This window comes from Phacochoerus africanus, chromosome 2 (assembly GCF_016906955.1).
Source record: "Phacochoerus africanus isolate WHEZ1 chromosome 2, ROS_Pafr_v1, whole genome shotgun sequence".
NCBI classification, from domain to species: domain Eukaryota; kingdom Metazoa; phylum Chordata; class Mammalia; order Artiodactyla; family Suidae; genus Phacochoerus; species Phacochoerus africanus.
This window is the reverse complement of record NC_062545.1, coordinates 158,529,663-158,818,020: the sequence shown is the minus strand read 5'-3', so window position 1 is coordinate 158,818,020 and position 288,358 is coordinate 158,529,663. Positions and strand designations below refer to the sequence as shown.

General features: G+C 36.9%; 1 protein-coding gene across 1 annotated transcript; it reads left to right on the top strand.

Annotated features, from left to right (window-relative positions):
• The first annotated feature begins 105,250 nt into the window (after positions 1-105,250).
• CDH7 (cadherin 7) lies at positions 105,251-243,684 on the top strand. The gene is made up of 12 exons (XM_047766989.1): positions 105,251-105,565; positions 116,498-116,903; positions 162,968-163,262; positions 168,834-168,953; positions 176,551-176,718; positions 179,634-179,821; positions 198,834-199,087; positions 209,521-209,657; positions 211,144-211,265; positions 212,172-212,289; positions 215,670-215,921; positions 241,081-243,684. Exons 2-12 carry the CDS (start codon positions 116,694-116,696, stop codon positions 241,572-241,574), a joined length of 2,358 nt encoding a protein of 785 aa, XP_047622945.1. The 5' UTR covers positions 105,251-105,565; positions 116,498-116,693; the 3' UTR covers positions 241,575-243,684.
• The last annotated feature ends 44,674 nt before the right edge of the window (positions 243,685-288,358 follow it).

Below are 288,358 nucleotides of genomic sequence, written 5' to 3'. Positions count from 1 at the left end.
TCCTTTCCAAGTTAGAAGATAAAATGTTGCTCCTCACATCCATACCTGAGAAAGGTTACAGCATTTGTGGGACTCTTTGATTTCAGAAGTAGTATAGAAACACTGCTTAATCTATTTATTAAGTCAGTTATAAGATGTGATGATTAATTTTATGTGTCAGCTTGACTGGTCACAGGAACGCAGATTATAAACATTATTCCTTTGTGTGTCTCTGAGGGTGTTTCCAGATGAGTTTAGCATTTGAGTTAAACTCAGTAAAGAAAACCTACTGACATGGGTGGGCATCGTCCAGTCCACTGAGAGCCTGCATAGAACGAAAGGCAGAGGAAGAAGGAATTCACCCTTCCCCCCACCCCCTCCTCTGTTTGATCTAGGGCATCATATGGCATCTTTTCCAGTCCTCAAATGGAATTAGCACCATAGGCTTCCCTGGTTCTCAGACTGTTGGCTTCAGATTAAATCACACCATTGACTTTTCCTGGGTTTCCAGCTTGCAGATGGCAAATCATGGTACTCCTCTGCCTTCATGATTGTGTGACCCATTTCCTTATAATAAATTCCCATATATATGGTTCCGTTTCTCTGAAGAACCTTGACAAATATTTAGTCAATGATGAAGGCAAATCATTTTGAATGTGGCCTAGAGAAATAAGGGGCTTTTCTCTTGGGCTATATAACCAAATCCAAATAATGCTAGAGATAATTGTCCAGGATGCTGTGTTTCTTTGACAATCCCCTAGAAGAAAGTTTTAGAGAAGATGGGTAATGTTGTAAAGCATGGTCATACCACCCTGTGTCAAAGCCTAGCTCCACCTTTAACACGTACTCTTCTTAGGGTGCTATTGAGCTTTCATAACACTGTGTGCCTGACCGTGGGACTCCAGGTAGTTATCCATTACAATCTGTGCACTATTGGATCATTAGATCCACCAAGCATAATAACAGACAAACACACCAGTATTTCATTGTCAAATAGAAATGGTCTGTTTAGAATGGGCCAGGAAATATTGAGAAAGCATATATAAATTATTTCTCCTATCATCAGATCTGTTGTCCTGATTCTTTTCCCTCAACTCACACCCATGACCAACTGATAGAAAAGCAAATAACTTGGATCTGTTTCACAGGGTGGTTGGTGTGATATGTTGGTGATGGTCATCATTGGACCCCTATTAACTTACAGCCTTCTCAGAAGCAGTGGAAAGAAATCTTCCCAGTGGGAGGAGCTACAAGTAATACACAGGCTCTTCATTTGATACCAGTAAAGAAATGAAAGTGCATTAATTCCTGTGCAGTAGCAAGTGGGTTGGCCAGTGGTCAGGGGCTAGAAGAAACAAGACTGGAAGATGGAGAACAAAGTCTGGGGAAGAATCCTGTGTCTGTCCCTACGGAAGGGACACAAAGTTTAGAACTTACATTAATGACCACCAAAAAGTACCCAACCAAGAGGAGTCTCTCTACTAGTAAATGGATGAGATGACCTGACCTTGGGTGTTAGCCAGGCTCAATCCTTGGCCATTGACCGCTTGACTGCCAGCCCATAAGGGTGGCAACTCTGAATGGGTCCATAATCTGGGTTTCACTTCCTCAAAGCTGATAAAGCTATTGGTACTGGATGTGTATTTTGACAGCAGCAGAAAACAAACCTGATTCCTCTATATGGCATTATTTCTTTATAAGACATTCCACTACATTGTGGAAGTTCAGTTACATGGGTCCACTTGGAGGAGGCAGCTATTTTTCATTACTAGAGTTAATGTTTGCTCTGGATAGAGATTTGTTCACAGAATGCCAGATCCATGGACTTAATATTCTACACATATCGCCTCAGACCAGAAACTCGTTTTATGGCAGATGACAATGGGATTCACTGGTCTTATGTGCATTATTAGCCACACATAGCCAGTCTGGAAACTCAGCTAAAAATGCCAACTCAAGGAAAACAATTTGTGGATTTGAGACACTGTCTTCCATCCCGAGGTATATGCCCTAATCCAGTGGCTGATATAAATAAACTATAAATCAATATCTGCAGTGTATAAGTATAGGAACCAAAGGGTTAGAGTAGACCTGGCTTCTATCACCACCATGTCAGAGATTTAACTGCAAAATGTATGCTTTCCAGTTCACAATCCTCAACTCTGCCAGTTAGAAGTTCTGGTTCCCAGGGGCAGAAAGCTTCTGTCAGGTTCCATTGAACTGAGAGCTCTGAGTGCCATCTGATCACTTGTGTATCTTCTTGCCAAAGTACCAGAAGGCAAGTAAAGGAGTTACAAGACTGGCAGGGATAATCAACTCTGATTATCATAAGCTTCCAGGGTAGCTGCCACACAGGAGTAGAGAGGAGGAAGCCTGTAAAGCAGTACAATCACTGGGATGTGTTTTGGTACCCAATGATGGCTATAAATAGTTCACCTCAGCAACCATGACCCAACGAGGGTAGGTTGGCTGAGGACAAAAAGCCCTCAGGGGATAGGATCTGTATCATATAACCAGAGGAGGAAACCAGACCAAGAAGGCTGTCTGGGGTGAAGGGAATGGAGCACTGGGCAAAGAAGAAGGATATGCTGTTTATGGCAACAGGCCCCAGAGCAGCTGTGTAGCACCTCCTAGTTCTTTTTAGGGGATGCCAACTTGCTACCACTTTGATGGAGTCTGCTTTCCACCTTTATATCCCACCCTAGGAAAAAAAACATCCTTTCTGATTCCAGAATAAACCTATGATGGGCCAAACTGGTCTGAGTGGCCCACAGGGTGGACATTGTCAAATTTATAGGTTTGTGAAGTTCCCTCGATTTGGGGTTGTATATTTCCTATAAAGACTTTGTACTGTGTCCACATATTTTGTTGTCATGCTCCTGCTACAGATAGCCAGAGGTTACTGGGGCTTGAAGCCAGTGGTCAAACTGTGTTGGTCTCTCAGGCAAGTCCCAATAGGACCTCAAGTCTTGCCATGTTGTGGAACACTTGGTAGATGAATTCTCTCTCTCTCCTACTGCAGATGCGGCTCAGTGATGCAGTAGCTTTAGAGAAACTCAATAAATACAGACAGTGAGACTGAGCAATCAACTTGTCACATACCATTCTTCGGCTTGCCTAGGAGTGCATGCCGCAGTAGCACTAATACGTGAGCTTTTGCCCAGGCCCTGATTCCTAAGAGCCATTGGCCATGAATGTCATTTTCCTCATTCTCACCCTTCCCTACAAATTGACATGCTATCATCTCCTTTTTGAGATTCTATACTTGAAATTGGGATATATTGAAGCAAGGGGAAGTTTAACTTGAAATACTTGTGTTTAGCAGAGAGGTTTCCTTATCAATACAGATGATGAGAATGAAACGAGAAAACACCTTTGCTAATTTTATTTTCCTGAAAATTGTCAGATGTGTCTTTTGCAAATATTATTCTCCAGTGTGTAGCTTGTCTTCTCATTCTCCTGCTACTGCTTTTAATTTTAATAAGGTCTAGTTTACCAGTTATTTCTTTCATGGATTTTTTTTTTCTTTTCTTTTTTAGGGCTGCACCTGTCGCCATATGGAATTTCCAGGCTAGGGGTTGAATTGGAGCTGCAGCTGGCTGGCCTATGTCACAGCCACAGCAACGCCAGATCTGAGTTGAAAGTGCAACCTATGCTGCAGCTTGCGGCAATGCCAGATCCTTAACCCACTGAGCAAGGCCACAGATGGAATTCGCATCTGCATGGGCAGTATGTCAGGTTCCTAACCTGCTGAGCCATGTCGGGAACTCCCATGGATGGTATTTTGATGCTGTATCTAAAAAGTTATTTCTATACAAACGGTCTTCTAGGTTTTCTCCTGTATTATCTTCTAGAAGTTTTATAATTTTAGATTTTACAATTAGGTCTGTAATCCGTTTAGAGTTAATAAAGGGTATAAGGTCATCTTTATGCATGAGGTTGTCCAATTGTTCTAGAACCACTTCATGAAGGGACTGTTTGCTCCATTTTGCTCCATTTTGGTCTTTGCCCCTTCATCAAAGGTAAGTTGACATGTTCATGACATATTAGTTGACAAATCTTATGAGAGTCTTTTTCTGTCTCTATTCTGCTTCATTGATTTATTTATCTGTCTTTCCTCCAATAGCACACTATCTTCATTACTTTGTCTTTCTAGGAACTCTTTGAGTAGTGTCAGTCCTCCAACTTTATCCTCTTCAATTCATGTTACCTATTCTGAGTTGTTTGCCTCTCCATTTAGACTTTAGGGTCAATTTTCAATCTTTACAAAGTAATTTTCAAAGACTTTGATTGGCACTGCATTGAATCTATAGATCAAGTTGAGAAGAACTGACATCTTAACAACATTGAGTCTTCCCATCCATGAACATGGAATATCTCTCCATTTATTTAGTTTTTCTTTGATTTTGTTCCTCAGAGTTTTATAGTTTTTCTTATATAGATCTTACATGTATTTTGTTAGATTTATGCCTAAGTATTTAATTTTTGGATGGAGGTGCTAATGTAACTGGTATTGTGTTTTCAATTTCAAATTCCACTCATCTGTTGCTAGTATATAAGAAAGCAATTGACCTTCTTTGTTTTACAGCATTTACCTTAGAAACTTGTATACTCTTTCTCTGCCCCTTTGACATGACTATGCTTTAAAAGCCTTTTTTTCAGTTGATGTATTTGTCAAGGACTAGGAACCATCCCTTTCAAAGGTAACTATCAAGGAATATAATGTAGCCTCGCTTATGTGAGTACTTTGCTCCAAGGTGTAAAGCTACCCCCTCTTATGGAGATATGAAAAGTTAACTTTTCCTTTTTGTAAAGCCAGTTAGTAAACACAAACAGTCTAAAATTTCTCCTCCCTTAGCCCAGTTCTTTAAAGCCCTGTTCCTTTTGTTTCACTCAAATTGAGTTTAGACTCAGTTGTGGCCTTTCTCTTCTATGTCAGTATCATTGAACAAGGTCTTCCTTGACCGTTTAACTTTGCCCACTGCAAATTTTTGCTTTGAAAGAGATCATACAGTTTGGGGTGAAGGTATCAGGAAAACCTTTCCTGAGAAAGTGACATTTGATTAGAAACATGGATAATGTGAAGGACTATTATAAAATATCAGAAATATATTCTACATGGAAAAAGAAGCAAATATTCTCCGGCGGAAATGGACTTGGTATATTTCAGGAGCAGCATGAATTCAGTGTGGCTGAAGTAGACTGAGAGAAGAATAGCAAGTGAGGTACAGACGATTCAGGTTGTGGAGGCCCTTATGGTCCATTTAAAAACTTAATTTTGGGAGTTCCCTGGTATGACAGTAGGTTAAGGATCCAATATTGCCACATCTGTGGTGCATATTGCAACTGTGGAGCAATTCTGTCCCTGGCCTGGGAACTTCCATGTGCTGAGGATGCGGCCATTAAAAAAAAAAAAAAAGTCTAACAGTTTGTGGCATTATTTTCACAAATGAAATATTAGTGTATTAAAAATTATACAGTACATATTGTCATATAATTCACTCCTCTAAGCCAAATGTTTGTTTTCTAATCAATTTGAACTTTTATTCTTTCTCTGTCCTTACAAACAGAATTGCAGATATGGGCATTAATAACTTCTTAAATCAGTTCATTTAAATAATTTTTATTATGGGAAGAAAAAGACTAAATCTTTCCCAGTCAATCAAAAAGGCGGTATTTTCTTAATAGATGTCATGTCTCCAGTTATTTAACCAGCATGAAATCTGCACATTTTAAAATTACATACTCCTATCAAACAAGGAAGATCATTTTGGATTGATCGTTTTAAGATATATACCTAAAAATGGTATTTTTCTCTCTTTAGTGTATTAATAAACACTGGTAAAAATGTTTGAGTGTAATAATTTAAAATATTCATTTAAAAAATTTTTAATTCGTTTTTGAAAAATATTCACCTAAATCTAATCTCCAAGTCTGGTGCATTTTGGCTATCTTGATTTATAATCTTCTTAACTGTATTACTCCACAAGATTCCATTAAGAGGAATAAAGTATAAGAAATTAAAGATTTTTATGACGTTTTAAAGATTATTTATACTAATTAAACTGCTACCGTAAATCTGTTAAGAGAATGGATCTTAAAAGTACTTATCACAAGAAAAACATTTGGTAACTGGTGACAGATGTTAGCTAGACATTTTAGTGATCATTTTGCAATATATACAAATATTGAATCCTCATGTTTTACACCTGAAACTAATATAATGTTATATGCCAATCATACCTCAATTAAAAAACTCAGAAAAATCTGCCTTTGCCTGCATTCTGTGTAATGGAGTCTCCCACATAAGCTTCCTGCCCTGGCGCACTTGCTTTACAGGAATCCCAAGCTCTACAATGTCAGTGCACTGTTAATATCTTTCCAGATAAGCCTGAAGTAAACGTGACAGTTGATAGTGATTATTAACCTGGCATTGAACCAGTCATTAAACAATGCAGTCTGAGTGGAGGGGCACTGCGGTCTTGCTTACTCCTCGGTGATCCTTCTCATTCTGGTTCCCTCATTTGACATTACTTAAGCTTGTTATTATTTCCTATCAGAGCTTAAGATTTAAATCATCACATAGCACATATTCTATATATCTATTTCATTCCCAAGCATATCTGTTGTTTACATCAGCTCTAATAAGACAAAAAGGAAAACAAAACAAAAAAGAGAGTTAAGTCTCAACTACCTTTATTATAGTGGTTTGACTAATTCTCAAAACATTGAAGAAAGAAAACAAGTTCTTTGCTTTTGAGGTCTTCCATAAATTTTAGAGGCTTTGTGTTTTCACTGTCAGCATATATATTTTATCTGGGATAATACTAATATAAGTACGTGATAAGGTCAGAAGGGCTCAAAGGGAGATCCATTAAATGCCTTTTAAGTGCAATGTGCTCTTCTTACTATTTTATTCTCATTGGCTCATTTAATCCTCACCCTAACCTACTCTTACGGTCAATTTAATGAAAAAACAACTGAAACTGAAAAGGGTGTATGTTGCTCTATCTATCAAAATGACAAAGTTTACCATTTTGCAATTCTGTCTCTCAGAGGACTTTTAAAAAAGTTTATATTTTTAGTGGACAGTGAGTGATAAAGCCAGGATTTGCTGGATGAAGACAAATTGAACACAAATTACAATTTCACCATGAATAGTAGGTATAAGCTCATCAGAAAGGAAAACTGCCTAAAAGTACATTAAATGAGTCTTTCTAAATGATTCTGAGTTATTAACTAATACATATTATACTCCGATTTATATAATTAATTTATTCCAAAATTCCTATAAGAATACAAATTATCATTCACTGACCAAAAACTATTTATGGAGGGTCTCCCACAGGCTAGACCTGACCTAGGAACTGGGGCACTTATGGTATCCTTCACAGGTAAAGCTGCTACATTTAACACATAGATATACAAGATATCCAGTTAAATTTGGATTCCAGATAAAGAACATATAATATTTTAGTAGAAGTATGTCTCATGAAATATTTGGAACATTCTTGTACTAAAAAAAAAAAAAAAAAAAAAGCAAAAACCATTATGCATTCTTTACCTGAAGTTCAAATTTAACTGGGCATCTTAAATTTCTCTGACAAACTTATCAAAGGATCTAAGCTATAATTAGGAAAAATAGGCAATAATGAAATAAACGTAAAATCAAAAAAAAAAATTTTGAGTAAGAGTTAAGTCTACAAAGATGGAAGGGAAAGGGTTTCCAGGAAGACAAACGGTTGAGGCAAGAGGCACAGAGACTAGAAGGTACCGAAAGAGTGACAGGCAGGTATAGAGCGTGAGAGGGTGTGTTTTAAGAGGAACATGCCTGACAAGCAGAGGTGGGGTCTGACTGTGAATGCCATGGTAGGCGTGTGGTAGGAAGTCTCTGGAGGACCCTGTGATTCCTGCCTTCTGGTGTTCAAACTCCTGAGTTATTCTGTTGCTTATAAGGAACCAAATATGCAAAAGTGATAGTGTGTCATTTCTGAGATTAGGTACAAAAAGCTGTGACTTCTATCTCATTGGGTCTTTCTTCCCTCTCTGCCCTTTCTACCCCTACCTTGTTCCCCACCTTCCTTTTTTTCTCTCCCTCCCACTCCTCTTCTTTTCCCCTCCCCACTCCTCCCTTCCTTATTGGCCCAGCAGAGCCAGCCATGGAGTTCAATTAGCACTTGAATTACCTACAGACGTGCTCTCTCCTCTGGGAACTCTGCTCCCGGCCCACCGCCCATCGCAGAATTGAGGGAGTTCCCAGAGCACATATAATTAGTTTGGAGAAACATCACAGTCTTACACGAACTTCTTATAGATTTGACTTCCCAGCTAGAGGACTGCTTGAATTAATAAAATTAGCTTGCTTATACCACCCAAAATGAGAAGTGGGGTCTTATTTTTAGAGACACAAATACAATCTGGTAAGGGAGTTTGTATTTTACCACAAATAATTTCTAAAATTGTTTCTCAGCCTTTTTTTTTTTTTTTGCCATCTCTCCTCTCAGTAGCCTCTTAAGACATACCTTTTACTCTAACGGCCCTCCCCCATGAAATTTAGTGTCATAATATACTGTACATCTGTTTATGTAGTGTGCTGCTTTGGAGGTCCATACACTATTGTAATGTCTAAATTTTTTTCACTCCCATGGGAACTGATTTTTACCACACTAGACACAGCATCACTCCCTTTGTTCTGTATAATATACAGAATGGTAACTCTCAATCAAAACAAACAAATGGCCAGAGTCATTCAGTAAATTACACACTCCTTATGACAGAAAAGCTTCCAATGTATTAAACGTATACTTTAAAAATCATTTTGAGACCTCTCTTATGACACAGTGGGTTAGGAATCCAGCATGGCATTGTCACTGCAGCAGCCCAGGTCACTGCTGTGGCCCAGGATCTTGCACATGCTGCATGGTGAGGCAAAAAAAAAAAAAATCATTATGGTGAGAGCAAAAGTAAACTTACATTTCAGTCAATGCTACTTTAAGCCGTCTGATTTTATTTCTGTGATATGAACCTATCACTGTGGCTAGAGGACTATCATGATGTGATTGGTGGCTTTGGTCTGCCTACCATGGAATCATTTACTGGGAAAGGAAAGTGAGATTACGTTTTATTTCAATTAGGCCCATTCTTGCAGTGGAGGGAAGGGTCAGTCTCACTCAAACTGTAAGGTTGCTATAAAGATAAAGGGATGAAATGGGCTTTAGAAACTAAGCAATAATGCCTGATGCAGCAGTGCCTTCATTATTCGTATTCAGATCACTGAACTGGCATATTTACTGTTTCTTCTCACCATTGCCCTGTAGATGCTGCTGGGAAATAGAAGTGTCTCCTTTGAGTCACATTCTTTGTCTCTCCAGGAGACTGAATTTGTTGGTCAGTGGATTTACCAAGGACATGACACCACAGATCTTCTGCCCTGGGATGTCCTCGTGAAGACAGCCCTTGCTGCCTGAGGCCTGAGTCAGCCCCCAGATCAGCTGGTGCCATAGGTTAGTTCTATGTGGACTAAGAATCACAATAAGAAATTAACAAAGAAAAATTAAAACCTTCTGCCTGGATCATGATTTCATATTGGAAAATTGAATCCTTAAATCTGCCATAAAACACTTTTTTTTTTTTTTTGCTTTTTAGGGCCACACCCTCTGCATATGAAAATTCCCAGGCTAGAGGTCGAATCGGAGCTACAGCTGCCAGCCACAGCCACAGCAACTCAGGATCCAAGCCACATCTGCAACCTACACCACAGCTCATGGCAACACCTGATTCTTAAACCGCTAAGGGAGGTCAGGGCTTGAACACACATCCTTATGGATCCTAGTCAGGTTCCTTACCACTGAGCCATGACAGGAACTTAGAAAACTCTTTAAGTTCAAAACAAGCTCATGTACATTTAAAGAAAAATGTCTTATTTGAAGAAACACTAGATTATCACCAGGTCACGTCCTTTAAGATAGACACTGTTATTTTTAAATAGATTTATTCATTGAACAAATACTTATTGAGTGACTTCTGATGGTGAAGAACTCTGTTGGGTGCAAAGGATACAAAGAAGGGAATAAAATATTGGCCTCTAAGCTTGCTGACTAGAGGAGGAATAGATAAGCAAACATCATTTGTGGAGCTGTTACAGAGAGGAGCCTCTCAGTATCAAGGAGTAACATCTGTGCCCAGATATCAGGCAAGACATAATACAGGCGGTAACAGTAAAACTAAGAAATGAAGCCTGACAAAAATAAACAAGTGGGACCACATCATACTCAAAATTTCTGTACAACCAAAGAAACAATCAAAATGAAAAGGCAACCTACAGAATGGAGAAAATATTTGAGAACCACATATCAGATAAAGGATTCATAGCCAAATATACTAGGAACTCACATAATAGCAAAACAAACAAACCAAAAAGCAAACAAACCAAAAAGCAACAACCTAATTTAAAAATGGGTAAAGTTTCTGAATAAGCATTTTTTCAAAGAAGACATATGGATGGGCAAAAGTTCCCTGAAAAGGTGCTCAATGGCAAAAGTCAACAGGAAATGTAAATCAAAAACCACAATGGGATATCACTTCCCACCTGTTAGGATGGCTGTCCACAAAAAAGATGAGATAAAGGCTGGCAAGGATGTGGGATGTGGAGAAAGGGAACCCTTGTGCGCTGTTATTGAGAATGTAAACTGGTATAGCCACTATGGAAAACAGCTGGGAGGTTCCTCAAAACACACAAAAAATAGAACTACCATATCATCCAGCAATCCCAATTCTGGGTATATATCCAAGGGAACAAAATTAGGATTACAAAGAGATATCTACTCCTGTGTTCCTTGTAGGATTACTCATAATAGCCGAAGGACAGAAACAACTTAAGGGTCCATTAGTGGATGAATAAAGAAAATGTGAGAATCATCCTTAACAAAAGAAGGGTATCACTCCATTTTCGACAAGATGTATGAACCTGGATGACATTTTTTTTTAAAGTGATATAAGCTGGGTAGAATACTGCAGGGTATAATTTTATGTGGAATCTGGAAAAAAAAAAGTTGGACCGTTAGAAACAGAGAGTAGAACTTTGCCGGGGTCTGAAGGTAGTGGGAATGTACAGAGGTTGGGAAAAGGGCACAAACTTTCAGTTATAAGATGAATAAGACCTGAGGGTCTAATGGTGACTCTGGTTGAAAACACTGTTATGTATAACTGGTACTTGCTAAGAGAATAGAACTTCACCTTTCTCACCAAAACAAAACAAAAAGAGTAATTTTGTGAGCAAATGTAGTAATTAACTAGATCATGGAAATTTTTTCACTATATATAATCACATTGTATACTTTAAATATATTTCCCTTTTGTTTCACCATTATATCTCAATAAAGTAAAAAAAAAAAAAAAGCCTGAATGACAATAGAGTTATGTATACTCAAAATATCTCCCATATTATCCATTCCTTTAAAGATCCATTAACTTAGAGATCACTTTTTTTTTTTTTTTTTTTGGCATCTGCGACCTACACCACAGTTCATGGTGACACCAGGTCCCCAACCCACTGAGTGAGGCCAGGGATCGAACACACATCCTCATGGTTCCTAGTTACGTTCATTAACCACTGAGCCACAATGGGAACTGCAGGATCATATGTTATTGAAATAGTATCTCAGAAGTCAGACATAAGCAGTTATTACAGTGATTTAAATGCACTGTCCCGTTAGTTATTCAGCCACATAATAGAGCCCAGGAAAATGAGGAACAAAATGATGTAGCAGAGAAATCTGGAAGTCAGCTAGTCTTGGAATTAACCCATAATAGAAGGCCAGGGTAGCCATCAAAACTGGCAATCCCATGCCTCTCCACTACAGGAGGACTTCAAGAGAATTTAGATGGCATAGATACACCACTTGTTTCATTATTTTTTCTTTAACTTGTTCTGGTTTTCTTTTTATTTAATGTCAATACTTTACATTTTTTTTTTTTGCTTAGAATGCTTCCTCCGCTTTGCCTCATTCCCTCACTTTCTTCTCTCACCCAGCCAGGCTAATGAACATCCACCCACCTTTGAAGTTCTAAAGTAAATTTCCCCCCAACTGTGTAGTCTCTGCACCCTCCTGGATACAGGTGTGCACAGTTCTTCATCTCCCACTGCAGCATGAGCGGTTTTCTATCTTAGCACTTTACTCTTGTGCCTCTGTCCATTCATTCATTTCACAAATACTTATTGACTGTTACTTAGTGCAATAAACATTTTCATGCTGGGCCAGGACACCAAGAGAGTGAATAACGAGCTTGATTCCTGATGTCAAGAAACTTACATCTTTAAATGAAACGTAGTTTTGCCATGTTTTCTCTAAGAACTTGTGAGTTCCTTATGAGAAAAAGCCATGAATGATTCCATTTAGTATCTCATAATCTTAACATAGTTACTGACCCTGGCCATAGAGAATAAATTAAAAAATATTTTCAATGATACACCGTGAAAAATGGTTTTGTTTTTTTTGTGTGTGTGTGTTTGTGTGTTTCTTTTAAAAGATAGGCATGTTGTCAGCCACAACATAATGTAAGTTCTTTTACTGAGGAAGGCAATTTATATCTCAACAAGTATTAGTATTTATTGTTTCATATAATTAAATTGAGTGCTCAGAGATGTTAAGTAAATTTTCCAAGGCCACAGAAGCCAGAAATTACACTGCCAATATTCAGACTCAAACCTATCAGACTTTAAAGCCCAAATGATTTGACCTGTACCACGTGCCTCACACTGTGTTGGTTATTGCTTCTAACTAATATTTTTTTAAATAAAATTTTTTGAAAATATGTATATACAGAAAAGTACATAAAACAGTAAATATTAACAAAATGAAGGCTGAGATGTAACAGGCACTTACATCAACAAATAGAATATGACCAGTGTCTTAGAAACCCCAACTCATAACTTCTCCCAGTAAGTAAACCACACATGAAAATAACCATTATCTTGAATTCTAAGAATTCTACAGAATTATTGCTTGTCTTTGGGTTTTTCTTTTTTAGTAAATTGAATTATTCAGATCCCTCATGAGTCTGTCTTCATCCATTCAACACAGTGTTTGTGAGATTCAAATTTGATATGAGTATAGCAATTGTTTATTCATTCTCAATGCTATGTGGTATTTTGTTTTAATATACTATGGCTTTCTCTATTCTAATGATGAATATTTGGTTGCAGTTTTTAAAAATTATTATTATTATTATGAATAGCACTGTAATGAACATCCTTGTATGCATTGTTTGGTAAATGATGGAAACAATTCTTGGGTATTTACCTAGCAATGGAAACTCCTGCATCAGAGTATAAGACCAAGGTTTTTTCAAAATGAGATGAGCAAGAATAAACACTGTTGTTTGAGTGTTCCAATTGCCTTTTTTTTTTTTTGTCTTTTTTGCCATTTCTTGGTCCGCTCCCACAGTATATGGAGGTTCCCAGGCTAGGGGTTGAAGCTGTAGCCACCGGCCCATGCCAGAGCCACAGCAACGTGGGATCCGAGGCGCATCTTTGACTTACACCACAGCTCATGGCAACGCCGGATCCTTAATCCACTGAGCAAGGCCAGGGATTGAACCTGCAACCTCATGGTTCCTAGTCAGATTTGTCAACCACTGAGCCACGACGGGAACTCCCCAATTGCTCTTTATTAACACTCCTTTAGTCTTGATAGTCAGTCTAATTCCATTTGCTACTGTAGTGATTATCACGTCAGTAGGATCATGTTATGATTTGTATTTTTTAATGACTTAAAAGTTTGAACAGATTTTTATATATTTGTTGACAATGTACATGCTCTATTTTGTAAAGAGAGTATTCAAGATTCATTTCCTATTTTTAAAACTTGGATTTTCTATGTTGTTCTTATTTGTTTATAGAAGTTCTTTATGTGTTTTGGATGAAGGTTCTTTGTCAGATATAAATATTGTAAATCTCCTCCTCCACTCTGTGGCTTTTTTTTTTTTTTCATTATTGTAGGTGTATCTTTTAATGAACAGAAATTCTTAGTTTCAATGTAGTCTTGTTGATCTGTTTTCCTTTATTTTAGACAGTTTTTTTTTTTTTAATTGCCTGTTCCAGAGTTCCTGTCATGGCTCAGTGGTTAACAAATCTGACTAGGAATGAGGTTGCAGGTTCAATCCCTGGCCTTGTTCAGTGGATTAAGGATCCGGCGTTGCCATGAGCTGTGGTGTAAGTCAAAGATGCGCCTCGGATCCCAGGTTGCTGTGGCTCTGGCGTAGACTGGTGGCTACAGCTCCGATTAGTCTCCTAGCCTGGTAACCTCCATATGCCGCAGGAGTGGCCCTGGAAAAGGCAAAAAGACAAAAAAAAATTAAAAATTAAAAAAAAAATTAAATAAATAGCCTTTTCCAAGATTTTAAAATATTTGCAATTTATTTTCTTAAAAATTTAATATATATTAGCCATAGTTGCTTATAATATCATCTTTTGAACTTCATAAAATCTGTAGAATACATGTTATTATCTCCTTTTTATCCTGTTGTTTTCTTTTCTTTTTTCTTGATTAATCTGGCAATAATTTATATTTTAGTACCATTTCCCCCCAAAAATGTGTGGTTTAGTTGATTCTCTCATTGTATATTTATTATCTCTTTCATTGATTTCTGTTTTTATCATTATGCCTTTCTTTTACTCTCTTTGAGTTTGATGTTCTGTATTTTTTCTGAGTTCTTGAAATGAATACATAAATCTTTAGTATCCAAATGTTCTTTTTTACATATGCATTGAACTATGAATTCCAATATGTATGATTACTCTATTCAGATTTTGTTTCATTTTGATATGAAAACCTAGGGTTCCTTTTTATGTACCTATTAGTGTTCAGAGAGTTACTCGAAGATGTAGAGATGTCTTCCGTTGGTTTTAGGGAATTATTAACTGCTATCTTTTCAAATATTTCTGTGCTTCATTTTTTCTCTCCTACTTTGCTGTGAATCCTATTATATAGCTGTTAGGTTTTTTCATTATATCATATATTTTCTATATATTCTATATTTTATAGCTTGACATTCCATTGTTCAGACTGAATATTTTCTACCAGTCTTTTTAATGGTTTTCCTAATTTTTCCTTCAGTTGATTCCAGTATGCTGTTCAAATTATTTATCTGAACCATCTGAATCATTATTATTTTTTTCATTTCTTGTCTTTTCACCTGATCATTTTTTATAAATTTTAATTTTCTGATACAAGTTTCCAAAACCTTATGTGTTTTCTTTTTTTAGGGCCGCACATGTGGCATATGGAAGTTCCCAGGCTAGAAGTCAAATGGAAACTACAGCTGCTGGTCTACACCACAGCCGCAGAAATGCCAGCTCCGAGCTGCCTTTGTGACCTACACCACAGCTCACATTAATGCCAGATTCTTAACCCACTGAGCAACGCCAGGCATCGAACTCATCCTTATGGATACTAGTCAGATACTTAACCCACTGAGCAACGCCAGGCATCGAACTCATCCTTATGGATACTAGTCAGATACTTAACCCACTGAGCAACGCCAGGCATCGAACTCATCCTTATAGATACTAGTCAGATACTTAACCCACTGAGCCACAACGGGAACGCCTATATTTTCTTGAACATACTTTTCATAGTTATTGTGATAGTTGTAATAAATGTCATTTGTTGCTCTGAATCCACTGTTAATTTTCTCCAGGTCTGTCTCTTAAAATTCCTAGTATAGTAATATATAATTGAATGCTGATGTGTTTATTTCCTAAGGCTTCTATAACACAGTACCTCAATGTGGGTGGCCAAAAACAAGAAAAGTTTGTTCATTATTTTACAGTTCTGAGAAACAGGTGTCTGAAATCAAGGTATCTTCAGGGCTGTATAGGGGAGAATTATTCCTTGTCTCTTCCAGCTATCTGTGATACTTGGATTCCTTGGCTTGGAGCTGCATTTCTCCAATCTCTGACTCTATCATCACATCATTTTTTCCTCTGTGTGTATTTCTCTGTGCATCCTCTCCTTTTCTTATAAGGACACCAGTCACTAGATTTAGGTCCCACTCCAATCTTGTGCAGTCTCACCTTTGCTTGATGACGTCTGCAAAGACCCTATTCCCAAACAGCTCCCATTCGTGGTACCAGAGTTAGGACTTGAACATATATTTTTTGGATACATAACCCACTGTAGCTGGAAATTATGTATGGAGTGCTTTTGATAATTTGATAACATTATTTATCTCTAGAGCAAGTTTTCTCTAGAGTGAATGTAGTTTTTAGTAGAGCAGAACCTGAGCTCACTTAAGTTTGAGTACAGTTTTTATAAGATTTTTCCTTCTGATTAATCCCAAATTTACTGTTTAGTCTATTAAGGTTCCCCACCAAGACCTGGGATATTCTAGATTCTTTCCTTTTTGGTGATTTCTGTTTCCAACTTTTGTCTCCCTAGCACGGTAAGACTGACGAAAACTCTGATTTTTATAAGCTTCATACTTAACTTTTTAATTCTTTGCCCTGTGCAGCTTGAGAAATTGGCATATGCATTGAGTGGAAACCTGGAAAGCCACATTCATTTCTCTATGCTCTAATCTCTCTGGGATTTTGAACCTTCAAGTTTAGGGTTCCTTGGCAGTCCTGAAGTCAAAATTTTGTCTCCAGAATATTGTGAGTTTGCCAGAAACTCTGATGGGTTGCCTACTCTGTGCTGTAATCTTCTTGATGTGTTTTCAACAGCCCTACCATATAACTTGTGGATCAAAAATAAACAGTTGATCATTTCCTAAATTCTTAAGAAGTTTTTGAAAATCAAATAAAATTGTTATTTTAAACTGCTAGGTTCTGAGATGGCTTGTTACATAGTAGTAAAAAATAACAAAAACAAACAAAAAGTAGCTGACAATGTTAATTCACTCAACATCTATTACCAACTTTTTTCTCACTTGCTTTCTCTTACTGTAAGGGGTGGTAAGCCAAATACACCACCTAATAACATCCCTTTCGAATAGGGAGTTCACACAACATAAAAATGTTTAATGAGAAATATAGGTGCAAGTCCTTAAATATGGAGCCTCCTCCCAAATTCAAGGGCGAGGGGAGAAAGAGAGAAAAGTACTTAGTAGTTTCAATTTATTACATGGGATAAACAAAGTATTGTTTTTTAAGACACTCTTTACCTGGTTTTCTGTTACATATAGACAAGTATATTACTAAGCATTACAAATGAACTGCAATATATTCTTCTAAATGAAGCTAGAATTGTTGTAAAATATTCATTGCTATTTTCAGATAACTAATTCCTAGTATAACAAGACATATATATGTGGGGGGGGCATTTTAAAAATATATATTTACCTTTTAGAGCCATATTAAAAAGAATAATTGGAAAATGTATTTCAGATATTAAGTCCATCATTTCTACAGAGAAAAACAGTGGATGTTTTCTTCACACATGGAATAACCCCAAATAAAACTATTTCTTGATAATTGTCACATATTATATTCAAAACCATACATTGACAGAGTGCCCTGTATATTGTAAGCTATAGATACTCAGTGTCTCAAAACCTAATACATAACTGTTTGATCTTGATAAAGTTATGAAGTAGTAACCTAATTTACTTTACAAAACCATAACACTTAATCTTAAAGAATATTGAGGTGAAAATGGTCAGGGTTAAATTCCTTTAGGTAATATAAATACTATTATGAAACAGGAAGAGGAAATCAATATTCTAAGATTAGAATTAGAGGCTCATTAAAATATTCATTATGTATATGAGATATTCTTGTGGTCCATGAGAGCACCAGACTGAACGACAGAAAAGATACTGGGCCAAAAACTTGCAGCATTGGGAACATGATTTTATACACGTGACAAATCTCGGCAGGCAAAATCAACTTCTGTATCATATGCAACATGCAGAAAACCACTGTCACATCATTATCTTTTTCTAAAGCTTTTTATTTCATCTTATTTTCATGGTAAAGTCACATTGATGTTACATGGAATAATAAAATTGTATCTATCTAAAATTTATAGTAAATTTGCTGGACTATGATTAATTCACAAACTATGACATGCATATATAACTATGAAATGTGACAAAAGATTTCTATCAGAGTCCCATAGCAGAGGATAATTATTTCTTGAAGAATTTTTACTTTGTTTCATAAGTTTTATTGCATTGAACATGCCTAAAAAAGAAATTAAGTTGGCTACATTATAAGGAGTCAAACCTGAGTGCAATTGGGGAAGAATTTTCTTCCTCTAGACCCTTTAATGAAATCTCTGTGGTGGATCTTAACTAGGACCAATGTAAGAAGTAAAAGAAATGGTTTGCCCTTCTATTGATATAAGTGATCCCTGGCCTGGGAGCTCCATATGCTACAGGGCGACCAAAAGTGGAAAAAAAAAGTCAGAGTTCCTGTCGTGGCTCATTGGTTAACGAATCCAACTAGGAACCATGAGGTTGTGGGTTTGATCCCTGGCCTAGCTCAGTGGGTTAAGGATCCAGCGTTGCCATAGGCTGTGGTGTAGGTCGCAGATGCCGCTCGGATCCCACGTGGCTGTGGCTGTGGTGTAGGCTGGCGGCTACAGCTCCAATTGGACCCCTAGCCTGGGAACCTTCATATGCCTTAGGCAGCCCTAGAAAAGGCAAAAAGACAAAAAAAAAGTAAATAGAAACATCCATAAACACCTGTAAGTCTTTTCAGCAAATCATACTAGAACAATTGGACATCCATGTACCAAAATAAAAAGAAAGAAAGAAAAAAGCAATAGACAAAGAATTTACACCCTTCAAAAGCATTAATTCAAAATGGATCACAAACCTAAATGTAAAACTACAAAACTCCGAGAAAACAACATATGAGAAAACTTAGATGACCTTGGTTTTGGCAATGACTTTTAGATACAACACCAAAGAAAGAAATAATTGATAAACTAGACTTATACATTTTGCTCTGCAAAAGACACTGTCAAGAAGATAAAAAGACAAGATACAGATGAAGAGAAAATATTTACAAAAGCCACATCTGATGAAGAATTTCTATCAAAATATATGACTCAAACTTCAACATAAGAAAACAAACAACCCTATTAAAAAATAGGCCAAAGGCTTCAAGTGGTGTTTTATCAAAGATGATGTACAGATGGCAAAAATGCACATGAAAAAAATGGTCAATATGTCATTAGGAAAATGCAATTTAAAACAATAGTGAGATACAACTACACACCTATTAGAATGGCCAAAATGCAGAATACTGATAATGCCAAATGCTGGTAAGCGTGTGGAGCAACAACAGCTCCCGTTCATTGCTAATGGGTATGAAAAACAGTGCAGCCACTTTGGAAGACAGTCTGTTATCTGTCTTCATATAGTCTTAATAAACATAGTCTTACCATATGATCCAGCAACTGCACTTCCTGGTATTTACCTAAGTGAACTGAAAATTACATCCACACAAAAACCTGCACATGGTTGTTGGTAGAAGACTTATTCATAATTGCCAAAACTTAGAAGCTAACAAGATGCCCTTCAATAGGTGAATGGATAGACTGTTGTACATCCAGACAATAAACTATTATTCTGTACTAAAATGAGCTATCGAACTATAAAAAGACATGGAGAAATTTTAAGTGCACATAACAAAGTGAAAGAAGCCAATTTGAAAAGGCTACATACTATATAACTACAACTCTATGACATTCTGGAAAAGGCAAAGCTATAGAGACAGTAAAAAGATCAGGGGTTGAGAAGGGTGGGGGAGTGAATAGTGGAGCACAGAGAATTTTTAGGGCAGTGAAAATACTCTGCATGATACTGTAATGATGGATACATCTCTTTATACATCTGTCCAAACCCATAGAATGTACATCAAAAGTGAACCTTAATATAAACTATAGATGTTGGGTGATAATGATGTGTAAATATAGACCCATCAATTGTCACAAATGTACCCCTCTAGTGGGGCATATTGATAATGGGAGCGACTGTGTGTTGGGCAGGGGATATGTGGAAAACCTTTGTGCCCTCCTCTGAATTTTTCTGTGAACCTGAAACTGCTCTAAAAAAGTAAGTGTTAGTAAAATTTAAAAAAACTCTCTGTAGAAGCTTTGAAGTTTATTGTCCAGGAATGTATTTTCTGAGAGTTCCCTGGTGGCACAGTGGGTTAAGGATCCAGCATTGTCCCTGCAACAGTTCTGGTAGCTGCTGGGGGGCATGGGTTTAGTCCTTTGCCCAGGAACTTCCACATGCTGTGGGTGAAGCCAAAAAAAAAAGTTTTCTTTCAATGCAGGCGATTTTCATTAAAAGTGTTACACTAATTATAAGCTAGGGTTCAACCAAGGGACAAAGGAAGCAAAATCTGTAGGGAAGAGAAAGAGAGAGATTATAAAGAATTGGGTGACACAACTGTGGGGTCTTGCTAGGCAAGTCACAAGACCATAGTCTGCAGTCCATAAAGCAGACAAGAAGGGAAGATCATGAGCAGACTGGGACCACAAAGACATGGGCTGGAGATAGCATCCAGAGGCAGGATTCAATCAATCTGTCTCTGTTGGTCAGTCTGTCTGTCTGTCTATCTGTCTCTCTCTCTCTAAGAAAAGCCCAACTCTCTTTTAAGACTCCTTAAGTGAACCCCATCCAAGATAACCTCTCTGATTTAAAGTCTACTTTTCAGAGACTTTAATTACAGCTACAAAATCCCTTTATACAGCAGCACCTAGGTTCAAGTTTGATTAAAACTTTGGGGACTGTGGGTCAGCCTATTGACCTTTACACATCAAACACAACTATGAACAAGTAATGTGCTTCTTTATATATTTTAGGATAAATCTGAAACTCATAAATTTTATCAGTCTAAATTTTTAATTAAGTACCAACATTAATGGTGAAATTGAAAACATTTGCAGAGAAAAATTTAAACCTAATAGCAGTTCAAAACTGAGAAAACAGGTGTGTCAAAAAAAGAAGCCATGAAGCCCAAGAATATTTTAAATTTGGCTATAATGTCACAGTACTTAGGAGGCATGAAGAGATTGTTATGGCTCTGCCTGAAAGTTTTCTTTCTTAATATGTCTGCATTTCATGTGAAAGTCAAAAACTCCAATTTCTCTTCAAGACAGATAATATTTTTTTTTCAAATTTATTGAGAAATTGATTTTGCTGAGTGCACATGACAGAGGATGCTAAGGAGGAAGGCTGTGATGCTTGGTGTTACATAGATGATACCCTGATACCTTTATTGTGAAATGTGAGTAAAAGATATGCAAATACACACACACACACACACACACACACACACACACACACACACCATGCATATCAAATATGTGGAGCTATCTTTTAGTCTTCTATCGCACCCCTACATTCATCTTCTCCCAATTCCCCTATCAAATAAGGCCCAATAAGACCTTGAGAATTTTGGAAATCTACTATCTTTTCCATATTCATAAGAAGCATGAAAGAGCAAGCAAGAGCAGATGGTGATTTTTTTCCTCAAGGAAGTACCAAACCCCATAAAATTTTAGTCTGTGATGCTAATTTTTCAAGTGTGTGAGCCTCACTTGACAGTGTTCATTGTTATATGACAAAGCTAGGTCTCTGATTTCCCCGCCATTGAGATCAATGAGGTTTCAGTCTTAAACATCACCTTGTCCTCCGTTTGAAAAAAGGGTATGTTACAAAGGGAAATTCCAGGAAATAGATATATTTATTCTTTTTTTTTAATGATTTTTATTTTTTCCATTATAGCTGGTTTACCGTATTCTCTAAATTTTCCACTGTACAGCAAACTGACCCAGTCACACATACATATATATGTACATTCTTTTTCTCACATTATTCTCTATCATGGTTGTTAGGCTGCTGCTCTTTCCTTTTTAGTTCTATTTTTGCTTTTGAAAGTTGCATCCATCTTTATGGAAGGTCAGATGTGCTATCAATACATATTTCTTGCATAAATTATGAACTGAAAATAAACAGCTATTCAAAATAGATTGTCTACTTTTTTCTTTTTTTTTTTGTCTTTTCTAGGACCACACCTGTGGCATATGGAGGTTCCCAGGCTATGCCTCGAATCAGAGCTGTAGCCTCTGGCCTACACCACAGCCATAGCAACGCCGGATCCTTAACCCACTGAGTGAGGCCAGGGATCAAACCCACAACCTCAAGGTTCCTAGTCAGATTCGTTAACCACTGTGTCACGACGGAACTCCAGATTGTCTACTTTTATGTGAATTCAATTATTTTCCATAATAATAAGGATAGTAATCGAAAATAGTAATACCCTAAGCAAACTTCATCTTGTTAGATGGTGATTTTTGCCTGTGATTTTGGTCCTAAATTCATTGGCTGAGTTCCCAAAATATGTTTCTTGATCCATGTAATGTCACCTGAGTAACTACTTTAATGTTAACAAATAGACTATAAAATGTCTGTACTCAGATTACAGGAATGATTAATAACTAGAATATTAAATAGGGAAATAGAAAAAGAAAATAGAGGAGTTCCCGTCGTGGCGCAGTGGTTAACGAATCCGACTAGGAACCATGAGGTTGCGGGTTCGGTCCCTGCCCTTGCTCAGTGGGTTAAGGATCCGGCGTTGCCGTGAGCTGTGGTGTAGATTGCAGACGCGGCTCGGATCCCGCGTTGCTGTGGCTCTGGCATAGGCCGGCGGCTACAGCTCCGATTTGACCCCTAGCCTGGGAACCTCCCTATGCCACACGGGAGTGGCCCTAGAAGTAGCAAAAAGACAAAAAAAAAAAGAAAATAGAAATAGTGACTAAAAGACAAATAGAAAAATTTCTTGTTTTTAATTGTCTTTGGAAATACATTTGGGCACATGGTCCAAGCCTATTAAACTTCTGATTTAACATTCCACCCATGCTGAAAGCCTAGTTAGAGCAAGCTATAATGCTTTTAATTATTATCTTTTGTGTATAAAATTTGTAATCATTTCCTACAAATAAAGCATGTAGAAGAAAGCCAAGATAAAAAAGTATAAAGTTGATACTTGAATTGTAGGCCAAAAAAAAAAAAAAGATTGCAGTTCAAGTTTTCAATTTTATTTCCATTTATTCTGTTATTTGATGCCTAATAATTTAATATATTGATTAGAGATGTTAATTCACATTTTCTACAGAGCAATATGATTTTTTTTAATTTTCACTTAATTTCATTTACATTGTATAAAGAATTTTTTGGCTGATATATGGGGAGATCATGCTGAAATTGAGGAAAGCAAAAATAAGAGATTAAAAAATTACAGAGAAATAAATAGACACAGTAATTTGAATCAACATCCCTGCTGAAGACATAAACATTTTGATTATAATATTTTTAAAAATCTGCTTAATGTTATTAGAGAACTAACAAGATTTTGAATAATTGTGGGCCCCCAAACTAGAAAAAACAGCCATAAAAACCTAGAGATGTGAGACCAATATGCAGAGGTATTTCTCTTCTAAGTGTATTTACTTATTCTGGAAGAGGTAGCATGAGTCTGAGAAGCTTAGCAGCATACTTGTAAATCTTGTAGAATGGGCTACATACATTGAAGACCAGGGTTATCAAGGAAAAATGTCTGTTATAAATCTCATTTTGCTTTGGGTCGAGACCCCAAAGTTATACACTTTAAAATTAAGAGCGATCTGAAAGAAAGCTGATCCTCATAGATCAGAAACTGTAGAAACTAAATTTCAGCTTCAAATCATATTAACCTCTGAAACTGGAGTAAATTTAGTCTAAATTTCTATGGTCCTCTACTTCCCAATTGAGAAAGAAAATTCTGGCTTAAGGTGACAACATAATCACAGGCCTCAAATTACTTCACGAAATTTGCATATGTGATGTCCCGCATCTAGTCAAAATTAATTAGTCATTAAAGGGGATAAGATTTCATGAAGTAAGAAAGAATGAGAGAGAAAAACTGAGACGAACACAACAAAAAAAATAGACCTACAGGACTCCATAGTAGTACATTTATCTACATCTGTATCTGAACCCCAGATTTTAACTATCCTCACTATACTTAAAAAATAAAAGACAAGGAGTTCCCATTGTGGCTCAGTGGTAATGAACCCAACTAGTAACCATGAGGACAAGGGTTTGATCCCTGGCCTCGCTCAATGGGTTAAGGCTCCAGCATTGCCATGAGCTGTGGTGTAGGTTGCAGATGCGGCTCAGATCCCATGTTGCTATGGCTGTGGCGGAGGCTGGCAGCTGCAGCTCCATTTCGACCCCTAGCCTCGGAACTTTCATATGCCATGGGTATGGCCCTAAAAAGAAAAAAAAAATAAAATAGAATAAAAGACAAGATTAATAAATATAGCCGATAATAAGAAACTGTAACAAGGAAAAAAATTACAGAATTTGAAGGCACAATAGCCAAAACTAAGATCACAGTGTAGAACTTTAGCAGAAGATTAAACACAACTAAGGAGAGAATCATAAAATGGAAGGCATATCAGGGAAAAAAATCCAAACTAAATCCCAGAGTCGAAAAGGTGGATAATACAGAAGAGATATTAAGGGATGGTGGTATTTTGAGTGAATATCTGAAGGAAATGAAGAGATCAACTCTCATCTAAATATAGGGGGCAGAGTTTTTCAAGCAGAAGAAAGAGTCAGCAAAAATTCCCTGGGCTAGTATTGCCCTTGTTTTCAAGTAAAAGCCATGAAGCCATTATCCTGAATGAGTTTGACAATGGGTGTGTTTATACTGAAATACGATTGGGAGAATAGAGTCCTGTATGTGTCCAGTGTGAAGGAGTCAGGGAAATAAGGAGATATAGAAGGGAAGGCAGTATAGAAAAAGGGAGACAGAAAAGTAAAGGCCAAAGAAGTAAGAGGAAAACCAAGAGATCTTCATGTCTTAAAACAATGTAAGAAAGGCGAAAGATTTGTATGATCTGAAGAGAAACCAGAGTTCTAGAAAGTGGACTGCCAAGCACTAACATGTCAAGGGAGAGAAGTCTTAGAACTGACCACTGAATTTGTGGTAGTTATGATAAGAGCTGTTTGGTGGTGTGTGATAGGTGTGAAATCCCAACTGTGAGGTATTCAAGAGAGATTGAGAGGAAAGCATATAGCTATTGCAGACATATTTTTGTGGTATTTTACTGTGAAGGCAGGAATGAAGTGTGTGGTAGCTGGAGATAACAATGAAGCCAATTGATTTTTAATGTGATATAAATATAATTGAGTATATATATGTATTTTTATGGTAAAGATCTTATAGAGGGGATAAAAATATTCTACAAAAGAGGGGGAAATTGCTGTATAAAGTCGTTGAGTAATTTAAAGGGTATCGATGGTCAAATACACAGGTAAGTTTGTTGGCCATTGCTAGAAATAGAGCACATCCATATTATCAGGAGAAAAAAAAAAAAAACATAGATCCTGTTAGCACAGTTGCAAGCAAGTGAATAAATAATATTGTTTTATGAGGCTTATAAAGGTTGTACTGTGTTCCATTTTCTCAATGAAATTTGAAGCTAAGAAATCAGCAGAGAAAATCAATGGGAGGAATAGGTATTAGAAATTACAAGAAGACATTCCAGGAAATAATCTTCTAGGCACTGGTGAGTCTGAAGGGACCAGGAACAAATTGTGTGATTGCCAAGAACACTCAAAACTGACTTGGGGAATGGGGAGCCTGTATTTAATAAGATGAGACAGTGAACAGTGTATTTCCTTTTGTCAAATTCACCTGCACAGTTTCGGGTATAGAAGCAGAGTAGGTGGAGAGTTTTATTTAATCAGGGTTGAGGTTTAGCCAAAGAAGGACAAAGATGGGAGGAGCAATAGAGTTGAGGTTAGATATAAGAAAATGCTTATGGTAGGACTTCAGGCTCCTTAAGGAAAGAACTGAGAAAATGAAGGTAATTGAGAATGAAAAAGCAAATCTGTAAATCCTAAATTCCAGTAGGATCTAAGGATTTATTAGCATTAGAACAAAGGAAAAATTCTGGAATATGAGTTGAGGAGAGCTAGAGGGTGGGATGCCCTTTCAAGTACTGATGTTGACAAGATCTAAGATATGATTTGAGGCTGAGAGGTTGAGGGTGGAAGGAGAACAAGGTCAGGGAAGAAGAGAAGGTTAGAAGTTTGAGAGACCCCCAGGGTATTGGAAAGATCATATACGTATTTTTTTTTTACATCCCCAAGAATTAACACAGGAGTAGTGTTTTAATAAGATAGTTAATTTCAGTTAGCTCTGTTCACTGAAATCCATTTTCAAAGGATGTTATAGGATTTATCATTATTTTATATTCAGAGAAATGCAAATCAAAACTACTATGAAGTACCACCTCACACCTATCAGAATGGCCATCATTAATAAGTCAACAAATAACAAATGCTGGAGAGGGTATGGAGAAAGGGAACACTCCTACACTGTTGGTGGGAATGTAAGTTGGTACAACCACTATGGAAAATAGTATAGAGAGTACCTCAGAAAACAAAGTATAGCACTACCATATGATCCAGCAATCCCACTCTTGGGCATATATCTGGACAAAACTTTCCTTGAAAAAGACATGTGTACCCACATGTTCATTGCAGCACTATTTGCAATAGCCAAGATATGGAAACAACCTAAATGTCCATTGACAGATGAATGGATTAGGAAGATGTGGTACATGTGCACAAGGGAATACTACTCAGCCATAAAAAAGAACAAAATAATGCCATTTGCAGCAACATGGATGAAACTTGAGACTCTCATACTCAGTGAAGTAAGTCACAAAGAGAAAGACAAATACCATATGATATCACTTATATCTGGAATCTAATATACAGCACAAATGAAACTTTTCACAGAAAAGAAACTCATGGACTTGTAGAACAGACTTATGGCTGTCAAGGGGGAGGGAGAAGGGGAGGGAGTGGGATGGATGGGGAATCTGGGGTTAATAGATGCAAACTGTTGCCTTTGGAATGAATGAGAAATGAGATCCTGCTGTATAGCACTGGGAACTGCATCTGGTCACTTATGATGGAGCATGATGGAGGATTATGTGAGAAAAAGAATGTATATATGTATGTGTAACTGAGTCTCTTTGCTGTACTGTAGAAAATTGACAAAACACTGTAAACCAGCCAGAATGGAAAAAATAAAAATAATTAAAAAAAAAATACTAGGGAGTTCCCATGTGGTGCAGCAAGTTAAGGATCTGGTATGGTCACTGCTGTGGTGTGGGTTCAGTCCCTGGCCTGGAAACTTCCACATGCCATGATCATGGCAATAAAATAGATTACTAGATCCATAACTATCAATAAACCTTGTACTAAGTAGAAGGGACAGGGAAGATTACTTAAAATGTACAGATAACATCATAATAAAGCAAGGAAAATATATAAAAAAAGAATAATGGCATTGCATTTAGTTTAAACCTTCAGATTTTTATATATAGACTTATACATAAAGAAAGGAAAGGAAAGGAGAGAAATTATAATTAATACCATAGCTTGGAGGCATCATGCCTTACCAAATCACCAGCAGATGATTTATTCCACTTACTGGAGTTATGAGAACTAGTTAAAAAATTAGGAAATTTAATATTTTAAAAAATCAGTCCAAGTAATGATGATGATAGTAGCTATTATGTACAAAGCTCTGTTACATGATTGCAATAAACAAGAGGTAAATATTATTGTTATCATTTCATTGTTGAGACACTGAGGTACAAAAGTTTAAATGTATGCTCAAGGTTAAAGAGCTAGTAAGTGAAAGAACAGGGGTTTTAACTTAGACTGACTCCCTTGATCTTACTCTGACCTCATGACCAAGACAAAGTCCTTATTAATGGATTTCATGCAGACTATTATTCTCATAGTGTGCTTTTCTATTTCAAATTTCTTTCGTTGTTCAAATTCATTACATCCTTCCAAACGGTATCCTTTATTTGTCTGTCCTTAAATGAAATCATTTTGTAGGATATATTATCAATTATGAAGGTGATGAATTGCTGCATTACTTTTCAAAGAGCTGCTTCAGCGAGCTGTCAAGTGTAACATTTCTTCAACAAGCGCAGAGGTCAGGAATCATCTTGCCATGGCCCTAACAAGGACTCTTCCTTTGCTCCTGATGCAATTAGTTGTCAGGTCTCATCGCATGTTGTTTCCTCATAATTAATTCAAGACAAACATCAAGTTCCTTGGAAGCTTGTTTTAAACAGGATTCCAGGGGTCTTTTGAGAATTATTAATTGAAGCATAGATGGTGGGCAAAAGTGGATGTGCAGTTGGAACCTCTTAACACATTTAAGTATCTCTCATGAAAAATTATTAGGCAGAGGGAATAGTATGAAAATCTGTCTAATTAAAACCAAATAAGAAAGGAGGTGGTAAATTCATTGAGAAGTAGGCATAGGAGTTCCCTTGTGGCACAGCCAATTAAGGATCCAGTGTTGCCACTGCAGAGGCTGGGGTCATTGCTGTGGTTCAAGTTTAATCCCTGGCCTGTGAATTTCCATGTTCTGTGGGTGTGCCCCCTCCTCCACATTTCATAGCTTCCTCCTTCTCTTCTTCATGTATAGCATTTAATTCTATTCTTAGGGAGATTTTTGTATCACCTTACCTGTATCACCTTACCTAAAGTAGCATTTCTTTCTCCTACTCTTCTCTATCACAAAACTGTTTGTTTCATTCATTGTGTACTATTAGGGACAGAATGTTTGCATCCCCCTAAAATGCATGTGCTGAGATCCTACAGGGCCCCCGGCCCATGTGATAGCATTAGGAGAGAGAGAGACCTTTGGTGGGTGATTAGTCCTGAGAGCAGGGCCCTCATCGAAGTGATTAGTGCCATTAGAAGAGACACCAGGGAGCTCTGTCATCCTTTCTAACATGGATATTTGCCAGCTCCTTGAATATAGACTCCCGAGAGCTTCCCAAACTGTGAGGAGTAAATGTTCTTTAAGATGTTGGATTTCAGAGCACTTCAGTTTTTCTTCTGCAGTACCTCTTCTTCACACTCTTCAAACTGATAAAATCTGTCATTAATGTCCTGGTTTTAGTGCTATGCTGTGATTTTTATGTTTTCCGTGTCCATATTGGTATTTCATGTCACATCAGCAAGAAATTTAAATATTTTTCCAACATGTTCATATGATTCATCCACTTCATTAATTGGATTATCAAACAATTCAAAAGGCCATGAATTACTTGTATTCAAAATTTATTGCTTCCTTTATGTGAGTTACTGGCTTTGGTGTGATGTGAAATCATTCTTCATTATAATTAGCATCTGTGTCGGAATTATCTTAATTTACTATTACTATTGTTTTGCATTTCATTAATTTTATCTACGTTTTGTCTTAGGACTTTATTAAATAAATTTAATATTCATATGTACTTTTAATTGAGGAGTTTGAGGTTTCTTTCTTTCTTTCTTTTTGCTTTTTAGGGCCGCACCCGCGGCATATGGCGGTTCCCAGGCTAGAGGTCTAATCAGAGCTACCAGCCTACACCACAGCCACAGCAACGTGGGATCAGAGCTCCATCTGTGACCTACACCACAGCTCATGACCTACACCACAGCTCACGGCAACACTGGATCCTTAACCCACTGAGCGAGGCCAGGGATTAAACCCGCAACCTCATCGTTCCTAGTTGGATTTGTTTCCTCTGCACCACAATGGGAACTCCTTCTTTCTTATTTTAGTGATTCTTTCCCAATATGTTTATTTTCAAATCTCAGGTCTCCCAGCCTATTTTCCTTCCCATGTTCCTTGGGTCCATTTCAGTGAAACCTCAAATAGAAAAAGTGGTATGGAGGAAAGTCATAATGGATATAGACACCAATCTTAAATAATTTTGGTTAATGTAATTTTTTGTTTGTTTTTTGGCCGTGCCCATAGCATACAGAAGTTTTCTGGCCAGGTATCAGACCTATGCCACAGTAGTTACAACACCAGATCCTTAACCCACTGAGGGAGGCCAGGGATCAAACCCACATCCTCATGGATACTAGTCAGGTTCATTACCACTGAGCCACAACAAAAACTGTGAATTTTGTTTTTTAACAAAAGTAAAACTAAGAATTCTTCTCCTTCATTGTGTTTGCAGATGGGAATATGCTTTCAGTGCTAAGGTCCAAAAAAGACAAGAAACATCTTTTTTTTTAATCTGTGTTTTATAAACAAATTGGATGGAGTTCCCATCGTGGCTCAGTGGTCAACGAATCTGACTAGGAACCATGAGTTTTCGGGTTTGATCCCTGGCCTCGCTCAGTGGGTTAAGGATCTGGCATTACCATGAGCTGTGGTGTAGGTTGCAGACGTGGCTTGGATTCTGAGTTGCTGTGGCTCTGGCATAGGCTGAGGGCTACAGCTCTGATTCAACCCCTAGCCTGGGAACCTCCATATGCTGTGAGTGTGGCCCTAGAAAAGACCAAAAAAAAAAAGACAAAAAAAAATTGGACAGAAAGTGTAAGCAGATAGGTGAGGGAGTCCCTGGAGAAAGAAAACTAGGAATGGCCTTCTTAACATAGGAGAACCCATTTTATGATCCAAGACTGGCCACCACACTTGCCCTTGCACAAATCTTGGTAATTAAGGGAACAATGGAATGCAGGAACAGAGAAAAAGTAGTCAGAAAATTGTGCAATGATAAAGCAGAGTCCTGATTCCTCCTCAAGGGATGTATGGACTAATATAACAGAGTTCTGCAGGAACTAAGGCTCCCACCCAGTGGAGGGTGGAATGATGCTGGTGACCATCCTGACTTCAGTCAATTAACACTTGGACTCTGTTGACCTTTGTCCCAATTCTAAGCTGAATTTTTCTCTGCCCAAGCCCCTTCCTGAATATGCCTGTACCCTTCACTTAAAACTTCCCCCTTCTGCTGCTGGGGAGACAAGCTTTGGGAAGGATCCCCACTGTTTTACTTGCTGCACATGTTTCCCCCTCATGCTCTTTGGCTTGGTTGTATCTGTTGGCTGGACACTCATCAGGAGGCAAACCCAGTTTTTGGTTAACAAATCTTCTATGGAGCTCTTTGAAAGTTATTCTATTTTTGTAAAAGATGCATTAAAAAGTTGATGCTTTTTTTAAATGGTCACAAAACTTTAGGAACAATAAGACCAAGTTTAAGAAAAGCTAAGCAACTTTCAGAGTGTAAGCCCTTGACAAAGTTTGTTTAAGTTATTACTGATTTTTAATGCTCAGCATGCAGATGGAACTAATAAATATTTGTGACTCAGCACATTAATGAGTAAATGAACTACAACATTTGAAATAATTAAGAATCTAACAACCTAATACTTAAAGGGCAGTGTGATGAGACAACGTAAATAGAGGGAAACATATTCTCAGATTGAGAAAAAAAAAACATAATGGAGGAATATAACATAGTCACAATAATATTAATTTTCATTTAAAATTTTCCTTCATGTAAGGAAGAGATAATGATGCAGAAAGTTGTGCTGTTCCAAGAGATATCATGCTGAAGCAATTGCAGTGAATACAACTGTGTGCTATCAAAAGACTAATCAAAAGGTCAAAGCAGGCATTCCCCTCGTGGCTCAGCAGAGTTACTTAATATCTCTGTGCCTCAGTTTCCTCACCCAGCAAATCAGCATATTAATATTTCCTAAGTCAGGGAGATACTTTAAGTATTGTATGATAGGAATTCCTGTCGTGGCTCAGTGGAAACAAATCTGACTAGTATCCATGATGATGCAGGTTCAATCCCTGCCTCTCTCAGTGGGTTCAGGATCAAATATTGCCATGAGCTGTGGTGTAGGTCGCAGACACGGCTCAGATCTGGCATTGCTGTGGCTGTGGCATAAGTCAGTAGCTACAGCTCCAATTTGACCCCTAGCCCCGAGCCAGGGAAACTCCATGTGCCACAAAGACACACACACACACACACACACACACACACACACATACACACACACACACACACACACACACACACACACACACAAATGTGAAAGCAGGGAGAAAAGTTACCTATGTCACTGGTAAACCGAGGAGTCTAAGTAGGAAACAGTTTTATATTTTCCCCATTCTCTGCTTTTCTTCTGAGCTATATGAACCCATACTCATTAATGGTACCCTTGCCAAACTATTTAACTTTTCAGCCACATTTGTTATTATCTTCCTATTTTTGTGTTTAAGTCAAGTTATGTTTATTTTAAACTAGCTGGGTCAGAAGGCTTCTTTCCACTCTGAAGTGCCAAGTTCAAGACTCAAGAGTGTGTGTGTTGAAGTGTGTGCATGTGGGCCTGCCCATGGTGGGAATGGATGGAGAGGTGATTCTAGATCTCTGATACCCTCTCTCCTTCTCTTCAGCCACAGCTTCTCTTGCATTGAAAGGCAAGGCTGGCAAGAAGAGGAAAAAAGGTAAGTATCTTATCTGTAGGTACAAATGCAGCCTCATTCTGCTGATTCTCACTGCTTCTCTGGTTTATAACAGGAGGGAAGGTGGATTATAATTATTATGTATGTGTTTCTTTGCTGAAAGTTCCCTCTCACAGCAGGAGTGTATGATTCTATCAGTAGTAGGATTGATTTGCTGTTCTGAGTGTCCTTTTGAGATTTTCAATCTTAACTTTCAAGCTAATCATCTGAATGGTTGAGTGTTTACCTCCAGTTGAGGGTTCAGCCATCAGTCACAGGGCAAGTATTATTTCTAACCAGGGCTGGAGATTTACCAGGAATAGACAAGAAGACGGGATAGTACAGGGAATTTGCAAAGTGTTGATAAGGGTGCTTGACTATGGAATCTAAGTTGGGGAGGAAAAGAGAGATATGATAACCTTTGTAAAGGTGTTAGGGTCAACAAAGGAAAGTTCTCAATGTTGAGAAATTAAATTTGAATTTTCATTTTAAACATCACGTTTTGGAGGTTCTATTTTAAGAATGGTAAGTAAGGTCTAGAATCTTGTTCCTCAAAATGCTGCCCAAGGCCCAGGGAGCTTCTTATAAATGTAGAATCTCAGATGAATGCAAATCTTTATTTTAGGAAGTTCTTTAGTTGATTCAAATACATATTAAGTCTGAAAATACTGAACTAGAATGGTGGTTCTCAACTCTAGTTGCATAGTGAAATCACTGGGGGTAATTTTACAGTATTTCTGATTGCAAGTGAGAAAGTCCATGGATGAGGCCCAGGCACTGATATTTTTAAAAACCTTGCTTACCACCCTCTGACAGTGGGTGGTAAGCAAGGAGTCATAAAGGGACAGAAAAGTTCAAAGTGTTGGATGGTTCGTCTACCTGGATTTTCAGGTTACCAAGTTACCAATTTCAATCACTGCAGCTTGTTGGATCAAGTTTCCAAAAGAGGCAAGAAATCTAGTTTTCATAAGAAATACCTGTATTTTAAAATTGTGGTTAAAATTAAAAAGAAAAGAAAACTCACTGGATTTCCAAAACAATAAGGTAGATTTTTGACTTCAGGTATTCAGTTTGGAAAGAATGGTTGTTTTAAGCCTTTGAACTTGTGAAGTTAGAATTTCTGTGGTGTCAGCACAGCAGAGCTACCCCACCCCCCTTCTAACTGTCAAGTCACATTAAGAAAGTTCCTAGTTACTGAGAGTAGTAGGGAGTAAAATCACTGAGGATTTTTTAGGGATCGGGATGGTCACGGTGGCACTACCATTGTCTCCACTCTGGATACACAATGATCAGTGGCCGTAAGAGAAAAATATGGCAGAAAAAGTTAGATGAATCCAGAGAAAAACTCACGCTTCTGTCTTCATTAGATGGAAAATTTTTCTCTGTGGCACGAAATACTCAATCTTTGGGTTAAGTCTCCTCACCCAGAGTGTGTGAAAAACCACATTCTTGGGCATTTTGTTTTGTTTTTCCCTTTCCATTCTCTTTCCTGAATAAAAATCTCTCTTTCTTCCTGACACATTATTTTTTCTTTAGATAAAGTAGTAAAACCAATTAGGTCATATCAAGTACTAGGAATGTGGTATACTTTTCCCTTTACAAAGTGATCTTCACTATCTGTTCTCATCCATTAAGTGCAAACGTCCTCTTTATTAACATTGTTTCAGTTATATATATGCTACAGAGAACCCAACCATTTGAATTTGTAGCTAAACACCAGTGAAATTTCAGCTAGGAACAATCTGGATGATGATGATGATAGGAGATCCATACAGATAGAACTGCTGTCAATAACTAGTGCACTGCTAGAGCTGCCCCATGAGGCCCCTTAGGCCTCAGAGTAGGCACTTCTTCCCCTTCCACACCCACAGCCCCATACACCATTGCACCTGTCCCACCTCTCCACTCCTCTCCAGACATGGGGCCAACAGGTATGGCCACCACTGAAGTGTGGTCCACCTGTGCTGTTCCAACAAGGGCCAGATCCCACTGCATACATAACTGGTGAGACACTAATAAAGATAAAAGGGTTTAGATCTTGAGGCAATGATAGGAGGCTCTCACACAGGTGAGAGCTGATATTGGCTTGACTGCTTGTAGGACTTAGATTCAGTGTTCTGGAACCTCACTCAGTGCCCAGTGGGGTCTCTTGATACACTAACCCAGTGTTTCCCCGGCAACTTATTCCTCACCTACCCTTTCCCCAATCTGCCTTAGGATTCTAACTTAAAGCTTTTATTACCCACACACAAAGCGGGGGCGGGGGGGGGGGGGTTAGGTGGGCCTAACTCATTTGATTTTACAGTAGACCTTGAAGGCCTAGAGACCAAAATCATTAACAGCTAAAAACAGGGATCCTCTTCCTTGAAATAAGGAGGTTTTTGTCTTTAAAAATTATTAATGAGCAAGGGGAAACATTTCTATTCTTTTTGGGGAAGTAGGTACTATAATATAGACTCATTAGAAAGACTGAATTACTTCAATGAAAGAAATGAAAGGACAGGCATTTCCATCCTGGCACAGTGGAAACAAATCTGACTAGTATCCATGAGGATGCAGGTTCTATCCCTGGCCTCATTCAGTGGGTCCAGGAGCCAGTGCTGCCATGAGCTGTGGTGTAGTTTGTAGATGTGGCTTGGATGCTGAGTTGCTGTGACGGTGGTGTAGGCTGGCAGCTGTAGCTCCGCTTCAACCCCTAGCCTGGGAACTTCCGTATGCCTCCAGTTTAACCCTTAAAAAAGAAAAAAGAAAAAAAAAAGGAAGAAAGAAAGAAACAAAAGGACAGGAATTCCCACTGTGGTGCTGTGGGTTAATGATCTAACTTGTCTCTGTGGAGGCCTTGGTGGTTTGATCCCTGGCCCAGCATAGCAGGTTAAGGATCCAGCATTGCTGTAATTGTGATGTAGGTCATAACTCCAGCTCCAATTTGATCCCTGGCCCAAGAACTTCCATATGCCACAGGTACAGCCAAAAGAGAAGGGGAAAAAAAAAGGAAGAAGAGGGAAAGATTTATTTCTATATAAACTGAGATTAAATATTCTTATACAATTTCCCATTATATATTATATGTGTATGTATATATTTTATATGTAAATAAGTATTATATATTTATATATGTGCATATGTCATATATATATACACACACATACAAGTTGAATTATATACATGACATTAGAGAGCAGAGTAAGTAGAATACAATTTTGCATTCTAGTGTTAGGCAGACCAATGGAGACATAAATGTAAACAGAAAAGTCCAAACTCCAAAAAAAGAGTGATCAATAATATCAAATGCCACAAAGATAGCCAATGAAATAAGGACTTAAAATTATCTAGGAAGTTCCAAATCAGAAGGTCAAAAGGATTTTTCTATAGTGACAGTAACCAAAGCCACTTTGCGGTAGATCAGAGATGAATAGTGAGGTGAGATTCTGTAGACAGGAATTATAGCTTATACTCTCAGAAAGCAAAACTCTGAAAGGAAAGAAAAGAATAGAGCTAACAATGGAGTAGGAAGACAATGTATATTTGAGTGAGAGCTTATTTTCTTAAGTTTAGATATTGAACCAATAGGGAAAGATAAGAGGTAACAGTGACAGGAAGTGGACTGGATCCAGATAAGGAAGGAGGACATTAGCCTGAGATCCAAGGAGATGGGGGGAGCTCATCCCCTGAAAAAAAAGGGAAAAGGGAAGGCCAAGCTGGAGTGTAGGTACATCATCTGGACACAGAAAAGTACTTCAACCCAGAGGCTTTTATTGCCTCTGTGAGAAAAGGCACTTAACTTTTATAGCCACCCTTGGGGAAACCACCCTCTCCTCTCACCTGGGTTATTACAATTGTCTCATAAGTATTGTACCTGATTTTAACCTCATCTCTCTGCTCTCTTTTCTCAGTGTTGCATCCAGAGTGATGTTAAAATTAAGCCTGGTCCCATGACCCTTTGAGACAAGACCCTCCAAATACTTCACAAAAAAAGCCAAAGTCCATCTAGTGACCTATTTGATCTTGCTGTGTCCTACTCCCAAACCCACCTCTCACTCACAAGCCCTCCAAACCCTCTAATTCTCTGTCCTTGACTCCCTAAGTCCACCACAGGGGCCTCTGTCCATGCTGCTAGCTGTGCTCCACTATCACCTAGGACTTTGCAAGTGATGTTCCCTATCCATGGAAGGCTCTTCCCCAAGGATGGTAGCTCAGCATCTTCACTCCTTCAGGGATTAGCTCTCACCCAGGCCTTTCCAGGACACTGTATCTAAAAATTCTGCAGTGTCCCTCCATTGATGTTTTCCATTCTTGTCACCTATATCACATTTTCCATTTAGCCTAGCCACATGAATTATGAAATAAACTACGTATTTCCTAATGTGCCTTGTTTTCATTCTGACTCCACCATGAAAGTAAGGATTCTTATCCCTTGTTCACTGCTCCATCCTCAGCTCCTAAACTGGTGACTGGCATGGTCAACATTCAATGCATATTTTGTATGAACTGTGATAGATAGTTTGGGGCTTGAGTTCTCTGGGGACCAGTCAAAGGTTGTCTGAGGAGTAGTGATGGTCATTTAGGGCTAGAAATGGACATTTTAAGTTAGAAAAACACCTCTTTGTATGATTTCTTTAACCAGGTTCAATGCGTAGAAGTGTGTAGTGAAGGACATAATTGCCTTAACACATGTCGATCAGTATTGTTCAACAGAAGTGTAATGCAAACCATATATGTAATGTTAATTTTTATTTTTTTCCAGTTTTATTGAGGTATATTGACAGATAAAAATTATATATATTTAAAGTGTATGCTTTGATGACTTTATGTCATATATATGTACACACTCGTTGTAAATTGATTACCACAACCACAGTAATTAATGAGATTTTTACATTCTTTTTTATGCTAGGTCAGTGAGTTCTGGTATTTCACACGTATAGCATATTTAAATTCAGATTAATCATATTTCATGTGCCTAGTAAACTGTGTGGTTCATGGATGCCATATCAGACAATTTAGAGCTAGACAAATAGAGAATTGGAAATGGCTTGGTTCCAATTGAAAGATATGATATGGAGGCAATTGGATGTAAAAACAAGACTGTTGTTGAAATGATATAGCATAAGGTCAATTGCATCAGTAGGGAAAAAAGAATGAGACAGAAGAGAATTATGAAAGTTTCAAATTATGACAAAGGACAAATTCAGTGGGATTAAAGCATAGGAGTTTGTTATTGGAGATGATCTGAACCATAAGATGGAAATGAGAGTTGTTAGAGACAAAAATACAATGGGATACTAACAGTGGCTCAGGAAAATGAGAGTTTGGCAAGATTGTTGCTGAAGTCCTCAGTGAATGTGGGTGGCTGTGAGTGGCTTTCCGTCAACAGATGACAGCAGTGGGGTCCAGAGGGTAACTACTAGAATTCATGACACCCCAAATATAGAAGACTTTGACAAAGAGCGAAACAATGATCTTTTAGAAGAATTCATGTGAGTTTTAGAGATGACTAAGAGAATTCATCAATATGACAGAGGGAGAGTGATGAGAAAGAGAGCAGAGTGTAATAACAGGGAAATACTAAACTAGAATAGAAGACAGTCAGCTGGAACAGTCAGGGTAAAGCCAAGTTAGAAAAGCAAAGCATACCTGCGGTTAAATCAAAAGATGGGACTATTCAATTATATCTCAATAAGGATATTTCCTGGCTGGCTGTGAAGGAAAATTTTTCCTCAAATAAGCTGGCACTGACACACTACTCTAATCTTTTAACATCATACGATTCTTCCCTAGGGCAGAAGTAACTCTTAGATAATGGCTCTTAGATAGCCAAGATGAACTACTTAAGTCTGAGAAGCTTTATCAAGGCAACTCTTTCCTAGAATTCACAGTGTATTTATTATCCTTGATGTCACTTTTCATATTACCTCTTTCAGAAGCTTCTTTAAAGGGATAAAGGAGGCAATAAAAGAGGCCCCAGCTGAGTCCTGAGTCTCAAAAGAGTTCACCTCAGACTTTAAAAGAGAATCTTCATTTTTAAAACCCTAAGTCAAGGAAGAAGAAAAGTTGGTATTTGGGTTAGAATATTTTATTTATTTGCCTAATAAAGACTGTATAAATTGCATCTTAAATTGCACATTCAACTTGGTCATAATTCAATAGTCATTCAACAAACATTTACTGAAGTTTAGCTAGGTGTCAGGGACACCACAAGATTTCACAGGGGTGAAAAAATGTAAAATCTCGAAGAGATTCAAATTAAAGCAAGAAACTGACAGTTAACTAGGGAATTAAAATAGAATGTGAAGGGACTTTCAAGGGACCCCTCCCAACTTGTGGGTGTGAGATTGGGGTGGGGTAGAACATCACCCCAGCCAACATATAGCCCCCTCTCCAGTAAGCAACACTGCAGGGTGTTTACTGAATATGAAAACGTAGAAAAGGACAGCATATGACATCAGGACCACAACTCTCCCTGATGTTCCCTTCTGACATCTGTTTCACTTTTTCCTAAAAATTTCATCTTCCTGTAGTAATCACCACATTTTCTTTGTCTCAAAAATTTCAGACTCTCTCCTCTCTCACCTACAAACCTTTCAATCCAGTCATGCTCACATTCCTCTCTGCAGGACAATTCTATGCTAAGAAAAGTAGTTCCCAAACTTGAGTGCACATTAGAATCACCTGGGGAACTCACAAAATACCCTCACCCAGACACACCCCAGACCAATTAAATCAGAACCCCTGGGGGTGGGATTCAGGCATCAGTATTGTTTCAACAGCTCCCCAGGTGCTTCCAACGTTCTAGCAAGGTTGAAAGCTACTGCCTTAGAGCATTCAGCAAAACTACATGGTCATAATTCAAACCATGGCTTCTTGTGCCCTCGAGCATGACCTCTATAAAGAGTTTAAATTCATGGCTCCTCCCAAACAATCCAGGTCAAACGTGATGGTGTTCTGAATGCAGATGATGAAAGAATCCTGCAGATTTGAGACCGGGAGGAATCAAAACCGGTCCTGCAGTTTCTGGCCCAGGCAGCGGTATAGAATGTAAGTACCGCTAATTAGGGATCATTCACAGTATGTTTGTAATAACTAAGGGCCTCTGGAGTAACTAACATGAATTCAGCCAGGTTATTTTAGAAACTTAGAGTTTTTTAAAATAAGAATGCAATTAATTATATTATTTTTGAAATGAAAGCAGAGTCCTCGTGATTTTAAGGAAGACTCATCAACTGTAATGGAGAATGTTTCTAGATGATGCTATTCAAAGTAAGAGAATATTACATAGTAATTGTTCTATTTGGGGAGAGATTAAGATTAGACTATGAAATACGTCATTTTCTTTTCTAAAAGTCATCTGGTTTTTTTTTATTATTAAACCCTATATTCTTTTAACCATTAAATCTTCAAATCTCAGTAGTATTCTAAAAGGAATAATGCTTTCCCCCAAGCTTATTCATGTGGGAGCTTTAAGCAAAAGAAAAACAATTATTATTTTGTAATTCAGGAGGTCTGAATGAGTTCCACCCTTCAATCAGGGTCTTACCAGTGTTCAGTAACACAAAACGTGTTCCTCACATTTCCGCACGCTGTAATTTTATGTACTTTTCTTTATAATTCCCCAAGATGTCTTAGAATTTCCACCATTTTTTGCATGTCCTTTATGCATTTCTTACCAGTAAAGTTGTAAAATAAAGGTACTCTTAGGCTTCTACCCATTGGATTTTCATACCCAGGGTGTAAATAGAGTATTATAAGTTTGGTTTTAGCAAACAATGTGCGTATCATAACTTACAATTCTCTCTTGGCTTTGGTTTGACATTAAAATAGAAGAAATGGCACACTCTGAGCTCTGTTACCTTTTATACCAAGCATGCAATGTTCTCCAAGAAGATGAATGACTGGATTACATTTTGATTATTAAAGTGAGGTTTATTATGCTGTTCAACAAAAGTGCATTTAATAGCATTTTCATTATATTCAAATCATTTCCAGAGTTACACACTTAAAAAGTAAATGAAGTGGAGTTCTGTATAGAATTACTCCTGTGTGAATTCAGGCAAAGTAAGAATAGTATATTATTCTTAATGGAAAATCCTGAATACATAGTTGAGCTATAAATACATGTGAAGATGAATGATGTTTTCCAAGGGTATTTTACTGTGAAGTTAAAGGTAGTTATGTATAAAGAAGTTTGAAAATTTTTTATGGAAAATGGGTGGCATGCTCTTCAATTTCTGCAGCCTTATTGCTGTCCATCCCTCAAGTCACTCTATTTGCTCCATGAAACACCTGCTTTCTGTGTGTCTTGATATTCACATGCTGAGTGATGTTATTTCTATCTCCTTTGGGAGACATGAGTCCTTTTTCCAGGAAAAGCTCCACTACAGGTCTATGCATAATATTCTCTCTTACTGCTTGCCCTTGTTCCCTGTGATTAGGCAAACTCTTTCTACACAACCAGCCATAATACTTGGTAATCAGCTAGTGTGAAGAAATAAATCGCAACAAACCTGGGGGGGGAGGGATAAGTAAATAAAATAACATGTAAATAATAATAAAAAGAATAGAAAATAATGAGAGAGAAAAGTTTAACTGTTTCCATAACATGAATTATGTTATTATCCAAATGTGGGGATATGAGAGTTTGTATTTGTTGTTGTGTTTGTATGTTTTTCTTTTGGCCACTCTTGTGGCATGTGGAAGTTTCTGGGCCAGGGATCAATCCTGTGCCACGGTAGTGACAATATCCTGCACCCAGTGGGCCTTAACCCACTGCGCCATGAGGGAACTCTGAAGGGGAGCTTGTAGATTTAAATAAAGGAATGATCAAAAGTTAACCCAAGTTGAAAAATCACTTATATTTTTCCAATTTTTATAATTTAAATACACTTTTATGGAGTTCCCGTCGTGGCACAGTGGTGAATGAATCCAACTAGGAACCATGAGGTTGTGGGTTCGATCCCTGGCCTTGCTCAGTGGGTTAAGGATCTGGCATTGTCTTGAGCTGTGCTGTAGGTCGCAGACGCGGCTCGGATCCCGCATTGCTGTGGCTCTGGTGTAGGCTGGCAGCTACAGCTCTGATTAGACCCTTAGCCTGGGAACTTCCATGTGCCTTGGGTGCAGACCTAGAAAAGGCAAAAAGACAAAATAAAAAAAAATAAATAAAATAAAATACACTTTTATTCATAATTGAATGATAGGTAAAAGGACTAATGAAATAACTTTTTACTCTTTTACTTAATACATAATGACAGAGTGTGTTGCTCTATTCTATTTGTCAATTCTTTCTGCTTTGAATTACAGCAGCACATTTGTAAGTGAATTTCAGTTTTTAGGATTATTTGATAACTTCAGTTTGGTTGTTTTTTTTTTTTTTCTTCTAGCTTCTTGCATTAGTCATGTTAACCTATAGTGACTTATAATCTGAATGAAATTAGATCAGGCCAAATACAAGTCAGGCTGTTGGTCAGAAAACAAACTAAAAAAAGAATCGAAAATGTGACCCATAACACTATTCCTTATAACAGCAATGCCCTCTGCCATCAGCTGTTTATAACTTTGAAACCCACAAGACTATTGAAAATGTGTTTTCAGAAGCTGAGACTCTTAAACTTACTGCATTTTTTTCTTTTGAAAAGAGACTCAGTTATAGAATAGAACCTCATGTACATGATAGTAAACACACATTTGGAAATGGAAAAATATTTACAGTAAAATAGTACCTAAGTGCCAGAATTCAGTATTTAATAAACAAATTGAAATTAAGAGGCATTTAAAGTTTTTTCATCAAAAATTTAACACACCATTTAAAATAACTTCAGCTTTATGTTTTTTCTTTAATTTTTTAAACCAACTTTAAAAATATAATCTAAGGTACATCTAAATCATTTATAATTTAGGCCTATTTTTAAATGTCTTTATCTTAATATTCTTTATATTATTTATTACTCTCTTTAACCTTGCAATTTTCTGTACAGCAATTAAGTTGTATATAATTTGAACAAATATGAGGAGTTATAATCTCAAATTAATAATCACTCTATGGAGTTCCCGTCGCTGCTCAGTGGTTAACAAATCTGACTAGGAACCATGAGTTTGCAGGTTCTATCCCTGGCCTTGCTCAGTGGGTTAAGGATCCGGCGCTGCCGTGAGCTGTGGTGTGGGTCTCAGACACAGCTCAGATCCCATGTTGCTGTGGCTCTGGCGTAGGCCAGTGGCTACAGCTCTGATTTGACCCCTAGCCTGGGAACTCCATATGCCATGGGTGCAGCCCTAGAAAAGGCAAAAAGACCAAAAAAAAAAAAAAAGAAAAAAAGAAAATCATTCTAATCCAATGAAAAACACTGATGAACTTTTGCTTCTTTAAGAATAAATTTTGGGCATTCACATCATGGCACAGCAGAAACAAATCCAACTAGGAACCATGAGGTTGCAGGTTCGATCCCTGGCCTCGCTCAGTGGATTAAGGATCTGGTGTTGCCCTGAGCTGTGGTGTGGGTTGCAGATACGGCTCAGATCCTGCGTTGCTGTGGCTGTGGCGTAGGCTGGCAGCTGTAGTTCCAATTGGTCCCCTAGCCTGGGAAGCTTCATATGCACGGGTGCAGGCCTAAAAAGCAAAAAAAAAAAAAAAAAAAAAAGAATAAATTTTATTTTATAATAAAAATATCAGTATGGTTTTGATAACTGGAACGTTTTCGATAACATTATTACTATTTAGATTATGAAATTATAGTTGGCCCTTGAACAACATAGATTTTTTTTCCAATAAAAAATACTATACTTGGAGTTCCTGTTGTGGCTCAGTGGTCTAAGAACCCGACTAGTATCCATGAGGATGCAGGTTTGACACCTGGCCTAACTCAGTGGGTTAAGGGTCTAGTGTTGCTGTAAGTACTCCATAGGTTGCAGACACAGCTCAGATCTGGTATTGCGTGGCTGTGGCATAGGCCCCAGCTGCAGCTCTGACTGAACCCCTAACCTGGGAATTTCCATATGCTGCAGGTGTGGCCATAAAAATAAAATTAAACTTAAAAAAATACTCTAGTAGTATACGATTTGAATTTGGTTTACTCCCTGGATGCCAAACCACAGATAAGAAGGAACTGCATATTCAGAGGACCAGCTATACATTATATGCCAGTTCTTGACTGCACAGACTGTCAGGGCCCCAGCCCCTGTGGTGTTCAGGGGTCAACAATGGTGTTGAGAACACTGGACCACTATCTTACACCATACACAAAAACAAACTGAAATGGATTAAAGATTTGAATGTAAGCACAAAACTCCTAGAAGAAAATGTAGGATGTAAGCTCCTTGACATAGATCTTGGAGCTAGTTTTTTGAATCTGCAAAAGCAACAAAAGAAAAATAAACACTGCATCAAACACTGCTTCTGCACAACAAAGGAAACATCAACAAAATGAAAAGGCAACTTACTGAATGGGAGAAAATATTTGCAAATCATATATTTGGGAAGAGGCTAATATCCAAAATACTCAGGATTCATACAACTCAATAGCAAAACAAACACATACAATCCAAGTAAAAAATGGCCAAAAGATTTAATTTAAATAGGCATTTTTCCCAAAGAAGACACACAGATGGCTAATAGGTACATACATGAAAAAGTGCTCAACTTTATTAAATATCAGGGACAGGCAAATCAAATCCACTTATTTCTGAGGAGAATGATACCAGCAATTTTGAAGGCTTCTTCAGATTCAAAAGTGCTAAAATATTAATGTCTCACATGGTCATCTCATTATATTACCAATTTATAAATTATTTTTTAAGATTAATTAGAAACAATAAGGACTAATATTTGGAGTACAGTTTTAATGGTTTTATGGAAATATACACTGAGAAAAGAAGACATTCTATTGAAGTTCTTTTAAAAACTTTAATCATTAAATCCTTTATATTTTTTATAACACTAAATTTCTATGCCAAACAAAGCTATACCCAATTTTTATGGCCTATTTAGCAGTATCTTAAAAAATTAAATCATGTGAAAACAACTTATCCAAAGACCTTGTGAATTTTAAAAAAGGGGACACTCTTCAAAAGATGTGGCATCATATTATACAAAAGTAAATATAGTTACTGAAATGATTTATCATGCAGCAGTTTCCATTTGGATTTTGAAAGTATATTCTGGTTGTCCAGTTGTACAAAGAAGCTGTACAAATCAAGACTGAAATTTACATCTCTATACTCTCAATGCCCAGTTTATCCAATAGAACCATACGGCATTTTTTTGAAGTCCATCAACACTCCTAATCCACCAGGGTTGAATACATCATTTGTGCCATGCAGTGCATAATTCTCTAGTGTTGTAAAAAGTTAATGCTGTTACAGAAAGTCCCCAACACTCTAGGGAGGAATTTACATATGGGCATTACCTGCTTTTCAGAAGTTCACTTTAGACCTCTTCACTTTTAAAAAAAGACCTACATTAGTACCTGTTTTTGATAACCACAATAAATCTGAACAAGATTTTTGTTTTTATGAAAGCATGATGAAAACCCAAAATAGCATTCAGCATTTGACTTGTAGCAGTTGATGTAACACACATCCTGAACAGAGTGGCACCTCCAAGCTCTTTCCCGGGAACCACACTCAGCATCTTCCCATCAAGTGGCCATAGCTGTGAACTGCATCTGTGATCATCTTTGTCTTGGTTTGTTTTGTGCCTCCTAGCAAGATGTGTCCTAAAGTAATTTTTTCTTCACTTTATGCCGTTTGGACTTATAAAAGATTTCATAGATGCCTTTTTTTTTTGTCTTTTTAGGGCTCCACCCATGGCATATGGAAGTTCCCAGGCTCATTTTATTAAGCTAAATCCTGTGGATTTAATAAGTGAAAGACCTAGAGAATAGGGGTCAGTTTTCCATGGCATCTCATCCCATGTTAAAAACCACATGGAGGACTAAATCTGTGTCGCATTTCATGCTGTGTTCTCTGGGAAGATGGGGTCCAATCTAGTTTCAGTGAAGTTAGTTGAAACTTTCCACAGAAAATCTTTAAACTAATAAAATGAAAGACCAAACAATTAACTCTCAAGTTAAATATATATATATATATATAAAACATTTTTTTTTCTGAAACATTCTCTGATTGGAAGCCATGTGAGTCTCAGTAATAGTGTAAGTACAAATTAAACTCAAAAAAGTCTGTTTCTTCCTTTTCCTCTACTGGCCCCCTTGTCCCCACCCTAACCCTTAGTTTTCATTTTAAGACCCTTCTTCCCTAGCAAAGATCCCACAAGCAAGAATTAATCTGGTATATTAATTGGTGAAATTAGTCACGCTTTTTCTCAGTAAATCAGAATAGGTGCTTATTCCTTTCTATCTACCTACTGTTTGAATTAGTTGCCTTGGAAATTGAAAGCACCTAATACACCCAGCAAAGATAATCATATTCTCCACACTTGCATCATGGTTGTTAGTAACATAGATGGGCTTAATGGTTTTTTTGTATTGACTAACTTTAGACAGATTTCTTCCTGCCTATAATCCCCTGACCTCCCTTAGAAATTGTACTTAAGAAAACTTGTAAATTCTTTCTCTGACCCTTTGAGATGGAAATCTACAACCCAGAAACATTTTGCTCAAAGACCTGTAATTTATCTCTTTGCAGCATAGGCATCTGATGTAATGCCCCTACTTCCAGTCTCCATGGGAGGGAAGCAGCCTATGTTTGTTAATAAATGACAGCAAGCACAGATGGCCTAGTCCCATTGACCAAACTTCCCTCTAATATCCTTAAGTACCATTCCAGAAACTTAATCCTCCACTTAAAAATCCTTCCTCCTTTCCAGCAGAGTTAAGTTCAATCTCTTGAGTAGCAGACTCAACCCTATTGGAATAGTCTTGAATAAAGTCTTCCTTGATATTTTCAGCAAGCATCCAGTGTAATTTTGCTCTGGCATCAGTTGCTAAGTTTTTTCTCTATCATTTCTGTACTATCTATGTATATACCATTCCCTTTATCTTTTAGTCTATTTCAATATTTTTAATAAGAGCCATGATTTATTGCATCTCTTAAAGCCAAACTAAATGAATAAATAAATAATAAATAAATAAATGGAAAGGAGAAACAAGGGTTCCTAATATGATTTTTGCAAAGGATACAGTATATAAATAAGAAGCTTATTAACTTATGAGTACTAATTTAATATTTTCATAGTCTAAAGGAGTGGTTACAAATTGTATGATAGTAGCCCTGAGGATGTATTTTATTTGACCTGCTCATTGTACCAAAAATCAGGATATTTCACAGAAATTTTCCAGTTTCTAGAATCTTAAATTGCATAATCTCCTAGCCTTAGATAATTCATTCAGCAAGACAGAGGAATCAGTGGAGACGATAGGATAACCACAGCCTTCATTTAGAGATAACTTATAAAAGATATACTTAAAACATATTTTTATGGCCACATCTGCGGCAATATGAAAGTTCCTGGGTCAGGGGTCCAGTTGGAGTTGCAGCTGGGACTTACACCACAGCCATGGCAACACCAGATCCGAGTTGCATCTGTGTGACCTATGTTGCAGCTTACAGCAATGTCGGATCCTTAACCCCCTGCGCAAGGCCAGGTATCAAACCTGCATCCTCACAGAGACCACAACAGGTCCTTACTCCACTGAAACACAATAGGAACTCCAACTCAGACTTATTTTTATTCATTCTTCAAGCTGTATTGAGCAGGTAATGTATTCATTACTAATAGTTAAAGTAGTAAATGGCTTCTGATGACATATTTTGAATTTCTGGTTCCTAGGAAACTTGCACTTTATTTTTCTTGGTTTTATGTCAACAACACTAAAAACATTTTAGATCACTAAAATTTTATACAGAACTTTAAATGTGGTCTTCCCTTTTTTTCACATTTTTTTCCATATAGCAAAACACATTTACTAGCATAGTTTCATATATCATACATATATTAATAAAGACCATTATGTTTTATACATTTCCATTTCTCTTTTATTATTTTGAGATAAAAGTGACCAAGGTTAATTCTGGGCTTAATAATCATTGTTAAGTAAGTCATGAACAATTAATAAACGATATTGATTACAGTTGGTGTGTGTGTGTGTGTGTACACGTGTGACGTGTGTACTGTTTTGGAGACAACTTAAACCAGCCTGTTTTGAGCTGGACTTTTTTTTTTTTTTCCTTTCCCAGAACGCTGGCCTCAAGTCAAGGTACTGCTCATCATCACTAGTCGAATAAATTTAGACAAATCACTTAAGCCCACTCAGAACTGTTTCCTCACAGTGAAATAAAATGACTGAAATACACATTCTCTAAACTTTTTCAAGTTCTAAAATAAGGTAACACAATGTGGGGACTACTGCTATGAGGGTGTTCGTGTGTGAGGGCAAGCAAGAAGTGAGGCAGGACCTTGGTTCAGTGCCTGCTATGCTTTTAATATGTCAGCATGAAACATGATGTTTACTATAGATTTTTTTAATTATAGAATTTTTACTACAGATTTTATCAGGTTAAAGAGGTTTCTTTCTATTCCCTAGTTCTAAGAATATCATGAATATATGTCCAGTTTTATTAAATGCCTTTTTGCCTTAACATAATATTCTATTGACATAGCAAAATATATATTTCCCAATGTCAAAAATTGTTATGTATTTTAACTGGGATACATCCTATGTGATTAGGTTTTACAAACATGATTTGCTGGATTAAGTTTGTTAATATTCTACCTACAATTTTTATACTTAATGCTTTTTCTTGATTTGGGACTATAATTTTCCTTTTCCTAATGTCTTTGGTATAAAAGTTATGCAAGATTGAAGAGTTCCCATTATGTCTTGTGGGTTAAAAACCCGACATTGTGTCAGTGAGGATGCATGTGGGTTCAATCCCTGGCCTCGCTCAGTGGGCTAAGGATCCAGCATTGCTGCAAGCTATGGCATAGGTCACAGATGCAGCTCGGATCTGGCATTGCTGTAGCTGTGGCATAGACTGGCAGCTGCAGCTCCAATTTGACCCCTATCCTGGGAACCTTCATATGCAATAGGTGCGGCTGTAAAAAGAAAAACGAGAGAAAAAAAGTTATACAGGTTTCATAATGCAAGTTGCAGATATGTGTGTGTATATTTGTGTGTATGTATTTAAAATCATTGGGTCAGTGCTTGCAAGATAATGATTATATGTTATTTGATGGTCCACATCACCTGTTTGGCTTCACAATAGAATTTAAGTGATTTATCTTACTTAGCCAATTTATTCCAGTGGTTATAAATCCAGTTTTTTCCAGTGGTTTTTTTTTATTCAATTTGGACCCAGTTTGCAAAAGCTATAGAGTTGTCTTTATAAAACTGTCTACTGCCCTAAACTTGTTTTTAAATTTATAGTTGACTTGTTGTATTAGCTGATGTTACACAACACTGTGATCTGATATTTTTAAAGATTATATATAATATAAAGTTATTATAAAATATTGGCTATATTTCCTTGCTATACATTATATTATTGTTATCTTATTTTATTCCTAGTAGTTTGTACCTTTTAATCCCCTTCCCCTATCTTCTTGTTCCCCACTGGCCTTTACCCCTCTTGTACCAGTACCACTAGTTTATTTTCTGTATCTGTGAGTCTGTTTCATCTTGAAATATATATATATATTTTTTGCATTCCACATGTAAGTGAAAACAGTATTTACTTTTATCTGACTTATTTCACTAAGCATAATACCGTTCAGGTCCATACATGTTGTGGCAAATGGCATTATTTCATTATTTTTTATGACTGAGTAATATTCTATTGTAAATACATCTTTTTATCTAGTCATCTGTTGATGGGCAGTTAGGTTTCTTTCATATCTCAGCTATGGAAGAAATCTCATTATTACCATAAGGATTAAAATGATTCAGAGGTAGTCACATTTTTATCACATTTCCATTTCACTGTCAGTATTTCTAAGTGCAGAAGATGAAGGAATAATGGAGAAACAACAGTGGATTTTCTAAGCTTAATTAACTGGTGACTCCAGCTGGAGCTCTCACCCTAGATGCTGTCTATTTTTACCAAAGTAAATAAACAGCCCTTGGCATTAATATGCAGCCAGTTATCTGGTGAATGTTCATTTGCCCCTCTTAACGAGTATTGAGAAAACACTAGAAGCTGTTTGAGGTTTATGCATGGCAAGCCCAGCAGTACACCCCCCTTCACTGAGCTGTCTCAGGCTTGAATCAATCTATGACTCTGTCCATGAGTTAGTCCAAAGGAAACTGAATTGTTCTCATCATTAAAATCATATGAAGCTAAATCATTCTATCAATGATAGTATATTGCTAGATACTGGAGAAGAGAAAATATCAGAAGGTTGCAGGAGAAAAAGCAATACCACGAGAATATTGGGCCTTGATATGGTTTCTATGCTGAGAAGAGGGCTGCAATAGTCTGAAATGGTCTGCATATTACTTTTACATCGTGGAGAAAGACATTATGTTGTACTATGTGGCACTGCTGCTTCAAAAGGCAAACATCTCTTCTTTGACCTTTTTGGATGTGTAGAAGGAACCAATCCTAAAATTAAGGATACTATGCATTATATTTACAAGTGGTATAAAATACTGTACTTTAATTTTGAACACAGAACAAGAAAAAAGTAAAAGTTCCCAGTTGATTCACACTAGAATGTGAGCAGCTTTAACATTTGAACCCTATCATTGAGCTGATAGGACTGGTTGCTGTGTGTGTCAGTGGACCAGGTATCATATGCAAATTTTGTCTGGCACTTATATCTGAAACCTAGTGACTGACAGAGAGTTTTAGAACAAAGCCATGCCTTCTTCTCCAAAGAACTACTCTACTTCTGAGAAATGTTCTTTGCTTTTCTATTGAGTCTCCCAAATGATCATATGCCAAATCATGAAGCTCCAGGTATCTTTGCAAGCAACATCACCTGCTTCTCATTTTTTCCACCTAGATAGAATTGTGTATGTGCTGAGAGCACTCTGTAGCCCTTTAGAAATGGTCTAAAGGGCATCAGTAATGAGTAAGTCCTAAAGCTAAACAAAGATGTAATAGAACTCCCAGCTTGCTTCCTTCTGCCACTGCACGGGATGACTACTGCCTTAGGGTCAACCTGGAAACCTCCCGGGGACTTTCCTGTGAACTGTTTACTGAAGTGTGAAATATGCAAACCTGGTTTGCAGAGAACTATCTGGTAGCTGGCAAGATGATAGTATCAGAATGACTACCCATTCAGGATCAGCCTTGATTAGCACACTCAGTTATTCACTTTGCCTGGAAAAAGAGAGATAACCTGAGCATGAAAGGAACAGTGTCCTAAGATTTTTCAGGGACTTGGAGCAAGATTAGTTTCCGCTAACAAAGGATGTGGGAAAGAGGAATGTCACTGTGCTTGGAAATGTGATATTCTGTGTGTCCAGCGAGGATGCCCTCCAAAGGTCCCCAGATACAGAGGAAGCGCTTGATAATCAGCCAAATACTGGGACCTGAACTATAGACGTTGGTCTTGCTCCTTCACTGGCCCAGGTTTAGTTTTCCCTCACTATGTGGGGAGTACAAATTCAAACTTCAAATCTGACAGAGAAGAGACTGTGGTTGGCAGTATCTGGAGGGAATGTTATTGTATTTTACTTCATTTAAGAATTGACACATGGCTTGGTCAAGATTTCTTACTCTGCCCTGCTAGATGAATGTGTGAGTCTTTTCTTTGTAAGAGGATATAGCCCTTCCAGGGAGTAGCTGTTTGTAGAGGTTTCAGCTTTAACATCTCACAACTTGAGTCCTCTTCCCTTTTCTTTTCCCTGCTTGGGTTTTGAACCTCTAGTTACTTCTGTATCAGCTGCCCTTCTCCACCAAAACAGGACTACCTGCTTCTCATCAGTTTGCTCTCCATGACCTCTCATGGCGGCTACCGTAACTTCCCTTTCTTTCTGGCAAGCATAGCCATGCATTAAAATACCTTTTATCAAATTAATATTTAGTTATCATTTCTAGGTATTTTACAGAATTTTTGAATGTTGCCTTGTTCCATTATGAGACTCATGTCTTTCCGATACAGAAGACTTTTTAATATTTGTTTACATTTTATTCTCATTACTGAAGTTCCCCTGTGGAATATATATAGTTCCATAGTGATAATGTGTCTAGATTTAACGTATAGTATATATAAATCATGGTGATTTTAATGCAGAATTTAATGTAACTTAATAATACATTTTAAATTGCCAATTTAAATGTATGTGCAAATCAGAAAACAGTCTGTTGTCAAATCTTAGGACTCTATTCAAAAACAAAATAAAACATGATTACTTAGTTAACCATATTTTCTTTAAAATAAAATTGTAGGTACTGATATTTATCTAGAATTTGAAAAGTATTGGTCAGTGCATCCAATCTAGAATAACATAGTTATTTTGACATATTGCTATTATAAAATATTCCCTATAATTTCTTATAGTAGACATGCAGCTTTATAGATTATACTATAACTGCTGCGTAAAATCCATACTGCTCAAGTACATAAAATAGATGTAAACACACACATATTAGAAAGACTAAATGAAGGTCCCTTAGAGATTGTTTTCTTAAAATGATGTTTCCTGGAACTGTCTTGAAAACAAGATTCTTAACACATTAACCATGATCGAGCAGTTTCAAGAAGCACTAATAGTAAAGGGCAAATAAAGTGCCTTTTCTTTTCTAACTAAATATTAAGTTAGCTCAACTTCAGCATTGCTTGAGTTGCAACATGCATTATAGAATACAGAGCTAATTGCTTTAGTGTTTCAACCCTCCAAGCAGTGCAGATGTTATGCAAATGCTTTAGTACTCATTTTCAGAAAGTAAACAATTGTGGTAAATTTTGCAAGGGTGTTTTCTTTTTTTGCATTAGCACTAAACTTTCCAAAATTGTTGCTAGCTACAATGTTAGTGCTCAAATAAATTGAAATTTGTGTGGGGCAAAAACCTGTCAGATGTGGAAATACAATGGATTTTTTTCTAATTGTAAAATGCCTTACACTATGAGGCAACATGGAGTTAAATGGAACAATTAGCATTAAGTTGGCACCATAATTTGATAAAACACATTATTGGTACCCACAGACAATAAGAATTTGTCAGGTGTATCTTTAATAAGTATAAAATACAAACAGTTTTTTTCTTAAAATGAAATTTATACTTAGAAAGCAGTTTAGATTTTTCTTAATTCCCTATTTTATGTCAACAGCAAAGACAACTTTAGAAAAAAATCTGTAATTAAGAAATTCTTACAAAGATGATTTTGGAATTCAGTAGCAAACTAATTTATAATCATTTGTTAAGTATATTAGCTGTGTGGTTTAGAAATCTGGATCTTACCAATTTATAAAAATTCCTTCTATAGGCAGATAGAGTGTAGATATTTCTTGATTATGTAAATGTGAGAGTATTTTAGTTGTTTCCTATCGCTGCTGTAACAAATTACCACAAATTTTAAGGCTTAAATTTATGATTTTAGGGTTCAGAAGTTCTAAATTCAAGATGTCAGTAGGTCAGTGTTCCTTCTAAAGGCTCTAGTGGAGATTATTTCCTTATATTTTCCAGCTTCTAGAGGCCACCTGCATCCCTTGGCTCCTAGCCCATTCCTCCATTCTCAAAGTATAATTCTTCAAATCTCTCTATCCTTTCTGACCTTTGCTTCCATTGCAATGTCACCTTTTCTGCCTCACCAATTTCCTTATAAGGGTCTTTGTGATTACATTGGGCCCATATAGATAATCCAGAATAATCTTCCCATCCCAAGAAGCATAATTTAATCATGCCTGCAAAGTCTCTTTTGCCATGTGTAGCAGGTTGAACAACAGCTTTGTCTACCTGCACCTTCAGAATATGTCTTGATTTGGAATCAGGATCTTTAGAGATGTGATTAAAGACCCCAAAATTAGATCACATTGTGGATTGGGGTGGGCTCTAATTCCAATGAGGAGTATCCTTACAAATGATGAAGACACAGAGTAGAAAGTGATAGCAATGGACTCTCCTTCAGAGATTCCAGAAGGATTCAACCCTGCTCACACCTTGATTTCAGACTCTGACCTCCATACCTGTGAAAGAAGAGACTTCTGTAGTTCAGAGACCCTGAACCCACCCAGTCTGTGATCACTGTTTATGGTGACCCTAGGAAATTAACATACCACTTAAGGTAACAGATCAGGGGATTATAGGATGTGGTCATCTTTCAAGGAATATTATTCTATCTACCACAAAGTGCAAATATCCTGCCAAATTTGAGAAATTACTCTTACATTCTAGCATGTTACTTTGTTTTGTTTTTGTATCATCAGCATAGCAGGATGCTTAAAACAATGTCTTAACATCTCTCTGTATGGGTGATAATGATGTGATTGATATTCAAGCTCAAATAGTTTTAAGTAAAGAATGTTATTCCCCATGAAACAGCTTGCTAAAAGGCTGATGATGAAAAAAATTTGGTGAGGGTACATTTACAGATACATATTCTGCAAACTTGATATACTGATGCTATAATTTAGAAATATTTGCAGTTCTCTTTGTACTGATCCTTAACTGCCAGAACAATAAAATTCATAGAAAGTAGTTTATTAACTGAAATTCTGTGAGCAAGACAAGCTCCAGTACCAGCTCTTTGTTTCCTTTATGAGTTTGGATTGAATTAAGCAAAGGTCACACTGAACTATTTCCCCTCCATTTGTTTTAGTTGATTCTAAAAAGCTCCAACTTTAAATTAGCAGTGAGTTATTATTAATCTTCCAAATGATTCTTAGGTTGTTTTTTTTTTTTTCCACAATTACACTTTACTAAAAGTCTCAGGGTAATTATAAATCCCTGTTAAATCCCCCCATGGACCTTTTCCATTCTAGACAAAGATATTAATTTATTACTAGATCAAATAGAATTGATTTGAAGTACTATCAATAACAAAACTACAGTTGTTATTTTATGTGTCTAATTTAAATAACCCCAAATTAACAATAAAGATATACAGACAAACTTTGGGAAAAAAATGCTTGAACACTTATTTATCCAGTTTGCCAGTCATTCATTACAGGTGCTTACAATTTAATCAGATACCGTTTCACAACTACAAATCAAGTCTTTGTTGGGTCTTAGAAATAATAACTGAAAGATAGCTACAGCTGTAGCTACTTATGTCCTTACTTCCTCAAGCAATAATGACACACAAGAAAATAAAGTATGCTTTCGCACTGTTAAATGTCAGACAATTCAGGTAATTTAAACCAAGAAATATTTTAGAACATTTAGGTACAAATATCACAGACAAATACAGCCTGAGAATTAAACATTTAATACTTGTAACTATAGTCTTTGCTGCTTTGAATTTCTTTCAGAAGAGACGTGAATTGTAGTTTTCTGTAGATTCTATTTCTAGTTGTCTATTATAAGAACATATGGGATGTTATGACTAATTGAACTTAATTGAATTACAAGGGGCTCATTTTTCTCAGAAATGTTATTATCCTTTGATAAGGTAGTAATACATAACAAGAAAGTAACAAAATTATTATGATAACTCTAAATGCTGACTGTACTTCAAATAATATTTCCTTTTTTGGGGAGGAGAGGTCATCTTGAATTGTAGAGCAAAATTATAAAATATTATGATACTTTAAAGATGAATGAAATTTTTAAAAGATGAAAGAAATCGACAACTTTCTACATTATTTTATTTTTCTGTGATTTAGGACAGAAGTTTACCGGAAGTACAGAGCTATTTATACCACTTTAAACCACTACTGAATATTGCAATGCTTTCCTTAAAAATCACATGAATCAAATACCATGCACATTGTTAGACCACTGGATGACTTGCTAATGTTCTGATACAGCCATAAAAATACAAACCTCTAGGTACCCACAAGGTAAAGTAGTACATAGTAATTCCTGTCAAATATGTTATTTAATCTGCATTGTTATTCTGATACATGATGGCATAATTTTCCTTGATTGAAATAAAATGTTTCTAATTACATACCAGTTTCTTAAACAGCACATTTAGATGTATGCCTCTTTTAAGCTGACAAAACTATCCAAAAAGAAGTTGATCCATGCTTACTAGTATAATTATTAACAATTTCAAATTAGGTATAAATAACACACCTAGTATATTTCTTTTCTGAAACATGGTGAGAAAAGTGAGTTTACATAAAATTTCTTATTTTATAGACTTTTTTGAGATACCTCCTTTCGAATATTGAAAAATCTAAAAAAATTAAAGAAGCATGGAAATAAGAGCTTTCATGAGGAAGAGGAAGGACAAAATAAAGGGAAGAATAAAAGACAAAAGATGAAAGGAGATAAAATCATTAAGAAAGGCAAGAAGAGGAGTCCCCCTTGTGGCACAGCAGGTTAAGTATTGGCATCACTGCAGCAGCTTGGGTTGTTGCCACGGAATGGATTCGATCCCTGGCCTGAGAATGCAAAGGGTGCAATCAACAAAAAGAGAGAAAGAGAAAGAAAGGCAAGAAGAAAATTATATAAGTCCTGAACCAATAGTGAGTGAGAACTCCATTATACCCCACAGTACATTACATTTTACAAACAAAAACAAAGCAATTTGATTCCTTAGAAAGCGCTCCTTCCCACCCACTTTGCTTTCCGTTCTTAGTTCCTTTTCTCTCAGTATTCTCAGTGTTGTCAGGAACTACCAGCAACTGCATTGCTTGCAAGTTCTCAAGATCCCCATGCTAGACCAAATAAATCAGAAATTCTGGGAGGAAGTTCCCCCAACCTACTATGATCCTCTTTCATTCTTTCTTTTTTTTCTCTCTTTCTTTCCTTCTCTCTCTCTTTATTTATTTTCTTCTTGGCAAATGTTCCAGAAGATCATCATGTACATGAAAAATCACTGCTCTAGTCTAGACCTTCATCATGTCTTCCTCAGTTTCTCTATATTCATCAGTTTCCATCCAAAGAATGCAACCTCCATACAAGGCTAAATTAAATGCAACACAGTGGTGGTGTAATAACATATTCCCCTAGCTAGGGGAGTCCAAGTCATTAATGAACACATGAAAAACTTATGGCACATCTCTATGCTTGACATTTAACAGATTTTAAGAAAAGGCAGGTGAAATAGAAAATTCTCCCACTGGCATGGTTTCATAGTTAAGTATTTGCAAAGATGGGAATCCTGGAACTTATTTCCAATCTGTGTTCCCTTCACTCCAGCTTTGTCTAAAGTGCCAGTGGATTAGAATAGATTTACAAGGAGATCCTGCTGAATAGCATTGAGAACTTTGTCTAGATACTCATGTTGCAACAGAAAAAGGGTGGGGGGAAAAATGTAATTGTAATGTATACATGTAAGGATAACCTGACCCCCTTGCTGTACAGTGGGAAAATAAAAAAAAAATTATTAAAAAAAATAAAAATAAATAAATAAAGTGCCAGTGGAATTATCTTCCTTAGAGTTAGGGATAGAAGGTCAACATTCAGTCCAAATTGTCAAGTTCTACCCATTGCTTTTAAAATTAAGTATAAACTGGAGTTCCCTTCCTTCATGGCTCAGCAGTTAATGAACCTGACCAGTATCCATGAGGATGCGGGTTCAATCCCCGGCCTCCCTCAGTGGGTTAAGGATACAGCATTGCTATGAGCTATGGTGTGGGTCGCAGGCACAGCTCAGATCCTGAGTTGCTGTGGCTGTGATGTAAGCCAGCAGCTACAGCTCTGACTCAACCCTAGCTTGGGAACCTCCATATGCCGAGGGTGCAGCTCTAAAAAGACCAAAAAAAAAAAAACCAAATAAAATTAAGTATAAACAATCCAGAACTTTTCAAATCTCCCAACTTTTCTGCCTTCTACCAACTTTTCCAACCGTTCTCTTCTCTAAGCATTCCATCCCATTACTGCCATGCCTATAACCTCATTCTTGCTATGTCTCCAACCATGTATGTTCATATTCCCATTTTAATTGTAACACTTCTATATATTTTTAGGTTCAATTTCATGATCTCCTCTTGCATAATAAAATATAATTGCTTATTCTCCTATCCTTATTTTGCTCCCCTATTTCAGCCATGTCATTCTTTTAGTGTTCTACTTGATTTTTCTCACAATTTCTCCATAGGAATGGTGTTTAACTTTGACCACAGAGATCCTTTTAGCAACAGTTTATATCCAGTTATGTTTTAGAGATAAGCTGAACAATCTGGATTTCTGTCATTCGTCCATTTTTGGATGTTTCTAAATATCTTTTTTTTTTAATATAATGATTTTTTTTCCATTATAGCTGGTTTACAGTGTTCTGTCAATTTCCTACTGTACAGCATAGTGACCTAGTTACACATACATGTATACATTCTTTTTTCTCACACCATTTTTTTAATTATAAAAGTATTGCTTTACTATCTGTATTAATGTGCTAGGGCTGCTGTAACAGAGTACAACAAACTGAGTGGCTTCAAACACAGAAATTGATTTTCTCATAAATTTGGAGGCTAGAAGCCCAAGATCAAAGTATCAGCAGGATTGGTTCCTTATGAAGGTTTAGGGAAGCATCTATTCCAGACTTCTCTCCTTTGCTTGTAAATGGCTGTATTCTCCCTGTGTCTTATATCTTCTTCCATCTGTGCTGGTATGTGTCCAAAAGTCCTTTGCTTATAAGCATAGCAGTCATATAAGATTAGGAACCATCCTAATGACTTCGTTTTAACTTAAATACCTTGTTAAGGACCCTGTCTCTAAATATGTTCACTTTCTGAGGTACTGAGTGTTAATACTCCAACATACAAATTTGGGGGGAGACAAAATTCAATTCTTCTGTACTTTCCCTTAAACCATAAAGAGTGTCATAATGCATAACAACATGTATAAAAAGTGTAATACAGAGATTACACTGGATAGTTTGAGGATCTGGATAGTTTGAGGATCAAAAAGCCTCATTGGATAATTAAAGATCATAATATTTAATTCACAAGGTCTGAAGCAGTTGAGAACATCGTAAGTTTTTTTTTTTCTTAATAATTTCCCTCTCCACATTTCCTCTCTTGCCATGGTTTAAAGCCATAGGAAATGCATAGAATAACATCAAGTTTACATATTTGTTGTTAAATAAAATGCCTTCTTAAGAGCCACTGCAGGCCTTTAGCAAGTTATTGCTGAGATATTGCACTGCAGGCAGTGAGAAAAATTCAATCAATTTCTGCTATATTCAATTGCAAAATAAACTAAAATATCATTCTTGAATAGGCTTGCTTGAAAAGAATCCCATCATATTTAACAGTGTTATTGTTTGGTATTATTTCCTATAGAGAATTGATTTGGATAGAAATAATATGAGCTGAATTATGAAGATTTTTCAGTGCTATTCCTTGTCATCAATTATTAAATGATCAGCACTATATCATATTGTTTATAAAGTTCTAAGAACATTTAAAAATACCTAATAACTTTAAATAATTACCCTTTCTCTGGATAGAAGACAAAATGCCTTGGTATATTTCAATTACTGAATCACTTAAACAGATTTATGCAGAACATCTCTAACAAATGTTAAAAGAATATGAAATGGTAAAATAAATCATCAGACTTAGTATGCATTTATTTTATTATTTTCTGTATTACATGATAAAAATCTCTATCTTATAAAATTTCCCAAAACCATAAAAAAACCTAACTGATTAAAATAATTGACATAATTATTGAGTTTGAGATTTAAAGAGAATTTAGGAATCATTTATTCCAAAAACACATTTTTTTCATGTCCCAACTGGGATACTAAAAAAAAAAAACCTTTTTTTTTTTCTCAAGTGAAGAAACCAAGGACTGTAAAGTTTGACTCCTTGTTCAGTAATGGAAGAGGTGTCATGAAAGATAGAAATGAGAATTTTATATAATTCATCATTTCTGAGTTTATAATCTGTGCAAAAAATAAGGTATAAATATGTTACAAACTAAGTAAGCAAATGTAATTATGGCAAATGAGCAATTTCCATAAATAAATATATATTCTATTTATAAGAACATGAATGACAGAGGTAGGCAAAATTTTCGTTAAGCAAGCCTAAATTTAATTTCTATACAATTTTCCTAATTTGGGGGGGGGTATTGGGGTTAGTAAATGACAGCATGCTTTTTTATTATGTCTTTGCTACTCAAGAAGTAAATGGGAAATGTCAGAGAGTTTATAGTCCAATACAGCCTTACATTTGAAAGATATCAGATTATATGGTTGATCAAGGCCAGGGTATTGAAAACTCTCAGGACTGGAAGAAACCATCCACGTCATCTAGTTATTCCCTGTCCAGTTGCTGACAGGCTTCTTTGGATCTGAACTGAAAATGGACCACTTGGATTTTATTTTTCCTTCTTACATGGATATGGACTGCAAATAGTTGTTTGAATTTTGGGAAGGTCAAATTCTCTTCATCCAAAATGCCTTTCACCATTGTTTCAGAATTCACTTAGAAACACCCGAAATAAAATATATAGGAACTCCTTACTATCTTCCAGTTGCCATTAACCAGAACTCAATGTCTGCTATACTAAATCTGCAGATTTTTTAAGGGCAAATGTTTAAGCTGTGTGAGTCTAATTGAAAAGCTGCAAGGTGAGCTACTGTCATGTCTCAGCTGTACTTCTGATGGGATTGTGTCTTCTATTTGTGGTTTTGAATTATCATTTTTATAGGCTCCTCATTTTTAAGTTAAAAAAAAGAGAAATTCTTATATAAAGTGTAAAATCCTGGAAAGAAAGTAGATGAGCCTAAGAAGCCAAGAAAAATGCATTCAAGAGAAGAAAATTTGGTATGAAAACTTATTGAGAGAGGTATTTGCCTAAAACCATAAGCTCAGCCATGTATAAGTTCATGAGAGTTTTTTAGTTCTGTATTGTTTCAATATAATAGTTAAACACTGTGTAATATTTTTGAAACAATAAACCTTGTTGCAGAAGATTGAAAAGCCATATGCAGGGTGGATGCTTGAGCATCTTTTTGACAGAGCTGGGAGCATCTTTGAAGAAGTGGGGAGAAAAATATAAAACAAAGAGGTGATTGAAGGACTGAGTTTCAAAGCAACTTTGAGATAGTGTGAGAAATTTTAGACTAGTTCATGGCTGTAATTTGAAGACTGCTGGTGAAGCCGTGATGTAGAACATAAAGCCACACTATGCTTTCTTGGTAACATAAGTTAGCTGTATTGCAAAGCAAATATTATAATTTGTTAATACAGGGCTCTTTGGAAATAAATGACATCTTTTTCATCATATCAGAAGATGACTGAAAGTACTGGTACCTTTAGGGCCCAAAGTTAGGCTTCCCTGCTTTGGAGTAGAAATTGCAAAGATGGAAGTAAAATATTTGTTGGTATATCATTCCAAAAACTCCAGGGCCCTTAAAATAATGTGTAGAGTGCACTGTCTGCATATAGTATTTGAACCATAAAGTCTAAGTGAGAAAGGAGATTATTTAACATTGAATAAATTTGAAACACAAAAAGGAATGTCTTACAAGCAGCATTCTTTGATAATAGGCAACTCTGTTGATTTAGGGAGGAGTTACTGATTTATGGAGATGATACAGAAATTAACTTTGTGACTCCTAGAACATGATTATTGCAACTTTTTGGACCAAATTGTCTTCACAACATTCCCAACATATTCTAAGTAGTATCTGGTTCAAAGTGCTGATAAAAATGATACAGAATCAACAAAACATTCATAAAAGGATTTTGGCATCAAGGAGATACTGAGGCTTGAAAGAAAAATTTCGCAACAAAGAACAGAGAATGGGACAAACTCAGGAACCATCTGACCACTTCACTCACAAAGAATTATAAATCTATCTTATATCTTCTGGAAAGGCCAGGATTTAGTGAACAGTGAAAATGTTGCAAAACTGTCAGCATCACATAATAAAGAACTTACTCCTAATGCATTCATTTTGATACCCATCACTGACAGAGCAAGAGGAAGATGAGCAGCTATGAATACTAGATGCCAAAAATTTGACACCCATACACACAGTTACTGCTCCCTTCGCCACTTACTCTCAAAACTGATAGAGTTTGTATCTTAATTGGCATAGTCATTGTAGTTATGTCATTTATTTGTTGCAGTTCAGAAAAAAATGGATTTGCGTTTGATATTGTATATATAATGCTAAGCTATGCAAAAAAATTAACCACCAAAGTTCATTCATTGATAAGTAATTGGGTAATTTGTGCTTTACAACCCCTCTATATGTTTTACCTAGGTATTTCACAATGTTTTTAATATACATGAAGAAATTCAGGGTTTTGTATAGATTGGAAATATATTACTGTTTTTCCTGTATAAATGAATGGTATATAGGTAACCACTATCTAAAAATTCATTATCCAGTCAGTTCTCAGGAGCTGATTAATTCTGATAAATGAGGAATACTTGGACAATCATTTGATCAGGAGGTGATTAATAGATTTTTTTTAAAAGAGTACTCATTGATTTTTACATATTGCACAGAGCATTATTGAGTTTGTTTTGTTCATAGAAATAAAGTACAATAGGGAGAAAATCTAATCCTTCTTATCCACTATCTCTGTCTCAGAAGTAAAATTGCTGGTCAAGCATCCTTTGATGAAATTGAGGGATGAATTTTGTTTATATGTAATCAAATTAGAGCAGTGCTTGTTTTTATCTGATTTGTGTTACAAGCTCTTTTCTCTCTTAATTACAAAACCAGCAAGGGCAAATTTATTAATCTTCTTGAAAAGAGAAATTGTTTTGTTTGTTTTTTAATCTGGCATGGATTAACAAGTCTACTCACGTCTAACAGAAAGAAAGAGATAATTGCTATAAAAATATAATGGGTTATCAAGATTAGTATTATTAAACTACTATCATATGCTGACACAGCTTTCACTTAAGTGCGCAGAATAAATGAATAGATCTCTTTTATAACTGAGATTCAGCTGGGCTTTTATTTGATCATTCTGTTGCCTGTAATAAACCAGGGCTTATTCAAATAGAGTGAGCTGGCTCTTCTCTTTTTAAAGCTGAATTAGGAAGCATTTTAACAGTGGGTGAAATCATGGAGATTGCATCTAGGATGGGTGGGAAAAAAAAAACTGATGCCAATTGAGGACATTGAGGAAGAGCTGGATGACTAACAAATTTGCAATACTTCTTCCTTTTTCTTTAAAATAGAGATTTGAATTTGCACTATAAAATATTCACATTTGAAATTGATCACATAAATGTTGATTTTTTTCCAAATTTTATAATTATTTTATTGGGAAAATAATAAATGTACTCATCACACTGAACAATAATACAGGTAATGCTTTATAGAGCCAAGTCTCAAGAAATTATGGCCATTTTATGATCCAGTTTATCATTCAACTCTCTTCACAGTAAGTGGATAAATGTGTGTGTGTGTGTGTGTGTGTGTGTCTCCTAGGTACATATAGCAGGGAATTATCTTTAAACTTTAAAAATAAAATATCCACTATATTCTTAAGATACAGCTTATATCTAGGCTGCATATTTTTTCCTTTCATAGGACTTAACTGACTCACCTATTGGGACTAAACATATTCTGGCAGGAAGTGCTACTCACACATGATTACCAGTTTGCTAACATTCACTAAATAGTTTTAGTGAGCATACCTTTCAAGTTTCCAATTGAAAGTTGCTGGGCAAATAAGTCATTATAAACTACAAAGGATAATAACAAGTCACCTTCCATTTATGGCTCCTTGTAACCATTTTCCTCTAACCAATAAATGTATTTGGAAGAAAAGGGAATTTACAAACAAATAACCATTTTTTTAAATATCATAAAAGTCATAAGGAAGATATTAAATCTGTTAATGTAAAATTAAAGATGAAAAAAATAATTTTTTGGTATTCATTTCCATTATTCTTTCAATTATTCACCTGTAGCATTTGTCAGTGAATATTTGGAGAACCCTACCATGTGCTAGCCATTATGCTATGTATGGAAATATAAACATAAGTATGTTACATGCCTGATCTTTTAGATTTATCAGACTCAGTAACACATAAGTAAATAGGCAATTTCAATACACACTTCACTTGTTTCAGTAACAAGCACTAACATAGAGGTGAAATCAGAGTAGGCAAGTACCATATATTTTTTTTTTTTTTGGTCATAAATTTGACTGGGCTAAAATCAAGATATCAGCGGGCTCTGTTTCTATCTGGAGACTCTAGGTTAGAATTTTTTTCTTTGTGGTTCCAGCTGTTGGCAATGAGGTCCCCATTTCCTCCATGGCTAAAGTCATTTCTCAGCTTCTAGAAGCCACCCATATTCCTTGGTTCATGGCTCTCTCCACTTCAGAGCAAATAATAATCAAGCTGAGTCCTTTCTCAGCTCATCTCTCTTGCCTCTTCTTCCATTACCACATCTCTCTGACCAGTCCTCTTGCCTCCTTCTTCCACTTTTCAGGACCAATGTGATTACATCGGGATCACTTGGGTAAACCAGGATAATCTACCAATCTTAAAGTCAGTTGATTATCAATTTAGGGACCTTCTGCAACCTTAATTCCCCTTGAGCATGTAGTGTCACATATTAATACATTCCAGGGATTAGGTCATGAATATCTTTACAGGGCTATTATTCTACCTATCACAATATTCCTGTTATTTTTTACCACATATATTCCTAGACAGATATAATTATATACTAATGCTCTAATCTAACACATTCTTCTGGGAGTTGACAAAACTTATTTCAAATAGTCCCTTATAACTTCACTGTATTTTGTTCTCCTTGAATGTATGAAGTGATTATTTGATTAATTACTTTGTTTTTTCTCAAGAATTCTTTTTTGTATTTAAAATTACTTTTCAGAGCTTCTTCTGTTTGTATTTACCTCAAGGTGGCATTCACTGGATTATATTTTATGAACATAATACTATTCTGCAACCTATTCGGATAAATTTTTGTTTTTACACTTATTTTTGGAAGGATTCATTCTTTTAACATAAATCAATACATATATACTTTTCTCATATATTTCTATAATATCAGATTTCTAGGGTTTTTCTTTCATTTTTACATTATTTCTTCATTAGTTAATTAATTGTACATCATATGAACCCCGTCAAACTGACTGAAAATTATACTTTCTGTCAACAAAAACAGCATTTTCTCAATCATATAACTATTTTCTATCTTCCTTATATAGGTTCTAGAGAATGGCTCCAAGACTATTCTTAATTGAGGAGGAGACATTTGGGGATGGTTTAATCAGTGCAGTAATATGAAAACTAAACCAGGTTCTCAGAATCTTAGCTATGGGGCAAAGGAAAGGTGTGGTTACATCTGGAGGCTTGGAGACCTGGAAGTTTGATGTTACAATAGTCCAGATGAAAAGGAAGAAAGGATAAAATAATGTTTTAGATATTAAAGAGGATGAGTTAATTATTTCATTATGATAAATGGGGAAGAAAGGAGTCAAATATGACACTCAGGTTACTGTATGATTCAGTAATGGTAACTTCTCAGATTTCAGGTCAGAGGAAGAGCAAGCTTTTTTTGGGTTAAGTAAATTCAGTTTATGATACAAACGAGGAACACAAGTTGAGATATGGATTTGAGAGTCTTCGTAAATCCAATCCATGAAAGCAGTTAAGATTGCTCAGAAGGAACAAGGAGAGGAAGGAAGGAAACAACAGCGAATCTTGGGAAAGACAAATATTTAAAGGATGTCCAGAAAAAAAGAACACAAGAAAGCATATGCAGAACAAATGATCAGGAATAGCATGTTATATTGGAGGTAAAAATCAGAAAAATTATTTCCAGTAGATAGGATCTTCTGTTCTATCAAATATTTTAGGTAGATCAAGTAATTTGAAAATTGAAATATAAATGTAGGCGTTAATAAAGCTCAGGAACTATTAGATTGTATAACCCACAGTAAACGGACTTAGAAAGTTTAAGTAACATTCCCAAGGTTACACAACCAATAAATCAGGGAATATAATTTTAGCCAACATTATTTGAATCCTTGATCTTAAACATTATAGTAAACAAACAAAAACACTCAAATGAACAAAAGTAAGGCAAAGGAGTGATATGTATTTATTGGTTCTTTTGGTGGAAAGACTTTTCTGAATTTGAAAGCTTTAGAAGGAAACTAAATTAGAGAAAAGATATCTTCCTAAAAAATTGGTAATATTCACATATAAAATAATAATAGCAACCTAAGAAGAAATAGAGTATCTTTCAATGATATATTTATACCTGTACATTTTAATTTAAAATGTACTAAGCTTCCACTGACTTTTCTTTAAAGCATCTACAATGACTCAGAAACACCAAATCTCATCAGAACACTGAAAACTACAAAACATTACAATAATCTGAGAGGAAGTACAAGACCTACGGGGCTGAATTGAGAATCACAATTGGCAGCTGACATGAGCTTTGCCAGTTGGAGCAGATGGTATGAATATGATTTGGTTCTTTGCCACAACCTCCCCCTGGTAAGAGAGCAGAATTTGTGCCAACAGAAGACTTGGAAGCTGCCTTCCTACTGCACAGATAGAAGATTTTCATGGGATCATGGTATACTGCTTTCTTGTCTAAAGTACTTCTCATTACACATAAAGTAAGATTTTAAAGAAAGAATGAGGGCAGAGACACTAGGATTGATAAATTGTATCCTATGAGGTGTTAATTTTTGTGGGCAAGATCAGTAAGTGAGCGGCTAGCCACACTTGCTAGGGATTGAGGGTTTTTGTTTTTGTTTTGTTTTGTTTTGTTTTCCTGAATTCTTGTGGCATAGTGACAGAAAAAGATATCATACTGTTTTGAGACCATTTTACCTCATGCAAGTAGAATTATACCACATAAATATTTCCTAGCCCAGGAAATGGGTGTAGAAATTCTATCATCAATCTAATGTATGCAAACCAAGAAGCCCAGGCTTGCTTGTTTTTTTCCTTCTCTACTAAACACGGTGGTGTGTGAGCTTTCTGTTTAGAACACAAACAAATGCCATAAAGTGTCTTATGCTGAAATGTTCTTCCTTACTCCACTGGCTTGAGCCAAGCAAATCTCTGCCAAATTGCTGCTTGAATATGAAAACATAAGGCTTCAGTCCAGCAATTCTTTTCCGATGCTATCTGAGAAGTGTACCCAATGGACAGTGAGTAAACACGAGGTAAGCCATACAATTTTTTTTTTTCTAGAAACACTGATTATGGTAGACAGCTCTTCATTCCAAGATAAGGAAACAGAATCAAAAGTCTACATGAGACTCAAAAAAAAGTTTAAAATAATAAGGAATAAAGTAGCTATAAGATTCAGAGAAAGATTCTGCCTACAAAGATTAATTTTCTGAAATCATAAAATTAATTAATTAGCCTCTATGACCACATGGCCTAGTTCTTCCAAATGTTATGTATCATTATTGCCTTAACTCCTGATGTTCAGAATCACTCAGACCTCAAAACCTTGACTTCCTCTTTCTTCTTCCTCTCACCCCTTTTCCCATTGTTACTTCTTTTCCATCACAGACTCCAGGGTCTCCTCCTTAACCTTATTCTTGTGAATAACCTCAACTTTTCTATCTCACTAGTTGTAGTGACTTGGCTAAGGCTATCCTAGGTCAGCTAAACCATTTTACAAAAAAACTATGTAATCATAAAGGGCATAAAAACAATCATATACATCATATATCTGTATTATATATAAATATTTCATATGTAGCCTTATACATATATCACATGAATATATGTATTCATTTTCATCCTCTTGCTTCTTCCATACAGTGGAGTGGTTTTGTCATATCTTCTCAATCTCTTCAACTTTTCCCTCCCTCTCAGCATAGGACTTTACAAATTAAATAGTGCCCATCAGATGAAAGCACATCTTACTTTCTATCACCAAATGTAAAAATCATCAGTATTGTTATTAGGATTTATTTATTCCTTGTAGAGGAAAAAGTGTCCTTCCTGTCCAAGTAGTAACACATAATAGGAGCAGCACCACACCTAAGAGGACTTGGACATTTTAAGGGATGGCTGTTAGTTGTCATGTTGATGGATGAATGTTGCTAGCATCTACGGGTAGTAGGTAGCAAATGATTTCCATGTGGAAATCAAAGAAACAAGAAGTTCTAAAATGTTCAGGGCAGGGAAGTCACTTCATTGAAAATATCTCCTGCCAAGACTTTCAAATATTTCTCTAGAGTTCAAATAGGTGAAAAATCTGTTTGTAATTATGTGAGTGTGGAACATAACTCTGATTTAAGGGTAACCCACCACTTTTTGCAGGTGTATAATATGCTGAGTTACAGAAGTACAACTACTATAAACATCAAGGGAAGTTTTAGTTACTTATAATAAATATATAGTATGTGAGAAAGTGATAAAGGCTATAGAAAAATAATGCAAAGTTAGGGGCATAAGAATTCTAGGAAGATATTTGTAATCTAAATGGGTTGTCAGAATAGGCTGAATTGATAAAGTGACTTTTGAGCTGGTATTTGGGGAGGTAATAGATTTAGTCATTTATTAGTTAACATATGTACAAGAAGGAATAGCTACTATTAGGAACCTCACAGTTCATGACCTCTATTGTTTAGATAATGATAGCTGTCAATAGTTCCTGGGTATTCTTGTTGTTGTTTGTTTGTTTGCCTGGGCTGGGGAGGCATTGGCTATAGTGCAGAGGCTTGATGTGAGATCTCAGTCCCCAGACCAGAGATTGAATCCAGACCACAGTGGTTAAAGCACCAAATCCCAATCACCAGACCACCAGAGAACTTCTCAGCTCTTGTTTCTAGTATAGTTAATAATATAGTCTTGGTGTGAAAATAGTGCATGCCCTAAAAGGATTTTTACATTTAGACCATTCATCACTAGAATGTGATTTCTTTGCAAACACCAAAATAAATAGTGCAAGTGTTGCAATAAAACAGTTCATAATAATGAAAATTTGAGAGGCGTTCCCTAGTGGCTCAGCAAGTTAAGGACCTGGCACTGTCACTGCTGTGACTCGAGTTGCTGCTATGAAGAGGATTCTATCCCTGGTTCTGGAACTTTCAAATGGTGCAGGCATGGCCAAAAAAAAAAAAAAAAAAAAAAAGTTGAGAATAATCAAAATGTTCATTCAAAATAAAATATTGGAGTTCCCGTTGTGGCTCAGTGGTTAACAAATCTGACGAGTACCCATAAGGACGCTGGATTGATCCCTGGCCTTGCTCAGTGGGTTAAGGATCTGGTGTTGCCTTGAGCTGTGGTATAAGTCATAGGCACAGCTCAGATCCCGAGTTGCTGTGGCTGTAGTGTAGGCCGGCAGCTGTAGCTCCAATTCGACCCCTACCTGGGAACCTCCACATGCCATGGGTGTGGCCCTAAAAAAGAAGACAAAAGACAAAAAAAATTATAAAGCAACTATGATTTTTTTTAATTCAAAGTTGTTTAATAAACTTTAAATAAAATATAAATTTAAGTAATTGCAGTAGTAATTTTATAAATTTTCTATAGTTAAAGAGAAGTTTTTTGGTCTGATATAAAAAGTAATAAAGGAGTTCTTGTGATACAGCAGGTTAAGGATCCAGCAGTCTTTGTGGCATCAAGGGTTTGATCCCTGGCTCAGTGCAGGGGATTAAGGATCTAGCATTGCTACAGCTATGGCATAGGTTACAGCTGCGGCTCAGATTCAATCCCTGGCCCAGGGACTGCCATATGCCATGGGTGTGGCCAAAGAAGAAAAATAAAGAGAAATAATAAAATACTTCTAAATAGGCATGTATAATTTAATTTATAAAGTAGCTATACAGTATTCCTCTTTTATTGTAAATTATGTTGTATAGTTAGAATATTTATATTCTATTTATATTTTTTAATTTAACATTTTATTTTATAAGAATAATAAATATGACATAATTACCTATCATTGCATTTTAGGCCCTAAGTATGTAAGGACTGGAGATATCTGAGACCAAATGTTTATAGACACACAGTTGAAATTTCCATTAACTAACGGAATTATTTCTATTGTAACATTTTTATTAAAAATAAAATGGATAACTACTCATACATTTAAATAACAACATATTTGCAAATTCTGGAAGATTGAGACTACTGAATAAATCCCACACTTATAAAGATGGAATTTCAGATTAGATTTTTTTTTTTAATTGACTGTGGGTGTATTGAGTGGTGACATAAAGAATGGGGAAAATGCACCCCACTGTGAAGCCTTAGAAATAAGAAGTAGGAGTACCATCTGCTTTGGAGAAGATTGCATTTTACCCATCAGTTAAATGTTTGTAAGCATTGCAAAAATTTCTCAAAAGATGTCTCTGCTCCTCAAAGTATATGTCTTTTATGAAATCAAATATAAATATTCATAAATGTAATGTGTGGGTATATACAATATTGAAATTTTTTCTTAACAAGATCTCAGAGCAAAGCATTATTGAAAGAATAGCAAAATGCAAAAAGAAGAAATGTTTGATTGTCTATTGTATAATGGGTCTAAAAGAGAGGTCACGAATTTGAATACTCTCTTTTCACTGCAGCAGAATTTTTTTAGTAAAAAAGATAAAATTTTTGTGAATTTTATTAGGGATTCAGGGAGACATTTTACAGTTTGCTTACTAATCTTAAGCAAAGCTGCTTCTTTAAATATGAAAAAAAGTAGCAAATATATTTTTGATTGAGATGAAGCTCATCATTTTATTCACTCAAATCAAAATTATTTTCTTTTGGAATCAGAATACACCTTTCTTTTATACTAAGTGATATTTCTATTAATATTTCCTGTAGAGCATTAAACTTCTGTGTGAAATGTCTTAAAATCCTGGGTTTGGCTTCTTATATTACACAATATGGATGCAACTGATCAAAGTATTCATTTTTCATTTAAATGATTTTACCATTACCTAAAATCACTTTAAGTTATTATAGTTTGATATCCCACTGCATATACTATCTTAAAGTGAAGTTTTAATTTTTTGTGTACAAAGTATTTATATTTTTTCAAAGTATACAAACATGGTATTATTACATTTTACTTGCTAACTAATGTACAATGTATACACAATGCATATAAGAAATGTTCTTAAAACATTCTTTTTTTTCTTTTGCAATAGTGTACTATATTGAGTAAGACTAAATGTAGCTATGTTCTGCTTTATCATTTTCTTTGAATACTTTACCACTTTTTTGTCACTCTTTTTAGTATTTTTGTTTAAACACATTTCATTATTTGTTTAATTTATTCAATAATTTCATTCACTTAGCAAGTGTACCTCTTTTGGTAAAGTCTTTTTTAGATATAAGAATACTTGATGGCATATGGTCATATCATCTCAAAAAGTCAAGTAGCCTCCAAGTGCAGAGAATCCTTGAAGGACAGTGAAGGCAATGTCTGAGTAATTGTGTAGTTCAGGCTTGAGAGGGTGCTTGCTGAATTTAATGAGTCCCTTGTATCTGTGTCAACAATAAGAAAACTGAGTCATTATATACTTCCACTGGGGTTCATTTGTTTTGGCTGACACTCGGTTAAACAATGGTTAACTTAAACTCTTTGTCTGACTTCTTAATCATTTCTTTCACAGAATTAACTAGCTATTTTAGCTCTGATTATAGAATTAGTTTTCTAAGCCAACTAAACCTATTAAAGAGTAGACTTTTTTAACATGTAAATTTATTTTTGCTCATGTTGATTCCTCTTTATTTTTTAAATTTGTTTTATTAAAAATTGTACATATTTATATATCAGTAATGACATGTTGAGAGTCTTTTAAAAGAAGTTTTCATGAATTCCAATTATTTTGGAAATAGTAAATGAATATCAATTTGTAGAAATTACTTAAAGATATTCCAGTAGCTTTTGATAAATTATAAATTATAATTATTCTGTGTATAATAAATGAATACTTGTGGAAATGGTTTACATGTGTATATTTGATTCTCTGTGACTAAAACACACTTGGTTTAAATAAAATACTCATATATTAATATTTACATAATTATAAAAGTTTATATGAATTATTAAAAATTGATACTCTTAAATAAATATAAAATAATTTAAAACTGGAACAAAATATTCAGAAGGGGAGTTAGTATAAAATAATAGTATTTTTATAGACTTCAAGAAGTAAATATCAACACTTTACACCATAAAAATTTGGTTTAAATATCATAAACTTGATCTAAACACATCGATTTACTTCACAGGAAACTCTTTTGGATTGGTATCACATATTAATTATAAATGTTTACACCCCTTCAAATGTAACCTTCTAAATGAAAAACATTCCTTAACAGGAGCAACGAGAGTTTTATGAATGGCTGCTAAAAGAAGGTAGCTTCAAAATTAACGTAGCATGTAAAAGGGCTATTTTACTCAAGTATATTGTTAAATTTTCTAAATTCCAAATAATTGATCAAACTTTTTATCAGTTTTATGGGTTTTTCATATAGTCCACAAGTGGCTAAATTAAAAAAAAAGGGGGGGGAGGGGATCAATAATTTACTCAATTGGCACTATTTCCTTCTGAAACATAGGCAAGTGGCCATGATAATCTGCCACATTGTACACAGTCATAATGTTGATCTTGGTTAAAAATGGATAGTAGTCCAGCCAAAAGTAGTGGGTTTGGAAGGATTTAAACTAGTGAAATATTTTGAAGATACAGTATTGCAAGATGAGTAAGTTCTGGAGATATGCTGTCTGGCGTTGTGCCTATAGTTAACAGTGGTATGTTGCGCACTTGAAAATTTTTTTCCAGAGGGTAGAGCTCATGTTAAGTATTCTTACTACAATAAAACAAACAAACATTTAAAAATGAAATACAATTATTTAATGAGAATATTCAAGACTGGAACAGATGCAATGATATAGGCATTATTTTTCACATACAGTAAATGTATAAATTATAACTTTTGTAAAAATTACTTGGTAATATGCCTTGAAATTTATCACTTTCAATTCAGTGAAACTACTAGGGTGTCATCATGGCAGTAAGTGATGGGAAATGACATATGCCTAAGAGTAATTATTACAGAATTTGGAATAATGAAAACCACAAAAAAATCTAATTTCCACAAAGAAAATTGTTAAAATGAGCTCATAGAAGATTTAATGTAATGGGGATATGTAGTATAAAATAATTTAAATAATTAAATATGTGCATCATGTTTTTAGATAAAAGAATAAAAACAAACTAGATTTTTAAAAGCCAGGCAAATATTCATTTCTATTACTTAAAAAAAAAATGGTTTGTCCCAATAGCTTGTATTTTTATTTTTGTAAAACTAGTATTGTATCTTTCCTTAAACTAGCACTTGGCATTGGAAAGAAAGAGCAGAGGGTGTGCTGAGATTCAGAGAATAAAATTATAGTCGTGGATGGGGCAAGAGACAGGAAGCAATCAATGTCAGTCCAGGGTGGGTGGAAGCATAGAAACACCTGGTCAGTGGGAACAGGGCTGACAACGTGGAGATAGAGTAACTGGATAGATCTTCCCTCCCCAATGAGATACAGAGACAGGCATTGTCACAGGCAGGCTGGGCACTGTGGTGTGTGTTGAGGTAGGAGTTCAAACAGTTGTATAAGGATAAAAGATGTGAGGCTTTTCTTCCAAAATCAAGACATAAAATAAATATGTTACTTAAACCAAGGTGCAAAATAGGTAATATCAACAATGGGATTGGCTTCACACTGATCCTTGAAGGTTTTCCTGAACTCTCTGTGTTCTCCTCACACAGGGACAGAGCAGAGTGGGAGGTCAAGCAGCTGGGTAGATGAAACTAGAAATGGAGATTATGTTTATATATCTGTCTTTTTTCTTTCTCTCCTTCCTTTTTTTCCTCTTTCTTTCTTTTGTCTTTCTTTCCATCATTCTTTCCCTCCTTCTACTTTTTTGGCTCATTTTACACTTAGAGCAGATCTTAATTTGAACTATCTACATGTCACAGCCTGAAGAGTCTGACTAGTGGCTACCATATTGGCCAGCATTGTCAATTTACTGTACACTCTACTGTGTAGCAAATCATTTCCATTATTTAAAATATTTTGGTCATGTTCCTGAAGAGGATATAGAGCTATGCTTCCCCTTTTAAAAGCTCCTCCATAATATCCCATTTTATGGATGTTGCAATTTGGGCTTAAATGATTCTCAGTGCAAAGGGAAAGATAAAGTAAACTCATCCACCTTATAAATAAGATAAAGTATTTCTACTTTATAGATGAGGAAATTGGATTTCAGAGAAGTTAAGCAACCAAAATGGAGTTATAGGACATTTTAGCAGATCAGTATGCAAATTCTTCATATTTAAGTATGTTTTACTTGAGGATAAGGATTGGAACTCTGAACAAATTGAGTAATTGTATTTTACTTTTTTATTAAAGTATAATTGATTTACAATGTTATGGCAATTTCTGATGTATAGAAAAGTGACTCAGTGGAACTGACTAATTGTAATCATAACTCAGAAAGGTAAAAACAAGAAGCTTCATATAGTCACCATCTACATCTCTTCTGGTGATTTAGGTACCATTAAATTTATTCTGGTAATTATTATTCCCTTATAAATAGTATCAATATCAATTATATATTTCCTAAGTACAATTATTTTCCTTGGAAATGCTTCAGATTTGGATCTGATATGTTTGGGTTAATTCATAGTCTCATCATTGAAAAATGAGAGTTAAAATGAATTATCAGTTAGAAGTGCAAATTAAGTCTGAAATGTATGCTAAAAGATACATCCAATGCAGAATGATTAGATAAGCCACGCAGTGCACTCTGCACCACGTCAGGGATCAAGCAAGCTGCAGTCTCTGAGGAGAATGCTGGAATCAGGCCAGAAGGCTGAGTTGGCCTGAGCTGCTTCTTCCAAGGTTCACTAACACAAAACATGTCAGCTCTGTTTCTGTAGTGGGCTGAGCACCAATGTCCATAGATGCACACATGTATCCTCTACTGGATCGAGTTCATTGCTTATTTGAATACACGTTTCCTTTCATAACTCATTAGTGTTATTAATAGATTATTACTTTTAAAGTCTGACTATCTGTCACTACTTTGCATATAAAAATTAAAACTTTAGGATTTGGGGGAAGAATGTGCCAAGGCTTTGTGATACCATCTTTATTCTTTTTTCTGAAAATGTGAATGTGTATGTGTTCATCTTGCAAACAATAAAAAAGTCAAAATCTAAATATAATTAGATGCCTATTATACTGCCAGACACCAATATAAGATATTAATTGCCAACTGCACACCTTTATTGTTCAGTCAGGATTCTTTTTTTTTTTTTGTCTTTTTAGCTATTTCTTGGGCCGCTCCCGCGGCATATGGAGGTTCCCAGGCTAGGGGTCAAATCGGAGCTGTAGCCACCAGCCTACACCAGAGCCACAGCAACGCGGGATCCGAGTCGTGTCTGCGACCTACGCCACAGCTCACGGCAACGCCGGATCGTTAACCCACTGAGCAAGGGCAGGGATCGAACCCTCAACCTCATGGTTCCCAGTTGGATTCGCTAACCACTGCGTCACGACGGGAACTCCGAGGATTCTTTTATGTACCTCTATAAATGGCAAATAGTTAATAAGACTAATTGATACAAAAAGAATATCAGAAGGGACTCCTCCTCACCCACAAAATTCCAAAGTCATGGAGTTGCATTTTAGTAGAAGATTTTTGGTGACGGAGCCTACATTTATAGATGGACTTAAAGGAAAGACTGGAAGTTTGAAAATTGCAGCCCTGGGAAAGGAGATGCTAGCAGGTGAAGGAGAAATGCTTTATGGGCACAAGACTCACCAGAGAGAGACTACCTGACTTATTGCATTAGCCTTTGAAATCCTTTGGAATGTGACTTCATTGTTAAAAAACAAAAGGAAATGATTTATATGATAAAACTGATATCAGACAAGCACTTAATTTTTTAGTTTATAAATGTTTTAATATCAATTATAATGCAATAATAATTGAGCCTGATTAAAATGAACTATATATATAATCAGGAGATTTTAGAATGAAAGGATTACCTTAGTCTAGAGATGGTGCTATATTTCTTTTTAAATAGGCATCTATTATAATAACTGATTTGAATCTAGAGAAACTGATGCATAAAAGGCTCATTAAGGAAATCAGTGATATAATTATTAATAGTGTCATAATGGTGTTATTTTCATTTTAATCTTTTATCAATTTAACAACTGGCAGAAATAAGTTAGATACCTTTCTCTAAAATAGAAAATTATTGTTTGATAGTATTTAGATTTCCATGGTGCTTGATAATTCAGTTCTCTTGACTGTTTATAATACACTGACATTTAAAGTTGGTGTGAAATTATATTTAATAGACAATAAACTCAGAAGCAAACCCTTCAGGACCAATCCAGTTTTAAGACCTGATATTATAAAAAATGACAAGGCAATTAGTATTATAGATTTAGTCCACAGTGAGAAATCCTGAATGACTAATTTTTCTCAAATTGAAGAGCAGCATTGTAAAAATCAGATTACAGAAATTATGAAACATTCCATTCTCAGTAAAAGTAAGAAATATGTAATATTTTTAATGTTATACAGGATTTAAAGATAAATGCACAAAGTAATCATAAGTCTATGATTTATAAAGATATACTTTGTAACAATAACTACATAGAGGGTGGCAGAAGGACAGAGGTGTATAGTTGCATAGGTTTTGTGTGCTACTGAAATTAGATTGGTATCTATTTGAACTAGACTATTATAATTTTAGCATGTTAACTGTAATTCCATGGAAAATACAAGTAAAACATTTTTAAAGTGTACACAAAAGGAAAAGAGAAGAGAATCAAAAGATTTACTTTAAAAAATCAACTAAACACAAAAGAAGGCATCAATACAGGAAATGAGAGCCAAAAGAAAGAAAGAAAGGAAGGTAAAAAGAAAGGAAAGAAGAAAGAAAAACTGCATGAGATACAGGAAACAAATACCAACATGCCAGAAGTAATTCTTTCCTTATCAGGAATTGCTTTAATGGAAATTGAGGTAAACTCTCTTACCAGAAGATATGGATTGGTAAATGGATTAAAAAAAAAAAAAAAGGTTCAAATGTATTCTGTCCATAAGATGAAGTGATTTCCAGAGAATTCAAAGGGCCAGCAACCATCTTATACCCCTTTATTTTTCTCTTTTTCCCCCTTTGGAGGCCAGACATGAAAAACTAGGACATTCAGAAACAACAGTATATGCAGGAAAAATTAGAAAGTGATCACACATGCCAGAGAAAGACATGGGCTCAAAAAGACTTGAGAGGACCTTAAGTTTACTCCTTAGGCTGATCCTTGGTACAGAGATAGCCTGCACTAATCAAACAAACAAACAAAATTTAAAAAACAAAAAATCAGCAAATCCTGGGGAAAGTGGATAACGTGATTTCCAGAGAAACCACATTATTAAATTCAAATGTCTAGTCTTCAAAAAAAAAAAAAAATCTCAAGGCATACAAAGAAACAGAAAATTTGGCCCATTTAAAGGAAAAAAATAATCAGCAGAAACTCTTCCTGAAAAAGATTTGATGGCAGATCTACTAGACAAAGACTTTATAACAACTGCTTTAAAGATGGTGAAAGAACTAAAGAAAGATGCAGAAGAAATCAAGAAAATGTTATATAAAGGAAAGGAAAATATCAATAAAGAGATGTAAAACACCAAAAAATTTTTGGAGCTTAAAATACAATAATTGAAATGAAAAGTTTACTGGAGGAATTCAAAGGCAGAATTGAGCAGGCAAAATAAATTATCAGAGAGCTTGAATATAGGACAATGGGGGTTCCCATTGTGGCTCAGTGGTTAACAAACCTGACTTAGCATCCATGAGGATGCAGATTTGATCCCTTGCCTTGCTCAGCGAATTAAGGATCCGGCATTGCCATGAGCTGTGGTGTAGGTCACAGACATGGCTTGTATCTCGTGTTGCTGTGGCTGTGGTGTAGGCCAGTAGCTACTGCTCCAATTAGACCCCTAGCCTGGGAACCTCCGTATGCCATGGTGAGACCCTTAAAAAAAAAGAAAGAAAGAAAATAGGACAATGGAAATTATCAGTTCTTAGGGAGAGAAAGAAAAAAGATTGAAGAAAAGTGAACAGAACTTAAGGAAGTTGTGGGATGCCAAACAGCCAACCCACAGAAAGAGAAGAGAGAAAGAAAAGGCAGAGAGGATATTTGAAAAAGTGATATCTGAGTACTGCTCAAATTTGATGAGAGACAAATGGTATTCAGGAAGCTCAATATCCAACATAAAATGAACACAAACATCCAGGAAGCTCAAAGAATTCCAAGTAACATGAACTAAAAGAGACTCACACCAAGAAACCTTATAATCCAATTTTCAAAAAGACAAAGACAGAGAAAGAATCTTGAACATTGCTAGTGAATGAAAACTGTTACAGATGCTGTGGAAAACACTTTGGTAATTCCTCAAAAAAGCCGAGGGTAAAATTATCATATGATCTAGCAATTACACTGCTAGGTATATACCCCAAAAAAATTAAAAAGAGGATCTCAAACGGTTACTTCTACAACAATGTTCATTGCATGATTATTCACAATAGCTAAAAGTGGAAAAAACTAAGTGTCCATTAACAAATACTGGATAAACAAAATGTGGCATATATATACCATGGAAAAATACTCAGTCTTAAATGAAAATCTGATATATGCAGTAACATGAATGGATCTTAAAACAATATGTTAAGTGACGTAACTCAAATGCAAAATGACTAATACTGTATGATTCCCCTTATATGAAATACATAGGCAAATTCATACAGACAAAAGCAAATTAGAGGTTATCAGGTGTTGGGGGAGGGTGGGGTAGGGAGTTTTTATATAATGGTTACAAAACCTGTTTCAGTTGTTTGTAGAGCTTTGGAAATTGACAATGATTGACATTTGCCCAACATTATGATTATGCCTAATGCTGCAGAAATGTACACGCAAAATGGTTAAAATGGCAAATTTTGTTTATTTGTATATATGTATATAAATGTATATGCACACATATATGTATATATACATATATGTATATGACATACACATGCACATGTATTTTGTCAATATATACACGTATATAGTGGTCCAATAAAAATGTATATAATAAAAAATTTTTAAATGCCCAATTCACAAAATCTAAAATTAGCAAATAAAACAATAACAAATCTGCTAATCAAAAATTAGATTCAAGAACATTACAAATCTTTGATGCCACAACAAGTAATTAACAAATTATTTCATCTAATGTATTATTTCAAATAAAACAAAACCAAAAATTATCCTTTATGAAATTCTTATCTTTCTGAATTGTGAATTTAAAAGCACTAAAAATGTGAAGTTGCACAATTGATTAAAATAATTTACATTAGATAATTAGCTCCTGAGGACAGTTCATATTTTAAAAATTACTGAGGATCTTAAGTTTTCATTAATGTCTTGTACCTACTGATGTTTACCACATTGTAAATTGAAACAGACATTTTAAAAATGTGTATTTATTAACTAATTAAAAAACAGTAGAGATCCATTCATGTAACATAAGCACTTTAATATTTTTGAAGAAAATAACATTTATGTCATTTTTTTACATGTTTGCAAATCTACTTAATGTCTGGCTTAATAAATGACACAAGAATGCCTTTGCATTTTACTTTAAGATTTTTTTTTTGTCTGAAAAATATGAAGAAAATTCAACCTTACATGTACATACAGTCAGAAAGATAGGACCTAGCTGACCCCTGAGAAAGTCTGAGACCCAAAGGGACTTCTAGTCATACTTTGAAACCATAGATCTATCTGGAAACCAAGTTACCAAAAAGATCTTATTGTTTATGATGGATATATATTCTTGCCTATATTGTTCTCAATGACTGAGACTTAATATGAATGACATGTTTGCTAGGAAATAATCACAAATATACCAATTTTGGGATAGTACTTTTGTTTTCTCATAAAACATTGGCTTATCTCTATCATTAATCTATCTTATTCAATGCTACTTACTTTTCTTTTCCCTCACTCACTATGGTGCCAACCCTCATGGGGAAGGGGAAATTAATTCCACTGCTTAGGACTGAGTCATAAGAGTACAGTGAGTGATTCTTTAAAGAATGCACAGATGCTGAATTGAATGAATGGATAAACAAAAATAGTTGAAATTCTTTTTTTTCTTTTCTTTTTTTTGTTAATTTTTTTTTTCCCACTGTACAGCAAGGGGATTAAGTTATCCTTACATGTATACATTTTTCCCCCCACCCTTTCTTCTGTTGCAATATGAGTATCTAAACATAGTTCTCAATGCTACTCAGCAGGATCTCCTTGTAAATCTACTCCAAATTGTGTCTGATAAGCCCAAGCTTCCGATCCCTCCCACTCCCTCCCTCTCCCATCAGGCAGCCACAAGTCTCTTCTCCAAGTCCATGATTTTCTTTTCTGTGGAGATGTTCATTTGTGCTGGATATTAGATTCCAGTTATAAGTGATATCATATGGTATTTGTCTTTGTCTTTCTGGCTCATTTCACTCAGTATGAGATTCTCTAGCTCCATCCATGTTGCTGCAAATGGCATGATGTCATTCTTTTTTATGGCTGAGTAGTATTCCATTGTGTATATATACCACTTCTTCCGAATCCAGTCATCTGTTGATGGACATTTGGGTTGTTTCCATGTCCTGGCTATTGTGAATAGAGCTGCAATGAACATGCGGGTGCACGTGTCTCTTTTAAGTAGAGTTTTGTCCGGATAGATGCCCAAGAGTGGGATTGTGGGGTCATGTGGAAGTTCTATGTGTAGATTTCTAAGGGATCTCCAAACGGTTCTCCATAGTGGCTGTACCAGTTTACATTCCCACCAATAGTGCAGGAGGGTTCCCTTTTCTCCACAGCCCCTCCAGCACTTGTTATTTGTGGACTTATTAATGATGGCCATTCTGACTGGTGTGAGGTGGTATCTCATGGTAGTTTTGATTTGCATTTCTCTAATAATCAGCGATGTTGAGCATTTTTTCATGTGTTTGCTGGCCATCTGTATATCTTCCTTGGAGAACAGTCTATTCGGGTCTTTTGCCCATTTTTTCCATTGGTTGATTGGCTTTTTTACTGTTGAGTTGTATGAGTTGCTTATATATTCTAGAGATTAAGCCCTTATCCGTTGCATCATTTGAAACTATTTTCTCCCATTCTGTAAGTTGTCTTTTTGTTTTCTTTTGGGTTTCCTTTGCTGTGCAAAAGCTCTGAAATTCTATTTAAAAGGGAATATCAGAGTTCCCATTGTGGCACAGCAGAAATGAATACGACTAAGTTGCACGTTTGATCCCTGGCCTCGCTCAGTGGGTTAAGGATCCGGTGTTGCTGTGAGCTGTGGTATAGGTCGCAGGCAGGGCTCAGATCCTGCATTGCTGTGGCTGTGGCGTAGGCCAGCAGCAACAGCTCTGATTTGACTCCTAGACTGGGAACCACCATATGCCTCGGGTGCGGCCCTAAAAAGACAAAACACAAAAAAAATAATAATAATAAAAGGGAATATCATGTCTTCTTGTGAGATCTGGAGGTGATAGAAATATCCGTGTCCTGAGAGGATTTAGAAATGAGAAAATTGTAGCCATTTACACTGGCAAATAATTCAACATCTTACAGACTTCATATTGGTATCGTAAAGAGTTAAGAAGAAAGTCTCAGAGTTCCCTCTGTGGGATAAGAATCAGACTGCAGCAGCTCAGGTCGCTGCAGAGGTGTGGGTTACATCCCCAGTCTAGCACACTGGGTTAAACGGTCCAGCATTACCACAGCTGTGGCTCAGATTCAGTCCCTGGCTCGGGAATTTCCACATGTTCTGGGTGCAGCCATAGAAAAAAAGTCTCTTCCTTTTTTTCAGTTTGCTAATATGGTTTCAGTGGTTACATTGCTTTTATAATAATTGCAGTATTTAAAATCTAAAATATATTAAAAATCATTCACTTATTTTAATTTCCTAAATTGAGATAATATATTAGGAGAAATAAGAAAAAAAAAAAACAACTACCCTCTCATAATTTAAAAAAATACTCCATTCACACCCCTAGATATCTTTTTTTTCTGTAGAGTTGTATTTTTAGGGGACTGTTACATTCCAATGAATATGTTTTAATTCACAAAATGTCATTAGTAACATCCTTTCTATAAACATGGTTGGCAAAATTTTAAATAGGCACAAAAGGGGATTAATGAGAAATGTTTTCAGCTTTCAGTAAAAAGTACCAAAGCAAGTATCTTTTACCAAAAAAGGGTGGAGAAAAATGTTCGTAATTCATGCACAACTTAAGCTAAGAAACAAACAAACAAAAAAATGTAATGCTTCCAGCCTCCGACGAAGTGATTCTATCAGTATATTTTATTTATATTTTTATGTTTGGTTTAACGGTGGAAACTTTTTTTTTTTTTAAGTGAGGCAAACAGGAAAACAAAACCAAAATACCTTCATAAATAAAGCAACTCCACCTTTTCCCATCTGTCCTTTTTACCACTTAGTGGGGTAAAATGTCCAATAAAATGTAAGATGCAGCATACTCAATCATGTAATCTAGAAACTTCATGATAACATTGCAAATTGCACTTGACAGTTCACCATAACAATGGACAACTGGCCCCTTGTTCGTTCACACAATCCTTGAGCCTCAAACTGCAATCACCAGTAAAATGATCTGGATAAAAAGTTTACAGCTGTGCCAGCCAGCTGGCTCCACCTTCCAGGTGGGAGCCCACCCAGGACATCGCTTTGTCCTGCTCCTTAGTGGGACTGTCATCCTCAGGCAGTTAGTCGGGCAGCTCTGTGTTCTGCTCTACTTCCACAGGCATGTCTTGGAATGGGACCAGCATCTCTTCTCCACTTTCACTTTTCACAGCTTGCTGAGCCGTCATAAACTTGGTTGATGCTATTGCTGATGTCAAAGCCTCTGCATTCAGATCTGAATGGATTCTGAACAGCTATTTGAAAAGTAAAGCTAATAACACCTTTAATTTTTAACAAAGCCTCTTCACATAAATCTCTCCAAGACGTATCATCAAAACCACCTAGACATCTTATAATAAGACTTCTTACACCTCCTTCCAGCCTCTGACCAGGTGATTCTATCAGTATATTTTATTTATTTTTTATCTTCCTATGCTTTTGCCCTGATTGTGAAATTAAGTCTCTGAGTTTGTGCATGTACATATGTATGTAAAAGACACAGAGAGGAAAAAAAAAAATGATGGCCTGCAAATACAGATATAAAATCTTTTCCTGCAATTTTTGTAGAAATTTTACCTTTTTCCAGTTACTGTATCACTTACAAACTTTGTCATTTCTTTCCTAACAGTAATGTATAAGCAAGGAATATAACTATCCAGGTTTTAAAGATACAGGAACAGGGGTTAAATGGTTTATCCAAATTCATATAGTTAGCATAGAGGGAAAACTCTTGGATCTGTATTCTTTTTCACCTAACCACCTTGTCTCGTTCCTCTTCCTCTCACCAATCCAATCTTACCCCCCTTGTTTTGGGTCTCCTCTTTCTTAGCATTGTTTGGATAGATGCACAGCTGACTCTGTAGATCTCTTTGCATGAGGAAGCATCTGATGGTCACCCTGAGGCTGCTGGCACTCTAGTGGGCTTGCCCCACAGCTCAGTGCAGATGGCAGAATCACTGATGGAAATGATAGCCTCATGTACAATGTCAACCACAAGGACAGCTACTGCCCTAGTGTTTCTAATACCAAACCTCCCTGGGGAGGGAATTCTCTTACTCCTGGGAACAATGGCTATTTATGAGGTGGCCACTGGGTGGGGCAAAAGTGCATACTTTGTAAGAGGACGTGTCCTTAACTGATAAGCAGAATAAGGATAAATTAAAAGTATTTCCCCAAGTTCATTTTTTGAAGCAAATGGAAAGATGAAATTCAGTTTCCAAGTTAGGGTCTAATTTTCATTATCTAGCATACCTCCTCTATAATTTTTTATTAATTATGTATATCTTTAAATATATTAAATACACATACATACACACACCCCACATTTTAGTCTAAGGACTAAATACAATCATTAATTTGTATAATAGAAAGTAGAATACCAAGTTATCATTGCCATTTATAATAAGGCGTTTTCTCTAATAGATTTTATCTGCTAGGCATTTTCTTTTTTGGTCTGAGTGTGTATGTTGTAATTTTGCTTCAGTGGGGCAATTTTAAAAATGATAGTTTATTGCATTTTTCTTCTAACTTCTGTTGTTTTGTGATGGTTGTAGTTACATTCATCAAACATCACATTCATATGCAGCAACATAATTGTGGGCATTTGGTATCTATAATCACTTAAAGAGAATGAGTGGGGATTAGCCTAGCTGGAGTGTTTAAAGAGGGAAAGAGTAAGCTTTAGTGTTTAAAAAGAGATGAGCCATTTGCTACCTTCAGATTTCTTGCAGGATTTGCTCCTAGTCTGATTTTTCTTTAGATTGGAGAAAATGCTTGTAACTATGAAGAATTTAAATGAGTAGATTATACAAATGTTGTATTCAGGTGGAATATAGTACCATATACCAGTCCATTAAGGAATTCAATGCTGAAAATCCAGTACAATGAAAAGTTTCATCCCCTCAAATTTTTGAGATCTGTAGACAAAGTGAAAAAGTTTCTGTAAAATATAGTTTCACATATAAAAAAAGGCTCTCTTTTTCATATATGTTTGTAACAAGTGTAGAAATAACAACTGAAAATACCACAAACATGTTAGCATCAATTTGAAACTAGACTATTTAGGGATGTTTCTAGATTTTGTTTAAATTTTGTGGGTTTTTTAGTTTTGTTTTGTTTTTGTCACAAAGGCAAGATTCTACTCTCTTTTAAATGTGAAAAAAGGGGTACAGAGATAATTGAAGTATCCAATTTGGCAAAAGAAAAGAAATCACTGTTGAATGATGTTTTTTTCTTTTCCTTTGTAATTTTCCTTCTCATTTGTTTATTGTCAAAAATATTCCATACATATTTTTCCATACATATCTTATTTGTTTATTGTCAAAAATATTCCATACATATTTTTCCATACATATCTTATTTGGCTTAAGTATGTCTTTAAAAGCATGGAAAATAGTTGAAAATTGCACTCAACAGTCAGACCTGCTGTACTCAAGGCTTCCACTATTTTCTTGCAACTGAATGGATAAAGCAACTTCTTCACATGATTATTCCTCTGCCTTATTTATGGCCACTAAGTAATCTCACAGGTTGGTTCAGTAACAACTTTGTGAGTCAAGATGATACAATTCTAAAATAAAAACAAAATGACCCATCCAAATATATTATGGACATGCTGTGGGCATCAAGACGTGGGTAGGGGAAACCAGAAAATAAATGAGGCTTTAAGGAAATAATAGTAATTATAATCATATGAATCCCATTTATTGAACTATTGCCTGGCCCTGATCTAAGAGATTCATATTCATTAAGTCCAAGACCCTTAATTCTACAATACAGGTCTATTTTTTTAGCAGGTGGGAAAACAACAGAATGAAGAAATGCTGTTTGCCCAAGATTACCCAAAAATTGACTGACTGAGGGAAGGTTCCAGAGTGCATTTATTATGACTATGAAATTGAAAGTAAGGAAAGATGTTTTGTACTTGTTCAATGCCCTACAGTATACACAGTGCCATCATTCTACCATTTGATTCCTTCAGGAACTCTGGGAGATAACAAATATTTCTACCAGGTCATACACATGAATAAATGGATACTCACAATAGCAATAATCCCATGGCTACAAAAGTATAGAGCCTAAGATAGAAAATGATTTCTGAGTGCCTTCTCTCAAGACAAACCAGCTGGCTTGGAGACCTGATTGAAAGTTAAGAATATAAATATAGAGGGAAAAGAAAGATATACATTCTGGAGGCCAATTCAGATGAGGATTCATGGCTTTTTATATTTATCTTTGTTCTACAGGTTACTAGAAGAAATATGCCTAGAGGGGAACCATGGGAAGAAAAAAATATTTGAGGAAATAAAGGTGGCTTACAAGGGCTTTGTGTGCTGGCAGTTCGGGAAGAACTAAAGTTGTCTGTGGTAAGGGAAGCAGTAAGTTATGAGGAAAAGACTTTTGGGCCTGAAGGCAGCTGCTGTGAGTTCCAGGCCAGGCGCCCACACCAACAAGCAGAGAGACCTGGGGGGTCGCTTAACTTCTTGACAACTTATTTCCCTATATGTAAAATGAGGGGGTTGAATTATATAGTGTCTAGTGGACTTACCAGCTCTAAAGAGTTTTGACCCTAGAATTTAATTATATTTCAGGCCTTATTAGGAAGTTGTCAATGACAAGGGAAAAGCCCAGTGAACTCGCCAGAGAAAGGATAAATCTCAGAAGTTCTATCTGTTATCACAGCGCCTTAGCCAAACCTTTGTCAGCCTAAGGAAAGCGGTAAACTGAGGCAAGTTCAAGTTACCTGAAATTGAGTTTATCTGGGAATAGCAGAGGAGTTTCAGTTTGGGAAATGCAAAATATAGCAAGCTACAGGGGCGTCCTTTGAGGGTTTGGGGTGGCTGTATTTATGGCAAGGAGTGCAAAGGAAAGGGAGGTCCAGCCAGAGTCCAAGCTGCAAGTTCACTGGCTTGAGAAAGGGGAGGGAGTCTTACTAGATGTTCATTGGTCAGGCCATAAGCTTTGTCTGTAAATTAGGCATTTATAGGAAATCAGTCTCTCAGTTCTTAAGTTCTATTTTCCTGAGGGTGAATTCATGAGTAACCCTGTCCTATCCTCCCGTCCTATTTTAAATGGAAATTCTTTCACACTTTGAATATCATCACTGGTAGTAGTAGTATTAGGCTGCTACTTTGTTCCTACTTGTCTTCCTTGAAGTTAATTCAGATGGGAAAAAAGTTCGGAGGAAATAGATCAAAGAAAAAAGAAATAAGATGCAAAGACTCTCCTTGATTTTATAACCTCTAGGACTGCTTTAGCGCTAGACCACAGATTGGAAGAAACAAACAGGTATTAAGCATATTCTTTAAGGCACCCACTGTGTTCCTCTCCAGTTTTCTGTTTGTCCCAATTTAGGAGACTTCATCCTCTCCATTCAAAGGCTGATCGGCTTCCTCTCTGCTCTTAAATATAACACAAAAGAGAGGACCCTCTTCTTCTGTGGGATACAGTTGTTATCCCTTATGAGACAGAAAGCCCTATCTAGGCTTGCCTTAGGCATTTTGGACATTGGTAGGGGAAATCTGAGCCCACTGCAAGCATTTATATATTGAAATATACATTTTCTTAATATAAATTGCTTTCTTTTTATCTCATTTTTCTTTTGAGGCATTATGTTGAGTTTTTAGTTATTCTAAGTGTATAGGTAGGATTATTGTCTATGAATTTCATTTCAGAATATTAAATGATCATTATAAAGCATTTAATATAAAAGGAATCTTTGAGCCTTATAGAAGTTTGGCTCACTGGTGTGAAATAACTCACATTATTAACTAGGGGGTTCTTTCCAGGTTGAATCAGCGATGCCTCCCTTAGCTCCAGTGTTCCTTTAATCCTTGATTAACCAGCTCCCTAATTTCCCAGGATTAGAAGGTCATCTGATTTTTTAATTATTCATGGACAGATTGGAAACCCAGGGGCAAAAAAAGTCTGAAGTCAGTGTCATTATCTCTCCAGTCCTCCGATAATTTGCTCAGCTAACATTTACTGAAAACAGACATTTACTGAAAAGCTGAGTGTTCAAAGGATCCACATGGTCACTGTCTCAAGAAGGCTGTATTTAAGGTTGACAGAGAAGGGAGAGACACAAGAGCATAAAGCATAAAGGCACAGGCGTTGTATTAGGAAACCAGTACCTGCTGTGGAACTGCAGGAGAAGCCTTTCTTACAAGGGGGTTCAGAGCAGGTTTTATGAAAGAAATAACATTTAAATAGAGGCTTGAAGGTCGAATGGGGTTTTGATATAGTAGGAGAGCAAAGAGTCTGAACAAAGTTAATTGGTGTAAAAATGTGGCTGTGTTCAGGGAATAATAAGCAGTCAATATAGGCACCAAAGTGTGCATGCAGACAGAGCTGCCAGGCAGGACATGGCAGAGTTGCAGAGCATTACAGGCAATACTTAGGAATTTTGACCTGTCTGGTTAAACAATAAGGACACCCTACATGTTTTGGGGAGAAGATACTGGCTACATAGACCAGTTTAAGAAAATGACTGGCAGCAGTGGAAGGGGTAAAAAAAGGAGCAAATACAAAGGGGCAGTGAGACTGATGAAGAGTTTCTTCCATAATCCAGCAGGGAGATGACATCACGGCAGGAATGAAGCTGAGCACTGATGTATGATTGGGAGGGAGGAAGGCAGACAGGAGGGAAAATGCTATTTTCCTTGTATGGGTGGTGCCAGTAACAGCAGGAGAGAATGTCACTCTGGAGGGCTAGATGTTTGGAAAAGGGACAGTAAATTCAGTTTGGGACATGCCCAGCATCCCCCCAAAATAAGCTTTGCTCTCAATAAAGATCATACAACATGAAAAGCCAAATTACTCCCCACCACACACATCAATACTAACTGGTCCACATCAGTTGTCTTCATGGCATAGCCCTGGCTAATTTGAGAAGCCATTTCAAAATATAAAGGACGTTCTATCATGATTTAAAGAAAAAAGTGATTGAATCATAGAGGCATCAATGTTGAAGGCAGACTTTATCAGCAAATACAAAAAAAATTTCTTGAACAAGAACTGCAACTTAAAACATACACCGTGTACACTGCCTGCCAATAAAATACAGATGTTTACTTAATGTGTGATACGGTATGGCATGATATGATACTATGCAGAGGATAAAAGGAAGTTCCTGTCAATAGCAGATCCTTACACATGTGCACATTTTTTCTAATCAATCTTAAGAAGCCACTTGTTCTTATACATTCTGATAATAATCTTTCATAAGGTCTTTCACTAAGTGTTAATATTTTTCTGTTTGCTGTTGTTTCTCAAAAGCATTTCAGGTGCCCCTCACTCAGACACCATGCTTCTTTCTATGTGATGCCTAATTCTCTTATGCTATAAAAATGAGTGACTCTAATTATTGAGATTTTATATAAGACTTAACCATCCACCTCTTCATCTCACAACCACTGGGAAACATTTCTGCTCAAATTCTGGCTGCTTTGGGTGGGGGTAGTGGAAAAAGAAGGACTTCAGAACTGGACAGACACCATACACCCCAACCAGTGGCACTTGATGGATGGAATTAGAGATTAGCAAAGCCATTTTAAAGAGAAGACAATAGCCCTGAGATAGGACAGGGCTCTGGAAAACCAAACCAAACTGATGAACATAGCTAGAGAAGTGGAAAGAGAGGAGTCAGAAATGGAAGCACAGTAGAAAATAATAAGCTGTTTAGGTAAACAGGCTAAACATGTTAGGGTTAGGATTAGGGTTAGAGTCTATTTTCACAGCATGCCTTTACTCTTTTAAATCACATAACTAACAATCCTTATTCTGACTTCATGCTCACCAAGTACCAGCCTGATTATAGCATGGCTTCCCATGCAGTGTGCCTACAGGTGGAATGTCTGGTTGCCTCTCCAATTAGATGGCTCATTACAAATTGATAAGCTGGTGTGCATCATTCTTTTTGAGCCTGGATATCGTGAGACCACTCCTGTGCCTAGTAAGTTGATAAATCAGCTTTCTAAGCCCCCTAAACTTAGAGTCAACCCTTGAACTGTGATGAATTTGAGGTCATCACCCTGTGAAGCTTTTGGGAGACAGACAGAAATGTCTTTAAGACTTCCAACATTTCATTGATTGCAACTTTTCTTAATTAAATTTCAATAATTGCCACTATTGGCAGAGTGAAATTCAAGATTAGAGGTAGCATGTTGAACACAGCCCTGTCCTATAGCCATGGTGAATGTATAGTTCAGAGTTCAGTGTTCAATACCAGATCACATTTGAAAGTGAGATGGAGTGCACACCAAAGATGAGCACTGAAAGCACAAGGAGTGTAAAAGGACTGTTTTGGTATATGGTCACCCTACTTATAGCTCGTGTTGCTGGGCCCATCTTGAATTTGAGATTTACATTATGAATCTAAATGAAGTACCAAAAGATAGTTTTCTCCCCATCATCTAGGCACAGACCCCTCGCAAAACTTCCTGGGACAGTAGCCTAGGGTCCCTGAACTTGGCATGATAGAACACAAGCAAGCTGTACCCTTCAGGATGACCTCCAGGCCTGGTGACCTCATCTGCGCTTGGGATATTCTGTGTTTGCTGCATCTTATCTGAGGAAATCTCCCTAAGGAGGGAAAATGGAGTTAACGTCCATAGAAGATTGTCAGTGTTAAAAGTGTTTTTTTTTTGCTGTTGTTGTGGTTTTGATTTTAGTTTTTTTGGGGGGGGAGTTGTTTGTTTTTTTGAGGGGTGAGAGGGAATGGAAATCCAAAGGGCAGAGAAGCATTTACTTTTTATTTAGAATTTTCTGTACTATTTGGATGTTCTTGTATTCATTTGATTTTTTTTTTTTTGGTCTTTTTTCTATTTCTTGGGTCATTCCCGGCATATGGAGGTTCCCAGGCTAGGGGTTGAATCGGGAGCTGTAGCCACCAGCCTACGCCAGAGCCACAGCAACGCGGGATCCGAGCCGCGTCTGCAACCTACACCACAGCTCACGGCAACGCCGGATCGTTAACCCACTGAGCAAGGGCAGGGACCGAACCCGCAACCTCATGGTTCCTAGTCGGATTCGTTAACCACTGCGCCACGATGGGAACTCCCTCATTTGATTTTTTATGATAGTTTTTTTTGAAAAGTCATTTAATCTTCAAAATTCTGGCAGATTTCTGCAATTGTACAATGAAGCTTACTATTGGTAGGGCATAAGCTTCTGAGGAGAGCAGAAATATTAGATTTTTTTTGAGTATCACAGGGCTTACACAAAGCTCTAGTAAAGAGAAAATGTATATTTTATAAAATAATACATATATATAATATATGTATACTTTATATAATAATATATACTATATAACATGTAATATGTCTAATGTATATTACATATATATGTAATATAAATGGTATCAGAGCTGTTAACCTCCTATTGTGTTATTCTACACTGAATTTCTCCTTCTCTCCTGATTATCTCTGGTTGGGGATTATCACTAAGAACAGTCAAGCTGAAGTCCCCATGGTATGCAAAAGTGAGATGTCTTGGTTCTGACTTCATTTGCTGGAAAAGATTCCTCTGAGCACACTTTACAGATGGAGACAGATGCTATAAATCATGTGGAATTAAAGAGCACATTTAAAATTTCTTAAAATGGAATTAATTAAAGTTAAAACATACACATGTGAGGGAATAAATATAGAAAAACAATTTAAAACTCAGCAGCAAATTCCTGTTGCTTAAAAATCAGCTCCATATTTGCAGTTTCTTTTGATCATAGTCTAAATGTGTATAAAATGTAACTAAGGTCAAATCCAAAGCGAGAGGCTCTAGCATAAGTGACTCCAAAAACATTAATCATAGTGGTCACAGCCAAGAAATAAGTTTCATACCTCGCATCTAGGCTTCTAATATAGATACTACAATGGCTCTGCAATAAAGGGTCTTCCAGTTGGTGACTTTCAACATATGCCTAGCCCTAGGCAATTTATTGATTGGATTAAGAATACCTTAGTCTAGTAGAAGCAAATTAGAAGGGAAAGGTCTTTAAACAGAAGAACTTAAACTAAAACAAATTGGGTAGGATATGTTTAAATTTAATGTTATATGTATTTAACACATTTTCAGACATTAAATTTCAAAAGTGAATGAATATACTTGCACTGTGCTTTCTTAGAGTTATTGAGAAATTCTGAATTTTGATGATAGAAAAACAGAACGTGAAAATGAAAGTTGTTGATGCATTAAGATGGGCAAACTGCAATAATGGAGAGAACTCAAAAGGCAATGGACCAAAAAGAAGTGTATTTGTCTTTCAGATAAGGTTTCAAGGATGATAAGCAGGCCCTGAGCAACAAAACCATCCAGGGACAAAGGCTGACTAGGGCTCTGCCATGTTTACCACATAGCTCCCATGATGACCCTGGCTGTGGTCTTTTCAGGCCTGAGAAGGGGGAGAGCAGAAGAGGCAGAGCTAAGTGAGATGAAATTTGCACACATCAGTCCCACACACATCCCATCCAGGAGTGCTTGGGATCTTGACCTTGTGAAACTCAAGATGGGCTGACAATTACATGCTATTCAAATGTTGAGGGGCTGTTACCAGTTTTGGCTGTGTAGACATGGCTGGTATATTTCATCCTTTACCTGTATTACTATTATTAATTATTGATTCAATAAGGACAAAAAAAATTCAGTAATAATTGAGAACTTCTTCCAAAGAATTCTCCATTTGTGCCTCTGGATGTTCAATGAAAGCTCAAAGTTCTTTAAGAATTGAAGGAAGTACCATAAAGGTAAAGATCATATGACTTCAATTGGCATAAACAGTCCTTTTGTGAGGGGGAAAAAAAGGAGTTACCATTCTAAACAGAGGGTACATCTCATCTAGTGGCCAATGCCAGATGTTGCACTAAGAAGAATAAACATCCCATAACACACTTAATTTCACAATACTATACTATGGGGAGAAATATCTTCCTGCCCCATCTGGTGAGCAGCTTCTGCCTTGAAGCATGAAGATGGAGAGCTGCTGTGATTCTATCCTAGCTAGTGTACCGTAACTGCATGTGCCACTCTTCCTCATACAAATGTCTAGTTATCTTTGGGATTATTTCCTCTATTTCACATTGTGTTCCCTAGAGTTACACAGGTTAAACATGTTGTTAAGTCTTGAATACTATTCTTAAAAAAAAGAGGAAGAAGAGGCAGCAGCACTTATGAGTGTTTAAGACATTGTTTTTAGGACATCTGCTTTTTTGGAAAATCTGTTCTATTTATATTTTATACTGCCCCCAGTGGTTTGAGAAGTACACTAATAAACTAATTTTTTCTCATAATATATATCACTGGTTCCATTTCCCCTATGCCAAATGTCTTTGTTGATTTTCTATGACAATTTATAGTCATGAACTAACTTCCTTGCTGCTAATTTCATTCTAAATTTCATTGTGTTACCAGATACCCTCTGGTCTCAACTCTAATAGATCAATACACTGAATTTATATTTGTTATGGAGCTATTAGCACCAGTATCAGCAGGATTAACTCCCAAACAGATGTATCATTCCCCATCTTCATTATTAATAGCATGTGTATCTCGAAGAAATATTTCTATCTGCCCCTAACCCATCAAAAGAACTGGTGGCCAAATTCCAAAGTCCATGTGAATTCTAGACTTTAGGGACATAATTCCTTAGCATAAGATAGTTTTAAGGTATATTAGGAAAGGAATGAGTTGAAGACTATATGGTCAATCATGAAAAGAGCTACATATAGGAGCAAAATATAGAGGCCACATGATAGAGAAAGCTCAGTATTAAATACTACTGAGAATTTAGATCATCCTTTCAGAAATAGTAGAGCCAATTCCTATTTAAGTGACCATGGAATTCACTTAAAGATCAGTGTTCTCATTAGTAAAGAAAAGGCAAGTCCTCACTGACAAAATAATTTGTCCCTTGTAATTTAGGTGACTACCTTGGTTGAAAAATATGCTATATGCTTTATGACATAGGAAAAATGTGCAGTGCCCTTCATATATTTGCATTTGTTTATTTTTGTGATGTTTTATATACCAAAGTAGTTTTAAATAATATTCCAACATAGTTCACTTACTGAGAGTATAAGCTATGCAATATTTTATAAGTTCTTTGAACATGAACAAGGAGTATTACCTATTCTCAATAGCTGCAGTCTTCAGGAGCATAAGAAGAAACCTATTCTGATGCAAAATTTCCCACATATGAAAATTTCACCACTACCTATGAAGGGGAGATCTGGGATTGAATGGAGCTTGTGGAATAATTATACTAAACTTTAACATAATAATACATATTGGAAACAAAAATTTGTGGAATTGATGCTAGTAATTTGAAGTATATAATTCCATCCAAGAAGAGAAAGAAACATCTATTCTTAGATATGGTTTTTCTTATATTGTTATCTTACTGAATGGACTATTTTATTTTTAAAGTAAATATGGGATCTTTGAAACATGTCCCTTTAAAATTTATTTAACCATTTCAAAAGCCCTTTTAAAAATGATAGTGCTATTTATATTTCTGCTGATTTTAATGTAGTTAATTTCTGTTATCACTTGAACATGTTTTCTGTTATTATTTTGCTTTTGGAATACATTTTTTTTTTTAGATTTAAACTGCTCATACAATTCTTTGCTTACATTGGAAGACAATCTATCAAGCTTTGCCTAACCATCAATTTGCTTAGAATCACTTCCTGCTTCAATGGATGTTTTTCCTTTATAAATGTTGTCAGCCTTTTGTATGTGTCAAGTGCGCCTGAGGAGTTTGTTATCTATCTAGGTGACGATCAAAATTCCTCAGGTGTCAGGGAAACCCAGAAATACAGGGCATTTGATAATTAGGTGTAACTGAATTAATACCCAAGGACTGTGTTTCCTTATGGTCTCTCACATAACTATCTTGTAGTTTCTTGTGTCATTATGGCCTACTTTTCAATACGACGGTGTCTTAATATCCAGTGTATCAAATCTAATCCTACGGTTTATTGTGGGCAACCCCGGTTCGTCGTTCTGAGCGCTTTCCTCCCTTCCCGGTGAATAGAAGTTATACTTATGCCCCGCTGGTGGCTTCAATCACCTCAATTTGTTCTGGCAATCAGAAGCAGCTGCACCCTATGAAAGGCATGAGGACCACTGAACACCACGTTAGGACTGACCTCCAGCTGAATGGAAAGGCTCAGCCCTTTCTGCAGGGCAAACGGAGCATGTGCGAACAGATCCGCTCAAGTGCAAAAACGGTCCACCAAATTAAAGCAAGGCTGGGTCTCTTTTCTCTCTTTCTCTCTCTTCCTTTTTTTTTTTTTTTTTTTTTTTTTTAATTTCCTTTAAAAATGAATCAGGAGAGTGAACAGGCTGGTATAATCTTAACAACATCTGTTGCCTTTCACAAGGGTCTTAGCTGGGGACAATAAGTTTCTAAAGGGGACTGAGTTCCTGTTGACAGGGGTAAAACAGAAGCTCTCAACTGAAAGGAGCGTGTGCATATTTCCCCACACACAGCTGAGGCCTCTTGTACCTCCTCAGGACTGGTAGGGTGAAGGGATTTTGTGGGGTTTTTTTTTTTTTTCCTCTTCTTTCCTGATGAAACTGCCAGGAAAAAAAAAATCTTTCCCAATTAGTGCTTAATGGATTTAAAGAAGTGTGGAAAAGTTACATTTCTCAATACCTCCATCTTAAGCTCGGTTAATCAGCAGTGTGGAGGAATGTATGCTTCACATTCTTTCACATCTGTTACTTTCCAGCTTCCTTATTAACTTTTATAAGTCCAGACAGTTTAGAGAGCAGTTGTTAGGTTCTTACTTTTTTTTTTTTTTGGTCAAAATGAATATTTCACACTGATTATTTTTTCCTTTGAATTTGATCTATTCCGCTTACTCCAATTACCTAACTTTGGGCTACAGAAAGCACTGCATTTAGATAATTTAAATAGGAATAGTTACTCGATTTTTTTGCAAGACAATTTGGTTCACTTTTAACTATGTCATTCTTTCATACAAATGAGATATGATGCAGCTGAAATGTGATGCCTCCTATAGCCTTCCTTTTCTTAAACAAGCAAGGAGTGTCCATCATGGTGCAGTGATTAACGAATCTGACTAGGAACGATGAAGTCGCAGGTTCAATCCCTGGCCTTGCTCAGTGGGTTAAGGATCTGGCATTGCCACTGAGCTGTGGTGTAGGTCACAGACACGGCTTGGATACCCTGTTGCTGTGGCTCTGGCGTAGGCCGGTGGCTACAGCTCCAATTAGACCTCTAGCCTGAGAACCTCCATGTGCTGAGGAGCGACCCTAGAAAAGGCAAACAAAACAAAACAAAAACAAGCAAACCAATGAACTTTTATTGAACTTGATATATTTTTGGAATCCGTCACATAATTTTGAAAAAATATATAGAAAAAATCTTAAGATATAGATTTATGTATATTAATTGAGATTTGTGTAAATTTCAATGATTATAATCCATGTTCTCTTAAAAAAAGAAATATAAATATTCATGAAAATATCTCAATTTATGAATGTTTCTTTAAAAAAATATAATGGGTCCTTTTATATTCAGATTCTTATACCAACATAGTACATTCATGCATGATAGAGTTAATAACTGTTTAAAATGCTCTTTAAACTTATTAGTTAAAATGAGTGTAATGAATTATAGCCCCAAACTAAAATTTTTGTCTCAAAGATTTTAAAAATATTCCTTTTAGTTTAATTTCATTATTATACTTCAAGTGGTATTTATATATATGCAATTAAAAATATAAAACTAGAGTTTTGAATTCCTGTTCCTATGACTTTCATTAGTGATTATCAGATTTTTCTATTTTTAAGCCAAAAGTAAAATTAACAAAAATTCAGTATAAGAAAGAGAATTTAGGAATATAAAGATCATGTGTTACAAATATGTAAGGAGTTCCCTAGTGGTTCAGCAGGTTAAGGATCTGGCACTGTCACTGCTATGGCTTGGGTTCCATCCCTGGCCCAGGAACTTCTGTATGTAACTGTTTTTCAAAGAAAGGAATCCTTACAACTTGGACATTAATTAACATCTAAACCATCCTATTAAGACAGGGGGGACTAAAATTACTTGAGAGTATTTCATAACTAGTCCTCATGAAATGGGATGATTCATGTTTTTCCATTCTTGCTTCTAATAGATTGCTATCCTAATTGATTTATCTAAATGCTAAGATCTCACTTAAATCAGCATGGAAAACCTTGATAGTGAAAGTAAAATTAGAAAAAAACAAACCATCAAAATTCATTTGCAAACTCACATATAATAAAGTAAATGTGTCTCAGTGGGTAGTACTAAGATTTCTCAGGTAATGTAGTAATGCTGGAGTTCCTGCTGTGGTGTCGTGGGTTAAGGATCCAATGTTGCCACACCTGTGGCATAGGTCTCTACTGTGGTTCAGATTCTGTCCCTGGCTGGAGAACTTCCATGTGCTGCAGGTACAGCCAAAAAAATCAAAAAATAAAAAAAATTTAAAAATAGAAAGAAAGCAGCTGTGCTAGTCCTGAGATTTCCATTCACTTCACAAGATCTATTTATGTCTGATAATTAAATGGGGGGAGGAATCTTTAGACTTTTAAATCTGCTTACTTGCATATCTTATGCTATCGACTAAATTTTGTGTTTTCCCCCAAATTCATATGTGTAGTCCCTGATCCCCCACGCGATGCTGTTTAAAAGTGGGGCCTTTGGGATGTAGTTGGATTTGGATGAGGTCTTGGGATGAAGCCCATGAGGTTGGTGTCCCTGGAAGGACATAAAGAGAACAGACCTTTTCCTTAGCCATGAGGACACTGCCAGAAGGAGATTGTCTGCAGCCAGGAAGAGAACTCACACTCAGATTCCACATATGTAGTCCCCAGACTATTAGAAATAAATGTTTGTTGTTTAAGCCACCCAGTCTAGGGTATTTTCTTACAGTAATGCAAGCAGACTGACATTTTACCTTCAATATTAGTGGTTGTAAATTTACATACCTATAAAGGCCTGACAGTTATATTAAGGAGTAAGCTGACTGTGGTAAATGGAAGGTACTTGCCCATCTCACGGAAAAGTCTTCATGTTCAGTCATACCTTATAATATGAAAATGCAGCCTAGGTGTGGTCAGATTTTTCAGTGTGTAGAAGTCAGAAATAGAGGCATATATGTATAATCGCCCAATAACAAATATATTGGAAGTCACAAATAAAAAAAATAAACCAAAAACCTATGTCTGCAGCTTGGGTGTAATCAGAGAAACACTGAATTGGCTCACCTTGGATAAACAAACTAAAACACCTAAGACAATATCTGTCTTGTTCTATTATGTATTCACTCAAAGATGAGGCTCAAAGTAGGCAAATCTGCAAGGTCAGTTAAGGTGGTGTCTTTCAGAAATTTAGAAAGATATATCTTGTCTTAATCCATGAGGGGAATACTTAAATGTTTAAAGAGTACCTAATAATTTTCTAATAAGTAATAGAAATTCTTTTTTCTTTTCTTTTTTTTTTCCTTTTTTTTTCATTTTAGGGTCGCACTTGGTGGTATATGGAAGTTCCCAGGCTAGTGGTCCAACCAGAGATACAGCTGTCAAATTATACCATAGCTCACAGCGATGCCAGATCCTTAAAGTACTGTGTGAGGACAGGGATTGAACCTGCATCCCATGGATACTAGTTGGGTTCTTAACCTGCTGAGCCACAGCAGAAACTCCAACAGAGCAATTTTTATTCATTAACCTTGGTTTAAATAAATTTATTCAACTTTTTAATTTTGAGAATGGCACTACTTGATATTTCATATGGTAAAGGAACTAAATTATCAATCAGTGGGCATTCTAACAATATGGCATTCTTGTCATGCTATTCCTTTGACTTTTTGGTCCTCCAAAAAATTGGCTTTTTACCCTAAAATGACAAACTCATTAAATTCTTATTGTCTTAAGGATGAGAATTATGTTTTTATATTAGTAATAAATAAAAATTTAAGGCGTGATGGGGAGCCATGCCTACAGAATTATTTGTGAAAATACATTCAATTTTTAAGTCTACTATATATTAAAACATGTCAAATTAAAAATGAGAACAGCTATAACCAATTCTTTTTCTGTTGCTTAGAACAGTTATGAAATATAAACAAAAAATCCCTCTTGGTATTTGAAATGCAAAATATCAAATAATTATGTCTGCATATCTAGGTTTTTTAGGAATCTTCCATTAGATGATGATGTGTGGACCAACCAATATACTTTCATGACAGTGCTTTGATTCTTATTCCCATACCTGGAGTTTGTCATGAGATTAAGGACTAATCCCATTACTTTCCTGAATTTCAGTTTCATCACTGATAAAACGAGGGAATATGCTTAAGTGTCATCAAAGATGTCTTATGTAGGTCATTTTATGCATAAGGTATGAAGCCCAATTATCCTCTGTGACTGGTGGCAATTCAGTTGCTTACCAAGGTTCATTAACCCTTTCAGACCATGATTCATATCCATAGATATATTTGGAAAGTAATCTTTAAGTTCCTTACTATAATATCTTCCTGCCAACATTCAGTGTAAAAAGCCCTAACTAAATAAATGTGGCATAACAAGGAACCATTTCCACTACAACTTTTGTCACACAAATGCTTTAGAAAATATCGTGCCTTATTTTGCTCATAAGATCTGTTGAAGTTGGCCCTGAAAAATGGCATCAGTCTAAATCGAGTTAGTTTTTTAATTTACTCTTTTGTGGTAAGGGGCCCCTCTTTGATTTGGGGTATAGAGTGACCGTTTTGCCAGCTGGGAATGAAGTGAAGAAAAGATTCTGGTTGTGTCTCTTTTTAACCATTCAGACCTAAAAGTGGAAAGTTGAACCACTTGCAATACACAGAGATAATGACAGCTGGAGATTTCACCTTTGTGCATGGAGTGGTTCAAGTTCATAAAAAAACTACTGCTCCTCTTAAGCACAAGTTATCTTCTAGGTGGCGGTTCTTCAATATTATTAAGCGTGCTTACCTCCCAAAAAAACCACCTTGGAAGAAACTGGCTCATTTTGTCTCATCTTTCTTCCTAAGGTGTATAGTTTCCTCACATTTTCCCTTCCTGGATTTTCTTTCTGAATATGAGTTTAACTTCAAAGTCACATACTCTAGAGAGCTATACTCTTGGTTCCATGCAGCTGCTGGAAGTAGGGTCATTCCTCCACACACATTTTATGTGTGTTAGGAGAGCACTAAATATAATTGAGTGGCACCAGTTATAAAACCTAGAGAACCCAGGGCAGGCCAGCTCTCTGCATCCACACACAAGGAACAATCAGATTACTGCTGCCTAGAGGACACTGTGGGCACAGCAGAGAAAGTGTCCTGGCACAAGCTGAACATGTGAATGTATGCTTGGGAGCTCTCTTTCTGTCCAAGTAATGGAGGATTATGTACACGAGTTGCATTTTATGGGGAAAAAAAGTCCCTTATTAAATCCCTTTGCTTCTTGGGGACCATTTGAGGTCTCCGGATGGTCTGCTGACCATCTGCTGTCTTCTAAGGGCTAGATCCTAGTCATGTCCAAGATCTAAGTGAAAGGCATAATTGTTCATGCTTTGGGGACTCTCCAATAACAACTGTCTTCCTGCTTCAGACCCGATACCTCACTGCTCACTGTTCTCTTGCTGAGTTTAGCGCCATCTCGCCCTTGCTACAGCTCTGGTTGTAACCGGAAAATTCCCTGGGGCCTTCTACACAGCATAAGCTCAATAAATATTTTCGAAGTGAGTTTATTGTGAAAATTCACTTTTTTTCCAAAAGATTCTATGGTGTGTGGTAGAGTGATAGAACAATGTTTAACAGGAATTTGCATTACCGCTTTTCTCTCTGATGGTTTTCGAAGGCTTTTATGGAACAACTATAATTCAAGGGCCAGTGCAGGCCTAGCTATATTATTTCTGACAATTTTGATGTGAGCTGCTTTTTAAAAAGTAATTTGTGTTCCATCCAGAGATACAACCGCACATCAGTAATATCATACACTATTTAAGTAAGTGTCCCCTTGCTCTGGTGTTTAATACTCAATCCAAATCAGATGTTTATCTGTTTGAGTTTGTTCATCAGAAAGAAAATGTTGAGAAATTTGACGTGTATCGGCAGAAAGCTCTGCTTCTCTAAAATGATAACCAGTGACCCACGATATCTCAGGTATTTTCAAGCCCAGTGAAAAAAGCCTTGAATATCTGGAAGAGACTGGAATGATGGTCTGGATAACTTCCTTTGCTTAGAATAGGGGAACATGAATCCTTAGCCTTTGCTTTCCAACCCCTCTGTGTATGATCGCAATCCCATTTTCTTTTTTCTTTTTTTAATTTTTTTTGGCCTTGCCTGTGGCATGTGGAAGTTCCTGGGCCAGGGATCCAACCTGCACTGAGCAGCAACCGAGCCGAGCCACTGCAGTGACAATGCCAAATCTTTAGCCCACTGAACCACAAGGGAACTCCCCTGCGGGTTTTTTTTCTAAGTAGGTGGGGTGAAGAGTGTGCTGCCTGTAATCTAAAGCATAAGATATACAAGTAGGCAGATTTAAAAGGCTAAAGATTATTTTTTTCTATTTAACCGTTAGACATCATTAGGTCTTAAAATTCCTGTATGTGGAAGTTCTCTGCACCACCTATTTGAAGTGAATGGAAACCTCAGTACTGGTCCATCTGCATCATCACATCACAGATGAAAGCTTAGTACCACCCACTGGGACACATCAGCCTTACTGTATGTGAGTTTGCAAAGGACTTTTGATCTTGTTTTTTTCTCCTTCTCATTTTACTTTTGCTTTTAAGGTTTTCCATGCTAGGCACTTTTATTGGTTTAAAAGGGATCTTCTCCCTGAGGTCTTACTGTTTTGTCCTGAAAGGCCTGTTGCCCTCCTCCTCACCCTGAAGAACATTTATTGAGAAAATTCCTTAGAATCCATTAGAGATCCTTGCATTTTCTAAATAGCTCTGAGCTGTTAGCAGCTCCCTTGCTCTGTGACTATCTTCAGGGCTCTTTAACTAAGTAGTATCCTCTTCAAGTAAGTATTCACTTTTGGACAGACTGACTTTTTGAATAATGAACAAGGAGCCCTTAAGCACATCTTAAGCAGTGAAATTATCATCTCAGACTTTGGATTCATTCAGTCTGGTACCTGTGAGGGACAAAGGCACCTGAGGACCCACTGAGGGTGGGGGTGGGGGGAATTCCACGATGCTAATCATAGGCACATCTTTCTTCTCTTAGTGATCATTTATGCCGTTATTGATAACTGCATTGAATCTTTAAATATATTTATATTTTCCGATTACCTCCAAGGGATTTGCATATATTAGTGCCACAACTACAGTCCAGGCCAATATTTTTCTCCTCTGGATTTCTGCAGTGATTTCCAAAACAATTCCTCACCTTCAGTGTAAGGCTGATTTAAAACAGCTGCCAGGGTGTTACCTTCTCTTGCAATTACCGTCATAATTTCCCTTTGTAAAACTTCTCATGCTCCCACATTGCTCTCATGGTACAATTCAAACATGTTCTCTCCCCATTTGAAGCTTTTTATCATGTGGCCCCTTGTATGTGCTCCCACACTTGATATTCTGTGTCTACCATGTCCCAAGACTCATCATGGCATGTGGAGAGGAATGCACCTTCTGATTTTCCCACTAGGTTGGAAGGTTCCTGAAGATAAAAACTGCATCTTCATCTTTGTGTTCTCAACCCCTAGACCCCACACACAGCAAGAGTTCATTAATATTTACCAAGTTAGTGGGCAACAACAGAAAGCTGGTAATCTCTCCTACTAAGTCCTTTCTTTTCTAGAAAATGGTAGTATGCTTAATTAGATGAAATACATTGAAGTATATAGACATACTCAGGGAAATTCTGAGCATTATATAATAAAAACATATATTTTTATTATTATCCATAAGTTTATATTGGGAGAGACTTTCACAGTAAACTATAAATGGTCCGACTTTTTGAGAGCTTTCCGTATGTTAAGTGCTCCTTACCTTCTGTCACATCTGTGTTTCTCTACCCAAGGCTCCCCAGAATTGCTAGAACTACTCAGATCTCAGTGATTAGCTCTTTTCTGCCCTCAGCTGCCAGATACCTGAGCCACATCTCTGGGTTTAGAGTAAGATCAGGGTGGAATGAATAAATAATCTGAACAGCAATCTCATCAGGAACTTTTACTTGAACCAAATCTGCTTTGGGAGATAAAACATGTAGGGAAATACTTCGACACCAACAGAGGTTTTGGCAAAGTTATCTTATGTTTTCTGATTCCTTCTGCAAAATATAGTTTTGGTACAGCTGATTTTACTGACTTGATCAGTAGTGCAAATGAAAGGATATCTTTTTAAATAGGAAAGAAAGGGGGACAAATTTGTGTACAGCTTTATGTGACACTGAAGAAATAAACCTTCAACTGAAGGGATTTGTAAAATATTGTTATAAAAAAGGTAAAATGTTTAAAACATACATTTGAAAATTACATGGAAACAAAACTTCATAAGTGGATATGCAGTTATGACTTACATTTGTATTTCATGGGCTTTCAAAAAAATATTTTTTGGTCTTTTTAGGGCCACAACTGGCTAGGGATTGAATCAGAGCTACAGCCGCTGGTCTACCCCAAAACCACAGCCACAACAGATCCAAGCTGCACCTGCAACCTACGCCACAGCTCATGGCAACACTGGATCCTTAACCCACTGAGTGAGGCCAGGGATTGAACCTGCGTCTGCACGGATACTAGTCAGATTCGTTTCCACTGGGCCATGAAGGGAACTCCTATTTCATGGACTCAAACATTCGGTAGCATCTTGGGATATAGCCAATACAGTTTTCTTTTTTTTTTTTTTATAAATTAGTGTTTCTCAGAAAACAAAGTTTTCTAATCAACTAAAAGTTGTGGGAAAAGGAGGGAAAAGGAGACAGGATCTAATAAAACATGCTTTGTCTTCGGAGGTGACCACTGCACCAACCGGTGGACATTTATTTGTTGTCCCTAATGTTAGGCCTCTTTCCAATAAAATACAAACACCTTCCAGGAACCTAGATTTATTCCTTGCTCACCACTCTAACAAAACCCAGCTTGAGTCTCCCCTTGTGCAGTATTCTGTGTTTCTTAAATACACCCAACTTTTTCTTTCTCCAAACATTTGCCATTGTTTATCCTGCCCAGGCCATTTTCCTTCAGATCATCTCAAGTCTAACTCATTCTCATCATGTCTCAGCTTCAGTGCCATCTTCTCAGAGAGAGACCATCCCTGACTTCCGCAGATGAAAGGGTATATCCCTCAGTAACCATGTGAAGCATCCCTTGTTCTTTTTGCCTTCTACATTGTACTCTCTAGGAGAGGAGCCTGGAATTTCCTATATGATAAACAGCTTGTTAATGTCAGAACTCAAACTACTATTCTAATTTAAACTCATTTCACCCCTTATAGAATCTGTGTCAAGGTTATTGTTTAAGGACTTTTTTTTTTAAAGAAAAGGAAATAGCATGAAAATATCTAGTTCAGAAAGGCAGCCCAAACTGGTGATCAATATTTATGCAGAGGCACAAGAAAATGGAAAAAAAAATGAGGAAAATTTTAGGAAGTGACCAAAATAACTTTTAAAAGTCTCCAAATCTATTTGCCCTTTCTTTCTATATAGTGTCTTTTGATCAAAACAAGCTAGCAAATGAATACCATACAGTATCCAATGTCTGGAACAATTATGAGTCCCATCTGCCTGGAATAATTATGAATCCCATCTCAAAAGCAAGTTCATTAGACAAAGCAAGACAAGTGTATGTAATGCCACCAGAAAAAAGTAAAGTTCTAGACTGTGTGATATTACCCAGAATAATTGAGGATTTTCACATGGAAAATCATGTCAAAGTCCTCAAAGATGAAGACAAGGTTTAATGTCTGACTACTGGGAGAATGATGGTGGTGTTGACAGAGAAGTGCATACTAGGAAGTTCAAGGCAATCTCTGTGCAGGGATAAAGAGGTTGTTCTAAACATGCTAAATTGGGGTGATGGATGAATGAAAATGGACCTTGAAATGGCCATCCAAGCAGGCCTGGAGCTGACAGGTTTGGGGTCTAGTCAAAACATTTAAAAATGAAGCAATTGTAGCATGCATGGTATTTGGAAGTGAATAAAAGCTTTAAAAAGGTTTGCTGTTGGTATTATTAGTGTAGAATTCAGTTTTAAATACTAAGTCGGTAAGAGGAAAAATGCAAGCTAGATGGACAGGAGGAGCAAGACTGGGGGTTGGGCAAGTGTGCTGGAGTGAACAAGAAAGGAGAGGTGCTTATATGAACAAGCCTGTGCCCACATGACCGGTATCCGGAGAATCACTGTTAAGAATGGATGAGAGACGCAAGGCAAGTTCCACTGTCAGAATGAGAAAAATGAAAACGAACGCGCTTGGAAATGATCTATTCACCTTCCTAACCCCTACGACAGAACACCTAGCCATCAGGTTAAATCAAGTACCAGAGCAGAGGAAAACAAAGCGTGCTCCACTCTACCGGCTGCGGCGCGTTCTAAATGGAAGACCAGATCCCCTTCCTCACCTCTCGAGGGTCTTCTATTCCACCCTGCGCGTAAATCATACACCTCGGAAGTTTTGCATTAGAGAGCCCAGCAGGGGAGGAAATTTTCTGCAAGTAAAGAAAGTAGAACTAGGGCAGTCCGAGGAGATTGAAAGGGCAAAACTATCACGCAAGAAAACTGTAAGTTCTGATTAGTTTTATGACTTTGCCTTCATGCCTCAGGAGCTCAATTGATCACGGCTTCCAAGACAGGTTGGGGGCGGGGAAGGGAGGGCGCTAGAAAAAAATTCTCAAAACTCTCCTCCAGCTCCTCGCTTTCAGATGCAAATACCTCGCCGAGAGATGGATGGGCTGCAGCCCCTCCTACTTTCACCGCTCCTCTGGATTTTCCTGCGAAGGACTCTGTCTGCACCGAGCTGTCAGGAGAGCGGTGGAGGAGGGGCGCGCGGGGGTGCGCGCGCGGGAGAGCGCGCGCGGCGGCTGAGCAGCTTCCTTGCCAAGAGCCCTCACTGGGGCTCCGGGAGGTGCTTGAACATCAGCGGCTCCCCGGGCCGGCCAAGACCGGCGCTGTCAGCCGGCGCCCGCCGCCTACCGCCCTCTCCTCCTTCCCTCCTGCCGGTCCGAGCCGGCCCCAGCGCCCCCTCTCCTCCTCTCCCGCGCTCGCCCTCTCGCCCTCTCTCCGGAAGCGCGCGCCGCTCGCTCTTGACCTGGCGTCTGAGCGGCCAGGGAAAGGCGGCGGAGGCAGCGGGCCCCGGGCGCCCACGGCTGGGGCAGGGACCACGTATCCCGCGCCCCGTGCCCCGCGGAGAGGGCTGTGATTGGAGCAGGCGTCCGCGCCCCGCCCGCCGCAGCGGGCGCCGCCGGTCCGCCCAGTGCGCCCAGCTGCGCGCACTGGGTCCCGAGGCGCCCAACGGCGCCCGGCTGCTGAGCTTGCGCCCTCTCGGATGCAAACGCCCGGGTCGCTGGCGCCGGACGCCGCGGGGAGGGCAGCGAGGCCCCAGGTTAGTGAGTCCGCCCGCGGGGGGCTGGGGTAGGCGCCCAGGGCAGAAGCGCGCCCTCGCCGTGCGCCTGGGGAAGGAGGACTTCTCCGCGGGTGGAGAGCGGGCGGGGGGACTCGTGTGGAGTTTCCCTGGCGTCCCCAAGTTACTGATCCTTGGCCCCACCGGGCAGGACGGGCAGGCGGACCGATCTGAGGGCGCTGGGCCCGGAAAGCCGTGCTGACGGACACCAGGTGCGACGCGAGTTGGCGAGTTCAGGGATCGAGGAGATCCCAGCGTTCTCCAGGTGAAGCGGTGCACACCGTCTGGTCCGCTATCCTCAAAGAGGAGCACGAGGGAACCCCAGTTGACCTGGGATGGATGGGGACAAAACTCCGCCCTGGCGGGGCGTCCAGCTTCTGCCGCGGTCAGAGACTGCAAGGGGGTGTGTGTCTGCGCGTGCGGGAGTCCATCTAACCATATGCGTAGACGCCTTTTACCTTTCGGGAAGGTGGAGCTCATCTAAGGGTGTTTTGCTTTTGCCTGTAATTAGTATTCTGCTGCTACTGTGCATCCGCAGGGCTGGCCTCTCATAGGCAACCCGCTTCCCCTCCGCCCGGCGGTACCTTAGGGGTGCGCTGTTCAAAGGGCACCCTGTTTCTCTGAATGCTTGGTGAACTCTTCACGGGCACACCTGCTCCTCGGCTGGTTGTGGGTATTCAGCCTCCAAGGGAGGATGAACCAGGAAGGACCTATTATCTTTATTGGCTTCACATTTTAGATCGTTAACCTTACGGATTTTTTAGATACAGTTCAGGTGAGTAGAGATTGGTGCTGAATTCACCTAGCAGTGGGCAGATGGGAACCTGTGAAGACACCATCAAGGATTGGGTGTCTCAAGGCTTTGGAGATCTGAAAACTGAACCGGGAATATACTTAAAGCGCCTTTTATTTTGCAAAAATATCTTCTCTTTACTGGATCACTTACTAAGTGAAACATCGTTAAGTAAGACTTGCCTTTCGTTATTCCTGTAACCAGGCAGGTATTCAGATTATTTTTCCTACAAAAGTAGACAAACAAAACTTTATGGGGAAAAAAATTGAAAAAAAAAATGTAAGTAACATGCTCATATATGGCTCTAGCTAAGTGACAAGTATACATTAGGAAAATCAGGTTAAGGACACAAAAAATGTGTATTTTAAAAGAGTTTAGGGGCAGTGGTAAGTGGCAGCTTTTTTTTTTTTTTAAAGAAAGTTTGCATTGATACACTGTCAGCAGCATCTACGTAGTTTTAAGTGTGTTTTACAAAGACAAGTCAATAGTGAAGAAAGAGCTAAGACAGAAAGTAATTGCATTGGAGGCTTTCAGTAACTCATCAAATTTACTTCTTCCTGAAGAATTAGTTTTGTCTATAAGAACTCTTTTTTTGTTATTGTGTGTAAAGGGAAATACATTAAGTGTTATTTTCTTTGGGGGCTCTTTGGGACAGTATGAATTAAAATGGAGAAGAATTGAGGCAGGCAGTCAAACTGGCAACTTTGTGGAAGTCTGGCTTATATGCTAGTGTTTAATATGGAGTGGAGTGGCAGAAGTAATTAGGTAGCAGCCAACCTTAATAGTCTTATCTGGTAAAGCTAGCTGACAGTCTGTCTATGGAAAGAAAAATAAAGAAAACAGTCATCAGTAGTGCTGACCATCGCCCTGCTAAAAGCCATTAAGGTTTGCAGCTTTAATAAAAGGGCATTGTGCTCTCACAACGTGAGATATTATTGTCATTAAGGGCTGCAATAGGTCATTAGAATTGTGTTAACAACCAGCTGACAGGCTCACAACTCTTCTTAAGTCGACTTTTATTGATTTAATAGCACAGAGCTTTTCCCTTCCTTATAAAAGAGTAATTGTAAAGCATCTGTGTTTCTGCAGTTTACCCTTGAATTGACTCTAGTTTTTAGTGTTCAGCGAAGGAGGGAGGGTGGGGAGCGTCCTGAGTTGGCCACTGTTCAGCCTTCCTGGATCTAAAAGTCCATCCACTGTGTCTCCTCAGGTGTGATTTCTTTGTTAGGCTCCCCATCATTCAGCATGTTAGTATTATTTTGAGGGCAAAGCTGATATAAACTTCTCAGAATGTATACTGCTGTGAGGAAGTGAATATACCTTTGTGTCAAGTGCAATACTTCCTTTGTCAGATCTTTTAGAAATCTTTTGTAAAGTACCTCAAGTTGTTCAGCATTGTGAATATTTATGCCTCAGTGATTCCACCCTTCTTTGATTTTATAAGGTTTTGCATTGACTGCATTAGCAGTTCATATCACATCACAGTTCTCTCACACACAAATGTATTTTACTTGCTTGGAAGGCTTCAAAGCTCAGCTTATATTGGGAGTCTCAGAAACTTCTAAAATAACTGAGGCGCCTTCGTTGATTGCAAAGGGACAGTGATGGAAGCTTTTCTCTTTAGCATGAAGGACTCGGTTGCTTCTAAATGGGGTGATAAAGGGGAGCTGAGGACAAGGAAGGAAGGCATGTGATCAGAGTCCTGTGTGTGACCATTTCCTCAGCCTCTGACAAGCAGAGCAGATCTGGCTGTAACCGGCGGTACTTGAGTGCCTCCTCTGGGAATTTGCTGGTTCTGCAGAAAGATACCCCTGCAAACATTTCCCCCTTGTTCTGCAAGATTCCTCACTGACAGAAAGATCAGTGCAAATGAATATGCAGGCATTTATGTTCTTACATTCATCTCAGATTATACTATAGGTTTTCATTCTGGTAGAATTTATTTTTGGCTGTTTCACAAAATGTTTATTGAAACATGATGCCTTTTATTGGAGTTGTATAAATCTGACCTGGCTCAATGTAAATACAAGGGTAAATTAAAAATGAAAATTGATAACAGTGAGATATGTTGTAAAAGTACAGAGGAACAAGCCCTTTAAGCATAATTTCACCGTTTTGATATTATATAAATAGCTCAGAAGGACTTTGCTTTGCCACTTTGTCTTTTTAATTTACATAGGCTTCTTATAGCTAATTGTAAACTCTTGTTCCTCTTTCTTTTGACTCCTTTCTCTTCCTTTGGCCCATGGCAGAAGTTATTTGTGCTTAGTTGAAAGTGACTCTGTAACCCACTTAGACAAGTTTTCATTCCTTGTCTGATAACCAGATGCGGACTACAGGCTATGCAATTCATTTCCAGGGCCCCTGCCTGAATATTTAGGCCAGTTAACGGTAGGAGGTTGTGGTCTGTGGTTGTAATGTTATCTAGCCCAGGGAGCTAATGGATTTGATCACAGTTTCTTTACGTGAGAAGTTACATATCACAGAAGGCTCCCAGCCTCACTAATTAAAATGTAAAAGAAAAAAAAAATTGTACCTTTTCAGTACAAAAGAAGGCTGTTTCACCAGTATTTAAATTATTGAAGTTTAATGCTAAACGTTGTGATACAGAGATGAGACAAATGATAGTATATTTCTATAGTAAAAGATAAAGATGGCCATGTTAGATCTACAGGGATTATGGGTATATTAAGAACAGAAAGCCATCTCAAAATATAGGATTTATAGCAACAACCAGGCAACCGTACAGATACATCCTTACAGCCTATGGTAGTTCTGAATTGGTGCCCTGTTTCTAAAACAGTCAGTGGACTATTATTCGAATTTCAGTGAAGATATCTAACTACTGTAGTGCTACAGTGTAGTAGGAAGTTATTGTTACTATTATTTTTGATCACCTGGGATGTTTAGAAGGGAGAAGGCAGTTTTAAGGTTGGATACTGCTCTCTCTCCATTTTTGGTAACATGTCAACATACAGTCCTGAACAACAGACCCCTCATCTTATTGTTTCTCTGTCCTCCTGACCTTTCTGCTTGGAATGCTGATGATCTCCTGCTTTGAAAATTCCAGTGCATGGTTATATTAAAAATTTGAGTAAGAGCAAATTGGCTTTTGGAGAAGCTGATAAATTCTAAAGGTAATCAGAAAGATCTTCATTAGCAGAACGAGAACTATTTAGCCAACACGTTATCATTGCGTCCCCTCACTTCCAGTCCCATCTGTAACTAGCTGTGTGACCTTGGGTATTTCACTAGGATTCTGAGGACTTTGATTTTGAGGAAAGAAAGAAAAGACTGCCTAAGGTTTGTCTAATACCCATTCTGGTTCTCTGGTCCCACCACTTGAGGAATCTTCAAACATCAGGGGTAGTGGGTTTGGGGACATCTTTCTGTTACCCCCACACACACCCCAGGAATGCTCAGGAGAATCAAGCGATTGCCTTCTTAAGCACTGAAATGACGTTCTCTCTCTCTCTCTTTCCCTCTTTTCCATAGACCTCTTCTTTAAAAACTCTGTATGTGATATTAGGAACTGAAGTTTGGCCACAGCTCTTGAAATACTTTCCTAGATTCCTGGATTTTCTCTGTTGTAGCCTCATGGCATCTGCTCATTCATAAATAGGAGACTAGGATAGATCTTTCCCCACTTCTGTGTGCCCCGAATGTATAAAGTGGACCTACTTTAAAAATAAGCAAAAATAGCAATGACCAAGTATCATCCGTTTTTCAGACTAACTTTGTGTACAGAGGTGAATCACAGTAGGGACCTGGGTGGTGACAGGTGGCTGCTGTCCTGGTAAAGCAAGGGCAAATGAAGGTCTTTAATGAAGACCTGGAGGCAATCTCTGTTGAATTTAAATAATGCCCTTAAGAGCTCGAGCAGGCTTCTTTTGGCAGATTATACAAAAGAACTAGTTCATGGGAGGGTGTTCTTAAAGCAATGGTATTATCTGTGTGATGCCCTCTAACCGCTGCTAAGAAGTAGTATCCTTCTCACTTTTAAACATGGATAGTGTTCACTCTTCATAAAGAGTCATTAAAAATATGTTCCTTGTCAAAATGTAGCTCAGCTTTAAAGCAGCTTTGGAAGTGACAGTTTCCTCTCAGGAGGCCAACAGCAAGAATTCCCCTCCTGCACCCCCCCTCCCATTTTATTATTGTTACAACTATGATTTCTTGTCCTACTAGGTTTTATAGACCGGCCAGCAGAATATCCTGAGGAATATCAGTTATGTTCTGGAGATGTTTGGCAGTTACCCATCATGAATTTTTCTGATTCTCATGGATTATTTTCTGCCAAGTTCACTGACAGTCGTCAAATGTCATTCATAGAATTGTTCACAGAAAGTGCAAATTACTGACATTACTTGGGAACTTTCATGTTCCACAGAACTGTGAACTGTTCCCATTTTTAGAGGAGAGGCAGGACTTCTTCCAGTCTTAAGTTACCAGTAGGTAATAAACTCTGTTAGTGTGGCACACATTGGGTATATTTCAAAATTGTTGCAGATGACCTGGATCTGATGCAACTCCAGACACAGAGCTTGAGGAGCCTCTGTTCCTTGCCTGTGCTTTAGAGAAACTGATGGTATAAGGTCTTCAACTGAGGTAAGCAATTGGATATTCATGTTGGATTGCAAAGAACGCTTTCCAGTTTAAGTGCCCAAAACCTAAACTGGTAATATATTTCTGTTTCATGTAATTGATAGTCATATTTTATAGTTCATGTTATTTCTAGAAGGCAGATAGCTCTGTGTGCCTTTTTAAAAAAACAGTTTAGCAAGTATAAATTAGTTGGTAATTAGGTGTGTTTTTAAACTATCTTGTGGTTATATCTTAATGTGAATGGCTGAATAGGATACATTTTATGCTACTTGTCATGTTTTCAGCATGAAGCCTTTAATTTAGATGGAACAGACTCTGGAAGATTTGCCCTTTTGCTCATTAACAATTGATATGCTGAGGCATAAAAATATTTTGTTATTAAGGGATTTTTGGTCATTGTTTTTAGGTCTGAACAAAACATTTGATTAAGAGCATGATGGTCATTTGGTCTGATTTTTGAAAATAGTTTCACAGAGGTGTTAAGTGGAGCAGAAAATCCAAGAAAATTTTATAATAATGAATTCGTTGGGGTAAAATAATATTAGCTATTAAGGTTAAATTAATAATAAACTGTCTAGCTGGAAATAATTCTTTGCCACTTAGTTGAACAAAAATAATTGGAACAAAAGGTAGCATGATAAAGTGATTTCAGGTCAAATAAATGATATTGATTTAGTAAATACTGCTTCACCGATTCTCACCATACTCTTTCCGTTTCTTTTTGCTCCAATATATTTAAGATTTCCTTTGTGAGGTTTTATTTTGTATTCTCTTGACTAAGGTGTTTTGTGATGCTTACAGTAGTAGTTGTGATACTAATGTTATAAATTTTTAAGAATACAAGTTTTATCTTTAAAATATCAGAGCGAAAAAAGTTGTAAATTTTACCCAGGTTTTTTAAAACTAGTTATTAGTCCAGTAGCCATCATTACTACTCATTCAAACATCTAGGGTTGGCCCCTGTTCAGTTTTTCTCGGATATAACCTATTCCTGTTGTTTTTGTCCTGAAAGTTATAATGGCACAAATTCGTGACTGTCCAGAAGTTGACACAGATCTGTAGAAGTTACTGAACTGTATACCAGCACATTATTTTTCTGCTCTGTCTTTTTTTTCCTGAGCTGGTCGGAGTAACCAGGTCAGCTATCTAGACCTCCAGAGGGTCGCTCTCCTGAGCTTTCTCAGAGGAGACCATGTGATGACGCATGACACAGCTCAGATGCAGAGGTCCCTGCTGATTACTGATGTGACTTTCCCCTGGTTAACACCTGTGTCTGAAACTTAGTGGGGAGAGGAGGTAGAAGAAAGGGAGAAGAGGAAAAGACAGGGAAGTCTGAGAAGGGAGCACATAGATTTCTGCTTTGGGGCACAGATTCCTGAGGTAGTGTTTAACGCATTGTGAAAAAAGTTGTGATTGGTTGGGTGCTCAAGTTCATTTATGGGGAGAAATGTTTTTTGTGCTACCTTTATGCATGCTGACGTTTGTGTGAAGATGGGAAGCCTATTTGGTGAGTTTATGCCATAGGAGGTCCCGAATTCAGGTCTTGATTGCTTCTGTTTGATGAGCACTAATAACTGAAGGTTTTCATAATGCTTCAGAACCCTTCATTTCTTTTATGATATCCCAGCACAGAGAGGGTGAGCTGGGTTCAACTGCTGTACTGGCCTTTACCTTGAAAAGCAGTTCTGACGAGAAAGCACAGCCAGGATTTGGGGAGGCCTGGTGGGAAAGGGGGATGCCTGACCCCTGACCAGATAGCCTCCCCCTGCTGAGTTCGTAGCTGCCTAAAATACTGATGTACACATTGTGAAATGGCCCCACTCACATCACATTCATGCGCGCATGATTTTCCGATCTTATAAGCACACTGGACAAAGGGTATTAGAGAGGCATTTAATCTGCCTCATGAGAGAGAATTTCATCCTCCAATAATGTACACAAAGTCAGTTAAAGTGTCCTTGTACACTCTTGTAGACCTTCAAGAAAGGTAAAGGAAATCGGGCTCAAGAGTCTGGCAAATACTTCAAATCCTGCAGAGAAATATAATAGAATTGTTCTCAAAGTGATTGTGACTTATAAACATGGTAGGGTTACGAGGAATTTATATATTGACTTATTATGTGGTTAAGTTTTCATATTAAAAAATGAGGGTGATTATAATGAAAAGAAACATTCCGTAAGTATTTTCCGAATGTCAATTACAGTGCCCATTCTGTTCTAGATACTCAGGTCTAGAGATAGGTCCCTGTTCACTGAGGTTTATATTAATACTACTTCTAAAACCCTTGATTTAAATAGGAAAGTACAGAATCCTCAAGTATCTTTCCTTTGCAGATATTATCTCAATGACTCTAAAGTAACCCTTAGCATTTTCTATCACTCATTGCTTTTCGATGTTCTAGCTAGTTCCATAACTCCACAGTCTTGTATGGAAGAGAAATAATAAAGAGGCAAGAAGCGTAATTGAAACATCTCATGTTATAAATCATGCAAAATTTCATAAATATGCGAAATGTTTTTTTTAACATTCTTATGGCTTCCTTTAATCTCGCTACCTTTTAACTTTACTAACAAATGCATACTTTCTCACAACTGAGAAAAGCAGCAAAAGCAATTCTATACAATTAAGACCTGCAACCAAGAGAGTTTATAAAATAAGATAATTCAGCTCCCGCATTTTGTAAATGTGAAACATGCAATTCCAGAGGGATCCAAGGTCATTACAGCAAATGGTGGAGGGTCTAGTACGGACAGAGACTGCAGTGATCCCGTTCCGGGAGTCCAGATTATATTTCTTCCTTATCAGTGCACATCATGAGTGAAATTAATTTCTCCAGGACTGATACCAGTCTTTGACTTTTAAAAATTACAGAGCACGTGGCTTTAGGAAAACAGTACATTATTTTTTCAAAGAAAATATTTTCTTGTCATTGTTCATATCCATCCAGATGTTTTATTTCATGATCGACATAGTTCCTTGGCACCGACTATAACTGTCAAGAATGTTTTCACTCAGTGCCTGAGAGTTTACTATAGATAACATTAAAATGAAAACTAACATCCCTTTACAAACTAACTTTAATTTTAACATAACTATTATCAGACTTAATCATGATGATAATAATCCCAACAACTAATACATACAAATGTGTGTGTGTTGTGTGTACATGTATATATATAATATATACATACATATTTATATGGTGCTTTTAGTTGTGCCAGGCACTGTCCTTAGCTTTTTATGATTTGCTTATTTAGTCCTGTGAATTAGATGCAATTAGTAACATTTTCATTTTGGAAGTGGGAGGCCTGAGGATTCATCTCTGGAATTAAAACAACTTGTCCAAGATTGCATAGCTAAGACATGACAGACTCAGAATTTGAATCTTTATCTGAGGCAGATGCCCATAGACTTTACTAGTATTTAACTATAATAATCCCCAAACTTAGAATTCTGAAAAGGTCACTTGCTGTTTAGTTTTTTAGAAATTGGATACATGTTCGCCTTGAAACACTGTTATCAAGAGAGAAAATTCCTTCTCTCTTGAGGAAGGAGAGCCATAAAACTGGAAATGTTCTTTGGCCGAAGGCTTCACCTGCTGGTGTCAGTCCAGTCACCACAACCTTACCCATCCCTCCCCCTCCTCAGGGAGCCACATGCTCCTCCCTGTGCTTCCTGCTAAAGACCACCTGCCCCTCTTGCCTGGCTGTGATTCTTGGTCATTGTAGATGGAGCCCCTACTCTAGAACACTACTTCCTAGTTTAAGTCCTGCTTGCTTCCTTTAAGTAGAGGTAACCCATGTCTCAGGGGGGTTAGCTCAGGTCAATTTCTAATGAACTTTCAGCCTAACTAAGGGACCTGCGATGGAATATCAATTGATGACCCCAAATTGTGTCTTGTTGAGGATTCCAAATATAGAATAACTTGCCCTTCTAGAGTGATTTCTAAATGAACAAATTCACTTTGCCCATCAGATGGGAGATGGGTTCTGGGAGAAAATGTTCAGTGCATAGACTGCAGTTAATATGCTCCAATAATAGTTTACTCTTTCTGGGGGTTCTCAGCTCACATCTATTAGCTGTATGTCGGATTATTCTAGAATGCCTGTTGGAATTTTAAAATTTCATGGAGTTTTTTTTTTTAATAGGAATATGTTCATTTGATTAGAGCTCAAAGGCTATGCAACCCATTTCTTCCAGTTGTGTGGACTATTTTAACATTTAATACATTTCGCCTTTTGACTATATAAGGCATTTTCCAAGAGCAATTTGACTGTCAGAAATCATCTAATGAGCAGCAGACATTGCTGATACAGGAGACACAGGTAGAAAGAGGGAAAAGCTGCCAAAAGATAGTGTATTTTCTGCTTTGGTAAGGTGCTATCTTGTGGCTTCATGTTCTTAAAACTGTATTTTTCTCTTCTCTCTCAAAAGTAAGACACAAATGTTAATCCTTCTCCTTAATTATCCTATTGTTGATTTATTTGTAGATAGTCAAATGGATTCATAAACCAAAGTGCAGCATAGTGATTTAAGTGAGCACTTTGTCATAAATTTCATTCCTCTGTGTTTTGGGGTGTGTTGGGAAGTGTGTTTTGTAAACTGATTGGATATCTCTTGCATAATCAGAATTCTGTCACTAAAATGAGTAAACATTAGAATCAAGTTTCTCTCTGCTGCTGCTAAGACACCGCCTGGGTGCGGAGCTATGAATCAGGCTCAGAAATACAGTTGAGTTTTCTCACCCCTCTGATAATCATTATAATTCAGTATTGGTGGAGAAAACCCCTACTATGCACAAGCCATGCTGCCAGAGGTTCGAGAAATATTTGTCATGGAGCAAATAACTGCGTGCAGTAGCTTAACCTAACCTGCTACACAGCACACATGACAATAAGTTTGAAGGGTAGAAATTGGAAACCACTGAGCTTTTCAGCTGATTACAATCAAATCAGAACACATCAAAACAGCTGGTGTTCTGTGACTCAGAGTCAATCAACCGGTTTGGAAGCACCTCATACTTTATTTCTCTTTACAGTTTCACAGAAGAGATTTAAGCCAGCATATGTCCTTTCCATTTGGTTAAACCCCTGCTTTGAGCTGCTTGGCTTTCATATTCTAATACCAACGAATGAAACTGACTGTACTATAAAAGGAAAAAGAAAAAATGGCCAGCATTAAAATGATTTTTTTAACTGATGTGTTGCTCCATTTGTATTAAATAAACCATATGCTCAAAATAGAATGCCCTAGGAGAGACACAAATTTTAAGGTTGTGTTATGGAATCAGGATAATTCTCCATCAGTAGTATTTCTGTCATTTGTGAACATGGCAACGGTTTTTGCACTTTTCTAAGTTTATGATATCTTAGTGATACAAGTAATGGTATCTCGGTAAGATCAATATTAAGTTAGTAAATGTAAGCTAAAAGTTAAACGTTTAACTTAATATAAGTTGAGTTAAAAGTTATGAGCGTTGGTTTCTGATGCCAGCTCTTTTCTTTGTCCTTGATAGGTACCCATTACACCATTCTTTGGCGAAGGTTATTGGGCAGTTTTGACCTCTCCCAATCGAACACTCTACAAATTACCATCTCTGGACTCCCAGCTGACACCCTGCCGGAGGCAAGAGCTACTAAGCCAACTGGAACTGTGCCTTTTCTCTTGTCAAGGTTTTCTTCTTACACAGGAAAAAGAAAGAAAAAAAAACGATGAAGTTGGGCAAAGTGGAGTTCTGCCATTTTCTGCAGCTAGTGGCTCTCTTCCTGTGTTTTTCTGGAATGAGTCAAGCAGAGCTCTCAAAGTCCGGATCAAAGCCCTATTTCCAATCAGGGAGATCCCGGACCAAGCGCAGCTGGGTGTGGAATCAGTTCTTTGTGCTGGAGGAGTACATGGGTTCAGACCCCCTCTATGTAGGCAAGGTAGGGTGTTTGGCCTTCAAAGTCACATGTGATCATTGTGAATGTCTGTGGTTGAATGGAGAGCTGCTTATTTTTGCTTTGGGGATTGGAAAATGCAGAACTGTCACTCCCATGAAAGAGTTGGTGAGATTCTTGGTTGTTTGTCAGCTACACCAAAACTATAATCCAGGTACTCCTCAGATCAAGGCCACAGTTTAGGGAGTAATGCTTTTTGTTCCTAGAAACAGACGAGGATCTTTCAGATGCCTAGTTTATGGTGATTGTGGCATGTTAGTAAAGCTGCTATTTCCAAAGGAGAGCAAGAGTGGTCCTTAATGAAGAATTTTGGGTCTTGCAGCTGGTTTTTTAGCTGCTTTCTAGGGGGTACTACGTGAATCATGTTTAGGCTGACTTTGGGCTTATATATCCTTTTCTGATAGTTGCAGTTTAAAAACTGTAAAGTGTAGTCAATGAGCTTACTGCCTCTAACTTATGAGCAGTTCAGACCCACTTTTCTTAACGGTAGTGTTTTAATGGGATTTTTAAAAATTTGCTTCTTAAAATTATATTTTGATTAAATATGAATGTGAACAGAAGTCAGTGAGAAGAAGACAAATGGTGGGTGGTATGGGGTGAATTTCTTTGATGGCCAGGGGGTAGCTAAATGGAGATTTCTTTTCACAGCTTCTTTCTGCATATTGGGCAGGGGTTTCCATTTGAGTGCCTCTTGAATGGAAGGGCACTTTCCAGGGAGCATGACCTTTCCCCTCCCATCCTTGTATCCTGTTCCCAGTTCCTAGGCTTTTGCAGGTTTGATTATTTTGTTGTCTGTAAAGATTTCCTCAGTTTTTCACCTTGGTGCTGAACCCTGGTGAAGGTCTCTAAGTAGAGTGTGTTGGCAAGACATCTCTAGGTCTGCAGTCTACTCTTTGTCAGTTTTATGCATCTGTTTGGATAAAGTGAAGCACAGCAAACTGATGGATTTATCCCTGAGTGTATTTTCAACTGTGAATGATTGAGGAAGAATCTTTGCTATTTATTCCATGGATCATTGTTTCATTTGAATAGACCTCATGTGAGGGTGAAAAATCCATTTTTGTTCATCTATGTAAGTCAAGGTAATCTTTGTTTTATATATATATATATATATATATATATATATATACACACACACACACTATATTCCATTAAGTACCTCTCTATTGTACAAATACTGACTGATACTATATTGTAAACGAAAGGATTTGAATATAGTAAAGGTTTCTAGGGATGTAGATTAGGATTTTTTTTAGGCTGTCACAGCATTTTTCTGCCCTAAGAAAGGATATGCACAAGTATTTTTTTGGCATATGTACATTTCTTTGTATAGCCATCCTACTTGTATCAGGAACACCCTCATTTAATACTTTACATGTACTAAATCTCTTGTTTTCTTATAAACCAAGTGAAAACAATATCCTTATGCAATGTTACTGATTAAGAGTCTAGCTCAAAATTTCAGTCATTTTTAATGAGCATTTGAGAAATTTATCAAACTTTCTCCAGTGGACAAGTCTATAATATTCAACTACTTCATAATCAGTAGTTATTAGGTGAAATCACACTTTTGCACAAATGTAAAGTTTTCTAAAGATGACTAAAATATTCTCATTAATGTTTTAAATGAAGTTTCTAAAAGAAGTTGTGTGTTTCCTTGATTAGGTAACATAATCTTTGCTTCCCTTTCGATTAATCAGAGACAGTCACTTAGAACATTTGATGTGGAAGGAAACAAGTTTATACTTATCTCTGAATACTGTATATTTGGAGTTCAATACTGCCTTTCACAATGAAATGTTCAGGATGCAAATAGGTTTGAAAAAAACTCTTAATTGATTAAAACACAGAAAAAGGGCAATAAAACAATTTGAGATGGAGCGAGAATTTAAAGAGGATAGACAAATGAAAGGCTTTAAAAGGAACAATTTATATTCACTTGAGAAAAGATGGCAGGGAATGTGAGTGCTTTAAATTGTTTACATAAGATGATAAAAATGAGGTTTTTTTTTTTTTTTTGATTGATTGGTTGTTTTTGGTTAATGGTCTGTCTAGGCAGGGTTAGAGGAAAATTTTTGACCTCAGTGCAGTTTTCATCATTTGGGTGTGTAAATAGATACTTGAAGTGGATAATGGCTATCTATGTCTAGAAATTTTTATAGGACAGAAGGAACGGAAAATTCTAGGTGAACATGTGGAAGGATGGATAGGCAGATAATCAAAGGGAGAAAAGAAGGAATCTAAACACATATTTAACCTACATGGTTAGATGGCTACACTCTTACTCTTCCTGACAAAATTCAGCTATTTGAGTAATTTGGAAAATTTAAATGATGAGCTTGATCAACTTGACAGCTTAATTTGATCACATAATGAATAAACACAGTGTGTGTCAAATTGATTTCCGTTTTATTGCTAACTTTCCCACTTCCTACTAGTTGTATGACTTTGGTTAAGTTGCCTAATATTCCTAAATTGTAGCTTCCTCATCTTTAAAATGGGAATAATGATATCTGTAACTCAAAGTTTTTAACTGAGAAAAAAAAAAGTGTTAAAAGTATTTGGGGAGTTCCTGTCGTGGCTCAACGATTAATGAACCCGACTAGGGTCCTTGAGGACATGGGTTCAATCCCTGGCCTCACTCAGTGGGTTAAAGATCCAGCATTGCTGTGAGCTGTGGTGTAGGTTGCAGACTTGGCTCGGATCCTATGTTGCTGTGGCTGTGGTGTAGGCCAGCAGCTACAGCTCTGATTCAACCCCTAGCCTGGGAACCTCCATATGCCACAGGTGAGGCCCTAAAAAGATGAAAGATTAAAAAAAAGAAAAAAGCTATTTGGAACATACATTAATCTAGATAGTATAAATATATCTATTTCACTACAACAGAAATTATAAATTACTTGGGTTGTGGATAGTCTGTTGTACTATCTGTCCACTGTTATGTGTGTGATCGTTCAGATGAAAGGAGGCAATATTATTTTATGTACTGGATAGTATTTAAACATTGCAGTTAATTAGAGGAATGGTCTATATTGGATGTGCTTGGAAATACAGCACATCTTTGTATAGGATAAGACTCTGGCAAAAAAATGGCTAGTGGGTAAATGATTCAATCCTTAAATACATGGACTTCACATGTCAGAGAAATTGTGTCTAATTTTTTTAACCCTCCAATTTGGAGACCGTAATGGCTAGTGCCCAACACCACCAGTTAAATTATTCTACAATTAAGTAAAATTTGGTCTTTAAAACACTGAGGATAGTGAGGTTACAAGATGGCTTATGACCTTATTATTTTAGCCAATTTCTTAAAATTATAGCCAATTTGAGTTTAACATCATAACTGAAGACTAAAGGAGAACAATCTGATGACAGGAACCAGGAGGGCTTCTAGAACCCTCCCCAAGAGGCCCCCAGGGCATAGACCCTGGACTGGGTTAGAATCTGACTTTTATCATTACCATCCCATATTTTCTTGTGATTCTAGTTGATAAACTACTGAGTCATTACTCTGACAGAGCTCATTTTTAATTGAGGTATAATTGATCTGTTATTATTAGTTTCAGGTAACATAATGAAATGATATTTATATAAATTGAGAATTCATGTTCACAATCAGTCTAGTTAACATCTATCGCCATATATTATTACAGATTTCTTTTTCTTGTGATGAGAATTTTTAAGATCCAGCAACTTTGCAACTCTTAGCATCTTTGCAATGTGCGATATGATACTACTAACTAGAGTCACCATACTGTTTGGCACTCTGTTTTAAAGACTAGAAATAAGAGTGCACCTTTCCTTTAGGATATTTTTTTTTACATTCTTTTTTTTTTTTTTTAATTGAAGTATAGTTGATTTAGGAGTGCCTGTCATGGCTCAGTGGTTAATGAACCCAACTAGTATCCATGAGGACTCAGGCTCCATCCCTGGCCTTGGTCAGTGGGTTAAGGATCTGGTGTTGCTGTGGTATGAGCCGGCAGCTGCAGCTCCAATTCGACCCCTAGCCTGGGAACCTCTATATGCTGCGGGTGCGGCCCTAAAAAGATTAAGGACCAAAAAAAAAAAAAAAAGTGTAGTTGATTTATAGTGTTGTGCTACTTTTAGGCGTATATCACGGTGATTCAGTTAGGTGTGTGTATGTATGTGTGTATATACTTTTTCAGATTCTTTTCCCTTATAGGTTATTATCAAATATTGAGTATAGTTCCCTGTGCTGTAGAGTAGCTCCTTGCTGGGTGTCTATTTCATATATAGTAGTTATTGTTATGCCTGTTTTCTTGTCCTCTTACAGGGAGAAGGAAGTGGAGAGCCCCTTTTCTCCCTGTGACTTTGTATCACCCTGACCTGGCTGTTTGAAACACATAGGAAGTCACATTTTCCGGCTATCTCATTGCATCATGTTATATTTCTCTAGTCCAGTCTTTTCCTTACCTTGACATTTCCCACTTAACATCCCCTAACCATCTGACAAAAAAGAAAAAAAAAAAATGTCCACGAAACCATCCAGCTTGTATTCCAGGTATTAAGTGTTTTTCATCTCCACTCACCGTAATGGGCTGCCAGCCGTTAGCTGTGCTCTAGGCCATCACTTCTGCTGAAATGTGTGTTCCGTGCCTCTTCTACAGCCTGCTTCTCTAACGGTGAACATCACTCTAGCCTTTTCTGCTACTCTCCTTTTTCCTTCCTTATTCAGGGAGAATTCATGCCTACTACCCTAGTTGGAATCAAATATATAGAAATGCAGTGTGGGATTCACTCTGCTCTCAATTTCAGCTGGCTTGGAAGTGTTGGTGAGCATTTCACATGCATTTAATTACTCCTCAGCCATATTCCTCACCAAGAGATTCTCTGTCTCCTGATCACTAAAACTCTGTTCTGTGTTCCAGGGAGGACATTTTCATCCTGAAAATTGGTTCTATTAGAAAATTGAGTTACAAATTAGATTCCTTAATGGGGCAAATTTCCACTGGATATATATACACAAAAATAATCCCAACCGTTAAGTACTTAGGGAAGAACATCTATATCATGGTAACATTTACATTTTATAGATTTTCTTTCTTTTTTTTTCTTTGTCTTTTTGCCTTTTCTAGGGCCACTCTCACAGCATATGGAGGTTCCCAGGCTAGGGATTGAATTGGAGCTGTAGCCACTGGCCTTCGCCAGAGCCACAGCAACTTGGAATCCGAGCTGTGTCTGCAGCCTCCACCACAGCTCACAGCAATGCAGGATCCTTAACCCACTGAGCAAGGCCAGGGACCGAACCCGCAACTTCATGGTTCCTAGTTGGATTCGTTAACCACTGAGCCATGACAGGAATGCCTACATTTTATAGACTTTGAAGGGGAAAAAAACCCCAACAAAACTGCTCTCTAAATATGTTGATTACGTGAGTTTGGCTCAAGTTTTACAAGAAAGCAAATGGTTTGTTTTTCCTATGGAAGCATAGGAAACCCCTTTTCCTAACATCTTTATAACCAGAGTGAATTGTGAAGACCCCTGTTTTTAATCTTCTTGTTACTTTGCTGATAGAAATGTGGAACTCCTGGTGGCTTCAAAAGGAATTTGGATATGGATAAGCTCTGTGGGATGTAAATAAGACTTTCAGATATATTTTTGGCAGCTATTTTTAGCTCTTATAAGACTCTGGTATAAAGTAGTAAATGCATTTCCTCCACATAAAATCAACAATCCGAAGTCTTTGTTCTCTTAAAGCCATAATGAAAATTAAATATATCAGATTTTGTCACTGAAATGCAGACGCCTACCCATTAATTCGGCTTAATAATGCTTGTTTTCTCTTCAAAGTTATTTTAGGTTAGAAAGGAAGGTTGTAATTAACTACCAAAGACCTTATAGGTGAGACCACACAGATGAAAGTTGGAGGATAGAGACTTAGAGTTATAAACCTAATTTTGGTCAAACTGAATAGCCTAGTTGACTCTGAATTTTCTGATTGTTTGTCTGAGTTGATCAAAATCATTTAAAAATGCTGTCCTCTTTAATGTGTGTTTGCCTTTGTATACACTTGTTATCCATTTGGTGATGCAAGAAGCAAATTTAAAAAAATTTAGTCTGCGCCAGTTGTGTTTACATTGTATTTATGCTGAGTTTTTAAGTGCATAGACAAGATAGAAAGTAAAAGGATGATATTGGGCCTTTCTGTAATAAGTGGACTATAATTGTTTGAGCAGCTCTGTATGCCGTGCTCATTGATACAGAGTCACAGAATCTGCGGCAGTCTCTGTAACTGACCAAGATAAATGACAGAATTAGATAAGTAGGAGGACAGTCACTGAGCCTGCGCTGGTTGAAGCATATGTAGATGAGCACTGGAGTGGGCAACATTTCATCCTAGTCATTTTGTCTGATTTATATTGATTACCTGTCATAGTGATTATGATCCCCGGAGAGATATGGTAGTTTTATAAATATGCTGAACATTATATTCCCCCCAATTCTCTATTCATACTGTTCAGCTTGTTGAGGGTTTTCTTTCTTCCTCTTCCTTCTTTCTTCCCTCTTCCTTCTTCTTCAAGAACTTACATCATACCTACTCTATGTTAGGTACTGTGTTAGGTAAGAGTTAAAAAAAGAAAACAACCCTTTTTTATAACATTCATAGCCAAGCAGGTAACCAGATGGCATAGAAAGCAGTAAATTCTACAGGTGATCTACAGCTGTGGAGGTGGGTAAACCAGAGGCACTAATTCATGGATCCGTGAACAAGTGCTTACATGAGGATACCTGGAAAACCTCTGTGATTTCATGATCCTTTTATTCAATCTCCAAAAACTGTATTGAGGGAAGCGTTAAGCTTTATATAGTGGAAAGATCAGTAAGCAGACCCTGGGTTATACTGGTAAGTTTCTCATGATTTTGAGCAATGCTGTAAAACATAATAAATTACAACTCTGCTCATCTGTAAAATAGAAATAGGTACAATTTTAAAACTGTTTTGAAATAGTCTCAGACTTGCAAATAGGCTGCCCAGTATCATTCTAGAACCCAGCTTGAATGCCAGAGTCTTATGTAACTATACGTATTATTTAAATTAGGAAATTAACAGTAATATAATACTCTTGACTTATCAACAGAATTTTCTGGTTGTTACAATTAAAGTGGCTTTTCTAGTAGAAGCCAGTCCAGTGGCGTATCTTGTATTTGTCTTGTTTCTTCAGTCTTCCATGAATGTTCCTGCCTACTAATTTGGTAGAGTCTCTTACAGTCTAGTTTAGTTTCATGTTTCTTCCTAGGGGAGACATGTCAGGTGATGTAATTGTGGCAGGAATTCCACAGAAGTGATGGTGTGCCCTTCTCACTGCAACTTGTCAGAGGCCACAGGATGTTGCTAAGACTTATTCATCCTCCTGTTGACTTTGATCACTTTGTCAAGGTGGTGTCCACCACGTTCCTCCACTGAAAAAACATCCGAGGAGTTCCCGTCGTGGCTCAGTGGTTAACGAACCCGACTAGGAACCATGAGGTTGAGGGTTCGATCCCTGCCCTTGCTCAGTGGGTTGAGGATCTGGCGTTGCCGTGAGCTGTGGTGGAGGTTGCAGACACAGCTCAGATCCCTAGTTGCTATGGCTCTGGCATAGGCCGGTGGCTACAGCTCCGACTCGACCCCTAGCCTGGGAACCTCCATATGCTTCGGGAGCGGCCCAAGAAATGGCAAAAAGACAAAAAGACAAAAAAAAAAAGTTTTGAAATCCTGGAGGAGGCATAAAATTGTCTAAGCAAATGTCGTAGATTGGAATAAATATTGCTGCTGGTTTGAGGGATATGTATTGAATGATTCATTAAGGTCCATTGTCCATTTTTAGGATGAGGTTGTGGGTTTGTCTGAAATATGGATGAAATTTAAATCCAAAATGCTGTCAGGTAATATTCATGCATTTATGTAGTAATTGATCTTGTTTCTCAAAAGCACACCAATTTAGGATGTCTCAGGGAGATTGGTTTTGTTTTTTCTTCTAAACCATGTAAGGATATTCTCTATATCTCAGGATTCCAAGATGTTCTCTGAGCTATACCTAAATAAGAGCTTTCTCCCTCACTGCTTACAAAATATAAAGCACTGTTTTATACTGTAAAATGTGGCACAAATATTTAACCCTCATGATTATAAATAAAACATTTCTTTGGAAAACAGTAGATCCAGTTGGCTAAGGTAAAAGTAGCTCAAGAGAATGCAATCTAATATCTTACATTTTAATATATTCATAAGAGAGTTGAAGTCTAAACAATGAATAGTACTGATGTTTGAAAAGATGTGCTAATGAGAATTTCTCCTAATGATTCTTTTTAGAGCCTATAACATGTTTATTTCATAGGCCATACTGATTAAGTCTTTAGAAGTCTTGTGAGTTAGAAAGGTGTTTTTTTGGTTTTTTGTTTTTGTTTGTTTGTTTTTTTGTTTTGTTTTGTTTTGTTTTGCTTTTTAGGCTGTGCCCGTGGCATATGGAAGTTCTCAGTTCCCAGGCCAGGGATCAAATTGGAGCTACAGCTGCCAGCCTGTACCACAGCCACAGCAATGTGGGATCTGAGCCGTGCCTGTGACCTACACTACAGCTCAATTCAAAGCTGGATCCTGACCACTGAGTGAGCTGGGGATTGAACTTGCATCCTCATGGATACTACTTGGGTTCGTTTCTGCTGAGCCACAATAGGAACTCCAGAAAGGAGGTGTTTTTATATTGGAGATGAGGTATTAGATACATTTAGAAGAACGGTAAGTAGACTGAGGGCACAATCACTAGACAAATAATTTAGAAGAATTAGAAAGCAAATCTGGATGCTTCTATCAATTCTAGAAAGTAACTTTCTGGAAAAATGTTAAGAAGATATTTTACATCTATGGAAATATTTTTTCTTTAACACATTGGATTTAGTTGTATTGTTATCAAACCCCTTTAATATATGTTTTTGAAAACTTTGCCTTTAAAAATGGCATGTATTCAAGAGAATAAATTAAAGGGCTCTCAAAATTATTACGTACTACTTCCTAAAATTTAGTAAATATTGAAACTGAATATAGTTAGAATAATAGGGTATTATAACGGAGAGATTAAAATTATATTTGTCCAGGACACAGAAATATTAGAAGCGAACCCTAGAACAGAAATTTTCAGAATAGAGTGTGAAAAAAATTGTTGAGTTTGGAAAGAAAATATTTAGGGATTTTATATAATTTTTAAAAGTCTCATTTTAAAAAATTTCTTGTTCGTGGTATATGAAATATTATATCAGGGAGTTTTAACTGATAAAGTTACATCTTCAAAGAAGTAGAAAGACCATTAGCCCATCCCAGAAGGAGTTATAAAAAGATGAATAGGAATTCCCTGAAAGTTCAGTGGGTTAAGGATCTGGCATTGTCACTGCTTTGGTGAGGGTTCGAGCCCTGTCCCAGGAACTTCCACTTGCTGCAAGCATGGCCAAAAAGAAAAAAAGGTGAGCTAAGGAAGGCTCTGTAGCTAGTATTCCTACACCTCTGTATAGTATTCTAGTGAGCTAGTGTGGAAAGATGGAGGAAGATAGGCTCCAAAGTCAGCTTAGTTTGCCTTTTGTACCTCATTTAACATTTCACTATAAGAAAAGGTCTGAACACATTCCACTGTGTCACAGTTGGAGAAAAGGAAATGGTCAGGAAAATACTCATTTTGGCCTCAAACAGCCTTAGGTCTTCACAGACCCCAAAAGCCTGAAGATTATTTCCTTTCCTGTCACCACAGAAACAAATAATAGAGTGCCCCAAAGATGCGGGGGAAACACCAAAACAGTCTGGGGAGGTAGTCTGCATTTCTTGTTAGGCTAGAATCCTTGTCTTCTGGAGGATAAAAGCAGAAGAATAACTTCTCAGGATAGGGCTGTGTTATAGGAATGGTAATTACAAGAACCAAAGTGATTAACATCATGCCAGCAAGTTTTGTGTGTAAACAGTGCACAATTATCTGATAAGAATGCTTCCCTTAGGATATTGACTTCTTAGTTAAAATGCTGACATGTTTTAAGGTATTTAACTGAAAACACACAATCAAGATTTGGACAACACATACATAATGCTCAACAGATGTGAGTTTGAAAGATTTGTGATGATCACTAGTGAAATTAGTCAAACCATGCTTAAATTAGATTTTTCTGATTTGTGAGTCATTTATGGGTCCACATTGGAACAGAGTATGTGTGGAGAGTAAAAAATTACACATTCTGTACTTGGTTCTTTGAAATGAAGAAATGAAAGTCAGCGTTTTCTTTTCCATAGCATATCTGAGAAACTCATTTCTGTATTCCATATACTCTATCCTTGACACAGTTTATATAATTTTTTTTTCAACTGAATCATAAGAGCTGGATTTAGGAAGCTAACTAATTTTGCTTATTCAGGAGAAGCAGATACTGGTGAGCTCTAGTCCTTGGGATCCAATGTAATTATATCTAAGAAAAGTGAAGCCATCAATAGTTAAGGATGATTGCTAAAGAAATAGATGAGAAATACTCACATGACTAGCTCGTGGAGAGAGCTTAATTGTAAGGCTAAAATCATACACGGACTATATAAAGAAACACAGAGCCATGTCTCAAAAGTAACTCCAATTGTGGAGCAGATACGCAACCTTGGAAAAGTGCTCTTTGCAAAGATTTCCTGTCAAATGATGGGATCGTATTAGAAAGCTTGACATTGAAATTAAAAAGACAGGCTTTTTTTAAAAAAATAAAACAAAGGTTTATCATTATAACACCTGCAAGTAGACTTCTAGCTCTGGCACAACAGCTGTTTTCGGCGAATTTGGGAGAGCAGTTGTAGAGTGTAATGATCTAAAACAAGACTTTTTTTTCCATTGATTAGATCATTTGTTGCAAACAGTACAATTGATGATGGAAAATAGATACAAATGAGTGAGGATTCAGGTCTAGGGTCAGAGGAGGAAGTGCATTCTGCTTCACATCCAATTAAGATTTCACTACAGATTTATGATCAAAACATAGGGACTAATATTCAAATGATTAATACATACAGATTATACTTTTCAGTGCTACTCTCTACTATTGATGTCTTCTGATTTAAGTCTAAAGTTTAATTTCTCTGTAAACTCTGGGCATGGTGATCAAGTCTCCTTTTTCATACCACTCTATTGTTACCTTTCCATCCAGAGTTAAGAATATGTAAGAGAAATGGAAGCTTTAGGAAGGAAGGAGTTTAAGCCACTTTAGAGGCTTAACAGTCATGCAATAGATCTTTTTGTTTTTCCAAGGAATGACCAGTTTTAGAATTTAGCAAAAAAATAAAATATTTGGTCATGAGGTACACATTATATAATGATTTTTTTCAAATCACATGTGGTTACTATGAATGTATTAATACAAATATTTTCATCTAAAAGAAAAATGACATGTTCTTATTTTAATTCTTTTAAAAAAATATCAGCTCTACTTAGAGTTTTAAGGCTCCTTTACTCTAGTCTCTTTCCAAATTCAGGAATTCTTGCATGGACCCCCTGATGAGCGATCAGGCAGCCTCTCATCAGGGCAGGCAGTGAACAGTGTTTTGAGAAGATATTGCACTTTAGGACAACTTGTATTTCTAGGAGCTTAAATTACATTTAGCTATGACAATATTTGAGGGCAGCTGCTTTTTACTCCCTTCCCCCATTTAAAACGAATGGTTGAAGAGATTAAAGAGCTCTTTAACTCAGGTATTTCATGCATGACATGATTCTTGAACTATCCTTATACTTAACTATGCTGTTTCTCAGTGTCCCAAATTATGATGATCAGGATTAAACCTTAATAATTTATAACCAATCCAATCCAAAAGAGATAAAGATTTTTTTATTTCCTGTGATATAAATTCTGCCCTTAACACAAGATAGGTTTGCATTATTTATTAATATTGTTGTTATAAGCATTATTATTATTATCATTTCTTGAAGAAAACAATGTGGGGAAAAGTTAGCCTTTTAAATGAAATATATATGATCATAAAATAGTGGATATGCTCAAAAGAACCTAGAATAAAATTGCGTATTAACCAGGGAAGCCAAAACCAATATCTTCATATATTGTTCTCCTCAGGAAAAAAACGGTAAATGAGTATCCTAGGATCTCTTCCTCCTCAGTCCACTCTGAAAACCTCTTGCACAAGCTGCTGGTATTTGCTTTCTCTTATCAATTCTTTCAGGTCTCTCTGCATTCTGCTTTGGTTTTAAAAGTTAAAGTAGACTTTCTCTTAGATTTTTTGTTTGTTTTCTAACAGAGTTGCTTTATTTATTCATATGTCATTCTAAACATTGCAAAATACAGCCTATCTAGCCAGAGTATCAAACAGTGTTCCAGTAAGAAGTTCAAGAGTACATTCATGGCAGTTTTAAGAAATCTGAATACTTTGGCATAGATGAATCTCCAGGCTGAGAGAAAGCCTGTGTCATCGGTAACAGGTCACACAGGCTGGGGAGCCTGGACACTGTCACTAACTCTGAAGCATCCAAGTGAGTACTGTGCTCAGGGCAGTGCCAGAAGTGTCTAAAGCTATTGCTATTTCTCAGACCATTTCAAAGATACAGTCTGGTTCCTGGGAAAGACCTGGGCCCTGGGAAACAGGCCTGGATTTGAATGATTGTTATCCTACCCTGATGTCCTGGGATCACAGACTTTACCATCCCTAGAATTTCTGTGGTGGCCCTGGCCTAAACCCAGCAGAAAGAAGTCAGTAAAGAGAAAAGGGATGAGGGGAAGGGGATAGGGTTTTTTTGGTGGTTTTTATTTTTTTTACTTTTTTATTTTTTTTAGTTTCCTGGAATATTCCGCAAAAGAGATAGGAAGATTTCAGTTGGTTGTCTGAAAAGAAACATGTAAAGGATAAAAGGAAATGAGGATTAGATCCACAAACAAGGGCTTGAGAGGAAGGTTTTGTGTTCTAATAGGGAATTGGGAACTCTGTGATGGTTTGCATGTTATGTGATCATCTTTGGATATGTTACCTAATACAGGTGGTAATGAATTGGTAGTTCATGGCAATGCGTTGAGAGTAAGTTGAGCCTATTTAGTTGTTAGATCTCAATTCAGACTCAAGGAGATCTGGATGTGAATCTCACCATCACATTTGTTTTGTTTTGTTTTGTTTTTTTTTTGCCATTTCTTGGGCCACTCCCACGGCATATGGAGGTTCCCAGGCTAAAGGTCTAATCGGAGCTGTAGCTGCTGGCCTACGAGCCACATCTGCAACCTACACCACAGCTCAGGGCAACATCGGATTCTTAACCCACTGAGCAAGGCCAGGGATCGAACCTGCAACTTCATGGTTCCTAGTCGGGTTCGGTAACCGCTGCGCCATGATGGGAACTCCGGTTAGCTGTTATTAATAATGACACATATTGTTACTCTAAGCTCCATCACTACTGTATATAGTTGGTCTGAGTCAGGTGTTTTCTTTTTAAAGCATACTTTCAAAACCTATAATCTAAGGAGAAAGCAAGGATAAAGCTAAGCAAGGTCCCTCACACTGACACACTTCATGACCAAAGACAAGTCCTCTTAATTTCCTGTCCTTGTGAACCCATGTATCATAAAAGGGGGGTGATGCCAAATCTTAAGACTCAGAGTTCAAGTCAGAAGCTCCAACAGATAACATCTATTAAAATGCTTTGAAATGTATGCAATACTAAACTTTAAATAAAATTTATTTTTGACAGGGAAAGCAGTTACTAGTTATAAAATATTAGGTCAGGAGCAGAATTTACAGCCACTAAAATGCTTTTCTGGTAATGATAGATGAATACTTGGACAGTCTCTTTTGGTAATTACTGATGAATGATACTTTGGTGTATACTATAAAAACACTTCCAGGATTTGGCGGCCATTTTCAATTTCACATATTCAGAATCAAATCAGATTTAAAATTACATAGAGCATTTCAAACTACGTATTTGAGGAAAGGGCAGGACATGCATGTGTGCACACACACACACACACACACATGCACGCAGAGGATTGTTTTATTTTCAGATACTTTCCAAATCTGGAAAGCTAATGACATCTTTGAGAGTTTCCCAGGAGGCAAGAGATTCTGGTGCTATTAGAATTCTGCTGAGGAAAAGTGGTACTTAATGGAACTAGATAAATGGGATTGCTTTTTAATCTCTCAGTTAATTTTCTTTCTTTCCTTTTTTAAAGATTATGCTTTTGGTCAGAACTTCATTTATTCTGAAATTTGGCTCAAACTTCTTGCTAAGGTTTACCCATCCTATACTCCATTAAGTTTTGAATTCAGAAACTGAGTTTGATGAATTCATTTTTGTTCCAAATATGGTACCATTTAAACATCTCTAGCCTACATGTTGGAAATTAATACTGTTTGCAAAACAGTTTTAGAGTAATGAAATTCTGACATTTTGAGGTAAGAAAGGATATTGAACATCTTGATGTAATCTGAATATTTGTAGAAACAGGGTTTTCAGGGTTTTTTTGTATATGTTATTGGAAAGATAAATAAGGAGAAATCAAATATTTTGCAATCTGATAGCCTTACTTTTAGAAGATGGACATAGAGAGGACCTATTGGGAAATATTGCTGGTCTTCTAGGATTTGTCATTACAGAGGGGTCTGTTCAGGTAGGCAGGTGTTCTACAGTATAATTAAAGCCAGAGGGAAAAAGAAGGCCAGAGGTTATTTTCCCTTTAAAAAAAAAAAAAAAAAAAAGGATGCTGAAATAAATTATCCAAAGGATTTGTGATAAAAAAGTGGGCCTCCTGGAGTTCCTTTGTGACACAGAAGATTAAGGATCCAGTGTTGTCACTGCAGTGGTTGGGTTGCTGCTTGGCAAGGGTTTGATCCTTCACCTGGGAACATCTACATGCCATGGGCATGGCTAGGGGAAAAAAACAAAAGAAAACAAAACAAAACACCACCAACGAGGTGTTCTCATCATGGCGCAGCAGAAACGAATCCGACTAGGAACCATGAGGTTGTGGGTTCGATTCCTACCATCTCTCAGTAGGTTAAGGATCTGGCGTTGCCATGACCTGTGGTATAGTTTGCAGACGTGGCTCGGATCTGATGTTGCTGTGGCTCTGGTGAAGACTGGCAGCTACAGCTCCAGTTAGACCTCTAGCCTGGGAACCTCCATATGCCACAGGTGCAGCCCTGAAAAGACAAAAAAAAAAAAAAAAAAGAGGGGTTTCCTGAAATGCAGTTCTATAGTATAAAGCTGAAGAAATGCTTCTGTAGCTAAGTATTTATTCATATATGTAAAAGTAATCATGTCAGTTGACTGTATCCAGATGAGAGCCACATGAGTTTGAGGGAAGATTCTGTACAGTTGATCGTGAAAAGCCTCAAGATTTCTAGATAAAATAAATGCTAAACCCATCCAGAAGCTCATAGGAGGCTTTATTATAATATCTCTGCAGTAGAGCTTGCTTTTAGGTGAAAAAAATCTTCAGCTTGGAGCAAATATATCCATTCAAATAGAAGTCTCTAGTTAAGTGGAGAGGCTACATATTCTGGCTTCAAACTCTTCACTGTAGATTGATGCCATACCTTGGGGGTAATCTTTCTTCTTTATCCCCTGTATTATATGATGTGAGAATTCTAGTAAGAATTCATATCCTGTTCCACAGGCCACCAAAATGACTTATTCAACTTAAAAAATATAAAAATATGGTACATGAGTGTACCATGTTCTTATATTACAAAATAAGTGTGCATGAGAATATTATAAGTGCCCCTTTTGTTGATTTTATTGTAACAATGTCTGTGTAGAGAAACTAAATTCTCCCCTCATATTTGTTTCTTCTTTGGTCATATCTCATTGGAAGGTTCATTAGCCATTCTGCTATTTTAATCTTCATTTTTCAGGGAGTCGATGACTTTTCCTTCGTATTTACTTCATGCTGATCCAGAACAAAATGCTAAGCACACCCGAGTGTCTGTCATCATTATTTTTATCAAGAGCTGATGCCAGGCTGATTCAGAAGCTCATTACCCTGGACTCATACAGAATTACATGAACAGGAGGGGCTAAGTTACAAAACCAAAATAGGAAAAAGTGCATAGAGAAGACTGGTTTATTTTTGTTCCCAGGGATACACACTATCCTTCATATTTTTCCACCATCAGAACTTGCATGAATGGGAATGAACACCTCTTTCCATGTTCTGCCGTAGGTACCTCACCCTTAGAAAGGTTCTCACTTGCAGGGAAACCCAAGGTCAAGGTGAGCACATGCATGAAACAGAGTGAGTTCATCTTTAGATTTTTGCATCCTCAGTTGCCTTGCTTCTAGCCTTGGCCTTTTGGCAGAGAAGCCAGTAAAAGGATTTTTCCTCCCCAGATCTCTTGACACTGATTCAGTTGTACTAGTTACAGTCTCTACTTGAGTCACTTATGGTTCTCACCAATACTTTTTGGAAGTCAGTGGAGCTATAAAGTATAGATAAGTAACTGCCCAGGATGGAGAGAGAATGAGAGGAGCCGATGGTCTCTTTAGTATTTTAGAGGAATGTATGCCTAACTTGAATTTAATTCTGTTGCATGGCTATACCGTTCCCATTTTATCAGAGAGTTGACATGGAATTCTCAGAAAGATTTACTGGTGGTGGTTAGTGCCCTTTGTTTAGATTGGTCCTGTTCAAACATTCATTTTGTTGTATATTTCATATGTATTTAAGTTTAACGATGGAGTCCCCAATCATGGCTTAGCCGTTAACGAACCCCTCTAGGATCCATGAGGATGAGGGTTTGATCCCTGGCCTCACTCAGTGGGTTAAGGATCTGGTGTTGCTGTGAGCTTTGGTGTAGGTTGCAGACACAGCTCAGATCCTGCTTTGCTATGGCTGGGGAGTAGGCTGGCAGCTGTAGCTCCAATTCGAACCCTAGCCTGGGAACTTCCGTATGCTGTGGGTCCAGCCCTAAAAAGCAAAAATAAATTAATAAAAGTTTGATGTCAGCCACAGTTAGTAGAGGGTAAAAAATAATTGAGAAGAGAAACATTGATTTAAGTAAGAAATCAGGTTAACAACATTTAAATTTTTCTCTAAAATAGTATGAATATAATCTGACCATATGTATAAATTTCATGCAAATATATGCAAATGTACATACAATAACTCTTTTACCATAAGCATTTTGTATACTTGAATGTGGTTTTCTGGTACAAATTTAGAGCTGTTACACTTAAACAATAATTTTGTGTTTACAAAACAACCTTTCAGACATTTTAAAAGGAGATGTTATCAGAAAGAAGGGATCACAAAGCAGCATATGTACAATTCAAATCCTTTTTCTTTTTCCTTTTTGGCTATGTCCATCATGTGGAAGTTCCAGGGCCAGGGATCAAACCTGCACAACAGCAGCGACCCAAGCCATTGGAGTGACAATGCCAGATCCTTAATCCACTGTGCCACAAGAGAACTCCCAGATTTTTTTCATTTTTACCTTTGCCATTTCTTTTACTTTCTTTCCTCTTATTATTGCTACTCATCTGCCACATTTTAATATCTCTCCGCCACTTAAGAGGAGAGGTACTCTATTAAATATGGTAAACAACCTTGGTCTCTAAGTACTGTATTGGTTGATTTCTGTTTGGAGGTAGAAATGAAATATAAAGATAAAAAAGGTGTTAAAATGGAGCAAAAATTTTCCATTGGATGGATAGTTACATATGTACCATTAATTCTCATTGTTTATGGTAATTATGGTCTATAAAGTTGCCATGAACACTGAATTAGCAAATACTGAGCCATTGTGTCTGGGTGAAATATGGGGTTAGGTTCTGGTGAGCCTCTGGTCACAACATTTTTCCATCAACTGATCAATACATTACCTTGTTTTCTGTTTGTTCCTATTGAAAGTCACCTTATTTTATATATAATACATATGTGACATATATAATATATAACACAAATATGTGTGTGTGTGTGTGTATATATATATATATATATTTGGTTGATCATTGACATTGAACTCATAGCCAACAGAACTGTAACTCATATCCTAACAGAACTTAGCTAGCAGATGTATTTTTTCCCCTAAGGCACATCACAGCCTTCTTGTGCCCAGGATCAGTAGACTGCACTTCAGCACTACACCTGAGGACCACCTCAAATAGCAAAACACCAATAAAAAACACAAAAATACAAAAAAAAATGTGGCACTTAATAGACCGCAAAATAGGCACTTATTTCCAACATGAGAGCTGAAACAGGAAAGACAGAGTGTTTAACATCAGTTAAGAATGAGTATACCAGGAGACTCAAATTTTTGCTTCTCTGTGCATATCTGTAAATGACTGCAAACAAATAAATGTTAACAAGTGGGCAAATTTATGAATATATAATTTAGGAATAACAAAGATCAGCTGTATCTACTTTAGCAAAGGCAGTATGCATGAGTCATATTTTGGACCACAACGCATGAACAATTTAACATCTAATTATTAGGTAACTAACACTCCCCCCCAAATAAATAAACCAGAGGAAGAGTAAATTGGTAATGATGAAAATAAATTAGCAGTGAGATAATGACAAAGTAAGAACAGTAATAATAGCTGAAATTTCAGAAAAGCTCACTTTGTAGGTAATACAGCATCCTTTCTGGAAACAGAATTTTCAATTCATTGAATGTGCATGTATGATGTAGGAGATTGGCACAAACACTGCACTGTTTCATGGCAACCAGATTTTTTGTAGAATGTTGAGTTAGATTCTATAAATGATAATTGCACCTTAGCTTTAGTTTATGAGTATCAAATTAGTCAGGTACTAGCAACAACCCTTAGTTGTGGTGCAAAGGGTCTCTATGGAAAATGTAGTGGTACAGATGGAAATTGACGCATCTCTTCACGGCTCCTCAGGAGGACTTTGGTGGCTTGAAGAAAACATCCTGAGGCTGACTTAGACTTTGTAAAGAGGGTTTACAAGTGTTGGATGCCAAATCTTATCAGCCTTACCCTTTTGGTGGAAATTCTGAACATAACCAATTAGGGAATAGTGATAACGGCAGAAACCAAAGATGGAGTAAGACACCAAGAGTAGAGTGGAGTGGATATCCTAGCAGGCGTTGTGGCAGGGTTAAATAAAGAAGAATAAACAGTGTGACAGATGCTGACAAATCATCTAGAGAAAAATATGTAAGGGAATGGATATAAAGATGTCAGTAGAGAGTCGTAATTTTTAAAGGGTGGTCAGCTTCCCTGAAAGTGGTATTTTTACAGAGTCCAAAGGGAAGTGCCGAATGTACCAAGTGGACACCAGGGGAAAGTAAATCCAAGCAGAGGAAGCAGCCAAAGAGAGATGTTTAGGTGAGAGTGGTCTGAGATGTGTGAGGAAATCGAAAGGGCTGGTGTGACTGGTTTGCAGTCTGTAGCACGAGAGAGCAGAGAGGAAAGTGGGGTCAGTTTATCTGTCACTATGTAATCGCTGTTGGTAAAGTGTTCTTGGATGTAATGGGAATGCAGCTGAAATACATTAGAAGAAAATAGGCCTAGGAAACCTATCCTCATGACTGCTGTAGAGATGTTACCTGTGACCTCTCAGGATGTTTAGAACTTAGTTAATTGTCCAATAAGAACAACATGACGAGTTTTGGTGGCATCTTTTGACTCCCGCTTGTTACTAAAGGTTTTTTGTGTTGCCACATTTACTGTTCTAGTGTTGCCTTTGCTTCATTTATGCTATCTCATTGTGTTTAGTATCACTGTAAGCCTTCATAAATCCCTTCTGGAACAAGGTATTCAGAGACAGATAATAAGTAAATTGAACTCTTTTTTTTTTTAATATTTGCAGCAACTACAGTTCAATGAATGGCTTTTGGACTGATCTTCAGTTAACTAGAATTTGGTTAATTTATTGCAGTGATCCACTTACCAAGCAGTGCATTTAAACTATGATTTGACCAAATCCAATATATTGTATCTAACATAATTTTTATGAAACTAATTATTAGAGAACTGTGATGCTCACAAAACAAGCATATGTGCCATAAAATATATGTCACGTAAAAATATACGTATTTGTACTGGATAATTTTCAGACCAAAGGGACAAATATAACATAATTCTCTATGGATACAGCATGAAAACTGGATCATTTCCTGAAAATATGCTGGCAATCTGGTGGAGATTATATCCTGTGTTCAGTGCAATTTAGTAAAAATATATCTGGTTAAAGTGATAGCATGAAATTCATTGTGTCATGGCTGAGGCACATTCGGGTCATTTAAGAACTACATTCTCTAACTCAGAATACTTACTTGTAGAAAATACATTAACAATAAATTCTTAGGCAGCATTCCAAGACAGCTCTGCCCAGTGTGGTAGATGTTGTGTAATATGTAGGAGAAAATCTAAAATCCTTGGAAAGAAATTTAAACCACAAGACTTAATGAAAAAATATTTAATGGTGTTTAAGGAATTTCATATATATCATTTTCCTAGTGGCATTGGTTTTAGGGTCCATTGTTTATATCATTAATTTTATTCTGATTTTGATAGCCTAAGAAAAGGCATGAAAATCATGACTGTAAAATGATTTGATTTAGAAGGAGAGTTATTGTCTATGCAAGGAAACAAAATAAAGGTTACAACAAAATAAACTTTTAACTATAAGAAATATGTTTACATAAAAAGCAACAGAATTTTCAAAAGCAACATATTATAGTAAGATACTGAACATTCACTTTAAAATGTTATAAGTAATTGCAGTGTTGATAGCAACTGCATGATATTCCTGCATTGGCATGTAGAGTCTGGTTCCCTAGGCCCAGAGATATTACTTGGTGTTAAGTAAAGGGTGATATTTAACCTGAGTTAAAACTTCCCGTTAATATGGTTATAATATGAATTGGTAATGATGAAATTTTTACTGTGGCATTTAACACATATTCAGGCTTGTGTTTCTGCAGTGGATGGACCTGGTTGTATAAATGAAATGGATTGAGGAAGTATTTTTCGAACTCAACATTTTGATACACTAAATGATGTTTCAGGAGTATACCTAACAATGTAAAAGGTGATAACTAGAAAGCTAGGAATTTTGTGGGTTCTAAAGGTTCATAAGAAGAAAAAAATGTAACAATTGCTTTTGGACGTTTTACAGAATTGTAATTGCATTGCTATCCCTACTGTTTTCCCCAAGTCCCTGGGTCTTAGAAATGGCCTGTGCAAGTGTGGGGTCTGAAATCTTAAGGTGCATTATCTTCAGAGTATACCTACTTCTGCAGAGCAGACTGTAAATCTTTATTGAAAATGTTTAATTGAATATATAAACATAATACCTCTGAACAGATTGGGTTCTTGTCCAAAATAATGGTAAAAGGAGAGCTTTAAGGGTTGATAACACAGGGTCAGATAATTTCCTTGGTTTCATGCCCATGAATGAAAACTCATTATTTCTGACATAAGACTATTACATTTTTAAGTGTTTTTATCAAAACAAATTAAGGAGAATTATCATTAGCAACATTTACATTTATTGACATAATGCAAGTTGAAAGTCATGCATGAAGCACTTAGGAACTTTTTATTAAAAATTATGTATTTCTAGAAATTTGATATATGTATGTATATGCATGTATATATATGAATAGAAAAAAAGCTTTTCTTGTAAAACATCCCATTTATTTAATGTTTTCAGTTCATCGAATTATGCAACATCTATTTAGGTGCCCAGAGGTCTAAGGGAGGTTACAGAAACTTTGATTTGGGGGAGGTGATTATTAACTTCTGCATTGTTTCTTTTGCTACTGTTGCTACTGGTAGAGGCCCTCTTCCTATAAGTTCAATGTAATTTAACAAGAATTTACATAGTATTTGCCATTCAATCCACAAAATATGATAGAAATTTTCTTACAAGCATCAGGATGTATAGGATGATTATCAAATACAAGTAACACATTTTATTTTATTATTATTTTTTTGCCTTTTTAGGGCCGCATCCACAGCATATGGAAGTTCCCAGGCTAGGGGTCCAATTGGAGCTGTAGCCACCAGCCTACTCCACAGTCACAGCAACGTGGGATCTGAGCTGCATCTGAGACCTACACCACAGCTCATGGCAATGCCAACCCACTGAGAGAACCAGGGGTTTGAACCCAGGTCCTCGTGGTTACTAATCTGGTTCATTAACCGCTGAGCCACCATGGGAACTCCAAGTAATATTCTTAGTGTACATTTCGGGAGATTTGGACTAAGTGATAAAGGTATATGGTAGATAGAAGAAAAATTTAGAGCTGCTTTAATTTGAATTCTATAACATAAAAGACTAGATAGGTTGTGCAGGTTTATTAAGGCAAGGACAGCTGTGTGATAAGGTGGAGCTATAATTGCCTGCTTACCTGACTGGCTTTTGGATGCGCTTTTTAAGGGAGGAGCTTTGTCTTTCATTTTGTATTCTCAGCATTGAGCAGATGGTCTGATATAAGTATTTTTAAAATATATTCCACAGATGACTATACCTAAGAAACCACAGTTTCTAAGTAGACTGAGACTAATAGGACTCTGCACTCAGTAGATGTATGGGTAATGTATTTCCTGAATAAACTGGTGAAACTCAAGGCAAAAGAAGTAACTAGGTAGTGTGAAGAATGGAGAAGAGTAAATCACATTTACTCTTTAGCAGGATAGATCTTAGTGAAATAAAAGCACTGAACTCTTGCCTTAAAATATTAAGCAAGAAGAGAGGCAGATATAAGCTGTAAGGGTTTTATTTTTTCAGGATTTTAACTTAATTCTGTCTTTCATTTAAACATACAGAAAATAAGCTTATATAATCAGGAATTGATCCAGATTTATCAAGTGGACAATGTATTAATGTTAAACCATCTGACTATGGCTGGTTTGGTGCAGAGTTGGGTATAAAATAGGCACCTGAAATAATGGATGGTTATTTCAATAAACATTTAAGTACCACTAATGCACATGGTTCTTATCCCTGAAAACCCTTCAAGCACAGTGGAATTTTTTTAGTTACAGCCATTTCTGCTAGACTGTTCACCAAATTCTACATTATTGGCTCAAATCATCAGAGATTTAAATACCAAAAACTCTTAAAACAGGAAACACTTATGGTCATCATCACTAAATTTAAGCTGGCTTTGTGGTGCTTTATCAAATCTGCTCATCCTAAATAACACACAAAATCTGAAACTGAAAAAGAAAGTGGTTATAGGGCGGGGGAGAAAAAAGGTTAGGAGAGGGAGGAAGGGAAGAAGAAAGGAGAGAAAAAGGAAGGAAGAAACTCTTTGCTCTGTTATGTGTTAAGTTCACTTTGGTAGATATAAGCCATGGGAAGTGGTCTATTTATAGATAATCCAGTTCCGTGAGTTCAGAGGTCACTGGCTGGTCTGGTCGGCTAGTACAAATGCTTGAGTTTCTAGTGACTCACAGCCTCTTGCACGTCACCACTTCACCAATCAGGTAGACCTTTCCCATGATGCCATTTTCCAGACATCTGTGAAATCTAGAGAAGAGCATCATGAGTGCTATTTATGTGTTTCCTTAGGGAAGAAAGAGATGCAGAGTTACACCTGCTTTCCCTAAGATGGAAACTGTCCCCAGATGGTTAGCCATCCAGTTAGTGAGAGTCAGGGTTTTTAATAAGACTCTACTCTGGACAGATCTATCCCATCCAAGTTTAGATTTTATGTGTGGCCAAGATGATTTTCCTGGTTGAAAACCACATTTGAGAGTTAGGGAGCTATAAAAAAGGAGAAGTTGTGATCTTTAATGGCCCTGTAAGAAATCATGAATGTTTTTCAGGAGAAACATTAATTTACTCTTTGATTAAGTATTTATGACATACATGGGCTGTATACCCATGTGGCTATGTATTGGGGATATAGATATGCAAAGAACGATTCTTGTCCTTTCTGTAGGTCACAACCCAATGAGGAAACTTACAGATCTGAGTGTTGTCTGGTGGTGGGTTTAATAAATGTGCAGTGGAAGATTAAGGAAGCAGCACTAAAATAACTGGGGAGTTCAGGCAAGTCTTTAGAGAGAAGATAATATTTCAGCTGAGCCTTGAAGGATGAGAAAGCAGACCTAAACACAGGGGACAAGAGAAAGATATTTCTTGTCCTAAAGGAGTAGCCAATTGCAAAAGCATGGCAATGTGAGAAAATATAGTTTGTTAAGGGCTTTACACAATGATTCCAATGACCAAAGGATAGGGCAGAGGAGAAAGGAGGCAGCTACGAATCAGGATCGCTAAGGAATTTTTTTTGGTGTTTTTGTTTGTCTTTGGTACATTTAGGGGGTGATCTTGAGAGTATTTTCACTTCAGAAAGGCCAACTCTGCTAGGGTCAAAGAGTTTTACATTGGAGGGGACAGGACTGGGGGCAGAAGGTCTGGTTCAGTGATGGTTAAGGATCCTAGGTAAAAGAGGTGGTAGGGACTGAAATAAGGTAGTGGGAATGATGAGAAAAAAGGATAAAGTGAATAACATTTATTTGGAAAGTGGAGTAGTTAAGAGAAGGTTGGGATGGATACAGAAAAGGGAGGAGAAGTTGCCTTATTCACTGTTGTATCTATAGCCTCAGCAAAGGTGCTTTCTAGTAAGTGCTGTACAGTGGATGATAAATTCAGTGCTTCTGGCTTAAGACAGGAAATAGCAGATTAAGTTGCAGTTTAGCAGTGTTGAATTTGAAGTTGCCTGAGGGATATCCACATGGAGATGTTCCCTAATGAATCACTCAAATCCCTGAACATGGAAGGTAGGCGAGAAAAACAACTTAGTGAACCTGGTTGATGGTGAAGCAAGTGGGACTGATGACTCAGTGAAGAGGCAGCTGACTTTTATGCTTAGTCATTAACAGGACCCTTTGGGAGTGAAGAGCAAAAAATGGTACAATATACTGATTTTTATATTCTCTCCCACTTCTTCCTTCTTTTTTCCTCCACACCCAAGTAGTCAGAAATACTTTTAAAGATATTACACTAAATGATCCTAGTACTCTTTGTAGACAAGCCATTGTTGTGGACTCTTCATGGAAGGTAATTGATTAGCTCGAAATGCCCCTACTAAGTTACAAAGCTCTGTATCCTATCATGAGTCACTGTAGGTATATGTCATAGTATATCTTTAGACACATGGAGAAGGAAAAAAATATTTACAAAAGGTTTTCAGAAATGTGAAAAAAAGTTTGAAAATTTCATTAATTTCTTGTTTTTGAAGCAGCACTCCTTATAAATTTGTAAAATGCTTTAAGAAGGATCCAATCTGAAAACTAGGAATGACACTTCTGTCTTTTATTATTATTATTACTCTTATTTTCTTTTATAGCCACACTCAAGGCATAGCCTGGGAAGTTCCCAGGCTAGGGGTTGAATCAGAACTACAGATGAGGTCTGCACCACAGCCACAGCAGCACCAGATCCAAGCCACATCTATGACCTATGCTGCAGCTTGCAGCATGCTGGATCCTTAACCCACCAAATGAAACCAGGGATCGAGCCCATATTCTCACAGAGACAAATGTTGAATCCTTAACCCTCTGAGCCACAATGGGAATTCCTGTCTTTTAGTCCTTGTGCTGATCGTCTCCATTTGAAACATAAAACGTGTATGAGTGTATGTATGAGTGTGTATGTATGTGTATATATGTGTATACACATATATGTGTATATATGTGTATACACATATATGTGTATGTATGTGTATATATGTGTATATGTATATTGCATATTTCATGTTACACATCTAATCAGTTAGCTTTTGTGTACATAATGTACTTACAAATTAGTAGAACACCTTGATCTGAGACTATCTTTTCTATGTAGTGTTCTTAATCACATAGCACTAACATAATCAAAAGTGCTCTTTGTTTAGTGTTTTGTATTTTGTAAGCCACATTTGTTTGTTTGTTTGTTTTTTACACTTTGTCTCACTTGAGTCTTTGAAAAGCTCTTGAGGTTGGGCGAAACATTATCCTGAGTTAACTTCTGTATTTGAGAAAATTAAAGCTGCAAGAAAATTATACACATAGTTCATTGCAAAGGCGTCAAGCCTTGGTCCCAGGCATTCTGGTCACAGACTATGTTCTCCCACTTCTGGTCACTGTCTGTTTAGACTGATGCCAGACATTCCACTAGAATTATTAGAGGACATGTTAAGTGGTATAATATATAATAATAATCTAACGTTCACTCTAGGATTCTGCCCCAAACTCCTGTCAGCAGTTTTATCCTTTGTTTAAACTGTGATAGAATTATTGGGAAAACAATACAACTTGACCAGTTTGGATTCCTTCTGCCCTGGTAGCTGTATATATTCTCCAATCCTCCTAATCCTTCTCTGTTTCTCTTTGACCTTTATTTTATTTATTTATTTATTTTTGCCTTTTCTAGGGCTGCACCCACAGCATATGGAGGTTCCCAGGCTAGGGATCCAATCAGAGCTGTAGCCACCAGCCTACACCACAGCCACAGCAATGCCAGATCCGAGCCACATCTGCGACCTACACCACAACTCACGGCAACGCTGGATCCTTAATCCACTAAGCAATGCCAGGGATCGAACCTGAAACCTCATGGTTTCTAGTCAGATTCGTTAACCACTGAGCCACAACGGGAACTCTTTGGCCTTTATTTTAAATTGATATTGCTGGCTTTTAATTAAACGGCATTTGACTAAAGAACCTTTCTCTGTTTAGTATCTAATTTGTTTATGTGGTACTTGGATATTGAGTTTTGAAAACTGTCTTATTTTGTGGTGTGTGTTAGCTATTTTTCTTAAGTGCTCCTGAGGCTGACAGTCTGTGTATTAAACAGTGACTCTTAGAAGTTCTCGCTGCCTTCCAGGGAGGACCAGAGTGTCTGCTGCAGCCAGTCTTTCCTCAAGAGTGGCAAAACACATGGGTGACATCTTAGAGCAGTGGAAGAAAGCAGCAGAAGAGGGAAAGGAAGGTTTTTCTGGTTTCTATACTCTAGAGAACTGAATTGATGTGCCTTCTAGGACTCAAAAAGATGCCGGTACAAGTGTAAGGAATCAAATACCTTAACTTTGAAAAGCTCTGGCGTTATCCCTTCAGAGATACTTGTAGGTGGAACAGTAGGAGGTATTTCACACCAGGGCTGTGTGTCAGCCCTTTTATGTTTTAGTTTTCTTGCCATCTATTAAAAAATAAAACCCCCCAAATGCAGATGGGAGAATTTGAGTGTCTTCTTCCTAAGGTGGTCAGCATGGAATAATATCATATTTGAGAAGAATTCATTTTTTAGCTTTCTTTTTCTTATGTGGTAGCAGAGTCACATTGTAATCGTGAAGCTCTGAGCCCTTTAGAGCTGCAGGTATGAGAACATCCTTCACTATTTCCATTATTAACCCAATTTCCAGAGGCCCTATCATCCTTGCAGGCTGTTTCTTTTTGGCCTGTACCAAAACTCAGCTCTTTACTGATTTCCATTAAAAAAGTTACATCTAGCATTTTGCAGTATTAAAATATATCATTATTAAAGTTAAGTGGAGCCATGAGGGTGCCACTTAAACCCTCATCTGAAGGTCCGTCCTTGGCTCTCCCACCTTTGAGGCCTTGCCTGAAAGGTTCAGTACTCCATGAATCGTTCAGTTCCTGGTTTCTCTCTTTTGTTTGTACTGAGGAATTTAACAATTACCCTTCATAACTTGGGATGGTTATCTCAGCCTCCATCCCACAGTGTAGTTTATGAAACTTTTTTTTACATATATATGTGTGTGTGTGTATGACATTTCAGTCAATACACTTACTTCCATTTCATTATAAAAAAGAAACATTTTTCACTGCATTAAAAGCCTGTATAACAGTATTATTACAGTCTAGTCTGTAGATTGGAGCTCTAAGAATTAGATGAGATTTTTTCCCTTAATGCTGGTGACTATAAATGGCTTACAGCATCTCATCACACTGTACTTGTCACCAGAGTAGACTATCACTCAGTGTGATTGCAAAGGAGACTTGATTTTGTAAAGAAAATAAAAATAAGATCATCGTAAAAGATGTTCTGGAGAGAATACATGCCATGGCAGTACTAAACAAAACCCTGTCATTTATTGAAGCTGGTGTCATCATGTTTTCTTGAGCAACACAGACTGTTCAATGTTTCTTTTCATTTTTACTTGGCTTTTCTTGATTTTCACATTAGATAAATGCAAAATATGTATAATTCTGGTATGGAATCTGATGGGTTTGATTGTAGAAAACCTTAGTATGTTCTTGCTTCACAAAGCCTGTTGCATTCCAGGGCAGAAGGGGGGATATAGGAGAAGATTATGAGGAAATAGGAGATGAGAGCCAAAGAGAAGTCTGTTCTATCAATTATAAGATGCTTTTTTACCCCATGTTTTACCCTCAGAAATTGGGATGCCCGTTACAAGTAATGGCATCTTAAAACTAGAACATACAGGTTTCTGTTTCTTTTGTTGTAGAATATGTGATTATGGTGCTGGGTTATAAGCTCATTCGAACTTATGCCAGTGAAGACACTGAAGGCTAAGCTGATCTTTACTATGCAAAATTGTAGGGAGCCATCCATGGCCTTGAGCTGGAGAGCAGTGAAACTTGTGTATTTGTACGATGCATGGGACAGTCATGTAGAAGTCTGTGTTAGAGATGCTGACAGAGAGGGGACGTGGGACAGTCATGTAATACTATATGTTAGAGATGTTGGAGAGGAGACATTTGTCAGTCTTATAGTACCATATGTTAGAGATGTTGGAGGAGAAGAGATGTGGGGCAGTCGTATAATACTATACGTTATAGATGTTGATGGAGATGAGATGTGGAACAGTCATGGAGTACCATACTTTAGAGATGTTGAAGGAGAGGAGACCTGTTGAGCATCTGCAAGTTTTTTGCAAGTATGAATTGCTGTGCTGTTAATGCATGGGAGAAATAATGAAATCCTGACTCAGGTCAGTGTCGGGTGAGGTGGAGACAAAATGGCAGAATTGGTGGGCTTTTGAGGTGGAATGTTGGAAATTGACAACTGTTTGGAGGTGGAGCTCAAAGGACGGGCAGACATCAGAAAAAAAAACTCAAAAATTCGGTAGCTATAAATTCACATTTTACTCTACTCATGGTTGGGTTTTTCTTATTGAATGCAAGACTCTAAGATCTTTTAGGACATTGATGTCTATGGTAGGAGGTGGGGTGGGGGCAGTGTTGTATAGATGAGATTGGGTAGAATACAGACTTTGTTGTTAGTGAGATCTAGACTGAAGTCTGGTATTTTTATGTACATTTAGACATAGCACTTAATCCTGTTAAATGCTAATTTCCTTGTGTATAAATTTAGGCCAATGTTGCCCACTACAGAAGTTTGTTAGAATTAAAGGCCCTTTAACCACAGTGTCTGGCACATAATTACACTTAATAAATCTTAGCTCTCATATTAGCTATTTGAATAAGAGCTATAAAACAATATATGAAGCCGGTGGTTAAAAGGCAGGATTGCAGATATAAAGCAAGGAAGTGTCAGAGTAGAGAAAGGAATAGAGCAGCTACTTTTTTAACAGGAGTAATGGGATTTTGAGTTGGACTGGATCTGTCACCAGCAGGAGAATTTTCTGCCATAATTCTTCATGGTTAAAATGGTCCCATTTCCCATAGTATTGCATTCCAGAATCAGCTAGTCTAGTGGCTACTAATTGTTTTATATTTGACTTATGATAATACATGTTTATTCCATTATATACTTTCTTTAAAAAAAAATCACAGATAATGTAAAAGAGATTCAACTGGTACTTTTAAATTTATTTTTATTTTTGGGTGGTCCTGTAGCAAAAGAAGTTTTAGTTAATAGAAGCTACTTAGAAAACAAGGGGGGAAATACTCAAAATGATGCCCTCCAGGACTGCTTCCTTGTATTATTACCCCTCAGTAGCAGGCTTCTACCAGGAAATCATTATCACAGCATTGCTGTATGTTTTGGGTCCTCCAAATTGAAATAGAATAATACATCTAGGAGTTCCCGTCATGGCTCACTCAGTTGTTAACAAATCCGACTAGGAACCATGAGGTTGAGGGTTCGACCTCTGGCCTCACTCAGTGGGTTAAGGATCTGGCGTTGCTGTGAGCTGTGGTGTAGGTCACAGACGAGGCTCAGACCCGGTGTTGGCCACAGCAGCTGCAGCTCCGATTGGACTCCTAACCTGGGAACCTCCACATGCCACCAGAGCGGCCCAAGAAATGGCAAAAAAAAAGGGGAAAAAAAAAAAAGAATACGTCTAAACCATGTATCTGTAATGTGACAGGATGAAACAGAGAAAATGTATAACATTGTAAGTCTCAAAGAAAGAACAAACGGGTTTTCTTGGTGTGTATATTTGTAAGTGATACTAATTGAATTTTGTGTGTAAGATATCAGACAAATTATAAGTATCATTAATAACATTTCCTTCAAAATAAGGACCCTTGTTCCCACAGCTGTGTTTAGATAGCTAGTGTACTATTTTGATGTACTCTTTAAAATTACTTTTTATGTATGTTCTTGACAGAGATTTTTAAATCAAAAACTAATTATTTCTGTTGAATTATTTTAACCAAATTGCAAGCTACTGTCAGAAGGAAGAAATTTTCTTCTCCCTTTCTAGATTCTTCTGGCTGGTCTAAGAATAAAATTGATGTGAGACGGATTAATAGGAGAAAATCAAACAAAAGTTGAATAACATGTATATATGGGGGCGACCCAGGAGAACTGAAAAACTCTCCAAAGCGCCTGAAACCCTCCTCTCAAATACCACCTTCAGCTAAAGACAAAAGAGAATGTTGAGGGTGGATCATGCGTGTTTGGGAATGTAAAGAGAGGGAAGGCTTTTGTACATGTTTGGTAAACAGATGTCTGTAGGCCAGGCAGAGGCCATGGGGCACAGAGTGGACTCTGGGTCCCCAGGCCCTGTCTTCTTGTCCACCCTGGCCCCACCCCACCCCCCCCACCCACCCAACCTGTATTCTTTGCTGTTGTCTTTGGCGATGGCTCTTTTCTGGGAACGGACATTCTATCTAAAGTCTTTTAGGCAGTTAGGGGACCGGATCACAGTTTCTTGCTGAGTCTTTTCAGCCTTAGTTGTTCAGCTCAAAATAATCCATGTGACAGAGACATTTTGGAGTGTCCAATTTTGCTCCCCTACATTCTTGTAGCTTTACTAACATTATTACATTTCCTTGTGGAAACTTTTACCTTAGGGTGATAACCACTGAAATCCAGATTTTCAGTGGTAGGAAGGCAGGGTGTTGGTGCTGAGAAGGCCCAGAAAGGACTTGGCATTCCTCACTTATTTATTTATTTTTTAATTTTTAAAAGTAAACTTTATATTTTTTGGGGCCCTACCTGTTACTGTGCCAGGGATCGAACCCACACTACAACAGTGACAATGCTGGATCCTTAACCACTAGACCACCAGGGAACTCCTCATTTATTTATTTTTAAAATTTTTTTAATTTTTGCTTTTTAGGGCCGCACCCGCAGCACGTGGAGGTTCCCAGGCTAGGGATCTAATTGGAGCTGTAGGCACCAGCCTTCGCCAAAGCCACAGCAACAGCAACGCAGGATCCTTAACCCACTGAGTGAGGCCAGGGATCGAACCCACAACCTCATGGTTCCTAGTCAGATTTGTTTCCAGTGCACCATGACGGGAACACCCTCATTTATTTTTAAATGACATTATTCTTTAGAGAAGAGAAAAATGTGTCTTAGTTCTTAGGTCACCTGAGCCAGAATATAGCCTTCCCTCCCTCTCTCTCTCCTTCTCTCTTCCTCTTTCTCTCTCTTTAAATTTTATTGAAGCATAGTTGATTTACAATATTGTGATAATTTTTGCTGCTCAGCAAAGTGATTTGGTTATACATATACACATATCCCTTCTTTTTCAGATTATTTTCCCATGTAGTATATCACAGGACATGGAGTAGAGTTCCCTGTGCTCTACAGCAGGTCCCCATTGACCATCCCTTCCATATACAATAGCGCACATATGCCAACCCCAAGCTCCCAATCCATCCACCTCCACCTTCTTATTTCTTATACCTGCTATATTTTAGATGAGAAAATTGTATATCCCATGGGGGGGGTACTGACATGTCAAACAGGTGTATTTTTCACTTAGGATGCTTGTATAGCTATTGAAATTATGCCAGCGATTTCTTAGGCAAGGTATTGCCTAAGTTCTGCAGGCATGCTTATTTTTTCTTTTTATCTAGTTAATAAGCCTGTTTTTTTTTTTCTGTACTTCAAAATGATATTGTCAGTAAAATGGAAGAATATTTCCCTTAGCCACTTCCTTTCTTCCTTTTAGGTCATTGGTTTTTCCATTGGGTGACTTGGAGAGCTTTTAAAGATTAAAAAAAAAAGTCTAGGCCCATGGATACATATTCTGATTGAGCTATTTCTGTGGTAGGTCTGGGCAGCACAGGACTGGGGTGAACATAAGACACTTCCCCGGATGTGGAGAACTTGAGGGGGTCATGTAAGGAAAAATGCCTCCAGCTTTGGCTCCTGGACCAAAGTTAATGGCATTTTGCTTCTTTCTCTTTCCAAATGGAAAACATCACAGTGAATCCTCGCCACCCCTGTGACTGGTTCATTCATGGTGTGACGTTTCTAGAAATCAAAGCGATTGGGAGCATGGGAAAAATAAGCATGTATCAGGAGTGCACTGAAAGAAACAAGCAGCTCTTTATGTGCAGGGTGTTGTCTTTTGTGAATTTTGCTGCCTGCAGCTTCTTCCTCAGCCATGGCTGCTTCTGATCCACAGGCACAAATCACTCACCAAATTAGGCACACATGCCCTTCTCTCTCCTCTGCCCCTGCTGGAGGACGGATGTCCTTAGAGAGCCAAATTCTGATCCTCATTAGTTGCTGAGTTGGTTATCTGCATCTAGGACTCTGAGACAGGATTTGCCTATAGGGAGTTTATTGGAGTGCGTTCTCTGAATTAAGACTTGCGCTGGGTTGGTGGGGTGAGGAGTTGGGCTGGGCAGAGGGAGAGGTTAAACTGCAGTGCATGTGCAGTCTAGAAGATGCTACCCTTGGGCATCTGTGGAGCTGGGAAGGCTTTTCAAAGTTGTTCTGGATCAGGATCCAGGAGGAGCTTTAAATCAGTCACTGACTGTGGGATGCCCCCGAGAAAGAAGTATTCCCTGTGGCAGAGTGGCTTTCTGCCATTTTTGAAATTTGCCAAGTTTATAAATATTCCCAAGGTGAGTGATAATTTTTTAGGAAGAACCTAGCTGAAAAGCATCGGCAACTAATACGCCCAGTGTCTCATGGGGTCGGGTAGGAAGGGGACCTGGGGCGCTGCCCTGATACCACCTACTCCTCCACCCCTACATTGTCCCATTCACATCCTTTTGCTTCAGGTTATTAGTTCAGGGAGCAGCTCCCACAGAACATGTTTGACCTCTTTTCATTGTGGAATTTACTAGGTCAGTAAGATGAACTACAGCCCCTGATGTTGTTGCCAATACTCATCATTTCTTCTCATCATCCTGCCTGCCCCAGACCAAGGTTCATGCACTTGTCCATTTGCCATCAAAATTAGGTAAGAAAGTATCGGAAAACACCCAAGTGCCCAGATGCTAAGCCTGTTCTTCCTGCCTCCATTGTGTAACAGGAGCTCACCTCCTCCTGGTGATTAAGGTCAATTACACCTGCCAGACTGGCAGTGTTTCTCCTTGCACATTGGTCCCTTGGTGCTGGGTGTCCAGAGATAAGGTGGAGAGAGCACCATGTCCCTGATGGAATCACTTCCCTTTAGGAATGGAAATAGTGCCTCCAAGTGGGTCAGTAGAAGTGAGGATCACTTGGACATTCCCACGTTAACTCGTTTTTGTTTTTGTCTTTTTAGGGCCGCACCCATGGCATATGGAGATTCCTAGGCCCAGGGGTCTAATCGGAGCTGTTGCTGCCAGCCCACGCCAGAGCCACAGCAACGCCAGATCCGAGCTGCATCTGCGATCTATACCACAGCTCACAGCAACACCAGATCTTTAACACTGAGTGAGGCCAGGGGTCGAACCCACAACCTCATGGTTCCTATTTGGATTCTTTTCCACTTCACTAAGACAGGAACTCTGCCATGTTAACTCTTTAGTTCCTGGTCACATTTACTCTGTCTGCCCCAGGAAGCTGTATGATGTTAGAGGAGGCGTTTCTCTCCAAAAGAGTGTGAGTTTTCAGACAGCAAGTGGTAAAGGGCTAAAGAGCACTTCCAGCATTTGAAGTGAGTGTTGCAGCCCTTGGGGTAAAGTGGGGTGGGATGGGGTGACCCATGATGGATTCCCTAGCAGGGAGTCTCAGGTTTGAGAATAACCTCTGAGGTTTAATTGAAATCATAAATATTTTCTTTCCACTCCCACTTTCTTTGTCTGCTTTATATTTCTAATCTTTTTATCTTAAGTGTATGATAGATGAAAATGTTAATTTTTTGAGCAGACATGAATCTGTGGGGAAAATATAGTAAATGAACAGAGAGTGTTACAGATTCCGTTGCTTCTAGTTCTTACATCACCTTAACATTTTCTCTGCCTCTGACCAATATTAACTTCATGTAAAACGTAAGCAGAGCATTATGTTGTTCTTAGTTTATCTTTCTGGTCCTAGAGGGATGCCCAGAGCCTAAGAGCATCCCTGCATCTTAATAAGGTGAACTGGTTCTACAAAAGAATGCAGTTTACGTTTATGATACCCTGTAGCTTTGCATCATCAAAACATACTTCCACCCAATATTCCACAGTTAGCTTCTTTCTCTTCTTAGGGTTTCTGCAGTGTGAATTTTGTGAAAGTTAAAATTTTCTGTCCCCCCTCCCACAATGGAAAATTGAAATAACTTTAGAGTGGTTTAAAATTTAAATATAGCATCTCCTGTTTGGTGGATACATAAATATATACTGTTTACTTTTCTACCTGTGGTTAGAGAAGGGCCAGTTAGCTTTTAAGTAAGATACATACAAAAATCAAAACAGAAAATTTTATTCAGTAATCTTATATAGGTTAAAGTATAAATAAAAATTAATTAAAAGTGATGAGCTATTTACAACAGTGACACTTCTGACCTAAGCAGGTGTATATGTGAGTGATATATTATCTGTTAGATCAGAGATTTTTAATCCATGATGCTGATTGAAAATTCCAACTCCTGGTTCCAATTCAAAGAGATTCTCCTTCAGTAGACTTAAGAAAAAGCCATAAGTTGGCATTTTTTTAACCAGCATCTCAGGTAATTCTTATGCAGGAAACGTACATACTAAACTTCAAAAACAAACAAAAACAACATTAGCCAAACAACAGTTAACATCAGTGAACTGTTCTGTACTTTTAAAATTGTTCTTATTCAAACAGATTACAGAATGCAGATGTAAAATATATTTATGCTATGATGCTTTTTTAAATATATCACATGCAAGATTATTCTGTGTTATAAAACTTAGTGGATCCTGTGTGTTATTCAGTGTGACTATCCTTAGAATAGAAAGTATTCCATCATTCAGTACAGTTTCTTCCTGGAAATCAATTTCCATCTTTCATTACCAGACAAATCCTTCTGATTACTAGCCTTCTTGTCTCAACTTTAATATCCTTCATTCAAAAAGCATTTTTCTGAACTGCTGAAGTTGGTTTGGTTACCCAGTTGTACTATTTCTTAGCATTCTGGGGGTGCTTTTTTTGTGGTCATCAGAATTGCTGCGGTTTGTTCAGCCTGGTCCTCTGACAGCCTGCCCCACTGTAAATGCTTCATGAAGATGTAGACAGTTTGGTTTTGTGCCTCGGGCTTACCCTGGCCACCCCTGTCCTCTCTTGTCTAAATGTGTGTGTAATGGTCTATGTGAACACAGTGGACACATACTATCCTTGTATCAAAATTGGTAAGTTAGTGTAGAATATTCTGTTCTTAAGTCATGTAAGTGTTAAAGTTTTTTTCCCCCAAAGGTAGACTCCAAAATTGTATTTCATTGTTTTAACTGCTCTTGTTGCTATTTGGAATGCTTAAGACCATGTAATGCAGAAGACTTTAGGAAATACTTTGCAGACATGTGATGCTATTGCCCTCTGCAACATATACGTAATGCCTTATCCAGACATCTGGGCCCAGTGGAAGGATGCTCTCTTCAGAATGCCTCATGCCTCCATGGTGGGGAGAATTTTCCAGTCTTCCCTGGTATTAGGACAGGGAAAGAGCTTTAGACTGAGGATACCTACAGGCATTCAAAAGAGCTTTCATATAGGGATTTATCCACTGACCCTCTTCTTCTCAACTGATCTGTGGTGAAGGCCAAATTCTATTGTTGTTGTTTGTTTGCAAGCTTCTTTGTTGTTAAGAACTCAGGACATATTTCATTTGACCTCCTAATAATTTTGTAACTGCATTGAAAATGAATTACTAGGAGTTCCCCATTGTGGCACAGTGGAAACAAATCCAGCTGGGAACCATGAGGTTGCAGGTTTGATCCCTGGCCTTGCTCAGTGGGTTAAGGCTCTGGCATTGTTGTGGCTGTGGCGTAGGCTGGCAGCAACAGCTCCGATTAGATCCCTAGCCTAGGAACCTCCATATGCTGCAGGTGTAGCCCTCAAAAGACAAAAGAGTTAACATGGGAATGTCCACATGATCCTCATTCTTCTGACTCACTTGCAGACACTATTTCCAATGTAGGTCTGATTAGACCCCTAGCCTGGGAACCTCCATATGTGAGGGGTCTGGCCCTAAAAAAAAAAAAAAAAAAAAAAAAGAAAGAAATTACTAGATTAAAAAGTTAAACCTCTTTTTTCATTATAATTGTTGGGCTCAAGAGACATTGCATTATTCTGTAAAATGACTGTGGAAGTTGCTAAGCCCTCCTTCTCTAATTTCCATACTCATCTCAACTTGGACAGATGGTACCCAGTCCTGGGACTACTCTGCCTAGAACTGTACTGCCCTCCTGTGACAGATACTGTCTTTTCTTTTTTTATGGCTGCACCTACAGGATATGGAAGTTCCTGGTCTAGGGGTTGAACTGGAGCTGCAGCCATGACCTATGCCACAGCCACAGTAACACCAAATTCTTAACCCAATGAGCAAGGCCAGGGATCGAACCCAAATTCTCAGAGAGAATATGTTGGGTTCTTAATCCACTGAGCCGCAATGGGAATGCCTTCAATTTCTGCTCAACCCCCACTCAAAAAGAATTTAAAGTTATCCTCCTGAGAAAAAAGCTGAAACTTTCCAGGAGTTTGCTTTTTAACTGCTTCTGGTTTACAATCAGGGCTTTGGAACTCAGTGTGCGAGCAGTAGATGGGAGCCGTGAAGGAGAGAACACAGTGCTCTCACAAGTAAATTAGGCGATGAGAAGTTTTGATCAGTAAGAATTTGGCTCCAGGAAGATTTTTTTTTTTATCTAAGTTGTTTGAGAGTCGTGGATGTGGCCTGAACACGGTGACCAGAGAGAGGACAGGATGAGATGAGTGCCATGGAATTTTCTTTGGGGAGTTGCCTATAGCTGTGTGGAATGGAAGATGCTTTTCTGAGTTGTTCTCCCTCAGTCCCTGGTGAAAAAGATGTGTGACTCTTTTATGTGACACTCCGAGCAACCATGCTGTAGACAGAAGTGTGGAACTTTTTCAAAACAAAAGCAAGATTTCCCCCACTAAGGAAGGCAGGCACTTCTTTTTTACCACCTATGTGGACGTATATGTATGACTAGAGAGTGACATTTTACAAAATACTTCCGAATGCATGACTTCATCTTATCCTCACTTCAAGGTTCAAGGCTAAGTGGACATTTGGGATGCTGATCTATAACCAAGGATAAACTGGGGTTGAAGTGTAATCAATCGATCAAGGCTCTCTGAAAAGGAGATTGAATAGTCATAGACTTAGATGTTGCTGCCACTCTGCTATTAAATATCAACTGAGATCCAAGAATGAATACTTATCACCACTGAATAAGCTGTGAACTTTTCCTGAGGATAAAAATAATCATAGTAGTCCCTCCTGTCTTTTTATTTACTGTTGATTAAGAAAGAAAAAGAGGAGTTCCTGTCGTAGCTCAGTGGTTAATGAATCTGACTAGGAACCTTGCTCAGTGGGTTAAGGATCCGGCGTTGCCATGAGCTGTGGTGTAGGTTGCAGACGCGGCTCGGATGCTGGAGGCTACAGCTCTGATTCCATCCCTAGCCTGGGAACCTCCATATGCTGTGGGAAGTGGCCCAAGAAATGGCAAAAAAGACAATAAATAAATAAATAAGAAAAAGCAATGAGATTTTTCTTGGCAATCTTAATCCTACCTAAGTATCTCCTGACTTGTATTCCTCTCTTTATTCCTTTATTATTACTTTATTACTTATTATTACCTGTAATAATTAATGCCAGTCCTCTTTAAACCATGCATCTTCCTCAAAAATGCTTCATAAGTAAATTAGGTTCCATTACCCTGGACCACTATGATAATTATAAATTAGGAATACTTCAACCAGAAAAAAAGGGACTCATACACGTGTATTTCATCTGTAGTATTTCTTCAATAGCTTGATAATTACATGGTATCCAGTGGCATGTGGAAAATATCTATTAAAATGCATAATAAGAAAAGAAAACTTGCAAGTAATGTATATATTGAAGCAGTTTTATTTCTGCCAATTATTGTTTAAATCAGTCCTCTGTGCCTATATGTTTAACCTTGTGAAAGTTTAGTAAAAGCAGACTGAGTTCTAACAATCATTGATACATTTTTACACTCTTAAAAAAAAATCAGGAATCTACAGTAAGAAAATCAATGGTAGAAAACTTACCTTAGAAATCCCTTGCCTGATAGTAACTATAAACCATTTTCAAATGAATTAACTTGCTGTTCAGAGGAACATATGTGTATTTTTTGCTTAGCCTTCATTACTCCATTTTTATACACAGATGTAGTAACAGTGTAAACCTTTATATAATCATTTTTGCATTTCCTTATTTGAATATTCATTACAGAAATATTGAATGTAAAACTACAATTAGTTCCATCATCATTCATAGGTCTGTGAGGATTACAGAGGTTTTTGTTTAGTTTTATATTTTTAGTATCGAAACTTTCATGGTAGACCTTCTTTCCCAAAAGTTTGATCTTATGTCTGTATTCTTTTTTTGTGACATGAAAGTTTAATATGTTTTTAAAGCCAAAAAAATTAAAAAGTACAGTCCTGACATTAGAGTAATTTATCATTATGAATCACATCCTACTGCATCATCTCAAGAAGTTGTCACAATTGTTCAGTGAAGTCCAAGCACAGACGTTTTTATCTTCATTTTATAGAGGAGGGACTAAGAAAGTAAAGACAAGATCAGCAGGAAGATCAAATAACCAGCAGAGTTTAAGATGTTCATAGAGGAAGAGAAGTTGGTCAATATATTGAATTTTTTTTTTTACCTCAGTCTTTGCTAAATTTAGTCTTTGCTAAATTTTCAAACTTCTTAAGCAGATGGATTGCAAGTGCTAGATCAGATAGTTCATATCAGGCCTTAGTTGATTAAATAGATGTAAGGAAATTGACAGAACTGCAGTACATTGGTTTGTTTTTAGTTGTGCTCTTTACATTCTTAGGTTTAAAAAATAAATAGTGGATAAAAATTAATAAGTGATGTATAAGATGTAGGGAAACAGAAGAATAGGAAAGCATGTCTGTCCCTTCTGGACTCTGTCTCTCAGGGAAGACAAATGTGTCAATGCACCAGAGCTACCCGGCAGCATAGAAAACAAGGTGTCTGAACTCCATGTCGGCAGTTCAGAGGATTAGGGAGAACAAATCAGAGATAAAGGATGTTTTTAGTTTGCTTTCTTTTTGCTTAATACTGTTAAAACATAAAAGGATAGAAATTGGAAGAAAGCAAGCACTACTGTTTTACAAAGTAGATTATAAATGTAGCAAATTTAATACAGCAAATTGTTTATTGAGAATGTAGACTATGGTGATAAAAGGAGCCCAGCTCTTAGGGAGTTTATAAATGAAGAGATTGGACAGGAAAACAGCTGAACCAGATTTTCAGTATAAAGGTGAGCAGAATTAAAGGCATTCTGTCAGATATTTAAACAACATGCCATGTGGAAAAATAGGATTATTAAGGTGTCAGTAAAAGGGACCCTGCATTAAGTCGAGTTGGGTGTCCGTTGGTGGGTAAGATGATTCAGGATGTGTCTGGAAAAGGATGGAGATGCCTGCTCTACCCCAACAGGGGTGACTGGTCAGTCCCGTGTGCCTGGGGCATGGAGGGCCCTCTGAGATGTGGTGGAAAAGAGACTAGGGTGATGGCACAAGGCCACATGGAACTGTGTAGGATTTGGGGTTAAACCCATAGACCATGGAAGCAGTTAGATGTATTTGAAGAGGGATGTGACACGATTCAATGTGCGTTTAGGGAGATAATTTCAGACATGCACTATAGCAGCCTAGGCAAAGTGAGTTATTAAAAGTGGAAAATAATTGAGTTTTTTTGATTATTTGAGGTCTTTTTGGCTGTGCCCATGACATGCGGAAGTTCCCAGGCCAGGGACTGAGCCTTTACCATAGCAGCAATCCAAGCTGCTACAGTGACAATGCCAGATCCTTAACCCTCTGCATCACAGAGGAACTCCATGGGGAGTTTTGTAATACCCAAGTGAAAGATTTTAAGATTCCAAACTAGGATTATTGTTCAGAGAGACTGAAGAATAGGTTGATGTTTTGGAGATAGCGAGTGCACATTGCACCAAACGGGGGATGATGGAGCCATAATAGATTATTAAATATATGAATTAACTTTTTGGCTATGTCCATGACATGCAGAACTTCCCAGGCCAGAGACTGAACCTGAACCATAGCAGTGACAATCCCAGATCTTTAACCTGTGGAGCCACCAGGGACTACAGTCATATTATATTTCAGGTGCATGTGAAGCATGCTTTGCCTTCCGGCCTGTATAGATCATGACAGAGTCCAACACACTTCCATGTTTCTTATCTTGTTACCACATACAGTGCTGATATGGTACCATTGGAGTCAAGTGGTACTTGGATGTCCTCCTTCCTCCTTCTTTAGCCTCATCAGGATCTGGACACAGCTGGACTCTGTGCTCCTCACTGTTGGTGCTCATGCGCCAAAAAAAATCTGTTTAATGTAAACATCGACTTTGGAATCACAACAGATATTTTGAAAAGGATTTGGGGACACAGAAAGGAAAAGGGGGTTTTGTCTGGTGATCAATCAGTCAAGATTGTGTTCTTGTTATTGTTTAGATGAACTGCGAAATCGTGTTTATAAGGATATTTGCAAGTGAAATAGACATAACATCTTGAATTCTACTCTGCTCCAAATAGAGTACAAATGTTAGTTTTTAATTGTGTTTTTCATTTACTGTTTATTTGTTCTTTGAACATATTGTGAGACCATAGTTTTTTTTTTTTTCTTAGCCAGAGGTTTTCGCTGTGGAGAATTCTGTTCTAATCTATAATAGTCATTTACAGAGATTGTGCATGCCTCTGTGTGTGTGTGAAAGAGAGAAAGGGGGGCTATATGGACAAGTGTTTTTTTTTGTTTGTTTTGCTTTTTTTTTTTTTTTTTTTTTTAGGCGCATATGGAAGTTCCCAGGCTAAGGGCTAGGGGTTGAATTGGAGCTACAGCTACTGGCCTCCACCACAGCCACAGCAACTCAGGATCCAAGCCTCATGTGCAATCTACACCACAGCTCACAGTGATGCCAGATCCCCGACCCACTGAGCAAGGCCAGGGATCGAAGCCGAATCCTCCTGGATACTAGTTGCGCCACAGTGGGAACTCCAACATATTTCCAATGTGCCACGATAGGAACTCCGACATGTCTTTAGAATGCTATTCAGTAATTCTATAGTTGCAATGTTTTTTTTCTTTCTGAGCATGCTTTTTTTCAGCATAGAGGGTAGTAGGTTTGTCTAAAAGCATGGCTTTCACTCCACCTGTTAAGGATGGTACAGTGGGCATGGTCTCACAGATTCAGTGTCTGAACACAGCTAATTATGTATCCATCTTAACATTTTAGAGTTGGTAATCCACTTTCAACTGCACATGCTTGCACTATCCTTTCATGGAGGCTGAGTTGAGACTCACAGCAGTGTTCTGCTTGTGAGTTTTGGCAGTGGTTACAAGCGTAGGGATGGTCCAGGCCAGGAGAGAAGTGTCGGTGGTCGGAGGGTGGTAGACTCCAGGGCTCCTGAAATAGGGTGTGTGTGTGTGAGAGAGAGTGAGAAAGTGAGAGAAGGAGAGAGAGAGTGAGAGAGGGGGAGAGAGAGAGAGTGTGTGTTCGTGTGTGGTGATGTTGATGGTGGTGGTATGAGGTGAAAGAGAAGAATTCTGGTCCTTGAATGATTGGAGAAACAATCATTGTGAACCTTTTTTACCTTTAAGCTCTTATTTTCTCAGTGATGGGGAACAATTCATGATATTACCTACATAACGTGAAATATGGCATCAGAGCTCAGGTTTAAGATCACTTAGGGCCTATTATGTGTTATGTATTGAAAGGAATGTATCCTGTTTCCCTTACTTGAATCCCCCAGGGATACTATTTCACTTTGCTGTGAAAACAGCAATCGGTTGATAGGAATTAGTTAAATGAGTCAGAAAGGCTGGTCCTATAAATGGCAGCCCCTAATGATATTTAGAGAGGTAGCAAACATTGGGTTAAAGACACAGCCGGTGTATGACTTAGGTATTTCCATGGTCATGGGGCTGGGGAGGGCTTGGGACAGTGGCTATGAGAAGTGTGTAGGGGAACTACTTGAGGTAGTAGCTGCTTGGTAACAATGATCATTTGCATTTGTCTCTGGACTCAAGGTTTTGCTCTGTGTTGTTGAGTGTGGAAAAGTTTATTACTATTCTGTAAGGTCAATAAAGCTGCCTTCTGGAACATGAACTGTGTTGATAGAAGCCCCTGAAAGCACTGAGCTGCTTTAAGATTGGGGGGAGTGATCAGTTGGGGGCAGTCACCAGTGTACCCTTCTTCTCTGGGTTTTCCTTTGGTGTCCTTGCCTCCCAGAACATAGCTCCCACCAAAGAGGCAGGATCCTGGAGTTCCTGTTGTGGCTCAGTGGTTAACGAATCCGACTAGGAACCATGAGGTTGCGGGTTCGATCCCTGGCCTTGCTCAGTGGGTTAACGATCTGGCATTGCCATGAGCTGTGGTGTAGGTCGCAGACGTGGTTCGGATCCCACGTTGCTGTGGCTCTGGTGTAGGCCGGCTGCTACAGCTCCGATTCAACCCCTAGCCTGGGAATCTCCATGTGCACGGGAGCAGCCCAAGAAATGGCAAAAAGACAAAACAAAAACAACAAAAAACCCCAAAAAACCCAAAGAGGCAGGATCCTACTGTAGGGCGTAAAGAATGGGCTTTCCACCTGCCTTTTTTTTTTAATTTAATTTTATTGGAATATAGTTGATTTATGATGTTGTGTTAGTTTCAGGTGTACAGCACAGTGAATCAGTCATGCTTATAAATGCATCCATTCTTTTTTCCCAGATAGGCTATTACAAAACTATTGAGTAGATTTTTTGTGCTGTACAGTAAGTTCTTGTTAATCATCCATTTTATACAGTAGTCTGCATATGTTATTCCCACCCTCCCAGTCTTCCCTCCCACCATTGGTTTCACCTATGGTAACCATAAGGTTGGTTTTGAAATCTGTGAATAGAACTACAGTATGGTCCAGCAGTCCCATGCAAGGCATATATCCAGAGAAAAACACAATTGGAAAAGATACATGTGCCCCAGTATTGCAGCACTATTTGCAATAGCCAAGGCATGGAAGCAAACTAAATATCCAATGAGAGAGGAATGGATAAAGAAGATGTGCTGTGTGTGTGTGTGTGTATATATATTTTATTCAGCCATAAAAAAGAATGAAATAATGCCATTTCTAGGAACAAGGCTGGACCTATATATTAGTATACTGAGTGAAGTCAGAGAAAGACAGATATCATATGATACTACTTATATGTGGAATCTAATAAAAAATGATGCCTAATGCTTTTTATACTCCTGGCTTAGCCAAAGAGAACTGGCTGAATGACCTCAGGTAGAGCACTTAGCCTTTCTCTACCTCAGTTTCCTCATCTTTAAAAGGAATAATAAAGTCATTCGATGTAGCATGGAATGAGTTACTACGTGGAAAATGTTACCAATAGTTCCTGGCACATGAGGACTACTCAGTAATTCAAACCATGGTAATTCTTGGCTTGCCTCATCTTAAATCAAAGAAAGACATGTATGTAGCTGTCACCCTGAGAATGACTTAAGGAAATTAAATAGTTCATTATATTTCAAGAACAAAACTTGTCCATATGCTGGATAATCATGCGGTAGTGATTCACTGGATAATTCCACACGGAACAAATCTAAATTATAACTTATACCAAAAATTAATTTTTTGTATCATTTTGTCCTGACTGAAAACTACAGAAACAAAAGAATAAATCAGATATTTAAGTGTTCTGAAGCAGAGTATAAACATAGCTGTTACAGTGAGGCGGAAGAATCACTTAGCCAGATTCATGGTATAAATGCTATGTACCTCCACATGGTATCCTCCACAGCTAAGGATGGAAATGGACTGGGCATACGCTTTCCTAAGTAGTTTCCTATTTATATTTTTAGCTCTTTGTCTTTTTTTTTTTTTAATTTTATTGGAGTATAGTTGACTTACAATGTTGTCTTAGTTTCAGGTGTGCAACAAAGTGAATCAGTTATATGTATACATATCTCCATTCCCTTTTCCCACAAAGGATATTACAGAATATTGAGTAGATTTCCCTGTGCTCTACAGCAGATCCTTGTTAGTTATCTATTTAATGTATAGTAGTGTGTATGTATAAATCCCATCCCTCTAATTTATCCCTCCACCCCCATAGTTTCCCCTTTGTAACCATATGTTTGATTTTTTAATCTGTGAGTTTGTTTCTGTTTTGTAACATCACTTGTATCTTTTTTTTTTTAAAGTATCCACCTATAAGTGACATCATGTTTGTCTTTCACTGTCTATCTCACTTCACTTAATTAATGATAAGCTCTTGGTCCCTCCATGTTGCTGTAAATGGCATTATTTCATTCTTTTTATTAGCCCCTTGCCTTTTAAGGAATGCAAAATGGTAGTTCTGAAGGGCATTGAAAAGCCTTGTTATTTGGTAAATTGAGTTTTTGCATTTGTATTAATTGCAGTTCAGAGCCATGGTGGTTATAGGGGATGAAAGATTGTTGAAATTACAGATCGAGTGCTGTGTTTCTCAGGTTATGAAGTTCAGGGAAACATGTAATTATTTCTGAGTTTCCTCAGATTCTTCTGTTCAACATAGTGTTCTGACATACAGAAGGGACAGTTCCAGATACGAAATGCAAATCAGTAGGAGCTGCCCTGCTGCTGAAGCCAGGGTTAATCATGCAAATCTAATGCAGTTCTTGGTATTTCAAGAAAGGTTTTAGTTGAAGTCTCAGGCACATATTGATTTAAAATTCCTACCTCGGACAGCCGTGTATTTTTTTTTTTTTTTAGCTTCAAATTTTAAAATATAGAGCAGAATTTGGAGACCAATGTAGTGACTGGACATCCATCCATTCTTAATAATCATGAAAGTAATTAGTGGAAGGGAAGGGTACCTTTACAGGATGTGGTGATGTTTAAGCATATTTTAAAAAAAAATTATATATATATGATCTAAATGTACAAATATTTTATAGCAAGTCCCTTTGCTTAGAATAAGATCGGATTGACCAGTTATACATGTTTACTGAATTCCACTCTGTTCAAAGAAGATGGGTAAAACTGGCAAGGACAGATCACATCAAAAATAACACTACAACAAGGTCCTAACTTCAGGGCTGATATAAAATTCCTTTGGAAACAAGACTGTTTACGGGAAGAAATGAAATTGTCTTGCTCACACGCGTAGGCTGACACATTCTAATACCCTTTTCCACTGTGCACAGTAAGCATCAGCTTATCTTTCCAAGAACAATAAAATTTCAGATCCTGCTGCCTGACATAAGAGTTATTTTTACATATCTCTGTATCGCTGACTCTCTTGTAAGTTAATCTCATCTCACATGAATTTTTCACCAGCTTCACTCTGATGTTGATAAAGGAGATGGTTCCATCAAATACATCTTGTCAGGCGAAGGGGCAAGTTCCATTTTCATTATTGATGAGAACACGGGGGATATTCATGCCACCAAGAGGCTGGACCGCGAGGAGCAGGCCTACTACACCCTCCGAGCCCAGGCACTGGACAGACTCACCAACAAGCCCGTGGAGCCCGAGTCTGAGTTCGTCATCAAGATTCAGGACATCAACGACAATGAACCCAAATTCTTAGATGGCCCGTACACCGCAGGGGTTCCTGAAATGTCTCCTGTGGGTAAGTGAAGAACAAGTGATTTTAGGACATTGGTATTTAAAATGAAGTTATCATAAGTACTGGAAAAGAAAATCACCCTAGTATTTGTACAGCAGTTGCCATTTAGGATGAGGGCAGTGTTGGAGATGTGTTAATTGTCGTTATCCAAACTCTCTATTTTGCACACATTAATTATATGGAAAATTAAGACATTCTTCCTTTCAGATAGCTGTCTCAGTGTATGGACTGGCAGTTTGGGGTTAGTAGATGCAAACTATTGCATTTAGAGTTGATGAGCAATGAGATCCTGCTCTATAGCACAGGGAACTCTACCTAGTCATTTGTGATGGAACATGATGGAGGATAATGTGAGAAAGAGGATGTGTGTGTGTATGTGTGTGTGTGTGTGTGTATGTGTGTGTATGTGTATGTATGTATGTAGGTATTACTGGGCCACTTTGCTATATAGCAGAAATTGGAAGAACATTGTAAATCAACTATAATAGAAAAAATAATCTTAAAAAAATAAAGAAATTATATCGGTCCTACCCTCCGTTTTCAATCTAATATTTAAAATTAAAACATGATTAAAATTATGACCAAGAAGTTTTTTAAAAAGGTCCTTCCAGACACAGCCCTTGATAATCTTACTTTTCTTTCTCCTGATATGAGGATAATCAGTGATAATCATATCACTATTCTAAGCATATTCTCCTGATATGAGTGATAATCAGTGATAATCATATCACTATTCTAAGCATATTCTCCTGATATGAGTGATAATCAGTGATAATCATATCACTATTCTAAGCATCACTCTGGGGCCTGGGCATCAGTCAGATCACCAGTAGCTAGCCAGACTAACATGTGGATCATCTGACCTGTTTGCTTGTAGAATTTGCTCCAGCTCATGAATGTCCGTCCACATGCTGCAACTAATCTTTTCATCACCTCTCCAGAAATTCAAATGCTTAAAAATTTGTACTGAATTTATAATAACGGTAAAGTGATACTCGGTATGAGACATTTGAAAGAATAATGAAGGCTGTTTTACTCAAAGATCCCTTTTGACATTGCCCCATTACTAGAAAAATGGAAAATAAATTACTGTTAGTGTATACTTTTGTTTCAAATACTTTTAAACTTTGTTTCCTTTTTCTTCTTCTTCTTCTTTTTTTTTTTTTTTTTTTTTTTGCTTTTTTAGGGCCACACCTATGGCATATGGAAGTTCCCAGGCTAGGGGTTGAATTGGAGCTGCAACCACTGGCCTACATCACAGCCACAGGATCATGGGATTCAAGCTGAATCTGCAACCTACACCACAATTCATGGCAATGCCAGATCCTCAACCCACTGAGCAAGGCCCACATCCTCATGGATGGATCCTAGTTGGGTTCGTTAACCACTTAGCCACAATGGGAACTCCAAACTCTGTTTTAAATTCCACTTTTTTCAGGTACCTTTGGAATAGTTTTCAGGTAGTATGTAATTTAGGTATGGATGATCTTATACAATGATTACAAAATTATGATGCTAGAATAGAGGCCAGTTTGATTTATATATTTATTTCTTATTGTTTATGTAGTATTGAATAAGGATGTTTGTTTAAAATAATAATCAAACTTGTATATTAACATCTATTTCAACTCAGGTATTTAACCCAAAAAATGTTACCTGATGTGATTGGTTTTACTTTAAGTAAAGGTTATTGCATTCATTCCAGCTGGGAAGGACAATCCCAAAGATGCATATCAGGGGTACCTTTTGGGGAAATCCTGAAATTTAGTGACCCCAAATTTCTGTTCCTATCAGATGAGAGAGGGATGTGATTTGGGGACTATGGCTCTAACTGCTAAAGAAATGTGAACTGTCCAAAAAAAAGAATGAACTGAAAATGAGCCAGAGGAATCCATGCATGTGGTCAGGGAAAGTTCTGAACTACAGTGGCAGCATCTCAAACCTTTATATAAATGTTTCTTTGACCAAACAGGCTTATTCACACTTTCTTTTTAATTTTTTTTATTACAGTATAGTTGATTTACAATGTTCTGTCAGTTTCTGCTGTGTAGTGAAGTGATGCAGTCATACACACATACTATTTTTCTCATATTATCTTCTATCATGTCCTATCACAAGTGATTGGATATAGTTCCCTCTGCTATACAGTAGGACCTCATTGCTTATCCATCTAAGTGTAATAGTAGTTGCATCTGCCAACCCCAAACTCTCTGCCCATCCCACTCCTTCCCCCTCCTCCTCAGCAACCACTAGTCTGTTCTCCATGTTGGAATTCACACTTTCCTAATACTGCTCTCACCTTCAGAGTGCTTCCTGCTGCTCTTATTTAATGACAAAAACAAAAATAACAACAATGAAGAAAGCAGCAACCACAGTATTTTGGAGGTTGTAGAGAAAAAAGAAGGCACATTGTCCTCCTCAAAGTAGTAAGGTTTAGAAAAACAGGAAGTTTTGATGTATGTTTTAGCAATTCAGCTCAATGTTATAATTCTCCTGGCATTTTGTGCATTCTTCATGGGCTTGCTAAGGTTTTCCTTCCCTACCTAGAATGTAGAACTACAAATTGGTTGAATGTGAGCTTTTTGTCTAGAGAATAAATAATGCACTGTAGTTTTGGTCCCAATGGCAACCACTCTTGATATCAAATAGTATATGCACACATGCAAGTTAATTTTAGTTATTTGATTGATTCCAACAGGTTCAGAACTTTTAGAAAATGATTTTCAAATGTCTTCAGAACTTACTTGACACTAATTGAGATCACTTGGTTATTATCAGAATTTGAGCTAAGAACAATAAATGTCTATATAAAATATGTCATGAATTTTTAATGTTATATGGTTAATCAGAGTGTTTAATTCTAACAAAATAGATATAATAGTCACTAAATAGTATGGCATATATATGTATATATATATATATAAAGTTTTCAGTATTTATTATTCAGGCCTATTTTTTTCATTGCATGCTAACTAATTATAGGATTTAAAGCACACACAAAGAGCCCTAGGGTTGCTTATCTGTTGCCAGAAAAGGATAGATAAGCATGGGAATATGAGTGCTTGTCTGTGTGCCTGTTTGTGTGTATGTATAGTAAATTATTTAATGAACACTTCAGAAAAAATTATGCACAACCAAATTTACTGAAGTACAATTTTCATTATTTTGTTTCTTTCAAGCCTCCTCTTCCAGTGAGATAGGAAGTCAGTACTTAAGCATATGACCAGGATAAAGATGGTGTATTATAGAGGAAATAGAGAACATCAAAGTCATTCTAATACTTTAAAAAAATCAACATCTAATTCTTAAAACAATTTTTAAATATACATCATTCACTGTTTAGTCCTGCTATGCATCCTCAGGGTGCAATTTTCTAAGTCCATCAAAATAAAAAAATAAAACTTTAGAATTTTTAAAGTGGTGTCATATATATATATATACATCTAAAACATCACAGTTTCCACCCAGTTTGAAAGCAAATGGAATTGATAAGCAAAATCATAATATGGAAAAGAATAGATTTATTATAAGATGGGCATAAAAGGGTTCTCCCTTTTAAACATCATTCATGGTGTTTAAAAAGGAGAGCCATATAGGAACATCTAAAAGATGTTCAGGAGTTCCCGTCGTGGCGCAGTGGTTAACGAATCCCCATGAGGTTGCAGGTTCGGTCCCTGCCCTTGCTCAGTGGGTTAACGATCCGGCGTTGCCGTGAGCTGTGGTGTAGGTGGCAGACGCTGCTCGGATCCCATGTTGCTGTGGCTCTGGCATAGGCCAGAGGCTACAGCTCCGATTTGACCCCTAGCCTGGGAACCTCCATGTGCCGCGGGAGCGGCCCAAGAAACAGCAACAAGATAAAAAAATAAAAGATGTTCAATTAAAAATGCCATGTTTTCAAGAAGTTATTAGAAACAAAGTAGAAGCTTAAAAGAATATATATATAAAGAAAGGGACTTGTCCCATCTCCATCAGCTAGAGCATAAATGATAAAATAGTATGTGCTTTAAAATATAAACCAAGCAAATATGAGTATCTAATATTTTGGAGATCATATTCCAAATGGAAATAAAAAGAACAGAGCACAGTATATGCTTTCCATATAGAATAAATGATTACATAGTAAAATGAAGAAGTAATGTGACATTCGCTCATAGGAAATGTAGGAAAACAACCAGTGTGGCAATTTTTTTGAGTTGCCATGCTTTTTTACTGTTTAAATGTTCATTTCATGCTTTTGCTTTTAAACCAATTAGTGGAAACAAATGAAAAATAAAACTACTACAGAAAAAAATAATAGTAGCCACCTAATATCCAGTTAAATGTATCAATTGAATATTCTTTATGCAGATAATGACGTTACAGTTTCTACCTGGTTTTACTTTGCTACTGCAGTGAGATTGCCTCAGTGATTTGAGTGTCGGGATGCTAGTATTTGTTATGCTGCCTTCTAGACAGTGATTGAGACTTACAGAGATTGTTCTTGATAAAAACTTGTTACCTGACCTTGATGGATGAGATGCCTAAAAATTGAGTCCCGTCCAATACTGAGTATATATCCCTGTCTAACTTGGATCATTAGTCATTTTTTTTTTGCCAACATATTTTCATGTCTCTTGAATATTTCTGAGGGATTAATGATCATTTATCATCTTTTGGAGTTTGTCTTCTATCAAAAAATGTGGTATCAATTTTTCATGCCCCTTAGAACAAGAAAAATAAAAAATTAAAAATCTAGAGATTGTCATAGTAAGTGAAATAAGTCAGAGAGAGAAAGACAAATATCATATGATGTCACTTATTTGTGGAATCTAAAAAAAATGCAAGCGAACATTTAAAAAAAAAAGAAATAGTGGAGTTCCCATTGTGGCTCAGTGGATTAAGAATATGACTAATATCCATGAAGATGTGGGTTTGATCCCTGGCCTTGCTCAGTGGGTTAAGGATCTGGCATTGATGCAAGCTGCAGCATAGGTTCAAATGCAGCTCGGATCTGGTGTTGGCTGTGGCTATAGTATAGGCTGTCAGATGCAGCTCCAATTTGATCCCTAGTTTGGGAACTTCCATATGCCTCAGGGGCGGCTGTAAAATGAAAAAAGAAAACAGCAACAACAACAAAAACCGAAATAGACTCCCAGACATGGAAAACAAACTTATGGCTACCAAAAGGGGTGGAGAGGAGATAAATTAGGAGTTTAGAATTAAGAGATATGTACAACTATATATAAAATAGGTAAACAACAAGGACCTACTGTATAGCTCAGTGAACTCTATTCAATATCTTGTAATAACCTATAATGAAAAAGAATCTGAAAAAGAATATGTATATTCTGAATATATAGAGATGTATATATGTGTGTATATAACTGACTTTGCTGTACACCTTGAAACTAAAACATTATCAATTAATTATATTCAATTTTAAAATTAAAAAAAAAATAAAACACTTAAAAATGGGATGATATAAGAAGGTAAATAAAACCCAAATCTGATGTAGAATCGTCCATGTTTTGTGAGTTCTTATGTTTTGTGGCATTTGGGAGTTTTTAATTCATTGGTTTTTGGATTGGCATGTAGGGACTTCAGTGGTACAAGTGACAGCAACGGATGCTGATGATCCCACGTATGGCAACAGTGCCCGAGTGGTCTACAGTATCCTGCAGGGACAGCCGTACTTCTCTGTGGAACCAAAGACAGGTAAAACTTGAAATGCAATACTCCCTGTAAAGTCAAAGTGTATATCTTGGCATAGAACCAAGAATAGTTATTTTTATTCAGTATAGTTGGAACTGATAACAGACATGATACTTCTGTTGCGCTTCTCTCAATATGCGTACAATGGTAATAGCATATTATTTATAGAGGTATTATCACCTTTTAAGAATATTACATTTATCAGTATCCCTACAAAAATTAAACAAAATATTATATATTGAGAAGTATTTCAGCTGCTGTCTCAACTAGATAAGAATGTTGATTATTCACCTCTAAAGGTTTTTATTTTGCTTTGTTTTTTTTAATTAATTCACATAGGAATTACACACAGTAAAATTTAAATCTTAAGCAAACTCTCCCTGCCAGGCAGTAGAATATATAGTACATTCAGCTTATGCTTCCAGGGCCTGGATTTCTCAGGGAAATTAGTTGAAACATAACAATTAGGATGATGATCTGCTAAATCAAAAACTAAATTAAATGACTTTAATTTTAGGAGAGGAAAAAATTATGAGTTGCAAAACTCCCTGGATTGCATATGTGGTTGTTTGGATAGATGTTCTGTTTTGCTTTGAAGATGAAGTAGTTTACATTAAGTAAGACTGTAATTTGGAGCACTGTTTTCTTGGTTATAAAATAATATTTTGTCTATTCTGCTTTTCTGGCTCTGGGTATAGGGATGAGTGGGTGGGTGTGAAGATGAGTGGGCGTGAGCCATTGCTTTTCTTCATCACTGTGAAAATACAAACTTTCTTTATATTCTAATAATTTTGCCTTTATCATGGAGACTAATTCTTCATCAAATAGCCAAGTTTGTGATTTTGAATATTTGATAGTACTCAAGATCCTAAATGAATATTTTAAATCCACTCACCTGGTTTTTTCATATTATAAAAAAGTGGCAGTATTAATTCATTCTCAAATCACTGTGGGGGGGGGATAAATATTTTAAATTTCTTTGCAGAGTAACAGTTGCAATGTGCAAAAACAGACAAGTAAATGCAATCCTAGCTCATCATTCATTGGAATTTTCAGAGAGGCCTCATCACATATTTTATACCAATGTTGTGGTAAAGCTTGGAAGCCGCCTGGAAAGTGCAATAGAGAAGGAATAGTTCTGATTAAGCAAGTATTGAAGGAGAAGTAAATGAAAGTATCTGATTTAGACTATGAATCCTGTGAATGTAGATGTGCTCCTGGTTGAATTAATGATAGATCTGAGAACCTCAATTCAGACACCCACCCATTCCCTTATATATCTACTCTTTACTGCCTGGAAAGACATTGACAAGTTTCTGACAATTTTCACACAAATTATACACCTCCTGCATTATGTAACCCGTCCAAAAATAATATGTACTACTCCCAAGGGTTAAATATTTTGCTGCTGTTAGTGAGTGGCTTATGATTTTTAGCGTTGCTGCAACATAATATATGCTTTGGAAGCCCTATGCAGGGTAAGACCTCACTGATTGGACAACTGGACAGTAATCTTTAATGTCATGGATGACATTATTAGTACTTCAAATTGAATTTTAATTTCCGGTCTCAAGGATCAGGTTTTACAGGAGATAAAGTTTCATTTTTGCTCTGTTTAGATTTTTTTTTCTGATCTTTTTAGGGCTGCACCTGCAACATATGAAGGTTCCCAGGCTAGGGGTTGAATTGGAGCTGCAGCTGCCAGCCTACGTCACAGCCACAGCAACGTGGGATCCTGTTGGAGACCACTGAATAGCTGAACTCTGCAGAAGGCAAATATCTGCTGATCCAAAGTTCTAAAGTACAGGGTTTCCTTCAAAGATATTATGCATAAACTATGCTATTCTATAAGCAGCTGCAATATATGCACCAGTGTTGATAGTTTCCTTCGTTATTCACTAAGAGGTAGCCTTGTCATTGCCTATGCCTGCTCCTGCCCACTAATCTACATATGGCACCTTCCTTAATAAAAGTTGTGTGGGCTAAAGCCCAGGCCCTTTTTTGTTCTGTGAAACAGGGTGCCTCCTGGTCCCCCATTTTCTAAATGTAAAAGTCTTGTGTGTTTTGTTATCCCACACCGTCCCTCTTCCAGGATTCCCCATCGCCCTGCAGTGCTGGACCTGGCAGAATCTGAGTCGTGTCTGCCACCCATGCCACAGCTCACAGCAATGCCTAATCCTTAACCCACTGAGTGGAGCCATGGATCGAACCCACATCTTCATGGATGCTAGCTGGGTTCATTAACCACTGAGCCACGACAGGAACTCCCCTGGTTAGAATTTTTAATGCTATGATCATGATAATCATTGGGACTTCTCTTTCTATAGTTATTAGTGCAGAGATAGTCTAGGAATTTGTGTCCTCTCTGCTATCATAGAGAATGCATTCTTTTTTTTTCCAAAAAAAAGAGGAATTGTACTTTTTCTGATGTAAATGAAAAATGTTCAGACTTTAAGGATGTGAAGAACTGTAACGACAGTTGGAGGTAGTCTTCTTTAGTCATTGCATGATTCTTATCTAAGTGAGAAATAATAGTATTGTCCATATCTCCATATCAAAAGGTTTTTGAGAAGAATGTAAAGCTTTTGACAATAATGAAAAATGTGCTCAATTAGGATTATGTCAATATAGGCTTAGGAAATTACTGGTAAGTGCATTTCTAAAAGGTTGATGACTAATTTCTTTTTCAAAAAGGACTACTGGTAATATTAATAATAACCATTACTACTTTTTTTCTTCTTTTTTTTTTTTTTTTTGCTTTATAGGGTCACACCTGCAGCATATGGAAGTTCTCAGGCTAGGAGTCAGACTGGAGTTGCAGCTGCCAGCTTACACCACAGCTACAGCAATGCCAGATTCCAGCCATGTCTGTAACCTATACCATACCTCACAGCAATACTGGATCCTTAACCCACTGAGCAAGGACAGGGATCAAACCTGGGTCCTCATGGATACTAGTTGGGTTTGTTACCACTGAGCCACAATAGGAACTCCTAACCATTACTACTTATTAATCACATAACATTAACTTAGCCTAGCTACGATCTCTGAGCACATATTCCATCTATACCAATACCTATAGGCTGATGACTAGAGATTTTCTGCCTTAATTTCTCCCTCCACAAAACAAGAATGTGAGTAGCTGCAAAAAACAATGTTGACAGTAAGAGAATGGCACTAGAAACAAGATATTGTAGCATTAAAAGGAGTGCAAAGATTCCCATCACTTATCTTCATAATGTCCCCCAAATATACTGGGAGATTGAGGATTATTCTACTGTGTTTATCTAGTCTGTAACCTATAAGCAAATAGATCCCATCTTTCAGTCTATTTTATGTATGGCAGGACTGGCTACATAGTTTGCTGTGTGAAATGAAAATGCAAGCTTCCTGTTCTAAAACAAGTAGGAGTTCATATGTCATCAGCAGAGCAGAAACCAAACATGGGGCCAGTGTGACTGCACAGACCAGAAGGTTGGAAAGTTTAGCCTTGGAAAATGGATGGTGTGTTACATATCACTTGTCATTTGGGAGTTCTTTCTTAAACATAGAGGTGACTCCATGGTGCCTGCATTACATATTGCATGCATTCTGGTTACATCATAGTTTTATACAGGTTATACAGTCATAGCAAAGCCATCCTCCAAAATACACCCTTCATGCATGTCCCATTATGTGGCATAGCTCATGGCACAGAGAACCCTTACTCCTGTCAGGCCTTCCTGACAGGTTATAAGAATCCCTTCCTTAGCGACTCCTTATTTGATGCCAGCTCTGGAATTCTTTGATGTTCCAGAAGCTTCCATCTTTTTACTATTGTTGGTTCTTCTACTTCTTCTTATGATTCTCTTACATGCTTCACTTATAGGTAGTGAAACCAGATAGTACAAGGCTTAGACAGAAAATTTGGAAAAAATACAAACTTATTAGGAAGAGATTTACCCTGCATGTATAAGGTATATTGAACCCACCAAGAATGAATAGCCCCATGTTACCTTCTTTATGTGGTTGCTTTGACTCCTGAGAGTAATCTAGAGCTTGACTGTGCAGATGGCAGGTTCTGATGATTGTTTGGTTCCCTAAACTGGGGTAGATTTCAGAAATGGCTCTTATCTGTTACATGTAGTACACAAACAAATATTTGAGAAGATTCCATAGTATCAGAATATGCTTTAAAAAATAAAACATTAATGGCTGTTAGGATATTAGAAAATCATCTATAAATTTATTTCCAGACTAAAAACCAAATAGTTGTTGAACAATAGCAATGATATAAGTTTAGTTTCATACACAGTACTTTTTGTGATTATAAATAAATGAATCTATTTATAGATTATAAATAAATGAAAAGTTCTGGGTTACTGGGTTAGATGATACAGCTGTAGAAAAAATGTTACTCAGAAAGCTAAAATCTGAGCCAACTTCTTTTCTAAAGAGTTACAGGATATATTCTTCTCATAATAAGTGGCTTAAAATTACTGATTATTAAATATCATGATTGTCCATGAAAACCTCACTGCACTGAAGGATGTGGCTAGACAAGACTGGCCTTTACCACTTCAGAGACATAGTATTAACAGTTTGCTGTGTGTGTCTGTATAATATACAGGAAAATGCAAATCAAACCCAATGTATGGTGATTTTTTTCTAAATGTAGATAGCTTATGCTCAAGCGTAAAAAGCTATCAAAAGCCACAGAACTAGAAATCTATTATGTTTTTGAATGTTCTTATTCAAATTCACTTCTTTCCCAATTATTTCATTCTTGTAAAAATATGTTTAATAATTGGGATATTTGGAAATTATCTTTGCCACCTGCATTTCTGTGCATATTTTGTTATGATTTTTGCTTTGAGAGAGTTATTTATAGGATCACTTGTAAAGGGACAGTTATAGGTGTGAAAAAATAAGTGAGTAGTTTTGACTATCTGATTTCTCTCCTGAAAATTCTATGTTTTCTTTCAAATAACCCCACTAAACAAAACCATTGGAAGATGAGGCTGATCAGTGTTGTCTTTGCTGATTAGTTGAGATGTTATGCACCCATTTCCACCCTAATTAATGTGCAAAGTTGCAAACTCACTCATACATGTTGATTTTGGAGGGGAAATGAGAGATGAATAGAAATTAAAAGTTAAAACTGAATGAGTAGGAAATTCTTCTAAAATTTCATTAATATTTTATCTGTGAAACATGCTGTTACATATTCAAGATTGTCAATGCTCAGTTTATAAAAAAAAGTATTACAAATAAATAAAGGATGATGAACACCAAAGAAAAGAAGGAAAAGGGGTGGAGAAGAAGAGGGGAGATATGTAAATCCTAGAACACTTAGACAAAGATTGTTATGCTTGGTAGCAGTGAGTCTTGCTGAGATCAGTACTCAATTTTCGAGTTTAAGGGTAGTATGGAAGAGCAGATATGAAGTATTTGTAGAATCGTTATGGTTTTAAGAATATTTACATATTAGTTATCAATGAACCAAATGGGCATATGACTTTCATTTGGTTTTCATTGTGATATTTCGGAGATTAACTATAAGCAATGTGTAGATAACCAAAAGAGTCAATGAAGGAGTTACTTTAAAATGACCCTGCATTGCTGTGATTGTAGCAACAGTGTCTAGAAAAGTTAGCATATTAAAATAAGTGATTATTGGAGTTCCCATTATGGCTCAGTGGATTACAAACCTGTCTAGTGTCCATGAGGTTGTAGGTTCAATCCCTGGCCTTGCTCGGTGGGTTAAGGATCTGGTGCTGCAGTGTATGTAGGTCGCAGATGTGGCTTGAATCTTGTGTGGCTGTGACTGAACCTCGTGTGGCTGTGGCTGTGGCATGGGTCAGCAGCTGTGGCTCCAATTCGACCCCTATCCTGGGAACTTCCATATGCAAAAAAGTGATTGTTAAAACAACAACAGTGACATACTCAAGGATAATTTAAATGCTTAAAATATTGAAAATATTGATGTGTGTATTTGATAGCTACTGCTCAAAACTAAAATATATGCTGGCTTATTAAGAGGTTTGAGTGTTATTTAATTTGGAATCTCGGAGCCAATAACACATAATTTAAATTATTCTTAAAGTATTGAAAGATTTTTCTCATCTCTTATCCACTCCTAGAATAGTTACCAAAGTGGAGAATATTGTGAAGAGTAGGGGAGGCCTAAGCATAGCATAATGAAGGCTTATACCTTACACTTAGAGCTGAAATCAAACACACACAGACCATTACTGCATATGTCCATTGAAGAATCAATTTAAATTGGCAGCTTTTAAAAACATTTTATAAACTTGGAGGGTATAAGAGCATTTTTATGCTGAACATAAGGGAAAAAATGTTTATCCCAATTCATTTACAATTATTTTCTTCCCAAAGAACCATCTTCTATCAAACAATCCAGTTTTGCCTCTGAGAAGTCCATGATACCAGAGTTCCTGTTCCTCAGGTCTGAGCCACTGGGGGTTTAAATTCTGACTTAAATTCTAAAAAAGTTAGAATATGTTTAATGAAATAGATTAGACATTTTTCAAACAAAGTTAATAAACAGAAGGGTTCCAGGTGGGTAGGTAAGATATTTTCTTCATCAGGAGTGAAAAAAGTAGAAGAAATGATTAGGGATTATTCTAGATTCCTAATGTATCTACTTAGCAAAGATGGCCTCATATTGTTAGTTTCAAGATCTATTTAGAGAAATATTAAATACGTATATTTTCCTTTGATATTATTTTTGTGTGCATATACTATGTGTATTAAATTTATGTCATTTTATATATTTATATTTGGCATAAAGTAAATTTTATCCCATGATTAGATGCTATTGACTAACATATTTATTTAATAATTAAATAGTTATTAATATAAAACAACTAATTTATTGCAACAGTGGCTATTGAGCCAGGTTTTCCTATCAAGCAACATGAAGTTCTGAAATCAGTTTCTCATTCCCCTGAAATCTTAAGGGCTATTCAGATTAAGTGCAATTGATTAGGAAGAAACAACAAAACATATCAATATTTTTAGTGTCTTGATTATACCATCATTCTCATCTTTAGTACTTTTTCTCAGATACTTTCTACAGTATCTAAGGTCATCCAGCAGTGTAGTTTGAAGTGGCATTTGGCTTATTAACCATAAATATCTCTCATTCTTTTCTTTGTAGAATATTTATTTTGCTGGAAGAGAGGTAGTAGGGACCACAGCTGGAAGGTTTGTGGTGACTTCACTAGGTATTACAGTGTTGGAGAGGGTGAAGGAGAAATGGGAAAGTTCATTGTCCTATACTTGAACAGGCAACCACCTGTTCTTCTAGATGAATACATTGTCTTTATTATAAGTTGGTATTTCCTGAACTATATTTCCATAAAACCTTAAGATAATCTTCTCTCTCCACCCTGCTCTTCCACATTACAGCGTTTTCTGTGTTTTGTAATGTTGCATTTAATTTTTATATCCATTTGGTTTTAAAATTATTAAAAGTATACAGATGAAACAACAGGGGGCAGCAACTCAAGAGAGATTTTCTTCCTGTATCAGTATTTTTCAGTAGTATAAATGCAGTGATTCATGATGCATTTTACTGGGATTTGAAATTTTCCAGGAGTCATCAAGACCGCCCTTCCAAACATGGATAGAGAGGCTAAAGACCAGTATTTGCTTGTTATCCAGGCAAAGGATATGGTTGGTCAAAATGGAGGACTCTCTGGAACCACGTCAGTCACTGTGACCCTAACTGATGTCAACGATAACCCGCCTCGCTTTCCTCGAAGTAAGCTGTGCTGTTGCATGTTGTAAGCTCACTCACTTTCTTTGCCAGATTATAAAAATGTCTTTAAAAAGGAGTTTTACCAAACAAATGATTATTTTAACTGTTTTCTCTCACAATTTTATTTTATCAGGGGTATGATTTTTCTTTTTTTTTCTTTTGGTCACACCTAGGTCATGAATTACACCTGCATCACAGCAGTGACCTAAGCCACAGCAGTGACATTGCCATGTCCTTAACCCACTGAGCCACCAGGAACTCCAGGGTCCTGGTTTTTAATTCAGTAATATAGAATAAGAGTATTGAAAAAAAAAAAGCAATCATATCTTTGTATTATTTCTGTCAAATGTTTTTTATTTTGTTCCCATTTTGAATACCAGATGGTTATTAAGTTTTGTTTATGCATTAATCCTTTTATTCAAAGACATGCTACTTTATACATCCTGTAAGTTACGAGGTTATTGCTAACTAGTAACATTCAAATACACTTCATGAACTCTACATACTAAAAATAAAATTTTGAACTGTATTTTTCATTCCACTTTTTTTAAACCAGTTCATGTACATTGAACATTCCTTTTGCTACCTATCAAAACATTCAATGCAAACATTCAGTGTTTCAAAAGAAGTCACTCCAAAGAACCAGAAAGCGATATGCCCTCAATTTAGTTTCTTTGACCAAAGTGGCCTTTGTTTTAACCAAGTAAAAGGAAAAAAGAATTCTTCTTAGGTAGAGGTGTTCTGATTGTAAAAATGCATTTCATCTCATTCTCTTTTTGGTTTGCCCTTTTTTCTTTTTTGTAACTGTATGTGGTAATTTTTTTTTTTTTTTTTTTTGGTCTTGTCTTTTTAGGGCCGCACCCGTGGCATATGGAGATTCTCAGGCCAGGGGTCTAATTGGAGCTGTAGCTGCCAGCCTACACCACAGCCACAGCAGTGCTGGATCTGAGCTGCATCTGTGACCTACACCACAGCTCACAGCAACGCCAGATCCTTAACTCACTGAGTGAGGCCAGAGATCGAACGCTCAACCTCATGGTTCCTAGTTGGATTCATTTCTGCTGTGCCATGACAGGAACTCTAGTATTTCTTTAGAATACTCAAGAAAATGAGGAAATTGTACAGACTACAATGTCTTTAAAGTGCTTGTCTGGTAGAAACTGAGCTGCCTTATGAACAGATCTTAGAAGCTAATAATGTCAAATAAGGACATTTTTTCTGCACATATATGAATGTCACCCTGTTTTCCTTCAAATACTGCTTCTTGAGATGTTTTATTTTTATTTTACACATTTGAACAGACATTTTGATACCTCCTGGCAAAATAAAATTACCCTAAGTTTAGCATTAAAAACAAACAGACCATGCTTAATTGTGTTCTTGATGGCTTATAGCGGGGAGAACTTCCCTTGTGGTGCAGTGGGTTGAGGATCTGGCATTGTCATTGCTGTCATGTGGGTTTGATCCCTGGCCCAGGAGCTTCTGCAGGCCTTGGGTATGGCCAGGGGGAAAAAAAAGAGAGAGAATATACCAGACAAAACAATTAATGTGATTATATTTGGCTCCATAGTAGAATTAGTTGTTTCTTTTTTCTTTAACTAGAGCGATAAGAATTGACACTTTGAATTTTTCTGGTTTCACTTGTCATGATTTGATACGATGGAGCATAGGCTTCCTAGCTTATGCGATGCTCTCCTACTTATTAAAGTGAAGGAAGCCAAAAATATGTCATTAGGTTTTTCATTTTGGCTGGGATTTTTCTCTGTTACTATTCTATAAACCATGAAATATTTGGTTTCCTGAGGACACTTATAGATAAGTGAAAGGGGTCACTCAAAAATGATAAGTATATGTTGCAGTCGTTTAAAAAATAAGTAATAATTTATAAAATGTAGAAAATTGCAAATAGCACAATTATCAGCCTAGAATGTAGTCCCTGCATGTGGATACATTTTCCTTTCTCTGTTCCTCTCCAAGAGAGTCCTTTCTTTTCTCATCAGAAGAAAGTGCAAATGCACCAAGGTTAGTAGCCAAAAGGGAATGGAAAAAGGTGGAGGAAGCAGGAAAAAAAAATAGATGATTAGAGGAAAATGGTAAAGGGGTGGTGAAGGGGCATTTCCAAGTTTCAAACAGATGGTTCAGGTACTTCATCTGCCTCCCAAACTTTTTTTTTTTCTTTTCTCTCTCTCTCTTGAGTTGAGGGATGGTGAACAGTTTTTACAAAAGAAAGTTTAAAGGAGTCATTCCTTTTTTTTGCTTCTTTCCTTCTGATCAGATAACATTGCTGTGCTCTTGTACCAATGTGCCCCAAATCAGTTGTACATGAAACCTATCTAAATAATCCTTATCCTTGGTAAATTTGTGAGCTAAAGAAGACTACTGCTGGCTTTCATCAACTTCCTAGTCCAGTTTTCTGAAACTTATTCAGTTAGGCTTTTTACATATTATTAATATAAATTCTAACCTTAAGTGAGCAGAAATATTTAGGCTTATTTTTTGCCTATTTGAGACCTAAGATCTATTTTAATTTTTTAATACTTATATTATTTACATTAATTGCATTTCAGTTATTTATAGTCAATATTCAGTGTTCATTCTATTTATAATAATTTAACATTTATATATATTATTATGAGTAGCACATTCTCACCACTAGAGATAATCAGAATGGAAGTTCTCTTCATGCCTTTCCCCAGGCCATCTGTTTCTCCTTTTACATATTATTATCTACTTATTACCCTGGAATTCTTGAAGCTCTATGAAACAGAGCCTATCACTTGTCTCATATTGCCTTAGCATTTTCTTTATCAAAAAATAAAACAGATTAAACAAAGATGGAGGAAAATAGCCAACTGATTAATTTTTCATTGGTTAGTTTGGTGTAAGTTTTCGTTCATTTCTGGTTTTTAATTTCCCAGGGTCGTACCAATATAATGTCCCAGAATCATTGCCAGTGGCTTCCATTGTGGCCAGAATTAAAGCTGCTGATGCGGATGTAGGAGCTAATGCTGAAATGGAATACAAGATTGTGGATGGTGATGGATTAGGGATTTTCAAGATTTCTGTTGACAAAGATACACAGGAAGGAATCATTACTATACAGAAGGTAGTATTTTCTTGATTTTTATTTCCTGTGAAGGCAGTATCATAGAGATTACTGAGAAGTGATGTCTACTTTGATGGAAGAATGTATTAGACAAATTGAATGGCCGTATGGAACTATTGGTGTTTTAATTTAAAACACGCACATTTATTTTCCAGTGTCAGGATTGTAGGGAAAGTTGAGTAACATTTATAATCATACTCTATCTGTTCTGTTCTTATCCCCAGCACTTATCCATAGCTCCATAACAATAGGCATAATGGCAAATGTGCTATTTTAAGTGACCTGCCCAGAGAGATGAATATGCTTCTTTGTTGGCTCTTTCAATAGTGAAACCCTAAAATCAACCAAGAGTCTTTGTAAGCAACTGGACAAGCATTCCACATACTTGAAAATAATATAAACTTAAGGAGTTCCTGTCGTGGCACAGTGGTTAATGAATCTGACTAGGAACCATGAGGTTGCGGGTTTGATCCCTGGCCTTGCTCAGTGGGTTAAGCATCTGGCATTGCTGTGAACTGTGTGTGGCTGCAGCTCTGATTAGACCCCTGTGGTGTAGGTTGCAGACGCGGTTCAATGCTACGGCTCTGGCGCTCTGGCGTAGGCCAGTGGCTACAGTTCCAATTGGACCCCTCGCCTGGGAACCTCCAAATGCTGCGGGAGCGGCCCCAGAAAAGGCAAAAAGACAAAAAAAAAAGACAAAAAATATATATATATAAACTTAGAAATAAAACCCAAAATGTTGAAGACTTGCTACATTAGCATCTCTTCCTTTTTAACATTTACACTAATTGAGGTATTTGAAAAATTTTCATAGAGCATGGAAAGTTGTGAAGCTATTATAATCCAAAATAAAGATTATTTGCCATGGTATATTTAACTTAGCTTCCAACACTGATTAGAAATTGGGGAAAATGCACTGTTTACTCCCTCTGCTCTATATAGACATGATCTTTGACAAATCTTAAAAAAATAAGTCAGAAGGAATTGTTCCAGAATATGGTCTTATTTTCTCAAATATGTGAAACACTAAAAATTAAAACATATGAAAATATCCACACTCAAGGTACCAGGGTTTTATGCTAGTCTGACAATCCAGGTGTATAACTCTGTAATTAACACTTCTCAGTAATTAACACACATCAATAAAGAAAGTTGTATTTTAGTTGTTATGGGAAAACATATGTTTGATTTCAGGCCAATGGGTAAAACATTTCTGCAATTATTTCCAGTGGACAGCTGCTGATTTAGCTCAGCTGGTGACAATCTGTGTAAAAAAGTTTTAATAACTAGGATAGGCCAACTGTTGGTAAAATGTTTTGTTTTGTTGTCTAAAATAAAAGGAATGAAGTAAGGTGCTGCTCAAAGTTTTCAAAGATTTATCCAAAATCTGTCTGCTCATATTTAAGAAATTTTAAGTATGTATTGAAATTATTTTAATGAACTCATTTCATATGTTATAATGGGATAACATAATCATTGAAAGAGTATATAAATACAAATATATGTATATGTATTTGATATGAGATATTTAATTCGGTAATAGAAAAAAATTTTATACTCAATTCCTTGACATTATTTCTAGAAGTTTTAGAGAATTGTTTAAAAGAAACTAGAGAAAAATGCTTTTAATCTCACAGCATAAAACACATGAAAAAAAGGTAAAATTATAACTTACAATTAACATAAATATTAATTATTATTGTTTTAGATAGTAATATGGTAATACTAATAATCTACTGGGCTTTATTTTGAATAGTTTAAAGGTTTCATCTTACTTGATTTTGTAGTATCTCATGAAAGAATTATTAGCAGAATGAACACATGAAACATTATAAAGTGTCCAACAAATGAAAAAAATGAGTAAATAGTTTTTGATATTTCCATATTTTAGAATCTTATACATTATCAGAATGATGTGGTGACCTTGTCTTAGCATATTGACTAATAAGGGAAATGACTGTATAAATAGCATATGAAAAAGCAGTATCCAAAATTTGGCAAACCCTTTATTTCAAATAGTGTTGCATTTATATAGACTAAAGATTGCAAAAAAATGCTAAAATGTTAACAGTAATTGCTTCTGGATCTTTCATGCTTTTCATATATATAATATGCAATAATTATTGCTATAATTATTATTAGATTCATAAAAATATTATTAAGTGGCCAAACCAAAATATGTTTCATTAACAACACTTTATGATCTAATTTGAGTATTGATGAAAACTCTTGTTCTAATGCAGAAATAAGTCAGATATCAGTGGACTGAAATTTAGTGTATTGTTGAAGCTCTCTTGGGTATTAAAAAAAGACATTGTCCTTTGTCTAATAAATTAAGATTCAAAGGCATTCCAAATCCTATAAACATTTTGGTGAGTGGTATTTTAAAATTTTGATACTAGAGATTTCCATCCTATGCATAGCCACATGGGTGGTTTTATACCTTATAAATTCTAAATAATTGATAATTAAAAAGATTTATCAATCCATCAATATATGATAAGTTAGCTAAATGTTTTGATAATTTATGCTAAATATGAGATCAAAATCATGTTCTTTTCAGTTGAAATTATTGGCAAGTAAAATAAATTTTGTTTCCTCCAGTATTCACATATCTTCTAATTTATGAGTAATGTATAATTTTTATTTTTTCTCCTCTTTTTTCTTATATATATGTCAAGGATTGTCTTTGGATAATCAAGCACACTCAGTATATAGGAGAATATTTTTCTTTTTTTTTTTTTCTTTTAGGGCTGCATGAAAGTTCCCAAGCTAGGGGTCGAATCGGAGCTGCAACTGCCGACCTGTGCCACAGCCACAGTAACGCCAGATCTGAGCCACATCTGCAACCTACACTGTAGCTTGTGGCAACACCGGATCCTTAACCTACTGACCAAGACCAAGGATCAAACCCTCATCCTCACAGACTCTATGTTGGGTTCTTAACCTGCTGAGCCACAATGGGAACTCCTATAAGAGAATCTTGAGAAACAATTTTACTGTTGTGGTATAAATAACCAGTAAAATATTAAATATTTAATAAAGAAAAGTCTTGTTCATTTTGAACTCTGTAAAGTGTAGAACCAAGTTGACTGTCTGGTTATCAAGGGTCAAAAAAATCACATTTAGGTTAAATGGAGAGCTTAAAAAACAAATCGCTTGAAGACCCAGGTATTGCACTCTAACTTGATTTTATATATCATTTTGAGTCTAGTAAAACACTCTGTTTATAGAAACATTAAGAAATGAGTAACACTTTACTACTTTTAAGATGGTTGCTTAAGTTTAAGTTTACTAATGTGGAAAATTGATCTGATGTTTGGAGGATGTGTTTACCACATTGGGGTAGAACCAGTAGATTCAGAAAGCAAAATAGTCCTTAGTAACAGACTAAGCAGTACAGTTCTGGAAAATTTTAATGATTATTAACATAATAGAATGCCATGTTCATTAAGACAAGATATCTGAAGCCTTGTTATGTAAAAAAAGTAAAATTTAAATAAATCTAGGGTGTTTATAGTGTTTGGATAGTATCTACACAGAAATAAGTAGAGATACAATCCTTTAGTTTTCTTCATGCTAAAAATCTTTGGTGTTAGCAAGTATTAATTACACTTTCCTCCTACCCTCTTTCTTCACAGAGTTCTGAGTAAATAATAGGTATTGGGGTAATTACCTGGTATACATTAGCCTAATTTTTATTTTTATTTCCAAAGCTCCCTCCATCCCCCAGACTCCTTTTTAAAATGATAGGTTTGTATTGTTTCCTAATATGTTCCAGTGCCTAACCAACCCAACACAGCGTTCTTACCAGTATTGAAATAAACAAACATACAAAGTGGCTCCTCCAAGAGTTGATTAAAAATAGTGGAAATGATATATTTACAGTTCAAGCCTAGTGATCAGTGAATATTTTTTCACTTGAAAAAATTGTTTATGGTATTATTAGATTAATCTATTTTTTGGATGAAAAACTATTGTTACTTCATAAATTTTTTTTCATTTTCAAGCAGTTATTTTATTAATTTGTTCAGAAATTCAGTTCACATTTTATGTGCAGTGACTACACCTAGCACTGTACCTTTAGTGTTAGGTATTCATTTTGCATTAATCCAGGGCTGCTTCTGCTTTGAAACCTCAAGTAAGACTCATTCCAACTCCTTACATGGACAGCAAAGAACTATTTTTGGACCTAAGAATCACTTATACTTGTATTTGCCAGATATGTATCCCACTGTTCCTAGTTTTATTCAAAGATCTAGAGTAGTCACTAAGCCACTTTGAATTCCTAGAAGCAACATATATTTTCTTCTAGCACTTTAGACATTCCTCCTGTAAGTCTCTCCTCTGCTCCCATGCCCACTCATTCTTACTCATCTTTCAAGACTGGAAAATTGCTCCTGTTCTTCCTACTTTAAACCAGATAGGTGAAGAAGGGAAGTAAAAGTGCCTATGCAAAGATTTGTTTGCTTTGCACAAGAAGAGTCTGTGTGCAAGTGGCATGTGTGTGTTTCCCTGTAGTGCTGGGAGCTGGTATAGTAAAAATGTATTATCATGTTTGTTTTTTTTTTTTTTAAGTATGTTTGATTTACAGTGTTATCCCAGTTTCTGCTATACAGTATAGTGGCCCAGTCATACATATATATACATTCTTTTTCTCATACCATCTTCCATCATGGTCTGTCCCAAGAGACTGGATATAGTTCCTTGTGCTGTACTTATCCATTGCTTATCCATTCTAAATGCAATAGTTTTGATCTACCAACTCCAAACTCCCTGGGGTTTTTTGGTAGACTTAGCTGTGGCAACAAAGATTTGAGCAAGTGTCACAGAGAGGTAAGGCCCCATCTGCCAGCCAACTGGTCAGTCCCATTTAGTCTCTCAAAGATTTGAACAGGGACTGAGGAAGGAATTGCATAGTGGATGGATAACACTATGGATGTTCCCCAGGTAGACAGCTAAAGGGAGATTTTTCTCAAGGCGATAACCACGTGAGCAAAGATTCAACATATGAAATAGCAGGAAAAGCTTGGAGAATTGGAAGTAGGACAGTTTTACTGGAGTACCTTGTGCAAAAGGGACATTGGTATCAGATGAGGCAATATAAGCGAAAGGGCTCTTTATGCCTCTTTTGCAAGGCTGCTGTTAGTGAATAGAAACATACATGTCCAAGGATATGCAAATAAGAATGGATTACAAATAATAAATATTAAAAAATATTTCATTTGTAGCTATGATCTCTTATTGTGAAGTAGAGATTATATATATATATATATATACACACATATATATATATATTTATCTTTTTGTCTTTTTTTTTTTCTTTTAGGGCTGTACCTTGGCATATGAAAGTTCCTGGGCTCAGGGTTGAATCAGAGCTACAGCTGCCAGCCTATAGCACAGTCACAGCCCTGCTAGATCTGAGTCAAGTCTATGATCTACACCACAGCTCCTTGCAACATTGGCTGGATCCTTAATCTACTGAATGAGGCCGGGAATCAAACCCTCATCCTCATGGATACTAGTCGGAGTCATTTCTGCTGAGCCACAAGGGGAACTCCCAAATTATATTTTCTAATTTCTCTTGAATTCTTATTATTGGAACTGTGATAATTGTAATTCATTCCAAACATTTCACTTCGTTTCAAAGCACTAAATTATGTTTATTTAAATATTTATTTAAAATGTTATCACTCTGTTAGCCATAGTCAAGTAGAACACCTTTTTATGATTATTAAGTTTAGAGCCTTGAAATCTTTTCTAGTTTCTTTTCTTGCCTCTTTTTGATCCTTGCACATCTTGTCTGCATGGGTTTTTTTCCTATTTGCTTTGGCATTACCCTAAAGTTGGTTATCATTGCTTCCCTCCAAAACTGTTTTCGTTTTTCCTGAGCTCATGACCTGAACTCTTAGCTTATTAATTCTTAAATCCATTCTTTAAAAAAAAATTGCTGCTGAAAAATGCAACATCATTTTATTTTTATTATTCCAACTAGTTTGAAAAGAAACTATCTTATACTAAGGTATTAAGACAGAGTGAGACAACAAAATGAAAGGCTGTGGCAAAATTATCATTAATGAGGTTATAGATTTCTAAATTCTAAAAGAATCCATTGAAGAATTATTAGTATTAATAAGGGCTTTCAGTAATGCGAGCTACAAAAGTAAATTAAAAATCAGTAGCTTTGGTATAGCCCATGATAATGGGGGTACATACGAGCTCTTGTCTTTAATCCAGCCTTACAGCTTCCACCCTCTAAGAATCGTGTATGGAATATCCATTCCTCCATCTTAAAGCAAGGTAGTCTGCTGACCTCACAAAGGCAAGGTGTACTCCTAAATTCGTATACTTTTCTATCAGTATCTTTTATTTTTTTTTCATTTTAGGGCCTTATGGTCCTTCTTAGGGCCTTTCTTTTTACAGCGTATGGAAGTTCCAAGGCTAGGGGTCGAATCAGAGCTGCAGCTGCCGGCCTACAACACAGGCATAGCAATGCCAGATCCAAGCCACGTCTGCGACCTACACTGCAGCTCACGGCAACGCCGGATCTTTAACCCACTGGGCGAGGCTAGGGATTGAACCCATGTCCTCAAAAGATACTAGCTGGGTTTGTTACTTCCGAGCCACAGGGGGAACTCCTCCAACAGTATCTTAATTCTCAATTTCTGAAGAATATCTTTGTTTACATTTTTTAAGCAAATGTCTATTGTGAGTGGTTTTCTCAGAATGAAGAAAGTCTTAAGATTTTTCTGGTTCTCTCTGTCAAGAACTAACAACTGCTTATGGCCTTCAAGGACAGGATTTTGATTGTCAGTTCTCCTTATCAAGATTTCAATAAAATGGGAGCTTATATTCTATTACAGGTAAGACATTTACAGACAGCCCTCAGAGCGAATGGAGTCTGAGGAAAAAAAAATATGTGAGTTGCATAAATTCAGTATTCTTTCCATGACCAGGTGATAGTGGAATCATCTGTGAATTCTGGAATGATTTTCTGGGTTTGAGTCACAAGAGCATTCCTATAAACCAAGAAGTTCTGAAAGAAGACAAATGATGCCTTCCTCCATTGCTCTCAGAATATGTTTAAATTTTTACTGAAATAAACGAGAATTCTATGGGCAGTCCATAAAAATGAACCATTGGTTGATAAATTTTCCAGTCTTTCTTAACTATAGAAAAACATTTACAACCAGACACTGCTAAGATGTTGATGAGATTTTTGTTAAAGACATAAATGTGTTTTTTCTGATGATTCTGTGTGTCTCAAAATATCCCTTCACATTTGGATGATAGAGTTCCAGTCCTTTTTTTGAGAGTAGGTTATTTTGTACCTGTGAGCCATGCTTGCTAATTATCTGAACTTATTTTTTCTCTATAGTATAATAAAACTTAAGTCCATTGCCTTTTATAAATAATGCACTGTCATGGTTATAATGAGATTTATTCAAGTTTGAGCAAATTATTACCACATTTTGAAGCACCTACATATACTGTATTTTGTATAGGATGAACTTAGGAGCAAGGAGAGAACAACAGCAAAACAATCTTTTTCTAAAACGTGTTAGAAAAAGAAAAATAAGAACAGAATTGTACAAGTTTATCTTCAGTTATGCTATTATTGCTGTTATGTCTAATACAGAAAATGTTTATTAGTATGACCAAATATGCAGAATCCACAAGGCTGAAGATTTATATAGGTGTTACCATAGAACTATTTTTTCATAACTTAATTATCCTCTATACAATAAGAATAGTCATGATTAGGAGTTTTCTGGTGGCTCAGTGGGTTAAAGACCTGGTGTTTTCACTGCTGTAGCTCTGATTAATGCTGTGGTGTGGGTTTAATCCCTGGCCCAGGGACTTCCTCATGCCATAGTTGTGGTCCCCCCAAAATGATAGATATGATTATATAGTTTAAGGTTTTTATAAATTTTTTTGGCTGCACCTGTGGCCTGTGGAAGTTCTCAGGCCAGGAATTGAACCTGCGCCTTAGCAGCTTCTTAACTGCAGGGACAATGTCAGATCCTTAACCCACTGTGCCACAGCAGGAACTCCTTGAGCATGTTTAAATTGATAACAGAACTAAGTGTTAAACAGTTAAAGCAAAGTACAGTCTATCTCTGTGGCCATCGATGAATGATTTGATGATAATCTTTATACAGAGTGACATAGGGTTTTAAAATCCACAAAGCGTAAATGTAAGTAGTATTCCACGTGAGTGAAGACTCTGTCTTTCCACCTAGAAATCTTCTGTTTACATTGTCCCGTTATAATTTACAATATAGGAACTTTACTCTTTTATTTTTCCTTTGAGATATGGCAGTCTTACATCTAATGTACTTCGATTTTCGATATAAGCCCTCAGTTGAAATTAAATACTGAATTCTCACCCTTATAAAATACATTACTACTAGAGTTACAGTAGAGTCAAAAATGAGTATTTTCAAAATGCATTTCCTACGAAGGGTGAGCACTCAGGCTCTGGCATGTGGGTAACTTGTATGGTGGCTCACATCAGTGTATTGTCAGATAACATTTAAGCTACTTCAGGCCCATTCTGCTATGCTGTCTTCATGATCACCTCCTATTCATACCCTAAAAAAGCTGAATGGCGTGAAAATCATGAAATAACAGAGCATTCCTGCGGAGGTACTGACAATGTGGCTAGCCTCCATTCCCTGAGGAGGAGGAGGTGTTAGAACACCATGTCCTTTCAACCTTCCACTAGACGACACAGATTTCTGAGCCCTGGGTATACTGTCTTGTTATTGAGATGTGTTTTTTGTCTATTGCTTTCAATAATGAGGGGCTAATTCCCAGAGTCAAGTATGTATTTCGGTGTTTCATAAATGCTGCTGATGTGTGGTGGAAGAAAATGAAACCAGCAGTCTTTCCAATTTATTTTTCTTCTTTTCATTACATTTTCCTTTGAAAGATGTTATTCAATTAATCCTGCTGCTGTAGACGCATATTTCTCAAAATGGAGCAGAGATATTTGTCTGTGAAAAAGCATGTATTTTGGATTTCAGTGTTAAAGGCTGGATGTGATAAGATTAATACAGTAACTCTAATGAACTGCTAAGTTCCAATTTGTTCAACTCATTGTTGTGTATATATGTATAGGTAGATCCTAACATCATTTCAATCATTACATGTGTACATGTATATAGACAGTCATCTGCTTATTAAGGTATAAATTTACCTATTTTTGAATAGTCAAGATTAGAGATGAATTTCAAGTCTTAAGAAATCACTCTTTGAAGAAAGTTGATAGTATTGTAAATGTCAACACATGATAGACTTGATCAAAGAGACTGAGGCCCTGTTCCTTAGGAGTATTTTCTGTTTTCTTTGATTTTGGCAGTTATTAGAGCAATGTTCTCAAATATGTGTATGTCAAAGACACTTTCTAGTGAGCCTTTCATGAATTTTTTTTTTGCTTAGTACAAGTCACAGATAATACACAATTTTCCCTACTTCTGTTTTGTTCCATGGTATGTTATTTCCTAGATTCATTTCAATAGGTAGCATTCCAAGAAAGATATATTTAAGAAATAGATAAGAAATGATTTAGTGGTTATATAATGAAAGTGGGAGAGAAAATTTCAGGATGAAACTAATGTTTCTGGTAGGAGTAGCTAGAGGAAAAATGCTCTTTCTTCAGAATGAGAGTGTGGAGGTGATTAAAATGGTTTGGAATATATTACATTTGTGTTAAAAAGGTCATGAATAAGGACTTGTAGCTCGCAGGAGAGGTCTAGAGTACAAACGTAGGTTTGGGAGTTGTAGCATATGCTTAGCAATAAAGGGGCGATTGAGAATATCATAAAGCCCGTGTATAAAATGAAGGAAAGAATGTGTTAGACATCACTCGGTGAAACTGACAAAGTTAAGTTAACTGACAAAGTTAAGTTAGCAGAACAGAGAAAGATTCAGAAAATTTATGTATTCTTCTAGCATTAAGATATTTCAAGAGAATTTAAAAAAAGTTGATCAACAAAACAAATTCGTATTTATATTTAGATTAGTAAAGGGAATTTCATATATTATCAGTAGAGGGAAGGGATTGATGGATCAGTGAGCATTCCACTGGGAACAGACCTCAGTTTCTCTCTCCCTTGAATCTTACTGCTATGGACTGCTTGTTTTCTGGATCAGTTTTAACAGGGTTCATCTCACTTTCTTCCTTGGTCATTATCCTGGGATTAAACTACTATTCTTTTTTTAGATTATCTGAATCATAATTCCAATTCATTCTGATTTTTTTGTTTTTTTTTTTTTTTTTTTTTTTTAGTCTGTGGGAACAAAGACACTGAGTTACATTATCTGTGATTGTGAGCAAGAAAGCAACCTCTCCTTGACTCAGTTTCCAGATTTGTCCCAAAAGACCTGTTGAAAGCTATATCATCTTATATAATGTTCTATATTATCTTAAATATTGTTGTGAGAAACAATGAGTGTGAGCAGATAAGAAGTTAATATTGTAACACTCTTAGAACAGTAACCTGCACATGGTAAGGGCTGTATAAATGTGTAATGTTCTTGGGAAATATGTTTAGCTGTTTATGGTACTGTCTCTTTGTATACAAGTGCAATGAGCAATTTGAAATGTATACGCATTTAGTTGATGGTGGAGATACATTAGAACACCTGTTTGCCTTTTTTTTTTTTTTGTATTCAGTGATCTTTCTATCTAGGTTAAAATGTTAATGTAAGTACTCAGGGAAATCAGAGGATTACTTGTGGAACTAGATAATGGAAATAACAACTCCTGATATTTATATTCTTTTTATTCCTATTGTCTTGACATAATTTAATGTCTTAGACTTAAACATTTCTTTGTTTATATCTACAGTACCTTTCTCAGGGTCTTAATTTATCTATGGAGCACCAGATACTTTTTCTGTAGTGGAAATAACCTGTTTACAAATGTGACTAGTTGTATTTGTATCAAGCAGCTGAAAAGCAGCTGGGTTAAAGTATGATTTTTTTGAAAGTTAAAATAATGACTCATAAAAATATAAAATGGACATGGAGAAACACATTTATTTTTTTTTCTGCTTATTCTAAATTTGCTTTTACTTATTTTGCTATTTTTTCAAAAAACTTGTCCTTAGATTTTTTTTTTTCTTTCTTCATCAGCAAACAGTCAGTTTCTATTATAGTCAAGACAGTTGTTACCTGCTGGAGATATCTAAGATTTTACATTTGGCTTCTATCATAGCTATCAAAATCTAGCACAGATTTGAGAGGGTCACTCCCTTGTAGAGGACCCCCATCACTGGTACAGTTTCAGAGTTCTTCTCCCCCTGAATTCCTAAACTTTTATGAGGGCATCAACATGGGCCATTTTATAAATATATATCCCCCCACACACATATATATAAAGTTAAATATATAATATATATAACTAAATAGATATACATATAAAAAACTAAATATATATAAGACTATTTGGAACATACTTTACCCTTGCTTTCTTCTCTGTAAAAAACATAACTTATTGTTGAAATCTGGACATAGGTTTTAAAATATGTGAAAGCTGCATGTAGCTGATAAAATCACTTGCAGCTGCCAAAGCAATGACATCACTGGACAAAGTTAAACAGGTAAGGTAGACTTCAAGGGTATTGCAGTTCGAAGAGATAGATCAGAATTCAGTCTAAACTCAACTCAGCTGAAACAAAGGCCTGGAGAATTTTTAAGAATTGGAATGTGTGTGTGTAATGGGTGTGTAGATCATACTGTGTTTGCTTTACCCAAAAGAAAAGTAAATTTTCCTATACTTTCATGAAAGCAGGTAGTTTTGGAACTTGGAACAAGACTCCTGCTGAAGGTTGGCTTTAAGAAAAGAGAGGGAAGGGGCCTAGTGTCAGGAAGAAGCCTGTGTACATTCAGTCCAGCTGAGGGGCCATGAACCCCCTCTTGGGCACAGCCCAGGGAATGGAGAAAATAAAGCAGCAGTGCAACTGTGCACAGTTTGCATTTTGCTTTTGGAAAGTACTTAGGCAATCATTTTAGAACTCTTCTCATTGTCTTTAAATGTACAAAGTATTCTTGCTGAGATACCTTTTCCAAAGTTGTGGATTATTTCTAAGGTACTGAGTAGTAGGTTTATTTAGTATAAAATAATCCTAAAGGGAAAGTTATGATTGAGGGTTGTTTTTCCATTGCTGTGGTCTCATTTAAGCCCATTTACTTAGGAAAAATGACATATTGATTTGATCAAGAAGTAGGGAGCGTATTGAAAGCAACAGAGTATATGCTTTGATCCAAAAGACAGCTGGAAGCTCCAGAGAAAGAAGTGCTTTTAAAGATGTTGATGGTCTCAGTGCTTTTATACAGAATCAGCATTAAGCACAAGACAGTAAATATGTAGACATGCACATGTGCATACACACACACACTCTAAACAGATCTGATGGTACCATGCCATGGCTACAGGAACAGAGTAAAGAATTTCCAGAAGGATGTAACTCGGATCAGTTCCTGAAATTTCAACAACTGCATTGGCCCAAAGTGAAAGATCTAAAAGGAGGTCACTGAGCTGAATGAGAGCATATTTGGCTATAGACCAGAGACCAAGCTATATGGAGAAAGAAAAATGCAGGGCAATGATTTTACTAAATGAATTCAAGATTATAAATTAACTTAAGCTTTACTATTGAGAAAGCTAAAAAAAGACAAGGCGGAACTGATTCCACAGTTTATGATAGTTTGTTTTTTAATTCAACAGATGAATATTATCAGTTGACTTTGCCAAAGACATTGGCCTTAATGTCACGGGGGAAACAGAAGAGAAAGACAAAGTTTTTACTTTCCATTTGACTGCTCATAATCTAGCAGGAAATAGGAGTTCCCATTGTGGCTCAGTGGTAATGAATCCACCTAGTATCCACAAAGATGAAGGTTCAATCCCTGCCCCACTCAGTGGGCTAAGGATCTGGTGTTGCTGTGAGCTGTGGTGTAGGCCACAGACACAGCTTGGATCTAGCGTTGCTGTGGCTGTGGCAGCTGCATCTCTGATTTGACCCCTAGCCTGGGAACTTCCATATACCACAGGTATGGCCTTAAAAAGACCAAAAAAAAAAAAAATAGCAGGAAATAGTGGCGCTAATAATAGTGTTAAAGTAACAGCAAATGTTTATACATTGATAACTCTGTGTCTGTCACCATTCTAGGTGCTTTAAATTTATAAGTAATTTACAGCAAGCCTATTCAGCTGGTGAGGTGAATAAGTCAGGTACCTAAATGTGATGATGTCACATACACAAGGCCCTAACTGATATTGGAGTTTGAAGATCACCTGCTAGTTATAGCAAAAAGGGGATGGGTGGTGGGCAGACCAGTTTAGAATTCACATAGTGCATATGCCCCTAATAAGTACACACATAATCTTGGGCTTTCACTGGAGCTTCCACTTTTTGCTATTTAGTTTCAATAATACCAGCCTTGTCTCTTTTAAAATGCATGTTAAAGATTTATGAAAAACTTTTTTTTGAAGTTAGCTTTCTGTTAAATGTAAAGAAATTTTATTGTTAATTAAGTGAGGGTATTGTGGAATCATGCCTAAAGAAGATGATAGTTGGTCTCCAAAAGATTTCCATAAGAGAAGTGCAGAGTTGCATGAGGAAGAGGGAGTGGTGGGAGATAACAAACTGGAAGGGACAAAATGTTTATAGTGACTAGTTCATTTTAGTTGTAGTAAAAGGGGTGAAAGGAAGTGGGGTGAAAGCTTATTATCGGGGGCCCCTTAGACCAGGGATTGGCAAACTTCTGCCTGCCTGTTTCCATACAGCTCAAGAGCTAAGGATAGTTTCACATTTTTAAATGATGGAAAAATAATCAGAAGAAAAAGGATGTTGAGTGATCCCTGAAAAGTCATCTGGAATTCAAATTTCAGTGCCTTTTATAGGCACTGCCCATGAAGCCTATGGGCACATGGCCAGGCTGGTTCATTTACATGTGGCAGAAAACATAGGGCCTGCAAACCCTAATTATTTACAGTTTTCTCTTGACAGGAAAAGGTTGCCGACCACTGTCTTATTTATAATGCTCACATTTTTAATCCTGAACTTCATCATCCTTTTGTGGCAGTGAATTTGAGCCACCCTATTTGATAGTTTTGGAAAGGATATGTCCAAGAAGCCGCTTTATTTCTCTTTCAATGTCTCTGACATAGATGTCCCTTGCCAGATGAAAAAGCAGCTTCTCTGTGGTGTCACTGGTATGGGTCTGAGTGACTTGAATTTGATTCCAGGTCCTTAAGAATCCTGCATGTTTCTTGATCTTGTGGGCTACAGCTTGAACAGTGTTTTGGTCAAATTTCCAAATATATCTAGACTCCAGGGATATATAGTTTCAAGTACTGAGTAGAATCTGTTTAAACATTACCTTTATCTCCTTCCCTTTCCTTCTTTGTCTTCCCCAGTTGTTACTTTAACTTTTTTCCCCCAAGTGTAACCTTGCTCATTAAATCTAATAGTTATGAAATCTACTGCTTATGTAAAAATCAATAAGAGAAGTAGGAATTAAGCTTTTATTGCAAAAGCTTTTTCTTCAGTTTGCTTAACAGTCCTATCCATCACACCACACCCCTCTTTGAAAACTAGTCTGGTTTATTCTGACTTGCTTTGAAAATCAACTTGTGTGGTGAGCCCTTCTGTCTGGAATCTTGATTCATAGCTTTTCATATGAATTCTTTTATTGCTCTATTTTCATAATAGCTTTTAGGCGACCAATCATCACGCATGGTACTGTGTTTCTTTATGATTTGGCAGCATCCAGATGTCTTTACCGCATGTCGTTGCCTTTTAGACACATTTAAAGAAACAAGTTGCTATAAAATAATTGCATTCATTTGTGCAGTAAATGTTAAATTATTCTTTCATAAGTCAGTCAAACTTTAACTTGAATACAGAAAGACTTGCTGTCCCTTTTGGTAAACCTAAATGAATATCTTAAAAGTTGTTGTGGTTTTGAATCTATTGAAAAGGATTGGTACTATGGAAAACAGTATGAATATTTCTTTAAAAAAAACAACAACAAAAATAGAGTTATCACATGATCTAGAGATACCATCCCTGGACATATATCCAGAAAAAACTCTAATTCAAAAAGATACATACAGGGAGTTTCTGTTGTGACTCAGTGGGTTAAGAAACCAACATAATGTCCATGAGGATGCAAGTTCGATCCCTGGCCTTGCTCAGCGGGTTAAGGATCCAGCACTGCCACAAACTGTGGGCATAGGCCACAGACAAGGCTCAGATCTACACTGTGGTGTAGGCCAGCAGCTGCAGCTCCGATTCAAACCCTAGCCTGAGAACTTCCACATGCTGCTGATGTGGCCATAGGAAAAAAAGTGTATACATCCCTATGTTCACAGCAGCACTATTCACAATAGCCAAGACATGGAAGCAACCTTAATGTCCATCAACAGATGAATGGATAAAAAAGATGTGGTGTGTGTATACCATAGAGTATTACTCAGCCGTAAAAAAGAATTAAATGATGCCATTTGCAGCAACATGGCTGGACCTAGATCTTATGATAAGTAAGTCAGAGAAAGATAAATGCCATATGTTTTCACTTTCTGTGGAATCTAAAATATGATACAAATAAACTAATATGCAAAACAGAAATAGACTCCCCTGTGAGGGAAGGGGATGGGAGAGGGATAAATAAGAGTCTGGGATTAACAGATACACACAACTATATATAATAGATAACCAACAAGGACCTACCATATAGCACAGGGAACTATACTCAAAATTTTGTAAACTATAGTGGAAAAGAATCCAAAAAAAAAAAAGAGTATATACCTGACAGAGTCACTTTGCTGTACACCTGAACCTAACACAGCATTTTTAAATCAACTACAATAAAACAAAAAAAAAAAAAATCCAGGAGTTCCCGTTGTGGCGTACCGGAAATGAATCCAACTAGTAACCATGAGGTTGCAGGTTTGATCTCTGGCCTCACTCAGTGGGTTAAGGATCTAGTGTTGCTGTGAGGTGGGGTGTAGGTTGCTGACACAGCTGGGATCCTGTATGGCTGTGGGTGTGGCTGTGACTGGCAGCTGTAGTTCAGATTTTTTTTTTTTTTTTTTTTGGTCTTTCTGCTATTTCTTGGGCCACTCCCGCGGCATATGGAGGTTCCCAGGCTAGGGGTCGAATCCGAGCTGTAGCCACTGGCCTATGCCAGAGCCACAACAATGCAGGATCCGAGCTGCGTCTGCAACCTACACCACAGCTCACGGCAATGCCGGATCGTTAACCCACTGAGCAAGGCCAGGGATCAAATGCACAACCTCATGGTTCCTAGTCGGATTCGTTAACCACTGCGCCACGACGGGAACTCCTGTAGTTCAGATTTGATTTGACCCCTGGCCTGGGAACTTCCATATGCCATGGATGCGACCCTAAAAAAGGCAAAAAAATAAAAATAAAAATAAAGGAAGAGGAGATGGTAAACAGTATTTTTAAAAACACATTTGTACATAGACACATTATATAAAAATACAATTTTTCTCTTAATTTGTCCATTTTATAACTGATATAAGAACAAACTGGGTAGGTTCATATCCAAGCAAGGTATGGTGCTTTGTTTTATTTTTAGCAGAACCCATATTAAATATCAGATTACATCCACAGGCCCAAGAAAATTTTAATGAGGTCAAGTTTTTTATTTTTTTTAATTTTTTTCCAAGTTTCTTACAAGAGAATTTGCATGAGAATTACCTGAAGAGCCTTTTAAAAATACATATGCCTGTGACTCATCCTGGGTCTGTTGAATCAAAATCTTCTTGGAAAGGGCCATGGATGTGTTAGAAAGTTCCCCTGAGTGGTTCTGATTCTCACTTTTGGTTGAGAACCATTAGGTTAGAAATATTTTTAGATAATAGACAAAAAAAAAAAAGCCTCATGAAAATATCACTGAATTTGTTAGCAAGGTGCTTTTTATGGCACTGTATACCATGTGCCCCAACATTTTCATGTGAACCTCAGAAAAGAATTAAAACTTGGTTTTCCCATAGCAATTATAATTTCCATAGAAATTATATATTTAGTTCCATGGGAGTTTTTTTGTAATCAAGAAAAACAGTATACCTGGCTATTTCTTCTGCCACCTCCTAGCTCAGCCATATAGATTCTCTAGAGCAATGGTATAGTTCAGTTTCAAGGCTCTTGAGGCCTGGATATCTGCATTCTAGCTTTTTCTAATCCGTTAAGAGTTTATTGAGACTTTTCCATGTGCCAAATTCAAAATAGGCACTGAGAATGCTAGTACTGAACCAGTCTGGAGCTTATAGTCTAGTAGATGAGACAGATGATACACAGAGAAACATTTCAATAAATGCTCTCTGGCTTAGATATTATAAAACAATAAATTATGAGTATTTATGTATTTTTCATATATATAAAAAGATGGGCCCTGGAATCTCTCTATGAAATATTTGTGTGTAGTATATATTTTTATATTTCATGGATTATGTTATGTATACACACACTCACACACACACACACACATATATAGTGTTTATGTAACTCCATTGCTTTATTTTAATCAGCATCACATCCTGGCATAATTTGGAATGTATGTGTACCTACCTGTGTGCGCACACATATGGCTGTACTCATAAGGGATGAATTTAGATTACAGTGCTCAACATTTTATGTTTTAATTCATTTACATTTTACATTTTAGTTGATTCTTCATATTGCTTTTTATTAAGTAACAAAAATGATAAGTAAATTATGCTTTTATTTGAGAGTATTTCTGCCCATTACTTTCTAAAATTTGTTTTTATTTCATTGAATGTGAAGAATATTTTGGGACAGTTTTCAGGGATGAGATTGAGACGGAAAGTCACAACAAGCTGGGACACTCTGTACCCCTTGAAGAAGGAGAAGAGTGTTACCATCACGCTTCTCCTTCTTCATATATAACTTCCATATATGTTGGGCATGTAATTCTTTTTTTTATTGATGGTGCTTCAGTAGTACATTTATTTGCCCTTACAAATGTTTTTAAGCTACCATATGGTTTGACTTGGGTCACTATTTATGAGAAAAGTGTTAGCATCTTAATCCTGTTGGAAAGTTGCAGAATTGAGATTCTGGAATATCACTATCAACCATCTAATAGACATAGACAGTGTATACTGATGACAGATTATTGAAGGGAGAAACAGTGGGCGCTTCATCAAGAAGAATTAGGAGTTCCCCGTCATGGCTCAGTGGTTAACAAACCCAACCAGTATCCACAAGAATGTGAGTTCAATCCCTGGCCTCGCTTAGGGGGTTAAGGATCTGGTGTTGCCGTGAGCTGTGATGTAGGTCGTAGGTGCAGCTCAGATCTGGCGTTTCTGTGTCTGTGGCGTAGGCAGCAGCTACAGCTCTGAATCGACTCCTAGCCTGGGAACCTCCATATGCCGTAGGTGAGGCCTTAGACCAAAAAAAAAAAAAAAAAAAGGAAGAGGAATCAGCTGTGTCTTCAGGTTGTACAAGCTCAATAAACACCCTCTTCTGTGCAGCTGCATCTGGAACACTTGAAAGTTTAGGATTATAAGAGAGTCCCCCAAAGAAATGAAAATGACCTTTTAAATGAGAAATTTAGCAGAAAGTTAAATTTTTCTTTCTTTTCAATGTGCAACCCTGGATGGTACAGTTAAATGACATGGTTGAAAAATACTACCTTGATATCCCTGTTGGAAAAGATTATTGAATCATATCAGTTGTCATTCACATAATATTCTAAAGACCTGCACTTGCCCATGCATGGTAAAGCAGCAGAGCGGATTTAAACAAGCTCAAAAGTGCTTATAATTCCTGTGAGCCAGAAAACAGCAAGGATTCTGATTGGCATTGTTATTTATTATTTTTGAATGCTGATGGTGCATTTTCATGGCTGAGTCCATACTTCGCTTATTGACATTCATAAATGAAAAGGCTCTGCTTTGCTGAGTATTTAATTGGTAATTTAATTTTCCTAATAACTCTCTTTATAGGACTTGGATTTTGAAGCCAAAACAAGTTATACCCTACGGATAGAAGCTGCAAACAAAGATGCTGACCCTCGCTTTCTAAGCTTGGGACCATTCAGTGACACAACCACCGTGAAGATAATCGTGGAAGATGTGGATGAGCCCCCCGTGTTTTCCTCACCCTTGTACCCCATGGAGGTGTCAGAAGCTACCCAGGTTGGGAATATCATTGGTACTGTAGCAGCTCATGACCCAGATTCTTCCAACAGCCCTGTGAGGTAAAAGCTCATTGCTCTCCTTTTCTGTCACTTTGCAATCATGTGACTTTATTCACAACTCCTGTCTCTACATGATGATGCTTTTGGTTCACAGCAAATAAAAATCCATTTTGTGTATGTATTGAGCCATAGCAGTGGAAGTTAAACAGGATCAGAATAGTTCAACAGTTTACTAATTCAAAAATGTGTTGCCTGATTATCCAAGGCCGATATTATGGGGCAATATTTTTAGGCATCCGTTATCATCCACAAGCATAGTTGATGTTCCTCAACAACCACTTAGCCTTAGCTCTTTCAAAACAAATTGTTCAAAGATAGTGATGCATGTTCTTGTTGTAGGATAAAATGCATATGTTAAGAAATTAATTTTATAAGCAATTTAAATGGATTACTCTTTTAATAAACCTTTTTTTTTTTTATATTGGCCTGTGTGGATAGTACATGTTTGTTGGTTTATTAATCCTACTTATAAAAAATTGGAGTTCCTCCTGTGGCACAATGGGGTTGGTAGTGTCTTGGGAGCGCCAGGCTGTAAGTTTGATCCCTGGCTTGGTGCAGTGGTTTAAGGATCTGCCGATGCCGCAGCTGTGGCTTAGGTCACGACTACAGCTTGGATCTGATCCCTGGCCTGGGAACTCCATATGCCACAGGGTGGCCAAAAAGAAAAAAAAAAAAGAGGAAACAAAAAAACTAAAAATAATACTTATCAATATATAAGGACTATTTAAGAATATCCTTTGAATAGTCCTATATAAAGAATAGACATATTGTTACAACAAGCTGTTTAGGACTAACAGAGTGATGATAGGTAAGTATTTCAAAATAGCATAACATTGCAGTTCACAGTTTTTAGCTATAATTTACAATCTGAGATCCACATACATGTTTTTGTGTGTGAACATATGATAAAGCATGTCTTTTTAAGTAAATATTTAGCAATATTTAGATGAGTTTATAGAATATACTAGAAATTACATTGTATTTCATGTCTTAATTTGAGTTCCTAAGTAGCACTTTTCAATGTCATGGTTTAGATTTTGATTACAAACTCTTTAATAAAGTACAGAAATTGGTGATAATTTTATATTGACATGTGTTCCACTTATATGTTAACCACAGATTTAACTGTTAGATTTAATAGATATTTAGTAATGCTAAGTGCTTTTTGCTAATTTCTGAAGTAAGTTTGGGCATTGGCTACAAAGTGTCATGAAAAATATCTATGTATTAGACAGTGATTTTTATTGAAGAAGACCTCATAATCTTTGTCTTCCTAAAATAATAAGCTGATTTAGGCATATACACACTTATATATAATATTTATATATTATATAAATAAATTATACCCACTTAATATTAAATATATATTAATTATATATGAATAATTAGCATATGTGTGTATGTAATTAGTGCTCTTTCCTTCTCTTTTGCTTGACATTAGTATCATAGCCTAGTAAAGAATTGGTATAAAATAATTATTTCAAAAATGAAGTCATACTCATTGCTTCTCTGCTTATACAAAAATTCAGGCCTTATGGATGGCTATAAATATTTTTTTAATGCAGTGATTATACCCTATTACTAAGAATACAGTCTTCTGTGCACTGGAATATTTGTGAGTCACAGATGAGATTAAGTCTTCCCCTCCTCCCTGTTAGAGTCCAGCCTTCCTTGTCAAATAGCTCTCCGACCTAAGTCCAGCTCCAGCCACCAAGTCTTACTGATAGACACACACTTGAGTTTGTGTTTTGTTATAGCATCGCAATTTGGCTACATACTCGTCTCCTTCCCCCATGAACAACCACCATAGTACAACTGTAGTCAGAGATCAGCTGCTTAGGATATTCTGTCACTTATTTTCCAATAGATAGAAAATATCAGTCATTTAATGCAAATATGTATTTGTATTGGGCACTCAAGTAACTATCAAAATGTAAGCCTTCCAACAGATGCCAATAAGTGAGTCGATTGCCCAGTCTGCTGAGGTCCTAGGAAAGTGAATCTCCAGATTGAGTTGGAAGCTGAAGACTTGTAATTGTGAGCTTTGGCCTTCTGCACCTTTAGGAATATTATGGTTCTTAGGGGAATGGAAAAGTAGTATTTGTTTAAAATTAGCCCAGTAGTATTAGAGTTGTAAAAGAGAATGGGAAGGTGGATAATTAGTATTTAAATTCATTGACTTTCTTTTTAGTTTATTTAAATCTAGCATATGCCATTTACATTTGGAATATTTACTGATATATGGGGCAAGAGATTAGAATTCTAGAAAGAAATGCAATTACTTGCCTCTGGCAAAGTAAATTGAGATTTCCTTCCCAAACAATCCAGGCCTTGTCCAACATTTTTTCTTTACCTACTTCACTAAAGTACCAACTAAAAGCTCTGTGCATCTGGCTTTTCCTTTAAAGAAGATAAGGGCATCTGCATTACTGTAGGAGCTTTATCCTTTTGACTGTTTAGATATAGGAACAGTAGGTTGAGACATTAAATGAACCTGGAGCCCTGTGTTTGGCCAGAGTATTAACACCTTTGTGAAATGTGATGTCTTTGTTACAGCTCACCCACCATCCAGAGAACTTACCTGGCCCACCTTTTCATGGAGATCTTGCCCTCCTCTTTTCCGATATGAAAATGAGAAGCCAGAGCTGGAAATTAGGTGATACTTGAGATTACTTAGGTGGAAAAAAAAAAACAGACTTTTTGAAAGCAGAAGTAGATAATTGAGGGCCAGCATATTTCCAGATTTCTATTTTTTATGTTGCTTCATAGTAGTTGCTTATGATTTCATGTAAATTTTGGCCCCAGCTACCAATTATTAGCCTTTATCTATTGAACTTGGAAGGGCAGGTTGTGTTCCTCTGATTCTGATCATCTTTCTGAATGGTAGAAACTTCACATCTGTGTTTCTCATCAGTAAGATGCTAAAAACTCTAAGAACAGCCTGGAGTCTAGAAAGCTGTTAATTCCTCATGTCAGCATCCATAGACTGATCAATGACTCTGTGTACAATGATTAAGAACCTGTTTTGTGCACGACACTGGAGAAAGTACTGACAGGAAAAACAAAAGATGAATAAAACATTTCCTCTGACCTCAGGGAACTTATAATATGGGTGAAGAAATAAGATTCCATAAAAGTTATACAGTACAATGTGGAAAAGTGCCAGAGCTGTCACATGGCACATTGTGAGTTAAATGCTAATCACTGCAAGTTCAAAGGACAGGAGAACTTGTTTGAAGGAGGAATAGCAGAAACCGGGCTCTGAGGGATGGCAGGATTTGGACAAGCCAAAAAAATTATGTAAGATCTGTTGATGTTTTATGTAGTTAAATCCTCAGAGTCTAGTGCTACATTATGAAATCATCAAATGTGTTTCTCTTGGCAGCACAGCAAGCCCAAAGACCCTATGCCTAAAATAACCCCTGAATTAAAACATGGTATTATCGAAGATAAGATCAGATGTGAAGAAGGGTGATTAAAAAGTAAGGGAGATCAGTTTCATCGTTTCTAACAATCTAAATCCAGAACCAAAGTCATATTTATGTTCAAGGATACAAGGATGATAATGATATTTACCTGTAGGCTCTTTTGGCATTCCCAGTACAGTGTGTCCTCAGATAAAAAGTGATAAAATAGTATCGGATGTTACATTATGTAGTGTGACTACTCTCTGAGTACGTGTGGGGTGTTTGAATAATTCAGTGTGTATTTTTAAGTAGTGTGTATACATGCATATATTTGTACATACTTTAAATTATTTGTGAATATCTCACAGAACTGAAGGGAAAGTTGAATAGCCAGTGTTCAGAAAAAAGAGGAGGAAGCTTTCTTTATAAATAGGAGTAGCAAGAATGAGCAGACACTTCTCTGCTGAATGTGACAGTGGATGAACCACTGGCCAACTCTTTTTTTTCCCTCATGGCTCTCTGTTTAAGGTCTACATTTCTTGGAGAGTTTTTTTGGGCCTGTCTTAGGACATGTGCCTGGGCATCTTCATTGTGGGTTTAATCAAGATTGCATGAGATTTGGAAGGATGAAATCCCCACAGGAAAATTGAGTTGCTATTATCAGAAGAAGGGGAGGCTGCAAACAGTGGCATCACTAATTACCATGCTCAATGGTTTATTTTGAAGTAATTTATTTCTCATTAAAGCCCTATAAGGCAAGATTAACATTCCTTTGTTATAAATAAACATGCCCCCAGTCACACAGTTAGAAAATGTGGTTCCAGGATTTTAGCAAGTTCTGTATCAAAACTGCTTGCAGCAGAACACACATACATACACACAAATGCATGCATGCATGCTCATTCACACATGCATGTATTTCTTAAGAGATTAAGGTTTCAGCTAATTCTATTGATCAGATTTGTCGATGCCTATTTAGTTTGTTATTTTTGCTGTTTGGGGAGTGACACTGATAAATTTGTGTTAATCTAGCCCACTCACCTGCATATTCTCTTTGTGAAGAGAGACCTGCATATCAATAGATGGATGATAGGAATGCTACTTGTGAATATAAAGAGGACCATTTTAATTGATTTCCATAGCTTATCACAGCAGCAGCAGTAACTGCAGGCATTTATCGGGGAGTTCATCTTGTTGCAGATGTACAGAACACTGAAGATAAACAGATGTGTGAGATGTGGTCCCAACCTATTTGTTATCTAGTCGTGGAAGAGATCTTAGATGAAAACTTATGAAAAATGCAATGTTAAAGCTGGAAATGAGAATCATCTTGTAGAATTTTTCTGACTTTGTAGGTAAAGAAACAGCAGAGCCACATGGCAAATGAAAAGCCTAAATTAGTACAAGAGGTTTGTTGCAAGGTCAACAATAAATACTGCCCTGTAATGCCCAGTCTGTGGTTCATGGCAGTGCAGCACAAGGAACATATAATGAAGTCCACAGGTCATAGACCCTGCAGGCTTTATTAAAAAGGCACAATTTATGAAGTAATTGGCAAGGCTTGGTACTTTAAGGCTAGAGGATTGTCTTCAAAGGTATGGTAGGACTACAGTATTTGAAGGAGGAAAAACTGAAATACAGATGGGCCAAATGAGGAAAGACACAGACATGGAGATGCACATGAGCTCGTCATTAATCAGTTAATACATCAGTGTGACTGTCCTAGAGTTTAGATTGAAAAGTGGAGAAAAAAATAAAAAGAAGCAGAATTCTAGAGTTGTAGGTGGCAGAGAATAAATTTCATCTGTAGGCAATGAGGTGTATATGAATATATTGGAAAGATGGCTCAGACCAGCATGGTTCCCAGCCATGGCTCCATCGAAAACCAGCTGTGAGACCTGAAAGTCCAATACTGAAAAACAGCAATAATGATACCTGCTTGCATTAGTTAGACCTTGTGCTTAGCTGGTAGAAACAAACACTTACAACTTACCAATGAGAAGTCTAGAGCCAGGCACTCAACGCCTGACAATTTGGCAGGATAATGTAATCAAGAGCTTGGCTTCTTGTATCAGGCACTCATCGCCCCATATTCACAAGACGCTTTTTGGCTCACTCACCATTGTGTTTATGTCCCAAGTGAGAGAGGAAGGGCAAAAATCAAATGCCAGCTGAATTGTCAATGCTTTCCTATCCTTTAGGGAGTTTTTCAGTGCTGTTCAACCTGATAACTTTTTTTTTGCATCTCATTTGCTAAAACTTAGATATAAGACACTGTATGAACAGGAAGCCTAGCAAATGTAGTTTTTCATCTGGTCACATGGCTGCCTGTAAAGCAGGGTTCTATCAATAAGAATTAAGGGCAAATGGATATTAGGCATGTGAAGAAATGTCTCTGTCACATATGACTTTACATAGCTGTTTGAGGATTAGGGGAAAACAATGTAAATTGCATTTTAAATTCTCAGTATATTTCAGAGGGAGAGACAGTTTTGGGGAAAGATTGATGACTCTGCTTTCAGATACACTGAGCTTTAGTTGAAGAAGTTTCCGGTATCTGGAGTAGTTTACAGAATCTCAGAAAAAGGGTTTTGAGACTGGATGTTGAGATCTGGATGTGGCTGCATAATAAATGGGTAGGACAGATGCTTTAACTGCTGGTGCTGCAAAAATACAGAAGCAGTCTCTTTAATTGGTCACTCCAGCATGCAGCGAAAGAGGTCAAGTATTTTAGACTGTAATTTATAGAAACTAGAGGGATCATTGTGAGAGCACACACCACTAACTGCAGCAGAAGCAGCATTAAAGATAACTGTGGGTCACGATTAGAGAAACACCAGTCCCTTCCTTTCTGTTCAGCCTCTAATTGACTCAGGCAACTACATTTCTCTGTCCCTAGGCCAGTAGATCCAGAACTGCAAATGGTATATGTCTCCGAACCTCTTTGGGGACCTTTTTTCTCTCTAGGTTCACTCAGCCCTCCCAGATTTGAATTCAGAGACAGTTGCATTGTACACTCTAAAAAGCGCCCATGTTTTCTTTATTTCTGGTTGGTTAAGGAATTTTTTTCTCAGGTAACTATACACTAGCTAATGTCTCACACATGAACGCTGGCTTTTTGCGTCTCCAGAGGGACTGGCAGAAAATAGGAAAACTTTTATGGCTGTCTTTAAAAATATTTTGTTTATATACTGTATTTCCTGAAATAGGGTGTCACATGCACATTCTCAGGATTAATTGCTGAATGAATGGTGAAACGGAGACATTAGAATAACAGAATTCACAAGTTACCAAATATCATATATTTGAGGCTATTTAGTGAGATCTAAGTGAGAGTTACAACTATTTGAAAATACACACAATTTATGAGTGGAGGCTATAGAGTTTATGACTTAGAAATTAATAATATTTGGAGTTCCTGTCATGGCACAGCAGAAACTAATCTGACTAGGAACCATGAGGTTGCTGGTTCGATCCCTGGCCTCGCTCAGTTGGTTAAGGATCTGGCACTGCCATGGTCTGTGGTGTAGGTCATAGATGCAGCTCGGATCTGGCGTTGCTGTGGCTGTAGTGTAGGTTGGCAGCTGTAGCTCTGATTAGACCCCTCATCTGGGAACCTCCATATGCCACAGGTATGGCCCTAAAAAGCCAAAAAGCCAAAAAAAAAGTAATATTTGAATGATAGAAATTTTGGTGATCATTCTTCTTAAAACTTATAGAAGCATGGGTAATAACTACATCTCTAAAAGATTTAGGGCTTTTTCTATGAGGTGAACAGAATTTGGCAATGTTTAACATTTTATTCTAATCCTAGGAGCTTTGAGACTATTAATAATAGAAGCAAATATTTTAGTTATTGATTTTAGTTTGGTGGGACATTATATGGACTCATTTAGACAGACATATGTCAAGTTCAAGGTCTTTTTGCTTTGAAAGAATCTAGAAGCCTATTTTTCTCCTTAGTATGCAAAAATTACCATAGTAGTTTCAAAAAATGAACAATTCAGCTTTTAGCATTGGCTTAAATTGATACATGAATGCATGGGTATGACATTACAATCCTCTTGTCAAACATTATTACAACTGGATTTATGTACATCTCTCCACCCCCAGATATATATATAGATATAGATATAGATATATATATAGAGAGAGAGAATGTTAACAATATGAAATATAGGCACATAATCATTTGATTAAAGCAATAGTTCAGAGAAGAAGTTCTAGCTTTTATGTAATTGAAAATCAAAGTCTATTTGCAATATTAAACTAATTCCTTGTTTGTAGCTATTGCATGGAAAGTGGATTGTAGACAGTAAGAATGGAAGTACATTGATAAGGACTAAAATAATGCAAAATCTAAGCTAAAGTAGGTGATGATTTGGATTGACAGTACTCGAGAGTAGATACTGACAAATTGGATGCAAAGACAAGAGGGGAAAACAAATCTAGGTTTTTAGTGTGAGCACCTGAATAACTGTTGGCATCATTTTCCCAGGTGGATGAGAATGAGGGAGGAGAAAGTTGGGAGGCCATAGGAGACAGAACATCAGTGTTGGCCAAGAAGATTTTATTATATAAAGGTAGAGGTCATCAAAAATAGGGGAATGATGTAAGCCATAGGACTGTATGTGTTGCCAAGGAAACATTTTTACAAAGAGAAGGGGGTCTGTGGGAGAGGTTGGGGGAGTGCAGGTAATTAAAGATGGGAGGGTGAACCAGCCAAGGTGACTGAACAGGGGCAGACAGTGAGGTAGGAGAAAAACAGGGAATAGGTGTTACTGATAAAAGCAAAAGGAGAGAATGTCTTTTGAGGAGGTGGCAGTGGTCAAAGTAGTAAATTTCGATGAGATAGAAGGTAAGAAAAGAACAAAGAAGTGAACACTGGATTTGACAGTATGGAGGTCAACGATGCACTTGACACAAATAGAGGAAATTAATATTTTTTTAAGATAGAAAATACACATTTTTGATTCAAGTAAAGCTGTATAGATGGAAAAGGCTCTAAGTCCAAGGGAAGCTTTCTTGAGAGGATCAGCAGATGGGATGTACCGCTTAAGTAGAATGGTTTCATTTCGATTTGGATTTGGACACTTAGCTACAATAAAAGGATGGTAAGTGGAGGGAATGGTGAAACTTAATTACAACTCATTGTAGCACAGATCCTGAAAGTGAGGGTGAAAACATTTTGTACTGCCATTGCCCTTTTCAAATTATTTAATTTTCTTTTCCCTTCAAAACTCTCAACTCTTTTGTAGAATGAATCATCATCATACTTTGCTCAAAATCTTTTGTGTTGTTCTCAACCTCTAAATAGACAGTGGCACTCAGATTATTTTATTTCTCTCCACCATCACTTTTGCCATGATGATTAGTACCTAATTCAGCTGCACTTGTGACCCATCAAACTGCTGGCCTCTCACTTTCTTGGTCTTCTTGACCTTGGTGATCTGTCCCTCTAACTCAATGTTGTCATAGATTTCTAGGAACATGCCCCTGATTTTTAACTCTCCTAGATATGCTGCTGTTGAGAATCTACTTCAAAGGTCTCACTATGTCTGCTACTCCTACCCCAGAAGTTCTTCTTCCTGACAAAATCCTACCACACCATGATGCTGTCAGAATCTTCTCAGTCTCAACCTGCCTGCTCTTATTTCCTCAGTTCTCTCTTATCAACTTAAGAGACTATGGGCCTTCTTCATCCTCACACCCATATAGATGACTTTATCCTCCTCACCCTCTCTCCGTTCATGGCTGGTTAAACCCAGCCCTCTCCTTTATATGCATCTTCACACATATAGATGAAATGCAGCAAGACAGACAAATTGGATGGCGGGTTTCACATTAAACCAATGGATATAAGCCACAAAGGGGCAAGCCTCAATGCTTAGCTATTCCGTTATACTCTCCCTCATATGTGTGTGTATATATTGTCTAAAAAATAAATTCTCTCTCCTTCTCAAATCTCTTTCTCCTCTCTTAGCTGATAACCTTGTCTCCTATGCCATCAAGAAAATAGAAGCCATCAAAAATAACTTCCTAATGTTCTCAACACCCAAATACCTATTGCTGCACAAAGACAATAATATTTGTTGGTTTATGGTCAATTTTTTGGTAATGTTTTCTGATGTTTCCTTTTTCCTTTTTATATTTCTTGGATTTTGTGATATAGCAGACTTGTAATAGATGATTCTGTTTAATAAAAGTTGAACTACTGTGGAAATGAAATACTTTCTTAAATTGAGGCTGTCTGTGTTTATCTGTTTGTTCTTTTGTTCATTTGTTTAATTATGTGTTTTGAAATGAGTGTCCTTCTTTTACCCAAATAGGAAGACTGTGAGGAGCATTTCAAGATAGTTATTAATGAGGAAAGGGTGAATTTTGTGTATGGAACAAAAAAATAAATGGCACAATGGAATAAGAATACAAGTGGAATAGTCATTTTTCACTAAAATTTGGACAGCAGATATTTTGTGAAAAGGCTTTTTTTATACACCAAAATGTTTATGTAATTTGAGAGATTCTATTTTGAAACATATCTACGGAACCCTTGTTAAGACCCCTGAATGAGAGATACAAAAAAGAAAATGGTTAGGATCAGACTGGTTGGTATCAAGACAGATGTTAGTAACTAAGTATGTGTGAATGGGTCAGATGTCTACATGTGTTTAATTTTAGAGGAACCTCTAAATGCTAGGGTGACTAAATCTATTGTAAAATGGTTTTTTAGAGCCAACATAATAATAAAATGAATTTGGAGTTTATAATGGCATATTCAAATGCCTTGTTAAGGTAACAGTACCACTGTTTGTATTTTATACTGTTGGACAGAAACGCAAAGGATTACTGACAAGCAGAGTATGAATCAATTAGAACATTGGCGAAGTTTTAAATTAGGCAGTTTTATGTCAGTATGACAGATGGTGAAGTCAGCAGAATTTGGTGATTGCCTGGGCAACTAATGAAATAAATTTAGGAAATTATAATCAAATGTTGAAGTTTAAAATTTTTTTAATATTCAACTAGGTATTCAATTGATAGAAACACAGACTTGGAGCGATATTTCAACATTGATGCCAACAGTGGAGTTATCACAACTGCCAAATCTTTGGATCGAGAGACAAATGCTGTTCATAATATCACAGTCCTTGCAATGGAGAGCCGTAAGTTGTAAGGTTTAACATTGAGTTAGGATGGAGAATGGGTTGCCACATATTTAGAATTTCATCTTGAATCTTATTAGGTGCTTGTGTGAATTCAGCAGAATTTTGAAATTCCCTAATTTCAAGCTGTGAAATATATATATATATATATATGTATATATATGTATATATATATTTATATATTCACTGACTTTATTTAGTAATACTTATAAATTTAGTGACAAGAGGTTACCATAAAATAATGGGACTGAGTTACCCTCAGAGGGCTTCTTGTTTTGTGGCCATATTTATTGTGCTGCATTTATGCTGACATAGGGTTGATCCAAGAGCTTACAAAAAATTCTAAATTGAGCTCTAATCAAAACACCCAGATTTGTATGTTCTCATATTGAACTAATTTTAGACTCTAATAAGGAAAATATTGATAAAACCATGTATAATTATATTGTATGCAGGTAATATGTAATATATATTTACGTGAAAATGAGTTTCAGAATCAAAGAATATTTAAATTCATGGATTATTACTCTGTGTGTGTGTGTGTATGACATTTGGATCAGAATTTCTGTTCCTCTCTTTAAAGTCTATAATGTTATGGTTTGCTCAATTTATATTTGTATATGTGTGTGTGTTTGTATATATGTATATAAAATATAGATTTTATTCAGGGCTTGGTCATTTCCTTACTTGATTTGTCCTTTAGAGAGGGCAGACATTTTTGGTTGATTCTGATTGTTTTAAATATGAGTTTTCTACGCAAAATGCCTTTGGAGTAATAGCCTTACTCTGAATACATGCAGATCTTGTAGATATAGTGGGCTCAGTCCTGACCACCACTGTAAAGTGGCTATCGCAATGAAGTGAGTCACACAGATTTCAGTTTCCCAGTGCATACGAGAGTTGTATTTACATTATATTGTCATCTGTTAAGCGTGCAATAAATGGCATTACGTCTAAAAAAACAACGTTCATACCTTAATTAAAAAATACCAACCTGACTAGTATCCATGCAGGTTTGATCCCTGGCCTTGCTAGGTGGGTTAAGGATCTGACGTTGCTGTGAGCTATGGTGTAGGTCACAGCCAGGCTCAGATCTCACTTTGCTGTGGCTGTGGTGTAGCCTGAAGCTGCAGCTCTGATTCAACCCCTAGCCTTGGAACTTCCATATGCTGCGGGTGCAGCCCTAAAAAAAAAAAAAAAAAATCTTTATTGCCAAAAAATTCTCCATTAGGAATACCCAAGATCACTAATCCTAGATTACCATAACATACATAATATTGAAGTATTATGAGAATTACTAAAATGTGACCCAGGGACAAGAAGTGAGAAAGTGCTTGTTGGAGAAACGGCCCAGTTGCCTTGCTTGATGCAGAGTGACCACACACCTTCAATTTGTAAAGCACGAAATATTTGCAAAAAACATTCAAGTGAAGTACAGTAGAATGAAATGTGCCTGTAACTGATAAAACCTTTTCCTCCTGGTTAGAGAATCCATCTCAAGTTGGAAGAGGCTATGTGGCCATCACTATACTCGACATCAATGACAACGCCCCTGAATTCGCCATGGACTACGAGACCACGGTCTGTGAAAATGCCCAGCCAGGCCAGGTGAGAAGCACCAAATGCCCTGCTCCGCATTTGTGATTTCTTTAAAAATAAATACCTAGCAATAGTTGCCTTTGAAATCCTACCAGCTTTAAGATAAATTATAGTCAGCATGTTTCAGCCAAACTAACACTTGGATGTGGAATGTAAACTTTTTTGGGGGGGCTTTTTAGGGCCATATTGTGACATATGGAGGTTCCTAGGCTAGGGGTCTAATCAGAGCTACAGCTCCCAGCCTATACCACAGCCACAGCAACGCCAGATCCAAGCCGCATCTGTGACCTACACCACAGCTCACAGCAATGCCAGGTCCTTAACCCACTGAGGGAGGCCAGGGATCAAACCCACAATCTCATGATTCCTAGTCGAATTTGTTTCCACTGAGGCACAACGGGAACTCCAGAGCATAAACTAATATTAAAGGAACTTTCAAATTGTGGTTTCATTGGAATCTTGAAAATTCCTCAGGAAGAAAAGGTAAACATTGTAAAAAGCCATGGTAAATGGTTAAGCCTTTTTAAAAGAGAAATATAGCATATTAAGCTTGATTGGGCTGCCTTCCATATTACAGGGAGGGGCTTAAGTACCTTGAAGTTCTAAGAATTAAGTGTGGTGTGATTTCTGTGTGGTCTGGGCTAGTCTTCCATATTGTCAGTGTCTTGTGATGTTTACAGGCATCATGTAATCAGTTAGTACAGCTTATTTCTGAGGTTCACAAAAGTAAATTTGAAAGGAATTTTGAAAAGGATACAATCTGATTTCAGAGCCCTTTTGAGGCTGGATTGGTGTTATTACACCTGACCCTTCCCCCAGCTCATTTAGGAAGATGGTGTGTTATCATAGGTATAAAATTGATCTTATGGCAGAGCACAGCAGCATGCTTCCATGTTGTACATTCTCTATCCCTAGGTTATCCAGAAAATCAGTGCTGTCGATAAAGACGAACCATCTAATGGACACCAGTTTTATTTCAGCTTAACAACGGATGCAGCAAATAACCACAACTTCTCATTGAAAGATAACAAAGGTAAGGTAGAATTTTTTATCACCAGAAGAGACAGCAGGTAGCTTTCTTAGCAAGGACTTTTTCTCTCTCAGGAGTGCAGATTGTGGATTTTTTTCCTACTAGTAAGGACATTAATTAAAGGGCACTGAGCCCCTCAAGTAATTTTTATCTATGGATTTGCTGTCATGAAGAAGAAACTGCTACTTAAATCATTTTAGGCCTAAATTCGAAGAGGGGGTGGAGCCAGATCCATCTCTTTCTGTCTTGTTTTCTAGACATTTACTTCTCTTTTTTGTATACCAAACTCTTTATCCAGATTATCTAATCATTGAGGGCCAGCTAAATGCCTTAATAAGGATTATACTACCAAGGTATAACTTGAGATATTAGGAAGATAATTTGACTTAACACAGTTAAACCTAAATAAACTATGACTTAAATATTTTCAATGCCAATATCAGTTATTATTTTTAACATGAAAATACGTAATCCTTATAACAGATACACCCTTGATGCAAAGAAATATACAATAAAAAAGAACAAAGAATTCTCTGTCATTCCAGATCGAATTTCTTTGCTTCAGAGCTGAACACTCTTTATCAATTTCCTAAATGTCATTCTAGAAACATTTTTACAAATACCTATAAGGTAGATTCTGGTTTGCTCAATTTATATGTGTGTGTGTGTGTGTGTGTTTGTATATATGTATATAAAATTACATATCAACAGTATATATGTCTCTATTGCATATAGACAGTATATAGACAGTTGTAAAAACTTTCAAAGGAAGCATGAGAATTTGCTATCTATTGTCTGATTTTGAATAGTTTTTTTCTCTGTATGTGTATATATCACAGAAAGAGAGAGGAGAAAAGAGTATACCCTAATAATATAGAAAATGTAAGTCTCCAATTTGAATGTGTGAATCAGGTTTCAGAAAGACAAAATGTAGAAACAAATCTGTTAGTCGCATCTGGCTTATCTAAAAAGACCTCCTTGCAGAAGATGGACATTATAAGAGCTTCTGCCTGAAGCCACCACCTATTTTAGTGCAGACAGTTCAACTTTGGCCTCAGAAATTCAATCCGAAAATAATGTATTTTTCTGATCCCACTCTCTGCTTAATGAGAACACTATCTCTCCCCTTGGTAACATAAAAGGCAGTATGTTGTCTATGTGGGTAATCCCAAACTCTCTGACTTCATCATGGTTGAAAAGGACAATTCTCAGCACTTGTTTTCATCCAGCACAAATACAGAGAGGGAATTTATGACCTTCCCAGGAAGGGTGTGGATATTTCCCCCATGTGTCATCATCCAGTACCATGGTGATTGTTGGACAGCAAGGCACTGAAATGGCTGGATTCTCAGGGTATTCACACAAACACAATTGTAATGTTTCCCCAGGTCAAGCCCACAGCTCCCTAGCCCGTAGGAATCTTAGAGGAAAACATAATAATAATAATAAGGAAGAGGAAGAATGAATGTCACTTCATATGCTGGCTTCCATTAGGAAGCACATGATGAATTTTATAATCACTTTTGTGACCATAGTGTTCCTAAATATGGGAACATTGCTCTAAATTTAAAAACTGCATAAATCAAATATTGGGCATTTCAGCATGTGCTTCTCAGTTTGTCATATGTGTGTGTTATTGGATGTAGGGCATGGTAGATTACAAATCAACAACTTTGAAAACACTTTGTGTATCTAATCATAAATATGCATAACATCTGAATGGTGGGGAGACAAAGACATGGGGGGGGGGTGTGCTCAGTGTACAGAAACATACTCAGACAATATCCTTCAACTCCATGTGTAGGTTTTTTAATGAACACCTCTTGCATTCACACATTTTAAAATAAAGGTTTGTTTACATAAAAACCTACCAGCTAGAATCTGAAAATCAAACACTTTTCCTCCTGCCACATCTATAATTCCAGTCTCATGGGTGCTTGCTATTCTGTGCTGTTTGAGATAGAGCTTGCTCTTTCATTAGAATATTGTTAATTCTTTCACAATATCTCTGGATAAATATCTTTTGGACAGCTCGAAAAGGAGATACATATTTAAAGTACACTGGATAAAACTGCTCTCAGTGTTCCTTCTTTTCCTTTATAATTTTATAAATTGCTATAAATATAAAGAATCATATAAATTGCATAAAGACAAGTTAACAGAACAAATTGTTAGATTAAAAAATATTTAATATAGAGATCACAGTTATGTCATGGAGACTTATTGATGACTTAAGTTTCATTATTACTGTAATTGTTTACATAAAATAGAATATTGAATATATATCAAACACATATGACCTATTTTTATCACTGAAAGAATATGGCACTTTGGTAATGCCATGTACCAATATGGGTTTAAAAAATCATACAATAATTTTGAATATCTATGCGTACTCATTTTAATTAAAACTAGAGTGACTTGTTTTACTTGTTTCTGTGTTGCACTTGGAACCTGAACAACAACAAAAAAAAGACTAATTGGAAATTTCACCTGTGCTATCTGATGATGCTGCAAAAATATTTAACCTGTTAATTTTTATTATCCTGTCTATAAGCATATCATTTAAAATTTAAGATTAGTAAAAAGGTATACTAGGAGTTCCTGTCATGATTCTGATATGAAATGAATCTGACTAGCACCCATGAGAATGCAGGTTCAATCCCTGGCCTCGCCCAGTGAGTTAAGGATCCGGCATTGCCGTGAGCTGTAGTGAGGTCGCAGACGCAGCTTGGATCCTGTGTTGATGTGGCTGTGGCATAGGCCGGTGGCTACAGCTCCGATTCGACCCACTAGCCTGGGAACTTCCATGTGCCACAGGTGCAGCCCTAAAAAGACCAAAAAAAAAAAGGTATACTGTATGTAATTTTTACTAACTTGCAGGTAATATAATCAATGAGGTATAAATATTTCCCTATTTCATTTTATTTTATAACTTTTCTTTGGTTGTAACCAGGTAGCATGACATATACATTTTAAAATATATTCAGATGAACCAATATTTGAAAAGATGGCTCTCTGTCCAAAGAAACTAAATAGAGTTATCCAAAGCAGATAAAATTGTCAGGACAGATTCCCTCAGATTTTTTTAAACTTTATTTTTTTTGCTTCTTAGGGTTGCACCTGTGGCATTTGGAAGTTCCCAGGCTAGGAGTCAAATTGGAGCTGCCGCCCTTCATCATAGCCATAGCAATGTGGGATCTGAGCCACATATGTGACCTATACCACAGCTCACAGCAATACTGGATCCTTAATTCACTGAGCAGGGCCAGGGATCGAACCCACATCCTCATGGATACTAGTCGGGTTTGTTACCACTGAGCCACAATGGGAACTCCCTCCCTGAGAAATCTTATGTTACACAGTTGCTTTCTGTCTCCTAGACAACACAGCCTCAATTCTCACCAGGAGAAATGGCTTCCGGAGACAGGAGCAATCTGTTTATTATCTGCCAATCTTCATTGTGGACAGCGGATCTCCTTCACTCAGCAGCACCAACACCCTCACCATCCGTGTCTGTGACTGCGATGCAGATGGGGTGGCCCAGACCTGCAACGCTGAGGCCTACGTCCTCCCTGCTGGCCTCAGTACAGGAGCCCTCATTGCAATACTGGCCTGTGTCTTAACGTTACTGGGTAGGTACCGTTTTCAGTGCTTGTGCTGTAAGAGCAGTCACAGTCACCATGGGTATGCCTTTCTTCTATTCCCTTTCATACCTTTTGAGAACACATGCAAATATTCTAATCCATGGTGTTTACTCGCAGAGCGATCTCTGGTCATCAGCCACACTTTCCAGTATTAATATTTAAAATGTAACTCAGAAAAGTTATCATTTTCATACTTAAAACAACAGTAAAGATAAATGGCTTATGTTTAAAATGGAATATTTTCAAGATTTTTAACAAATTTACAATATCCCTCAGCTGTTTCCCTTAGCATATTAGAGGGACGCTCTTCTATGTTGTTCTGATAATATGCTTTTATTAGAAATGATGGCCTTCAGTAGAATCTGTAATGTTTAATCCCTAAAGAAAAGATCTGAAGTAAATATGGTATAATGTTAAGATTTGATAAAGCCAGATGTTAAGACATGAACATTATATCTCTTCTTGCCTGTGTGTTTGAAACACATCATAATAAAGAAAAAGACCAGTGAATATGGGGGCTTAAAAAAAAAAAAAGAAATGATGGCTTTATATGCTGCCTCTTCTCAGAAAAGATTTAAGGTGGGTCTTATAATTTGCGAATTCTGAAAGATTGCAATTTCAGCAATGCAGAATTTCCCAAGAAGAATTAACATATTTAATTGTACTTTTCCATGATTACTTTATTATGTGGTTAAATTAGATTTATAACTCATATTAGAATTGAAGCTTTATAAGATATTATGCAGCATCCATTTAAAAATTGGGAGGCATCCAACATGGGCATTGGGTAATGGTTTTACTCCTTAGCTACATTCTGTGAAGGCACCATGTAACTTCCTGCAGCAAGGACAACAAGCACTTAATATTGCATCTGAGCCTGCACTGTGTGTTTTCTTGGGGTTTAATGGAATTTGTAAATCCATTTATAATATATTTCTGTAAAGGCACAGTTTAGCAATGAGAATCATAATTACATGATGTTTGAAAACAAGATTTATGGTGTTAGGTAAAACCTAGCTTTTATTACTGCCCCAACATTTGTTCTTCACCGAAGGAACGTTAATTCTAAGGCTAGTTTCTTAATCTGAAAGGGGAAAAAAACAACTTGACTCATAAGGTTGTTGTGAAAATTAAATGAGGTAATTCATGTGCCGACTGCCTAGTGAACATTCAATAAATTTTTAAGTGTTATTGATGAAGCAAGTTCTCAACCTGTTAGCCAAGCTAAGACCTCCTTACTATGTACACTGTAAATGACCTCATAAAAATGGAAGTCATTATCATCTATAACTTCAGCTAACCAAGTAAATCTAGTGGAGAATAAGCCAATTTTTAAAAATTTTTTATTATACTTGATTTACAATGTTCCATCAATTTCTGCTATAGGGCCACGTGACCCAGTCATACATATGTACATATTCTTCTTATTACATTATCTTCCATTATGTTCTGTCACAAGTGATTGGATATAGTTCTCAGTGCTATACAGCAGGACCTCATTACTTATCCATTCTAAATTTAATAGTTTGCATCTACTAACCCCAAACTCCTAGTCCATACCACTCCCTCCACCTCAGCAACCACAACTCTGCTCTCCGTGTCTGAGACTGTTTCTGTTTTGTAGATAGGTTCATCTGTGCCATATTTTAGATTCCACAAATAAGTAACATCATATGATATTTGTCTTTTTCTTTCTGACTTACTTCACTTAGTATGAGAATCTCTAGTTCTATCCATGTTGCTGCCAGTGGCATTATTTTGTTCTTTTTTATGGCTGAGAAGTATCCCATCATGTATATGTACCACATCTTCCTAATCCATTCAACTGTCATTGGACATTTAGGTTGTTTCCATGTCTTGGCTATTGTGAATAATGCTGCAGTGAACATTGGGGTGCATGTATCTTTTTGAGTGAAAGTTTTTTTGCAGATATATGCCCAGGAGTGGGATTGCTGGATCATACGGTAGTTTTATATTTAGTTTTCAGAGGAACCTCCATACTGTTTTCCATAGTGGTTGTACCAATTGACAGTCCCACAAACAGTGCAGAAGGGTTCCCTTTTCTCCACACCCTCTCCAGCATTTGTTAATTGTAGTCTTATTGATTACAGTCATCTGACTAGTGTGAGGTCATACCTCACTGTAGTTTTGATTTGCATTTTTCTAATTAGTTATGTTGAGCATTTTCTTTCATGTGCATGTTGGCCATCTGTATGTCTTCTTTAGAGAAATGTCTGTTTAGGTCTTTTGCCCATTTTTCATTTGGGTTTTTTTTTTTTGCTGCTGAGTTGTATGAGTTTTTGTATATTTTGGAGATTAATCTCTAAGCTATTTTTTTCATATAGCTTCACACAGGTAGCAGAAACCTTCAGAAATTCATTAGAAATGGCAAGTACTTCCCAGATAAAGTCTTATTAACTGGGATTTTAGTAAGTTTTGAAAAAGTTATGAAAAAGATGAAACTATTACAAACTAGTTTATAATAAACTTATTGCTGTGCCAGGTTCCAGAACATACTAATAAATGGTAAATGGTGTGTTTATTTTATAGTAGCTGAATAACCTAAATGAGAAGTTAAAGGTTTTCCTTTGTGTTTAAAGTAACAAAAGCTTTAGCTCAAAGCTGAGTCTGAAAAAAACAAAAACAGGGAGTTCCTGCTGTGACTCAGGTTAAGAATCCAACTAGTATCCATGAGGGTACAGATTGATCCCTGGCCTTACTCAGTGGCTTAAAGATCCAACATTGCATCAAGCTGCAGCATAGTCCATGAATAAAAAACAAACAAAAAAACGAGGACATATGTAAATAATGTGTGCATTACTCTTTTTGAACTTACCCTGAACAGTTTATCACAATTCATTATTATCATTCTTATTTTGCTTTTTAGAGCTGTACCTGAAAACACAGGTACAGCTCTAAAAAGCAAAATAAGAAAGATAATAATAATAATGATAATGAATTGTGATAAACTGTTCAGGGTAAGATCCCAGGCCAGGGGTCAAATTGCAGCTACATCTGCCAGCCTACACCACGGCCACAGCGGTGTGGGATCCAACATGCATCTGAGACCTACACCACAGCTCATCGCAACACCATATTCTCAACCTACTGAGCAAGGCCAGGGATCAAACCCACATCCTCATGAATGCTAGTGGGATTCATAACCTGCTGATCTCTGATGGGAACTCCTATCACAGACAATTTAGATTATCCTTTATTTCAAAGGAGTAAACTAAAATTACATTCCCTAGAATTTAATTATACCCAACATCTAATTAACTTTTAATTTTTTAAAGGGTGTCTCTCTAATGAAGCCTACTTCATTTTTAGAAAACGCTTTTGCCTGTGACCTAGGTAGTCCCTGTAAGTTAGGTTCCTTGGTGATTCTAATTTGTTAAGAATCATTACCTAGCTGTTTAAAATAAGTGAAATAGAGTTAGTTGTATTCTATATCGTATGCAAGAATGAAATCTGTTAGTATACATACATACATCCCAGTGTAAAGTTACACATTTGGGGGACTTTGTCAAAACTTCGTTAAGCATGACTACTTTCTTTGTTAAATTTGAGCATTTTCCTTGTATAACACCTGATTGGGGAATGCCTCTTTCACTTCTAAAGATCAGGTTTTGTGTCAAATATTCATTTTTTTCAAAGTTTCTGCAGGTTTATAGAAACCAGTCAAAACAGAGCCTATTACAGTTTGGAACCGGGGTTTCTGTCTACAGCTTCCTTTTCTCAGTAATCATTGGTATACTCAAATATTAGCATATCTGTTCAGAAATTAGCCTTTTTGCACCTTATTTACTAAGCCTTTTTTAAAAATTTTATTAGAGAATAGTTGACATACAGTGTTCTATTAGTTTCAGGAGTACATCAAAGTGAATCAGTTATACATATATACATTCCTTTTCAGATTCTTTTCCTATATTGGTCATTACAGAATATTGAGTAGATTTCCCTGGGCTACACCGTAGGTCATTGTAACTTATTTACTTGATATACAGTAGTATGTATATGTTAATCTCAACCTTCTAATTTATCCCTCCCCCCCCAAAGATTCCCGTTTGGTCTTAAAATCTTTGAGTCTGTTAAGTTCTTTTGTATCATTTTTATTAGAGTCCACATATTTGTGGTCTCATATTTATTTTTGTCTAAATTTCTTAGTACAATAATTTCAAAGTCTGTTGATTCTTTTTTATGGCTGAGTACTAGTCCATTGTATATGTGTACCACATCTTCTTTATCCATTCTTCTTCAGATGGATATTTAGGTTCCTTCCATGTCTGAGCTAGTTTAAATAGTGCTGCAATGAACATTGAGGTGTATGTATCTTTTTTTTTTTTTTTGATCTTTTTGCTATTTCTTGGGCTGCTCCCGCGGCATATGGAGGTTCCCAGGCTAGGGGTCCAATCGGAGCTGTAGCCACCAGCCTACTCCAGAGCCACAGCAACTCGGGATCCGAGCTGCGTCTGCAACCTACACCACAGCTCATAGCAACGCCGGATCGTTAACCCACTGAGCAAGGGCAGGGACCGAACCCGCAACCTCATGGTTCGTAGTTGGATTCGTTAACCACTGCGCCATGACGGGAACTCCTGTATGTATCTTTTTGAATCATGGTTTTCACTGGATAGATGCCCAGGAATGGGATGTGTATGGTAGTTCTATATTCAGTTTTTGAAGAAACCTCCACACTGTTTGTCATAGTTGTGATACCAGTTTACATTCCCACCAACAGTGTAAGAGGGTTCCCTTTTCTCCACACTCCTACCAGCATTTATTGTAAGTAGATTTTTTGATGATGGACATAATGACTGGTGTGAAGTGATACTTCATTTTAGTATGGATTTGCATTTCTCTAATAATTAGTGAGATTGAGTATCTTTTTGTATGCTTTTTGGCTGTCTTTGAAGAAGTATGTATTTTTTCATTTTTTTTAATATATAAAAGTGTATGAGATTTTTGTATATTTTGAAGATTGATCCCTTGTTGGTCACTTCATTTGCAAAGATTTTCTTACATTCTGTGGGTTGTCTCTTCACTTTTTTTTTATGGTTTCCTTTGCTCTGCAAAATGTTTTAAGATTAGAAAGTTCCCATTTGTTTATTTTTGTTTTTATTTTCATTACTCTGGGAGGTAAATCAAAAGAGAGATTGCCAGAGTTCCCGTTGTGGCTCAAGTTAAGGACCTGACATTGTCTCTATGAGAATGCGGGTTCAATTCCTGGCCTTGCTCACTGGGTTAAGGAACCATTGTTACTGTAAGCCATGGCATAGGCCCCAGATGCAGCTCTGATTTGACCCCTGGCCCTGGAACTTCCATATGCCATGAGTGTGGCTATAGAAGAAAAACAAATATTGCTGCCATTTATGTCAAAGAGTGTTCTGCCTCTGTCTTCCTCTAAGAATTTTAGAGTATCCAGCTTTTACACTTAGCCCTTTAATCCATCTTTAGTTAATTTTTGTGTTTTGGTGTTAGAGAGTATTCTAATTTCATTCTTTTACATATAGCTATTCAGTTTTCCCAGTCCTACTTATTGAAAAGACTGCCTTTCTCCTCACAGATACTAGTCGCATTCGTTTCCACTACACCACAACAGGAACTCCCCTTTTGCCTCGTAGGTTTATTCCTAGGTATTTTATTCTTTTTAATGTGAGGGTAAATGGGATCATCTCCCTAATTTCCCTTTCTGATCTTTCATTGTTAATAAATAGAAATGCAATAGATTTCTATTAATTTTCTATCTTGCAAATTTACTGAATTGTTTGATGAGCTGTAATAGTTTTCCGGTAGCATCTTAAGGATTTTCTGTGCATATCATGTCATCTGCAAAGAGTGACAGTTTTACTTCTTTTACAGTTTGGATTTATTTCTTTTTCTTCAGATTGTTGTAGAGAGGACTTCCAAAACTGTGTTGAATAAAAGTAGTGAGAATATGTATCCTTGTCTTGTTCTTAATCTTAGTGGAGATGCTTTCGGCTTTTCACCATTGAGAATGATGTTAGCTGTGTGTTTGTTATATATGGCCTTTATTATGTTGATGTAGGCACCCTCTATGCCCACTTTCTGAAGAGTTTTTTATCAAACATGGGTGTTGAATTTTGTCAAAAACTTTTTCTGTATCTATTGAGATGACCATATGGTTTTTATTCACTTTGTTAATGTGATATATCACATTGACTTATTTGTGGATATTAAAGAATCCTTGCATCCTTGGGATCAATCCCACTTGATCATGTATATGATCTTTTAATGTATTGTTGGATTCAGCTTGTTAATAATTTGTTGAGAATTTTTGCCTCTAAGTTCATAAATGATATTGGCCTGTACTTTTTTTTTGGAGGGTGGGGGTTGTGTCTTTGTCTAGTTTTGGTATTAGGGTGAAGGTGGCCTCATAGAATGAGCCCAGGAGTGTTCCCTCCTCCCTCTGCAATTTTTTAGAAGAGTTTCAGAAGGATAGGTATTAACTCTTCTCTAAGTGTGTGATAGAATGGGCCTGTGAAGCCACCTGTTCCTGGACTTTTGTTTGTTGAAAGTTTTTAAATTACAGTTTCAATTTCAGTATTTGTGATTGGTCTGTTTATATTTTCTTTCTTCCTGATTTAGTCTTGGAAGGTTGTGCCTTTGTAAAAATTTGTCCATTTCTTCTAGGTCATCCATTTTATTGACATATAGTTGCTTGTAGTAGTCTCTTATGAGCCTTTGTATTTAAGTGGTATCAGTTGTAATTTCTCCTTTTTTTCATTTCTAATTGTATTGATTTGAGCCCGCTCCCTTTTCTTCTTAATGAGTCTGGCTAAAGGTTAATTCATTTTTTTAATATTTTCAAAAAAACAGATTCTAGTGTCATTGATCTTTTCTATTGCTTTCTTCATCTCTATCATTTATTTGTGCTCTGATCTCGATTTCTTCCCTTCTGCTAACTCTGGGTTTTGTTTGTTTATCTTTCTATAATTGCTTTAGATGTAAGATTAGATTGTTTACTTGGAATTTTTCTTATTTCCTCAGGTGAGATTATATTGCTATAAACTTTCTGCTTAGAACTGACTTTTGCTGTGTCTGATTTTAGATCATTGTTTTCATTGTCATTTGTCTCTAAGTATTTTTTTAATTTCCTCTTTAATTTCTTTAGTGATCTATTGGTTGTTTAGTAGCATATTATTTAGCCTTCACGTATTTGGTAGGAAAAAAAATGTTTGGTATGATTTTCAATTTTTCTAAATTTACTGAGAGAATGTGCCATGTGCTCCTGAGAAGGATGTGTATTCTGCTTTCAGATGGAATATTCTATATATATCAGTTAAGTGTGTCTGGTCTAGTGTGTCATTTAAGGCATGTGTTTATTTTCTGTTTGGATAATCTATTGCTGTAAGTGTAGTGTTAATGTTCCCCACTGTTACTGTGTTATGGTCGATTTCTCCTTTTATGGCTGTTAGCAGTCACCTTATATATTGTGGTGCTCCCATGTTGGATGCATATATATTTACAGTTGTTATATCTTCTTCTTGGAGTGACCCCTTGATCATTAGGTAGTGTTCTTTGTCTCTTGCAACATTATTTCAAAGTCACTTTGTCTGATATGAGTATTACTACTATAGCTTTCCTTCAATTTCCATGTGCATGGAATAGCTTCTTCCATCTCTTCACTTTTCTGTCAGTATGTATCCTTAGATCTGAAGTTGGTTTCTTATAGATATCATATATTGGTCTTAAATTTGTATCCATTCAGCCAGTCTATGTCTTTTGGTGGGAGCATTTAATCCATTTATATTCAAGGTAATTATATATATATATATATATATGTATATATATATATATATATATATTTCTTACTGCCATTTTCTTATTTTGGATTTGTTATTATTGGACTTTTTCTTCCCTTCCCCATTTGTTCTCTTCTGATTTGTTGACTATCTTTGGCATTATTTTTATATTGCTTTTTATTTAATTATTTGTTTGAGTATGTCTGTTGTAGTTTGGTTTTTGGTTCCCACAAGATTTTGATAAAGCATTCATTCGTGTGTGTGTATATATATATATACACACACACACACACACACAAAATTGTTTTAAGTTGCTGGCCTTGTACTTTCAAACACATTTTCAATATTCTACATTCATCCTCTCTTCTCACAATTGCTGGTTTTGATATCATATTTGTCTGTGGATGATTTCCTATTTTTTTGTTTGCCTTTACTGGTGAGCTTTCCCAGTTGTAATTTTCTTGTTTATAATTGTGACTTTTTCTTTTCAGCCTAGTGAATTTCCTCTAGCATTTGTCATAAAGCTGGTCTGGTGGTGCTGAATGTTTTTAGCTTTAGCTTGTCAAACTTTTGATTTCTCCATCAAATCTGAATAAGAGCCTTGCTGGGTATTTTTGGTGCAGGTTTTCCTCTTTCATCACTTTATATATCATGCCACTCCCTTCTGGCCTTCAGAGTTTCTGCTAAAAAATCAGCTGACAACTTCATGGGCTTTCCGTTGTGTGTTATTTATTTATTCCTTCTAGTGTATTTTTCATTTCAGACATTGTTCATCTTTGTTCTTTAAATCTCTTTGTTAAACATTTCCTGTAAGTTCCCAATCTGTGCCTCCATTCTTTTTTCAAGATCTTAGATCATCCTAACTCTCATTACTCTGAATTCTTTCTCAGGTAGATTGCCTATCTCTTTACAGTTTTTAAAGGTTTTTATCTTGTTATTTTGTTTGAAATATGTTTCTCTGTTGTCTCATTTTCCATGTTGGTGGTCTCCTTTCTGCAGGCTGCAGAGTTTCAGTTCGACTTGGTTCTGGTGTCTACCTCTGGTGGGTGGAGCTGGTTCTTGTCCCTACGGTGGGCTGGGCTGTGGGCTTGCTATGACTTTAGGCAGCCTATCTAGGTTTAATATTTTTGGGGTGTGAGGGCTGATTTTTGATGCCTGCCACTTCTTTCCTCAGTGTATGCTGGCCATTAGCCCCTTGACAGGAGATGTAACTGATATTGTGGTGACCAGAGAGCCTGCACTCCTGTTTGCTCTGTCATTCTCACAGCCATGTAAGGTACATGTTCAGCTCCCTAGCTATTGGTGTAGATGTCCCCAGTTCTATTTCTGATCTGCAGTACAAGGTAGGAAGAATTACCACTAGGAGAAGAGCCACTGAGTATTCCTCTGCTGGAGCTGTTCACCTTTGAGTGTGCTCTGTTGTGTCACCTTTCACCTGTTGTGCAGGCTCACAAAGTACGCTGTTGCTTCTCTGGGCCCCACCTTAATTATGGGTATGTCAGGAGTTGTCCCAGATGTCTCCCAGGTGTTATTTTCACCTGGCCACTAGCACAGATCTACTGAGATCAGGACTGAGGGCTGGAGTATTCATGTACCTGGCCCACTGTGGGAGCAATGGAAGTAGCTCAGATCATCTAATCCCTGTATGTAGGCACCCACAGCTGCTATAAAGCCACACCCCTTTCAGTTGCAGGAAGCACTCACTGTCCGTTTAGATGTTCCACTGGCTGGGGTGGTGTAAATCCATGGTTCATGCAGCTGGGAGGAGAGTTTTCAGCTCTTCCTCCTTAGTCACTGGCCTCCTGAGGCTCAGCTGTGGTTACAGCCCTACCTCTATGTGTGACTAACCCACTGGCAACTGCTCCCAAGGCAGCAGGTATACAGCAGGGATGGCAGTGATCAGTGTGTGCAGGGAGGTGGGGGGTGGGGCAGGGCTGAGATAGGGGAATACAGTCCAGATCAGGCAGGAGCCTGTGTGGAGAAGGAGGCTGCAATGGTGGCCCCACCCCTCACTTGCCACCTGGCAATAGTGCTTAGCCTCTGTGGCAGCCTGGGCCTCCTCCCCAAATATTCCCGATTGTGGCACTCTACCCCCTCCCACTCCTCCAGGCTGTCTTGCACAGCTGTCCTATCCCCAGATATGTTCTCCAAGCCCCATGCTCCAGCACTCAGGCCCCACCTGTGTTTTTCAGGCTGTGGTGTGCAGAGTAGTTGCACAAACCATCTGCATATGTCTGATTCTGTCATGCCTCACAGACTGGCTGTTGTACTTTCCTCCAAGCTCCTTTCCTGTCCCAGCTGGTCTCCCTTCTGATGAGGGGCCTCCCCCAGCTGCAGCAACCTCTCATCGTCTTCAGCTCCCTCTCTAGGATGCAGAGCCCAAACCAGTTTACCCCCCCATCTGCCGTGGTCACGTGGAGATCGCTCTTGTCCTCTCAGGTACTGGAGTTCTTGTGTCAGTGTGTAATACGTCCTGTGAGGATTGTCCTTGTCATAGATATATTTGTGGGAAGAGGTGAACTCACATCCTAGTACTCCTCCATCTTGATTTCTCTCTTGATCCTAAGCCTTTAGAAGCAGATAACCAGGACTTTCTGTACTATTTTGGTTCTGGGTTTTCACAACAGGTTCTAAAGCCAGTTCTCAGGGGGTGCACATAGGGTGCGCAGCCTGGCATGAACCTGGTGTCTGATTCACAATGACTTATTCTTTACAGCAACTCAGGAAGTAGCATGAATCTTTATTTCTAGACACTAGGCGTCAGAATTTGTAACTCAGTCCTTCTGAATAAATACTGCTTCAAAAAAAGCAAGGTGAAGAGGTGACAAGGGGGAAGAATTATTTGAGGATCAAGTTCAATTTAAGGGCGAAACTAGGGAAGCATCTGTAGACTCCTGAAAAAAGAAAAAAATGTTTCATCACATGCCAAGTTTGTGTTCCACTGATGTGACCAATTAAAGCTACTTGTAATATATAAGGGGGTATACTGAAGTTTCCAGAATGTTAATGCTGGACAGAATAACCACAATCAATTCCAGCTCAAATCTCTGAACTTTGCAGAAGAGGAAAAGGAGGTAAAGTTAGGTTCAAGGATTTTCAGAAGTTCATGTAACAAGTTGGCCATTAAGGCGTCAGATTCTCGATCTCCTTATTCTCAATCATTGCTTTTGGATTAAACTAAAAGAAATACACTTTGGGAGTTCCTGTTGTGGCTCAGTGGTAATAAACCTGACTAGTGTCCTTGAGAATGTGGGTTCAAAACCTGATTCCTGGCCTCGCTCTCTGGGTTAAGGATCTGGCATTGCTGTGAGCTGTGGTGTAGGCCAGCAGCTGCATCTCCAATTCAAACCCTACCCTGGGAACCTCAAAAAGAGAGAAACACTTTGATAATATTGTTTGAAAATCTTTTCACAGACAGTCCTTTCTTAAGTTTTGAAATGAATTTGGATTTATCAGTATCCACCTATATATGTATTCTTTTATTTATTTATTTATTTTTGTCTTTTTTAGGGCTGTACCCGCATGTATGGAGGTTCCCAGGCTAGGGGTCAAATCAGAGCTACAGCTGCTGGCCTACACTAGAGCCACAGCAACACAGGATCCAAGACACATCTGCAACCTACACCTCAGCTCATGGCAATGCTGGATCCTTAACCCACTGAGCGAGGCCAGGGATTGAACCTGCAACTCATGGTTCTTAGTCGGATTTGTTTCCACTGCGCCACAATGGGAACTCCATATTCTTCTAAATTTGTAGATGAACTCTTTTCTTATTTCTCTCATTCTCCTTCTTGCCTGCTCTAATTTATTTTCACCTGAATTCCCTAAGTGAAAAAGATGATCCAAAAATAAGTATATAAATAAGGTTTCCTTTATTTACACTGAGTACACTTGAATGGGAGATGTTATTATCATACTCAAAGTTCATGATAAAGTAATCAGATGCCTCAATTATTTTTCATGTAGAAAGATTTCATCAGTATATGTCAAGAAACTTTAGTAGTCTAAAGCTTGAATAAATATTTAATCCCAAAGCTAACAAATTTCAATATGCATTTTTATCACAGTGAAATTTGTAATTGTTGCTATATCCAGTTACTTTTCTGCCAGGCTGAAAGCACTTTAAAAAACCCGAAGTCTGTTAATGACTGACATTATTCCTTCAGAAATAATCAGAATTTCAGTTTCTTTGTTTTACTGTGTGGTGTATTAAATATCACACATCTATCCAGAGAAACATTACAGATAGTTTCTGTTAGTCTGCAGAGAGAAGCTTTTACTTGCACACTGAAACTACCCCTTTAAAGTTTTGTTTTCAAATTTAAAAGTTTTGTTCTTTCCCTGTTTTGACTTTAAGATCAATATAATTGAAGTTCTACTCGTCCTACTCTGGGTTCTTCAGATGCAATGGGAATTAGTTAGGCTAGTCCACCCCACCTCTAAGTTTGAGAAAGCATTTGTGGGAACCACTGTCCACTACATGGAATTCAGTCTCGTCCAGTGTGTCCAGGATGGTCAGCTGGATGTTTAGCTATCCTGATGTCTTTTCACTTCTTTGAACTTTTTCTTTCCTGATCTACCAAGTCCTACATAGTATTTGCTCTTACTGTGGAGACCACTCATGACTTGCTTCATCAGGAACCTGTTTTCCTGGTTTTGTAAGTGATGGTCTTACTTAGGTAAAACATATTAAATTGCCAAGAAAAATTGCGAGCAGTCTTAGGTAAAAGATGGATCCCCATCATAATCTGTAATGATAGAACATATTTGATGTAGTAGTGACAGTAACAGGCAGACTAGACTGCAGTGGCTAATTTATGGTAGCAGATGTGTTCCTCTTCAGACAAGTGCGAGCATACTAAAAAATGAATTACGTTGAAAGAGCATGTACTAAGTGCTAAACACTAGCTAAGTGTTTTAATTCTCATATTTCCTGAGCAGGTATTATCAAGTATCATTTTTGCCCTGCCTACATTTCAAATGAGAAAACTCTATTCTAAGATGTCAGAGCCAGGATCCAAACCCAGGCCAGACTGCCTTCTGGATGTTCTATTTTTTTTTTTTTTCCTTTTTAGAGTCACACCCTTGGCATATGGAGGTTCCCAGGCTAGAGCTCGAATTGGAGCTGTAGCTGCCGGCCTATGCCATAGCAACTCTGGATCCAAGCCACATCTGTGACCTAAACCACAGTTCACAGCAACTCTGGGTCCTTCACCCACTAAGCAAGGCCAGGGATCAAACCTGTGTCCTCATGGATGCTAGTCAGATTCATTTCTGCTGAGCCATGATGAGAACTCCTGGATGTCTTTCTAAGGTCCTTGTCCCTGGATAGGACCTGTATGTATCTAGGAAGCACCTGTGGATGTGTGGGTGCAGCAGCCCTGGTACTGCCTCAGAGGCAACTCTGTCTTTGACTGTTTGACATAGTAGCTTTAGGACTTTGGTTAACTCTGAGTGTCTAATAAGTATCCTCCACTTCTACAGTTCTGAACATGTTCTCTCAAGATTGAGAGTATGTTAAATGTGAGGTTATGCTTCAGTACAGCCAAAATGTATCAGTTGTCTTTGGGCATAAAATATTCATTGTACTTAGTTTTTCTGTCTCTCGTGAGCTTTAAATGAAATCATTCTGTCATGTAATGGAGAAGACTTTGTGATACCTGTTTTGGGGGAAGAGAAGATCAGTTTTGATTGTAATTAAAGTTCTTCCTGTCTCAAGACATGGCTAGCAGTATCTCGTGTATGCAGAGAATTTGGAACTCTCTGGTTCGGCTCTTAAACAGCAGACCTGGATTGATATATTCATTGTTCTTTTGGACTGCTAACAGGAGAAATCTGAAATTAGCACACACTGAACGATCTTCCTACGTTCCTACCTCTTCTGTTGATTTAATCCCCACATACGAGTTTTTGGAGTGGAATCAGTCAGCTTTCAGTCTTCCATATGCTCCATTCTTCAGAGCCAATCCGTCCCCAAGTGCTGTTAATTTTACTTTGATTTTTGAATCTATGTCTTTCTTGCACTTGATGTTGCACCTGATTTTGTCCAGGGGTCCATCCTTCCCCTCCTGAATTATGGCAGTTTCCCCTGTCCCTATCTGCTCCAATCCATCAGAGAGGGTAAGCTTTTTAAAAGCAAATGTGATTGTGACATGCCCTGGCTTAAAATAAGATTTCTATGGCTCCCCATTGTCTACAGACTAGAATACCTTCTTTCTATGACTTAACTGCTCCCCTCTACCCTGCCCCAGTTCAACCTTCTCTCTCTCCACTCACAGTGTACCTTAGGCAAATTGCAGAGTTGCTCTCACCCTACTTTGTTTTACCTCCTGGTAAAGGCTTTGCTCCCTCTGCCTGGAAAAGCTCTCCCCAGGATCCACGAATAGTAACTCCTTTTACTTTCTTGGCTTCTTGAGTCCAAGCTGGGTGCTGTTCCTACAGGTGACATAACACTTGTGTAAAACAGTTTTAGAACATCCTTCATGGCTGATGGGTTTGTCTCTTTGTCTATCTCTGATGGACTTCTGCTTTTGGAGGCAAGGACCAAGCATTATTTCATTATTGTATATGTAGCAGCTGATAAAATGCTGGTCTGACACAGAGAAGGCATGTGAGGCGTGCATGTGCCGTGAAGGTTTGATGTACTCAGCAGTAGAAAAGAACATTTGATGTTGCCATTATCTATAAGTAGTATTTTCATTGTACTTGGATTTTCCCATTTCATAACCTTCTACATTTTTAGGCCTTTAAGATACAACCTGTTTCTGTAATTTTTCTGAAAAAGAGATGTGGCACCAGGTTAAAAGCATTTAGATTATATTTTCAGGTTAATAGCCCTGGAGTTCCACATAGGCTCAAGAAAAAAAATTATTTTAGGAGTCTAGAGAAAAGGAAATATTACAGTAGAGATTTCAATGATACTTTGTTAAAATTCAGTTTAAATTTCAGTTAAAAATGCCTTGTTCAGTGGGTTAAGGATCTGGTGTTCCTGTGAGCTGTGATGTGGGTTGCAGAGGTAGCTCAGATGCCCTGTGACTGTGTTGCAGGCTGGCAACTGTAGCTCCAATTTGACCCCTAGCCTCGGAACTTCCATGTGCCAAAGGTGTAGCCCTAAAAAGCAAAAAAAATGTCATAAGTTATATTCGAGATCTAATTAACCTCAGTCATACACTTGAATTTTATTAATTACAAATCTTTGCTCTTTTTGACGATAGAGTTCATAAGTACAAATGTGAATTTTGGCCTTCTGTTACTGAGGATCTGAATATATCTGATTCCACAACACATAGATTCAGACAAAATGATAAGCTGACTTCTCTCATCTTTTAAATCTTTGCTTAAGATGTCATTTTCAATGACATCCATGATCACAACCTAACTCCACTAGTACCCCTGTGTTTTTCCTATCATGCACTGTTTAAAACATACATTATTTCTCTGCTTGAAATATTTCAGAAGCATCAAATATACTTACATAAAATCCAAATGTTCCTCACAGCCCATAGAGTGAGGCACGTTCTGACACCTGCTCACCTCCTGATAGCATCAAGCTGTCTGATCTCTTACTCGCCCAGTAGGCAGAGCCAGGTGGCCTTTCTTTCCATAAGGGTCAAACATGCCACCCTGTTCCTGAGATATACTTCCCTCCACTTGTTGGACTCTTAGTGTTCCTTATGCCCCAGCTCAGTGTTACCTTCTCAGAGGGAACATTGTCTCTCACTGATAGATGCCCCACAACCATGTGATTTTTTTTTTTTTTTAATCACAAAACCTGTGTGTTGGAGTTCCTGTTGTGGCGCAGCAGAAAAGAATCCAACTAGGAGCCATGAGGTTGCAGGTTTGATCCCTGGTCTCGCTCAGTGGGTTAAGGATCCGGCATTGCCGTAAGCTGTGGTGTAGGTCACAGACGTAGCTCGGATCCTGCGTTGCTATGGCTGTGGTGTAAGCCTTCTAGCTCTGACTAGACCCCTAGCCTGAACCTCCATATGCTGTGGGTGCAGCCGTAAAAAAGGCAAACAAACAAACAAAAAAAAAACACTGTGTGTTTCCTTTGTGGCACATATCACAATCAGTAAATATGTTCACTTTGTTCAAATATAAAAGCACCTTGGAGGAAAAATATATTGGAATGAATCGATGAATAGTACTTAGGACGCACTACTGCTCATTTTGCTACCTTTATTATATATATTTAAGCCCCTTAGAAATAGGCCTAAGATCTCCATTATTCATCATTCTACCACCCAATAAATGGAATAGATATCAAATATATTAACTGGGGGTTATCAAAATCACATGTATGTGAATAGTAAAGTATATATTTTTGTGTACCCAATTATATGACTCAAATTTTAGCAATACCCAAAAAGATAGGAACTGAATTGTGTAAGAATACTATAACATATATACAGGAGTTCCCGTCGTGGCACAGTGGTTAACGAATCTGACTAGGAACCATGAGGTTGCGGGTTTGGTCCCTGCCCTTGCTCAGTGGGTTAACGATCCCGGCGTTGCCGTGAGCAGTGGTGTAGGTTGCAGATGCAGCTCAGATCCAGCGTTGCTGTGGCTCTGGTGTAGGCCGGTGGCCGCAGCTCCAATTCAGCCCCTAGCCTGGGAACCTCTATATGCTGCAGGAGCAGCCCAAGAAATAGCAAAAACAAACAAACAAACAAACAAAAATATATATATATACACAAATGGCATATTATTCAGCCAAAAAAAGAATGAAATATTGCCATTTGAAGCAACATGGATGGACCTAGAGATAATCATACCGAGTGAAGTCAGAGAAAGATATCATACAGTATCAGTATCACTTATATGTGGAATCTAATTTAAAAAATGATGCAAAAGAACTTATTTGTAAAACAAACATTTCACAACCAATCTTATGGTTACCATAGGTGAAATCAATGGGGGAGGAAGGAATTGGGAGGGTGGGAAAAACATACACATACTACTGTATAAAATAGATGATTACAAAATAGATGATTAACAAGAAGCTTCCGTATAGCACAAGAAAATCTACTCAGTAGTTTGTAATCACCCATATGGGGAAAGAAGAGTGGAGATACATATATAAAATGTATATAAAATTCACTTTGCTATGCCTCTGATACTAATACATTTTTTTAAAAAAATGGAGTATAGTTGATTTACAAAAGAAATTACTACAGAAATTCACTTAACAAAATCAGATAGTGTTTACTATGTAGAACTACTTAAGCACTATATAAATATAAACTCAATCTTCATAAAGTTACTATGAAATATTTTCTTTGAGGTAATTACTATTATTATGTTTATTTTGGAGAGGAGGAGACTGAAGCAGTAGGAGTTAAAATACCTTGTCTAAGTCCACACACCCAGTAAATAGAAAAGCAGGAATTTAAAGTAAATTTGTGTCTTAAATAGGCAGAGGAGGTGTGTGTAGGGATGGGATTTGAGGCATAATCCAAGGGTTGCAATATGTTAAGAACTGGTTGACTGAGGTATTGGGATGAGCAGGGAGTAGGTGAAGAAGTAGGGTCAAAGATGATCTGAAAGCTTCTGATTTGGTTGGTATCTTGGTTGGGAAAAAACAGCACAAGATGTGAAACAAATTAGAGGAAAGTTTGTAATGAGGTTAAGTCTGTTGTGTAAGAAACAATGGGGAAAATAGTTATAGAAGTCAAGTGTAGGAACAAATAATTTTAAAATGTGAATAATGAACATTTATAAGCATTTACTAGATTCTGAGAAGTCTGTACCTTTTTATCAATAAAAATTGTGAGTAGGCATTTATAAATCTAGTCTGTTTATCCAGAGAGAGACATGGGAGATTTAGATGTCAGCACTCAGCAACATCCCGAGGAGTGTTTCACTGACCCCACCTAGGGAGAAGGGATGAAAAGGTAAGAAAACAAGAACTGAAGAGTGACCCCAAGTTCTACTTAAAGAGCAGCCACCATATACACCATGATGTGAGAAAAGGGAGTAAAACATTTTAAGTGGCCTCTAGAAGCCCCATAATATTCTTTTGAATTACTTCAAGAAAACTTACCCATATTCTGTTCCCTGGTTCAAATATTGTATCAGATCTGAAAGATACGTCATTCAACAAAGGGCTGAGATAGCACCCATTGGATTTGGCAAATATCAAGGTTGTTGGTAACTATTGTTTCAGGAGATGACATAGAAAACCCTAGATTTCTCTGGTTTAGGAGAGAACAGGATATAAGAATGTGGTAAGGTGGCTACTTAAAAAAAGCCAATGAAGTGATTGTAGTTGAAGATTACTTATTGTTTGGAAATTCCCACTTAATGACCTTCAGGGAAGGTTATGGGGTTGATGGAGAGATTGGTGTGGAGAAAGTGGGGGGAGTTTGAAACTGACACTGAAAAAAGGATGTTTCTCTGCTATGGTTGCTTCTGAGATGAAGCCACCAACCATATGATATCACTTTTATCTGGAATCTAATATACAGCACAAATGAACCTTTCCACAGAAAACAAAATCATGGACTTGGAATAGACTTGTGGTTGCTGAGGGGGAGGGAGTGGGATGGATGGGGGTTAATAGATGCAGACTATTGCCTTTGGAATGGATCAGCAATGTAGCACTGGAAACTACGTCTAGTCACTTATGGTGGAGCATGATAATATGAGAAGAAAGAATGTAAACATGTATGTGTAACTGGGTCACTATTGCTGTACAATAGAAAAACAATAATGTATTGGGGAAATAAAAAATATATATATATAAATTTTACAATTAAAAAAACATTCAAGAGTAAAGGAAGATTAGTGAAAATGTATGCCAATCAACAGGATCAAAGAACAGTGAGGAGTTAAAGTTATTGAAAGACTAAGTTCTACTTGCCCATTAATGTGGGTAATTAATAAATTACTGAACTTGGTGCTAGCAGATTGTTCGTTTAGGTCACTTTTTCAGTTACACCTGTTTCACTGTTCAATATGTCATTTGGTAATAAAATCTTCTACTATAAGAGTAGTATACCTGAAGACCATATGCAATTAAGATTTTTCTGGTATTTCTGTATCTTTTGTTTAGATAAGCTGTCCCAAAGAAACACATTGTGATTCACAAATGTGAACCACATATATAATTTTAAATTTTCAAGGAACCTCATTAGCAAAAATTTTTAAATGAATTAAATGCTAGTAATACCTTTTATTTAATGCAATATAAGCTATTAATGCAGTATGTTATTGTAATTTTAACATATACCAATGCAGATTATGCTTTCCTTAAAAAATTAAGTCATCAACATCATTTTATGCTTAGAGGGGGCCATATTTCAAATGCTCATTCACCACTTGTGGCCAGTGGCTACCATGTTGAATAGCGATTTAGACAACTCTTTTGTGACTAGTAAGAAATTCTGAATGTTTGTAAAGACCACAGAGAAAATGGTATTGGTTGGTAAAAGCTGACTCACATACTTTAAACTCATATTCTATATACTCATACACTGGCTATACTTTCCCCTAAAATTTTCATAGCATATCTCATAATACTATATAACTATTGCATGATGTAATTGTTTTTTATACGAAATATTGCACTTAATGGTAAGAACTATTTGCATATTGCCATAGTACCTTACCTGAATTCCTTCTTTTTTTTTTTTTTTTTTTTTTTTTTTGGCCACACCTGCGGCATGTTGAAGTTTCCGGGCCAGGGATCGAACCTATACTGTGGTTGCTTACCTATGCCACAGCTGCAGCAATGCTGGATCCTTAACCCACTGTGTAACACAGGAACTTACCATACTTCATCAATTTAATTAGTATTTATTGAAATTATACTATCAAGTACTGTCCTCCGTGTTTTAGCTATATCTGGGTGGAATAAGATCACTGACCTTATAGGGATCACAGCTTTAGATAATCTGTGCTAAGTAAAAAAAAATCATTGAATTAACTAAAATGCCGGCATTAACCTTTTGGTAGTAGTCTATAAACAGTGGGTTAAAGTTATATTTAACAGGTTTACATATTAAGTCTTACAATTTAAAATGAAACTCTTAATTATAGAGAAAAACTGGCTTGATGTTCGTTTAAATGAACCCCAGACTCAAAATTTGAAATTTGTTTTTAAAAGAAATGTTAATGGAAAAAAGTTATTTAATAAAAGTAGCCTTATTTAGCAGTTGGTACCATTTTGTGGTGATCAGCTTACATGTGCAGAATTTTAGGAAGTCCTGGGTAAATAATGCTATTGTTAGCTTCTAGGAAGTGGGTTAGGGAAGCAGGACTGAAGTGGTCCTGCTTTCAGGTGATTCAGTAAAAACCATGTTCCAGTGTAAATATCTGGATATGTATCAGTCACACACCACAGTGAAGTTGAGAATAAAGGAGTTCAGTAACTTAGAGTATGTAAACTTCTGAATTTTTCTCCTTCTTTCTGTACCTCTTGGGCGTAAGAGAATGGTGGGCTCCTGGTCTGCATGCTTCTTTTCCCTATGCATGTCCGTACCTGCTTACAGTGAATTGCATTATAATTTGCGATTTGTCCTCTATTCACCTGTGTGTTTACAGCCCACAGAGTCAGCTGTTTGAATGTAGGAATCACCTCTTGTTATATTTTGCCAGTACCCAACACTATTTCCTACATATTGGGATGCTCAGAAAATGCTGAATTGAATGTTAGGAAGCAGAAATCTAAAATCAGAAACGTAGGTCAGCATTATGCTTTTTACTGCTGTACTAGCATCTAACTTCTTTTCTCACATCTACTCTTCCCTTCCTCCTTAGTCCAATCACAATGATTAAAAAAAAAAAAAAAAAAAAAAAAACAAACCTGATCACATGTTGTCTTTAACACTTGCTGGTTCTTGGGCTTGCAGGGCCTGGCTGGTGTCTCTGTTTCCTACCTCCACTCCCACTTCTTTCTTTGCTCTCCAGCCAAGCTGGCCTCACCGCTTTGCTCACTGGTTGACTGTGCCAAGAATATTCTTCCTTATCACTGCTCCACCCTCAGCCTTCCGTTATGCTCAGGTCTGTCTTCCTTCTCTGGATCTGCTTCCCCAATATGTGTCCTTAAAAAATATCTCCCTCTTTTGGAGTAATTATCACTGTTCTACTTTTACATATGGTTGCCTTGAAATTTGATATTTGTCAGCCCTATTTAATTGTAAGCTCCATGAGGAAATGTATTATGTATACTTCTGTATGCAGCTTTTATCATCATCCTTAGTGCATATACTAAATGGTTAGCCTGTATTTGTTCACCAGCAGCCAGCACAGTGTAAATATATGTCTAGACTTCAACTAGACCTAAATCTTTTCTTCTGTTTCCACTTAGAAGTGTAGTCCTTATGACAGAAAAGACGTATGATAAAGCCTCTTAAAATATATAATCTTGTGCTTGCTTAGGCAGAAAATATTCTTTTTAATACAGGGATTATCTCCAAAGCCCCTGAAGAGCAGTTAATACTTGTTCTACGTAAAGGTTAAAATTTATTTTTTATACATGCTCAAGTTGTTAGAAATTAATATTCTTCCAAGTCATTGAAATGTTAAACTGTCTAACCTTCTAAAACTCTTCACATTTTTCCCAGCTTCAGGCAAGATTGGGAAATAAGGCAGACTTCATAAGATAGTAATATCTTTAATGGGTTATTGTACCTATGGGCTGACATACCCATAGGTGCTCACGTTTCATTTTTACTCAACACTATGATTGAAAATATATTTACAATAGAATAATTGTCAAACACAACACAGGTGTGTGTGTGTGTATATCAAGACATTGTAATTATTATAGAAAGAGAATTGAGAATTTGGAAGTGTTGTGCCTTCTTAGACAAGTGAAAAAGAGCATCTAATTCTTGATCATTCTTCCCTTTTTGTACCCTCATTACTCTCATGCCCATTCATTTCTTCCATCCTTTTGCACTGAATTGGACATCTGCTCCCCTTCAGTTTTACTTTCCAATATCTGTAAAAGATTTCTTATTTTCACCTGCTTCCGCCTGTCTACCCATCATGACTCTTTTTTGGCACTCACCTCTGCTCTATGTCTTATTCAGTTTGGCATCTTCATAAGGAACCTTTCCTGGTCTAACTTTATGTTGCAATTACTTTTATTTCTGGGGAACTGTATAAAAAGTTTCAGAAACTAAAGTTGTATATAAAACTAAAATTATTTTATCCCTTCATATGTCTTAAAACTTCCTGATGTGTCTTTCTCTAAGAGTTGTTACTTGAGTTCTAGGTTTCTATTTCAATTATATTCTATGGAAGCTCACAGTGTGATGGAAAGGGCAGAGGTTTGGAAAACAGATGAGATTACACCTTACACTGAGTTATTGCATTGACTATAGACGAGTTGTTTCTTTCACGTGCCTGAGACAACCTTTGAATGGGAAATTACCTACTCCAGGGAATTGCTGTGAGGATGGGAGGGTATGTCTTGCGTACAGACGTCATTTCTCACCTTAACTGCTTTCTTGCTCTCTCACATTTCTTTTTTTTTTAATTTATTTTTTGGAAGTTCCCGTTGTGGCTCAGCAGTAATGAGCCCAGCTAGAATCCACAAGGATGCAGGTTTGATCCCTGGCCTCTCTCAGTGGGTTAAGGATCCAGCTTTGCCATGAGCTATGATGTAGGTCAGAGATGCAGCTTGGATCCCATGTTGCTATGGCTGTGGTGTAGGCTGCCAGCCCTAAGTCTGATTCCACCCTTAGCCTGGGAACTTCCATATGCTGCAGGTGCAACCCTAAAACAAAAACAAACAAAAAAAATTTATTAAAGTATAGTTGATTTACACTGTTGTGCCAATTTCTGCCGTACATGAAAGTGACACTCATACACACAACACATTATATATTCCTTTTATATCTCCCATCACGGTCTGTCCCAAGAACCTAGATATAGTTCCCTGTGCTGTACAGTAGGACCTCATTGCTTATCTATTCTACTTAACAGGGAGGACAGATACATACCAGAATATTGATGGAAACGGACTAGAAATGAATGTTTTATTCACTTCAAAAGCCCTGGTCTCTGAACTACATGTCTGCTACTTTGATGAAGCCAGTTGAGAACATTCAAATGTAGTAAACGGCATCAACAAAAGAGACAGAATACCATTTATATGCCATAGCAACATGAGAAGGTGGCCAGAAAGCACAGATATGTATCTTAATTTCTAAATTGTAGGCTGTGGATAAAACTTATGCAGGAGCAACAGACCAGGATCAAATGGGAAAGGGAAGAAAGAAAGAAAAGTACCACAATCAACACTTGGTAGCCCACTATTTCCAAAGATTTCCAATAAAAATTTCGTTGTCAGCCATATTTCTATTTATGATAGAAAATAGCAAATACTTAGGAAAGCATGTACTTTTCATTGGCAATAATACATTTTGTTTAGAATTATATAAATCCTTAGATTTTTGATGTTTTAAGTATATCCAGGTGTGAAGGATGGACTATGCCCCACCTCTAGCCATTGCATTTAATTACTCTGAATTACCTTGATGTCTTTATTTTTATTCTCAAATGTCACTTTTTTTTTGGGGGGCCACACTCAAAGCATATGGAAGTTCCTAGGCTAGGGGAATCAGAGCTGTAGCCACTGGCCTACACCACTGCCACAGAAATGCCAGATCCATCCATGTCTGAGACCTACACCACAGCTCACAGCAACACCGGATCCTTAACCCACTGAGTGAGGCCAGAGATCAAACCTATGTCCTCATGGATACTTAGATTCATTTCCACTGAGCCACAATGGGAACTCCAATATAGACATTTTTGTTAGTTTGTAAACAGTATGTGTCTGCATTTTTCTTTCTTTTAGTAGGAATTTAGTATCCCATATATTCTTGGATAAAGCCTATTTCTTGTATCAGAAGTTGAGTCCTCGTGGATGCTAGTCAGATTCGTTTCCACTGAGCCACAATGGGAACTCCCTCAAACATGTTCTTAATGCCAAAGAAAAACCCTAAAAGATATTTTATATATTTCAGACTTCTTTTTAAAACTATGCTGAGAGTAACATATTGCAAACCATAATCTACTTTATTTATATGTTGGGCCTTCTAGACTCTTCCAGGAAATAAATTATTGCGATTAAAAATTGCTAAAAAGATTTTATTTGTAGACATGTTATTCACTAATTTTACATATTTTTAAAATTCAAAAATTCAAGAATACTTTTATTTCCTTTTAACTTAGTTCAATGGGCCATGGGCCATGAAATCTAATGTGTTGCCAGTTCAGGCACTCATAGCCAGAGCAATGTAGTCATTTTTATTAGTGTATACAGTGGTCTGACTGTATCTGTAGGGAACTGGTTCTAGGATGCCTGTTACACCAAAATCCAAGTATGCATCCAGTCCTGTATATCAATTGGTATAGTATTTCCATATAGGTTTATGCATATCCTCCCCTATACTTTAAATCTCTAGATTACTTATAATACCCAGTAAAATGTGTGTATATGCCATGTAAATTGTAGCCTGTGTGAAGCAAATTCAAGTTTTGCTTTCTGGGACTTTCTGGATTTAGAAAAATATACTTTCAATTCAAAATTTGTTGAATCTTTGGATGTGGAACCTATAAAGGGCCAACTGTACTTATTCAAAGCACAAAAAGTCTATACAGTTTAAAGAGTAGCCAGTGTAGTTCTCCTTTGCTTTTCAGTGTAACCATGTGCTTTATTAATTTTGATATAGGAAGAAAAAGACCTGATGTTAAAGGGATGATTGATTTCTTCAGTCAGTCTTTGGCTACGGCTAAGATCTCACACCTGTATTCTCTCTCTAAGTATAATACATAAAAACCAAGTTCAGTGTTTCATACTAAAAGTAAGACTTTATTACAGAGAAGCTTTAATGTATGTATATGGTCTGACACACTGGATTTAACAGCTGAGTTTCATAGACAAGTACTAGGCATTTCTTCAAAGAACCCGACCAAATGCTATAATCCATTTCCTTCTGAAACTGCAGTTGTTAAATTAGACCCCAAACATTTATGAATGTCGCTTTGGTTTTCCAGCAATTAAGGAGTTCAGAAAAATCCCTTTGTGTTTCATGGCTTTGAAATAATTATATTTATCCTGAACTGGCCCTTCAGTTTGCTCTGTCAGATGCTTTGGAGGTTACGTTCAAGAGGGAGACATCAATTCTGAACAGGTGTGGAAAAGGGTCTCTTGATATATGAAAGGGTTCTATTTTAAAGGCGTTTTAGCAGTTTTAGCACATTTACTGCTGTGAATTCCCATATAAGTAGGCGGCCCACTCATTTCCCTTAAAAGGGCAGAAAAAAAAAAAATCTTGAAGTCACCATCAAAGGCCTAATTTCACCAGGAGGAGGGGCAGTGGGTGAGTTTACTGAAACTTTCCCTTTGCTATCTCTTGCTGCAGTGTTGATCCTCCTGATCGTCACGATGAGAAGACGGAAGAAAGAGCCCCTCATCTTCGATGAAGAGCGAGATATCAGAGAGAATATCGTGAGATACGATGACGAGGGAGGGGGAGAGGAGGATACGGAAGCCTTTGACATGGCCGCACTCAGAAACCTGCATGTCATCAGGGACACCAAGACCCGGAGGGACGTGACTCCCGAAATTCAGTTCTTGAGTCGGCCGACTTTTAAAAGCATCCCAGACAATGTCATTTTCCGGGAATTTATCTGGGAAAGACTGAAAGAAGCCGATGTGGACCCCTGTGCCCCCCCTTACGATTCCTTGCAGACATACGCCTTCGAAGGAAATGGCTCAGTGGCCGAATCCCTTAGCTCCTTAGAGTCTATCAGCTCAAACTCTGATCAGAATTACGACTACCTTAGTGACTGGGGCCCACGTTTTAAACGACTTGCAGACATGTATGGAACCGGCCAGGAGAGTCTGTACTCATAGCCTTGGAACCTCCATTTGCGATGTACTGAAGAAAGAGTCAAAGCAAAAAAAATAAACACACACACACATAAAACCAACCCACTGCATACAGAAAACAAGAACTCCACTTGCTAGAGGAAATGGTTGTAAATATTTCTCCATTTTTAACCGTTTAGGTTTCTGCCTTGGTGAAGCATATCTTCATTAGACTTACCCAAGGGACCGCACTGACCATAGACTCTGAGCATTTGAAGGCATTTTGATAAAAAAAAATGTTCTGTGGTTTGTGAATAGATAGCAACTCTCAGATACCTGCAAAGGCACCTAAACTCTATGAGAAAGTAGTGCCCTGAGCAGTCAGTGACCCCAGGATCCTGTACAGATCTTCACGGTACTGGCAGTAAAAGGGATAGTAGGATGTGCCATTGAAAAGTCGTGGAACTTCCTGCATATCAAAACTTGGGACAGATTTAATTTTCAGTGATGCTTTTAGCTTGCTGGATTATAGAACCCAGCAGAATTTTATTGCCGTGGGTTAGCAAATAGATTTTATTTCACAGTATAAAAATTCTTAGAAAATCCTCCCCAATCCTCCAACACAAGACAATAAAATTGGTTTAAGGCAATGTAAACTGTTGTTTAGCCAACAAATTATAAAGTGTTCCAAATAAGCAAAAGGTAAATCATTCTTACAGTTTGCAGTTGTTTTGAGATGCTTGTGTAGGTATGAAAAAAAGTTGCTGTCTATTTGTTGATTTTTATTATCTCTTCTGATTTGTACAGGAGAATATCTTTCCTTTTTTTATTTGACACATGGTGTTATATTTATTTTGGAGCTCCAATCTCCACTAAATTCAGGTCCATCTTCCTGCCTCATAATATTAAGCTCATCAGAAGATGCTGATTTTTCTCCAGTTCTGAGCTACGTGAAGGAAATGAAGCATGGAAATGGGGAAAAAAGTACAGCAATTTAGCCTTGTTGACGTTCACATCTCAGAAAGGAGCACAGCTACAAGGATATATGAGTTGTTTGAGCCGTTAGAATTTACAAAACATTAGAATAAAATATTCGTATTTTAGAAGGAAGATTTCAGAGAAAATTGAGATTTTCTTTGATGCCAGATTTATTTTTCAAGGTCACAAATTCTATATGCCCCAAAGACCTTGGAAAATTTGTTTTCTCTCAGCCTTTTTTGCTGTAAAAATACTGAGTATAAGACTGATTTTTTTTAAATATATCTTAAACAATGTAATGTTATAAATTTCAAAATCCATCTTTAAATTTTGATGCAGATGTGTTTGCTCAAGAATTAACCAAGCATGTATAATTTCTAAACCAGTTTAGAGTGCCAAAGTGAGGAGAGAAATTTCAAGTGATCACATGTGTTTAAATGTAAGGAAAAAGAAGAATTTTAGGAAATAAAGAATATTTCTACCTAACCTTTTTTCTAGAATAATACAAGTTTAATGTGAATATATTCAATCAAGCAAGAATGAATTTCTTTTCTCCTTTTAAAAGGGTTTATTGTTGGGTTCCAAATAAACCTACAGATAGTGGACACTATATAGGAAATTGTGTTCTAAAAGTGCTTCTTTCTGAAAGACAAGTGCTAGAACCAGAACATCAATATTTTGATTACATGAGGAGAAATTGTAGGATCCTGTAAAATTGCAGCCCACCTTTAGAAATGAAGTATGTGAAAGTGGCCTTCAGCTTTATCAAATAAATAATTCAGTAAATCTAATTATTTGCAAATAGTCCTTTCATTTGAATAAAGTTTTATTGACATTGTTTCATGACTAAATATGCTTCTTACTGTATTAATATATATAAAGCAATTTTATAAGAGTGAAGGATGCTGTTCTTGACTTTTAGTCACATATGTAAAATTTTCAAATTAAAGTAAAGCATAGTACAGTCACCCAATTCAATAAAATCAAAGTGTGGTGCAGGCATTATATAGGTGTTAAATCAACAAGATTCTGAGAATACAATTTTGTAATAATCCCCTTGTTATTTGTAAGAAGGTAAAACAGTACATTTGGATTATGGTGTCAAAATTGTTGCACATGTCACTACATGGAAGTTTGTATTTTAGAAAAGGAACATCACATCATTCACCTTGCTTTGTCTCCTTTTCAAATATATATATTTCCTTTTTTTTGCATTTCATATTTGCCAACAGTAGATTGGGGGGAAGTGCCTCAAATTGAAATAAAGATTTGAAATTCTTGCATATATTCAATTGCAATTTTATATGTGGAAGCTGATAACAGTACAGTATTGAACTCTTGATCCAATGGTACTTAAAAAAATCTTGAGATGGCTGGAAGAATGTCCCTAATATAAACAGAGTTTATATGAACTGCTCTAGCTAAACTTAATTGTAATGATAGTGAATTTGTTATTTTAGTTTTCTTTTTCCTGCTGAAATCTAAGGCTGTATGTACTTATCTGACATAATACATGAGAGGTAGGCTTTTTTGTAAACCCATAAACTAGTACTGTTGATCAACAAAAATCAATGTTAAAGCTAGTTGGGAGAGTCCCCAAAAGCATTTAAGTAAATACGTATCATCTAGTCACTAAAACTCCATGGTGTACTGAAACCAGCTCAAACCAACTCCCAGGAACCAATTCTTTACATCTCGTCCCAGCTCCACTTATGGTGATATCATTTTGGTGGGTCAGCAGTAGTGGTAATGTTTAGACCATCACGGAAACAAGCAAACACTACCTTCCCCATCCCCCCACCCCCGTGGAGAACCAGTTGTTAAGTGTTTAGACCAACACTCCACTGCTTAAATTACTTTATTAAAGGAAATTTCATGGTTGTAAATATACTATGAATGAGAATATCAAATAGTGACATGAAAAGACTAATGCTCTATCCTCCTACTAAATACTGAGGCATGTGGTAGTGATTTCCTGGCATCAGATCCTTGGAACTACAAGTAGAAAGGTAGAAGATCCACTTCACTGTGGGAAACAACGGCTTAATAATTTCAAGTAAAGGCAACAGTTCAGGAAGTCCATAAATTCACGTATTTTCCATTTGTCCATGTTGGGGCACCATTAGAAACTCAAAGCAAGTAATGCATATTTTCAACAACTTAATTTCTCAAAAATTTATTTGCTTTTGTTTCTGTCTATGTCAAGGAAATACACCCAAGCTTCTATTCTGAATAGTTATCCTTGCATAATTTTAAGTCAGAATAAAGAATATGAAAATTCAGTCTTATCAAGATGGTGGACTTTGGCAGATCAAGGCCAAATTATGATTTTGGATACACAAAATAGTCTCGGTTAAAACAATATCCTAAGGTCAGCTGCAGACCAAAATTAGGAAGGAGATGAGAAGAAAAATGCTGCATGGAAGTGGTTAGTAGATCTTTCTATAAGCAATAACCTAGATGAACCTGGTAATCCTTTTCCTTTGATAACAAAGCTCTGCTGTGGCTGAAGTCATTTGTTAGATTAACTAGTAGACATAAGCCAGAAGTAATAATGTTTAGGTAATGATAGCTGCCTTTTCACGCTGCCCTCTGAGAATGTTTTAAATTATTTTAACTTCATGCCCAATTACATTTACTACACTGGCTGATGAGCAGGCTTTGGCAATTATTCTCATGTAAACGGTGTCGTTATACAAGATAGGAGTGATGTTTGTGATATGGCCCACATGCCCCAAGAAACTTATATGCAAATAGGCTTAGCATTATATTCAAGTTTAAAATCCAGAAGAGCTTAAATTATGTTAAATATATTGCAAGAGGCAAAAAGCATCTTGTTTAAATATTTTAAAGTTTGTAAGCAGTAGCTATAAATATTAATCTTCAAATTTTCCATTTTAATTTGACATCTATTGACTTACAAACTTTTAATTACCCTAATTGTTTCTAAATCACTACTTGAAGGTTTATTTACAGTTGATCTAATTAAAGTTGATTAAAAGAAAGCTTCAACTTACTCTTAACTCTTTCTGGTTGGAGATGGCTAGTGGCACATGGAATGTATATGACAGTGACTAGATAAGGACATTCCGTTTCTATTGGTCTATGTAGTTTATTTGATCTGAAATGTATAGTAGTTCTTTTTAAATTACTGATATATAGTGTATGTATATGACGTGGTATATGAAAAGTTCAGCAAGGAAAGCTAACAATGTTAGCTGACTAATCATCATCATAATAGAGAAAGGAGTTATAGCATTTACATTTTGAGTGTAATTGAAATTGTTTCACAGGAATGGTATTGCCCTTAAGAAAAATGGGAGTTATTTGAGGCTGTGAATTGGCAGGCGCTATAAGGTCTAATTCCAGGAGTAACTTCTCAAGCAAAACAAGACAGCCAGTGTGCATGACATTCCGATAGCTTTTCATTGTTATGCTAACTTGTGCTGGCTCAGAGTTTAACTGAAAAGAATAGGGGTGTGTGTGTGTGTGTGTGTCTAAAGGACATTGGGAAGCATGTCTGAAGAACCCTTAAAAAAAAGTCTAATATTACCTTGTTAATTCCAGTATATTGTTACTTAGTAAGTGCCTATTAGGCTATAAAACTAGAAAATCTGATAAACTGAAGGGAACAATATTTTGTTTGTTTAAGAATCTGAATTAGGAAAAGGATATTGGTGCTAAACTAAACTGAACTATCTGGATAACTGCCTCACTTTATTGTGTAGATGCCATTTCATTGTTAACACAGAATATGGAGTGTGAATTATTTATTGTTTATTATGGAATGTCACCAGACTTTGGCGTTTTGAGTATCACTGTGATGAACTAGGAAGCACCCCTAGTCTTATAAAATCGGGGTCAGGAGCCAGTTCTGGCACATTTTTGCTGTGCTATAGGTAACATTCTAATTCTCTGAACCTTTCCATCTTCAGGATTAAAACTAAGTTAATTACTATCCTGTCTGTTTCGAAGGCCTATGAAATGATTAAATGAAAATGCTGTGTAAACTGTAAAACATTGTAAAAATGTAAGTCTTTATTATGGAAAATTATGGAAATTTGTAATAAGGTCAATTATATTTACTGTTATATGGTAAACAAGGGTAATTTCTGTTTTTGAAAATATGCATTAAGGGAAAAAAGCATGCAATTAATATCCTAAATTTGGAAAGAATATTCAAAGAGACAATTGGCATAATTAATTGAAGTCACTACTCAAAACTAGCTACTTTATAAGATCTTTAGAGGCTGGGATCCAACTCAAACTAATTCAGTCATTAATAAGAATTAAGGACATCAGCAAGGGCAAGAGATTACAAATAACAGTTTTTTTGTAATCATAAGAGGAAGATGAAAGCCTTTAGATGATCCCAGACTCATTACAGATCACAAATAACACTGGATTATAGATTATTCAAAGAAAGTAATGAGTGTAAGTTAGGTGTCTTCCAAACACTCAGAGGAAATAAACTGAGGTTCTAGAGAATTCAGTAACTTTGCCAGCCATGAGTGGCATATGTGTAATTAATCATTTATACACTTTAAAGTATTACAGTGCAATAATATTGACTTAACATGAAAACCATCTGGCGGTGGTCTTCATGACTCAAAAGCATTTTCCGTATCTTCCAGTACTTATCTTAGCCTTTTTTAAATGAAGAAGCTACTAGAGATTAAAAAATAATAAGGCAGAGTTCCCATATGGCTCAGTGGTTAACGAATCCAACTAGGAACCATAAGGTTGCGGGTTCGATCCCTGGCCTCGCTCAGTGGGTTAAGGATCCAGCATTGCCATGAGCTGTGGTGTAGGTGACAGACATGGCTCGGATCTGGCGTTGCTGTGGCTCTGGCATAGGCTGGCGACTACAGCTCCAATTAGACCCCTAGCCTGGGAACCTCCCTATGCCACAGGTGCAGCCCTGGAAAAGACAAAAAGACAAAAATAATAATAATAAGGCACAGAATACTACTGCTTTGTCAGTAATAGTCAGAAAATAAATATTAAGAAGTTTCTATTCAACTTTAGCTATTGGTTATCTGGTTATTCAAAGTTCATATGAACAAGCATTATAAACAAATTATTAATAGCTATGTAACTACTGAGAATGTTGGTATAGCATACTAACACTCAAAAATTAACTCTTACAATTTAATTGTGTTAATTAATGAAATTTACTGCTAATGGCTTATATTTTTATAAGCAGGAAAATTATATAATTTGCTACCTTACTGCTACATGCTGTATTTTTTATTGAGTATAAATGCTATATTTTTTGTACATCAAGATCTAGAATACATAGAATGCTGAGTATGACCAATACTTTAAAAGCAATCATCTTTTTAAAACAACAGATCAGGATAACTATATAGTAAGTGCATTTTATCTGTAATAATTTTAAAGGCCAAAAAATGAAAGGAAAAGGAAAAAGAACTCACTACAAGTTTAACATATATTAGGCTTCAACTTGCATATATCACATACATACTGAGCATACATACACATCACACACATATAGAATTTGAGGCTAAATGCAAGTGAAGCTAATGGCTTTTAACATTTTGGTTTTTTGTTTTTTAAGATAATTATGACTTTCAGATCCAACCTCTAATTAAATTATGTGAGCATGTTGAAAAAATACTGCATATTTATAAAGTTCTTTACTATGAGATTTCAGAATTTCTTAAAATTTAGAGAATGAACATTTCGCATAAGTAAAATACCAAGGATAGTTTTGTTTGTTTTCTGTATTTTTAAGGCCACACCCATGGCATATGGAAGCTCCCAGGCTAGGGGTCAAATCAGAGCTGTAGCTGCCAGCCTATGCCACAGCGACAGCTGCTCCAGATCTTAGCTGCTGCTGAGACCTACACTGCAGCTCACAGCAATGTTGAATCTTTAACCCACTGAGTGAGGCCAGGGATTGAACACACATCCTTGTGGATACTAGCTGGGTTTGTTACCACTGAGCCACAGCAGGAACTCCAAAGCATAGCATTAATAAAACTATTCATATTTTTGAGGCTCTGTTATAATTATGTTACAAATAATCATTTTTCTGCAACGTTTCTGCTTATATGAGTCACTTTAACAAACAGATATGAGTTTCAAAAAACACTAATTCAACTGATCACAAAATCGATACTGAAAACCCAGTTCCATTTAGCCTTGGAAATAAGACATTGAGTACAAACCGGGGGCCTGAATGTTTGTCAGAGTCTGAAGAGACTGTGTTTGTTCAGCTCAAGCACTTCCTTTCAGGCAGACAATGTCCTAGGGTATTAATAAGCATGTGGGATTTTTTTTTTCAGCCGATACAGGAAATAAAGTACTGTTTCAGAATTATACTAGTGTATATCTGTGTACAAAATACACTGTATGAATCAAGACAGGAACTCAAGTGGTGATAAGTGCTCAGTTTATTGCCATGTTTTCTTGATGTGTGCTTTGCTGGGTTTAAAAAATTAGGAATCTTTGTGGCAAATTAAGAAGAAAATAATTTCCCAAATTCCTGATAATTCAAAAGATCTGAGATCATGCAGTGAATACTTCATTCTCAACTGTGACGGTCATTGCCCACTTGGCTTCCAATTTATGCCGTCTGACAACGTGGTACAGAAAATGAGTCCTATTGTATTAAAGTTTGATTGTTTTCTTCTGAGTGACTGATTTGATATGAAGTTATCTTCATAAAAACATTCCACAGATATGCCATTTTAATTCTCGGAACAATCTAGTGCAATATGTGATCTCAAGTTTCCTTACAAGCTTATAAATGGCTCAAGAAAACCAGTGTTATACCTCTTTGTAATGGAGAAAAATTGAAGCCTAGGATAATTGTAACATATCCAAGGAAGCATGTGAAGTGGTAGACATGAAAGAGAAAAGAAAAAATAACCTTAAGATATTTTGCCCCTTATGTTTTCTATTACCTTAGACATTCAAAACAAAAATGGTATTCCAGTTTGGGAAGATAAGAGAGTTGAAACTCAGTTTAAAATTAGACTCTCCAGTCTTAATTAGGCTCTGGTTTCATTACAATGAGTGTGAGACTTGTTCTTTTTTTTTTTTTTTTTGCCTTTTTGCCTTTTTGCCTCTTCTAGGGTAGGTTCCGCAGCATAAGGAGGTTCCCAGGCTAGGGGTCTAATCGGAGCTGTAGCCACCAGCCTATGCCAGAGCCACAGCAACAGGATCTGAGCCGTGTCTGCGACCTACACCACAGCTCACCGCAACACCGGATCCTTAACCCACTGAGTGAGGCCAGGGATCGAATCTGCAACCTCATGCTTTCTAGTTGGATTCGTTAACCACTGCGCCACGATGGGAACTCCAAGACTTCTTAATTCTTAAAAAAAAAAAAAAAAATCCTAATTGGGAAAATGACATTAAATTCTGTTTTTAAAAGTAGTGAGAAAACAAATAGATTTACTGCCAGTAATCTAACACTTTCTCACTATGTTCCAACCCATTGCCTATTATCTGTTTTAGGGGATTGTCTGAAGAATGGATAGAACCAATATGGCAGACTAGATATTCTGAGGGCCATGCTCTCTACAAATTCCTCTATCTTTCACTGCATTTTGGCTCACAAGAATGTTAGGAAAAGTGCATCAAGCCCTAAACCTTTACAAAAAAGCCAAGAAAAAATTGATAGGAAAGAAAAATCTGAGTACCATGAAGGTGATCTATAAACAAACAGGGACATTGAAGTTGGCCTGTGGGCAGCTGTTAACCAGTACTGGGCTTGTGAAAGGCAGCAAGGTACCTATATTAGGCTGGGACCTAAAACAACACCAATATCATTGAGGCTATTTGTAACCCTAGCTGCCAGATTATTTTTAATCAAATATGAATGACCAGTTAAAAATCACCAGAGAAGACAAGCCAGTGAATCAGTCAGTTCACAGAAACTCCTAAGAAGTTCATTGTAATTATCTGAAAAAAAAAAAAAACATAAAGAGAGCTATGTATAAAGTGTGCAAATAAATGAAAAAGGGAATAAGACAGGAATAACAAAAAGATAATCAAGAATGGGGATATCTGTGCAAAAGAACCAACTTGTGCATTTAGAAATAAATAATGATTTTTTTTTTCTTTTTTGTTCTGCCTCTGTGGCATATGGAAGTTCCTGGGCCAAGGATTAAATCCAAGCCAGAGCTACAATCTATACCATAGCTGCAACAAGCCCAGATCCTTAACTCACTGGAATAGGCTGCAGATCAAACCAGTGCCTCCACAGAAATAAGCAGGATCATTAACCCACTGTGCACAGTGGTAACACTAATAATGCAAACTTTGAACCTAAAAGGTTAATGGAAAGAGTAGTATACTGTATTTGACTCTGCATAAGAGAGACTTGGTAAACTAAAAGGTAGATTGGAAGAGATTACCTAGGCTGCAGTAGATTTTTTTTTTTAAATGTAATCTGCAAAAGCCTAAGTGACAAAGGTAAAAATCTAGGTCTTTACCCATTGTGACCTGTGGGACTCAGAATTTCATTACAATGTTTGCTTTACTTGACTCTCATCTTTGAATGACGCTTTAACTTTGCCCAAAGCTTCCTATGTCCCTGATGTTACAATAAGCTACACCCAATCTACACTACACACAGCTTGATTTACTCAGTCAGGGATCCATTTAACAAATATTGTTATAATTGTAGGAAGCCACAATTCTACTGAAAATAAATTGTGGACATCCATCACAACTTGTGACACATCTATGAAAAGTTAGTGGGAAGCCTGAGCAATTTCAATTAAAGTCAGATAATTAAATATGGGCTCTGTGTTTTAATTTATCTTTTCTCTCTAGGGTAGTGTGGATGATTTTATCTGTGGTGACTGAAGGCAAAGTGAAGCCCTATGTTGTTCCTCTGATAGAAAGGAGTTTATTGAAATTGGAAAGAAAGGATGCATTATAAAAATATGTAAGTGGCATCAATCAAGATGGTAGTTATTTCTTTTCCAGGTATTCTCTCCTCATCCTCTCACCCTGCCCCCACCCCAGACCTTTTCATCAATGCGTTCTACAGTCAGGAAATGCAAGGGGTTGAGGATTGAGTCATTCCTCAGTGCTCAGGTGATATGTCGGTCACTGAATCACTAATCTGACCTGTACCACTTCTAGGGGCTGTAGACATTTTCTTGATCAATTCCATGCAGCAGGCTGAGCCATGCTTTGCCATTTCACAGTTTGGGAGTAAAGGGGATATTCTCAGGACTAATTCAAGATAAATATGCCCGTGTTATTATTTTTTTTTCTTTTAAGCAACAAAAGAGGGTATTGTGTTACTAGGACTGGTCTCTTAAGATAACAAGGCCAGGGTTTTATGAGCAACATAGATCCCTTAAGCTTTGCATTTGTTTCCCTCACCAGGGAGAATAATAAATGAATAAGACATGGTCTTCCAGTTCCAGATGGGGCAATAGGATACACATAGGCCTAGGATCATGTGAAAGGAAAAAAAGAAAATTTGCCTTTGAATAAGTCTGGAAAAGGTTCATATTCTTTTCCCTCAGTCTGAACCCAAGGCTAATATCTAGTCTCTAACTTGAAGATAATTAGTGAAATAATTGTAAAAAATGTTTTACTTTCATTGTACATGACTATATCAGGAGAGGATTAAATCACATGAATGCTCCTTTACTGAAATTTAGGAAACTCGCTTATATGAAGTATATTTTACCATTGCACATCTTTTTGGTGAAGCTATGTATTATGAGTAGCATTTCACTTACAAGGAAAGTGAAACTCAAAGAGGTTCCATGAATTAGCTAATGTTCCAAAAGCATCAAGTGATGCAGCTAGAATTTAAACTAGGCTAAAACCATTTTTTTAACACACTTATCACTCATAATTTGAAGCTCAGTATTATACTATCATTTCACCTATAATGTATTGATCATCACATTGATAACTATTAGTGATTAAAGCTTATTTATTTTCCTCCAGATGAGTATGTAGTCAAAGGGAAAAATTCCTTAAACATGTGATCCTTTTTAGCTCTAATGCATCCGGGTGAGAAAAAAAAAATTTGAAATGGTTTATAATCACATGTATGCAGGGAAAACTCTGTTAAATTTTAAATATTATCTCACTTTTCTAACATCATGTTAATGTTTACACAAATCAAACGGCTGAAAAGGAATTCCTGACAGTTAATTTGGGCAACTGGAAAGCTTAGGTGAGGAGGATTAAAGTGTTATGGATAGGTGCTAGAATTAGAAGATAAGACTTAAAAATGATTATCTATTACTGAATATATTGACTTAAAAACAAATGCCACTACTAGTGACAGGGAAGAGATAGTGTTGTTACAAGAACTGCCTTAATAGCATGTTTGTAATTGAAATCCTTTTGAAGACTATCAATACACAAACAAATAGGAAAAGATGTTTGCAGTTTCTGAATCCATTCTAACAGTGTTAAGAAGAGGTTCAGAAAATGTGAAAAAGCAGAGTAGTGGTTAAAAATTATGACAGAAATTATCCATAAATCATGTCAAAATTCCTTTCTACAGTTCAGCTTCTTTAAATCTAATCATATATTAATTTTAGAGGTGCTTATTTAGCATTTGCTATGGAATAGGTGTTGAGACAATAGTGAGTTAGACAGACATTATGACTTCATGCCTACTAGATAGTTCTCTCTGAATATGATTCCTATATTACCTAGTTTGTAGTCAGCCATTCCTACTAACTAATGACATTCTCATTAAGAAAGTTTATTGCTGCAGATTTCATGATGTATCATTAGAACTAGAAATTCTGGGAGTGGGATCCTTTGCATTTCAGGATATCATCTTCTCCTGGAATGCTAAGAACTATAATAGGAGAGAGCAAACAGGTGCCTCTGTCAGACTCTCCACCATAGAGACCAGCAAGTATTATTCTTTATATGTTAATGCTAAAAACTTCCATGGACCCATCTGGTCTCTACATTGGGTAAGGAAGATTTTATAATTATCAGTCATTGTGAAACATTTCAAATTGTCTTTCAGAATTTGAATATGGAAATAACTGTTAATAATATGGATTATAGTCTACTGAATAAAATAAAAGCCATGAGTCCACACCAGTATAAAGGCAGAATTAAATTACGGAAAAAGAAACATACTTCCTTGCAATAGAATGACAACCAATAAGTATCAGAGGGATAATGACGCTAATAAATTATCCATGGGAGTTGCTGTGGTGGCTCAGTGGTTAACAAACTGACTAGCATCCATGAGGATGCGGGTTCGATCCCTGGCCTCACCCAGTGGGTTAAGGATCTGGCCTTGCCATGAGCTGTGGTGCAGGTCACAGAAGCAAACTCAGATCCTGCGTTGCTGTGGCTATGGTTGTGGCATAGGCTTGTGGCTACAGCTCCAGTTAGTCCCATAGTCTGGGAACCTCCATGTGCCCTGAGTGTGGCCCTAAGGAAAAAAAATAAAAAGTTATGAATGGATATTAAAACTAGTGTCTAATGTCTGATGATTAAACATTATTTGCAAATTCTCAAAGTTTCTTCCCAAAAGTTATTTATTAATTACAAATGGAAAATAATAGCTTTCCAGTGGAGATCTGGGAGACACTGCCTTAATCAGTTAATGATCTGGTCACTAACATTACAAACTCTTATCAATATGATAATAAGACCTCTTGATATGGCGCATTGAGAAGGATATAACATCATTTCTATGTTACTCCTAACATATAAACATAGTCTGCTTCTAATCTTGAAGTTACGTGGTAAAAACACCAATTGAGAATTATTTTCTGAATTAATCAGACTTTACTTTTCAAAAATGTCAAGATCAAGGAACTTTTAAAAACCTAGATAATGTTCCACATTAAAGGAAAATGAAAATATACAAATGCAATGCATTTGCTTTCTGGAAATTTTGGGGGGAGTTTGGGGTTAATAGATGCAAACAATTGTATTTAGTGTGGATCAGCAATGAGATCCTGTTCTATAGCACAGGGAACTATATCTAGTCACTTGTAATGGGACATGATGGAGGATAGTGTAAGAAAAAGAATATATATATATGTATGACTGGGCTGCTTTGCTGTACAGTAGAAATTGACAGAACACTATAAATCAACTATAATGGAAAAAAATAAAAGTCTTAAAAAAAGAAAAAGTCATATTCTAAACACCTGGTCTTTGTTGCAAAAACTTCTATTTATCCAGGCTCTTCCCTTACCTCTTCGGAGCAATCCCTCAGAGCAATTTGAAAAGGTGTCTCCCATGCTTAAGGCCTCAGAACGTCTGCTGAATAAAATATAATTCTCAAAAAAAAAAAATCAAATGCTATTATGAAACTACAACCTAAAGGTCAACTTAGCCTCTGCCGGACACAACGTGAAATCCCTTTAATACATTTTGTGAATAACAAACATAATCTTTGATTACCGGAGAAATAGAATATTAAATCGAAATAGCATTATCTAGTATCCAAGATAAATTAAAATAGATAATTACATAAAGCATAGGAAGAGACATGCACATGGCAATGCCAAAGTAAACAACTCAGGCTTGGAAGCAGTTTCTATGGCGATCACCAAATTGCTGCTCGTCCCTGTTTTCTTTTCCATATGACTATTTTTTTTTTATAAAACTGAGATGTGTTATGAGATATTTATATTCACCAACAGAATAAACTGGCAATAGCTAATTTTTCAAGTGTCTATCAAGTTGGTAACAAAAGTTACCATTTTTTTTCTCTGATGTCAAGGACAAAATATCTGATTGGATTGATATAGATTTAATTAGTGGAAATCTATGTATTAAGATTATAAATTTTCTTCATAAAATGCTAACTGTGGAACTAAGGTTGCTATAGCAAACATGATGATGTGACTTTTAAGGGGTCTATTTATCACCCATTATACTTCAAAAGTAATAAATATCCCAGTGGTCAAAGACATTGCTAAGTACATGTTCAATTATTTGCTGCCAAAAACTGTTATAGCCAGAGCCTGTGAAGCATTTTGTATATTAAAATAAAATTTAAGAAATTTAAATCATTATATATAAAGAGAGGGTAAAATTGATAAAGTACACTCTAACAAAATAAAATAAAATGGGGCAGGGGGTCGCATACATTACCTGCTTTAATGGCTGGCAAAAGATAAAATATAATTAAGATTTGACATACAATTAATACTATTAATATCTTTAAATATCTTTCCCTAAAGCTTAAATTATCCCTTAACCCTTGATTACATTATCAATATGCATAATGTACCCAATGGCTTTGTCTTCCCTTTATTCCTTATGCCTTAGATAAGACTTACTAAGAACTCAATCACAAAGTTATCCTCACTTCCGGACATCTTCTAATTCACAGCAAAGCCCTGCTTTCTTGCACTTTTCCCACACAAGCTCCAACAACATATCTTTTCTAACCACCTCTTACTGAGATGCCCAACAACTTTGCATTGCGTGTTTTCCTTTGTTGCAATGGTGGTTAAAGCCAACTTTGATGAACTACAACTCTGTTACTGGTAGCCTTTGGCTGCAGGGCTTAATAGTAGTTATACTGCAGACGATGATGGGGAAATGAGGAAGTGACTGGAAGAGAATGTAGGGCCAAGGGAGGGTTTTTTAAAGATGGGACAACAGTACAACATTTTTGTATGCTGATGCAAGGGAGATAGTTTAAGTAAAATACATCTGAGGTGAGAAGAAAGAGGTCTAGTGCATAAGGATTGCCTTGGACAGAGGAAAAGATAGTCCAGCAATAGTATTATGAGGGAAGATATGGCGTCTTACTACCAACTTAGGTAGCTTGATGTGTAGTGGAGCCACGTAGAAGTTCTCTTCTAATTGCTGCTGTTCTTGCAGAACTAGAGAGGAAAGACATCAGCAGAAAATGAGCACTGGGAGAGACATCTTGATGACCAGGGAGAGAAAAGGTGAGAAGTAGATTGCTAGGGAGAAGGAAAAGTGGAAGGATTAGAGAAATGGAACAGTAACTCTGGTGGCAGTAAGGGCTCAGCACCCCAGAACTTACTCTTCATGACTAGAAATCAAATAAAACTGCCTCTACCTTCCCAAATCCCAACACACTCAACATTGTTTTTAAACAAAGGTATCAACCTTCAAATTCCTGACTTACTGGGGTTATCAAGTTGTACACACACACACATACACACACACACGCACACACACGCGCACACACACACACCTTGAGCTGGATTTTTCAGAAGAATTTATTAGGAAAGGCAGACTAGCACCACTTACTACAGCCACAAGAAGTTAACTCATTGGTTGGAGACCAATTATCTGATTCTAGACAAGAGACTGACCTCTCAGTTTTAAAGTTTTCATCTACATAGTGAGCATAACAATAGAAGCTACTTCACAGGGATGATTAAAATAGTTAAATATATTAATACTTAATAATAAGACTTAGGACAACAGCTGCAACTACATTTGCTAAGTCAACAGAGATCCTACAAATTTAAATCTACTCTCATCTTTTTCCTGAGTTCCTTTGAAAAGATGAAGTCAAAGGGGTGAACCAAAGGAAGGAACCTCTCTTCAGGGCTTATTTGATGGTATGATTATTTCTGGTAGTCATTTGGGACAGTCCTTGTGGGGAAGATCATGAACAGCTTGAGTGACTTGAGGCATTTAACTTGGAAGCCATTCATGAATAAAAAGACTCTTTTCATAGGCCCAAGCATTGTTACATCATTTTTTAAAAAGTTATGTCTAGAAAAGTATTAATGGAAATGTGTTTGAAAAGCTGGAGAAAATTTCAGTTCCAGACAACAATAAAGGAATTATTAATGTATTACTTCTAAATATATAGGTTAAAAAAATGCATTCCTGTCAACTTTATTTCTATGAGAGATCCTAAGATGGCTTTGTCCAGCAACTATCCACACACCCACAAAAACAAAGCCCCAAACAGAATATAATGTTTTTGAGTGTGTCTAATTAACTGATATGTCTTTAAGAATTATTGTGAGTTATCAAAAGACAGTCTCAATGGGAAAGCCTAAATGACCACTTATCACTGTCCAACTGCTCCAGGTTTAGTATTACATTTAAAGTTGTTGAATGCCTATTTAATGCCTTTTTTGTGCTTGCATGTTTGTTTTTGTATGGCTAAGGATTTTAAAAATCTGTGTTCACAGATTCTGTGAAATCTTAAAAGACCAGGCCTATTGAAAGAAAATTCTTTCTCAAATCTATAAAAATTTAAATAATCCGACTTCTGAAAGAAATGAGTTCTCGCGGGGATTTTTATTGACCCTGGCATTTCAAATATATACCTCTTCTTGAAAGAAGTAAAACACTGTGTGATAATTTTATTAATAAAGTATTTGGGGATAGTAATAGTCCGAAGTTGTTTGAGTTCACCTCTTTCAGAAGCAAAGCGGGAAGACAAAGAATAGTACCTGAGAACTGCCTAGAGGCTTCACAGAAAGAGCTGAGACCAGCCCAGGAGGAATAACTTTCTATTAAAATATGACAGGGCATTTAACGGCACTGATCTTCTACTCTCTTTGGAGATACGTTCGATGAGAAGTATTAGTGATGGAATTCTTTTTACTTTAAAAAATGCTGTTCAAAGCTCTCCTTTTGCTTCTCAAAGAATTGTGCCTTGCTTTACAGCCAATACCCACAAAGAAACAAAAGTTACTTTGTGTGATATTACACTGCATTTTACAGTCAAGGACACTGTAAGGATTTGTGAATTGTGTAAAAATTAAAACATTTCTTTTCCACCAAGAACAAAAAAGGTTGAGCAATGTCTATTTGTTTTTCCATACCTACTGCCCTTCAAGGCAAGAGATGATGGCAAAAGTATTAAGACATTATTTTAAACTTCTTGATAATTATCCATTTTTTGTATGTGTAGGGTAGATATAGACTAATTAGATAACTAAGTTGAACTATGGACATAACAAAAATTATTTAATAACTTCAAACCCTTTGGAAGTATGTGAGCTTGGCATATGTTCTCCAAGGAAAAAAGAAGTATTTTCTAAACTATAGAAACTTGAGAAAAACAAATTAAAAATTGGAAATATCACCTGAACAAAGAAATAAAAGGCAACTTGTTTTTCCAAATATTTGATGTTGAGAATTAGTTTTATTTTTCCAGCCTGCAGATGCTAAAAGAATCAAAGCATCATTTTGCTTAGATTGTGCAAGCCACTGGGATTTAGAAAGTTTTTAAAATCTTTAAACACTGCCCAAATTACTAGTGAAAGAAATGCTGATGTCAAATATTCATCTCCTTGTGCATATGTGTATTTGTATATACATTATACTCAAATCAGATTCTAAGAGTCAAGTCTTGAATAGCAAGCAATGGAATATTTTATAGGATGGGAGAATATTATCCCTTTGCAAATTGCTAGGATAATTATTTATAATTCAGGAAAAATAAAGCAAACACACTTTATTAAATCAGATCGCATGAATATAAAGTGAATTATGTAAACAATGTTTAAAAGTCATTAAAGATATCTTATTATTTTTTATTCCTAGGAAAGAGGTTTATTTAATGACATTCATGAAATTAATTTTATGTTACTAAGGATTTTTGATACCTTTAAGCATAAACTTTTTCATAATACTGAAAAGATCTTATATGAATATTTGTTTTTCTAGGTACTTCTCTACAATAATACAAAATAAACTCCTCTATTTTTGTTTTTCAGGTTTGTTTTGAAGCTATAGTTATGGCTCCCTTTTAAAGACTTCTGTTCCGTATAAAATACATACTGTTTCAAGTACAGTACCTATTTTTTTTTGTGTGTGGAGAATAACCAGATATAATCCAGGGGTTCATAGAATGGAGTGATCTCAAATTGTATTAATATATCTGAGTATTTGTGCAAGTATCTTTAGTCTTTGACCTTCAATCTCTAACTATTCTTCATATTTTTTCAAGTTTTATACTTGAAGCTAAAAAATCCCAAATGATTTTATTTTTAATTGTTCATCATTTGCCATCAACAGAAAGACATTTTACATAATGTGTTTATACAGCTCCAGTGTCATGATTCTAGAGTTTGTGCCATAACTTCTGAACAGCTCAGAAATAGGATGTTGTGTTGGCAATTGCCTGTATTCACTGGAGAACTGTTAACTTAGATTTATTAAATTTAGTGCACTTTGGAAAATGTAAAATGGAGCACAGGAGACTAAAATATAAATTGTATTCTACAAGCAAATAAATCCTGCTCTTTTGAGCCTCTAAAATAAGCATAAAATACACAGAGGGATGAAAAGAGACCATTTTGAGGGCAACAGCTAGTTTTACAAGGCTGCCTGTCCCCTTAGCAACTTGAAAATATGTGGTGGTTCACATGACCCATGATTCTCTTGCTCTGTCTTGTGCTCTTTCACCATTTATGTGAGATTTTCACATTTCAGTCAGTGAAGAGCTGAATGAATTTGAAGTAATTGATATTCTTTCTATAAAATGAATTGAAGAAGAATAGAGTTTGGTACATAATGCAAATTGTATTCTGAAACTGTGCTTGCATTTTGGTGGTGCAGTATTATAAACAAATCAGATAATCATGTAGGAAAAAGTCCACATCGACCTGAAGAATAATGACAAACACTGTGCAGAGAATTGTTCAGAAGTACCTAGATGGTCCATTATTTAGAATGGAAAACTGTGTTTTATAGATTACAGCTGTATCCATCAAGTATATTTCAATTCTGAATGGAACATTTTAAAATCATTTGCCCATGCAAATGCTTTAGCTCTCTGATAGTCACTGTGTAATAGCACTTAACTATCTAGATACAGTGCAAAAGGTAAATGCATAGTAAATGTACTGAGTACTTTTCTTACATTTTTAAAAATCAAGATTATTATAATAAATAATTAACAGAAAGACTCATAGAGGTTATAGGTTACACATTCTTTCCCACAAACACACACATAGAAACAAATGCACACATACCCATAGCATTGAAAAATCAGAATATGTCAAAGTATGAACTTTCAATTCAGTGGTCTTGAGGATTTTCTATGAATGCATGTGAAAGAGTTGAAATCTTTATACCAATTTTAAAAGCAATTTTCAATATATCTTTCACATAGATATTTAATTATTTCATTGAAATTCTAACTAGTGAGTGGTCTCCAAAAGTCTTGGCTTAAAAATTACTTTAGAGTACAAGAAGTTAGAATAATAGGTTTAAAATAGAAATTATACCTTTTACTAAAGCTTAGGACAAATAAATTTGCACTCTTTATACATTCTGAGTTAAAAAAATCTGAAACTTGGTTTATAACATGTTTGATGTTCTCAACTACATGGCAAACTTCTTCAGGGAAGAGAAGATGCCCTCTTTTTGTATCCTCTTCCCTTAAAAAACCATGAAGACATGCTTCTGAGTTGCATGTAGCATATACCTCAAGTTTATTGTTTTGAATAAGCAACCCAGCAGAAGCAGAGGTGAAGCTATTAACATAATTTGAACAAACATTCTGAGTGAAGGATTCATTGAATCCTGACTATCAACGCAGCGAATACCAGATCTAAATAAACATCATATAAATAAATATACACACATATTCAATTTCACATTATATCTGTGGAGTAGCACTAACAGCATGCTAGAGGTATTTGGTAATGTTGTTTTGTTATATGTTCCTAAAATTCTAATCCATGTTTTAATGTGTATAACACAAAAATCAGGACTTCTGTTTCTGGTAAGAGTGGAGTAGTGTGTGTATGTATATGTGTATGTATATATACATGTATATATATTCTACCTGCAGATAACAGTTGTATAGTCTAGAAATATATGAAAAGTACAAACAGGTGGATGAAACTAGAGAAAATTTGGCTGTTGAAAGAAAACGGGAGAACACTGAGTAAAGTGTGAAGTAATTAATTTTGAAATTAAGAAATATGATAAATTAAAACTGAATATTGTTAAACTGGTATGAATACTGAAAATAATAAAATAGTAGATATGATTAAAAAGCATAAAGATGAAACAAATGGAATGTTAAAGTCAGTCAATTAAGCAAAGGAAAGGCATAATAAGAGAAACAAACAAACAAAAAAAGGAAACATGGAAAACAAGTATCAAGGAGGTTGACCTACACCAAATAACATACATTATATTAAATATAAACAGCAGAAACAATAAGAAGCAGGGGTTTTCATATCAGATTTTGAAGAAGAAATAACTATATGATGTGTATAAACAATATATACTATAAACATGGGTACAGGATGAAATTAATATAAAAAATATATCATATAAATTTCCTGCTTACAAAGTTCATGCATTTATATCAATAAGACCAAAGGCAAACTTCAAAGCAATAAGTCTTAGCTGAGAGAGGGAGACTTTTTTGTAATAGTAACAATCAATTCATGAAGAAGGCGTAACAAACAAAACATTCTCATTGGCATTTGGTGTTAGTGTTCTGGATTTTGGCCATTCGAAAAGGTGTGTAGAGGTATCTCATTATTTTAATTTGCATGTCCCAGATGCCATATGATTTGGAGCATCTATGCATAGACTTATGCGCTATCTCAACCTCTTTTTTTTTTACTTCACTGTTATTTCTAGCTTTCTGCCTCTAACCTTCATCTCTTTGCCTCTTTACATAAAATATTCCTCAGCATTCCTCTAGCAATCTCTCTTTCTCTTAAGTATCTTATTTTTTATATCTATATGAAGATGTTCCAAATATGTCTCTATCTCATTCTCTATCTTGAGAACTTGATTCACACTTCCAACCCATCATCTAAAACCAGATGGCTCAATACACCTCATATTCAAAATGTTGGAGGGAGTTCCCTTGTGGTGCTGTGGGTTAAGGGTCTGGCATTGTGATTGCAGTGGTTTATAAGTAGCCAAAAAAAGTATCTTTTGAAAAATATATTATCTTCATCAATGTTTATTCCCCACACTTGTTAATGCAATTTTTCTGAACTTCCTTATAACAATATTATCATCCAACCATACAGTCAAAATGATTGTTATTGCAACTTATTATTTTACTTTACCTCATATCTAATCTGTCACCAAATTCTGTCTGACCCAGGAATATTTTCTACAACAAGTCTATATAATATCCAAAATATATAAAGTCACACAACTCAATAGCAAAAAAAAAAAAAACCAATCCAATTAAAACATGGGCAGAAGATCTGAATAGACATTTTTCCAAAGAAGATATACAGAGGGCCAAAAGGCATATAAAGATATGCAAGTTGAATAATCATCAGGGGAATGCAATTCAAAACCACCATGAAATATCACTTCATACCTGTTAGAATGGCTACTGTCAAAAAGAAAATAACAAGAGTTAGTGACAATGTAGAGAAAAGGGAAGCCTGGTGAATTACTGGTGGGAATGTAAATTGGTATAATAATTATGGAAACAGTATGGAGTTTCCTCAAAAAATAAAAATAGAACTACCATATGATTCAGCAAATCTATTTCAGGTTATTTATTGGAAGAAAGTGAAAACATTAATTAGAAAATATACATGGGCCCTCATGTTCATTTCAGCATTATTTACAATAGCCAAGATATGGTTGACGAATGGATAAAGAAATTGTGGTGTGTATATGTATATATATACACACATATATATAACTTAGCCATAAAAATAATACCATGCCATTTGCCTTAACATGAATGGACATTGAGACCATTATGCTAAGTGAAATCTACACAGAGAAATACCATATGATCTGTCTTACATATGGACTCTAAAAACAAAACAAAAAAAACAAAATAAAAAATCCTCAGATACAGAGAATAGATTACTGGTTACAAGAGGCATGGGGTACAAGAAATTGGTGAATTTTTTTTCTAGTTTCAATAAAAATTAAAGTCTAGGTGGAGTCATTATTTTGCCATGGATATTCCCAATCTTTCTAAGGAGTAGTCCCATTCATTTCTAACTTCTGCAGCCATAATGTCATTATTTACTAAATGATGCTCAAGTTTTTAGACAAGGATAATATTATTTTATAAACCAGTGTACAAGTCACTATAGCCACAATAATGTTGTATACCGAACAAGCACATCATTTCTCTAGCACCTGACTCTACGCAGAATTTGCTTAGGCATCCTGCTTGATCTTATGTGGGATTGCTGCCACATCTGGGGTTCAGCTGGTTGTCAGGTGATCTAGGCTTGCCTCATGTGGGACAACGCAGTGGATTCAGCTTGGCTCCACCTCTGTCATCCTCCAGTGTATTTTCATGGTGATGTATGAGACAGAAGAGAGGAGACAGAAACAGACATGCTCCCGAGGCCTGAGCTCTGCACTGCAGCCCCATCATTTTTACTTCACTCTATTGACCAGAGAGTCACAGGTGGGGAGAAATGGATTCTGACCTTATTAGGGAAAGTCACATGATAAGGGCCTCTGACAAATAAAGAAGTGGGGGAATTAATAAAAATTAGTAGAGCACAGTTTATCTTACTCTTCTGGCAACTTTTTCCTAACCTAGGGTAGCCAGAGAAAATACAGACATTTAACTTGCATTTCAAAAAGAACTCTAAGGCTCTCTTGTTCACTGGCTACAACCAAATAGGGCTTTAAAAACAGAATTTTAGAAGTAAAGGGAAATACATATCTAAAAGTTAGGAAACAAGACTTCCTAAGGGAGTCAGAAGGGTTACTTCTAAGAAAAATAGGATTAAAAATTGGAAACAATTAAACAGCAAAGAAAGCTTCTAGAGATTAGCAATTTAACTGTTGAGACCTGCTATTCCTGGGAGACTTCTTGCCTGGTGCTTTTCATGACTAAACGTTTCTATTTAATGATCTTGTACCATTATTAGCATCAATGGTTAAGATATTTAAAATGCTCCTAGCCCCTGGTGGGCATATCAGCAGCTCTCAATAGCAATTATCTATTCTGAATAACTCTTTCCTTCCCCCTCATTCCCTTGTAAAAGCAGTGCTCCAAGCTATAGACTCTTGGCTTTCAAAAACAATGGATTGCAAATATAAAGGATTTTTTAAACTAGCATGTGGACAGGCACCCAAAATCCTTGCACTTGTTTTGAAGGTTACTGTATCTTCATGCAAAAAAGATAAAAGCGGCACAAGGTTACAGAAGAATCAATGTTTCTTAGCTCTATCCTTTGACTTATTGAGTTCGATATTTTCATGATACTTGTTTTTATGATTATGGTTTATATATAATTGTATTAAAGCACTGGAAATGTATTAGTTCAAAAGCTGATATATATCATTGGGTGGGAGACATAACCTTTTTATACTCTTTAACATTTGTCACATCAAGGGTTGTCAAAATGGTAGATTTCTTAAAAAGGGATGTGGAGCTACTAATCTATCATTTAATTTAGAGGACTTATTTCCAATAAGTGTTGTAAAATGAGGAAATATCAGTTGGGACTTCAATTATCTTGTGTCTTTGCTGGTCAACACATGCACCATTTGGGAGACATGTCAAACGGACAACTTGCAGACTATGAGCATAAAGGAAAGGTCATTTTACAGGCTGAGTTTTGATCTGATTCTAGAAGTGTGGCAAACCAGGTTGCAATTGTTTATAAATTGACGGGGATTTCTTAAATAGCTACATGCCATTTTAATGCTATATTCAGTTGGCAATTGGAGGGATTGTTGACTCTTTCTTTTAAAGCTACTTACCTGTGTATTTTAAGAAAAAAAAAAGAGTTAATGAGATCAATTTTGCTTTTTTTTTTTTAATATTACTAATGAAGCTGAAATCTTTTAAATTTCAAAAATATCCTGGAACTCGGATATGGCCATTAGTTCTGCAGGTTCTAGGTAGGAAACTTTTGCTGCACCTGCATAGTAGACACACGGGGCAGTATAACTTTTGACAGGTTCTCCTCCAATAAACAAGAATTGCATTAAAATGGTAATTAGTATTTTCAGTTATCCCTTGACAAAAGAGACTGGAAAATTGTTCACTTAAAGGTTTCATTTTAAAGCAGCATAGGAGAATCCCCTGGATTGCAAAATCATAATAATGATGTAAATACTACCATTAATATTTTTGATATAATAAAAGAAATCTAGCTGTATCTCAACATTAGCAAGAGAAAAAAGACTCTGGATACTAAACCACCATTCAAAGTGTAAGCAATTAAAATTAATTCAAAACCACTAATAATTTTCACTTCCTTTTCCCCCATTACCTTTTATTTAATTTGAAACAAGGGCTGTCGTCCCATCCTACAATCCACTGAAAAGTGATCTGACCTAATGTTACATAAAAATCATTGCCATTAGCTTTAATTCTTCTTTGTACTTTAGCCCTATTGGCTAAAAGCCAGGAATTTAGCAAATGTGTGACAGATCAGCTTACTCCAGATTCCTTCTTGAAAATAGATGTCCTTTTTTTAATTTTTTGAGGAACCACCATACTGTTTTCTTTAGTGGCTGTACCGATTTACCTACCAACAGTATTGTGAGAGTTTTTCTCCATATCCTCATCAATATATTGTTTGTGTTTTTGATTATACTCATTCTGGCAGGTTAAAGGTTTATATCTTGTGGTTTTGATTTGCATTTACCTGATGATTAGCGATGTTGAGCATGTTTTCATGTATCTGTTGGCCATCTGTATGTCTTCTTTAGAAAAATGTCTATCCGGGTCCTCTGTCCATTTTTTAATTGGCTTGTTTCTTTTGATATTGAGTTGTAGGAGTTCTTTATAGACATTGGATATTAACCCCTTATTGCACGTATTGTAAATATTTTCTCCCCCTCAGTAGGCTGCCTTTTAATTTGGTTGACTGTTTCCTTCACTGTGCAAAGATTTTTAGTTTGATGTAGTCCCATTTGTTTATGTTTGCTTTTGTAGTCCTTGCCTAAGGAGAAGGACCCCCAAAATATTGCTAAGACCTATGGAAGAATACTATGTTCTCATACAGGATTTTTACGGTTTCAGATCTCACATTTAAGCCTTTGAGTTTTTTGGTATATGGTGGAAGAAAATTGTCCAATCTTATTCTTGTGCATGTGGCTGTCCAGGTTTCCCAACACAGTTTATTGGAGGGTTGTCTTTTCCCCGGCATAAATACCTGCCTCACTTGTTATTAATGTACTGCTCAGAGAGCTACATGAGGAGACCAGGACTTAGAAAAGGCTACTTTTGTAGAGTGAAGTTCACTTGTTGGAAAAGAGATGCCAAAGGGAAGAACTGAGCCTCTTCCTTTGCTATCTTGGTCATTTAAAGAATGCAGAAAAGATTCACAACACTAAAATGTCTCCAAGTTCTTTATCTACAATTTTCATTTTATACTCAAAATAAGATTAATTAAGCAGGAGATGTTTCTGTTCTAGAGGTCTGTGTCTTATGAAGTACAAACAGAGATCAGTCTGCAGTCATTCCTGTGGATTGATTCATTGTTTTTTTTTTTTTTTTTCTTTTTACAGATGCACCTGCAGCATATGGAATTTCCTGGGCTCAGGTCAAATCAGAGCTGCTCCTGAGGCCTATACCACAACAACAATGGATCCGAGCCACATTTGCCACCTATGCTGCAACTTGTGGCAACGCCAGACCCTTAACCCGCCGAGCGAGGGCAGGGATAGAATTGCATCCTCATGGAGACAAACGTTGGGTCTTTAATCCACTGAGCCACAGTGGGAACTCCCATTCCTTTATATTTAAAATGATTGCATCAAGGGGCTGTATTCCTCCTTCTGCAATGAAGATGATTATAACTTCTTGTTGATATTGCTTGGGTCCTCATGAAGCTGGCTTCCTTTACTCTGCCACATAAATGTTTTAAAGTCGAAAACTCCCATAGTTTCTTAGTAAGAATGATATACTCTGTAAAACAATGTATACTTTGTTTCCTTACTTTTTTTGTAATCTCTGCAGTATTTCCCACTTAAATCTACCTATCATTTAGAAATGATTCATACTATACTCTTTAATGCACAGTATATCCTTGTTTGGAATGTTACCTGAGGTAGAATTTAAAAGGCACTAGGGTCAATGATAGGAAACTATTAGATGACATCTTATTTGACATGAGCCTAAGATCACAGCATAATGGGTATTTTAACCTTTACTACTCCTTTTAAACTGCTATTACTTTCATATATTTCATCACAGAGTTATTTTTAAATTCTATGTGTAGTTCCCTTGTGGTGCAACAGGTTAAATATTGGTTGTTGTCACTGTAGCAGCCTGGGTTACTACTGTGATATGGGTTTGATCCCTGGCCCAGGAACTTCTGTATGCTGTGAACGTGTCCAAAAATAAATTTAAAAAATAAACACATTCTATAGACTCTGTCTTACTTCATTTGCCTAAAATCCAGTTGATTTACAAACTATTTGTACAATTCACCTTCAACTTTTGAGGTCAAGATAATATGTTCATCTCCCAAATATTTTTACGCAAATATTCTAAACTCCTGAAGAATATTAAATATATGCTGTTCAATTATTAAATATATGCTGTTAATTATCTTATTGGTTATGATCACTGCAGATGCATTTCAAGTAATCTCAGGTGTTAATCAAATCACAGTATGTTAGAATTTTCCTTTATTTTCCCCCACTGTCCAATATACCACAGACTGTTCCTAAGAGAAATAATAGATTTTTACAAACCCTTCAAAGAATGGAATGCTAGGGCTCCCAAACTAGAGAAATCAAACTCACAGTGAGTAATGCCATATAAAGAATGAATGGCACTGAGGATTTTAGCAATTTCACTTTTAATACAATGCCTTAAACAATCAAATTGGAGAGATATTTGTGTGTTACAGTTGGACACTGCAACTTCCCAGGCATGCCTTATCCTTTTTCATAAGCTGGGGTTGCATAATTTGTCATATCAAAAAAGTGAAGGACAACTTTGATCTAATTCTCTCTTATTAGCTTTCCAGTTATTGCTAATTCTTTTTCCTGCCAAAGCCTTCAAATTGTATAATGCAATTTATTTTTGAAAATTAACTTTTACATTCTTAGTCATAAAGCTAAGAATCATTCTAACAAATCCAAAAGTGTAGTTCTTTGGGCAGATAAATTTTTGGAGTTTTATGGAACTAAAACTTTTTACTTTCTGCGGTATAGTTGTAACTCTTTACATTCCTTCAACTAATCTCCCCCTCCCTCAGAAAAAAGTTGACTTTTTCCCATAAATACAGGTCATGTTAGCAATGTCTGATGTACAGATTTACTTAAGTTTTAATAGCTTTATATTGTCATAGCTTTGTTGAGATATAATTGAACTACAATATACAGCACATAAAAAAGTATACATTTTCACATATACATACAAGTGTATGAATTTATCACCCTAATCAAGAAAATGAAAACACCCATTACCACCCCCAAACTTCTCTGTACCCCTTTGTAATCTTGTTTCTCTTGTCCTTTTTTTTTCTTCTTTTTTTGTCTTTTTAGGGCCGTACCCACAGCATACAGAGGTTCGCAGTCTAGGAGTCTAATTGGAGCCATAGCTGCTGGCCTATGCCAGAGCCACAGCAACCCTAGATCAGAGATGCATCTGAGACCTACACCACAGCTCATGGCAATGCCGGATCCTTAACCCACTGAGCGAGGCCAGGGATTGAATCTACAATGTCATGGTTTCTAGAGGGATTTGCTACTGCTGTGCCATGACAGGAACTCCTCTCTTGCCCTTTCATGGCTCCATCACCTGAAAGCAACAATTGATTTGCTTTCAGTCTCTATAGATTAAGATGTTTCTAGAATTTTATATGAATGGAACTATATGCTATGTGTTCGTTCTTATCAAGCTTAATCAGCATCAGTATTTGAATAATCATCAATATCATTGGGTATATTCATAATTTCTTCATTTATTGCCAAGTACTGCCACACTGTATTGATATAACACAATCGTGGGGATGGACCTTTATACTGTTTTCAGTTTTTGGGTATTGCACATAAAACTGCAATGAATATTTGTGTAAAAGTCTTACATGGACATATGCTTTCATCTCTACTAGGAGTGGAAAGGCTGTGTCATGGGATGGATGGGTGTCTAAATTTACATGAATTTGCCAACTGTTTTACGAATAGTTTTACAATTTTACATTACCACCGGTAGTGTACGAACATTCTGGGAGCTCCGTATTTTTACCAATAGTTGGTATGGTCAGTCGTTTTAGTTTTAGGCATGGAAATAGATGTATGGTAGGAGTTCATTATTATTATTTTTTTTTGTCTTTTTAGGGATGCACTCGCAGCATATGAAAGTTCCCAGGCTAGGGGTCGAATTGGAATTACAGTGAGTTGACTGTGATTTTAATTTGCACTTATCTAAGTGGGTAATTGCTGGATTCCTGCTCCAGCTGGACCAGGGTTTCCCAAAGGATGGGTGGTGTCAGTGAAGGAATGGACACAGGCCTGGTAGTTATTCAGGACTGCTCTTTTATTGCTTGTACAGGCTTAGCTTATATACATTTTTTTCCCTTATATCATGCATCATATATCCTTTTTTTTGTCTTTTTTTTTTTGCCATTTCTTGGGCCGCTCCCATGGCATATGGAGGATCCCAGGCTAGGGGTTGAATCGGAGCTGCAGCCACCAGCCTATGCCAGAGCAACAGCAATGCAGGATCCAAGCCGCGTCTGCGACCTACACCACAGCTCACTGCAACGTCGGATCGTTAACCCACTGAGCAAGGGCGGGGACTGGACCCAAAACCTCATGGTTCCTAGTCCGATTCGTTAACCACTGCGCCATGACGGGAACTCCCATCCTTTTGACATTTTTTAACTTTTCAATCCATCGAATATTTCCCCATGATTTTACGCATCAGAGGGACATACGTAATGTTCCTTTTCTTGTACTTTCCTCTTGACTATTTAGAATCATATGTACTCATGACTATGACCTAGTTCTCATGGAGCAGAAAAGGGCAAGCTTGTCAACTACCTTACTATAGATATCTCTTTGTTCAGTCTAGACTATTAAACTTAACTACTTTCCATTAGCAAAGGTAACCTATATTTATCAAAGGTTACTTATTTCTCATAGAATCAGAAGCCATGACTTTTACACTCTTTGGGGTTGGGCCCATAGACCTGACATAACAGCTTACAATTGGTTGGCCATCTACAACAGCCCCATATTTCCCTAACTTGTTTCCAGTTGCTAGGTACAAACCGGACCAATGTTCCTTGTGTCAATGCCCAGTAACAATTGTGTTTATTGGCCATTCCCTGGCAAGGAAAATGAGATCCTCTTTGTAAATGGAATGGCCTATGCCCTGGCCTATTCATCTAACTTCCATTGGAGGCACTCCCATCCTGTAAGTATTCTATTGGGGACTTTTTTAGAGAGGGGCAATCCTTGAAGTAGAGAATGGCTAGAAAAAGGGGGAATTGTAGGGATTTTAGGGATTTCCGGCAGCTTATGAGTAAGCACTAATCCCCGACATTTAGCCTCTCCTGGGCCTTTTTTCGGGGAATTTTGATTTGGCAGCAATTCCCCAGCTCCTGCAGCTTTTATAAACAACATAAGCAGACAGAGAAGAAGAAGCAGGACCGTCATTTTTCTAGACATGCTGTGCAGTCTGGGTCCTTTGGTCTCCCTGACTTTGTCAAAAGGAAGACGTTCAAGAGCAGCTCCTGGCAGGTAATAATTAGAGCATTTTTCATGCCTTTTTTTTTGCTATCTAGTTAACTTCTTTGTTGGAATGTCCAAGGATATTCATCAAATTGTTTTCTATTTGTCAGAGATCACTATCTTTCATTGCCTGATGTGTATATACGATGAATGCTGCTGTTTCTTTTTTTCTAGTTTTGTAATTGTTTTAGATGGCAGAGTAAATCCAGTCTCTATTACTAGTACTCCATCTTGGGCAGAAGCAGAAGTTTTTATTTACACAATTTTTATCTTCTTGCCATGTAAATGAACCCATGCATATGAATCCATGTATATTTCGCTTACACAGCAATCATTCCAACCTAAGTAAGCATTTCAGTACTTTCCTTTTTACCTTATTTGCTTCTTAGGCCTGTCATCAAAAGGGCCCAAGGGCCATACTCTTCAGTATGTGGTATTATTTTTATTATCATGCGGATTCATTTTCCCACACTTTTTTGTTTGTTTTAATGGGCATATCTGCAGCATATGTAAGCTCCCCGGCCAGTGATTGACTCCAAGCCGCAGGTTGCAACTGTGACCGTGCTAGATCCTTTAACCCACTGAGCAGGGCCAGGGATTGATCCCGCATCTCCACAGCAACCTGAGCTGCTGCCATTGGATTTTTTTTTTTTTTTTGGTCTTTTTTGTCTTTTTGCTATTTCTTTGGGCCACTCCCGTGGCATATGGAGATTCCCAGGTTAGGGGTCTAATCGGAGCTGTAGCCGCCGGCCTACGCCAGAGCCACAGCAACATGGGATCCGAGCCGCGTCTGCAACCTACACCACAGCTCAGGGCAACGCCGGATCGTTAACCCACTGAGCAAGGGCAGGGACCGAACCCGCAACCTCATGGTTCCTAGTCGGATTTGCCAACCGCTGCGCCATGACGGGAACTCCTGCCATTGGATTCTTAACCCACTGCACCACAGCAGGAATTCCCTTTTTCCCACACTTAAGAAATAAATAAATTCATCTATGGTTCCTACACTTATTTTGAACTTCTCTGCCATTAAAGGCATGGGATTTACTCTGTAATAATTCTTCAGTTGTTACAGTGTACCTTTGTACTGCATCTGTACACATTTCCCCAGATGCCAGCTTTGAATCTATTCACAGAACTATCATTAGCTTTTGTTTCAAGTCATTGATTATCTTCTCTAATTACTATAGTTGAATAGTTTGGTGTTTTCTATAGTTGACTGTGTTCCCATGTGGTCCAGGCAAATGACTGGGTATTAATAATTAGCATCTATGTCTAACCTGCTTATGGCCCACCTCAATTTAGGGGAATAATATATATCTGGTGAGTCCCAGATATACCTGCAGCAGGGCTACCACGTGTATTGTAAACTATTCCCTTTATCACCATAGATCATGATTTCACTCTGCAGGACTGTATTATAAAGGTAGCTGAGGAAATAAATTCCTAACTACAACCTCAAACAATAGAACCTATCATCACAGGTAGCAAGCAGAGAAGAACATAGTAATAAAAGAAAAATCAAACAAAAGCTGCCAAATTATACTTTGCTGAAGGTATTAAGTTATGCTTCCAAAGATAATGATCAGCTATACATTGTGTGTCTGGGGTCCTAAGCGCAGTTCCTCTGTTTTGGGTCTCATTCCTAGGCAATTAACTCATAATTTGCCTTTTATTTGGTCAAAGGGAATTTTTATGTTTTTCATTCATCCTTTTGTTGAATTACTTTAGCAGGTTTCTTTTATTAACTTGCTACTCCAGAGTTTGGAAACAAAAATTACAGATGTTCATATTAAAGTAATAGACTTATCAAATTAACATTTTCCCTTAACAAAACGTGTATGTTTTATTTCAATCTATCACCTTCCTTCTGTTTTAACAAAAAAAAAAATATCTTATTTCGTTAGGTCCTGTCTTATTGATCACTGTCAAATATATATATGGAAATGGCCTGCTTATCACTGGATCTGATCTATTTTCCACACTCCACCATTTTTATCCCATGAAGGAGTTCTCTGATGTGGGTGATTCATACAAGAGGCCACAGGGGACCAGAAACTGTCAGGTTAAAAATCATAAATATATTTTTTTGTCTTTTTAGGGCCACACCCATGGCATATGGAGGTTCCCAGGCTAGGGGTCTAATTGGGGCCACAGCTGCCAGCCTACATCACAGCCACAGCCACACCAGATCCAAGCCATGTCTGCAGCCTACACCACAGCTCATGGCAATGCTGGTTCCTTAACCTTAACCTCATGGTTCCTAGTTGGATTCATTTCTGCTTCGCCATGACAGGAACTCCCCAAATCATTTTTTCTAATATTGGTTCACAGTTACTTTCCTATGACAGGTCTGGTGTATTTTGTCATGAATTATTTTAAAGAATACTACTGGCTAAATACTTTTATTAACTTTGTTTATAGTAGTGGCTCTCAAAGTATGGTCATTAGGCAGAAGCAATAGCTTCTGGGGGGAACTGGTTAGAGATGCAAATCTTGTTCCAACCCCCTTTGCCCAACCCGTACCTTATTTACAGATCTAGTGTACCAGAAACTCTGAAAATGAATCCCAACAATCTTTGGAGGTTCCCAGGCTAGGGGCTGAATCAGAGCTACAGCTGCCGGCCTATGCCACAGCCACAGCAATGCGGGATCCGAGCCGCGTTGGTTGCTCATAGGTTGCTGGGACCTACACCACAGCTCACGGCAATGCTGGATCCTTAATCTGATGAGTGAGGTCAGGGATCAAATCCACAACCTCATGGTTCCTAGTCAGATTCGTTAACCACTGTGCCATGATGGGAACTCCCCAACAATTTTTTAATCAGCCTTCCAGGTGATTCTGAGTAAGCCAAAGTTTGAGAACCCCTGTAATAATCTTACTTTGTTGCTTGAAAAAGTCTGAGACTGCCATAAAATGAAGTACCTCAAGAAATATCTACCATTAATTACTTTTTTCAAATAGTCTAACTAATGCCCTACACCAAATTCCTTGGATCAAGCCAATTGAAGAATACTGTCAAAATCTTTATAAATAAGAAATAACATGATATCAAATTTAGTATAGGCACCTGAGGATATAGCGAAGTATTATGTTTCATAAAATAAGTTTAAATGAATTCTTCCCTGAAAAATTTAAGCAGAATAATGGGCTAGTAACCATGATATTTTCATCATAATGTTAATTCTTTTCTTAATCTGCTTATCAACCTATACAGAGTGTATTTTAAAAGCTGAGTTAGAAATGTTAACTTAGGGAGTTCCCATTGTAGCTCAATGGTTAACAAACCCGACTAGTAACCATGAGGTTGCAGATTCGATCTCTGGCCTTGCTCAGTGGGTTAAGGATCTGGAGTTGCAGTGAGCTATGGTTGTAGGTTGCAGATGAGGCTTGCATCCCGCATTGCTGTGGCTGTGGCCTCTGGCTACAGCTCTGATTCGACGCCTAGTCTGGGAACCTCCATATGCTGTGGGTGCAGCCCTAAAAAGACAAAAAAAAAAAAAAGAAATGTTAACTTAAAAATACATGCAACTTAAAAGTTGAGAGTTAAGTTTTATTTGGGGCAAAATGAGGACTATAGTCTGGGAGGCAGCGTTTCAGAAGCTCTGAAATACCACTCCAAAGAGGCAGGGGAAAATGTCAGTATATATGTGATTTTGGGGAAGGAGGGAGGTACATGCAAACATACATGTGTTTTACAGAAGGCTGCTATTAGTCTTGTAAGGGTTACTGCTAGTCATGAGAAGTAAACATCACCATGAAGGGTTTTAGTGCTTTTCTAGATACTAGGAGATGTAAGAATTGAACTCATTAAATATTCTGCTGAAAATATCTAACTACCTGAAGACTCATTCTGCTAGTTTTCCCAGACCACAGAGTGCCTCGATCCTGATCTTCACCCTGAGCTGTTTCAGGGGGTATTGAGTGTTGGCAGCTGCAATGGCCCATGATTCTATATGCATAGAGGCAGATGGCAAGTGCCAATCTTCAATTCACAGAAATAGTACCTTTAATAATGAAAACTGTTCAGTTTAAAATGATACCTGTGATGTTTCCTTAAATGAGAAGATACAAAAGAAAGTTGTCCAGTGACAGTGACAAAGCTACATTCTTCTATAAAAATTTTAAGATAATAGTGTACCTCAAAGTCATTTTAACAAGTGAGTGATCTCCTCCATTCTTTTTTTACCTGTCAGACATAGTTTATATTTATTCCTTTCACTGTTTGGAAATAAGAATCTCAAAGAACCCAATTCAATAGACTGTAATAAACAGGTAAAAAGTCAGTTCAGTTGATTCCGATACTTAGCAGCTGTCAATATAGTGATAAATGATAGCTACATAAATGGGAACTCTGATCAACCCATCCGAGCACCCCCTCAAGTATGTGCCATGAGCATGGATCTTCAAAGACAATAATAAGAATTAAGCTATGTTTGGGACACTTCTAGAATTAATAGATGTGATTACTCTTGGCAGCTGGATAATTATTTCTGAAGCACTTTATAAAATGCCAGTTTTCTATATGAATGTGCCTCTGTCTTACTACCTAAGCAGCACAAAATGGCATTGAAAAATCGCTATGCTTTGCCACAAAGCAGAATTTTCAACAGCAATAGAACTCTAGTTTTTCCTCCTTATCCCATTACTCCACTCATTTTAAAAAAGATCTGTTTTGAAGTTTATGTTAAAGGAACTTAGGGACATTCCATTTTCCTCAGGGCACAGAATCCCTAGAGCATGGCTCAGCCTTAGACACTCTTCATGATCCTAACAAAGTGGTACAGATGAGGTAGTGAAGAAAAAGATCAGGCTGTTTTAACTCAGACAAACTTGGAGTCTTTGTTCTGACACTCACTGACTCTGCCCTTTGGACTATTAAATTAACCTCTCTTAGTCTTAGCTCCTTCACCTGTAAATTAATGTAGTAATACTTACTTTAAATGATTACTGTGCGATTTGATGTTTATGTTGGTTTCTCTCCTTACTAAAATCCTCAAAACCCCTCGTGGTGAGTTTATGTCAGTAAAAGCAGTTCACTTACAAGACAGTGATTACTATACTTTCATTAGTCATTGTTTTCTGGGAGACAGTGATTTTGATTTCTAATTATCTTACTTTGGTTCTCTACTGGTTCTAGTTTTAAGATGTTTTTGCTGTGTTCTTTAATGCTGTTCCCATAGAACAGAAGCTAACTTTTAACACCCCTTCAGTATTAAATATTTAATGATGTTTGAATACTAACCTCTTAAGGAAGCTATAAATCATCTGTAAATACACTAGTACAAATCATAAAGGCTTAGATCTCTTCTAGATACTGAGAGAAACAAGGAATTAAATCCACTACAAGCTAAGAGAAGTTACATGGGAGATGTTATATGTAAGGAGACCAAAGAATGTATTTCAATTTCTTTCCCTGGAGTGAGAAACTTTTTCTGCTAATTACTAGTTAATGACCATAAAGTGCATTGAAAATACGTAAGTGCTGTATATAGTCCTTATAATGATCAAACCTTTATGACTCCTTTGAATACTATGATCATTTAACAGCATTTGAAAACTCTTCATGCTAACCGCTTTTCTTAATCATTTCCATTACAGGGTGGCTGCTCCCATTTGAAAAAAATATATATATCCATATTCTTGGAGCTCTCATCTCATCCTTAGTTCAAGTCCTCTGGTGTTCATGTTTGACTTTAGTTCAGATATTCTTTTAACTACTAAATTGTCTCTATTTCTTCATGTATGGTGTATAAATAACACCAGTGGATGGATTTTTCCTTTACTCTCATTTCAAAATTAAAATTATGTCAATGTTGCTATAGGCTAAAGTCTAAAATCCCAAGCCTACCTTTTTAATCTCATATATTTGTGATTCTGGTCAACTGCCACGTTGCCTACCTTCTCTTCTTCTAAAGGCACAAGTTCAATTCTCCTGTGTATGGCTTGGCTGCACATTGCATTTTGTGTACTGCTCTACAAAGACAGCCATAGCAACAAAAAAGTGATAACTTAAGCTTATATGAACTTTCATGGATAGGAAAAATAAATGCTTGGAATGACATCAAACACTTTTCTCTGTTTGTTGGTCCCTCACTCTGGGATAATATGAAAACCATGGCTAGATTGTTCTTTTTCTTTTTTCATGTATGGAGCACCAAATTAGCTGCTATGATTCAGGCTGACCTTCTAACACTGCTTTGTAGTCGTGGTCCCTTGGTGCTCAATTCTGTGTCTGAACTGAGCAGCAAATGATTTATCGCTGAGCAGAGGAAATAGAAATGGAAAGAGAATGTGCAAAAGGAATATATGTGGTTGGCTGTTATCTACATATATTTCTTTAGAATTTAAACTACAAACACTCAGTATGTTAACAATAGTTTATAACTAGATCCAAATTGTGTCTGGGTCTGTGATGAAATGATCTGTTAATATTGTATATGTTCTATTACCTCTGAATAATGATTGCTTTGTTTACCCCATTCATTGTTACCACAGAAATTTATTAAGGCCTAGATGTGTAACCTGCTTAAGCTTATTTTAGAAGTAATTCAACGCTATAATTTGTTTTTCATAAACTTATTTTTGTAACCCTATATGGCCTTATAATTAAGTACTTAAAACTGGTGTTTTTAATTGCTCTATAAAAAACCAAGTGGCAGAATAAATGTAGATTTATTCTAAGCAAAGAACCTATAACTAGATGCACAGGTATTAAGAAAAAAATTAGATTAGCATTCACCCTAATTCAAGTACCTGACCTCCAACATGGTGAATTTTTGTTTGAAATGGGAAAATGCAATACCTCATGGGCCATGGAAGCCAAAGATCTTAATCACAGCTGCATTACTGAGGTCAGAATCCATGAAGGAGGAAGATGTCCTTCAGTTCTGTACACAGGGAGACTTCCTTTCACTTCCTTGGCTTCCCCCGAACTAGAGAATTAGCCCACCACTTCCATGCAATCCAGAGCCTTCAAAACAGTGTTTCATTGTCTCAGAACCTGCTTTACATGTCTTCTGTCCCTCACTTGTTCACATTCTACTCCTATGCAGCCTTCGAGGTTTGTGTTCTTCCATAGTGCAGTCTGCCTGCCCCAAACTTGGGCAGGTGCCCCAGCCCACTCTGAGAGCCCTCCAGTCTTCCTCTTTAAGATCACTATTTTCGGTCAACAGAATACTTGACTTTCAGGACGGCAGAAACAATATTTAATTCTGACACATAGGTTTGACACATACAAACTCAATAGATTTTTTGGGAATAAATAAAAGAGTAAATTCCATGCTAAGGAATTTACCATTTAAGCTATATAAATGCTTTGGAGGTTCTAAACAGGAGAGTGACAGATATGGTTTGGAAATATAAATTTTTAAATTCTCGGTTTATGATGAAGGGTCCCCACATGAAAAGGAAAGAATGAACTCCTGCATGTTCAGAGAAAACTGATTCGTTAAGAGGAGAAAAATAAAACTTAATCCTTACTTTGACTCCAAAGAGATTAAAAACCTAAATGTGACAAGAATTTCTACATAAGAAATTTCACTTATGGAAGAATTTATCATTGTGCTCTACAAGGTAAAGAACTGGTTAAACAAGATTCAAAAACAAAACCCCAAACCCCATGACGTAAAGCTAAAACTTAATGAATTTGAGTAAATCGAATTTAAAGATCTCTGTTTAAAAGCACAGTATGGACAAATATGGACACTATTAACCTTGAACTATGGAAGACAATCTGTGTACATCAAAGCAAAGGAATGTCTAATACTTGGATACAAGACAATGTCCTGGAAAGTAACAAGAAAGGAGACAAAACCCTATAAATTTATAAATGGGCAAACTCTAAATGGTTAAGAAGAATATGAAGGTGACTCCAACTAATTTTCAACAAACAAAAGCTTGATAAAAATGTAGATTCCAATTAATATAGATGAATAGATAGATATAGGAGGAATTCCTGGAAATTTCAGGGTTTGCTATCCGTGCTCTATAACTACAATCCTGAGATGTTTGTTAGAATGTTTCTATCTTTGCTTTTTAAATGATAAATTACCATAGGTTAAACATAATTATTAAAACTTCCATGTTATTTCTGCCTTTTGCTGATTATGCAGTGTGTAATAACCCGTATTTGTATCAACAGGGCTCTGGGCCTATATTTTCACAATCATTAGATTTTAATGCATATGTGAATTGCAGTTAAAATATGAATCTTTTATATTCCTATTTCTAAAGAAACTGTAAACCAGATCCTCCCACCCCAAACAGACTGTATATAAAACATTATTATCACTTATTTCTTACTCTGCTGACAGTGAGAAGAAGTGGTCTGTGTTCTAAAGGTTTTTATAGCCTCCCCTGAGAGAATGAAACTCAGAGTAGCTTCAGGCACATGTGAGAGATAATCATTGCAACATTTAGTAGTTTGTAGTTTAAAAGATAATAAGGAATATATCTGAGATTAGGAGGATAAAATAAAACTCCCCAAAGAATTGTTCTATTTAATTATTTCGAGTAATATTAAAAAACTACCTTGTTTTTATTTTTTACTAAAAATATCATATCTACCAAGTTTCTGATTCATAAACGTCTGTTCCCTCACATGTGTTGGAGGAAGCCGAGGTAAATAAACTGTATGTATAGTTTAAAGAGGTTGCTGGTCTAACCTGGAAAGAAAAACCAAAGGAAGGTATTAAGTTATGATTATAAAAGAAGGTACTGAATTGTGATAGATTTTTAACATAAATTTTATTTTTTTTTCTTTGAGTACATTTTTCTTACAAGTGATTATCTTATTCATGGTGATGTAAGAGGAAAAAATCATTATCATAAAGTGTTCCGGCACTCATACGGAGCGTAAATAATAGCCTTCCAAAGATGCATCCATCCATCGCCAGTACCTGTCCCCCAACAATGGGGAAGTTGAGGAAGCTGATGGAATTAAGGTGGCTACCTAGCTGACCTTAGCATAGGGAGGTTATTATAGATTACACTTTTGGGTCCAATATAATTACCACGGTCCTTTGATGTGGAAGAGGGAAGAGTCAGTGTCAGAGTGATGTGCTGTCACATCCCTGACCTTTGCTGGCTTGAAAGATGGAGGCCATGAGCAAAGGAATGTGGGTAGCCAGGAAAAGGATTTTTCCATGCAGGCTCCAGAAAGGGAGGCAACCCTGCTAATAATTTGATTTTTGCCCAGTGGGATCCATTCTGGACTTCTCACCTCCAGAACTGTAAGATAATAATTTAATATTAAGTCACTACACTGGCTGGAATTTATGTCAGTAGGATGACCAAACATTCTGAAATCCTAGTCACCCGATGTTTTAATCTGTAGGCGTTGCTTCTTCAAAGAGGAAAAGGAGCAGGGACTCAATTACTATTAGAACAGAGGTTTGGAGTGGTAAGCCAGGATGAATAGACACCAAGGTACTTAGAACAGAGGATTCCAGATTCTCCCTGAGTGGTGATCAGTTCCAGAATAAGGAGAAAACCTTCCCACATTAGCACAGAAATCAAATGGCCAGTATGTCTGGTCCAATCTGCAAATGTGCTCTCAGGATGCTTGGTCTGGCACTACAGAAATGGCCTGTGTTCAAAAAACTAAATATATGCTGGCCCTTCTTCTAACATGTGTTAACTAATTTAGAAAAGCATTTGTGATAGAGAGAAATCAATAAAATATTGGTTATCAATATGTGACTGGTTTCTTGAATTCAGTGATAGAAAAGCAGCTCCTAAGAACTGAATCATTCTTGTCAGCTGATTCACTTATTGGTTTTGTTAAAACACTAATAAATGAAAACAGCCAATGCTGTACATTTTCTCTGACTGGTTCATTTGGCTCTGGCTGGTTTGAAGAATTTATGATTCAAAGATGTGATAAATCCTAAATGACTAAGCAATTAAAGCTATTCTGAAAAGACACAAAACATTATAGGGGTGGTTGCATTTCATCAATTCATTCTAATTATTTGTAAATTCAGTGAAGTCACTAAAAAGTAAGTCAATAATGAGTTACCTGGTGCCCATCCAGCACCTTTGTGTAATAAGCAGAATGGCCCCCTAAGGATACCCACATCCTAATCTCTGGAACCTCTAAATATATTACTTTGCATGACAAAAGCAATTTTGCATATGTAAGTGAAAAGTTACCAATTTTAAATGGTGAGATTATTCTGGATTATCAGGGTCTCCAAAGAGGTCTTTATAAAGAGAGAATTTTGGCTGCCTAGAGGCAGAGAGATGGAGCAAAAGGAGAAATCAGACAGATTTGAAGTCTGAGAGGGTCTCATCCCCCACATGGAAAGCATGAAGAGGAGTGGGGACAGTTTCTAGAAGCAAAGACTGGCCTCTGGCAGGCAGCCAACAAGAGTTACAGACCTCAGTTCTACAACCACAATGACTGACTCCTACCCACAGCCTGAAGGAACCTGGAAACAGATTTTGCCCCACTGTCTCCAAGGACAAACCCAGTTGTGCCAACATCACCTTGATTTCAGACTTGTGAGACCCTAAGCAGAGGACCACTCAAACTTACCAGCCATCTGACCCCACAGAAACTGCGAGGTAATAAATTATGTTATTTTAAGCCTCTGTATTGTCGGGGAGTTTTTAAAGGAACAAAAACAAAACAACCTTGCTTCAGTAAGCAGGTACTGCCTAGAGTCAGCAGGACTCAATAAAGCACCAGGCTGGAGGATGGGTCAGATGGCCCAACCTGGGGGATAGCTGGAAGGAGCAGAGAGAGAGGAGAGGATAGGATTATTGTTTTCCTCTCAACTGGAAGCAGCACCTTTGAATTCTTGGTGATACTACTCTAACTACACAGCTAAAATGAAAATCGACTCGGAACTTCTGGTTCAGTGCAATACAGCACCCTCTCTCTTAGATTCATCTATCAGCCTACGATACCACCTGGTTGCTCCTGAACCTGGGCTGTGAAGTTTATCTTGGAAATTCACAATCTTTTCTTGCCATGAAATGTGTTAGAAGAGACATTGGAGACATTTTTTTTGAACACTGCCAGTAGTTGACAATTTGTCTTCCTAGTCAGACCTCACCTCTTGAATTGCTTTACTCATAGGAATTCTCATGATTTCTAAAAGATTTGGTTTTCATTTGAATACATAATTTTTTTGGGCTATGCCTGTGACATGCAGAAGTTCCTGGGCCTGGGATCCAATTCTCACCACAGCAGTGCTCTGAGCCACAGCAGAGACAGTGCTAGGTCCTTTACCTGCTAGGCCTCCAAGGAACTCCTTTGAATAAATACTTTAAGAAACCTTGCTACAATCTGATTATATTTCCTGTCAGGTATCTGTAAAAGACTGCTTCATTTGAAAAATGTTATACTTTAAAAAAAAATGTGTTATATCTAAATGTACAGTAGTATCACTGGTTTGCTAAATTCTGTGAAACACATTCTTTTGCTTGCTTTTCTTTGGCCTGTAATAACTTTCTCTACATTTCCCATATATCCCTCTGTGATTTTTCTCCCTCTGCCATGTTTTAGTTAGTGTGATCCTTTAAATGAGACAGGCACCTGTCCTTGTCGTTAAATGGCACCCTGTCCTAAGAATTTAAAGACCTCCGAGTGGCCATCAGAAAGGTTAACTGCAAATGACATGATGCATCTCAGTGTTACTATGGACTTCATTAAAATTTAGTGTCCGTTATTGGTCTTTTTTAAGATTCCAGTTTCCATCGAATCATTTGATTCTGCCCTTGTAGTTCATTAATAATTCAAAAACTTTGTTTCAAACATCCCTTGTCAGCATCTTTAAGCATCATGCTAGTGGCCAGACATCATTGGAATATCAAAGAAGGGAACCTCTGATAGATACAGGGTTTATCCCTCAAGATGAATCTGTTTCTTTTCAACCCACTTACCTAATGGATGTAGATCACAATACATCCAAAAAGCCCATCCTCTGAGTATGTTCTAATAAATAGACTTAGATATTTAAATGATACAATGCTTGTGTTATAGTCTATAAAGAAAACATTTTTATGGAAAACTTGAAATATAGAAATTTAAAAATGGAAAATTAAAAACAATGCATTCTCTCTTTGCCTAAATATAACTGCCATCGTCATTTTGGTATCCTTGCCTCCAGTAATTATGTATATCTAAAAGCATGCTATGTATGTAGATTTTCAGTTGCTTTTATTTTGCCTGTCAATGTATATTTTCTCCTTTTGTTAATGCATCTTACAAATTAAAACGTGAACTATTATACAGATGTGACACAATTTATTTAACCATTTATCCATGGCTCAATTCACAGTTAATGAAAGTTGTGCTATTGTAAATAAGATTGAAATACACGATTTTTGCACATAAATTTTTATCCTACTCATGGTAGATGCTAAAAGTCTATAAAACTTTTGAAAATTCGTGATACTGTGGCCCATTTCTTCCCAGCTCTAGGAGACAGTGTCACATAGCTATGTCTGCATCATGTAATATTATCCTTTAATCCTGCCAATTTGACAGATGTGTAGTATTTTGTCATTTTAATTTGCATTGCTTTTCTAGTAACACTATGTTTTCAATCCGTGATTCATTATATTTAAAATAATTAATGATAATTTCTCTTTTATGTTTACCTGACAGATTTAAATGATTTACATAATCTTCCCTATTTAAGCCTTCATGATACCATGTGCCTCTCTGGCACAGTAATTTTGGCACTAATATGTATTATTCATTGTTTAATGCCTTTCTTACTGCTTTGCCCTTTAAAGCATGGGCTATGACATTTTCATTCATCCTGAATAAGTCTGAGTTTAAATAAATAAAAAGTGCACCAATGCCCACAGCTATTTCTATGACATAGCTGGAAGTATTAGTGACTGACTGGTAAAGAATAAACTAGAATGTAGAGAAAGACTGGTCCAAAAATTGCGGTTAAAATCCTCAATTTGCAGATACATTTCACTCTGTGGGCATATTTAGAACTTTTCCAAGAATCTTGGATAGGTTTGTGAAAATGATGGGGCTCTGAAGTTTTAGCTTTAGTGCTTTCCTGATCAATCCACTTTGGCACTCACTATCATAGGCCCCTTGCCAAGCTCAGTGCCTTGCACATGCACATTTGCAAATCATGGAACCTAGGAGAGACCTTACTGGATTAATGCTTTCAGGGATGGTCTTTCTGAAGAAGTGACATTGAGTTTGAGACAAAAGGTAAAGACAGGGGAAACTTAAATCTCATAAGAAGAAATAGCACTAGCAAAAGGCAGAAAGCAAGGATAAGCTTCAGAACTTAGAGGGGATGAATATGAGACAGGGAAAAATAAATTAGAAGTGGAAAAACAACCATGAGACCAGGTGCATCCTTATAGGCAAAGTTAAGGATCATGGATTTTCCAAGTAAGCCACTGAGTGATGCTAAACAAGGAAAAAATTATGCGATATGCCGTTTATAAATATGACTGTAGTTTCCTTTCAGTGAGAGATAGGTAAGAATGGGGACACAAGTGTTGCAGACACTGCAACAGTCCAGCTGGAAATGGTGACATCTGGGGGATCAGCTGTAGAGATTCACATGATTATTTAACACCAGCCTATCAATATGCACCAAGAGCCATGTGCTCCCTCTGAGTCAGGGGTTCAAATAGAAAGAAGGATGTCATAGATACTGCAGTTTCTAACCCCGTAGGTTTATATTTCAGTGGGAGAGGAAAAATATTAAGTGAATAAAATAAATGCATGAAAGGGCTGTCATTCTCAATTCCTTAAGGCAGATAATGGACTATATTGATACAGATGAAAAGAGCAACGTTGCTTCTTCAGATAGGTCAGGAAGACTTCTCTGAAGAGGAGATGCTTAAAGTTGCCCTCAGCAGGAGGAGGAGAAGTCAAAAGAGCATCTCGGACAGAAGGAGCAGAGACCCTGGGCCAAACTGGGTATATTCTAGAACTGACAGAATAAAAGTAAGACAGACTGGAGATGAGCTCCTAAAAACACAACAGTACAATGGAGGCAAGTGCCCAGCCACACGAGTCTTTCCAGTCCTGGTCCAGGTTTGCTCCATATGCAATTAGAAACCATGCCCAGAATTTCTTACATGGGGTCACTCTTTGGAGGTAAGTGGATAGAATTTAAAGGGTCCTTAACTTGAAGGAGTAAACACTGCAGGTTTATTCCCACAAACCTCAAAATAAAATCTAGCAAATATAGTAGTATTTGATGAACACATGACATTTGTCACCAAAAAAATCACAGACATTTCCACAGCACTTCATTACTGAAGCAGATACTCATCACTGCAATGTAAGTACAGTTATTCAACATGTCATTAGATTTTCCTGTTTACTGTGTTGAAAAGGAGCACTTTATCTCACAAATTAAAAAGAAAATGGTTTGACAGATATCTTTCAAGATTTTTCTTACTATGTATTTCCCTTTATGCATTTAAAACCATTTTTCGGAGTTCCCGTCATGGCGCAGAGGTTAATGAATCTGACTAGGAACCATGAGGTTGCAGGTTTGATCCCTGGCCTTGCTCAGTGGGTTAAGGATCCCGCGTTGCCCTGAGCTGTGGTGTAGGTTGCAGACGCAGCTCGGATCCCGCATTGCTGTGGCTCTGGCGTAGGCTGGCAGCTACAGCTGCGATTAGACCTCTAGCCTGGGAACCTCCATATGCTGCTGGAGGCCCTAGAAAAGGCAAAAAGACAAAAATAAATAAATAAAATAAAATAAAACCAAACCATTTTTTCTGGGAAGGAGTCTAGAGTCCCCCTAGATTGCCAAGGAAGCAGAAAGCATAAGACAAAGAAGCAAAAAAAAAAAAGTAAAATTTTATGAAGAATCTCTTCACTGAGTGCTGTTAAGCAAGGGAGTGACAAAATCAGATTTAGTTTTATAAACTGCTTTTACTTCTGGCGCTAAGAGGGGGAAGTGGTGAGTTCAGATGGGAAGGTACTATGTGGGTGAGTTTAGGATGATGGTGGTGAAAATGCAAGGCAGTCGAACAGAAAGGAAATGCTGAAAAGGCTAGTTAATGACAGGGAGACATGAAGAAAAGAAAGGACTCAAGATGATTCAAGGTTTGTCACTTAGTAAATAAATGGAGAGACATACCATTTACTTGGGAAGGCAAGTCTAGGGATAGAAAACCAAGATATGTGAAAAAAATTCCAGGAGTACCTTGCCTTTGAAATGCTAAGAAGTCTGAGATCCTGTTAGTCATCTAAGTGAAAACATTAAATAGAAGTAAATTTTAAAAGAAGGCAAAATCTTACTTTTTTGTAGGAGTAGATGTAATAGCCTAAATGTAAAAGCCCAGACTATAAAATGTTTCAAAAAATACAAATGAGTAAACTGTTGTTACCTTTGATAAGTCATATATTTCTCAGATAAAACATCAACAGTATAAGTGAAAGGAAAAAAAGCTAAATAGGACTTTATGAAACTTAAAAACTTTTATACCTCAAAGACACTATTAAGAAAGTAAAAAGAAAAGCCAAAAACTGGGAGAAAATGTTTTCAAATTATATATATGATAAGAGATATAGAACTCTTACAACTAATATTAGGGTAATTAAACTTTTAAAACTGGGCAAAGTGTTGGAGGAGATATTTTATCAAATAAGTTATGCAAATGGCCACTAAGCACATGAAAAAAATGCTCAAAATCATGACTTATCAGGGAAATGTAAATAGAAGCCACATTGGGATATTACTTCATACCCACAAGAATGGCTAAAATCAAGTACATGTTTTGGCAAGTATGTGGAAAAGGTAAAACATTAATATATTGCTGGTATGATTATAAAATGGTATGATCACTTTGGAAAACAGTTCGGCAGTTTCTTAAAATGTTAAACAGTGTCAGCATATGATGTACCACTTCCACTCCTAAGAGTAAGGTCAATGAAACTTGCACCCATACAAAGGTTGCTTAATATCCATAGCAGTGTTATTCCTAGTGGCCAAAAACTGAGGAATAAGCAATAAATGCTTATCAATTGGTAAGCAGATAAAGCAAAATATGGTATATATACAATAAAATATTATTTGATGATAAAAATGAAGTATTGATGTATGTTACAATTTAGATGAATTTCAAAAAATATACTAAATGAATTTTGTTTCTAAAGGTTACATATTGCCTTATTCAATTTATATGAAATATTTACAAAATGCAAATCTAGAGAAAACAAAATAAATTAGTTGTTATCTAGAGTTAGACATGAAAATGGAAAGTGGCTGCAAATGAACACAGGAATATTTTGGGGGTGAGGTGTAGCTGGTGATGGAGAGGCTCTAAAATTAGATTGTGATGAGTGTTTCACAACTCTATAAATTTATTAAAATTCATTGTCTTGTACCTTTACAGAAGAGTGGATTTAACAGCATATATTATACCACAATAAAACTGTTAATAAGATGAAAGTTAATTAATTATATGAGCTCTGGGCTGAATGAATGAATGAATGTGGAATTTTCAGTATGAAATGGTCTGTCAGTCAGGATCCAGTCAGGAAAATGGAAACCCATTTGGAAACTCAAACAGGGGGAATGCAGGAAGTTACAAAGGTGAGAGAGGAACTTGGAGAAAGGGAGGCAGTACAATGCAGTAGATTCATAGAAGGACCAATGTTATCTGAGGGCTAACTTTGGATTGAGCTGCTGGGGTAATGTGACAGGAACTACTAAATGCCCCTTTCTCATCTTCTTGTGTTTTCTTTCTGGAGGCATCTAACAAAGGAGTCTGAGAACAGGATTTTTTACAGTTCTGGTCCTGGAGTTCCTGCTGTGGCACAACAAGTTAAGACCCTAACTGCAGTGGCTTGGGTTGCTGTGGAGGTGTGGGTTCAATTCCCAGCCCAGCACAGTGGGCTAAAGGATCTGGTGTTGCTGTGGCTGTAGTGTAGGTCACAGCTATGGCTTGGATTCAATCCCTGGCCAGTGAACTTCCATAAGCTGTGGGTGTGGCTGCAAAATTAAAAAAAAAAAAAAAAAATTCTAGTCCTGTACTGAGGTTTTGCAGTTGAGAGATGGGTAAATAATTTTCACATATGTTGTGAAAAGGGGCAAAATACTCAAAAAGTCAAGGTCATGTGGAAAAGGCAAACCTAAAATGGCAATCCTTAGGAGGAAAACAAGCAACATGTACATAGATTCATTCAAGCCAAGGAGGGAGTGACAACTGACTCAAAAGGCACTGAGGGTCCAAGTGAGGTGAGGGGAACGGAGTGATCACAGGCTTTGACAACATGCAGGGTATCAATAACATTACTAAGGGCAATCTTCATGGAATG

What these genes read in the sequence shown, in the direction of transcription:
- CDH7 (XM_047766989.1), top strand. Translation starts at nt 116,694, where the DNA reads ATGAAGTTGGGCAAAGTGGAGTTCTGCCATTTTCTGCAGCTAGTGGCT. An exon ending in CTCTGTGGAACCAAAGACAG is followed by an intron (nt 168,954 to 176,550) that starts GTAAAACTTGAA and finishes GAAATTTTCCAG; the next exon opens with GAGTCATCAAGACCGCCCTT. An exon ending in CTGTGTCTTAACGTTACTGG is followed by an intron (nt 215,922 to 241,080) that starts GTAGGTACCGTT and finishes CTCTTGCTGCAG; the next exon opens with TGTTGATCCTCCTGATCGTC.